The sequence below is a fragment of the Macaca nemestrina genome, chromosome 3 (genome assembly GCF_043159975.1).
Source record: "Macaca nemestrina isolate mMacNem1 chromosome 3, mMacNem.hap1, whole genome shotgun sequence".
NCBI lineage: Eukaryota > Metazoa > Chordata > Mammalia > Primates > Cercopithecidae > Macaca > Macaca nemestrina.
The window spans coordinates 15857727-16146084 of record NC_092127.1 but is presented as its reverse complement, the minus strand read 5'-3'; the positions used below and the strand labels follow the sequence as shown (position 1 = coordinate 16146084).

General features: G+C 37.1%; 2 long non-coding RNA genes and 1 pseudogene across 4 annotated transcripts; 2 read left to right on the top strand and 1 right to left on the bottom strand.

Annotated features, from left to right (window-relative positions):
* Nucleotides 1–25016: 25016 nt before the first annotated feature.
* Nucleotides 25017–25981, top strand: LOC105466659 (DNA-directed RNA polymerase III subunit RPC10 pseudogene; annotated as a pseudogene).
* Nucleotides 25982–58624: 32643 nt separating this feature from the next.
* Nucleotides 58625–75258, bottom strand: LOC139362276 (uncharacterized). The gene is made up of 2 exons (XR_011620805.1): nucleotides 74767–75258; nucleotides 58625–58737 (listed from the first exon to the last, which is right to left on the bottom strand). It is a non-coding gene; the product is annotated as an uncharacterized lncRNA (long non-coding RNA).
* On the top strand, nucleotides 73691–247366 carry LOC112424022 (uncharacterized). Of its 3 annotated transcripts, none has more exons than XR_011620804.1 (6): nucleotides 73691–73885; nucleotides 151904–151992; nucleotides 155306–155409; nucleotides 159159–159225; nucleotides 242291–242370; nucleotides 246836–247366. It is a non-coding gene; the product is annotated as an uncharacterized lncRNA (long non-coding RNA). The 3 variants fall into 3 exon arrangements; XR_011620802.1 differs by lacking the exon at nucleotides 246836–247366 and adding an exon at nucleotides 244556–244625; XR_011620803.1 differs by lacking the exons at nucleotides 159159–159225; nucleotides 242291–242370; nucleotides 246836–247366 and adding an exon at nucleotides 156430–157657.
* Nucleotides 247367–288358: the final 40992 nt, after the last annotated feature.

Here is a 288358-nt window from a genome sequence, read left to right as displayed (position 1 = left end):
GTTCTTTTCGTGCTTTTGCTATGGCTAAAGATTGTATTAAGATACTGGCAACAAAAACAACGAAATGAAAATGAAACAATGAACAGAATAAAAATGGAGAAAGAAAGTTATAAAAAAGAGCTTCCGCCTAGGGTTCGAGTGCTTCCGGTGGTCAGTTAGTCTTAACCTTTCTGATAATTATATTATGTGCAACAACAAAGACACAAAAGGGGATAAATGTCTTAAGAGTTATATTGATAAACTATGTGTGGTGTGCAAAAATGGCATGGAATATCTTGTTTAAGCTGTAAAAATATATTAGCATGTCATGTTATCTTCATAAATTCTTCTCACACATAGGGTGGGTGGAGTTCCCAAATCCCAAGACACATTACCAATTCGGCTGGTCACGGCAATTCATCAATTGTTTTGTCACATATTCGCAGACTCACAGTTGGGACTGAGGTATTATGATTCTGGAGGGTTTGATAACAGGTGAATTATTAGCTGTTGGGGACAGATTTGTTTCTGAGCCTTTCTGTGGCAGTCTCTTATATAAGAAGGTAATCATTCTCATGGAATTTGCTCCCTCAGACTTAAAGAGATTTTGAATATAACTTGTAATGTTTTTCCCAGTAACATTTAATTAGTGGTTAATTATGGCTGGTAGAGCTTTCCGGAAGTTCACCAAGAGTGTTGAGTTCAAACATGTCAAATTTTAAATCGGAGAGCCCTCTGAATTCTTCGTCACCGTGCTTACACACATTTTGCTATTTCTTTTTAGAAAGCAAAAAGACTTGTAAAATTTATTTTTTCTTAGGCTGGACACAATTTCACCTTGTTTTCTGAGCATTTATTTGGCACTCTGATTTTGGGTAAGAAAAAATTTATTCCAAGGAATGTGTATATATATAAAAAAATACATAAATTTATAAAAATATAAATATATATTTATATTTGTATATATGCAAATTTGTATATGTATGTTTATATATACAAATATAAATATACATATCTATACATTTATATATTAAAATTTTTCTTTGTGATTTCTTATTTGACTTGGGTTTCTTAGAAGTATATTGCTTAACTTGCACACATTTGGAGATTTTATACCTATCTTAAATTAAAAAAAAAAGTATTTATTTATTTTAGAGAAGAGGTCTTGGTGTGTTGCTTGGGCTGGACTCAAACTCCTGGGCTGAAGCGATCCTTCCACCCCAGCCTCTCAAGTAGCTGGGGCTACAGGCAAGAGCTACCACACCTGGCCAGCCACGGAATATTTAAATAGCATCTAACTTTGATAAATATGCAAGAAGTTAAATGCTTTTTATGGATGTTGCAAATCAGGCCAGGCAAAACCAAAGGTGTGCTCAAGCCTGGTCATCTTATCTAGAAGCTTCTGAAAGAAGCCAGATCACATCAAGGGCAGATAAAGCAATAAATGTCTCCTCCAAAGGTGCACATTTACGGGAAACAGAAAGAAGAGGAAACGCAAAGGAACACAATAAAACTCAATATATTTTTTCTCAGTATGTTTCAAGTTTCTATTTTAGAAAGTTGTCTTCATATTTAGATACCTACTTTATTTCACACATTGACATCAACTTCAAAAGTATCTTGATTATTAACATTTTATAATTGCTTACATATTTTTCAGTGAGGGTGGGGAGGATTTGCAAATAAAAGAGGGTTTCCAAAAAGTCGATACAATATATAGTTACATTGGAATAATTGAACCTACCTGGGAATACAATGTTGTCAGACTTCTGTGCTGCTTTACTGGAGACTGGGTTTATCTGAAAACTGCAGTTACAATTTCCTGACTGGAGGATAAAAAAGGAGAAAGGACAAAATTTAAAGTTTGAGAAATGGTCACTTTGTTGTGGAACTCTGGCAGTTGCATCTACAGCAAACTGTCCAAAATACTAGAGTCAACTTCAAACATTGTTAAAGAGTTTTTCGTGGGTGAGAGGTATCTCTGTTTCAGTAAAGAATTACATGGCTGAATGATCTGGAATAAGGTTGATGGCCTAAATGATATTTGGTTATATGCAGTCAAGGATTCATAATTGAAAAGAGGTACTAGTAACAGATGATTTCTGATAAGTTATTTCATGTCCTTCTGTTAGGACAGACTCAGTCCTGGATTTTCTTATTTAAAGTGCATTGTCGAGGATACAAAGGAAATCTAAGTCATAGGCTCTATACTTTAGAAATATATATACTATTTTGGGAAAGCAATACTCACTCATAGGAGAAGATGAAGGGGAACAGCAGTGAGGGCTGGAGCTTCTATGAAATAATTGAACTTGGATAGGCACTGAACAGGGAGGATGACAATCTAGGCATATGCTGGGGTGACCAAGCTGAACAGGAGCTAGCTGAGGAATTAGACAGCCCTTCTCCCTCTTGCCTATTTGTTTAACTCAGCAATTCACTTAACACATGTTTATTGGGTATCCACCACGGATCAGGTTCCTTGCTAGGGAGGGTAGTGCAGAATGAAATGAACATTGTTGCTTTCGTGAAGTTTAAGATCTAGCAGGCAGCAGGCACCAAATGTGAAAACAAACTATATATGTAACAAGAAGTTGCAATAGTAGTGGAAAAGAAAAACAAGATGCCTTGGGAAAGACTACAGGTCAAGGAATACAGGTCTGAAGGAAAGACATTTAAGCAGAGACTCAAAGGATACACAGATTGAACATCCCTTATCTGAAATTCTTGGGACCAGAGTGTTTTGCACTGGCTTTTTCTTTTTCTTTTTGAATTTTGGAATATTTGCATATCCATAATAAAATATCTTGGGAATGGGACCCAAGTCTAAATATGAAATTCACTTATGTTTCATTTTTATACACATAACCTGAAAGTAATTGTATATAATATTTGTATTATTTTTGTGCATGAAACAAAGTTTTGATTGTATTTTGATTGCAACCCATCATGCGAGGTCAAGTGTGAAATTTTCTACTTGAGGCAGACCTCGTGTTGGTGCTCAAAATGTTTCTGATTTTGGAGCATTTTGGATTTTGAGTTTTCTGAATAGGGATTCTCAACCTGTCTTAATAAAACAGAAAGACACAATTCATATATAGGATATGCTACAATTAAATAGGATTCTCTACCAAGGTGCTCTTTTATGGTCATGCATTTGATCAATGAAATAAAGAAACATTTAAGACATGCTCATTTCATTGAGCAAATATATCCCTCAGGGGCCTGGCAAGAAGCAGATGCTACATGCAAAATGGGAAACTTGAGGAGGGTTTAAGAAGGGACTATTTGCAAAGGCATGGTGAAGATACAGGGAAACCACAGGGATAGTGCAGTACTCCCAGTGCCAGGGATAGCAGAGCTGTTACATTCTTAGGCCTAAAGGAACAAGGAGGAGAGAATAGTTACCAAAATCTGGAAGGAGAAAGCAGTAGAGAGAGGGGCAGTGGTGTTGGCTAAGGGACACAGCAGTCTGAGGTGACCTCCCAAATGTGAGGGTCAGGGGAATACAGCCTCGGATCTCGCTTTCTGTTTCCTTCTGCTCTCCTACTGGGCTTCTACTGGCTGAAGCCAACTAGAAGTCAAAAGATGATGTATTCCATGCATGTTGGCCTCTCAGTGCAGAGATTAGGGTCTACAAGATGGAGTGGTGATCTTGGGGAAAAGGGAAGATATCCCCCACAAAAAGTCTACACAAAACACCTATTATGGGTGAAGCTTAGTTGTAGGTTATGTGAGAGAAGTGTTAGCCTTGTGAAAAGATTTATGAAGATTTCTCCAGTTTTAAATCCCTCTGTGGTGTGGTGTGAGCTGTTAGAATAAAAATTACTGCTGCCTAGATACTATTAAATAGCCTTTTCTTCTAAGATTTCTCCTGCTTGGGAATTCAGACTTCTCTTCTTCATGGACTTCATTTTCTCCTCTCTGTCTACTGTGATGCTACTGAAATCATGCATGTATGGTAGTGTCCTGGAGAGTGCAACGGGCCAGAAACTTCTGACACCTGAGCAAAGTGCTGTCAGAGTCACCCGGGCACCTATGCACATTCTTACAATGACAGGTTTCCTCCTGACAATTGCTCTGTTCTTTCTTAGGGTGGCTTTGTAATTTTATTTTCTCAGCAAGGCCAGGGATGTTGAAACAAAGGAAGGCAGAAATTGAAATGTGTCTATAATACAGTCATTCCTTGGTACCCAAGGGAGATTGATTCCAAGAACCCCTCAGATACCAAACTCTGGATGCTCAAGTCCCTTTTATAAGATGGCATAGTATTTGCATAGAACCTGTGCAATAAATAAGATTTGCATAGAACCTGTGCAAATACTATGCCATCTTATATAAGGGACTTGAGCATTCACAGAATTTGGTATCTGAGGGGTTCCTGGAATCAATCAGATTGATTGATTGTACATTCGCCCATGTATTTAGATCATCTCTAGACTACTTGCAATACCTAATACAATGGAAATGCTATGTAAATAGTTGTTATATTGTGTTGTTCAGGGAATAAAGACAAGAAAAAAAGTCTGTGCGTGTTCAGTGCAAACACAAGAATCAGTATCTCCCCACCCCCAACCCCCAGAATCTTTCAACTGTCGTTAGTTGAATCTGTAGTTGGCTGAATGCACAGATGCAGAATGCATGCACATGGAGGGCCAACTGTACTAGCTGACATTTGAGTGGTGGGATTCCTGTGTCAGACAGAGGAACAATGGTATTTAACAAATAGCCCCAATTCCCCTTCCCACCTTAGTTTCAGATTCTGCAGGAAAAAGACAGCTCTGAAAATTTATGAGCAATAACTTGCTTTCCATTACTTTGTCACCCAGTAAGCAATGAGCACCCAAGCCCAAGGGTCACCAGCAGGACTAGAAATCTTTGTAATTTCTTAGGGGGAAGTTCATTGACTGTGGGAGGGGTGATGAAGTGCTGAGAGGTCACTCAGTCAACAGAAAGCCTTCTGAATAGTTTTATTAATAATAAGAGTATACGTGAGTACAGAGCTCTGTAGTTAAAAAATTTTCCCCAAATGTGAGAATCTCAGTTAATTCTTATGGTAGCCCTGTGAGTTGGGCAGGGCAGGAAGGACTAACTCCCATCTCAGGAGAGAAATTGAGCCTCAGAGACCGACTGACCTGCCAGCCTCCTATGGCTGGGAAGTGGCAGAGCCATAGGAAACCAATTCTGGTTTTTTTCCTTCCTTCTTTTCCTCCTTCCCTCCCTTTCTTCCTTCCTTCCTTCCTTCCTTCCTTCCTTCCTTCCTTCCTTCCTTCCTTCCTTCCTTCCTTCCTTCCTTCCTCCCTCCCTCCCTCCCTCCCTCCCTCCTTACTTCCTTCCTTCCCTTCCCTTCCCTTTCCCTCCCCTTCCCTCTTTTCTCTTCTCTTCTCTTTTCTCTTTTCTTTTCTTTTCATTTCTATAATAACAATTTCCAATGAAAGATTTCAAAGCAGAGAATATCTAGGCCTCTTATTGTTCTCAGATAATTTGAGGGTGTAGGGATAACAATTTCTTTCACTGAATTTTGTTTATAAGATTGTCAAATTAGAGAAGAACTGTAGCCTTGGAAATAAGGTAATGCTCTGTTTGAATTGCTCTTCAGATGCCCCTTCTCTTGTTTTTCCCTCGTCAGAATACTGGTAGCAGAACTGGAAGCTATTCAAGGACAGCATCAGGCCTATCCCTTTCTCCTCTGGTGCAAATGTTTACTCGTCTTTTTATTTGTATAGATTTAGGTGTACAAGTACAGTTTTTTTTTTTTTTTTTTACATGGATATATTGCATAGTGATAATATTTGAGCTTTTAGTGAGAGAGGAGTTATGCAATCTGACCTGTAGTCTTCAAAAGGCTCCTATAGACTGGGCACATATATATAGGATTACAGTGGCTCACCCCTGTAATCCCAATGTTTTGGGGGACTGAGACAAAAGTATCTCTTGAGACCAGGGTTTTGAGGCCAGTATGGGCAACAAAGCAAGACTCTGTCTCTAGAAAAAGTAAAAATAAAAAAATTAGCCAGGCATGGGACTGCATGCCTGTGCCCAGCTACTTGGAAACCTGAGGTAGGAGGATGACTTGAGCCCAGGAGCTCCAGGTTATAGTGAGCTACGACTGCATCCTTGCACTTGTAGGTCTGAGCGAGGCCCTGTCTCTAAAAAATTTTTTTAAAAAGGATTCTTTGGTCATTATGTTGAACACATATACTGAGGTCAGACGGAAGCAGAAAAGTGCAACTAAAAGGCTCTTGCAACAATCTAAGTGAGAGATGATGATGGTGGCTGGATGGCTTGGACAGAAGTGGTAGCAGAGGAAGTGGTAAGGAGTATTAAGACTTGGATATATTTTGAAAGCATAGTCAAGGGAATTTCCTGACAGTTTAATGTGAGTTGTAAGAGCAAGAGAGGAGTCAAGGATGAATACAAGTGTTTTGGCCCAAGCCACTGGAAGGGAGGAGGCTTGATCAATGATTATGGGGAGGACTGAAGTGAAACAAATTTAAAGGAAAGACAGAGTTCAATTTTGGAAATGTTGAGCTTAAGGTGCTGCACATTTGTATTAGTTGATTTTTTCTTCTGTACAACAAATTAACAGAAATGTAGTGGCTTAAAAAAACATTCACTTATGGACTCATTTTTTAGATCAGAAGCCAGGCAGTGCACAGCTGGATTCTCTGCTCAGGGTTTCACAAAGCTGAAATCAAGATGCTGCAGGCTGAGTTCTTGTCTGGAGGTGCTAGGGAATGATCCATTTCTGGGCTCATCCAAGTTGTTGGGAGAATAGAGTTTCTTGTGGTTGTAGGACTGAGGTCTCTGTTCTCTTGCTGGCTTTCAGGGTGGGAGCTGCTCTCAGCAATGGAGGTCACTTTGGGTTCTTGCTCCATGACCCCCTCCATCTTCACCAGTGGAAAATTTCCCTCCTGTTGAATTCTTATCCTGCTTTATCTCTCTGATTTTCTTTTCTGAGATCAGTGGAAGAAAACTCAATTTTTAAAGGGCTCATGTGATTAGACTAGGCCCACATAAATATCTCCATTTCTTAAATAAAATGAAACGTAACAACTACAGGAGTGAGATCCATCATATTTACAATCTTAGGGATTTCCCAGAGCCAGAAACCTTGCGGGACCATCTTGGAATTCTGACTACCACAACATCTAAGAGAGGATGTTGAATAGACAATTGGATATTCACATTTAGATTTCAGGAGATAGAGAAAGTTTGAGAGTATTGAGGTGTAGATGGATTTAAAACAGTGAGATTGAGCTTACCAAGAGTCAATGTAGATGGAAAAAAGAAGTTCAAGGACTAAACTTCAGGGAGTGTCAGTGTCAAGAGGTCAGGGAAAAGAGGAAGCCAAGTTTCACACACACACACACACACACACGCACACACACACACACGAATATCAAATGTTATCACTTTGATGAATTGTGTCAAATTGATTAATTCAACCCATTAATTCTGCTGATGGATCAAGTAACATAAGGACAAAAATTTGATTTTTATATTTAGCAACATGGAGGCCTTTGATGACCTTCATGAGAATGGTTTTTTATGGAAAGGAGAGAGTTAGTTGTCAGAGTGCCATGAGGGAGAATGCAAGGAAGCTAATTGGAACCAGTGACTTTAGCCTATTGCTTTAGAGGGTTTGCCATGAAGGGCACAGGGTGATAATAGCTTGGGGAAGGGGAAGTGGAGTCAAAGATGGGATGAAAGGTGGGGTTAAGGATGGGATAACCAACATGTTTGTGTGTTGAAGAGCATGGTTAGTTAGAGGGGAAAAAATGATGATGAAGCAGAGAGAGGTGAGAATTGCCACTGTGGCCTCTAGAAGGTAAATAAGCAAGGATCAAGTGCACAAATGGATGGATCAGCTCTGGATAGAAGGATGGAGTACCCACCTACAGCAACGGGTGGGAAGACATAGTATTTGGGTACAGATTGGACCACGGCCTACAGATACGTAGATTGTGTTCTGCTCAGGGTTTTCTGCCTGAGGGAAGAGTGGAAGCTGAAATTCAGTCAAGCTGTGTGCTCTTCATGTGGGGCTGAATCTACTCAGTGGAAGGGACATAGACATATCCTTTGGGGTTACAGATGCTCCTGGGTGGTGTCATGGGCTGAATTGTGCTCCCCTGCTTCAAATTCATATTTTAATGTCTTAACTTCTAATATCTCAGAACTGTATTTGGAGGACTTTAAAGAGGCAATGAAGGTAAAATGAGGTCATAAGTGTGAGGCCCTTATTCAATACGATGGATATCCTTATAAGACGAGGAAAAAACAGACACCAGGGATGGAGGCATACAGTGTAAAGGTGTCCATCTGTATGCCAAGGAGAGAGGCCTCGGAAGAAACAGCCCTTCCAACATCTTGATCTTGGACTTGTAACCTGCAGAACTGTGAAAGAATAAATTTCTGTTGTTTAAGCCACCCAGTCTATTGTGCTTTGCTATGACAGCCCAAGCAAACTAATATGGGAGAGTAGATGTGATGATGGAAGTCCACGAAAGTTCTTTTGGATTATTTCTACTTTCTCAGATATAATCTTTAAAATGCAACCATGGAGATGTTGTTACTACAACATCTCTGCTCAGAACTTGACTCACTCCCTTGGAAAAAGTGCTGTGATCTGCCAATATTGTGTTGATTCTTACTTGGTAAATAATGTCAAATAGGATCAAAAGCTCAATATGAAGATATGGCATATGAGGTATGAATGCTTTCTCATTGTATTCTGCCCTGAGTCCCACTGAAGCATAGCCTATTGAACTGTGGGTACTACATTGAACTGTGGGTACTACATCAGCTTTACTACGTTGAAGTCTAAGTAAATGAGAATACCTTTTAAACCACTTAATATTCAAGCACAGGTTAAATCTGAGACAATGAGTGGATCTAAAAATATCTTCAATGACTTTTCTTTACTCATAAAAAATCGTAAGTTTTATTAATATGGACACACTATTAAGATTATGCACCTTTCCTGTGTCTGTAATACATTAAAGGCTTTTCTTCTAAAAGTATTTAAATTTTCTAAATAGGTATAATTCACAAATATTCATACTCACTTTTGATTAAATTACTTTAAGTAAAAATAAAGTATTTTAACACATGAGTAGAGGTGAGAGTTATAATAATTAACTTCTAATTTTTAGTTAATAATTCTAAATTTCTGATTATAAGAACCTCAACATTGCCTGGAATATTATATACTTAAATTGGAAAAACATCACTAGAACAAATACATTTTTAAGAAAATACAATGCCATCACATGCTGGCTCCTTCCTTCCCACTTGTGATGTTCTCCTCTGGAACTTCTCCCCTTTAACTGTATTAGTCAGGATTCTCCAGGGAAACAGAAGCAATAAGATATATGCAGACATAGAGAAAGAGATTTATTATGATGCATTGGCTCACACAATTATAGATGCCAAGAAGTCTCAGAGTAGCTGTCAGCAAGCCCAACAAAGCCAGGGGTGTAGTTCTAGCCCAAGCCTGAAGACCTGAGAACCAGCAGTTTCAATGTCTGAGGGTAAGAGAAGACAGTTGTCCCAGCTCAAGCAGACACAGTGAGTTCGCTCTTCCCCTGCCTTTCTGTTCTATCTGGGCCCTCAATGGATTGAAGGTTGCCACCCGTATTGATGAGGGCGAAACTTCTTTTTTTTTTTTGGAGACAGGGTCTCGCTCTGTCACCCAGGCTGTAGTGCAGTGGCCCGATCTCGGCTCACTGCAAGCTCCGCCTCCTGGGTTCACGCCATTCTCCTGCCTCAGCCTCCCGAGTAGCTGGGACTACAGGCGCTGCCACCTCGCCTGGCTAATTTTTTTGTATTTTTAATAGAGACGGGTTTCACCGTATTTGTCAGGATGGTCTCGATCTCCTGACCTCGTGATCTGCCCGCCTCAGCTTCCCAAAGCCCTGGAATTACAGGCGTGAACCACTGCGCCTGACCCCGAATCTTCTTTACTCAGTCAACAGATTCAAACAGGAAACTTTCCCAGAAACACTCTCACAAACATACCCAGAAACAATGTTTCACCAGCTATGTGTATCAACTTAAGCACACTTAAGTTGATACAAAATTAGCTATCACATTACCTATCCCAAACTCCCAAGCTCTTTAAGATCCTTCTCAAATCCCACTGCTCAATGAAGCCAACCTGAGAACTCCAGCCTGCATCAAACTCTGCTTCCTAAGCAGACACAGGCTTATTAGCTGTATCATTGATTTAGACACAGTTGTTTAGAACTGAGTACACGCAGCTTAACACAGTACTACATATAGTTATTTAACTTTTAGAGCATGCAATTATCTCTCCCATTCCTTTCCAAGATGTCTAAAGGCAGGCAGGTCACATTTTCTGTTCTGAGTGCATATTAGCTATGTATTTTGTTGAACAAATTATTATTTTTTCATTTATTCAAACAGCACTTACTTGGTACTCACTATAAGCCAGGGACTGTGCTAAGTTCTTGGCATGCAAAGATTCATTTGTTATTTATTAATTCAACCCATTTGTATGTAGCAGGTGCCTGAGATACAGGTATAAAGTAAATGAAATCTCTGGTTTCATGGGCCTTACATTTTAGTGGGGGAACAGATAATAAAGAAACAAAGACAAGTAATGATAAGGGCTGTGAATAAAATGAAACCATCAAAGTGATAGGGAGTGAAAAAATTGGAGGGTGAGGATGTTTTAAAGAAGATGGTCAGGAAAGGTCTCTGAGGAGATGGCACTAGAGCAGAGACCCATGTGAAGTGAGGGAGAGAGACAAGCAAATCCCCAAGGGGAGAAGGTTCCTGGTAGAGGGCACGGCAAGTGCCTGAGATGCAAGTGCCCTCGGCATGTCCCAGGCATAGCAGGTTGGCGAACTGCAGCTAGAAGGCCTTGAGTGACAGGGAGAGCCCCCTGGAATCAAGGTCAGAGAGAGAGGCAGGACCAGTCCACAGGGGACTTTAAAGGGTTTCACTTTATGCATGATGGAAAGACACTGGGGTGTTCAGAGTAGGGGACTGATGTGGTGTAATGTGTGATACGTGAGGCCGGTGAAAAAGACCCCGGAACGGCACAAAAGAGACTTCAAATTTATCATTGAAAGTTCTACTACACAAACATTCATAGACATTTATATAAAACTAGGAAGTTGTGAAAAAAGGAATCTACCAGAAATCAAAAAAATCTGCTCTGTGTATAGTCTGTATAGAGTGCATATGTAGGTGGGTAATCGTAAGAAATGGCAAATAGCAAATTAAAATGGAAGATTATAGCCTGAAAAGTTACAAAGATAAGAAATACAGCATTTAGGAACCGAACACTCAAATAAAAGAAATGCAGTTTATTTATCTGAGAAATGATAGGTGTGGCTAAATTGAGATTTTGCTTTTATATTTTAATGTCTCAAGGTATAAAGATATGATTTAAACACTCTCTGTAGGAACATAAATTACTGTTAATTGAATTGTAGATTCCGAACAACATTGAGTGAATATTTACAGTGAACATTTGCCTTACATTGGGGCATAGTGACTGTTTGGTAAGTTGGCCTGAAGAGCTGTGAGATAGACACAATATGGTCTTAAGGTATTAACTAATCCAAGCTCCTTTTTCTGTTCACAGATGAGCTCTTAATGCTATACATAAGGGATTTGGGCTGTAATATTAATTTTGTTGTTAGTGTGATAGGTGACTTGGAGCAAGACAAAATAAGGAAGGTCACCGCTAATGTCTATCGAGTGCTTACCCCATGCCAGGGACTATGTAGCTCTGTGCCTTATGTTGCTGTTTTAAGGGCTTCACTAATGGCTTTCTTTACTAGAATTCTTTTTATTATTATTTTTATTGCCAAATTATAATTATACATATTATTATGAGGTACAAAGTGATGTAATGATGTATGTATACAGTGTGGAATGGCTGAATCAATGACATATCCAGCACCTGAAATACTTATCATTAGTTTCTCCTGTCTAACTGTAACTTTGTACCCTTTGACCCACATCTCCCTAGTCTCCCCAGGCTCCCAGGCTCTAGTAACTTCCATTCTACTCTTTGCTTCTATAAGTTTGATTGTCTCATGTAAGTGAAAACATAGGCTATTTGTCTTTCTGTGCCTGGCTTATGTCACTTAGCATAAGGTCCTCCAGGTTCATCCACGTTGTTGCAAATGACAGGATTTCCTTCTTTCTTAAGGCTGAATAGTATCCTATTGTGTAAATATACCACATTTTCTTTATCCATTATTCCATTGATGGATACTTAGATGGATTGATAACTTGTTGTTGCCAGAGTTCTGAACCAAACGAGAGGGAAGACAAAATCGGTCAGATGGAGAATCAACATGTCACTTCTATGACGAATGAAGCTAATATCAGACAATGTGGCAACAGCAGCCTTCCAAACGCTGAATCCTGGTATAACATAGATTTCTGCATGTAGTCTCAGGCCATGCTGGTCAAAAGTGGGATTTTCCATATGAAGGATGATCTGTGAGGAGCCGGAAAGGGCAGATTCTGTGGGCAGCCGCTCTTAGGAGAGAGGGAGAGAATGGAGCTGGGCTATAGGACCCTGTTTCATCTTTCAGAGTCACTAGTCAGGGATATTTAAGGCGACTGAATGGGGGACAACCCTTCTCCATGGTCATGGGTGTATTTGCTCATTTATTAATAATTCTCACAGCAACTCTATAAAGTTGGTCTTCTACAATTTTACAGATGCAGAGACAGAGGCACAGAGAATTATCACAGACAGCTTGCCCAAGTTCCCCAGTGAGGACGTGGTGGAAACAGCTTTTGCATCCAGTCAGTCTGGTCTGGCCCCTACGTTCACATTCGCACCCCCTGTACCAGCCTGCTTCTCCGATCTTTTAAAGCTGAGATTTGCTATCTGAGAAAATGAAAGGGTTAGATTAGAAAAATCTCTAAAAGTTCCTTTCAACTTTAAAATACTTTAATATGCTATTAGCTTTCATGTAAAAATATTTGGGTGTGTGAAGTATTTTAAAGTCCTCAGGGAAGGGATAATGTGGAACAATATTATATACAACTTAAAATGTTATTTTGATGAGAAGTCATAGTAGGTAATTGTAACCCAATTCTGTTTTCAATGTGGAAAACTTAACAGCTTAAAAAGGAACAGACAGATGGAATTTTGCTAATGTGTCCAAGAAGGAAATATGATTTCACATGCATATTATATGCAAGTTTATGAATGCAGTCATAGTGTCTGGAACCTGGCTAGGAAACTATGATGAAAATCAGTGAAGTAAAATATCAAAATAAAACATTGCATGACAGCTTCTAATGGGGAGCAATGCTGGGACTTTTAATACAACCACTTGGGAATATTAACGTGATACATAAGTGGCTGAAGGGTTCTGAATTTCCCTGGTGATATTCATATATCACGAAGTGAATGTTAACTGGCAATAACTCAAGAAATGGCGTGTTTAGCATACCAGTGGTGAGATGCTGGAGTTGTGATCACCAACGGTAAATTATAACATTTTACTTTGAGTCAGAATTAAGTAGACCCTAGCTTATAATTTCCTAACAACTTGTTTGGAGCAAAGATTTGGGATTATAATGTCAATTAAACATGGAATGTGTGTCTTAGGTAACAAATTCACCTTTGTCTATGTGAAAGGGTAGGGACGTTACCAACATGTTTCCAATGAAATGGCTTTTGGTGCATTCATGGTAGCAGAGAATTTACTCCACATTTAAATACACTCTGGGTAATTAGGAATAGTACTTTCAGCAGGAGATTTAAAAAAAAAACTCATCTTGAATTAATAACATTCTAAAAATGGCTTTAAGAGTAGCTCTGATTATGCAATTAATTGTTCAAATAACTTCAATTTTTATGTTAAAATCATTTGGTAGTTGGTAAGTGTAAAAGACCTTTATTCCATGCAATACATTTAAATTCTAGACAATGAGCTTTCCTCTCATCCTCCACCAAAACGACTCAAAAGAATGGCATTGCCTTTACTAATTAAAACATGTATTTGATAAGTGTGACTTTTTTCTTTCTAGTATTTCCTTTATTCAGGGGTTAAATATAAATTCTTGGCTTGTATCCACCATCCTCTTGAGTAGCACTATTTTCCAGAATTAGTCTGCTGGCATCTGAGGGGTTCATTCTAAAGGAGATTTTTTTTGTTGTTGTTAACCTGTGGTTAAACAAAGATTTTTTTTGCCTACTGGAACATTATGTATACTTGCTCCTCCCAAAATGAGTGTGTGCATGTGTTTAAAACTATAAGCTGAAATTACTTCTTGAAAAATTATGGTATGAAGGGGATACTATGATTCTTAATTTCTATAAAAAGAATTATTTCTTAGAAATGCAATTTAATCTCTATATTCTATAATTTGCTTCTAATGATAGGTTTATTTCATTGACTACTATCTCAGGACAGAGGAGATGAAGTCTTAAGGAGCAAAGTTGGCATATTTGAAAGGTAAATGACACTTGCCAACTACCCTGGAGGAAAATGACTTAATAAAATAAACAGAAAAGCACCAGGATTCTTTCTTTACTGCAGTATTACAAGTGTAATAATGTCTCTAAACATGTAGAATAAAGTAAACTAATGCTACCTTATTTGGCTCCTAATAAATTATGTTGATAACTTGTTAAAAACAAATGATTAGCAAGTAGTAAATATGAATGTATAAATGAGCTGAGATGTATTTTAAAAACTAATAACATTTGGGTGTAATGACTACAGAGAAGACAAGAAAGGGGATGGCTGAGCAGTGAGACTCCATTTGCTACTTATTTTGAGAGCAGTGACCTGGACCTCTTGTGAAATATTCTCCTGTGATTTCTCCACCTATAAATAACTTGCTGTGGGTCTGATGGCTTCTAATCAGTGAATAATGATTGTCAACCGGGCCTCAGTTATCAACAGCAACCACATAAGCATTTATGGGGCATTTAATCCTCATAACAACTCAGTGAAGTCAGGAATATAATTATCTTCATTTTACCCATGAACAAACTAATATACAGTTTAGGCCATTTGCAAAAAGATCATCAAATAATCAAATATTTATTCTACTCGTGCTATGTTTTAGGCATTGTGCTGGTCTTAAGGATGAAACAGAAGACAGTCTGTACTTTCAATTCCTGTACTGTCAGCCTTCTGAGAGAAACAGATGAATTCCCGGTCAATTACAATATAGAGGCAAAGAGCTAAAACATGCAGCTCTGCTTTGGTTTGCTGCAAGATATAGAACACATTTACAGGGTCTGAGGGAAGAATTCAGCTGGCAGTAGCAGAGAGGCTAAAAGTGTTCTCTTTCTTGTGTGTGCTTGCTAGTGAAAATAGTCCAAGTTTGTCTTTTTTGTGTTGTTGTTTTTTGAGACAGTCTTGCTGTGTCATCCAGGCTGGAGTGCAGTGGTGCGGTCTTGGCTCACTGCAATCTCCGCCTCCCAAGTTCAAGCAATTCTCCTGCCTCAACCTCCTGAGTAGCTGGGATTACAAGCGCACACCACCACAACCAGCTAATTTTTGTATTTTTGGTAGAGATGAGGTTTCATCGTGTTGGTCAGGCTGGTCTCGAACTCCTGACCTCAAGTGATCCTCCCACCTCAGCCTCCAAAAGTGCTGGGATTACAGGCTTGAGCCACTGCACCCAGGCTGTTCATCTTTATTCTGTTAGGTCCACAAGGCTTTAGTTCTTTGTAACCATATCATAGCTTACCACTTTACCACATGAGAAGCTACTGCTCTCTTTTGCACATGCAATGCCAGAATAGATCTTACATTTATTTTCAGGTCTGTGTTTAGGAGGGTACTTATCTATTGGGCCAAAGAAAATATACACTTGAGAAAAACACTGAATAATTTTTGAGATACATGGAATTTAAAGCTGGCTGTTTATAAGATCAAGTTACTATTTATAAACTCTCAATTTTAATATCAGATGTTTTAGCTGCTGAAGAATGTTTTATTTGTCATTTTGAATGTTTTAACATTTAGAAACTCACCATTACATGTATTTTCCAGACACAGGGAACAATTACATAGATTTATAGCATCAGCAGAGCCATCTGTAGATCTGACTAGATTTAGAAATGAAATGTGTAACACACTTGGTCTGTCATTGAAACTCTGAATAGTGGGAGTAGAGCACCAGGATATTGTCTGCTCTGCCTCTGTTTTCTAGGAACTGCATCTCCCCTCTAAATTCACATGGTTGTCATAGGTGCCGCCATGTTTGTAAATGTGACAGTTGATTGGTTCAGGGTGGGAGGAAGATCCAAGCTGGGCTAATTGCATTATCTCACTATTTTTTTCTCATTGAGTAGGCTTGGTTAGTCAGAGTTTATTCTATTTCAATCCCAGCTGGGTGAAGTGAACTTCAATTCTGGCATTAATTACCTGAAATTAGCAAGCATCAGACTCCCCAGGTGTCTCAATCCTCTGCAAAATAACTGTCACTTCAGACAACAGTTGCAAGCAGGATTCTCAGGCCACTCACATTTCTGACTGATCAGCTACATATTTGGAGGCTTTTATAAGTTCAATAATTTGCCAGAACAACTCATAGAACTCAAGGTGTGATGCTAACAATCACAGTCTTATTATAAAGGATACCACCCAGGAACAGCCAAATGAAGAGTCACACAGGGCAGGGTCTGGAGGGTTCTAGGAGTGGAGCTTCCGTGCTCTCTCCTTACAGAGTCAGGGTGCCCCACCCTCCTAGCACATCAATATGTTCATCCACCAGGACATTCCTCTGAGCCTCAGTGTCCAGTCTTTGTTGGGCTCTTATTACATAGGCATGATTGACGACATCGGCCATGTCATTGCAGTCAATCTCCAGCACCCGTCTCTTCCCTAGAGGTTCAGCAATGGAAAATTCCAACCCCCTTGTCATGTCCTTGGTCCTTCTGGTGAGCAGCCTCCCTCCTGAAGCTAGCTGGGGACCTATAATGACTCACTTCATGAGCATAATGAAGACTCATATTATCCAGGAAATTCCAAGGGTTTTTGAAGCTCTGTACCAGGACCTGGGGGCAAAGATCCAATATATTCCTTGAAAGTAGAGTCTATCTTTGGAAATTCTGGTATTAGAACTGAGTGAAAAAAAAAAATCAGTCTCTTTAGACTACTACTTTAGATTCCTATATGATGAAAGGTAAGACTTAGGGGCTGCTGGCTGCTCTTTTTCACCAGGAAAATAGAATCCAATATGTAAGCGGAAAAAGAGAAATGAAGCGGAAGAAGACAGGAGAAGTGATGAATGAAGGAGAGAGTAAGCACTTAGAGATCTGAGTCCCTTTTCCAACTTCTTCCTGTCCTCGGCTTCTTTGAGATTCTACATTATCCTTACCAAATATCCTTTGCTTCTCATTTCGTCCAACTCCAGCTGAATTTCTTAAAACTCCTAACCGGGCTTTCTACTTGGTAGAGTGAGCAAGTTAATGCTCGTATGGGAATTGAAGTGTTACGCATACTTAAATAACTTTAAACTCCAGGCAGGACTTATTCCCATTTATTACACATAAGATCGAAGGTCACTGGCTGCTTTGTACAAATGCTAATCTTGTTAACTCTTCAAAGTGAGCTTGTTTGGGAATCATTCTCCACCTATTGTCATGTTTTCACTTCTGCACTCGGACTCCAGTCTCTGGCAGTAAAAATATCTTTCTGTTTATAATGTTCTACTGTAGCAGCTGCAATAGAGAACCAGCAATGCAACTTGAAATTTTGCTCTCGCTGGCCCAAGATCTGTTTCTGTGTTGCACAGTTTGTGTTGATGGCTAGAGATCTGCTTCCTTCTGTCAGGCCTCAGTTGCTTTGAATATTACATGTTCCTTTAGGGGCCTACTATGTTTTGAATGTTTTTGTCCCTTCCAAAATTCATATTGAAACTTAATTCCCAATACAATAGTATTGGGAGATGCGGCTTTGGGGAGGTGATTGAGTCCTGAGGGCTCTATCCTCATGAATGGGATTAGGTGTCCTAATCAAAGGGCTTGAGGGAGTTCATCCCTTTTTCTCTTTTGCCTTATGTCATCAGACAGAAGCATTCTGTCATTCACACAGCATTCCAACGGGTGCCATCTTGGAAGCAGGGACTGACCTAATCAGACAGTGAACCTACCAGCACCTTCATCTGGAACTTTCCAGCCTCCAAGACTGTGAAAAATACATTTCTGTTCTTTGTAAACTTCCCAGTCTATGACATTTGTTATAGCAGCACAAATGGACTAAGACAGAGACTCATAATTGTGGTTTGGGAACCTTAATTTTGGAAAAATATTCAAGGTCTTGGTAACCATAGGTAATAGCTGACTCTGAGCTTCGCACATTTTCGTAAAGGGTCACTGAGTGTATTTATTATCAGTGTGTGGAACATATTTGCCCTACATCATAACTTTCCGTGAGCTTTTCTTTCTGCCTGCAATGCTATTCCCTGAGATAGCGGCGTGGCTTGTTTCCTTACTATTAATACTTGCAAGCTTCTTCTCAAGTGTAATCATTTTAGTAATCCACGCTGACTACCCTGTCAATCAGCCCACTTTACTTATTCTCTATCCCTTTATCCTGATTTATTTTTCAGCACTTGACATCTGACATATTAAACATTTATTTGTTCACTTTTTAATTGTCTCTCTGCTCTATTAGAATGTAAATTCTATGAAAGTGGGACACTGTCGATTTTGTAAATTGTTTCATCCCGGCCTCTAGAAAAGTAGCAGATACTTTGTAGGCACTAGCAAAAATTTCTTGAATAAAACGAGAAATGGAGAAATGCCTCTACTGCTCAGCACTTTCTTAATGCTCCTTTTGCATGTGGGGGAACTTCTTGCCTTGTGAAACTTATTTCTCCAAGAAGGCAAGTCATATACTTGATTTCCAATCCGCCCTTAGAGCCTGGGCACTGACCAGGTGAACCCACACAATACTCTGATTCAGAAGCTGCAACCTCTAAAAGCATGGGTCAGGAGGAATCCGTGTGTGTGTGTGTGTGTGTGTGTGTGTGTGTGTGTGTGAAGGTAATAGTGGTAGATGTTCTAGTAGCCACTGCCCAGTGTCAGTGGTGTGAACTGCAGTGTCTGTGTCTGGTGGTATAAGTAGTGGATTTTCTATGGCATCATTCTACATGGTGTTGAGAGTTGTGCTTAGCTGTATAGCCTCCAGATTTTACTCTCTCCCCTTCTCAGAGACTTTATGAGTTATGTAAGTCATTTAAAAAAATTAATTCTGGCTGGGGGTGGTGGCTCTTGCCTATAATCCTAGCACTTTGAGAGACCAAGATTGGAGGATTGCTTGAGGCCGGGGGTTTGAGACCAGTCTGGGCAACAAAGCGAGACCCCCACCTCTACCAATAAATAAATAAATAAATAAATATATATATATATAAATATATAAATAAACATTAGCTGGATGTGGTAGCGTGTCTCTGTAGTTCCAGTTGCTCAGGAGGCTGAGAAGGGAGATGTCTTGAGCCCAGGAAGTTGAGGCTGCAGTGAGCTATGATTGTAACACTGCACTCCAGCCTAGGTGACAGAATGAGACTCTATCTCTAAAAAATAAAAATAAAAATGAATGAAAATAAGCTCCTTTTCTACTTAAACTAGCTTAAATGAGTTTTGCTGTCAGCAACTGAGAATCTTACTGGCTCATAGTTGGTTTGAATCTGGACAGCATATCCAGAAGTCTATACTTTTACAAATCAACTTAGTTTATAAGCTAGAACATTGTTTGGGGGGATCTTAGTGTTCATCTAGTCAAGTAACTTTCTATCATTATTTTTATATTAGTTATTTCTTCCAATAACATTTTACAAGAAAGAGGGCACCAAATATTTAAAATTGAACTTGCTCTGATTGAAGGGTGGTAGGTGTCAGAATCCTCAAACTCTCTTCCCTCACAGTACCTCAGGCCCCTCATTGGAGTCCTTAAGGAATACAGAACATGGGAATCCACTGACAATTTAACCACCTCATTTTCCAGCAGAGAAAATGGGTACATAGAAAAGTATAAAAGGCACACGATTAGTGAGAGATCAGTAACCAGAATGCAAGGATCTCTACAGCAGTCTGGAGTTTTTGCAGTATACCTCACTGCAGCCTCAAAATAAAAAAAAGAAGTAATAATCTTTTAAAGTTTTCTTCTGAGCATAGTTTGAGTAGCAAAAGCAAGAGTCTATTCAAATTTAGGCTCTAAACGTTTTGACAAATTGAATTAGAAATGTATTTCTCTAGTGTACTTGAGAGTACTTAAAAATAGACTTTATGTGACTTTTAATTTAAAGACATAATCCAAGAAACATTTTTCTTGGGATAAAATCTTATTTAAATATTTCTCACCAGCACATGGTAATCTAAGTGCTATAAACTATACTTTTAAAATTCAAATGCATTTATAAAACAAATCAAATTCACTTATGAGATAACAATACACACGTATTGGAATGGCTAAAATCCAGAACGCTGGCAACACCAAGTGCTTACGAAGATGCCAGTCAACAGGAACTCTCATTCATGGCTGGTGGGAATGCAAAATGGGACAGCCTCTTTGGAAAACAAGTTGGCAGTTTCTTACAAAACTAAACATACTTACCAAACTAAGAGTCATTAATGTGCTTGTTGCTATATACCCAGATTAATTAAAAATATATGTCCACACAGAAACCTGTACATGGATATGTGTAGTAGCTTTATTTCTAATTACCCAAACTTGGAAGCAACCAAGATGCCTTCAGTAGGTGAATGGTGAAGGATATTGCTAATAGGGAAGTCTGTGCATGTGTTGGGTTAGGGTGTATATGGAAAATATCTGTACTTTCCTCTCAGTTTTTCTCTGAATCAAAAACTACTTTTAAAAAAGTCTTAAAACTAATGATTTTGAAAAACACCAAAACTCTGCCAAAGTAATATTAACCCTTATGTGAAGTTCATGTGCTATATTTATCCTTTTGAAAGTCTCATCAAATCAAATCAATGAAACAGACATTTTCTATGGCAATGAGGACATAATAAAATAATCTATTCAATTAGTGAAATGAGTTCCTTCATTTATAAGGCAAATTCAATTACGTAATAAGTAGAGGATCCATTTGAGTTTGACCTAAATTTTCTAAATGTAAAAGAACAAACTATGGCATGGGAAATATGATTAACTTCCAAGTTTTCTCAATCATAATTTGAGACAATTTGTAATTTTTGCTGCTGTGATTGATGTACTGTCTCAGGGTGAACTATTGAGAAACCAAGAGTCACCAAGAGGCAACATCTTTGATTCTCTCTTTTATTTCTCTTTTGCAAATGATGATAATTTGTTTCTGGTGATTTGGAAGCCTCTTTTTTAATGCCTCAGCACCCAAAAAGCTGTAATTTCCTATTACATTGCTGTCTAGGCTAGTACCACAAAGCAATTCCTTTCTAATATTTTTTTTCTTATGATTCTTCTCATAAGCATTTAATTATTTTTAAGCCATGTCTTATTTGAGATTCATTTTTTTAACTTTTATTTTAAGTTCAGGCATAAATGTGCAGGTTTGTTACATAGGTAAACTCGTGTCATGGGGGTTTGTCATACAGATTATTTCATTGCCTAGATTACTTGAGGTTCTTTAAACTATTTTTTTTTGTTATTGATAAGTGAGTAGTGAGTAGAAGAATTTACCTTCAAATGAATTTATATTTTTATATTTTTCCTAGTTCCAAAAAAGAAGTGAGGAATTCCTCAGTGATATAGGACAATTTTATAACTGATGCATCATCGACTTTCTTGTTAGTGATAAGAGAGTCATGTAAGTGAAAAAGTAGTCTCAGTGCATGTCATTCAAATTGTGTCTGGTGCTCATGGTTCAATGCACCTCCCACGACACCTCTACTGTCTGCACTGCTCTCTCCATAGGCACTAGCACTGCTACCACTGGCACCACTGCAGCGGTGGGCACTGGATACATAGAATCCTCAATGCATCAAAGCTTGGATATGCTCCACAGCTTCAAGCTGTATTCAGGATTCTCCTTCTCCTCTGAAGACCAGGGTTTTTTATTGGACCTGAAAGGGAATTATTTACAGAATGAAATCATTCCTGGAGGTTTTTAAATTCCTCATGTAAAAAGGCTAATAATTCTTGAATTAATAATTTTGATATCTAAGACCAAATGACCAGGGATCATGTAAACCAGAAAGTGTCTTAGGCAGATCTCAATCGATTTACAGGTTTATTTTGCCAAGGTTGAGGGCACACCCAGGAAAAAGAAACACAAGTTAAAGTAGGATTTTTCCTAATAGTGCCTTAGGCAGATCTCAGAAAGTGTCTTAGGCAGAAAGTGTCTTAGGCAGATCTCAATCGATTTAGAGGTTTATTTTGCCAAGGTTGAGGGCAAGCCCAGGAAAAAGAAACACAAGTTAAAGTAGGATCTTTCCCAACAGTGCTTAATGTCTGTGTTTTGGATTTTCCTCATTGCTATGAACTGAATTATGTCCCTCCAAATTCATATGTTGAACCCCTGATCCTCAAGTGACTGTATTTGGAGATAGGAACAAAAAGAAAGCAATTAAGGTTAAATGAGGTCATTACATGTATTAGTCTCTTTTCACAGGGCTATAAATAATAATACCTGAGACTGGGTAATTTATAAAGGAAAGAGGTTTAGTTAACTCAGTTCTGCATGGCTGGGGAGGCCTCAGGAAAGCTAAAATCATGGCAGAAGGTGAAGGAGAAGCAAGTACCTACTTCACAAGGCAACAGAAAAGAGAGAGCACGAAGGGGACAGAACCCCTTATATAACCATCAGATTTCGTGAGAACTCACTACCATGAGAACAGCATGAAGGTAACCAACCTCATTAGCCAGTCACCTCCCACCAGATCCCTCCCTCAATACCTGGGGATTACAATTTGAGATGAGATTTAGGTGGGGACACAAAGCCAAACCATATCATAAGGATGGGACCCTGATCCAACAGGAATTGTGATTCTATAAAAAAAGACACCAGAACACACTCTCTCTTGCCCCTCTCTCTCACCCTCTTCCTCTGCACACTCAGAGTAAAGGCTACATGAGAAGATGGCAGTCTGCAGTGTGGAACAGAACCCTCACCAGAAACCAAACCCTCAGAGATCTTGACTTCAGACTTCCAGCCTCTAGAACTGTAAGAATTAGATTTTTGTTGTTTAAGCCATCCAGTTGTGATATTTTGTTATGGCAGCCTAAGCAGACTAATACATTTGTGTTCCAATTCTTGGACCTGGAGGCAGTCATAAATTAGTGAGGTATGACCAAGAGTTGTACACAATGTCTGAATAGCATTTTGCAATGTTACATTATTCATATTACTTTAAAATTTATATATATGTATGTCTAGATGAAACATGTGAAACATGACATTGATTCTTTACATTGGCAGCTAGATGGAAATGTAGCATTTTGATTGTGAATGGTTTTACTTTTATAAAAATATTTCATATGATGTAGTTATATTTTCAAACATAAAATTAAACTTTATGTATTTGGAGTTAAATTTTGATACTGATTCTAATTTTTGTCTTTTAACTTTAATATGTATTTTTGAATATTTTAGAGGAAAAATAAGAAATGAAAAATATTTTCAGATTGGTTATGGTTAGAATTTTTTTACACTTGGCAAACAATTTTTTTTAATGCATCACGTCAGAGATGAGCAAACTGCTGCCTGTGGGTCAAATCAGGCCTATTGTTCATTTTTATAAAGTTTTATCAGAATGCCTCCACACCCAAATTTTTATATGTTGTCTATGGCTATTTTTTATTCCACAACATCAGAGTTGAGTAATTGCTGTCGACACTGTATGACCCACAAAGCTAAAGATAATTACTGGCCTTTTACAGATAAAGTTTGCTGACCCCTGCTTTAGATAACCAAGAATGTGTTCACTTGGAAATCATGACATAAATATAAAATACAAAAGTAGATCTTAAAATAAAAGCAAAAAAGCAAAAACATTTAAAACTAATGCTTCAAATTTAAATACCTGGAAGCTGAAAAGTGAGCAGATTTTTGTAGAGCATGATCCACATAAAATTTGCAAGCAGGACATTACAAACTCTTTATTTAAAGAAGATTTCATGAAAATAAGCAAAAACATTGTTCTTACCAAATTCCCAACTAGAATTGGCTTAGATGCAACCCTGCAATGTCAAATTCTTCATTAAATGAAACTGTAACCACTGGCCAAAACAATGAGAATGAAAGAGAGAGTTATTCCTAAAAAAGTCATACTTCAGAGATGGCAAATATACCTTTGGTCTGCTCATTAGAAGTTGAAGAAAACTACATTCAAAAAATCTGAAAACTGGATAAGAAAGTCAAGACCTCTGGAACTTTACTCTGTTTATTGGATGATGATTCTGGAAAATCGGCTGTCATATCCTGACATGAGTGAGACTGTTTCTAGCAAAGCAAATCTGATTCAAATCAATGAATAAATTTTTCCATTAGATAAACATGGCAGAACATTTATATTTCATTTTCAACCCAAATTCTTTCAAATTGGAAAATTAGTTATTGTAGTCTAAGTTCAAAGACAAAGTATCTTGTTACTACTGTTATGCATTTCTCAACCAATGTTCATGATTGGTTTTGGCAAATGAAGATATTTGTGACTGGAAACACATTGTCAATTAAAAGAATGTGAAATGTTACATGCATATAACATTAGCAAATATTAGAACTGAAAATTAGAAGACTGAGTAAATGACAAACAATTGATATTTTTGGCAAAGAAGTAAGTATAGAACAAAATACAAAATATTGTTATAATATTCTTAAAAGAATATTGAAAGATAACATGTGTATAATATTTGGAAAAACACAATGAGGTTTATTGTAGCATTAATATTTATTTTAAAAAATAAAAACTTTTTAGATCTCGTGAAATATTTTCCAATTTGGTAATAGAATGGCTGAACACGTAGTATGAATTCAAAATAATGAAAAATACGACTTCTCTCTGGGATGGAGAATTCAAATTAGATCATTAATTTGTTGGATAGGCTGAGCGGCAGTGGGAGCTGCCGGTGGTTGGCGCCTGCGGAGTTCCAGACCATGCTGCTGTTCTGCCCCGGCTGCGGGAACGGGCTGATCGTGGAGGAGGGACAACGCTGCCACCGCTTCGCCTGCAACAGGTGCCCCTACGTGCACAACATCACCCGCAAGGTAACAATCGGAAGTACCCAAAACTGAAAGAAGTGGATGATGTGCTTGGTGGAGCAGCTGCCTGCGAGAATGTTGACTCTACTGCAGAGCCATGTCCCAAATGCGAACATCCTCGTGCTTACTTCATGGAGCTTCAGACCCGCTCTGCAGATGAGCCGATGACCACCTTCTACAAGTGCTGCAGTGCTCGGCGTGGACACTGCTGGAGGGATTAGGGCCAGGATGGCCCAGCTGCCTTAGCGTATGCTTACCTTGTCCCTCGGCGTAGATGCTTAGCTGGCAGTATGAATCGTGTGTCCTGAGGGTCTTTGCTGGTGTGGTGGAAAGATAAACCTTTTGAGGTGAAGAGCTGGGGGGTCAGGAAATGTGATTTATCTGCCAGTCAGAGTGGATGAAGTCACGAATATCTGGGAGTTTTTCTGTGTGGGGAGGAGACAGAGACCCATAACTAAATACGCTCTGTTTAAAGTCCTGTTCTTTCATCTTCCATATTTATTGGCAGTTGACATTCCCTTACTCCCAATCAACACTCTTAAACATTTGTACTGTTTGCAAAACTTAACCCTAAATATTTAACTGTTACTTGTAAACTTGTGTAATTCATTATTTATTTTAATCACAATTCTGAGTATTTCATTAAAATGAAAGTTCTAAAAAAAAAATTTATTGGATAAGAAAGTAGGGGAAGAAAAAACATAAAATGTAAATATTATTCGATTTTACTAGATTTCAAAAGTCACATTGAGACACTCTTCAAAAAAAAGGAAATTGTGGTTTTTAGTAGAAAATGAATTATGACTTTAATTATGAATATGTACTATCCATGTTGCTTCCTGATAATAATATTAACCAAAGATAATGACCATCTGCACTCCAAATGTGTGTGGCTACTTCGGTTTCAAAGGGATTTAAATAAAAAAATAAATAAATACCTTTAGAAAAAATGATTTTTCTAAATTGCAAGAAACTGCACATGATATATACAACATTTCATTAAAATACATGGAAATTACAAGGAGAAATGAAAATGTTTCATTGTCTCTACAGGAAAAGATTCATGTCCAAATATTCTCCAGACTAAATTTAATAGACTTTTTTTGGCCATTAGAAAGCAGGTTATCATTTCAACTGAAGAGAGATTAGGACAAATTGAACAGCACTGCTGTTTTCAGTTCTCTTTATAAACCCCCAGATATACACAATAAAAATTAAATTCAGTTTTCTTTGCTATTTTGTCAACTTTCAGTCATCTAGAAACTGTAGCTTTACATATATTTTTCAATTTTGAAAAAAATTTAATTATTTTGAGTACATCGTAAGTGTTTATATTCATTAGGTACATGTGACGTTCTGATACAACATGCAACTGTAATGATCACATCAGGGTAATAAGGTCTCCATCACCTCAAGCATTTATCATTTCTTTGTGTTAGAAACATTTCAATTGGAATATATTAAATATCTTTTATTATTATTATTAATTATTATTATTTTGAGACGAAGTTTCATTGTCACCCAGGCTGGAGTGCAGTGGCTTGATTTCGGCTCACTGCAACCTCTGCCTCCCGAGTTCAAGTGATTCTTTTGCCTCAGCCTCGTGAGTAGCTGGGATTACAGGCACTTGCCACCACCACGCCTGGCTAATTTTTGTATTTTTAGTAGAGATGGGGTTTCACAATGTTGGCCAGGCTGCTCTCAAACTCCTGAACTCAGGTGATCCTCACACCTCAGCCTCCCAAAGTGCTGGGATTACAGGAGTGAGCCACTGTGCCCGGCCAAATATTTTCATTTTATTTATTTATTTATTTATTTATTTATTTATTTATTTATTTATTTTGAGATAGAGTCTCGCTGTGTCACCCAGGCTGGAGTGCAGTGGTATGATCTTGGCTCACTGCAACTTCCACCTCCTGGGTTCAAGTGATTCTCCTGCCTCAGCCTCCTTAGTAGCTGGGACCATAGGCGCCTACCACCACGCCTCGCTAATTTTTGTATTTTTAGTATAGAAGGGGTTTCACTATGTTGGCCAGGCTGCTCTTGAACTCCGGACTTGTGATCCACCCGCCTTGGCCTCCCAAAGTGCTGGGATTACAGGCGTGAGCCACTGCGCCTGGCCCTAAATATTTTTTAAAAACAGGTTGTTAGCTTGTGGAAAATGTAAATATCTAGACACCTGTGCTTCCATTGGGAGTCTTACTCCCAGCCTCTCGGTGTCGGGGCTGGCCTCACTTTCTTCATGGGTTATCATGAGGGACATCGGATGGGAGAAAATGTGAAAGCACATTGACTGTACATGAGGCGACTTTCTGTTAGCCTTCTCTCTACTACTGCTACATTTCAAAGAGGTCTTTGGTTGCTGTTTTTAGGAAGTGGGGCTATTGCTTCACACTCCAACTGTTTAGTATTTTCTTTTTAATTTGATGACTTCAGTTTTCCAATCTGAAAAAGATGCTTTGGTTTGAATGAACCTATGTAAGTAGGCTTCTCCTGTTGAAGATTCAAAGAAATTTCCTTTTTTTTTTTTTTTTTTTAATTCTACATGCTTCTAGGGAGAAATGTCTTCCCATCTAGAAGTATCAACAGTCTATCACTATCCAGACCTATTAAATTGAACGATTGATTGCAACAAAGGCTATGCTGTTATATTTAAGCAGTTATTACATATCTCATATGCCAAAATTGTTAAAAATAACAAAGGCCTACTATCTTGAATGTGGGAAACCAAATCATTTTTTTAAAGGCGTGATTAATTGTGTGAGTTTGAAACCCTTAAGTAGGTGTGGTAAGCTGTATTCTGTGGGAACTTTCTCAGTATGTGTGCAACTATGTAAACAAAAAGTTAAAATGCAGCTAACACTTTCCCTGGCATTTATTAGCATAGCAAAGAAAGCAGAAACCAACCAATTTTTACATAAAAAGACAGTAGAAAGCTGTGTCTGCTTGCATTACTGTTCGATCTGTGGGTGCCAACTATACGCATAGAAACAATTTTTATTTATAGGCCTATCACCAAAATGTGTTCTTCATTAATTCATATTTTTCTCAGCCTCACATTACTTCTTGAACTCATCCAGGTAGTTTTTAAATGCTAAGGGTAATTTAAAACTGAGCAAATTCATGTGTACCGCATTTTTCAGTGTTTAAGAATAATTGAATGGAAACGTCCTTACCATTCATTCAATATTTTGTTAATTTGTTTACCTTTAATGAACCTGAGGAATACCACAATGTGAACGTGGCTGGATCTTTTGAGTTAAAATCCACACTGGGAAAGAAATAGACCTTGAATATCTTGCCAAAGGTATTTAGAAATCTATTTCTCACAAGATTAAAGCTGAAAGTCCAAAGTAACTGCAGTTTATTCCAGCAATACAGTTCAGTGAAATGCTGTTCTATCAAACATTTCCTCATATATGACACTCATTAAAATAGAAAAGACCTCGTCTGAAGGCTTGTAAAGTGACGTTTCTTCCATATAATATTTTCCTGCATGTAATGTTCAAAAATTGTAGTGCCCTGGAAAACATTACAAAGGATTTTCCTTGTAGATCTGTACTTGTTGTTAAATTTCTTTTGGGCTGTCCTTCTGGTGGGTGTTTCATAGCCTTTTATAGATTTGGTCTATATATAATAGGAAAAAAGCCCCGTTCATTTGATTTTAAATAGTATCCATAGGAAGCAGCAGGAGAAAGTTTGCATTCCTGGGTGAAGGTCCTTGAGCACTTTTTTTTTTTTTTTTTTTGTTTCAGATGGAGTTTCGCTCTTGTTGCCCAGGCTGGAGTGCAGTGGCATGATCTTGGCCACTGCAACCTCTGCCTCCCGGGTTCAAGCATTTCTCCTGCCTCAGCCTCTAGAGTAGCTAGATTACAGTCATGCGCCACTGTGCCCGGCTAATTTTGTATTTTTATTAGAGATGGAGTTTTGTCGTGTTGGTCAGGCTGGTCTCGAACACTTGACCTCAGATAATCCACCTGCCTCGGCCTCCCAAAGTGTTGGGATTACAGGCATGAGCCACTGCAGCTGGCTGAGCCCATGTTTTATTCCAATAAAGGTTCAGTCATGCCTTTTCATTTTTTGTCCAGTGAAGTGTGTCACCTGTGCTGTTCTCTGCAACTAAAGGACGGATAAATTGTTGTTTGTGAATTAAAGTGGCCCTCTCAATCTGGAGAGTGACTTTACCTATGTGCGTTTTTTTTTTAACACTGCATTAATCAGAAAGCCTCCATTTAAAAAAGGTAACTGACTTGGATTGCAATAGTGTAATTTACCAGTACCCATTATTCAACAGCCTAGCAAATGGTGATTAGATGATTAAGGCAGTTTTCTACTTCACCATAAGGCTGTTAAGTTCCTAGTAACAGTTTTCTAGTGTGCAGTGTATAGGTTATATACAATGAAGTTCATGCAGACATAATCTACCTTCTACTTCTGCATATTATGTATGTTTTAAGCAAGTGTTAATCCAAAAGCGCCTTCTTATTCACTCAATCATTTACTGAAAAAAAATTTGGAGCATCTACTACATGCCACCAGGTGTAAGAGTTGACACCGTCCTCATCTTTCCAAATTTGCAGACATGGAATGAGGGCTTACAATAGATTGTGATGAAAGTTGACATCAGTGAAAGCACAAGATGTTACGGGGAAAAAGACCAAAGGGATCTGACCTACTTTATGGAGCCAGGAAAGGCACTACAGGGTAGATGTGGTGGGTGGCATTTAATCTGAAACCTGAAGGTTGACAGGGACAAGCTAAGGGAATGCGTATGTTGAAAATTGAGAAGATTCTCAGACAGAGGGAAGAGCACTTGCAAAGTCTCAGAGGTCAGAGAGAATGTGGTGTGTTCAAGGAACCAGCAATTTGAGGCCAGCTTTGAGGTAGAGAAAAAGAGAGCATGATGACAGGCTGTATGTCTCTTCCTACCATGTTTCAGGCTAAGCAAATTATTTTTAATGTTAGCTAAGGTAAACCATAATAAAAAGGTCTGCTAAGCAAATTATGGAATACAGTTCAAATTTTCTCTAACGCTGCACATTCAGGGTTCGTTGCACAGGCAACCTTGCCAGGCCTAAAATCCAAATCTGCTCCTGGCAAGGAGAGATTTCTTTTCACGGTTTTTAACTGATCATCTGGGTGCCAAGAGGATTTTTCCCCAGCTGAAGGGTTGTGCAATTGAGTCTAAGTTGGGGTTTGGGGCATGGACACGCATTTGGAAATGGAAAACTTTCCTGTAGGATAACAGCTCTAAGTCTGCTGCTGTGCACTTGTGCTCCCCTCCAGGCAGGGAGGACATGCGCTGCTCAGGGTTCTGAGCTGACGCAAGCCTCTTACCTCAACCCTCTCCTCCTGTTGAGAGAACCCCGCTGGGTTCCACAGAGAAGAAGAGGATGTGACTCAAAGATTCTGGGTTTCCTTGGTTCCCTGGGCTGGGAGTCAGAGATAATGGAAGCCAGGTGTGTGATCTGCATGTATGCAGGTTTTTTTTTTTTTTTTTTTCCCCTTTTTCTTTCCAAAGCAGAGAAGGTGAGGGGTCATTGCTACTCCGGGAGAGAGCCCCCGAGGTGTCAACTGTGGCAGAGTGCTGGCGGCATCCACAGTGGGCGTGTCACTCAGGGTGGTGGTATCAGAGATGGTGGCAGAAAAATCTGTCAAGGCTCCCTGGGGATGGCTGCTGTGGATGGCAGCCCAGTGAGGAGAAGCCAGTGTCATCTCACCTCAAGGTCCTTCTTTCAGGGATCTTGCCAGGAAGTTCAGTTGGCAGGATGGCAGCAGCAGACACACAGGGTGGTTAATAACAACAAACAAAGGTAACATCTGCTGAAGGCTTCTACAAGCACAGATTTGAATACTGAGGCACAGAGAGGCTAAGAAACTTATTCAGATAAGCAACAGAGCTGGGACTTGAACACATAAGCACCCTGCAGGGTTTACCTCGTAAGTCATTTAGGACACAGGATGTTCCTTCACATGGTTCCTAAAGAGAGGCAAGTAAGAGAGACAACAAAAGGTTGCATTTTGATTGCATTGTCTAGTCTAGCCATTGGAAAAACATTTATCTCATGAGGTTCAGACTTTTATAGTTTAAAGAAAGGAAAGGAAAGAAATCGAATGGTCTCCCTTTGCAAAACCTCATACTGTCCTTTAATCATGTACATTGTGCTGTATGGTCTCGATGTCTTCCAAGCAGTTTGGAACTTAGGTTGAATTTTATCAGTAGGAATCAGGTACATAGACTGCTGTAAAGGTCCTCTTGCCTGCAAAGGTCTCTACCACTGCCTGACAGTGCCTGAAATTCCAGTGTTAAATAATCATTCCTTTGAATATTCAAGTTTTATTTTACAGAATTCTCTCTTAAAATATAAACATCCCTTTAAAGGATAAATTTAAATCCCTCAAAAGGATGGCAAATATGTAACACCATATTCTGAAAAAGTTTCCATCGTATGTAGAAGGTTAAAGGGAGCAGGAAATGGATGATAAATAGGGAGACTGATTTGCCTGAGAAGGCGCCAGTGAAAAATTGCTTCTTGAAATCCCTGAATTTATGTGTTGCAGCCTGATGACATATTTTCATAAAATTGTGAGCAGCAATAAAGTTTTACTGGATGGATTCTTTTATTTCAGTGATTTTCCTCAGTGTTGACTGCTTAGTTATTTCAAGAAAAGCTAATTATTTAGAAACATTGCTACCCATATCAGTGTATGTTCATACATTAAAAAACTATTGTGTCTCAGATAATAATGAAAAGAGACCCTATTTTGAAATTTGCCTGAATAACTCTATTAGATCGCCACAAAGGAAATAGTATAACATCACAAAATAAATTATCTGTCTTTGAAGCAATCAAATGTCCCTTTTGGCTATGGTGGTGGTTGTGCATGGTGGTAGTGGTTGCATCTCTTCAGGAACCATATGGAGTATGGTGGAGTAGGTGTATGCCTATAGTGGAGGTTGGTAGATGTCTGAGGTTGATGTTGCATTTTCAACAACATTAAGTGGCCCTACTGAATTTATTACTCCTTCTTTTGTTGCATCTACTACTCTGATTGTCAAGTTATTGTTAAGAAAAAAATTACAATGAAGATTCTACAGCATAGGTAAGTACAAGCAAATCAGACCCAATGTGTGAGGAGCTATATTCTAGGAGAACTGATTAAAATGTGCAAACAAAACAATTATGAAAGAATCACAGCCTTGTTGAAAATAATGTATCATAAAAAAGTAAGGCCCAGAGTAATTGTGCTCTAATGCAAAAAATGTCTGTTTTTGTACTGGCTTTATAGGTTCTACAAGAAGTGGTGAAAAAGCAGGGTAATGATAGCAGTGACCTTGAATTTCTTCTCCTATAAAAACAATGTAGACTGAAGAAACCTTTTGTACACCTCTCAGGGCTGAGTGAGAATCAAGAGAGTCTGTGTATGTGAAAGTCCTTCTGGCCTATCATGTGTGAGATATCATAATTACAAACTTTGTTCAGAAACATTTGGTGTGGGAGACAAAGGTTTGGGCCCTATCATGTCTACTCACGTTATCAGGAGACAGCGTTGCTAAGTGGACAGACATGGCTATCCGTGAAGTCCACAAGGTCCTTGAAATTTCATTAGAATACTCTTCTTTCCAATCTTTATTCAGATTCTCAGTCCACCCTAACCTCGAAGTGTTAAGAACCACTGTCTGGGAAGAGGTGTTTTCTGTATATTTTTCTAAATGATCTAATAGTAAAAGAAACAGCTTCACAGACAATTTTGTCTTACCAAAATTTCATCAATTCTTAGAATTTATGAAGCCCAGTTTAAAAACACAAGAGGATTTAACTCTATTGGGGACACAGTCCCTTTCACAGAGTCTCACCCATCAGGGCTGCATACCCTCAGGCAACTGATGCACCTTAGGTTTGAGTCAATGCTTCAAAGAATGTGCTGATTCCATGGCATGGCATGAAGTGTCTCAAAAATAATATTTGCATCACAGTGGACATGCTGCATGGACTTTGGCAAGTCCATATAGATTTTGGTGAAAGATGTATTTCATTAACTTTGCAAAATTATAAGAAAAATAAAACACAAAGAAAGGGCAGATTTTAGAGACTGAATTTGTAAAGTTCTCCCAAATGAAATATTTGCAGACACTTTAATGAGAAATTTGTGCTTGCTTTAGTTTATCGGGTTTAACATTTGAAATGACTACATGAGAGATTTGCTCAAGACTTGTAGATGAAAAAAAAATTTAAATGTTTCTTGATGAGAAACTTAATTCAAAATAGTTTGTTATCTAATCAAAAGATATATGAATTGAAATAATATTTTAGTGTATCTAATAAACTTCCCTTCCTTTCATTGAACATTTCTTATGAATTCCAAATCAAATGGAACAATTTTATATGAAGTATTTCAAACTCATGAAACTGTAACTTTGGGAATGTGTATGTGTTGTTGAAGTAGTCCTCATGAAACTAGCATGGGCAACACCAGATTGACCACTGGCTACCAACAGGCACACGAACTCAACCTACATGAAGACTCAGTCAGGACCCACCCTGCACCCCCAAAACTGTTGAGCTTTCCAGGAGCCCCTGCCATGCCATCCTTTCCTGACTTTCTAGTTCCCACCCCTGACCAGCTCTTGGGCCCTATGCACTGAGTTCTCTGCCCTACAACTTTAGCACATGGGATACAAGCTTCATCACCTCCCTGGCCCTTGTTCAGAAAAGCTGCTCACCGTGAAGTGGACAGGCATGTGCTAGAACATCTTTCCTTGTTCCGAGGAGGGATAAGAAGCGCTTATCCCTCCTCGGTATAATGTTAATCCTGCTTGTTGTCTCTGGGGACATATTGGGAACATACAAGGTGCCAATCCCAGATGAAGGGGCTTGATGCTAGCATCTGTGTCTTGGGGGCTCTGAATACTCCAGGTCTTGTTCTGCTGCTGAGGGCTGAGGAGATCAATATCTCCACTCAGAATGTCCTAGTAGTAAAGCTCAGGGTTTCTCAAACTTTGGTGTGTGTCAGGATCACCGTTAAGGCTTGTTGAAATAGATCACTGGGCCCCATCCCCAGTTTCTAATGGGTAGGCCTGGGGTGCTGCTGAAGAATCTGCATTTGTGAGAAGTGTCCAGGAAATGTTGATGCCACTGGTAGGGAAGAATACTTTGACAGCGACTGCTACAGAACATGGCATTTCTAAAAGGATTCAATGACAATTTCCACTTTCCTTTGATACATTTCTAAAATCAATCTTTTGAAACCTGTATCCCAAGAAAACGTGGTACATAGACACCATGGGACACTACACAGCCATAAAAAGGAACAAAATGATGTCCTCTGCGGCAGCATGGATGCAGCTGGAGGCCATTATTCTAAGTGAATCAATACAGAAACAAGAAACCAAATACCGCATATTTTCACTTATAAGTGGAAGCCAAATACTGGGTACATATGGGCTTACAGATGGGAATAATAAACACTGAGGACTCCAAAAAAGAAGAGGGAGATGGGCAAGGGTGGAAAAACTACCTATTGGGTACGATGTTCACTATTTGGGTGAGGGGTTCAATTGAAGCCCAAATCTCAGCATCATGCAACATGTCCATGTAACAAAGTTGCACATGTACCCCTTGAATCTAAAATAAAATGAAAAAATCCCTGCATCCGTCTGTCTTCCAGAAATTTTTAGAGCACACAGAAGATTGTTGCCGTTCACAGATTTAAGATGTGAAGTTTTGAAACTATGAAAGCAACCCAAATAAAATAATGTTGAATTTCACTAAAACATGAATTTGAATTTTGTGTTACGCAGCCACGATGTGGATATGGATTTATAGTCAAAAGCTGTTTGAGTGTATCTACTTAAATGCCAGTGTCAACAACTCAAACCAGCTTTGCTACTCATGACAATTGTACATTTTAAGTGAATAACTATATATTCTCATGCTAGGGTTACAAACTCAAATGTCGAATGGGTCCAGGAAGCAACTGCAAATGAGTGGAGTGATGTGGGTAGAGAATGGGTTGAACTGGTGGGCCTGTAACCATTTAGGAGCAGAAGCCTTACAGAGCTCCAGCTCATGGATGCCAGGTAGGAATGTGGACTGCTTTGCCATGTCTTCCAATTTTAAGAGAATCCAGAAATCCAGATTTTTACATGAAACCCCTTTCCCCTTTTAAGGTCAGTCTTCTGAACACCCAACAAAACACATTTACAAGCCAATTCTAAATTTGCTTTTATCATCAAATAACACTCTGCAATTTGAACATTAGTGAGGATTTTGGAAACGTAGCTTTTGAGAATGTCAAGTGTGCACTGTTCAATATTTTAAGAGTTTAGTTTGGTTTAAATATGTGACTGCCCTTTCGCAGAAGCTTTATTTTAATGAAGGAAAAGAAGCGTACTACGGAATTTCATTCTTGGGGCAGGCGATGGAGTAGGAGGTTCTTCACAGAATAACTAAAACAAACTTTAAAAAGTATGTATTCAATGCCACGAGTACAGAGCCCTGGGCCAAGCAGAGACTGCGCTCTCTCTGCTGTGCCTTATCATTATTCACATTCCTTTACCACCCTGAAAATCATTTTGGGAAACTAACCTCCAGTTGTTGAAAGCAGATATAATTTTCCTAAAATGAAACAATTTGCCAATAAAATATTTTTATCCAAGGACCAAAGTTGCTGTGTGATAGCCAAGGTGTTTATGGTCAACTCCCAATTATCCAGAACCAGGCTGTTGGATTTTCGTATTAATCCTCCTTTCCTTTGCATACCCTCTCATGATTGTACTGCTTGTACCGCTGCCATCATAAGCCTGGCAAATTGAATGATAGGATGTGGTTTTGCTAGGAATTCTTTTAAGAGTCAAGTTGAGAGGCTCTTGGAACCTACAACTTAATTTGAAGTTAGGGTTTTGGCATTTTTCATTTATACATTTTCCTGCCAATCCTGCTTTCATTTAAGTAGCTGAGGATGACTGGGAGTTATGTTTCTTCTCTTTCCAAAACACCCAGGATTTCTGGTGTTTTGCCTTGAATGGGAAAAAGCCCAATCTTTTTATAGGAGAAGTGAGAGAGGATAAATGCTGGATATCAGGGAGGGCTGAGCATCGGGCCAGCCAGCACATGGTGGGGCCAGGAAGCAATTTGAGAAGTCACTTCACAGTGCTGTGCTTAGTTTCCTCACGTAGAACTTGCACTCGATGGACAAAATTATAGATTGTCCCAAATGGGTCTGTGGAGCCCCAGCATTTCTGTCCGGGTGCCTCAGAGGACTGGGGAGCTGGGGCAGCAGATTATCTTTACCTCATCTACATTGCTTTTGTCTGCTTAAAAATGTATACCGGGCACAGTGGCTCAAACCTGTAATCCCAGCACTTTGGGAGGCCAAGGCAGGCGGATCACAAGGGCAGGAGATGGAGACCATTCTGGCTAACACAGTGAAACCCCGTCTCTACTAAAAATACAAAAATAAAAGTGTATACTATTAAATCGTTTCAAAACTCCAATTCTTAATGATCTTCTTAGAATATTTTAAGAAATCTGCATTTTGAGGGGAATGTTTGTGCTCCACTGCGATTCATACATGTATTTTTAAATTCAACTTATTTTATGGATCGATGGGTACACATGCAGATTTGTTACATGGTTAGATCGCATGATGCTGAGGCTTGGGGTCCAGGTAATCTCATCACCCAGACCATAAGCTTAGAACCTACCAGGTGATTCTTCAGCTCATGCTCCGCTCCCTCCCCTGTCTAGTGATCCCCAGTGACTGTTGTTTCCATCTGTACAATTGTGTGTATTCAATATTTAGTTCCCACTTATAAGTGACAACATGAAGTATTTGGTTTACCCTTCTTACTTTAGTTTGCTTAGGATAATGGCCTCCAGGTGCACTCATGTTGCTGTAAAGGGCAGGATTTCATTCTTTTTATGGTTGCATAGGGTTCCATGGTGGATATGTACTACCTTTTCTTTATCAAATCCCCGATTGATGTGCACCTAGATTGATTCCACATCTTTGCCATTGTTAATAGTGCTGCAATGAACATATGAGTGCATGTGTCTTTATGACAGAATAGAAATTCATATGTCGAAATCTAATCCCCAATCAGATGGACTTAAGAGGTGGGGAGGTGATGAGTCATGAGAGTGGAGCCCTCATGAATGGGATTAGCGCCCTTATGAAAGGGGCCCACGGGAGCTTATTTCCTCCTCCTTTCACATGAAGATGCAGCAAGAAGGCACTGTCTAGGAGGAACAGATATCAAATCTGCTGGTGTCTTGATTGTGAACTTCCCAGCCTCCAGAATGGTAAGAAATAATTTTCTGTTATTTGTAAATGATTCAATCTAAGGTACTTTGTTATAATAGCCCGAACAGACTAAGACAAAGTCTTATTCACTCACTGTGGAACTGCCATGCTCATATCTTCTGTGCACTGTTCTTATGCCATGTGTCTGATAGGAATGCCCCCACTGCTTGTTGATTAGCTAATTTCTATCCATTTTTAAGCTTTTGGTATATATGCCAGGTGTCTTCAATATGCAACAAGGGCTGGGTGTGGTGACTCGTGCCTGTAATCCCAGAACTTTGAGAGGCCAAGGTGGGTGGACCACCTGAGGTCAGGAGTTTGAGACCAGCCTGACCAATATGGTGAAACCTCGTCTCTACTAAAAATACAAAAATTAGCCAGGTGTGGTGGCATGTGCCTGTGGTCCTAGCTACTTGGGAGGCTGAGACAGGGGGACTGCTTGAACCCAGAGGTGGAGCTTGTAGTGAGCTGAGATGGCGCCACTGCACTCCAGCCTGGGCAACAGAGTGAGACTCCATCTTAAAAAAATAAAAAATATGTTATGAGTTCTTTGAGAGCAGGAATTCTGTTCACATTGCCCTGGCTGTATACCACCTGGTCCTGAGCATACAATAGAAAAAACTTCTTTGATGCCTTAAGGTGTATTTTTATAGTTTAATCAGTGAACATTTCGGTAGTAATAACAGTCTTCACACTGAGGTAGGCAAAGTCTATACCTTTATTTTCCTCTAATTTTGATCACTACTTGCTACCTTCTCCCCCTTTTTCCATCAGGGTGAGGGAAATTTAATCTGATTAAATCTAGTTTCCTCTGTTCTCTACGGTTGCATATGAGTTCTGGGAGCTTAGAGTGGAGGCATGAGGAGGTAGGGACATTCTAGACCCTGGCACAGGTTCCAGGTTGCTGCTGAGACAATTGGTTCTCGTCCCATGACCACCTCTCTGCTCTCTCAAAGAGACTATATCTCTTCTCCCATTAGGCTAGACGTAAAACAAACAAACAAACAAACAAACAAACACGTATTTCAGGAAGAAACACTACTCTCTTAAACTGAAAATTCTGCCGTGGAAATTCTCTCCAAATATTCATCTATGCCCTGAGTTCCTTTTGTTCTCCCAGGACTTCAACTCTTACACGCCAAATCCATCGAGAAGCCTCTGCTTCTGCTTTCAGCCCTGTGATACCTCACACCTCTGGTGCTAAGCACAGAGTGCCCTAGATACTTGAGTAGAAGTTGGAGATGGTGTGGGAGGAGGAGAGAAAAAGAAAAATCCATCCAGAGAAAAAATAAATTAGACTGTAGATCTTGAGCTTGAAACAATTGTAATGTTCTTGGAGGCTGGTGTTTTATTTTAAATATTGAAATGAATTCTGTACTCTGTTCATAAAACATTCATTTTGTTGCAATGTAAAATCATGTCATTACTTCCCATAGAAAATTACGTATTGTATTGCAATGATATGAAAAACAAATCTTGAGAAGAATATTGCACCTTCTCCTTAATTTTAGTATAAAGTTAGAATTTGATAATATCAAAGAAGAAAGGTAAAAGTATTTCTGATTTCAGAACTCCCAGAGACCAATATTCTCTTGTTCGTAACAATCTCAGTGAAAGGGAAATACAAAGGAGAGTAAAAAACTTAAAAGTAACTATTACTTACTTTTGCTTAATTGCCTTTATCTTAGAAGTAAGTTATTTTCTAACAGGAAAGTCAGACCAGCAGCTAAAATAATGTGAAGAGTCCACAGTCCAGTGAGTTTGCTTAAGATGAGGAAGCTCAATAGCTTCTTAGACTTGGAGGCAGATGTAAACCCAAGAAAGAGGGGTTTGCATAATAAATAGGAACCAGCCAGTGGTTGTGTGTGGATGAGAAAACCGTAGTTCATTAGTGAGGCTGGTGGGTAGCCTCTGTATTCAGAGGGTGCACAAAGAAAACAATGACAGCACCCACTGCCTTCACCACTGAACTGGCGAGGAACTGCCAGATACAGTGATTGATTGCTTAAATGTGTCACCACTCGTTTGCAAGTAGGTGGCTTTCTGAAAAAACCAAGTTTGCTTCATAAGACTTCAGTGCTCAGATAGAATAGGAACATGCCTTCCTAGGGCGGGTGCTTGCAGAGGGAAGGTGGATGTCTGCCAACCTTGGAGGGCTGTGATGCTCAGCAGAAGCCAGGCGAGTATGTGGGACAAAGTTTCCCACTCCCATTTCCAGGAAGAATATGAACATTAAGGGACCAAAGAAGAGAGTGAAGTCTCTAAGTTTCAAAATAAAACTGTTGAGTCTTCAAAAGACTAGAAGTTTCTTTTCTGTGTGAAGACAGACATTCATGTCATAGCCAGGACTAAATCCTACTTACGACTTCTTTTAAAAAAATTATTTATTTTTTTAAATGGACAAAATTGTATATATTTACGGCATATAACATGATGTTTCAAAATATGTATACATTGTGGAATGGCTAAATTGAGCTAATGAACATAATAACCTCATATACTTTTTTGTGTTGAGAACACTTAAAACCTACTCTCAGTGTTTTTCAAGTATATAATACATTGTTTCTAACTGTAGTCACCATGTTGTGCAATAAATCTCTTGAATTACTCCTGTCTAACTGAAATTTTGTGTCCTTTCACCAACATCTCCCAATCCCCATTTTTTTCTCACAACCCCTGGTAACCTCCATTCTACTCTCTGCTTCTATGAGTTTGCCTTTGTTAGATTCCACATATAAGTGAGATAACACAGTATTTATCTTTCTGTGCCTGGTTTATTTCACTTACCATAATATCCTCCACATTCATCCATGTTGTTGCAAATGACAGAGTTTCCTGCAGTTTTGAGGCTGAATAGTATTCCATTGTGCATATGTACCACATTTTCTTTCTTTATTCATCTGTTGATGGACATTTAGGTTGATTCTATATCTTGGCTATTGTGAATAATGTCACAGTGAACATCAGGGTGCAGATATGGCTTCTTGAATTATGTATGTGAATTATGTGTGTGTTAAGAACCAGCTCCAGTGATTCCTGTGCTCAGTGTGTGTGTTTGTTTGTTTTATCAGTAGTGAATGGATTTATGTGTATGTCTCTGTCAGTGAGCATTAGCTCTGTCCCTGACTCTCCCTTGGTGTGCCATTAGTAGAGTCTTCTATTGAATGTGGGAGAGGGAGTGCTGCCTCTGCCAGTCAAATCTTGTCTGAATAGAAACTGCCTATTTCAAACAACTCTCAGAGTTCAGGTTTCTTGTATGAGCTTTATGTAGATATTAGTCACACATGGGGAAAAGAATTAAGACAAGTATAAAAGAAAAAATAACTTTGTACAGTTTGTACATTATCCTTTTCAATTAGCTACAGCTAATGGAATAACCAAGTCAGTATTTTCCCCCTCAATAGTTTGGAATAAGCCTACATCTTTGCAAATATTGTATTAGTGTCTTAAAGTAAAATAGTATAATATTATACACTAGTTAAAAATCAACAACAAATAGGCTTGCCCAATTCTCCTTATCACTGGGTAATCGTCACTTGTGAACTCAAATACAATTGAAAATTAGCCACAAAGTTTTGGGATTCCTCTGACTGTTCTGTGAAAGGAGTTTAATAAAGTATTATCCAGCTAAACCAGGGAAATGGACTGTATGACCAGTTGTGCTCCCTTTTCATATCAATGACCAGCACTTATTTTGACAAATAGTGTGAGTAAGTCTTTTTGGAGGAAGCTGAGGAAAACATACAGAACGTAATAGAAAATAATACAGTCCTCTTTCCATGGATCAGCATGATTCTAGCATACGTTTTTAGGGTCAATGGAAGTGGAGGGAAGAACACATTTTTATTGAGTATGCACTATTATTCTAAGAGCTGAAGATATGGGTAAACAGAACAAAGAAACCTCAGCCCTTGTGGAGTCTACATCACACACACACACACACACACGCACACATACACACACACACACGCACACATACACACACACGCGCACACACACACGGTATCAGATGGTAATAAATGCTTCAGATATATGTGAAACAGAATAAAGGGGTTCAGAGTCATGGCTGGAATGATATTTCAGAGAGTTGTCAGGGGACACTTATCTGAGGAGGCACCATTAGAGCAGAGACCTACATGAAGTGGAGGAAGAACCCATGCCGAGTTCTAGGCCACAGAACAGAAATGTACAAAATCCTGAGAAGGGGAATGAGCATGGTGTTTTCAGTGAGCAGCCAGGTGACCTGTGTGCCTAGAATGAGCAAGGAGCAAGTGCTAAGAGATACAGCTGGAGAGGAACCAAATTACCTGGGGCCCATTTGGGGCCTGCCCATTTGGCATTCTTCATCACAAAAGTGTCTCCCTCTGTTGCCCAGGGTGAAGTGCGATGGCACAAACACAGCTCACTGCAGCCTCAACCTCCTAGGCTCAAGCAATCCTCCCACCTCAGTCTGCTGAGGAGCTAGGATCTCAGGTACATGCTACCCTGCCTGCCCTTGCTTGCTTTTACTTTTGATTTTTTTGTACAGGGTCTCGCCATGTTGCTCAGGCTGGTCTCAAACTCCTGGACTCAAGCTATCCTCCCATCTCGGCATCCCAAAGTGCTAGGATTACAGGCATGAGCTGTGGTAGTCGGCCATATTTTCACACTTAACACAAAATGAAGCTGCCAATGAGTACTGTGTGAGAAAGCAGAACAAAATTCACTCCAATAATAACTAATACTAATCACTCATCCTAAATGTGTTGGGAAGCCTTTGGAAGGTTGAGTAAAGGACAGTGATATGATTTGATTTATGTCTAAAGAGGCCACCGTGCCATGATGGGAAGAGTAAAATTTTAGGAGGGCAAGATTAGAAGCAAGGAAAACAGGAGTTGAGCTGATGGTGGATTTAACTAAGACAGCTGTGGAGGGGGTAGGAGGTGGTCAGATTTGTGGTGTTCTGAAGTTAGAGCCAAAAGGATTTGCTGGTAAGTGGGAGATGAGATGTGAGGGAAAAGGATATGTTAAGATGACTTCTCTTCTTTGGCCTGATCAACTGGGTGAATGGAACTATTTACTGAGACTGGGAGAGGAGTATGCCAGGGCAGGGGTGAGGAATCAGGGGTTCTGTTTGTACATTTTAAGTTTAAGATTCCTATTAAACATTCAAGTGAAGATGTGGAATACAAAGTGTACAGAGTTGCAGAATAACAACAAGATCTAGCTTGATGATTATTTAAAAACACTGTTTCTGTGAAATATTACAAGACCTTAGACTTGCAATTACCTTAGTCTTGTAATATTGCAAGTAATAAAGCTGGGATCCACTATTTCGCTTTTAAGTCAGAAGAGGTAAGATCTCTTGAATTGCGCTTTCGTCTCATATTTTAGGAGGTATTAAGAAGAAATTTACGTCGGCCATGGCGGCTCATGCCTGTAATCCTAGCACTTTGGGAGGCTGTGGCTGGAGGATCTCATGTGGCCAAGTGTTTAAGAGCAGCCCAGGCAATACGGGAAGACTCTGTCTTTACAAAAAGTAAAAAATCAGCTGGGTGTGGTGATGCATGCCTATAGTCCCAGATAGGAGGCTGAGGCAGGAGGATCACTTGAGCCCAGGAGGTGGAGGCTACAGTGAGCCGGGACTACACCAATGCCCTCCAGCTTGGGCAACAGCGTGAGACCCTGTCTCAAAAATAAATAGGTAAATAAATAAATAAATAAAAGGGATTTACTTAAATTTTTTTTTACCCCAGTGGAAACATGACAAAAGATACAAAAAGGCCAGTCACAAAGGAAGTTCATTTGGAACACATGCTGAACTTTAGTAGCAGTAATCAAGTAAACAGTAATTCAAATGAAAGACTAATTTTAATATTTTAGAGTGGCAATAATTTTAAAAGATTAGTATATGTGCACCCTCGTAGAATATTGGTGGGAATGTAAATTATAACAGTTTTTCTAGCCTGAATTTTGGCAGCCTATCAAAAGCCTTAAAATATGCATATGCTTTTTAAGAGTAATTCTGCATCTAAGAGTGTATCCTAAGAAAATATTCTGAGCCGGATACTAAAATATTTATTGCAGCAGTATTTGTAAAAGCAGAAAAATTAGAAACAGCTTACAAATACAGTGCTAGGGAATTGGTTAAATAAGTTAGGGTATGTTTATGTGATGTGATTACATGTTTTTGAAGACTATTCCACAACAAAGATAAATGCTCATTGTATACTAAGAGGAAAAAGCAGGTTATAGAATAAATCACACATTATATTAATTATGCATAACATGCATAACCCACCTACATACATAGAAAAAACCTGAAAAGACTTCGACCACAATATTTACAGTGGTTTTCTCTGAGTAGTGAAATAGAGCTGATTTTTACATTCTCCAAATATCTTTCATACTTTCTAAAATTTTCATAATATTCACATATTGATTTTATATTTAGTGTTTAACATTTGCGAATATGTATTAGGTTGGTGCAAAAATGATTGCGCTTTTTACTATTAAAAGTAATGGTAAAAATTGGATTCACTTTTGCACCGACCTAAGAGTAGAGACATGACATCTTTGGACACTTTTGTTTTTCTTATAATAACATATTATAAAATTTGTTCTCCTATTTATTATTATTGGATATTTGTGGTTTAGAACCAAGTAACTTTTTTAAGTGAAAGAATTTTGTGACTCATATACAAAGGGTTCTGTTTTCTTCTCTCAACTTGATATTGTGCCAGTGGTCCTGCTGCTACTTAACGACAGCTATCATTACACTACATTATACTATAGTGATACAATATACTAGAAGAAGAATGTGCAATATGGAACTAACTACTCGTTAGCAGAGCTGAATTAAATAGTTCTGAATCCATGGTATTGTATAAATCCTAAATAGTAAAGAAGTGAGCAAATATGTCGAATCAACTAATTGTATTTTTTTTTTTTTGCTATGTAAATTCTAATCAGACAGAGCATTACAATGCCAGAATATTCCTTAAACCAGAAATTTCTATTCTGTAAACTCTCAATTTTAATTTGGGAATTGTTGTGGTAGGAGGAGCTGTCAGTTTCTAGCTGGAAATTCAGATGGAGCGAAGGTTCCTTCCTTTAATTACTGGCTAGAAACCATCTGAGGAAACAATATGCAAAACACTACAATTCATTATAAATAATTATGAGGGTGAATAGAAATCTATAGAGGAAAGCTCAAACTTCTATAGGAAATATATGTATCTGTGTATGCATGTGTGTTTAAAGTGTTTAGCTGGCTAAGTTTTTTAAGTTTATAAATGACATGTATGTAAAAGGACATGAGAATGATTTTCAATATGATATTTTTGGCCTTAGACTAACTGTACAATGACTCCGAAGCAAATAATATGCCAAAGTGCTAAAGTAATTTAAGCAACCCTGTACATAACTCAAGCAAAAAGAAAGCGTTTCCTAAATCATCTCTACTGTTTTCCCCTGTTTTCCCATCTACTGTTTTCCCCTGAATGACCTGGATAATTGCTATAATATTTCATTTTATTTGGACTGTGGAGATCGGATTTTACATTTTTTTAAAAAAAATGTAGAACACAGAGAGAAAGAGACAGACAGAGATAAAAGCATAATGCTCTTTTCTGATGGAATTTCCCAATGAAATTGAAAAAGAAGCATCTTACCCCAAAGTAGTAGCATAAACCAAACACCTTAACTTCTGTTAGAGGGCCTCTGGAAGAGGAATTTAAATACAATGGAGGCAGGTTTTACTTTTTCTCTAGTGACAAGTTATTTCTATTAATTTTGGTAAAAATAATCTGCTGAAAGCATTATTTATAATTAAATGAAAAGAAATATATCTTTACAAGCTTATAAATTAGTTTTAATATCTTTCTATTGTTAGAAGTTACACTGCTGGGTCAACCTGATATTCCAGAATTCACTTGTCAAATGTATAAAAGAGAATTTGAACCACACCATTGGCATGTTTTCAGAATGTTTTAGTGCCTGAGTGTAAGGAAGAGTCATAAACCCTGTAAACAGAATGCGTGTGTTGGTAGCCTGAGCCCTTTGAGGTGGGCTTGGGGGACTGCACCCAATAGGGTTTCTTAATAATGTTGAGTCTTTCAGGACACACACGACTATGTGTTGGTTGTTGTCAGAGTGAAATACTTGAATTACCTCTATCTAGTCTCTGTTTACAATCTCCTCTTGAGGTTGCTGTATGCCAAATTGTACTTAAAAAAACATAAATCTCCCTTCAAAGGTAGCTTGGGAGCCTGAAATGTGACTAGGGACTCCTAAATGCAAAGGATAATCCAGGTCCTCTCAAATGTAGGTACTGCAGTTTGTTTAAAACATAGCACAGTCTAGACTAAAGAGTGAGATCTCTACAGACGATTTAGCTAAAGGAAAAGGTACAGGCACTGCTGAAAATAAACACTTCTGTAATTACCAAAGGCCTTTATTTAGTTAGGACTATCTTGAGGATGTAACTGAGAGAGCAGTGATTTGCAATGCCACCCCAGACCCCAGAAACAAACAAATAAACCAAACCAAATCACAGAGTGACACTTTATTTCTTAATCACATTGGCTAACTGGAATTTCTTAAGTGGCTCCAACTTGGAGAAAAGCAAAATGTGTGAAGTTAACGCAAGATTACTGCCTTGATTCACCCTTTAAATGCTTGGATTCTAACAATTTCAATGATCTGTTCATGTTCTCCTTATTTCCCTAATGTATCATTTACATCACAAAACTGCTCATTTGGCATTCTTTATCACAAATTATAATTCTTCACTAAAGCTTGCAATAAGCCAAATTGAGTCATGTTCCACATACCTTTTGTTTGGCAGAAACCACTCTAGTGCTGAATAAAGACTGTTTTGGCCGATCCATTGTGCCTTAATTTGTCTGGGCATATGACTGCTTTCCGTCTTCTGCAGAAAAAGACTCTGTAGCCAGTGGTTTTTATTTATGTTGCTTCATAGCCGTGGCAGCCTTCATTTTACTTGGAAGCTTGTTTTATTTTGGCTCTCCCCACCAGCAGATCATGTCCGATTTTCTGCCTTATTCTCTTTATTATAACTATTTTGGGAAGTGTGTATCAGCACATCATGATTGAAACACTGCTGTTGATGTTTGGATTAGTGCCAAGACTCATAATAGATACCTGAAAATGAATATATTCTTGAAAGAGGCCTTCACCCAATTGATACAAATGTTACCTTTCCTAGGAACTGGGGGATACAGCTTCGTTAACAGCTGCATATTCATGTCAAAACAACAACAACAACAACAACAACAACAACAACAACTCTTACTGATGTCTTGACCTTTCATTCGCCATTTTCCGGGAATCACTGAAACCTCTGTACACAAGGCAGGGTTGTAACAACACAGTTTTAGTTATGATTGGCAAACTGGCATAATTATCAGCTTGCTGGTTTATGTATTTGGCCAAAAGTGTTACCAGTGGTGAATCCATATGGGTCTGCAGCAACCTCAATTCTTGCTTCCTCAGGAGAAAGAATTCAACTGAGGAGCATAAGGCAGAGTGAGAGACCAAGGCAAGTTTTTGAAAGCATGGGTGAAGGTTCATTCAAAAGCTTTAGTGTGGAGGGGCCAGTATGGCTGATTAGTAGCAGCTCTGGTCTGCAGCTCTAACGTAGAAGAACAAAAACAGCGAATAAATACCACACCTTCAGCTGAGGTATCCAGGTTCTCTCAATGCGACTGACTAGCATTTGCTGTGACCCAAGCAGAGTGAGGGAAAGCAGGGTAGAGTGATGGCCCAACTGGGAGCTTCACAGGGAAAGGGGAGCTCCCACCCACCCCCAGCCAAGGGAGGTGGAGAGTGATTGTGCTACCTTGCCAGGGAAACCATGCTTTTTTCATGGATCTGTGAAACCCTTGGATCAGGAGATCCCCTCCTGAGCCCATGCATGCTACCAGGGCCTTTGGTTCCAAGCACAGAACTGTGCAGACTCTTGGTGACCACTTTCGTTGTGGCCAGACACAGTAGACTGGAGACAGCCTAAGACAACTGAGTTACCAGTGGGGAGGGGCGGCTGCCATCACTGTGACTCCAGTCAGTCATTTTCTGATCCGGTGCAGGAAGGCTGGGCGGTTTTTAGTGGGAGGAATTCCCCAAAGTGCAACACAGCAGCTGTGGCAGATTGTGGCCAGACTACCTCTTTAGGTGGGACCTGGATCCATCCTTTCTCACCAAGTGGGGTCTCCCTGTGGGAATTTCAGCAACTCCAGCTGGGGGTTTATGGAGAGAATTCTGATCTCCCTGGGATGGAGTACCTGGGGGGAGGGGTGGCTGTGGTATCTGGTTCAGCAGACTTAATCTTTCCCACCTGCTGGCTCTGAGGAGGCTGGGTAGTCTAGATGAGTGATATTCCCCCCAGCACAGTGCACCCACTATCCCCAGGGGCAGTCAGAGTGCTTTGTTAAGCAGGTCTCTGATCCCGTGCTTCCTGACTGGGTGAGATCCCCAACAGGGGTAACCAGACACCTCAAGCAGGAGAGTTCCAACAGGCATCAGGTCGGTGCCCCTCTGGGATGGAACTTCCAGAACAAGGAGCACACAGCTATGTTTGTTGTTCTGCAGCCTCTACTGGTGATACTTCCAGGTGCAAGAGGGACCCAGGCAAATAGGATGTAGAGTGGATCGCCAGCAAACTGCAGCAGCCCTGCAGAAGAGGGACCTGACTGTTAAAAGAAAAACAAACAGAAAGAAACAACAGCAACAACATCAACAAAAAAGACCTCACAAAAACCCCATTCAAAGGTCAGGAGCCTCAAAGATCGAAGGTAAGTAAACCCATGAAGATAAGAAAAAATCAACACAAAAACACAGAAGATTAAAAAAGCCAGAGTGCCTCTTCTCCAAATGATCACAACACCTTTTCAGCAAGGGCACTGAACTGGGCTGAGACTGAGATGAATGAGTTGACACAAGTAGGCTTCAGAAGATGGGTAATAATGAAATTGGCTGAGCTAAAGGAGTATATTCTAACCCAATGCAAAGAAGCTAAGAACCATGGTAAAACATTACAGGAGCTATTAACCAGAGTAACAGTTTAGCAAGAAACATAAATGACCTGATGGAACTGAAAAACATAACATGAGAACTTCACAATGCAACAACAAGTATCAATACTGAGTAGACCAAGCAGAGGAGAGAATCTCAGAGCTTAAAAGCTATCTTGCTGAAATAAGATAGGCAGACAAGATTAGAGAAAAATAAATGAAAAAGAATTAACAAAACCTCTGAGAACTATGGAATTATGTACAAAGACTGAACCTATGACTGATTGGGATACCTGAAAGAGATGGGAGAATGGAACCATGTTGGAAAACATACTTCAGGGTATCATCCAGGAGAACTTCCCTAAACTAGAAAAACAGGCCAACATTCAGGAAATACAGAGACCCCAAGTAAGATATTCCATGAGAAGATTAACCCCAAGATACATAATCATCAAATTTTCCAAGGTTGAAATGAAGGAAAAAATGTTAAGGGCAGCCAGAGAGAAAGGCCAGATCACCTACAAAGGGAAGTCCAACAGACTAACTGTGGACATCTCAGTGGAAACCCTACAAGCCAGAAGAGATTGGGGAGCAATATTCAACGTTCTTAAAGAAAATAATTTCCAATCCAGAATTTAATATCCACTCAAACTAAGCTTCATAAGTGACGGTGAAATAAAATCTTTCTCAGATAAGAAAATACAGAGGGAATTTGTTGCCACCAAACCTGCCTTGAGCTCCTGAAGAAAGCTCTGAATATGGAATGGAAAAACCATTACCAGCCACTACAAAAACACACTGAAGTATACAGACCAATGATGCTATAAAGCAACTACATTAACAAGTCTGCAAAATAGCCAGCAGCATCATGATGACAGGATCAAATTGACACATAATGATATTAACCTTAAATGTAAATGGGCTAGATGCCCCAATTAAAGGACAAAGAATGGAAAGCTGGATAAAGAGTTAAGACCCATTGGTGTGCTGTATTCAAGAGACCCATTGCACATTTATGCTCAAAATAAAGGGTTGGAGGAAAATTTACCAAGCAAATGCAAAGCAGAAAAAAGCAAGGGTTGCAATCCTAGTTTCTGACAAAACAGATTTTAAATCAACAAAGATCCAAAAAGACAAAGAAGGGCATTACATAATGGTAAAGGGTTCAATTCAACAAGAAGACCTAACTGTCCTAAATATAGAGGCACCTAATACAGGAGCACCCAGATTCATAAAACAAGTTCTTAGAGCTCTACAAAGAAACTTAGACTCCCACACAATTATAGTGGGAAATTTTAACATCCCACTGTCAATATTAGACAGACGATCAAAACAAAAAATTAACAGAAATATTCAGTACTTGAACTCAGCTCTGGATCAAATGGAACTGATAGTTATCTACAGAACTCTCTACCCCAAAACAACAGAATATACATTCTTCTCAGCACCATATGGTGCACTTACTGTAAAACTGATCACATAATTGGAAGTAAAACATCATTCCTCAGCAAATGCAAAAGAACTGAAATCATAACAAACAGTTTCTCAGACCACAGAACAATCAAATTGGAACTCAAGATTAACAAACTCACTCAAAACCACAAAACTACATGGAAGTTGAACAACCTGCTTCTGAATGACTCCTGCATAAATAACAAAATTAAGGCAGAAATCAAGAAGTTCTTTGAACTAATTGAAACTAATTAAAACAAAGAGACAATATACCAGAATCACTGGGACACAGCTAAAGCAGTGTTAAGAGGGAAATTTATAGCACTAAATGCCCACAACAAAAAGCTAGAAAGATCTCAAATCAACATCCTAACATCACAACTAAAAGAACTACAGAACCAAGAGCAAACAAATCCCAAAGCTAGCCAAAGACAAGAAATAACCAAAATCAGAGAAGAACTGAGGGAGATAGACAAAAAAAAATCCTTAAAAAATCAATGAGTCCAGGAGCTGTTATTGTGAACAAATTAATAAAATAGACTACTAGCTAGATTAACAAAGAAGAGAGAAAAATCAAATAGACACAATAAAAGTGATAAAGGGGATAGCACTACTGACCCCGTGAAAATACAAACAACCATCAGAGAATACTGTAAATGCCTCTGTGAAAAAAAACTAGAAAATCTAGAAAAAATGGATAAATTCCTGGACACATACACTCTCCCAAGACAGAACCAGGAAGAATTTGAATCCCTGAATAGACCAATAACTAGTTATGAAATTATGAAATTGAGGCAGTAATAAATAGTATACCAAAAAAAAAAAAAAAAAAAAAAAAAAGCTCAGGACCAGATGGATTTATAGCTGAATTATACCAGAGGTACAAAGTGGAACTGGTACCATTTCTTCTGAAACTATTCCAACCAATTGAAAAGGAGGGACTTCTCCCTAACACATTTTATGAGACCAGCATCACCCTGATACCAAAACCTGGCAGAGATACACCACCACCACCACCACCACCACCACCACCACCACCACCACCACCACTCCAGGCCAGTATCTCTGATGAACATTGATGAAAAAATTCTCAGTAAAATACTGGCAAATTGAAACCAGCAGCACATCAAAAACTTACCCACTACAATCAAGTCAACTTCATGCCCAGGATGTAAGGCTGTTTCAACATATGCAAATTAATACATGTAACTCATCACAAAAACAGAACTAAAGACAAAAACCACATGATTATCTCAATAGATGTAGAAAAGGCCTTCAATAAAATTCATTCAAAACTCTCAATAAACTCAGTATTGAAGGAAACTACCTCAAAATAATAAGAGCCATTTATGACAAACCCACAGCCAATATCATACTGAATGGGCAAAAGCTGGAGGTAGTCCCTTTGAAAACAAGCACAGGACAAGGATGCCCTCTCTCACCACTCCTTTTCAACATAGTATTGGAAATTCTGGCCTGGGCAATCAGGCAGGTGAAAGAAATAAAGGGTATTCAAATGGAAAGAGAGGAAATCAAATTGTCATTGTTTGCAGACGACATGATTCTCAATCTAGAAAACCCTGTCATCTTAGTCCAAAAGCTTCTTAATCTAACAAGTAACTTCAGCAAAGTCTCAGGATACAAAATCAATGTGCAAAAATCACAAACATTCCTATACACCAACAGACAAGCAGAAAGCCAAATAGTGAATAAACTCCCATTCACGATTGCTACAAGGAGAATCAAATACCTAGGAATACAGCTAACAAGGGAAGTGAAGGACCTCTTCAAAGAGAACTACAAACTACTTTTCGAGGAAATCCAAGAGGACACAAACAAATGAAAAAACATTTTATGCTCATGGATAGGAAGAATCAATATCATGAAAATGGCCATACTGCCCCAAGTAATTTATAGATTCAATGCAATTCCCATCAAACTACCATTGACATTCTCCACATAATTAGAAAAACACTATCTTAAAATTCATATGGAACCCAAAAGGAGTCTGTATAGTCAAGACAATCCTAAGCAAAAAGAACAAAGCTGGAGGCATCACGCCACGAGACTGCCTTTTCCTGGCGCCAGCTGTGACCATTATTTTCGAGAGACAGCTTTACAACTGCCTGATCATCACCTCATGGTTGCCTGACATTCCTGGTCGTAGTGGGGCCCTCTCCTGCCCTGCTCCTGTATGCCTGCCTACCTGCTGAAACAAAGGTAGTTGTCCCTTTGAGAGATATGTGGAAGGATATTAGCTGGCTGTTGAATTTGAGCAATCACTGTAAGGTAAAAACAGATAGCTAGTATACTATCTTCCTGTCTTCCTAACTTTAGAAAGTTTACCTGATGTATTTAGAATATAATTTTGGGTTGAAAAGTTATAAGGATTAATAGAAAAGTAGGAGAACATATGTAAGAAGAATGTGGTTGGGAAGGACTGGGAAATTAGGTAAAAATTTGTAAAGGAAACAGACTTCTGGGAGGGGATGCCTGTTTTACTCATTCTGAGGTTTCTTTCACGTGAAGGGCACTCTATTAGCATAATCCTCTTCGCTACTCTCTGTCTCTCTGCCTTTAGGGGAGATGGAGTGACCTCTTTTGTTGGTGGGGTGAGAAGGAAAAGAACAACACTTTCCCTTTTCCCTTCCTCTAACGAGAGAGCTTCCGACAGAGAACCTTGTCCTCTGTATTCCATATCCTAAAACTAACAGAGGCAGGCGGTCCCCAGGCAGTGCCAGTGCCAAGAATGGAGAATTCTTTCTAATTTTGGAGTTCAGTATTATGAAGGTCACTTGTCTGCTTTCTCTAATAAAACTTTATAAAGGTAATTTTGGCGTCTATGTGACAATGCCTTGGTCTTATTTCACAGTTGAGTAAGCATCTGTGAAGATGCCCTCTAAAGTCCCAAGTAAGATTACTCAAAAGTAAATCAAAACAGCTTAAGTTGGCTGTTCTGGCCAGCTTAAGGCCAGAAAGGAGGGGAGTGAGGGAGTGGTTGGAGCTAGACTTGCTCTTCTCTATAAACAGCTAAAAAAAAACTAGACAAAATATATGGAACAATTGCTCAGACACTGGACAATATGAAATACAGGGCTGTCACTTCTGAGGGAAAGAATGAAATATGATGTGTCACATAATTAACCTGGCTATCTGTATGGAGGCATTTTCTGGACCTCAGTACAGGGAGGGGAGACAGAGACAGACCACACTGATCTTGCTAAAGTGAGAAGATGGATACCAGTAGTTGGGAGACTGAGGTTCCTGTAATTTGTGGGGCAGAGATGAGGGAGTTATGCTGAGGAAAACCAACTAACCAATCAAGCAACAAACTAACCAACATCTCTAGAAGTCTTCCTAGTAGTCTCCTTAGTTTTTGCCCAAATGGTAAACTGCACTTTCACAATTTGAAGATCCACAAGGTCAGAGAATACATGCTAGGATCTTTAAGTGAAACGGTTCTTAGAGCTCACATACAGCTGAGGGAGTTTGATTTTCAACCAGCTGGAATGCATTGACCTTGTTGAACACCCAGGCATTCCATTGAGATCCCAGAAAAATTAACATATCAAAATCTAAAGGAAAAGTACTCTAGGTTCACCCCAACAAATCTTAAAAATTGCCCTCAACAAGGTCACACTGATTATTTTTTTTTCTTTTATAAAATTATACTTAAATTCTGGGATACATGTGCAGAACGTGCAGGTTTGTTACATAGGTATATATGTGCCATGGTGGTTTGCTGCACCCATCAACCTGTCATTTACATTAGGCATTTCTCCGAACGCTATCCCTCCCCTTTCCCCCGACCCCCTGACAAGCTCCAGTGTTTGATGTTCCCCTCCCTGTGCCCATATATGTTCTCATTGTTCAAATCCCACTTATGAGTGAGAACATGCGGTGTTTGGTTTTCTGTTCCTGTGTTAGTTTGCTGAGAATGATGGTTTCCAGCTTCATTCATGTCTCTGCAAAGGACATGAACTCATCTTTTTTATGTCTGCATAGTATTCCATGGTGTATATGTGCCACATTTTCTTTATCAGGTCTATCGTTGATGGGCATTTTGTTTGGTTCCAAGTGTTTGCTATTGTGAATACTGCTGCAATAAACATACGGGTATATATCTTTATAGTAGAATGATCTATAATCCTTTGGATATATACCCAGTAATGGGATTGCTGCGTCAAATGATATTTCTAGTTCTAGATCCTAGAGGAATTGCCACACTCTCTTCCACAATGATTGAACTAATTTACACTCCCCCAACAGTGTAAAAGTGTTTCTATTTCTTCACATCCTTTCCAGGATCTGTTGTTTCCTGACATTTTAATGATTACCATTCCAAATGGCATGAAGTGGTATCTCACTGTGGTTTTGATTTGCTTTTCTCTATTAACCAGTGATGATGAGATTTTTAAAATATGTTTGCTGGCCACATAAACGTTTTCTTTTGAAAGTTGTCTGTTCATATCCTTTGCCTGCTTTTTGATGGGATTGTTTGTTTTTTTTCTTGTAAATTTGTTTAAGTTCCTTGTAGATTCTGGATACTAGCTCTTTGTCAGATGGCTAGATTGCAAAAATTGTCTCCCATTCTGTAGGTTGCCTGTTCACTCTGATGATTGTTTATTTTGCTGTGCAGAAACTCTTTAGTTTAATTAGATACCATTTGTCAATTTTGGTTTTTGTTGCCATTGCACTTGATGTTTTAGTCAGAAGTCTTTGCCCATGCCTATGTCCTGAATGGTATTGCCTAGGTTTTCTTCTAAGATTTTTATGGTTTTAGGTCTTATATTTAAATATTTAATCCACCTTGAGTTAATTTTTGTATAAGGTGTAAGGAAGGGGTCCAGTTTCAGTTTTCTGCATATGATTAGCCAGTTTTCCCAACACCATTTATTAAATAGGGAATCGTTTCCCCATTGCTTGTGTGTGTCAGGTTTGTCAAAGATCAGATGGTTGTAGACATGCAGTGTTATTTCTGAGGCCTCTGTTCTATTTCCTTGGTCTATATATCTGTTTTCATACCAGTACTAAGCTATTTTGATTACTGTAGCCTTGTAGTATAGTTTGAAGTCAGGTAGTGTGATGCCTCCAGCTTTGTTCTTTTTGCTTCGGATTGTCTTGGTTATATGGGCTCTTTTTTGGTTGATCATAGTGGATAAGCTTTTTAATGTGCTGCCGGATTTGATTTGCCAGTATTTTATTGAGAATTTTCACATCGATGTTCATCAGGGATATTGGCTTGAAATTTTCTTTTTTTGTTGTGTCTCTGCCAGATTTTGGTATCAGAATGATGCTGGTCTCATAAAAAGAATTAGGGAGGAGTCCCTCTTTTTCTATTTCTTGGAATAATTTTAGAAGAAATGGTGCCAGTAACTCTGGTAGAATTTGGCTGTGAATCCGTTTGGTCTTGAGTTCTTTTTAGTTGGTACGCTATTAATTACTGCTTCAATTTCAGAACTTGTTATTGGTCTATTCAGGGATTCAACTTCTTCCTGGTTTAGTCATGGGGGGTGTATGTGTCCAGAAATTTATTCATTTATTCTAGATTTTCTAGTTTATTTGGGTAGAGGTGTTTATAGTGTTCTATGATGGTAGTTTGTATTTCTGTGGGATGAGTGGTGATATCCCTTCTATCATTTTTTATTGTGTCTATTTGATTCTTCTCTTTTTCTTCTTTATTAGTCTGGCTAGTAATCTGTCTATTGTGTTAATCTTTTCAAAAAACCAGCCCTGGATTCATTGATTTTTTGCAGGTTTTTTTGTGTTTCTATCTTCTTCAGTTCTGCTCTGATCTTAGTTATTTCTTGTTTTGCGCTAGCTTTTGAATTTGTTTGCTTTTGCTTCTCTAGTTCTTTTAATTGTGATGTTAGTGTGTCAATTTTAGATCTTTCCTGCTTTATCCTGTGGGCATTTAATGCTATAAATTTCCCTCTAAATACTGCTTTAGCTGTGTCCCAGAGATTCTGGTATGTTGTGTCTTTGTTCTCATTGCTTTCAAATAACTTATTTATCTCTGCCTTAATTTCATTATTTACCCAGTCATCATTCAGGAGAAGGTTGTTCAATTTCCATGTAGTTGTGCAGTTTTGAGGAGTTTCTTAATCCTGAGTACTAATTTGATTGCACTGTGGTCTGAGAGACTGTTTGTTATGATTTCCATTCTTTTGCATTTGCTGAGGAGTGTTTTACTTCCAATTATGTAGTCAATTTTAGAATAAGTGTGAAGTGATACTGAGAAGAATGTATATTCTGTTGATTTTGGGTGGAGAGTTAGTAGATGTCTATTAGGTCTGCTTGGTCCAGAGCTGAGTTCAAGTCCTGAATAACTTTGTTAATTTTGTGTCTCATTGATCTGTCTAATACTGACAGTGGGGTGTTAAAGTCTCTCACTGGTATTGTGTGGGAGTTTAAGTCTCTTTGTAGGTCTCTAAGAACTTGCTTTGTGAATCTGGATGCTCCTGTATTGGGTGCATATATATTTAGGATAGTTAGCTCTTCTTGTTGCATTGAACCCTTTACCATTATGTAATACCCTTCTTTGTTTTTTTTTGATTTTTGTTGGTTTAAAGTCTGTTTTATAGAGACTAGGATTGCAACCCCTGCTTTTATTTTTTGCTTTCCATTTGCTTGATAAATATTCCTCCATCCCTTTATTCTGAGCCTATGTGTGTCTGCATGTGAAATGGGTCTCTTCAATAGAGCACACTGATGGGTCTTGACTCTTTATCCACTTTGCCAGTGTGTGTCTTTTAATTGGGGCATTTAGCCTATTTACATTTAAGGTTAATATTGCTATGTGTGAATTTGATCCTGTCATTATGATGCTAGCTGGTTATTTTGCCCATTAGTTGATGCAGTTTCTTCACAGTGTTGATGGTCTTTATATTTTTGTTTGTTTTTGGAGTGGTTGGTACCAGTTTTTCCTTTGTATATTTCGTACTTCCTTCAGGAGCTCTTGTAAGGCAGGCCTGGTGGTGACACAATCTCTAGGCATTTTCTTGTCTGTAAAAGATTTTATTTCTCCTTTACTTATGAAGCTTAGTTTGGCTGGATATGAAATTCCGGGTTGAAAATTCTTTTCTTTAAGAATGTTGAATATTGACCCCACTCTCTTCTGGCTTGTAGGGTTTCTGCAGAGAGATCCACTGTTAGTCTGATAGGCTTCCCTTTGTGGGTAACCCGATCTTTCTGGTTTTCCTTAACATATTTTCCTTCATTTCAACCTTGGTGAATCTGACGATTATGTGTCTTGGGGTTGCTCTTCTTGAGGAGTATCTTTGTGGTGTTGTCTGTATTTCCTGAATTTGAATGTTGGCCTGTCTTGCTAGGTTGGGGAAGTTCTCCTGGATAATATCCTGAAGTGTATTTTCCAACTTGGTTCCATTCTCCCTGTCACTTTCAGGTACACCAATCAAATGTAGGTTTGGTCTCTTCACATAGTCCCATATTTCTTGGAGGCTTTGTTCATTCCTTTTCATTGTTTTTTTTCTAATCTTGTCTTAATGCTTTATTTCATTAAGTTGATCTTCAATCTCTGATATCATTTCTTCTGCTTGATCGATTTGTCTATTCACGCTTGTGTATGCTTCATGAAGTTCTTGTGCTGTGTTTTTCAGCTCCATCAGGTCATTTACATTCTTCTCTAAACTGTTTATTCTAGTTAGCAGTTTTTGTAACGTTTTTTCAAGGTTCTTAGCTTCCTTGCATTGGGTTGGAACATGCTCCTATAGCTCAGGGGAGTTTGTTATTACCCACCTTCTCAAGCCTACTTGTTTCAATTCATCAAACTCATTCTCTGTCCAGTTTGTTCCCTTGCTGGCGAGGAGTTGTGATCCCCTGGAGGAGAAGAGGCATTCTGGTTTTTGGAATTTTCAGCCTTTTTGCACTTGTTTTTCCTCATCGTCGTGGATTTGTCTACCTTTGATCTTTGATGTTGGTGACCTTCAGGTGGGGTTTTTGAGTGGTCATCCTTTTTGTTGATGTTGATACTATTGCTTCCTGTTTTTTACTTTTCCTTCTATCAGTCAGGCCCCTCTTTTGCAGATCTGCTGGAGTTTGCTGGGGGTCCACTCCAGAACCTGTTTGCCTGGGTATTACCAGCAGAGGCTGCAGAACAGCAAAGATTACTGCCTGCTTCTTCTTCTGGAAGCTTCATTCCAGAGGGGCAACTGCCAGATGCCAAATGGAGCTCTCCTGTATGAGGTGTCTGTCAACCCCTGCTGGGAGGTCTCTCCCCATCAGGAAGCACAGGGGTCAGGGACCTACTGGAGGAGGCAGTCTTCCCTCAGCAGAGCTTGAACACTGTGCTGGGAGGTCTGCTGCTCTCTTCAGAGCTGGCAGGCAGGAAAATTTAAGTATGCTGAAGCTGTGCCCACAGTTGCCCCTTCCGCAAGGTGCTCTGTTCCAGGCAGATGGGAGTTTTATCTATCAGCCCATGACTGGGGCTGCTGCCTTTCTTTCAGAGATGCCCTGCCCAGAGAGGTGGAATCTAGAGAGGCAGTCTGGCTACAGCGGCTTTGAGAGGAAGCAGTGGGCTCTACCCAGTCCGAACTTCCTGGTGGTTTTGTTTACACAGTGAGGGGAAAATTGCCTACTCAAGCCTCAGTAATGGTGGACGCCCCTCACTCCACCAAGCTCAAGCATCCCAGGTTGACTTCAGACTGCTGTGCTGGCAGCAAAAATTTCAAGCCAGTGAATCTTACCTTGTTGGGCTCCATGGAGGTGGGACACACTGAGCAAGACAACTCGGCTCTCTGGCTTCAGCCCCCTTTCCAGGGGAGTGAACAGTTCTGTCTTGCTGGCATTCCAGGCGCCACTGGGGTACAAAAAAACAAACAAACTCCTGCAGCTAGCTAGATGTCTTCCCAAATGGCCACCCAGTTTTGTGCTTAAAACCCAGGGCCCTGGTGGTGTAGGCACCCAAGGGAATCTGCTGGTCTGCGGGTCGCAAAGACTGCGAATAGCATAGTACCTGGGCCGGAATGCACTCTTCCTTACAGCACAGTCCCTCATGACTTCCCTTTGCTATGGGAGGGAGTTTCCTGACCTCTGGCGCTTCCCAGGTGAGGCAACACCCCACCCTCCTTCGTCTCGCCCTCCGTTGGTTGCACCCACTGTCTAACCAGTCCCAATGAGATGAGCCAGATACTTGAGTTGGACTCTCTGGGAGCTGCAGACTGGAGCTGTTCCTATTCAGCCGTCTTGCCCGGGAATTGGTCAAACTGAGTCTTTTTTTTTTTTTTTTTTTTTGAGACGGAGTCTCGCTCTGTCGCCCAGGCTGGAGTGCAGTGGCCGGATCTCAGCTCACTGCAAGCTCCGCCTCCTGGGTTCACGCCATTCTCCTGCCTCAGCCTCCCGAGTAGTTGGGACTATAGGCGCCCGCCACCTCGCCCGGCTAGTTTTTTGTATTTTTAGTAGAGACGGGGTTTCACCATGTTAGCCAGGATGGTCTTGATCTCCTGACCTTGTGATCCGCCAGTCTTGGCCTCCCAAAGTGCTGGGATTACAGGCTTGAGCCACCGCGCCCGGCCCAAACTGATTCTTAAGGAACTTAACTACCCCCAAACCAACACTCTTTAAACGAAGACAACAAGATCCAAATACTATATATGAGTGTTCTTCAAAGAAGCAGAGCTGATGTGTGTGTGTGTGTGTGTGTGTAGACACAGAGAGAGATTTCTTATGCATAGAAGTCTGAAATACGCAGAACCCGTTGGTCCTGTTCGAGTCCAAAGGCTGCAGACTGCTGTAGAACCAGAAAGAGCTTAAGTCCCAGTTCAAAGGCTGTCAGGCAGGAATATTTTCTCTTACTTGGGAGAGGGTTGGGCTTTTGTTCTGTTCAGACCTTTAAATGATTGAATGAGGCCTGCTCACATTATGGAGGGCAATCTGCTTTACTCGGTTTACTGATTTAAATCTTAATCTCATCCAAAAACACTCTCATAGAAACACCCAGAATAATGTTTGGTCAAATATGTGGGCACCCAGTGGCCCAGTTAAGTAGACACACAAAAATTAGCGACCACATTTAACAATGTAACATTTATAATTTTCACCTCTCATAAAATATTACTAGACATATGAAGAAAAAGGAAAATATGACCCATAGCCAGTGAAAGAAGTCAATAGAAACAGAAGCAGAAATAAAAATAATATTAGACATAGAAGACAAAAACTTTAATATAGCTATTATAAATGTGCTCAGGCTTTAAAGTAAAACATAAATTTAATAAAGAAATGGAAACTATAAAAAATAACCAAATGGAACTTCTGGAGTTGAAAAATACAAGATCTGACATTAAAAATACCATAGGTAGTCTTAACAGTAGATTAAAGATGCAGAAGATGTAATAAGTGGACTTGAAGCAAGAATAATAGAAACCATAAAAGTAATACAAAGAAAGAGAAAAAAAAAGGCTGAGAAAAAAAAACCTAGGGCTTCTATGACCCATGGACAATACAGAATGTTCTAATATAATGAGACTGAGGCCCAAGTAAAGGAGGAACAGGACAAATATTTAAAGGATAATGCCTAAAACTCATCCAAATTTGATGAATACTATAAATCTACAAATTCAAGAAGAATAAACACGGAGTAAACCATACCAAGGTACAACATAAGCATTGCTGAAAACAAAATTAATGAGAGAATCTTAAACACAGGCAGATATGGGGGAAGGCACATTAAATAAAAAGGAATATGGATAAGAATTACCACTGACTCCTTAATAGAAACAATACAAGCTATCTGTGAAATGCCAAAGGAAAAAAACCCCTGTTCACATAGAATGTATATTAAGTGACAATCTCTTTCAAAAATGAAGCAAAATAAAGATATTTTCTGCCTAAAAAAGCAAAAAACATTGTTACAAGGAGATCTACATATCAGAAATTTTAAAAAAACTTCTTCATTTTGAAGAAAAATGGTGTCAGATGGAAACAAACCTACTCAAAGAAATGAAGAGCACTGAAAGTGGTAGATATATAAGCAAATATATTAATATTTGTTCTCATTAAAATTTTTTACATCATTTAAAAATTAAGAACAATATATTATAGCATTGTAACAAATGTATCAGTGAAATGAATGAAAATGATAGCACAATGATGGAAGGGACAAATGGAATTTATAGTGTTTAAGGTTTTCATACTATACTTAATGGTATTTTATTTGAAGATTGGCTGTGATTAGTTGATGCATATTTTAAACACCAGAAAAGTCATTTTAAAAAGGAGGTATGTTGTTTAGTAGAGGAGACAAAATAGAACATTAACAAATATTTAATCAAAAGAAGAAGAAGAAAAAAGGATAAAGAATGGATTAGAAAACAACAAATAGTAAGATGATAGATTCAAACCTAGCCATATCAATAATAAATTAAATGTAAATTATGTAAATATTCCAATTAAAAGGCAGAGATTATCAAAATGGATTTAAGAAAAATAAGACCCAAATATATGTTACCTAGAAGAAAAGCAGTGTAAATATGAGAATAAATAGGTTGGAAGTAAAAGATGTACCCTGCAAACACTAAGCAAGGGACAGCTTGGCCGGGTGTGGAGGCTCATGTCTGTAATCCTGGCACTTTGAGAGGCCAAGGCAGGTGGATTGCCTGTTTGAGACCAGCCTGGGCAACACAGTGAAACCCTATCTCTACTAAAATACAAAAAAATTAGCCCGGTGTGGCAGCGGGCACCTTTAATCCCAGCTACTCAGGAGGCTGAGACACGAGAATTACTTGATCCCAGGAGGTAGAGGTTGCAGTGAGCCAACATTGTTCCATTGCACTCCAGCCTGGGTGACAGAACAAGACTCCATCTCCAAAAAAAAGAGAGAGAGAGAGACAGCTGAATTTCCTATATTAGTATTACACAAAGCAGCCTTTAGGACAAGGAATATTACCAGAGATGAAGACAGCCTTTCCTTAATTATAAGAGTCAATTCATCTAGAAGGCAAAACAAACCTAATGTGTATGCACCTAAAAACAGATTTAAGACATATTAAGCAAAAACTGGCAGAACTGAAAAGAAAAATGGATGATTCAACAACTTCTCAGTAACTGTTAGAACAAGAGAGAAAATCAGAAAGGATTTAGAAGACTTGAGCATCACCACAACCAATTTGACCTATTTCACATTTAGAGAAGACTACACCCAACAATGATATGACACATATCCCTTTCAAGTGCATAAGGAACTTTCATGTGGCTAGGTATATACCAGGTCATAAAACAAGTCTCAGAAGCTTTAAAAGACTGAAATTACATAAAGTATATGAGCATAAGGGTATTAAATTAGAAATCAACTAAAAATATGTGGAAAATATCTGAATATTCAGAAATAGAACAAGATATTTCTAAATAATCCACAGATCAAAGAAATCTCAGGAAATCTCTAAGGAAATCAGAATTTTTTTTGAATTGAATGACAATGAAACATCAAATACCAAAATTTGTAGGCTGCAGTTAAAACAGTGCTTGTAGGGAAATTAATAACATTAAATATTCACATTAGAAAATAACACAGAATTTTGGTCATTACACCCTCCATTCATACAACAAAATATTACATATAACTCATAAATATGTAAAATATTGTATATCAATAAAAGAAAATAACAGAGCTTTAAATCAACACGTCACGCCTTAAAAAACTAGACAAAGAAGGGAAAATATGCACAACATTTTGCATGTAATTTCTTGTGATCCTGGTGCCTTCTGAAACCTATTATGAACTGCCAGTTAAGAATCCCTGATCCCAGGCCGGGCACGGTGGCTCACACCTGTAATCTCAGCACTTTGGGAGGTCAAGGTGGGAGGATCACGAGGTAAGGAGATTGAGACCATCTTGACCAACATGGTGAAATCGCATCTCTACTAAAATACGAAAAATTATCCGGGTGTAGTGGCGTGTGCAGTAATCCCAGCTACTTGGGAGACTGACGCAGGGAAATCACTTGAACCTGGGAGGCAGAGGTTGCAGTGAGCTGAGATCATGCCACTGCACTACAGCCTGGCGACAGAGAAAGACTCTGTCTCAAAAAAATAAAAAAAATAAAAAAATAAAAATAAAAACAAAAATTTCCTGATCCCTAATGATTAATCCCAAATTTGTATCCGCATCCCAGACCTCTGTCTTGAGCTCCAGACTTTTAGGTTGAAATGCTTTCAGGACATCTATAGTTAAATAGTTCACAGGCACCTAAAAATTAAAACTCCTAAAGCAGAGTGAACTAACTTCTCCCATTTCCTTTTTTCCCACATCTCTTCTTCCTTGTCTCAACCTAAACCAAGGAACTATGTGACCATCCACTTAGCTGCCCATGTTGAAATCCTGGGCATCTTCTCTTTCCCTCACTCATACATATAATTGATCCCTAAATCCTGCTTTCTTTTTCACCACCTAAAACCCCTTACAGCCACCTGTTTTTCTCCATCCTGTTGCTGTTGTCCTCAAGTTGGTCACCAACATTTGCTGGGTAGATCTGTGAATAGCTTCCTAACTCATCTCTCCTCTCCCTCACCTCTGGTTGGTCTTCCTGCATATCCACTTTCAAAGGCAGTCAGGATGACATTTCAAACAGGCTAATATGATCTTGACATGTCTTTATTGATGACCTTTCTCTAGCTTTGCTGTGTCCTGGGGTTGATTCCAGTGTCTCTAACATGGCTTATAAGACCCTTCATGATTGGGACCCTATTCATCTCGAATCTTCTCCTCATGTTCTACTCTTAAATTTATGTTCACTGATAATGAATTCTTTCTGTTTCTCTCAGTTTCACACTTTGCTCTTTCTTTTAGGCCTTCACAGATGCTGTTCTTCTTCTCTGGAATATTTTTCCTGACCCCTTTCCCTTTATACCCTCATCCCCACCTTTTCCCCCACATTTTATCGAATCATTCCTATTCAGCCTGTAGACCTAATTTAGCTGTGATTTCTCTGTCAGGACTTCCCAGATCTTCCTTCTGCGGCTTCCCTGTCTCCTCCTCCAGTGGGTTAGTGTCCCTGCTGAGAATCTCATTGCATTTTATCATTCTGAATTGGAATTTCTGAATTGTGTGTCTTACCCACTCAACTCTAAATATAATGTTTATTCATGTAGAGGTTGTGGTGCCTTATTTTTTGACAACTTGTGGCCACATAAGAGAGATTCTGGAATTACTAATTACTTGGGAAAATGCATGAAAACTATAATGTAAATAAAGTAAAACTGGTAGACAGTCAATAAATATGTAATTTATGTACTTGTGATTAAATAGTGTTTTTCACTGTCATAACCTATTCTCCTATAGATATTTTGTCTATTCTGTTGACAGGGAAAGTATAATTATTTGTTTTGTTAATAAGTATTGGGCTGCGTTGGACAGATTATGAGAAATATTAAATTTTACAGTGTTATTTTATTTTTCTGTATGTTTGATTATATCTTCCTTTCCTTGAGAGGAATTCTGAGCATAGAATTATAGGTATTTGCTTGAGAATCTGTGATGTATTCAGTTTAGCATCCCAAATGAATGCAAAATTGATTAGTTTTTGAATGTGCTAAGTCATTTTGCCTGCTTTTTATTTTTGCATTATTAAGTTGTCATTGCCTGTTCTCTTTTGCCCTTTTACTCTGCACATCCAAATGTTCAGTCCTAAAATTATACCATGCCATCACCAAATGTCCAGCACCAGATCCTTATTAGGAGAATAACAGATTCGCTGGAGATTAGAAGGGGTCAGTATGCCCTTTTGGCGTGACTCTCATACACTGTACTCTACTTTGGTAGAAAAACAAAATCATTAAAATAACGTCACATGTGAATACTCATTAAACCATGTTATAAACTTTCAGTTCATTTCACCAAGTCTGGGATTCAGTTTATTTGTTCATCAGGTTATGCAGATAAAAGTGGCAAATAATTTTGGGGTGTTTAAAGAAATAACCTATAGTTAGGTGCTCCTAATTTTAGCTTAGGAGAAAAATCAATAGAAAAGTAAATGTGGTCAAGTGTAACTGAACAATACTGGTGTCAGCCCTGACCACAAATACAGAACATTTAGAAGTGTTCTAAGCATAGCCAAGCCAATTATTGTGTCAGCCCTAACTCTGGAGCTACAAGGAGAAAAAGAAGTATCGGTCACAAGGAAAGAGAATTGGATCCAGGCATATGGATGTCTTACAGGTATTTAATGTTCCACAGAAAAAATAACCTAAGAGACTATTACCAAGAGATTAAAGCTTTAAATTTAATAGATCTGTTGGCTTCCACCCCCCAATTTGAGTCAATGGTTAGGTTATTGATGTCATTCATTCATTTATTCACACATCAAACTTTTATTCACCTAGTGTGTGGCAGGCACTGTGCTGCTGGGGCTCCAGACATCAATAGCACACAATCCATGACATCAAGTGGGAAGAACTAAAGGCAGAAGCTGTGGGTGCTCTATGGGCATCTATGCTTCTCTCTGAGGAAATTTAGGTCATGCTCCCTGGCCTCCACTTGAAGTGACCCTCTACCCTGGTCCCTCTCCCTGAATCCCTGTGGAAATGGTAGAGGAATACTCAAGGCAACTGTAGCTGCCCCAGTTTGGGTGCTTCCTGTTAAAATATTCAGAGGATTCCATGTCTGGCTCAGGGTTATTTTCCCCAAATAAATATTCTAAGTAAATGTAGGTTTCCATTGATCTTTTACTTAATTTAGAAAGAAGCTTCATTTGTGCATTACATCTGTTGCTATGTAATGTCAAGGATTACTATCATTATGATTGGTGCCATCTGCAATAAATGCAGAGGGAGAAGCATATAACAGGGCTGAAGATTTAGAGCCTCCCTCCCAGTGGACACGAGCTTATGTTAGGACATGCCTCTAAATTGGTACAACTCACATGCCAAGAGGATAGATTTCTCTGTGCCTTTTAAATTTTGTTTTGTTCCTTAAAGGTTTTTTTCTTTTTTTCCCCCTGGGGATAGAAATATGTTTTTTCCAATTTTACAGGCAAACCACTTCAATAGAACATGGCTGGCGGCCATATGGACATATATGAATCCAACAATTAATTCAGCAAAGAAAGCTGCTTGTGGCAAGTTTTGAATATGCCATTCCAGGTAGTGCTTTGATGATAAATGAGGAGAAGATTGCAAAGAAAATGACAGCAACATTTATAAAAAGATAAGTTTCCTTTATTCATTTAATGATATTCAAATTATTAGTTGTCATCTGCTTAATGTGAAGTCTATGGCACTTGAAGGAGGTACTTAACACTTTTTATGTATAATTTTACGGCAAAAATATGGTGTTAATTTTCAAGGCACTTACAATCTAGTAAACTTTGGAATGAGTGCATGTATGACCCTTATCTGAAACTCCTAAGTCTAGACTTTTGGCTGGCATGGCTTCCAGAACTGGCTTTATGATGGTATTTCAGAACCAGTACTTCCAGCCAAAACCAATAAGTGTGGAGTGGCTCAAAGACGGAAATTACCAAACCAAACCAAAACAGAAACCCCTCAAAACAGAAAAACAAGCTCATGTTAACGAAACACATTAGAATCTCATAAAGGGTTGTTAGAAATATCTGGGAAACCACTCATTGTTTTTGTTTCATTTCACCAGGTTTTGTCTCAAGGTTGTCCTATCCCTGGATGATCCCTTCAGCTCTAACATTTGCAGAATCAAAGCTTTAGCTTCCAGTCATCACTCTTCACATGCAGGGAGCACACATGGTGTGTGGTTAGGATCCTCTCCCTTTAGAATTCCTTGGCATCAAGAGTAGATAAAAGGGGAAATAAAAGTATCAGCATATTATGTGGGCTTCATGTGCATTTTACTGAAAGATAACTGTTTAACCTCCGTCCAGGGAAATGAAATACTCCATAGCTATCTACAGACCTGAGAAATACACATTAACAATTCTGTGAACACTGCATCAAATATTTCCTCTGAAGAAATCTACAGCAGCTTATTTTTGTCTAATTTTATCAGCTACTTTTGGTAATTTTACCACTTAAACACTTAGATATTTATTGCATGTACAATAAAAATATCAATTGGTTGAGTTTCTGAACTGAAACATGTGGTCAGATACCCAAATTATAATTTAATTGAAATTAATAAGACATTGCAAATATGGTGACAGTTGCAGAACTATCCACAGTATCCCAAAGGGTCTGACTTCTGGAGGGAGATATAAACTCCCTCCAGAATATTTTATTGGGGTAATGTTTATATCTCCCTGAAGGAGTTGAACCTATTGGGATATTGTGTTTATATTTTCGGTTTCAGCCACTATCACCCCAATATGCACACTGCATTTCACTTAGATGAAGCATAAAGGATTTCTTCGCCATTCCTTTCATGGAATGAAAATAGAATTATTGAATATGACTTTTAAAAATTACTAAAACGTATAAAATAATGGCACTACATATTTCCACATTTAAAGTGTGACAGCGAACTGCAGCCAGTACTGTTGTGCAATTATGAGGATAGACAGCAAAGAACTGAAATGCTGCCCGGCGTTGTTTCTTTTGGAAAGCTTTATGTATACACTAGGAATGCAAAGAAATACAAATCCTGGGAAAGGGTTAAGTGATGGGACCATCAGCTCTGCAAGGTTGTTGTGCATGAATCTCTTGACTTCCAAACAGTTTGGTTGGGTATGGCTCTTTCAATGTGTAGAAGTCGTGACACAATGCAGGAAGTTTATTGAAACCTTTGTACTGCTATATTTAGCCTGGCATCCAGTGTTCTAGGCTAGTTACAAGACAGTATGATCTCCTTATAGAATACCAAAATGAATTATTTACACTGAAGGAAAGTAGTTTAGGAATGCTTCAGAGAAAAATTAAATATGGGGTAAATATTATCTTCATTCCTTTGCAAAAATCTGTTTTATACTAGTTATTTCATTTTACTTTGAATTTGGATTAAGCTTAGGGGAAAATAGTTAGATTTTATATTCCAAACATAATTAATTGTTATGGTTACAATAGAATGATAATCACAATGGGAAGAATTTGCAATACGGAAGAAAATCACCCAGCATTATGTAGCCTTAATCAGATTTAAAAGACATCCAAATTTAGGCTCACCTTTTGATTTGTTGCTTTGAGCAAAACCCCTTAATCCCTTTATGGGTACTTTTTGTCACGTATAAAATGGAGCAAGTAATAATTACAATCTGCTTTTGAGGCTCCTGGAAAGATGAATAAAATGAAAAGTAGGAAAATCAATCTTTGTTATTATTATGTTTGAGAGGCTGGCAGAACAGTGTGATTCCAACATGACGTCTAATTACAGCCAAAATTCTTTAGGAGGCAGTAGCTAATTTTGCACATCTTTTTAAATTGCCACATTTTCATGGGAACATACATGGCAACTGATTAGAAGCTGAGATTTTAAAGGTATGAAGAAACATTACCTTTCACATACCATCAGCATGATCTGTCAAAAATGCAGTTTGCCATTTTACTTCAGTGTTAAAAATTGCTCAGTGATTTCTCCACTGAATTCAAGACGAGCATAATATGCACAGTATTGCATAATGCAGTGTTGATCAACTTTTTTCAGTTTCAGCCGCCATCATCCCAATATGCACACTGCATTTTACTTTCACCAAACTTCATAGAGCGCCCTGACCACACCAAGCTCTCCTGAAGTTTCTTGCCTTCACTTGTATTTTTCCCTCTGCCTGATGTGCCATATCCTCATCACCGCCCCAACCAACATAGTGTAATCTTCTCAGTTTCAAAATTAAGCTTATATCACCTCCTCTATGTACCTGTTTCTGACCTTGCAGTTGTCTGAAGACAATGCTATATTTGTTTAATATGACTCCCAAATACACTGTATACACTGTGGGCTCCGTAAATGTAGTCTCCCTGTTCTTTCTACTTTTATATCCCCAGAGCCTAGCTCAGTGTTTGCTGACTAAGTGAATAAAAGAATGAAACTCTGATATGAGCTGTACAATATCTCTCTAGAAGCATCTGGAATTTGGCATTAATAATATATTAAGTTGCTCTAATCTTCCAGAGTTTGGAACTAATTGAGAGATGGGACCAAGAAACAGGCATGTCAAAATCAAAATGTCAGCTTTGTTACAGTTAATAAAGGCTTGGCTGGGGGACATGATTTATGTGGCAAGAAGATATTTCTTAGTGGAACCCAAGAATTGGGCACAAGACCTTCTCAGTCAAGGCAGTTCTGGACAACCACAGGCCACCTTCCTATTTAGGTGCACAGTCTTGACCACTAAGTTTGTGGCATGAGCAAGCATAGATCAGAACATCTGCATGTGGTCAGATCCAAAGAGGATGAGGACAAATGCTGATCCAGGCCTGTCTACTTTCTACTCCAAACCCATCAGTTAGTTAATTCAATCCTTCTCCCGCAGGAAACAATTGGCATAGGGGCAGATAAGCTAGAAGTGTTCTTTGAATGGATGTCTTACTGTAGGGGAACATTAAATTAGAGGAATGTAAGCTCCCCTGGTTGCCTTCCTATAGCACTTCCAACAGTTCTCTTTTCATATGTCTTTTCCCTGGCAATAGTACTGTGCTTTCCCCAGCTAGCAGAGCATAATTACAGAGTCACTGTTCCAGTTGATAGTTCATCCTCTCTGGTGAGCAACTGGCAGCGATCATCCAGCCTGTGGTCTCAGTCTTATAATATAAAACTAATACTTGATAACCTTAAACATTACAAATGATTCAGATACATAAAAGTAAACTTCCCTAAAACTTTCTCTCTCTTCCAACCTTCTCCCCTGGGTGGTGATAACTATTGTTTATGTATGTATCTCCAGACTTTAAAAATAGCCATTTATGAATGGTTAGGCATAAACATTTTTGAAATCACAAATACTTGATAACTGACAGACACTTTCACAATTCAATTTATATGCTTAACTAATTCTTTTTTGCAAATCTCCCTGCCATTTTCTGGATACTTAGGTTGTTTCCAATTTTTCACTATACAAAGAAAAAAGATTCTATACAACCATCTCTCTTACTATTTCTGTAGGAGAATTCGTATAAGTAAAAGCTGAATCAAGTAATTTGCACATTATAATTCTGATGGATATTGCTGCATTGTGCTTTCAAAGTCTATACTAACAATATATCAAGTTCCCATTTCCTGAAACTTATGGATCCTGGATATTATAAAGCTTTCAAGTTTTTGCCAATCGAGTGGGTGAAACATATCTTATTGCTTTAATTTCCATTTCCTCTTTTGCTTATGATATTAAACATGATTCTGTATGGTTAGCAGTCTTCAGTACTTCCTCTTCTGCCAGTTCATAACTTTTGCCCAATTTCCTTTGGTAATTTAAGTTTTTATATGTTATGCATTTTAAATCTGTATCTGCTAAGTATGTGGCAAATAATTTTTTACAGAAATGGCTTTCTTTTCACTTTAATAGTTCATCTTTTGCTCACAGATTTTAGTGTCAACATTTTCATAGCCTAAATTCCTATGTCAACATCACTGTATTTTGTGTGTGTCTATTTTGTTCCCTTGACCTATTTGTGTATTCTTTGTATTATTTTAATTGTATAATAGCCACCTTTAATACAAATCTCTAATATTTATTGAGTCTCTAATATATACTAAACACCATTCTTTTTTTTCACAACTACTTGTGCACTAATTACTCTTATTATCACCATTTTGTATACCAGGAAACTGAGACCCAACGAGGTTAAGTAACTTGCTCAGGTTGCTGGGCTAAGCAAGCAGTTGAGCTGGGATGGAGCCCCAACATTCCTGATCCAAGGTCAATGCCGGTAAGCACTAGACCATGATTGCTTTCCGCAGGTTTATAGAATAATTTGAAATTTGAGGTGGCTCACGCCTGTAATCCCAGCACTTTGGGATGCCAAGGCCGGCAGATCACCTGAGGTCAGGAGTTCGCGACCAGTCTGGCCAACATGTATTTTGTAAAAATACAAAAATTAGCCAGGCATGGTGGTGCGCACCTGTGGTCCTGGGTACTCAGGCGGCTGAGGCAGCAGAATTGCTTGAACCTGAGAGGCGGAGTTGCAGTGAGCTGAGATCATGCCACTGTACTCCAGCCTGGGCAACAGAGTGAGACTCTGTCTCAAAATAATAATAATAATAATAATAATGCTTAGAAATTCTGAGAAAGTTGACCCTCAGTGTTTTTCTATCTCACACTTTTTTATGCATTTACTTTTATAAGTAAATTTTATAATTATCTTAGGTTTCAAGATAATTCTGTTGGGATTTCACTAATTGCTTCAACATTTTATATTATTCTGATAAAGAAATGTCAGTGTTATGAACTGTGTTGTGTCCCACAATATTCCAAATTTTTATGTTGAATTGCTAACCCCCAGGACCTCAGAACGTGACTGTATTTGAAGATAGGGCTTTTAAAGAAGCAATTAAAATGAGGTAATTAGGGTGGCTCCTAATCCAATGGGACATTAGTCCTTATAAGGAGATAAAATTTAGACAAAGGTAGGTGCAGAGGAAAGACCAAGTGAAGACACAGAAAGATGATGGGCATTTACAAACCAAGGGGAGAGTCTCAGAAGAAACTCACCTCGCTGATACCTTGATCTTAGAGTTCTGCCTCCAGAACTGTGAGAAAATGAGTTTGTGTTGTTTATTCCCCCTTCCCCCATTCTGCGGTACTTTGTTACGGCAACCCTAGCAAACAAATATAGCCATCGTCATATTTTAGTATTTTCCCATGTAGGAAAATGTTGACTTTTTACTTATTCAGGCGTTTCCTAGGTTCTTCAGTTAGGTTTAAGTGTTTTCTTCAAGTATACATTAATATTTCTTGTTAACCTTGTCTTTATTCACTGCTTTTTGTTGTTCTTGTGATTTAGATATGTTTTTTCTTATATATATATGAATATATATACACACATAGGTACACACACACATACACACACATATTTTTAGAGAGGGGTCTGACTCCATCACCTAGGAGACAGTGCAGTGGCACTGTCATCACTTCCCATAACCTTGAACTCCTGGGCTCAAGCGATCCTCCCACCTCAGCTTCTCAAGTAGTAGTAGTAGTAGGCATATATCACTACACCTAGCTAATTTTTATTTCTCCTTTTGTTTATAATTGATCATTGATTTTGTATATTTACATTTTATCTAGCTACCTTACTGTACCTCTTATTAGTTTTAGCAGTTTTTCAAGTGATTGTCTTGGATATTTTGGGCAGGCAAATATATGTAATATGCACATAAAGGCAGTTTTGTTTTGTTTCTTTCCTTCCAGTACATACATTTCACTCTTATTTTAATGCATTGACAGGAATGCTCCAGGATTAGCTTGAAAAATAATAAAGATAGTGAGCATACTTGCCTAGTTCCTGACTTTATTTGGTGATGCTTAACTATGGTATTTGTAACAGATTTTGATATAATTTTCAAGTTTTTAGAACTTTTCTAGGGCTCTTTATTCTCTTTTTATCAGCAAAAGGAATTGTACGAACTGCTTTACCAGCAGCTTACAAAATAATTCTATGGGTTTTTCTCTTTTTATATGTTAAGAGAGTGAATTACATGGCTAGATTTCTAAATTTAAATCATCTTTAGTTTCCAAAAATAAACCTGTTTGTTCATTGTGTGTTCTTCTTATAATTTGCTACTGGGCTTGAAATATTAACATTCTATTCATGAATTATTTTTAGAAAGTGTGTGCCTGCGGTGAAACCCCATCTCTACTAAAAATACAAAAAAATTAGCCACACACACACACACACACACACACACACACACACACACACACACACACTCTGGAGTCTCTATTACTTCCCAATGATACTTGTTTACACTAAAAACTCAATTTTTTCTGTTTATTTTCCATATTTTTGCTACCAATCTCTTTGGGAGTTATCTGTTGACTGTGAATTTACTGAATTTGAAAACTGAGATTATGCCCAATAAGGATTTTCATTTATGAATTAATTGGTTCCTGAATTTTTCAAATAAAGCACAAATCTGATGGTTATACTGCAAGTTGCCCTGCAGGTCTTTCTCCAAAAGAAATGTGATGATTTAAAGGGATAATGCCTGTTCGATGAAATTGGCCATTTCAAAATTCTTCCCCTCACGTGTCATCTTATTTCAGTTGTTATTATATTTAGAGCCTTGCATGTCCACTTAATAGCACTGTGCAGAAAAACAGTTCCAAGTAAATACAGTAATGTTCATCATTTGTTTCTTAAGATAGTCAAAGTGACTAGTTTAGGTAATAGAAATTCATAATTATAGGGGGAGAAAAGTTTTCTTTTGCTACTTTAGTATAATTAATAGCAGAATGAGTAGCATTACATAAAAAATTAAAGACATAAAAATGGCACATAGGTTTTACTACTTTTTAAATGTATTTATTGAATGATCTAGACCTATTCTTCATTTAACTCACACTGAATAGGGTCATTTAGGTATAAGAGGAACTGTCATCGTTTTGGTTTTGTAAAACCAGTATCCGTTGGAGGTAGATCTTTTTAGAATGTATGTATTACAGTTCTGCTATTACTGGGCCGTCAGATGCAATTTGGCACAGCACGATATTTCCACAGTTGCTCCACGTTAACAGTGATTGTAGAACCCTTAGTGATTGGCTAAGGTTATTTTTAAACCTAATTCTAGATAACTCAGAGAAGTGCTGTTCTGTATTCCACATGGTAATCTCAGCAACATTTGGCATCGAGGATTTATTGCATACCATAACTCCGGCTTCACTGTGAATCTCTTTTACCATCAAACACTGGAAATAGAACCTCACAGCAAAGGGAGGGCCATGCTATTTTCATTAGAAAGATCACACCTTATTCACTTAGGAGTTCTCTGTTGCATGATATAATTTGTTTTCTTACTTGTTTATTGAGGAAAACATCTTTGCATCCATGAAGCTTTGATGTAATTGACCACCTCCATCTCAGATGTTAGGTTCTGTCATTGTGAAACCACCCTATATGTAAGTTTCTGGGAAATTCTTGGGAGAACTCTGTATTCATTTAACTTGATGGCAAAACAGTAACATGCTAAATAATGTGATTAAAGTTGTTAAAAGCCAAAATAAACACTTATAATTATCTCAAGAAAAACGGTGTCGGGCAAGTGCAGGCTCTATAAAGTGGGACTCCGTGAGCGTCTTTCAGGTCCTGCTGCACAATAGATCATAGTTAAAGGTCTGTTAACAGACCTCCGACGGCTGAGCTGGGTAGCTTGCGGTTTCCTTCGAAACCTATTGGCATAATGTGAATTTATGTGTGAGGTGCAAATTGGAAGTTGCTTTCTACTGGTGCCCGTGGCAGAACAGAAATCATACTGTAGGGCTAGCAGCAGGAAGTACATGGCTTTGAAATTACGCAGCAGGGTTTCTGCTTGCTGCCCTTGTTGGTTCTGAGACAGGGGCCTTATATTGTCTGGTCATGATTAAAATCAAAGTGTAGGCTTCTTTGCTGGGTGCCAGTAAACTTAGGTGAAAAGCAGAAACAATCTGGGGTTTTAATTATTTTAAAATGCAATGTAGTCAAGAAAAGAAGATGAAAGCATTTTTGACTAATCTATCCCAATTATTCCACATAAACGAATTTGCCACAAAAGAGGCCCATAGAGAGAGTAAGCTTGCCTTTACAAGAGACTTCGTAACATATCTCACAGCTATAAAATAGATATATGGCATGTATGCTGTTCTTCTGAAACTCATCGAGAAAAGTGCCTGAGGATTATGATACTTTTGGGTGAGTAGAGAAAGACAGATGTGCTTTTTACCTTATTCCAAATACAAGATGTTACATATTTATGAAATAAGCCTTTAAAGCATGGAAGATAATTTCCTGGTAAATTACTTACTGACTTGAAGTAGTCCATCTAGAAGGCGCTATCTTGGTGTTATGCTTAAGATTTGCCTCAATCCGCAGTCAGGTTGGACAGATACTTCCCATTGTGCTGTAATTCCCAGAGGTGGCAGAGTTGGATCTTCTGTCTTCAACTTCTTTTTCCATGAAGAGTATAAAGAGATGAGTCATAGGCTCAGAGTTCACTGTCTCTAATAATCTTGGAGAAAGTCAATAATAAGATATAGGGAGTGCAAACTCAGTATTATATGGTACCAAACAGTTATTAAATAAACAGTAGTCACAACCAGAAGTTAATATGTAGGTTTGTTTGTTTGTTTTTCAAAAAAGTACCCAACGTGTAAGTGGTGGGAGTTTATGCATTAAGTTAACAAATATGTATTGAGTGCCTGCTATGTGGTAGGCACTGTGATAAAGACTGGGGATATAAAGGTAGACCAGATTTTCAAGGGACGATAGAGAAATAAACAATTATTTACACCTGTTACTCTGGAGACTGACAAGGGCCAAGCTAAGGAAGTACATGTGCTGAGGTGCTAACCTGTAGTTATTACCTACCCCACAGCTGGTGCTCAGCCACAAAGAGAGATGTGAATATTAAATTTCTATCATAATTGGCATATATGAACTTTTTTAAAGACATAAGAAGAGGAAAAATCTATTGCTTTGATTGAAAGGTTGGAAGTACTTTTAGGAAAATTGATTAGGGAGGTCCATTTCTTTCCTTTAAATTTTTATTTGCAGTCAATTTATTATCATACCTCAAGCCATTTAGCCATAGCAAAGAACAGGTGTGTAGAAACTCTACAAAACCTCAGAGAATCCTGTGGTACCCTGAAAAAGGTCTGTGTCTTATCCGATGAACACCGCTCAGGCTTAAGTCTCTCTAGCTGTCAAAACTGCTCAAGCAAGGGGGAAATCTAGATTTTATATCTCCTTCCACTTGAATTTCGGGATAGGAAGGAGAGAAATCAGCAAAATCCAGTTACGTTAAATAGCTTTTATGAGTATCTTTTTGGAATGCTGGCAGTTTTAACTTCATTTTTGTTTGCCAGGTATAACCATGGAAGATTCAAGTTGCTCCTGGCTGTAAGAAGTTAATGTGGAATTTTGCTGCTTGAAATTTAAATCGGCTTACAAAAATTAGCTCCCACTGGTGGAAACGTCTTTCTTCTTAGTATGAGAAGTTGTTTGAAGCTTTTTTCTCCCTCAAAGTCTTATCTTGATCAGGCTTTAATATTGCTCTCAAACCAACCTTTAATTTAATAAGCAGAGTAATTTTGTTGGGGAAATTTTTCCATGACATTTGTTGAATTAAATGTACATACTCAGTATTCCATCCCAGCAGCACCACCTATTGTTGTCTTGTAGCTCTTCTACTAAACTTCACAAGAATCTAATTCACTCATTTCTCTGGGTATCTCTGTGAGATACTCAACATACATTTTACAGGTTATAAGGTTAAGCATCCCAATCGTGGTGATGTTTCTAAAGTCATAAATCTGTAAATAAAATGAATGCAGGACAGTAGACTTTTAATTGGTGAAAGGACACTGAATAGAGAGATGACATGCTTATAAAATATTTATGGATATTAAAAAATGTTTGGCAAATAAGATTCAAGTTATACCTGTATGTTTTAAAAGTTCTACTAGCTATGTACTGTGATTCTACAATTAACAGCAGAATTGTATTGGAATAAGATAACAGAGACTAAATGATATTCTTTTGTGCCTACTGCTATTGTACTTAGAATATTATGTATTGATTTATTGAATATAAGTGGCTTTTTTTCCAGTGGGGTTTTAAAATCCACTTATAATAAAAACAAATAGGATTTACATTTGCAGGTAGAAAATGAAAATCCGGAAGTGTGCAAATGGGGTCCACTATGGAATTTTTTCAGCATTATTTCCAGAAGAGAGGTAGGATTGGGAATTTTAGTCTTTATTTGATATTTACATGCACTTATATGAATGTGAGTCATTGCCTGTGTTTTCTGTAAGCCATCTTTACTTCATGTAAACCATGTAAAATGCTAAAAAACTTTTTAGGAAGAATATAATAAACAACATACGGAGATGGAGTATTTTCACACATATTATGTCATTTGATCTTCCTTGCAATTCTCTAAGGTAGGTAAGGTGGCTTTGGATCCTTGGCCTCTTCTTTTCTCACTATGCACATTCTTGAAATTTCATCTGCTTCTATAGATTCAATTACCAACTGTACACTGATCATTTCAAAATTTGTACCTATGTTCCTTACATCTCTCCCAACCTCTAGAAAAAAATGTATACATCTAGAACTTCCACAAGCATCTAAAACTCAAAACAAACTTGTTTCCTACAAAAACGATGCATCTTCCTATACTCCTTATCTTGGTGAATGCCCTACCGTCTGCCTAGTTGGCCAAGCCAGGGATCTATAAGTTATCTTAGACTCTCCCCTCTTGCTTGTCCTCTTCACTCACTCAGTTAAGACTGTTACATTTCCTCAGTATCTCTGAATTCCACCCTGTTTTGTTCAGGCCCTATCATTTCTCACCTGGCTCATTATAATACCTCTTACAACTACTAATTTGACATTCTCTGCTGTTAGAGAGACCTTTCTAAAATGTAAGACTCTTAGTAAAATACTTCATGGATGGTTTCTCATTACTTTTATGATGAAGTACAATTTTTAAACAAATAATATGATGCCACTTAAAATATATGACCCATGAGAAATTTCCCAGTTTCCTATCTTATCTCTTCCTGATCATACTCAATGTTCTTACCAAATAGATGTTTCATTCTCCCAAAGTGGCAGTCCTAAGGATGATTCTTTATTTGAAAATCTATTAATGTAAGTCATCTTATGATTAGAAATAAGGAGCCAAATCCTATAATCATCTACATAGATGCTGAATGACATTTGAAAAAAATTAATACCCATTCATGTTAAAAACAACAAATTAGGAATTGATAGATAATTTAATATGATAGTACATATAATCATCAGAGCAAAATGAACATCTTAACTGATGAGGAACAGAAAGTCAATACCAGGAAAGGACAGTGGGTATCTTAATTGTTATTTAGTTTTGAATCGAAAGTATTAGCCAATGTTATTAGACAACAGAAATTGGAGGCATGAGTATTGGAAATGAAGAGATTAAACTACCTCTATTGCAGATGTTATGATTATATATCTTGAAAACCAAAAATAATCTGTGAAAAACTACAAATAGGAGAACTTAATAAAATAGCCAGATAGATAACTAACATAAAAATCAATAGTTTTTTTTTTTTTGTGGGAAATCAATAGTCTTACTGTTTATGTATAATGGAGAAGTAGACTCCATACATAATAACAAATAAAATAGAATAAAAGGGAAAACACAAAATAAAATTCCTAGGCATAAAACTATATAAATGTTTAAAACTTATATGAGGAAAACTACAAACATGCCTGAGAGACATAAATATGGCCTTAAACAGAAAGATATAACATTAGTCATGGCAAGCTGACTCAGCCTCATAAGCATGTTAATTCTTCCTAAATTAGTTATTCATATAATTCAATTCCAATAAAAATAGCAGAAGTTTTTTCCCCTCTGGAACTACACAAATTGGTTATAAAGTTCATATGGAAGAATAAACATGCAATACTAATCAGGAAATTTCCTAAGAAGACAGGCAATGCATTTCTTTTTCTAAAATATATTATAAAGCCTCTATAATTAAAAGGTTGTGGTATGGGTACATGAGTAGACAGAAAGACCAATGGAACCACACAGAAAATCTGGTAAAACAACTGAAATACAATATTGATAAAGATAACCTCTCATAATAGAGGGAAAGTGTGTTTTTAATCAGTAAATGGCTTTGGAACACCTGGATAACCATATGAGAAAAAGATGAAATTACATCCATTTATCACACCATATGGTAGACATCCAAATGGATCAGAGATCTAAATGCACAAAGTATTTCAGAAGCAATAAGGAAAAGAGTGATAAATTTGGCACAGAGTAATATTCTGAACACATAAAATGCTTCAAAGAATTGAGAAAAAAAGGCCAAAACCTTATAGAAAATGGGAGAAAGACACAGATAGTTCTCAGAAAAAGAAATAAAAATGACCCTCACACATAGGAAAATATACTGAATATATGAGAAATGCAAATTGAAACTACACTGAAATAACACTTCTCACCTACCTGACTGGCAGAGATCCCAAAATTTGTAAACTATACTCTGTTGTAGAGGTTTTGATGAAATAAGTATGCAAAGTGGTATCAGCTTCAAAGGGGTTGGGGGCGGGAGGATTTAGCATTATTGAGCAAAACTGCATATACATTTACTCTTCAGTCCTGCAACATGACTTCTAGGAATCTGTTCTAAAAATGCAAATTGACATATGGTCAAGACTGTTCCTCATAGAATTACTTATAATACTAAAAGATGAAATAGCTTAAATATTGATAAAGGACTGGTTTAATAAACTGGAGTACATTCACACGTGGAACACAGGCCCTTTAGTGCTTAACAAAGGTGTCTGAAATGCTTGTTATTTTCATTATATTAAAAGGAGTAATTAGAGTGGTTATCTATCAACCTAAAAGCCTCAACCAATTTCCTAAAACACAGTGAATAACTTATATATGTAATAAATGATCATGTAAAGATGTAAAATGCCTAAAAAATCCACCTCCTAATAACCAATTACTATAGTTGTTAACAGTCACCTTATATGGCGACTTCCGGGAAAGTGCCTTTCCTCACCTTCAGCAGCAGCCTTCCTGAAGCTTTTGCCCTTTTGAAAGTCCTTGTAGGCTTTACCATTTTGACAACTGTGTATGGAGATTCAAGACTTTATCTGACATAATTTTGTTTAAAAAGTTATATTGAGGTTTGAGGACACAAACACGTATTCTACCTGTATTAACTGGCCAAAAAATAAGGTTGTATTGGAGAGGTGTCTGTGTGCTTGAATGCTAAAACTTTCAGTTTGGGATACTAAAAATCGAAAGGCAGAAAATATTAACGGGGGATGTTCTGCAGGGCATATGATATGATTCATCATATCATAGAATCAGAGAGATTTCTGTATGCTCCTTTTGAATGACATTCAGAATTCATCTTTAATGGAAAAAACCAAGGTGTAGAACAGCGTGTAGAGTGAGCTACTTTTTGTGTAAGAGAAGGTCAAGGAGTGATAAAAGTGTATAGCATTTTCTCACATTTTCAAAAGAATTAGCATGAGGTTTCCTATAAGGCAGAGATGACTTTGAAGCTATGTAATGTTTTACATTACTGTTTTACATAACTGAAAAATCAAAATGAAAATCAAATTAAATCAAGAGACTAAAGAATCTAAAGTCATACAGAAGGGGTGCCGTAAAGTTGGAGCTCTTCTGAGGAGTGGGCACTGCCTGGCAAGGGCTGCACCTCTGAAGGTACAATGAAGCTGGTTTTGGGGCTCTTGCAAAATGGGCTGGAGACTGGAATCACATTCCAGGGTGAAGGATGGTTACTGAGGCAACAAAGGGAGACAGCCTGCAAATGAGAACAAGTCCTTTCTCCCTCCTTCTGCCGTTCAGTCTCTCTAGCGCCCCCTCTTGGCAGATCCTAAAGAAAGCTGGTTGCAATGCAGAAACGGGAGCTGCAAGGTCCCGAAAGCAGGAAGAAAGGGTTTGGGGCTGGGGGACAACAGCTTAGTACTAACATGATTGGTAAAAGTGAAGGCCAAGAGTTTACTTGTGACAGGGAGAATTTACAAGGAGGCTCTAGGAACCAAATGACACTGTAACACAAGGTTTTTCAGTACCATTGAAGGCTGACACGTTGCGCAAAATGACTTCAAATGAGATAATGCAAGTGAAATGGCCTCAGATTTATAAAGTGTCATGCAAGTAGGTAAAATCAGTGTTAATGTTGATGCTTTAATTTCACTTTTAACTATGATGGGGATATTTGATAAAAGAAAATTTGTGAAGCCAGAGATAATCATGAGATAAATTATGAAAAGATGTTTATTAGTTTTAGAAACAGAAATAATAGTTTGCTTTACTTTCCCTAACTGAGGCAATTTTATTTTAATTTGGAGGTTTTCAAAAGAATACACACTTTTATTGGTTTTTCTGTCATAACTTAGAGTTTTGTGGATCTTTGCAAAAATTCGAATTAAATTTTCTTTAATGATGTGTCTATATGTTATACATTGACTACATAAAAGCACAGAATTACTGTGCTATATCATTACATTACTGATTTTATTAATGTGTGTCTCTGTAGTGTAATAATTTTTGCATTTATTCATTCATTAAAGATAATCATAACTAATACAATTACAATTTCATTTTAAAGTCTTTATTCATGGTCATCAATTTAAAGATAAGAATGAAATTATGTTGATAAGTTCATAAACTGATGGCTGGAGGCCATTCAGATTGCTTCATGTTCCCAAATTATTTTATAACTACGTTACTTATGGTTAACATGTTGATGTGTAACAAAGATTCTGGAATTCAAGTCATGCTAGAAGAGCTGTCAGTCACTGTTCATTTTTAAATGTCTCATATAGACAAAGAAAAGGTGTGTAAAACTATTTCATGAGTTTAATTAACAAGATTATAGATATTGCATACACTTGTAAATAGAGAAGAGCAATCTGCAAAAAGAACAAAATAATTCTGATGCTTTATAAAAAATAGCATAACTAAATTTAACAAAAAGTAAGTGATCATTGATAAGCTAGAATATTAGAATAGGAGTTTCAGAAACGGTCATTTGTTTGGGGAACCAAAATAATTGTAACCAGGCCAGATGACATGCTTATAGGTTTCCAGGGGAAACAGAAACTTACCTCAAATAAAAAGTTGCAAGTGGTCAATGTAATTAAAAAAGAAAAGTAGTGAAATTATCCAAGAACAAGATGGGGCTTGGTGTAGGAAAACAGCCTTCAATTTACATAGAAGAGTAATATGCAAAGGGAATACACCACTTTTAATTGAAAACTGAAATCAATTGAAAGCATTTTAGCTGAAAACACATCAAGTATCTGTACCATTGTTATTCCATCTGCAGAATGTAGTTATAAAAATGTTTTCAACTATTTTTTCAGTAAATATTTATTATCTATCTATCTATCTATCTATCTATCTATCTATCTATCTATCGAGACAAGGTCTGCCATGTTGCCCAGGTTGGTCTCGAACTCCTGGGCTCAAGCAATCCTCCTGTCTTGGCCTCCCAAAGTGCTGGGATTGCAGGTGTGAGTCACTGTGCTGGGCCTTGAGTATCTATTTAATGTGTAAGATACTGTGCTAGGCACCAACAGCACAGGCAAAGGTTAGCAAGGAATTGTTAAAGAGCTTATAATCTGACAATGTGGATAAAAGAAATATGCACACAGTTTGAAAGCAAAATATAAAGTGTCAAGGGCTGTAAAAACAATACAAACACAACATTTTGGAAGATCAATGGAAGGAAAGAGCATATTCAATTGGAAAGATCAGGAAAGCTTCATGAAGGAGAGAACATGGGAGAACAAGCACTTTCACAGGCTGGGTAATAGAGATAAATAAAAATAGTACAAGTGACATCTATTTTGTGCTAGATACTGTCTTAAGAATTTATGTATATGATGTCATTTAATCCTCAAGACAACCACAGAAGGTAGTGCTCATATTATCACTATTCCACATATGAGGCTTAGAGAGGTTAATTTTCCCCAGTTCACACAGTTACTGGTAAATCCATAATTTAGAACCGTATCTGCCTAACTCCAGAGCCTAAACCTTACTTACTATATTATACTCCTTTGTAAAGAAGAATAGTCTATAAAAGTGAAAACTGAAAACCCTACATCTATAGTTTATTTATTTGCTTATTTATTATTATTTTTATTATTTTTAACTCTGTTAGAGATGGGGTCTCACGATGTTGCCCACGTTCACTTCAAATTTCTGAGCTCAAGCAGTCCTCCTGCCTCAGTCTCCTGAGTAGCTGGGACTACGTGGGTGTACCAACATACATCTATATATTATAACAGTTATATTTAACATGACACTTATATTTTGGTAAAATGGTGATTTAAAAGTTAATATTGGTAGGAATATGATAAAATGTATATTCTCTCATTCAGTTGTAAAGCAAATACAAAATTGCGCATGCATTTGTTATAGCAGACTCAGCATACGGTAGATTATCAGTAAATGTTGGATAAATGAATAAATAAGGTAGAAAATCTGTATGCATGTGGACAAAGATTAGGAGACTGACATGTTAAAATGATTAGTTGCAATAGGATTGTGAGACTTTGAGGCCTAGTCCTCTTTCAGTCATCTTTTATTTTGTATATGGTCAGATCATCCGGGTTTGAAGCGTGTTGTTTATTTACTTTTCACTAACAAAGGACTAATGAGTTCAACCTAAAAGGACAGATGAATCAGTCTGTGATATCAATAATTGGTAGAGAGTTCTTTTGCAGAATATCCACTAACATGTGCAGTTTCTGAATAGTTAAAAAAATTTTATTTTTTCAGTAATGAGGAATATGAATCAGAGAAAATGATGCATATATATCATAGCTTAGGCATGCACGATTGAGACCAGATGAGGCAGCAATAGTTTACATGTTGACTTATTTCTTTAATTTCCCAAAATTGAAGTCTTATTAATCATTTGCTAGTTCTATGTAATGGTACATTCTTCAAATCATACCTAATGATAATAACAGGAGAAATGATAAATGAAAATGGTCAAAGCATTCAATAACATGTTGCTGTTATAGGAAGATTTTGAAATAGAATTTAGCATGTTGTAGGATTTTTCCTTTAACTAGACTAAAATACACTTTATTGATTTAGGTAGAAGGAACTATTAAATATTGTATACAAATTGCTTTATACTTATTTCATTAGGAAACAACATTAATATACATATATGTACACATACACGTATAGTTACCAGTGAAGTTGATTAACTTTTAGGTCTGGAGCACCATTTTTCTTTTCATTAAAAAAGGCAACACTAACCAAATTTGGATGTGTTGGATCAACCTATTTATTGATTTACCAAGAAGCTGTCAAGATTTTTTTTTTTTTTAAAGCAGCATCTCGCTCTGTTCCTCAGGCTGGAGTGCAGTGGTTCAATCATGACTTATTGCAGCCTCAACCTCTCAGGCTCAAGTGATCTTCTCACTTCAGCTTCCAGAATAGTTGAGACTACAAGCACACACTTCAGGGAACGCACCTCCATGCCTGGCTAATTTTTTTAAGAAAAATTTTGCAGAGATATGGTCTCACTATGTTGTATAGGCTGAACTTGAACTTCAGAGCTCAAGCAATCCTCTTGCCTCAGCCTCCCAAAGTGCTGAGATTAGAGGAATAAGCCACCGTGCCCAACCTGAATCTGTCAGTTTTACATGCGACCTAGAGCAAGAGAAGGCTCTGCAGCAGGTCTAGGCTGAAGTACAAGGTACTCTGTTACTTGGGCTTTATGATTAGGCAGATCCAATGGCACCCAAACTGTCTTTGGCAAAAAGAATGTTGTATGCAGCCCCTGACATCCTTCAGTGGAAGACCACTAGGGCTTTGGAAACAAATCAGTTTTATCTTTGAGAAACGGCTCCTGTCCCTGACTTGCTACTAGTCCTTGTTGACATTGAATACCTGGCTAAGATGGCACAAGTGAACATTTGACCTGAACTGTCCATCTGATCCAAAATATCATAGGGTTGGGTTTGTTTAGAAGCACCCAATTTTCAAGTGGTGGTGATATACAAGATACAGGGCTCAAGAAGTTACTGAGGGCACAATAGGTGGTCTGAGCAGGTGGCTCTCATTATCTTGGTGTCTATTTCTGCTGCTCTGATCTCTTACCCCCAACCCATACGTGGTCTCATGGGAAGTTTTCTTTCATCGGTTGACTAAGAAGACAGAAATTCAAGTGTAGTTTATAGGTAGTTTTGTACAGCATGTTGGCACTAGCTAGAGGTGGACCGAGGGAACATTATAGTGCCTCTCAGAGGTGGCCCAGAAGGACACTGAAAAATAGGAAAAACCCTTCCAGTAGGAAAAGTAGTAATCTGTGCAGTGGAGTATTTACTTTGCTTGGAAGGAGAGCGGGCCAGAGGTAAGGATCTACAGGAATTAATAAATAGCACCTTACAGGTTGGCTGGGTGTTCAGGAGAAATGCTGGAAGACTGATGGGATGTAGATCTGGGAAAAGATAGATAAATTGGCTTCTAGAATAGTGGCATATGTGAAGATACTCTCTTATGGAAGAGAATTTAAATAACTTGGTGGACAGGATGATCCAATGAACCTTTTCCCCAACAACACTAGAGCTGACACTTGGGCTCATAAAAAACAAAACAAAACAAAACAAAACAAAAAAGGAACAAAAAATGGTAGCAATAGAAGTCCCATGATTTAATACCATGGGCTTCCCCTCACCAAGGGTGATCTGATTTCTGCCAATCTGAGGTCTTCAATCTGGTTATCCTGTTGAAGCCATCCTAAGATAGATACAGCTATTGATGGAGTTCTAGAAAGACAGTGAGGCCTACACTAAGCCCTCATTCCCCAGGGGCACAGCTAAGTACCCATGGAAAGTTGGTAACTGGACTCCTTCCACCCTGAAAAGCACAGCAATTTATTATCACTAGAATAGACTCTTCCTCTGTGTGTGGGTTTGCCTTTCTTGCCCATAGTTTTTTTGTAAGCATTACCATCTCTAGACTTTCTATCTCAATCACCATCAAGTATCCCATACAACATTCTATATGATTAAGGAACTCATTTTATGACAAATGGTATGTAGTAATGTGCTTAGGTCTGTACTACTCACCGATATTCCCCTGCACTCTCTCACCCTTGACCTATTGATAAGCAAAGTGGGAATTTCCAGGGGCTATTAGACTTGAAGACTTGTTATCCAAAGAAGTAATGGTGTAGGTATAAACTCATTAATTTGACCTTTATTATTTAGTGATATGACTGGTTAGTAAGTTTTTATTTCCATTTCCATTTGAATTATTTTTATCTTATAGTTATGCTCTTAAAATGAGACAGAAAAATCCAGTATTAACTGAGTCTGCATTTACTATTAAAGATTGTTTTAATATGGTGTTCAACATGGGAATGTTTTATAAACTAGCATCAAGTGGCTTTCACTGACATTTATGAATGAGCTTAGTACTTTAATCAAATAAGGATATTAAGAGCTGGACTTAAATCCCATTTAGATTCTAATTTTGTTTTGTATAATTTTTCAGGCCAAATAACTTCATGTATTTTTAAGGATTCCAAATCAACACCAGATATTAAAGTCGGAAACTATTTCAAATGCCTTGTCAAAAGTCTTTAAGATTATTTAGGGAAGTATTTAGTGATGTAATTTTAGGACTTTGGTAAATATTGTATTGCTTTGATTATATTTTAAAAAGACTGTTAGTGTCAAAACATAAGTAGCTAAAAATTTAAGCTAAAAAAATGCTTTGAGTAAGAGAGAGGACATACATTATAATAACTGGAAATTGTTTTTATGAGATATCTTCTGTAAAAAAATTGGAGGAAAATGTCAACAAGATAAAGACATACTGCTAATATAAACAGTCAAATGTTCTGATCTAATATGGCACACTCAAGATGAAATTAGGCCAAAAATTAAACAAAATTAAACAAAAATTAAACAAAATATACCAAGCAGCCTAAAAGTTATGTAACCTAGAGGTTAACATAAGCTATTCTGAAATGAACATATGAAGTTTACAGAATGTATAAAGCTAAAGGTGAGTTTTACAGGCATTTGAAAAATTTACTTTGCTTCTCTCAAAGGCAAAAAAATGTAGTTCAGTATAATCTTTTCCATAATAGGAAATAAAGACTTAGGGGCAAAAGCGTAGTGACTCTGATGCAGAAAACTTACAACTGCTGTCTTGTCATCATCTATGCTAAGAACATGTAGCCCAGCAAAATGCAGCTTGGGCTTTGTCATTGACCAAATCAGGACAATGTTTCTTACATGAAAAGTGTTGCAATGAATGCAAAATAACCTCAGGCATTCTCAGAACTGGAAGACCGGAGAATTTCATTCAAGTCTTAGTTCTGCCTTTGAGTAAGCAGTTCACCTTCCTGAGCCTTAGTTTCCATGTATGTGAAATGGGCATGATAACTTGTATTCGCTGACACCCTGAGTTACTGTGAGAGGCAAATGAAAACCCAGGCCCACATTTGTGAAATGAATATAAGTATGAAGATATATAAAGACATATTATAAGTTCTAAAGTTGTAAATGAAAATAAATTATTATTTTATCCCAAGTTTAAAGTCTGATTGGAGGAAAAAAGTTGTTTTAATTTCAAGAAGTATGTCTAGTTAAAATATTTTGCTATGTTTGGTTGCAGGTGGTTTTATATATAAACGAATGCAACAGCACTTGCATTTTATATCTAAATGAATGCATCAACAGTGTGTTAGGCTGGCTGTCACCTACCGGATGTCATTGGATGAGCCTATCACAATTTCTTTTTCCTCCATCCTGCAACCAGGATGGTATTCACAGGCCTTGGGGTGGTGGCTGTTACCAATGAGGTGTTGATGATCAGCTCTTACCAACCACTTTTGTCGTCCTGGTATGCACTGCCTCTGTGTCAGCTGTGGGAGTAACAAACTCAAAAGCTATAGGAGTGAAGACCTCAAAGTACCTGAGAAGTAAACATGGTGAATTTTGTGGCAAACTGGAGACATGTGAAGGGAAAGCTCTTCATCTTCACCCAGTTGTCAGGAAGAAACGCAAGCATGTGTTTCCAACATCCAACATCACAAGATATTGGAAACCTGGATTTTAATATGAAATCTCTTGAATTTGAAGTGTTAGCAACACATTCCAATGTTTTATTTTAAAAATCCTATACAGGTCAAACAAAACGTGAGCGTGCAGTGAATTTGACCTTCTTGCCTTCATTTATCCACTCTGCTTGGTGTATTAACTGTTATACATTTGAATTCTAGTGTAGTCTTCTATGTGAAGGGCTACAAAAAGAAGCAATGGTCCCCACAGGGGAGGTGGGGACCCAGAGGCAAAATTTCCCAACTGGTAATTTTGCCTCAGGCTGGCCCCTGTACAAGCAAGGCAAAAGAAGAAAAGATCAGGAAGGTGATTTGAAATGGTGACAGTCACCTGCATTAACAGAGTTGGGATTCAGAGGCCAAAACTATAGCTGAGCATCAGCCATGACAGGTGTTGAGTCATGTCAAGCAGGGTGCTCTCCAGGCTGTAGTGGTGATTGTCAGGGAATTAATTTCTACAGTCATGCCTTGCAGAAAAAAGATTTCTCTGCAAATTCTCTTAACAAACACGTAAGGATATTTTTTCACACATTCATCTTGTGCCATGCATTATAAATATTTTTAAGGAAGAATGCCATAAAATCATTGTAAAATCTCTAAAGGGGGGAAAAACTTGTGGAATCCAAAGAAATAACAGAAAATGTTTTTATGTGGCTTCAAGTGATTTAAGAATTTACCTTTGGTTTATTGTAGGAAATTTATATTGCTTTATACTAATATGATTAGATGCTGGTTAGAATTTGGTGGGTGCATGTCTAATGGAATTAAAAATCACTCCATTACAGAATATAACTAAATTTCACTACGATTTGACTTAAATGCATTTAGTGGAAGACTAGTTTACTAATCCATCTCAGACAGAGAAATGACTGTTATTCTTCAACGTAAGGAAAGGATGTCCTGTAGAAATCCACAGGTCTTTGCGGGGAGAAAAGAAAAAGAAGAAAAAAAAAATATCTCCCACACCAAGCACCAGTGCATCCAAGCATGATTGGAAAATCTGTCTGAATGGAGGAACGGCTGGGGTTGACCCTGGAAAAAGCTCTGAGAACTTGTCTGTATTGTGCGGTACGCCAGCTCTGACTTGATTTTGGCTAGCTCTCTGCAATCATCACTCTTCCATTCTCCCCTCGGCCCAATTTTAATGTGTGCTTAGTACTTTAACTGTGCTAATAATATTGCAAGATAAATTTAGCTAGGCTTTAGAACATAAATAATGTGGAATTCGATTACTTGTATTTATAAATTAATATGATGCTTTTTATATGCAGATACTTGAGAAAAACCCCTTATTTTATGATATATATTTGAAAGTAATAAAACTCGATCTATTTTAGAAACAGTCTTTGGGTGTTGTAAGATCCAGACCTCACTCAGACTGAAGTAGTAGAGTGATCAAGTGGGACCCAACTACTAGGATGGCTCTTCCACTGACTAAATAATGTGGACTTGTACAAGTCACTTCAACATTCTGAATTTTATTTCTCTTCTTGATAAAATTAGGAGATGAGAGTACCTGTCCTTTCTATTGTGAAGCTGTCTCAGAGAGGGATCTTGAGGAAAGAGGGAAAGGATCACACACGGTTTTGGAGAGCATGGAGGTAGACTCTGTACAAGCTCCAGAGTCTGGCAACTTGAGGAGCTTAAGATAATTCAAGAGCAAGCCTGGTAGGTGTGAGATGATTTGGAGGTCACCAGAGTGTGAGTTGTAGTCAAGCATGGCAGTTAACAACTAACAGGAACACCGAGGTAACGGATTGAAGGAGAGGGCCAAGAGCAGAGCTCTGGGAGGATATGAGCCTCTGTATTTAGCTCCTATGTCCAGTGGGCAGCACAAAAGGTACTTTTAGTTATCTCTTGCTTAACTATTATGATGAAGACTTTCCCTGGGAAAGAAGGATTTTAGGAGGTCAGCAAAATTAGATACAGGCCAGGAGGAGTTAAAGTGTATCTTTTCTCTCTTTCTCTCCTTCCCTCCCTCCAATCCAGAGAAATCCCCCAAATCTGAGAGGTGGGGAGAGGAAGTCAGAGTTCCCCTGGATGGGATGCCTAATAGGAGATGACTTGAGGCAGGGTAAAGGGGAGGGATTTCATAAGGATTTCACTTATATCCTAAAGGTGGGAGGGTTTGTAGTCAATATCAGAAAAGATTCCAATTGTGCAAAGGTGGGGTGTATATCTAATGCTTCCCCCTTAATACTAAAAGGGAAGGGGATGTAAACCAACTATCAGACAAGATTCCTATCAGCCTGGCCAGCATATACTTGGAGTCCGGAGTTATTAAATCAAACACAGCAGATCTTTGGGTCTAGCTGAGCCTTCCAACCCACACAGATCCCATGGGTATGGGTATTCCGGCTCAGCTCCTGTTTTACTGGATTTCGACTCCTCAACAGATTTGGGACCTCTTAACTCCACGCGGTGGCGTCTGATGTGCTCTCTGAGGAGACCCAGTCACTTTGGACCCTCTGTCTCTTCATTTTTATCTTTACTAAATAGCTTTAGTTTTCTTAAATCTTTTTGTTCCCTGACCTACCTCTTTTGGATCCTATGGCTTCTGTTTGGCTTCAGGTTTTCATTTAGGCCAATAGAGTCTATTTGGTGTCACCACTAGAAGAGACGAGATGAGGTAGGTGACCAGCAGTCTCAGTGTGCCCAAGACTGAAGTGTTCCTGGGATGTGAGATTTTCAGTTTTAAAACTGGGAAAGTCCCAGAAAAACTGGGACTCATTGCTCACCCTAAAAGGAGAAGAAAGAGGAAATGCAGTATTCCAAATGCCGCATGGAATCTTTACACAAAAAACAACCTTTTTACACTAAAAAGATTAACCTTCTCTTAGCATATTTCCTATGACCTTAAAGAAACTCCATTTCTTTGTTTGCCTTGAAAAATATACATCTTAAAACCCTGCAATAAATCCCTTTCTGCTTAAACTAGCTAGAGCAGATTTTCTTCTTTGCAACTGAACTCTACCCGACTCAGTACCATATGTTATCCTTACACTGAGATTTCTCTAATGAGCTAAAAATCATTTTGAGAGAACTTGCGTCTGGGAGTTCTGTGGACTTTTTTCTTACCACCAATCTCCCTCGTTTCTTTTGGTAGCCATATCCTTTGAAGAAGCACCTCATCCATGGTCTCGGTCTGGGTAAGGCTGATGCCACACTCAGGCCTGGACAACAAAGGACCTTGTCTTTCTGGGCACAGCGACGGTTCACAAATTGGCACGTGACACAACAGGGGCAGACGAGGATTATCTTTTGGGAATTTTACTTGAGCTGCTGGGAAAGCTGTTTGTTTGTTTTTGTTATGTACCACTGTTGTAGGGACAATTTAAATGTGGGCTTGCCAGTGAACACCAAGTTTGTTTGAGAATGAAACCAGCCAAGAAGAAAGCCGGGTTGCCAGGGACAGAAAGAGAATGCAGGCTTAGCACCTTTTTGGAACTTCTAGATCTGGCCATGCCTGAAGTGGCTTTGCAGTTATAGGAGTCAATAACACTCTCTATTTTGCTAAAATGAAATTGAGTTCCATTTCTGTCCCTAGACAACCAAAGAGTACTGAATAATTCAACATAATAAAATAAAATGCATATTTATAAACAAATAAATTTGGGACATTATTATCATAAACCAATTGCTTGTTTAAATACTTAGTTTGCACTTAATGTGCCGTGCCGTTTTAAGTATTCAATTGGCATATACACTTTCAGAAGCACCATAGTAGTTAAAATAAGGGAGATTTGGTAGAATCCTTTCTCTTAGCTTGGCACTGTGGCTTATTTGCATGATGCCTGGAACCGGTTGCTTAACCTCTTCTGCCTCATCTGATAAATGTGGATCATAATAGGAATTACCATATAGATATTGGGTATGGAAGGCTGACGCTGCTGGAACAGGGGTTTGGCACATAATGAGCATTAGCTCTTAGTAATGAATTGTTGTTAATTCATTAACTTTCTATGACATTTAAAGTTATTTTAACGTAATAGTTTTTGGCCAGTTTAGAGAAAAACATGTAGCATCACAAATATGTAAGTAAATATATTGAGCCCTTAAGTATAACAAATGTTAGAAGCAGTTATGTAAATAATAAGTACATGTGAGAGAAAGACTGAAAAGTTATACAGAAGATGAAACATCATTTTTATATGTCGTACAGGTTATGATTCATTTTTGCTCATTAAAAATTTATTATATTGTTTTTCCATAAGGAAAATTAATATGACTATATTAATATATTCACAAACAATTATTATAATAACTTATATATTAATAATTTATTATATAAATAAAATTATATTATATAATACATAAATAAATTACTAATACATAACTGATAACACAGAAGTATGTTTCAGAGGGTAGATTTTTTAAAAAACTCCTTATTAGAGTAAATATTGTCACTTAATAATAATACACAGTCTCATAAAGAGCACAATACTTCACTGCCTTTGCTTTTTAAAAGGAAACAAAAGATTAGAATTGGGTCGTATATCCAATGTGAAATATAGGGTATTTCAATTAAGATTCAAGTTGACTTTTTAAAGTGTTGTTCAAGTCAAATGCTACCCTATGTCAATTGCTTCCAGCTGCTGAATGAGTTTGTAAAGTTATAGGGCATTATAACAACATTGACTGCAACACTTCTTAATTTCACTTTTAGAACATAGGAGATAAATCACATTGTGTGTAAAAGTGTATCCAAATAATAAGCAATAAATAAATAAAGAATAACAACAATAAATAAATAAAGAATTACAACAATAAATATTAAGTAAGCCCCTCTCTGGCCTTGAAGAAATATGTGTGAAACAAAGGCTGAAACATGTATGTAAAGTTTTAAAGGCAAATCACCAATTGCTTTCAGTGTTAATTTATCTTACATCTTTCCATTCTTCAGTAGAAAATTTTGCATTTATTTAAGTAAGTGTTGATTGCTTTTTTTTCTTAATTTTACTGTAGGTCATTTTCTTGGGAAAATAATGGTGACATTGTTGCATTTGAAAATCAAGAAACATTGTGAAAGATTTAGTTCATGCTATCACCATTTCAACAGAATCTCACAGAATTTTATGTATATGGAATTATTTTTAAAAAATAGTAGAACCTTTCCGTGGTCAAGCACTACCTACACTGCCTCACTCTGTAAACTCTTCAGGTCAAAATGAAAACAAAATGATGTTTTGAAACAAGTGTACACATAAAAAAATTTCTTCTAGAATCCAGTGGTCTCAGAATGGATTGAAGAGAAAAAGGTTCACTGCTCACCAGGGCCTTATTTCCCATTTTTCATTTCTGTTTGTAATTCCTGTCATCTTTGTTTCTTGTGCTTTTGCTAAAAAGGGCAACTCATATTTATTGGACCTGGGTTTCAATAAACAGTATGCATTATGGTGAACCACAGAGTGATTTATTGATAATTTGTCACTTATATTTATGAAATTCTAGACCCCAGAGCTCCAGAGCAGGTAAATCATATTCCACAGCCTCAATTTGTTGGTCCCCATCCCCCCGCACCCCTGCTTCACTCCATAAGCCAACCCCTGGCTCCATTTACTGCCAAAAGCTCACACCATGTAAGCTGACAGCACCATACTGCTCAGGTCCTGGTCATCATGCACTTGCAAATACAAGAAAAATAGAACAACCGTTGGAGATTTACTTGTTTTTCCAATATGTTTTCAATTTATTTCTCAAGTCCAGAAATAACAGATTAATAAAATATAATTAGATGTAAAATTACAAGTTAATGAGGCTAGAGAAGTAGCAAGAATGTAAAAGGAACAGTAGATTGTGAGATTATTTTTTTAGTTTGTTTATTATGATACAGCTGTATAGAACTTTCACACAGTTTCCAGATGCAGACAGCTGTTAGTCTGCTGCTATTAAGGAAACAAAGGTTCAGAGTTCATTTTGATCCACTTGTTCTAGACTGGTGATGTTTGAGATGGCCCTTCACTCAGTCATCTACAAGACTGTCAAGATTGGCATCATGTCTTCACTTGACTTTTGCTGCTCACTTATCTCTCCTGGCAACCTCTCATACAGCAAGCTGCCCCACTCTTCTAACATGTTTATCTCCCATGGTGATGTCAGCAGAACTCAGCAAATCTAATATTCATTCTCAAACAGATTTGTTGGTGCTCTTTGTTTATAAGAATCAGCCCTGTATCACTCTTGCAGCTGCTTCCTCTAGATAGTGCACACAGGGCTTTGTGTTTTGCATTCTCTTTAGACAGGACTTGGGTGACGAACAAAGCACCTACCTATCTGACTTGAACCTATTTTTTTTTTTTTAAACAAAAATCTAATTCCAATTTTTTTTTTCCCACGGATGTGACTATAACCTTGCCTTTTTCCATTTGGCCACTTCTTTTAGACATAAAATGTTTATAGCAATGAAATAATGCATATGTTTTCTTTTCTAGAGTAATAATCAAGAGAGAAATAAGATTTTAAAAATACAATTCAGGCAGAAGACATTTGTTAAATGTAATGCTCTAGGGCTAAGGAATGAAACTCATAAAAAATATATGTGTGTTCCACATAGAAGTCTACAAAAATCATGTCATATGTACTATTTTATAATATCTCAAGTTTTTATAGTAATTAACTATTGCTTTTCAAGTTTCAGGTAATTTTAGTGATTTAGGGACAAATATATGATGGAGATATGGGAAACAGGCACCATTAGTTGTGGTTGCAGGTCTCTTTTATACAATTCCTGGTGCAAATTTTTATCTCTTTAATGGAAAAATATATGCTGATTTTAAAATCTGCAATTACTTGAGTCAAGATAGTTGGAAGCTTATTAAGTGATGAATGTGGGACTTGTTTTTCATGATGACTTTAAGGTAATCGACTTCCACACTTTCTCATTTATATATGAGTCTGTACATGTCAAAATGGTTTCTAAATAAGTCTTAACTGTATTTATTTTAAAGCACTATGGTGTGGTAGCACCTTTAGGAGCCATTTTTGATTAAGAACTAAATTATATATATCTTTATACAACTTTCTAATTTTAAATAATGAAACACCACACATTTGTGTTACATCACAGGATTATTGATCTTTATACCTTTTGAAGAACACAGTACTAAATGTAGACCTATAACAAAGTGCCAATTCTGCACCCCAAAGCGTTATACAGTAGGTGCTCACTTAACATAATTGCTAAGTTATTGGAAAGTGAAATTTTAAGTGAAACAACATATTAATGAAATCAATTTTCCCCTAGGCTAATTGGTATAAAAAAGAGTTAATATCCTATGTCATATTTCTGGTCACAAAATCATTACCAAGCTTCTAAATAAAGACCAGAACAGTTCTAATATTAAACAGTGAAATAAATGTGATAATATATTTAAAAAAGATTAATCAAAACCAATAAGATAACTATTTACTGGCTTAGGGGCCCGGGTAGCCAGAGCCCATCCTGGCAACTCAGGGTGGCAGGCGGAAATCTACCCTGGTCAAGCCACCCTCCCATTGCAGGACAACTCACATTCACCCTCACTTACCCACACCCGGACCATGGAGATGGGCCAGTTCATCTCACATGCAAAACTTTGAGTTATGGAAGGAAACTGGAGTACCTGGAGAAAACCCACACAGACGTGAGGAGAAAGTGCCAACTCCACACAGTGTCCTTGGCAGGAAGTGATTTATTTTTTTTTCCTTATCAGTGCTACGAGGAAACGATGTTAGCCAGATGACGTTATTGGAGGACCTGCAGTATCCTTTTCAAGGCCATCATCAACTAGGCTTCATTTGCTGGATCTGCAGTCAAAGTATGGTCTCAGATTGTCTCGTCATTTTTAAAGATTTTAAAAGATCAGTGCCTTTTAGATTGTATCTAGGATTAGTTAAAAATCTAGTCTAGATATTATAAGCATTTGTTTTATAGTAGTTAGTGAGAGGTTAATTGTATATTGAACTTACGTGCAAAGATCTTAGAGTGTAAGATTTCACATAATCTGACGCTGGCCCTATGAAATTCTCAGTGTCTTCATTTTATAAATCTATAAATTGAAATTTGGAGATTTAATGCAAACTGACCCAGGTCACATTGCAAGCCACAGATGCTGGTAGTTTTATACCAATTTTTGATATAAATTTTTAATATAAATTTATACGATACAAATAAAAATGTTAAATTTTAAAAGACATGTTTTAAAAGACTATTTGTTGGGTTTTGAGTCTCTGGAAGCAGTGTAAGGAAGTAAGAGCAGAAATCAACATTTAGCTGGACCAGGATGATATGAGGAAGGGCCGGCTGGAGAATTTGTGGACACCCTCATACCCGGTGTCAACTGTGTGATGCCAATATCAGTGTTAACATCTCTTTTTTTTGTTGTTGTTATACTTTAAGTTCTAGGGTACATGTGCATAACGTGCAGGTTTGTTACATATGTATACTTCTGCCATGTTGGTGTGCTGCACCCATCAACTCGTCAGCACCCATCAACTTGTCATTTACATCAGGCATAACTCCCAGTGCAATCCCTTCCCCCTCCCCCCTCCCCATGATAGGCCCCAGTGTGTGATGTTCCCCTTCCCGAGTCCAAGTGATCTCATTGTTCAGTTCCCACCTATGAGTGAGAACATGCGGTGTTTGGTTTTCTGTTCTTGCGATAGTTTGCTGAGAATGATGGTTTCCAGCTGCATCCATGTCCCTACAAAGGACACAAACTCATCCTTTTTTATGGCTGCATAGTATTCCATGGTGTATGTGTGCCACATTTTCTTAATCCAGTCTGTCACTGATGGACATTTGGGTTGATTCCAAGTCTTTGCTATTGTGAATAGTGCCGCAATAAACATATGTGTGCATGTGTTTTTATAGCAGCATGATTTATAATCCTTTGGGTATATACCCAGTAATGGGATGGCTGGGTCATATGGTACATCTAGTTCTAGATCCTTGAGGAATCGCCATACTGTTTTCCATAATGGTTGAACTAGTTTACAATCCCACCAACAGTGTAAAAGTGTTTCTATTTCTCTACATCCTCTCCAGCACCTGTTGTTTCCTGACTTTTTAATGATTGCCATTCTAACTGGTGTGAGATGGTATCTCATTGTGGTTTTGATTTGCATTTCTCTGATGGCCAGTGATCCTTTCCTTACTCCTTATATGAAAATTAATTCAAGATGGATTAGAGACTTAAATGTTAGACCTAATACCATAAAAACCCTAGAAGAAAACCTAGGTAATACCATTCAGGACACAGGCATGGGCAAGGACTTCATGTCTAAAACACCAAAAGCAATGACAACAAAAGCCAAAATTGACAAATGGGATCTAATTAAACTAAAGAGCTTCTGCATAGCAAAAGAAACTACCATCAGAGTGAACAGGCAACCTACAGAATGGGAGAAAATTTTTGCAATCTACTCATCAGACAAAGGGCTAATATCCAGAACCTACAAAGAACTCAAACAAATTTACAAGAAAAAAACAAACAACCCCATCAAAAAGTGGGCAAAGGATATGAACAGACATTTCTCAAAAGAGGACATTCATACAGCCAATATCAGTGTTAACATCTTATACTTAGGTCACTATGGTGATAGAATTATGTGCAAACCACAGCTGATGTGAGCATCATCTTTGGTTTGTCATCAGGCAACGCATTGGTGTATTAACAGATGTGTGTTTTTCTTATAATTTTGTCTCCCTGTGTTTCTTTGTAAAATATGTGATTAATCAGACCTAATTTTACCCCCTTTGAGACCAAAAAAAGGGTCCATAAAAGAGAAAAAAGAGAGAATGGAATGTATGCAAGAAAGCTGAGGTTATGAAGTTCTCCACCAGGACTCGCTTGTCTGGAGTCATGGAGTAAAATCCAGTATGAGTTGCAGGGCTCTGAGGGCAGAGATGAACTGTGCTTTGCCTAGGTGTTTGTAGCAAGATGAATTTTATGGCCAATATGGCATAGGGGCAGCAGAGCAGGCATTGCTGCATCCAGGTATCTAGACAGAGGAGCTGGAGTCAGATGCAGGTTTTTATGTGCCCCAGTGAGATGGGCACATATGCAAGAGAGGCACTTGAGACAGATCTTGGCTGATATTTGGAGAATGGTCTGTGATCTGTGTGAATCAAGGACCAGAAACCAGGTAAGAGTGACGTGTCATAGCAGGGCAGATGAGGTACAAGTACGTGACACTGTGTGTCTCCTCTTGTACAAACCACATACTCTCTGGCCCCGGGGCTTAGATATTATTATAGGAATTGGGTGATAGGGAGAGACCTTAAGATCGTTATATTTTAGAATTTTGTATAACTGTATATTTTTCTCCACCTAGTGGGATGGGAAATCGAAAGAGAAATGTTTTGTGGAACAACAATAAAGAAAGTTATGCTTATTGAAATGCTAGGTTTAGGATCTATATGTGTGTAACTGTTGAATTTCATTAATAGAAATGAATTGGTATTGGCATGATATTAATCACTATCAGCCATGCATCTTTGAAACTGGGACCCATAGAGATTGTAACCTGTTCTATGTCATTTAATAAGTTAGTGGCTCGCTAGACTCTAGTCTTTTACTTTGTCATTGTTTCGTTTGTATTAGAATAAAATTTACCTCTAATACCACAAAACAAAACAAAAGGCTCAGCTTTGCTTTTCTTTCTTTTTCCTTTCTCTCTCCCTCCCTCCCTCCTTCCCCCTTCCCTCCCTCCCTTCCTTCCTTCTTTCCTTCCTTCCTTCTTCCCTTCCTCCCTTCCTTCCTTCTTTCCTTCCTTCCTTCTTCCCTTCCTCCCTCCATTCCCTTCCTCCCTCCATTCCCTCCCTCCCTCCCTCCCTCCCTCCCTCCTTCCTTCCTTCCTTCCTTCCTTCCTTCCTTCCTCCCTCCCTCCCTCTCTTTCTCTTTCTTTCCCTCTTTCTTTCTCTCTTTCTTTTTCTTTCTTTCTTTCTTTCTTTTCTTTTCTTTCTTTCTTTCTTTCTTTTCTTTTCTTTTCTTTTCTTTTCTTTCTTTCTTTCTTTCTTTCTTTCTTTCTTTCTTTCTTTCTTTCTTTCTTTCTTTCTTTCTTTCTTCCTTTCTTCCTTTCTTCCCTTCTTTCTTCCTTTCTTCCTTCCTTTCTTTCTTCCTTTCTTCCTTTCTTTCTCTCTTTCCTTCCTTCTTTCTTTTCTCTCTCTTCTTTCTTCTTTCTTTCTTTCTTTCTTTCTTTCTTTCTTTCTTTCTTTCTTTCTTTCTTTCTTTCTTTCTTTCTTCTTCCTTTCCTTTCCTTTCCTTTCCTTTCCTTTCCTTTCCTTTCCTTTCCTTTCCTTTCCTTTCCTTTCCTTTCCTTTCCTTTCCTTTCCTTTCCTTTCCTTTCCTTTCCTTTCCTTTCCTTTCCTTTCCTTTCCTTTCCTTTCCTTTCCTTTCCTTTCCTTTCCTTTCCTTTCTCTATTGTGAAAGATCAGAGAATCAGTGCGGGCTGGGTGCTTATTGAAACAAGGCATGCAGAAAACTGGTCAGAACCTAATAAATGAGTTGACTCAGAAAAATAAGGAAGAGAAGAAGGAACAGTATGTATTCTGGGATGAGTAGACAGAGAAGTGCCATGTAGTGAGACTTTGGAAGGGTTGGCATAATGGAAAGGGGGGCTTTATGTCCAGGAATAGGTTAAAGAGGGAGTTGGAAGACTGTAAGGGAGAATCAGGCAATAGGAGTCATTGCAGGGCTTAAAAAGGAAAGTGATGAGATCAGGCAGTTGTTTAGGAACTTTAGTCTAATGGCAGAAACAGAGATGAATGAGAGATGGTGTGAACATAGAGAAGAGAACACAATCTTGTTGAAGTAGAGTGAGCACAAGGACTAGGAAATGGCACCTAATTTATTTTCTTTCATACAATGAATCACAGTCTGATATTCTATTTACTTGTTTATTTTATTTCTTTCCAACTAGGAAGTAAGTTGCATGATTCAAAGACCTTATTTGTACTAATTCACTTCTGCCTTCCCATTACCCTGTGCATGGTAGATGCTTAAAACATATTTGTTGAATGAGTATAAATAAATGCAAATATATGTAAACAATACATTAGAAAGAAATTTCAAAGAAGGAATTGATTTTTAAAATTATTGAGAAAACATGAAATTTTAATCTAATCTGATAAACTTAATAAGGTGCAAACATTTAAAAAGTTAGGTAGCCCAGTTCCTGCCTGGTTGAGTCATATAAATGCTCAAACTTTCAGAAATCTGTCCCTTCCTTTCCTGGGATAAGTGTGTGTGGAGTTCCCTCTTTCTCTTCCTGTCTGATTTTACCCTTCTTTATGTGCAACGCTATCATCAAAACTACCAGGACTGCCTCTTGATGTATTAAATAGGAAGATGAAAGAATTTAGAGAATTCCTTTTTCTTGATAAGGCCTGCCTTTGAAAAGGCTTAGCTTCATTTTAATGCAATTTTGCAGAATGTTATCCTTGATTCATGCAAGTATACCTGATTTTACTGCACTATACTATTTCACTTTTACAGATACTCCATTGGCGTTTGGTTACATGGATAGATTCTATAGTGGTGAGTTCTGAGATTTTGGTGCACCCATCACCTGAACAGTATATACTGTACCCAGTGTGTAATCTTTTATCGTTTACTCTATTCCAGCCCCATGCCTCTTAGTCCCCAAAATTCATTGTATCATTCTTATGCCTTTGCTTCCTCCTAGCTTAGCTCCCACTTATAAGTGAGAACATAATAATGTCTGGTTTTCCATTCCTGAGTTACTTCAGTTAGAATAATGGTCTGCAACTCCATCCAGGTTGCTGTGAATACAATTATTTTGCTCCTTTTTATGGCTGAGTAGTATTCCGTGGTATACACATATACCAATTTCCTTTATCCACTTGTTGATTGATGGGCACTTGGGCTGGTTTGGTATTTTTGCAATTGCAAACCATGCTGCTATAAACCTGCATGTGCAAGTGTCTTTTTCATTAATGACTTCTTTTCCTCCAGGTAGATACTCACTAGTGGGATTGCTGGATCAAATGGTAGATCTACTTTTAGTTCTTTAAGGAATTACACACTGTTTTCCATAGTGGTTGTACTAGTTTACATTCCTACCACCAGTGTAAAAGTGTTTCCTTTGCACCACATCCATGCCAACATCTATTATTTTTTGACTTTTTAATTGTGGGAATTCTTGGAGGGGTAAGGTGGTATCACATGTGGTTTTGATTTGCATTTCACTGACAATTAGTGATAATTAGCATTTTTTCATGTTTGTTGGTAATTTGTATATCTTCTTTTGAGAATTATCTATTCATGTCCTTAGCCCACTTTTTGATGGAATTATTATTTTTTTCTTGCTGATTTGTTTGAGTTCCTTGTAGTTTCTGGTTATCAGTCCTTCGTCAGATGCATAGTATGTGAACATTTTCTCCCACTCTGTAGGTTGTCTGTTTACTTTGCTGATTATTTGGCTGTGCAGGAGCTTTTTAGTTTAAGTCCCATCTATTTATCTTTGTTTTTGTTGCATTTGCTTTTGGGTTCTTGATTATGAAGTCTTTGCCTAAGCAATGACTAGAAGGCTTTTTGTAAACTTTATCTTCTGGAATTTTTATGGCTTCAGGTTTTATTTCAGTCTTTGATCCATCTTGAGTTAATTTTTGTATAAGGTGAGAGATGAGGATCCAGTTTTATTCTTCTACATGTGGCTTGCCAGTTATCCCAGCACCACTCATTGAATAGAGTGTCTTTCCCCACTTTGTTTTTGTTTGCTTTGTCAGAGATCAGTTGGCTGTAAGTATTTGGCTTTATTTCTGATTACCTATTCTGTTCATTGATATATGGCCTATTTTTATACTAGTACCATGCTGTTTTGGTGACTGTAATCTTATAGTACAGTTTGAAGTCCAGTGACGTGATGTCTCCAGATTTGTTCTTTTTGCTTAGTCTTGCTTTGGCTATGCGAGCTCTTTTTTGTTCCACATGAATTTTAGGATTGTTTTTTCTAGTTCTGTGAAGAATGATGATGGTATTTTGATGGGAATTGTATTGAATATGTAAATTGCTTTTGGCAGTGTGGTCATTTTCACAATATTGATTTTACTTATCTATGAGCATGTGTTTTTATTTGTTTGTGTCATCCATGATTTCTTTCAGTAGTGTTTTGTAGTGTTTCCAGTAGTGTTTTGTAGTTTTCCTTGTAGAGGTCTTTCGCCTCCTTGGTTAGGTATATGCCTAAGAATTTTATTTCATTTCTTTTTTTACAGCTATTGTTCTTGATTTGATTCTTAGCTTGGTCGTTGTTGGTGTATAGCAGTGCTACTGATTTGTGTACATTGATTTTATATCCTGAAACCTTACCGAATTCATTTATCAGATCAAAGAGCTTTTTGTATGAGTCTTTAGGGTTTTCTACGTACGAGATCTTTTCATTGGTGAACAGTGACAGTTTGACTTCCTCTTTACCAATTTGGATGCCCTTTATTATTTCTTTCTCTTGTCTAATTGCTCTGGCTAGGACTTCCAGTATTACATTGAACAAAAGTGGTAAAAGTGGGCATCCGTGTCTTGTTCCAGTTCTTGAGGGGATTGCTTTCAACTTTTCCCTATTCAGTATAATATTGGTTGTGGGTTTGTCATAGATGGCTTTTATTACCTTAAGGTATGTCCATTCTATGCCGATTTTGCTGAGGGGTTTAATCACAAAGGGATGCTGGATTTTGTCAGATGCTTTTTCTCCATCTATTAAGATATTATGTGATTTTTGTTTTCAATTCTGTTTATGTGGTGTATCACATTTATTAACTCGCATATGTTAAATCATCCCTCCATCTCTGGTATGCAACCCTCTTGATCATGGTGGATTATCTTTTTGGTATGCTGTTGGATTTGGCTAGCTAGTATTTTGTTGAGGATTTTTGCATTTATGTTCATCAGTGATACTGGCCTGTGGTTTTCTTTTTTTTTTTGTTATGTCCTTTGCTGGTCTGGGTATTAGGGTGATACTGGATTCAGGGAATGATTTAGGGAGGATTCATTCTTTCTCTATCTTTTGGAATGGTTTCAATAGGATTGGTACCACTTCTTCTTTGAATGTCTGGTAGAATTCAGCTGTAAATCTGTCTGGTCCTGGACTTCCTTTTTTCTTGGCAATTTTTTAAGTTACAATTTCAATCTCACTGCTTTTTACTGGTCTGTTCAGAGTTTCTATTTCTTCCTAGTTTACTCTAGAAGGGTTGTATATTTTCTCCTGTATAATCTAAGAGGGTTGTATATCTCCAGGAGCATATTAATCTCCTATAAGTTTTCTAGATTGTGTGGATAAAGGTGTTTATAGTATCCTTGAATGATCTTTTGTATCCAGGCCTCTGCTGTGCAGGGCTGAGATCCTGTCCCTGGCTATAAGCCTCCCCATTAAGAAGGCAAGCAGGTCTCTGAAACCTCACCCTCCCCTGCCTGCCATGGTGTCTGTGCTTATATGTGCACTTTCCATTGTACTTCCTGACCCCCATCCCAAATTCTGCCCAGGAAAATTCACACTCTGTCGAAATTATTACTAAGTTCAGCTGGACATTTCTTTCTCTCTGTGGCCTCTCCCTAATTCCACTAGCAATCCTCCTCAAGCACCCCTGTGAGATAAACTCAGAAATGGCCTCCCTGGGCTGCTTTGGGGACTGGGAGTGCCTACAGGGCTCTTCCCACTGCTTCTTCTACTTTTATATTTTGCTAAGACTCTAAATTCATTTCAGCTCTAGGTAAGGCTAAATCCTTCTTCTGTGATCTGGATTTTCAGACTCCTCCATGAGGATGTGTGTTTGGAGGCAGACTTCCCCCTCTTACACTTTGGGCACTCACAGTGTCTTGGCTGTCTCACAGAGTTTGCAGTGGCAAACTACTTCTTTCAAAGGGTCTGCAAATTCTCTCCATTTTCCTGGTATGTTCCTGAGGTAGTTCTTGGAGCAAAAGTTCACAGTGTGAGTCTCCACATGCTGTTCTGTCCATCTAAGTGGGAGTTGCAAGTTAGTCCTGCCTCCTATCTGCCATTTTTTCCTCTAATCCATATACTGATTTTTAAAACGAATTGAAGATTTATGACAACTCTGCATCAAGCAAGCCTTTTAGTATCATTTTTCCACCAGTATCTCTGCCACATTTTGGTAATTCTTGCAATATTTAGAACTTTTTCATTGTTATTGTATCTGCTATGGTGATCTGTGGTCAGTGATCCTTAATGTTACTATTATAATTGTTTTGGGGCTCCACAAACCGTACCCTAGAAGACCACAAACTTAATATATGTTGTATGTCATCAGACTGCTCCACTGGCTAGCTGTCCCCTCCGTGTCTCACCCTCTTCTCTGGCCTCCCTATTCCCTGACATGCAGCAATATTAAATTAAGGCTAATTAATAACTCTACTAAGGCCTGTGAGTATTCAAGTGGAAGGAAATGTTGCACATCTCTCACTTTAAATCAAAAGCCAGAAATGATTAAACTAAGTGGGAAGGCATGTCAAAAGCCAAGACTGGCTAAAAGTTGGGCCTCTTGCACCAAACAACCAAGCTGTGAATGCAAAGGAAAACTTCTTGAAGGAAATTAGAACTGCTAGTCCAGTGAACACATGAATAATAAGAACGTGGAACAACCTTATTGCTGATATGGAGAAAGTTTGAGTACAAAGCCTAATCCAGAACAAAGCCTTAACTCTCTTCAATTATGTGAAGACTGCAAGAGCGAGGAAGCTGCAAAAGAAACGTTTGAAGCTACTAGAGGTTAATTCACTAGGTTTAAGGAAAGACACTGTCTCCATAACATAAAAGTGCAACACGAAGCAGCAAGTGCTGATGGTGAATTTACAGCAAGTTATCCAGATGTAGCTAAAGTTGTTCATGAAGGTGGCTACAACAGAAAAATGGATTTTAATAGAAATAGACTTCTGTTTAGAGAAGATGCCATTTAGGACTCTCATAGCTAAAGAGCAGTCAATGCCTTGTGTCGAAGCTTCAAAAGACAGGCTAATTTTCTTGTGAAGGGCTAATGCAGATGGTAAATTTAAGTCATTTATTATTGCAAAAATCCTGGGATCCTTAAGAATTATGCTAAATCTACCCTGCCTGTGCTCTAGAAGTAGAACAACAAGCCTGGATGACAGCACATCTGTTTATAGCATGACTTACTAAATATTTTAAGCCCACTGTTGAGAACTACTGCTTAGAAAAAAAGATTCCTTTCCAAGTATTACTGCTTATTAAAAATGCACCTGGTCACCCAGGAGCTCTGACGGAAATGTATAAGGAGATTAATGTTTTTATGCCTTCTAACACAACATCCGTCCTGTAGCCCATGGATCAAGGAGTAATTGTGATTTTGAAGTCTTACTATTTAAGAAATACAGTTTATATTTGCTGTAGATAGTGATTCCTGTGATGGAACTGGGCAAATAATTTGCAAACCTTCTGGAAAGGATTCACCATTCTAGATGTCATTAAAAATATTCCTGATTCATGGGAGGAGGTCAAAATATCAATATTGACAAGAGTTTGGAAGTTGATTCCAACTGTCGTGTGATGACTTTGAGGGGTTCAAGACTTCAGTTGAGGAATTAACTATAGAAGTGGTGGAAGTAGCAAGAGACCTAGAATTAAAAGTGGAACCTGAAGATGTGACTGAATTGCTGCAATCTCCTGATAAAACTTGAATGGATGAGTAGTTGCTTCTCATGTATAAGGAAAAGAAATAGTTTCTTACAGTGAAATCTACTCCTAGTAAAGATGCTGTGAACATTGTTGAAATGACAACAAAGGATTTAGAATATTCCATAAATTTAGTTGATAAACCAGTGACATGGTTTCAGAAGACTGATTTCAATTTTGAAAGGAATTCAAAGGGTACAGTGCTGTCAAGCAGCATTGCTTGCTACAGAGAAATCTTTCATGAAAGAAACATCAACCGATGTGACAAACTTCACTGTCTTATCTTAATAAATTGCCACAACCACCCCAACCTTCAGCAACCACTACCCTGAGCAGTCAGCAACCATCAACATGGAGCAAGACCTTCAACCAGCAAAAGGATTATGACTTGCTCAAATGATTGTTTGCCTTTTTTAGCAATAAAGAATTTTTTAAAATGTTATGTACATTTTTTAGACATAATGCTGTAGCAAACTTAATGGACTACAGTAGGGTGTAAATCTAACTTTTATATGCACTGGGAAACCCAAAAATTCACGGGACTCATTCTATTGGAATATGTGCTTTCTTTTTTGCGGCAGTCTGGAACCAAAAGAACCCACAAAATCTCCTGTACTTCTGATGCCACTTGGCCTAGGGAATGCAGCTGTTCAAGAGTAATGGATGAAAAATTGGAATTGCAAAGGCTTGAAGAGTAGTGTTCTGATAAATGCCTCAGACCTTAATGCTTATAAAAGTTGGTGAACACAAAGCAGTCTCTGGAAGTGTCTTGAAGAAAAATGGCCGAAATATGCTTAGTCAGAAAGCCAATCTGCAAAAATATAAAAGTTTCTGAAGTCTTAAGCAATTCATGACTGGCTAGGAGCAGACGTTCCAACATACCTCTTTCAGAGCCTGGGATGTTAAAATACCATTTAGATCCTTGAAGTAAGCTGATATTTTCACCTCATAAAAGTACTTCTGCATGTTCACCTGAGAAGAAGAAAAAAGTGACATTTTCTAGTGACTTTCATGAAGCATCCCAGTACTCTCTCAAAAGGAAGAAACTGAAAACTCTTCATTGCCAGGTGGTTGGAGATAGGAGGGAGGTAGGACATTAGTATCTGTAATTCTTATAGCAGTATTGTTTCAAAAAATGCTGTGTGCATACTTACATACCTATGAACAGACATGTCAACATTCTTTAGCAATCACTCTAGAGTCTTTTCCTCCTAGACTCCTGTTCGCTCTGCACTATATTAGAAAGCAAAAATTTCAGCAGGAGTTGGATTCATTCTTGGATACCAATTAACTACTCTGAATTTCCTGTATGTCATCTTTCTCTGAGTTTTCAATCCTATGAGAGATGCCAGCTTTTAGGAACACGGATAGGACATCCCCATTTTGTCACTGCTGGGGCACAAAATCCCTGCCGTCTAATTCAATGGTCTCTCTCCTCTATTGAAATTAATATTTGAAACTTGAAAGCCCAACATTAGCACCGAATATTTTAAACATTTTATAGCCCTTCAGCTGTTCTGTAGTGCCAGTTGGTTTTCCACTCCCCTTGACATCTTACAATGCTAAGTACCCAGGGACAGCCCGTAGAGGTTTCCCCATAATCCACCTTTATCCATTAACAGACACTCAATCACTAAAGTGCTTACTAGACTAAACATATTTATCCAACCAAATCACACTTTACAATGCAAATCTGCCAATCAGACCCTGGATATTAACGAGGAACTGCTTTAAGGGGATTTTGGTGTTTGTGCTGTGAAGAGACTGCTTACCTCCAACAAACCACTAAACCAAATTAACATAGCTGTATCCTCATAAAAGAAACCAGATATCCTGTTGTGAAAACAGAGAGCTTGGTGGGACAGGCCTCCTTTGATGGCTAACAGTGTGGCAGACAAGGGTTCAGACTTCGAATCTGGCTACCACAAAGTCATTATGAACCTCCAGCATCAGGCTTTTGATAACTTTAAAAGCAAAATAAAAATGTAGCATTGGGGTAACTCAGTAAGTTGTCAACTTACCCAGTTACTATTATAATTGCAATAAGTGCTGTAATTGTTGGATAAGGCTCCTTAATTCTAATTGCTCCTTCAACCAAGATCATGTTGTAAAAGTGCTTGCATTAGCCAAAAATAAAATCCAAGAGACACAAATGTGGTAGTAATAATAATTCTTTTTATTGGCCTGAAAGAGAGGAAGAGAACAAAGCTTTAAAAACTTCAAAGTTCTGACCAGAAAAAAAACATCAGAATTGGAGAAACTCATACACTCTTTGCCCCTTTATTAGACCAATGCTCGCTAAGTGCCATCACCATGAGTTGAGGGGTTGACAGCACTTTTTTTTTTCTAGTCTGCGAGTAAGTTACACCGTCTATGTTGCCGTCCTAATTTAAGATTTCTGTCACAAACTACATAACACAGCCCTGTATGTCCTCACTCAGAACTCTTAATCACTTCAGACTTATTGGTATTATACCTCCTTTAAATACCAATATTTTAAGCCGCTTTGACACTTGGTAGGGTTTGAGGTAATTTTTTTCCCCCCACTTAGCTAGCGAGAGAAGAAAGGCAGAATTTACTCAGAGTTAACCTACAGACACAGGGTAAATAGTAATTCGTAAAATAATAGGCCATTATGCTGCACAGAAAAAGAACGCTACTGTATCTCAACTCTATACTTTCTGGTCCTAAAGTGAAATATGAATTTCCAGTCTTTACTGTTTATTAAAAATAATGAGCACTTTCTTAGTTTGGTAGACTTTATAGGCACTTCTGGGGAAAATATTATGTGTGGCTAGAACAAGTTTCATTTTGGAGGCCACTCTTCACTCTGGAATAATTTCCAAAGTGAATAAACCACAACATGTGAATTTTTCCAAAGCTCAGCTGAGTAGAAACTTCAAGCCAAAGTAGAAATTATCTTGTCATGCAGCAAAATGTCAGTAGTTTGCTAGAAATAGTTTAGGAACATGCGTACATGCCTGAAGTAGAAATAATAAATACAAGTTTTTGCTCCTATATATATTTAATCTTTGTCTAATACTCTCATCTCTCATAATAAGGAACGAGTTAAGAAAGTTGCTAGATGAAGCATGACATATATTTGGGCCAGATTTTTTTTTGTAAAATGTGTGTAAAACCATCTGGATGGCTTACTTATTTAGAAAATGAAACAACAAGTAGCAATGGTTTTGTACATGTGTGAAGATGTATAATTTTTTCAACATTTGAATTAATAACGTGAACATTCTGTAGATAAGCCAGTATCCCATTTATGTTAACGTGCACCAACTAGTGTTCTTATAACAGTACTTACATTAAGTTTATGAAAAAAATGGGATTTAAGTCTGAAAGTGACAAATATTATAATTCATGGACAACCAAGGAATAGTGAAAATATTCAGTAAAATCATAGTGAATAACAATATTGGAAAGTTTAATCTTTTGCTTTACAAACCTTTGTTAGAATTAAGCTATCATAGTGAATAGCATTTATAAACAAAATTATAATGTTGCCATTTTTTTCTTGCACAATGGCTTTTATTTATTTATTTATTATTTTACTTTAAGTTCTGGGATACATGTGCTGAACGTGCAGGTTTGTTACATTAGTAAACATGTGTCATGGTGGTTTGCTGCACCTATCAACCTGTCATCTAGGTTTTAAGCCCTGCATGCATTAGGTATTTGTCCTAATACTCTCCCTCCCTTTGCCCTTGCCCTCCGACAGGACTCGGCTTATGATGTTCCCCTCTCTGTGTCCATGTGTTCTCCGCACAATGGCTTTTAAATTTCATTTTCGGATAGGAATATTAAGCATTCAGTATTTTCATGTTGGATTTTGAAACTGCATTTTTCTTGCAACAATGCATTTCTTCTAGTAAGGGTAATGCAGTTGGTAAATCACATGTAATGATATAGACCAATGTTTTGAGAGGTAGAAGGAGCAGAAAACATTCTTCATCTTAGATGTGTTCATGGTATAAAATTACAAAGAAATTATAAAATCTTTACAAGAAATATAAAAATATAGTAGGTAGAGGAGTAAATGAAAGAAATAGGAAATAGAGAAGGTTCCAGCATTGAATTGCAGATTCTTCCTGGGAAAGATGGTCATTTTCATTTCCTAATATCATTTGTATCCGGTACTGTACAAAGAAGAGATTTATAAATGTTTGTTGAGTGAATGAATAAAAGAATTCCTGGAGAAAAGTTTGACAACAGATCTCGAGAAGAGGAGATTCATGAAACAAGGAGGTAGATTTTTACCCCAGGCCCCTGAAAGGTAAAGGCCATAGAAAGCTGAGGGGAGAAACGACCCATGAATGAGAGGTGCAATTGGAATACTAGGTGTCCCCCCACGCCTTGCTCCAAGGGAAGTCAGATAAAAAGCACACTTTTTTTAGAAAGCCAAATTTAGAATCAGTGTTTTGAAAATATCAAAGACGAGTTTTTCTTTGTACTTTTGAAAGCAGGACCACCACTTACAATAAGGCTTGGAAGTGACATAGCTCTCATTTAGTTCACTCTCCAGCTGGTTGGTGTAGGAGTTTATTCTGTGGCGTCTCTACCACAGATCTTAAGAGAGAATTTTTAGTTATAGTAGAAGAATGTTCAAATGTAAGGTCTTGTTTTATTATCCCATGATGTAGGAAAATGGGCACCTAGGAAGATGCTCAGGGTGTAAGATGGAAATCAACTGGAGAAATCATCAACACTGCGACCATTTGTATTTGGCCTCATCAGTTGTAGGTGTCTAAGTACGATATTATCAATGGTCATTGTCTTCCCTCTTCTGCAGATGGAATTATCTCTAGTAGAATTTTTTAAACTTGTTTCATTAACCATTTGGTTTTTGTTTTGTCTCCTGGTACTTTAGAAGATTCTTTCCATTTATCTGGTACTGCCTCAGACCCAAATTTGAATAGTTAAATCATTTATTTAGTGCTCATGGTCTCAGGGATGTGACAGAGCAAAGATCTCTTTCGACCTCAGTTTCTTAAAGCCTAAGCCACAGGGGAACAGAAAAGATTTGAGGGATAGTCAAAACCTTTAAAGACTTGAGGAATTTGGGGTTTTGTTCTCAAACCAGAAAGCAGTTCTCTGGACTGTAGAATGGGATGGGAGGAGAAAGGGATGTATTTTGAAAAGAGACCTTGGTGGGTTCTGGGAAGAGGAGTTCAGTACCTCAAATCTAGTTAGATTCATAGGATTTGGAAAAACCACAGATGGATTTGCGGGCTTTGAGGGAAGAGGGGACTCACGGATCCCAAGTAAGTGGTAGGACCCCAGAGGACACAGGCAGTACACAGGACAGAGTGGGTTCAGTAGAGGCATACAGGATCACAGATAGCCTTGCAGAATTCCCAAGGGATAGACCAGCTAGCTCGGCAGCATGTGGCCAAGGGATCACAGGGCTAGAGAGGACATGTGAACAATGTCTGAGTAGAGTGATGGATGAGGACCACCTGGAACAGTGAACATTACAGAACATGTCTCAGAGTGAATAACTGACATCAAAGATCAGATGGCATCCACTTCCCAGGCCTTGGTGCTGTGTACTCTCTGAGGCCTTACCTCTGGAAAATGGTGGGTGGTTACCTCAATTGAATGAGGTTCGGTTTGTGCCATCCAGATAGAGTGGGTAAGAAAAATACAAATTGTGCTAAGTAACAAAATGGAAAATATTTAGGATATTATACTACTTGTCAACTTGTGAATTTGTGGACCATAATTTATACCATCTATATATCATTACTGTCTCTGAAACTATGAAACTAGTATATGCATCTGTCATAACAAAGAAAACATATTTTGCTCACCTCTACTCCCCAAAAAACCCCAAATAAACCTAGAAATGTAAAAGTGTGTCATGCATAAAGTGAATATTCTCGGTCCCTTCTTTGCTCATAACTTATACATGAATACTGGTTCTGCTCCATAGATGTAAGACCTGTGGATGAATATTTTTCACCCTTTTAGGGGCCATTATAGCATCTTCATTTGAGGTTGGAAAAAAGAAGAAAATAAAATTGTACTTGTACCAGTTTAATTTTCATATTAAGATTTTATACTTATTTTAAACAAACTATGAAACTTACCAAGTTCCCCCATTATGACCTGCCTCAGCAAATGAAAATATTTTTGCAGAACTCTGACCAGAAATGATATGGATTTTTTGTTTTAATGTCACTCATGCAGCTTCGATGATGCATGAAGTTATGAAAATCTCAGGGGAGGGGGAGAAACCTACTAATGCACAGGTGATGTTAATTCAACAAAGGGCCATTTAATGTTGTTTAATGACTGGAAATTATGTTAAAGTCAAAGAAACTGCAGGCCCTGGTTCAAAAGACAGTCGCAAGCAAACTGGAATTACAGTAAGCAAGATAGTTCCTCTCAGTTGCTTAGATTTTCTTTTCCTGGAAGAACTTAATATACCTTCAATCCCTGAATTGCGGTGGAGTTTGAAAATGAGGAAAGAATAATAGTAGACTATAAATTGATTGGATTTACAGTAATGGCAAGTAAATGATCTTTCATTTCATTTTCCCTTGGAGAAACAATACTTCTATCAGTATAGATATCTATTTTGAAGGAATTCTGTAACTACATGGCCCATAAATTCCTCATAATGTATTTCATAATTATTAATAATAATTATCACTTTAGTCTATGAAATGGAACTTTTGGAAATGGTTGAATCACTGAAAGTGGAGAGATTTCTGCTTTCATTATGTCCTTTATCTTCTGTTATCACTCAAGGCATAAAATGAAATAAAATTTAAAATTCAGTTTCTTAGTTGCACTGGCCACATTTCCAGAGCTCAGAAGCCACACATGGCCACGGGTTTTTGTCTGGGTGATGCCGAAGTAGAACGTTTCTGTCGTCAGAGAAAGTCCTATTGGATACTGCTCCACAACTATGGCAATGTATCAGGAGAGGTGAAAATCTGAAATGTTACTGCCACAGTTTTATCCTTTACCGACCACGTAAAACAAAACTTTTCTGTTAAGAGCATGTTTATGGTAACACCATGACTAACATACTACTGATTTTCCAGTTCTGATGAGCTGATTGGCCGACTGAATGAATTTTTACTGATCTTAATGTAGTATGAAAGGAACAACTAAAATAAAATAATGGTTTATTCTGCTGATTTGAAGTTAGTGAGTGTTTTCTATATGAAAATTTAAATGCTGATTACATGATTATTCTTGTCTTAGCATGCAGATACAAACCACATTTATTAAGAAGAGAACACAATTATTCACCAAAATTTTAGTTTCTTTTCTTTTTTTAGCATTTATTCTCTCTGTACTTAAAAAGAAATTGTGAAGATGCTATCACAAATATTTATATATATTCAGTGTATTTTTAAAGTGTGTTCTTATACATTTTGTAATTAAAGAATCCGAAATGTCCTGTGTACTCACATAAAGAATTTTGGGGTCAAACCTATTTGAAGTTTTCATACTGAGTCAGTTGAGAGGCCAGTTCATTTTAAAGACTAATCTTTATGTCTGTAATCTCTACTTTTTCCTGTGTTTATAGTTGAAATCCAGTTCTACTGAAAGTTTGTGGAATAATGACTTACACTAAGGAAGTGAGTCAGTGTCTCCAAGAAATAAAAGGATTAACTTCTGAGTACAGTAATGCCCATTGGTTTCTAAGTGTAGAACTGTGTGGTGAGAGAGAGAAAGTTGTTATGGAGGAAGCTGTATGAATCCTGGAAGTCTAAATACACTCTTAAATGTATGGTGACTTCGAAGATGGGTTAAAAAATAAGATGTACTTTTTTAGTGACATAAGAATCCATACTTAAAATGATAATAATGTAGATTATCTACTTATGTAAGTAGAGGCATTCTTATTTATTTGGAAGATTCGTTAAGTCCACTATCTATTTCTAAGTCAGTTTTTTTTTTTTTTGGTATTTCTCCTAATGCTATCCTTACGTCCCCTAGCCCCCCACCCTAGATGTTTTTAAAAAGAACTCTTTTGTTGTTCGTTTGAGTAAGCAGTGAATGCTATTTTCTCTTTACTTTTTAAATTAAATACATTTTCATCATTTTGAGTTTAAAATAATGTTCAAAATATAGTTAGCAGCGTATAAATTGGTACCACTCTTCCAACGATTGCTCTACACAATGTGTGAAAAAGTCAAGCCACATTTTCCTATGGTACCCATTCTCTTTCAAAACATTTTTTAGTGTTTGCTATTCTTCTTTTTCTAGGGCTGATGGGGTAAAATGAGGATTTGGCAAAAGTGAAATATGGTCAAAGTTTCTTCTCAAACATAGAATTTTATGGCAGTAAAAGAAAAGCAGGAGTCACTGTATTTATGCATTTGGCTTGCTGATTTTAAGGGTGAGATGATGTTTCTTAACCTTCACTAGCAGTTCTCTTTTGTATTCCAGCTGTAATATATATTGTAGGTGGTGATTGTTACATTCAAATTTATTTTTAAAAAATTTTCTAAATTGACTATTCAAAAGCACTGTGAGAAAATTACTCACCTTTTATTTTCTTCTGAAAAATACTTAAAAATCTAGGTTAAAAATATTAACCTCTTAAGAAGAATGAATACATGGTTTTGTAGGATACTCCCTGGAAATTCTTAATGACCTTTACTAACAAAAAAAATGTAATACTGAAGCTTCTGCCTCCCAGGCTCAGGTGATCTTCCCACTTCAGCCTCCCATGCAGCTGGGACTACAGGTGCATGCCACCATGCCAGGCTAATCTTTTTTTTTTTTTTGTAGAGGCAGGGGTTTTGCCATGTTGCCTGAATTTGTGAACTCAAGTGCTCTGCCAGCCTGGGCCTCCCAAAGTACTGGGATTATAGACTGTGCCCAGCCAGTAATCTTAATAAACAGATATTTCATTAATAACTTTTTTCAAAAACAATTTTTATGTGTATTTATTTTAATGATTAAAATGTTATGCCTTATGCAATACGTTTATAGAAACTATAGCAGTAAAATTATGCATTTGGAACCCTTATCTTTGAAAGTGGTATATTCATTTAATTACTTTGATTTATTAATCTCTATTTCTGTGCCTGATACTCGAGAATGAAAGGCAGTATATTCAATATATTCATTGAACACGGTACACAGTACATATTCTATGTATCAGATACTCTTCCAAGTCACTTTATATATGTTATTGCATTTAATTCTCACATAAACTTTATAGTTATTAATCCATTTTACAGACAAAGAAACCAAGAGTTAAAGAGGTTATGATTTGCCCAAGGGTATTCAGTTAAAATATACCAATGGTGAGAGACAAACCCTAAGCATGTTATTCTAGAGCCCTCACTCCTAACCGCTGTCTTACTGAGGTCAGTAGTGTCCTCATTATGCAAGGAAGAAAAAAGAGACTCAGAAAAAACAAGCAACTTGTCTAAAATAGAGTAAATGGTGGAAAAAGTTTTCAATTGAGTCTCTCTAACTTCAAATTTTAGCCCATTTTGCTATGCCATACAGGGGTTGAAAAATCAGATTGGGGAAAGAAGAGGTTATAGACCATCAGAAGTGCATAAGAAGGGTTCACAGGATAGACAAAGGCCTGCATGGAGAGCGCATGTCTAACTGTTCAGTGCAGAGAAACTTGCCATATGGGCTTGGAAGTCATCTTGTGTCTATAGGCCCTTTTTCTATAGTGATACTGAGAACAGTCTAGAAGCAATGATCATGAATGCTCTTGCATAAGGCGTGTATTTTCACTTCAATAAGAAAACAATGAGGCCCAGAAGATTGTTTGTGGGCCAATAATTTATTTGCTTGGGATGTTTTTGTTTGGAGTCAATATGGGTCCTGGTCTTCTATTTGCTCATGCAGGAGTTTCCAGCAGCCGGACTGGCTTGGTGGAGTCCTTAGAGAATTTGAGATGTCACTTAGGATGCCAAATACCATTCTGAGGCAGGAGTCTGGATCTGCTGCAAGAAATACAGATTTAAAAAAATGTGTGACAATAAGAAGAGGCAAATACACTTGAAAAGAATACTAATTTTTATTGAACAAATGTGTACCAGTGATTCTCTGATCTGCTGGACATTGACAGAATGTTACACTAACTCCAGGCTGATTGTTTAATAGTTAAAGATGAAAAGTGAGGAGTAACATAAGCAGACTTTTATAACACATGATGATGAGCAATACTTTGCTGATGATCTCTGATTGGTAGGTTTTATGACAATTTGGATAGATGTCCTCTTATTTTAATTCTTTGGTGAGTGGGAAGAGCAAAAGAATGCAGAAGAGAGGCAGAGAAGTTTCTGGGGAGGGTCAAAGTATGAACTAGTAGTAGAAAGAGAAAAAGACTGAGTTTTATAGGGAATAAGAGATATTGACTTAATTCCAGAAAACATAAAAAGAAAGTTTGGATATTGGAATATGCATCTGTTAGCTTTGCTGATTTTTATTATCCTTCAATAATGGAAACTGAGACACAGGAGAACAGTTTTGGAACATTAAATGTGGAGCTATTTCTATTTAAAAATAAATGTAATGCAGTAGCCTCCCCTTTTCCTCAGGGTATGCATTCCAAAACCCTCAGTGCATGCCTGAAACTGTGGATAGATTAGAACCCTGTAGATACTATGTCTTTTCCTAATACAATTACATCATATAGGGCAGGCAGTACATACAGCATAGATATGCTGAACAAACAGTTGATTCAAATCATGCCAGGTGGGATAGTATCGGACAATGTGAGATGTCACCATGCTGCTCAGAACAGCATGCAACTTAAAACTTAAGAATTTGAATGGAGGTCTTCTATCCAAATTTTATTTCTGGAATTTTCCATTTAATGTTTTGGACCATTGTGGATGGAGGTTAACTTAAACTGTGGAAGGGGAAACTTACTACTGTATTTTATGAATTTGTTAAAGATAAATCTAAACATGCTTCTTTTTTATTTTTAAGTTGTATGGATGCATAATAGTTGTACATATTTGTGGGGCACATGTGGTATTTTGATGCAAGCATACAATGTACAATGATCAAATCGGGGTAATTAGAATATCCATCACCCAAACATTTATCCTTTCTTTGTGTTAGGAATCAGAATGTTTCTAACACAAAGAAAGGATAAATGTTTGAGGTGGTGGATATTCTCTGTAGTTACTTTGAAACATACAGTAAGTTATTAAGTATAGTCTCCCTATTGTGCTACCAGATACTAGATCTAATTCCTTCTATTTGACTGTATTTTTGTACCCATTAACCAACCCATCTTTATCCTTTTGTCGTCCCTTTCATTCCTAGCTTCTGGTGTCTGTCATTCTACTCTCTATTGCCACAGGATCAACTTTTTTTTTTTTTTTTTTTTTTCTTTTTTTGAGACAGAGTCTTGCTCTGTTGCCCAGGCTGGAGTCCAGTGGTGCGATCCTGGCTCATTGCAAGCTCCGCCTGCCGGGTTCATGCCATTCTCCCACCTCAGCCTCCCAAGTAACTGGGACTACAGGCGCCCCCCACCACGTCTGGCTAAAGGTTTTTTTTTTTTTTTTTTTTTTTTTTAGTAGAGACAGGGTTTCACCGTGTTAGCCAGGATGGTGGATCAACTTTTTAGCTATTGCATACAAGTGAGAAACATTTAATATTTGTCTTTCTGTGCCTGGCTTATTTCACTTAACATAATGCCCTCTACATCAATCCATCCACATTTTTGTCAATTTTATTACTTTTTTTATTGCTGAATAATTGTGAGCAATATTCCATTGTGTATATATACCATATCTTTTTTCTCTATTTATTTATTTATTTAGATAGGGAGTCTTGCTCTGTCACCCAGGCTGCAGTGCACTGGCGCTGTCTCAGCTCACTGCAACCTCCGCTTGCCAGGTTCAAGGGATTCTCCTGCCTCAGCCTCCCGAAAAGCTAGGATTACAGGCACATGCCACCCTGCCCAGCTGTTTCTTTTGTGTTTTTAATAGAGATGGGATTTCACCATGTTGGCCAGGCTGGTGTTGAACTCCTGACCTCAGGTGATCCACTTGCCTCAGCCTCCCAAAGTTCAATTTATTTAGTGATGGATGCTTAGATTGATTCCATATCTTGGCTATTGTGAATTATGTTGCAATAAATATGGGAGTGCAGATATCTCTTCAATACACTGATTTCCTTTCTTTTGGGTATTTACCTAGCAGTGGGATTGCTGAATCACATGGTAGTTCTATTTTTAGTTTTTTGAGGAACCTTTATACTGTTTTCTATAGTGGCTGTACTAATTTACATTCCCACCAACAGTGTATGAAAGTTTCCCTTCCTCTTCATTCTTGCTAGCGTCTGATTTTTTAAGTGTTTGTGATAAAAGCCATTTTAACCGGTGTGAGATGTTAACATTTTAATTGAAACTTTGATTTGCATTTCACTAATGACTAGTGATGTTGAACATTTTCTCATACATCTATTGCCCTTTTATATATCTTATTTTGAGAAATATCTTTACAGGTCTTTTGCCTATTTTAAAAATTTGATTATTATTATTATTTTTCCTGTTGTGTTGTTTGAGTTCCTTATATATTCTGGTTACTAATCCCTTGTCAGTTGAATATTTACAAATATTTTCTCCCATTCTATAGGTTGTCTCTTTACTTTGTCGATTGTTTATTTCACTGTGCAGAAGTTTTTTAGTATGATGTGATCTCACTTGTCCATTTTTGCCTTGGTTACCTGTGTTTTTGAAGCCTTACTCATAATACCTTTGCCCAGACCAATGTCCTGAAGCTTTTTTCAATGTTTTCTTCTAGTAGTTTTATAGTATCAGGACTCACAATTATGCCTTTAATCCATTTTGATTTCATTTTTGTATATGGTGAGGGATAGGGGTCCACTTTTGTTCATCTGTGTATGGATATACAGGGTTCCCAGCACTATTTATTGAAAAGGCTGTCCTATTCCCAATGTATGTACTTGGTGCCTTTGTCAAAAATAAGTTGACTGGATATGCATGGATTTATTTTTGAATGTCCTCTATCCAAACTTTATATCTAGAATTTTCTATTGCATATTTTTAGACTGATGTTGACCAAGCATAACTGCAGCCATGGAAAGAGAAACTGTGGATAAGGGGAACACTCTTTTATTTTATAAATGCTTAAAAATTTTTCAATGTTTGGAAGCTTTCTTAGGAGGTTCTCACTGCAGAGATCAGGAAATATTTATTAATCACACACTTTGTGAACAGCAGTGTATTGGTTATGATATGGTTTTTTTCTGTGTCTCTACCTAAATCTCATCTCAAATTGTAATCATACGTGTTGAGAGAGGAACCTATAATATCCATGTGTTAAGGAAGGGAGGTAATTTGGCCATAGGGATGATTTTCCTCATGCTGTTCTCGTGATAGTGAGTTCTTATGAGATCTGATGACTTTATAAATATTTGACAGTTCCTCCTTCACACACATTTCTTTCTCTTGCCACCTTATGAAGAAGGTGCCTGCTTCCCCTTCACCTTCCACCATGATTGTAAATTCCTGAGGCCTCCCCAGCCATGTGGAACTATGAGTCAATTAAACCTCTTCTCTTTATAAATTACCCAGTCTTGAGTAGTATCTTTCTAGCGGTGTAAAAATGGACTAATACAGGTTCTTTGGAGGCATACTGAAAAAATAGGACATAAGGGGGTTTGCAAATCAATAGTGAGGTAAAATTGTCAAACATGAAGCAAATGGAGGCATGAATATTCAAAATAGAATGTTTTAATAATGTATACATTAAACATTACAAAGTTCAGAGGTAAGGGCAACTTCCCTGGGGGAAATGAAATTAAAGCTAGATCTTGATGGATAGATAAGGTTTGGGGAGGAAGATTCACATCATGTTTGAATGGGGATGTTTGGCAAAGAAGAGATTGCTTTGAGGCTGAAGAATGATAGTGAGGTCTTGAGGAACTGAAGATGTCTGAGATGCTCATAGGGCAGTAGCCAGCTGGTTCTTAGTGCATTTTGGGGAAAATCGTGGAGAGGGGAAGGCCTGAGATTGCATAGCGAGAGTGAGGCCCACCTGGTGATCCCTATTATGGTCAAAGATTATGATCCCCTGAGGGACCACAGAAGCTACCAGTTATCTAGAGAGTAGTTAAAGAACAAAAGGAGGATTTCTTTTCACTTGAGGGCACTCATCTAAATTAAGTTTTTATTGATAAAGAAATGAGTACTCAATCCTTTCATGCTTCCTTGACTAAAAGGTGATTGAATCTCCTTCATTAGTTCATAACCCATGTTTAAGGGAAACATTATTTTAAAATTTTTACTTACAGTTAAAAAGTTTCTCAGTGGGTTGGAAATTTAGGGTAGACTCAGATTTCTTTCAGATTTTTTTCTTGTAGTTTTTGTAAATATTGATTCACCCTAGAAATGAGTTACGGGTAGGAGGGATCTTTTAAAACATTTTTTACTATGGAACATAGCATTCCAGAAAAACCTCATTTCTATTGATGAATGGCTGTTGGCATACAGAAACCTGGCATGTGGTTGAGGAGAAGGGATACAGCTGACGTGAGAAAAGCTTGAGAAGGAAACCATAATCCCCCTTCAAATTCACTGCTCATTAGAGGAGCTAAAATGATTAAGCAGCTGGAGGTTTTGATGTATGAGGAAAGATTAAAAGCATTACATGTGTGTGTAGGTTGGCTGAAGAGCTAAGGAGTGTGTGTGCCTGTGTGTGAGGTGGGGATCTGATAGCCATTTGCAGATAATTGAAGGTGTAAGCCCCCAAAAGGAGAGGGATTGTGAAGGTGGTCCTTAGGGGATTATCTAAGGGTAATGAATGAACCGAAGAAAAGAAAGAAAATGGTTTCATCAGGAAGACTTTCATAATGGGTGAGATTTAAGGGGCCATAAAATAATCTCCCAGAAGAGGTGGTGAAATTCCCATCTCTTGAGTCATTTGGAGGAGGCCTAAAAGTTTTGGAAGTGTATAATGCTACCCTTGGGGTGGGGAACAGATTTGGTAACCAAGACCATCCTGGATCCTGATGTTTTACAGCTCTATTTTTAAGATGAATCAATTGATAAACAATAAATTTGGAAGCTCCCCAGGAACTGAGTCTGTCTCATCTCACTGATAATTTTCTTCAAGTAATAAAGACACATTCCACACCTCTTCCTCATTTGATTTCTACCCATTGTCCTTGACATCATGTCATTTCTTAAGGGACATAAAGGCCCAATGATGGAGGAATTGCAGGATTGAAAGGATTAGCAGCAAGTCATTCAGTAAATGGTAATATTAATACACCATCCCTGCACTATAGTCTCCTTTCCAAACAGGCCTGCTCTCTAATATATTGTCAGAAGTGCTTGCATTGTGTTCTTCAGGGTTCCTCAGCATTAATTAGCATCTGGACTGTGCCACTCTTGCAAATGAAATTGGTCAAGAATAGCCTTTCCCTAGTATCATGACTAAGCAGAATTTTTTTCTGGTGTCTTTTGATAATGAGAATGACAGTAGTCTATCTTTATATTAATTATTTGCAGTAACTAAAAGAGGTGGGATCTCAGAGCACTTCATTTAATGCCAATAGAATTGTAACAGAAATCTTGTGACCTTGTAGGGTCCTGTTCTTTGATCTCATAGGTTCCTTAGTTTTTCCTCTGTGTGAGTAATAATAAACGATTCTTACACAAAGATTTATGTACACATTTTTCTTCACAGTGTTACTTACACAATTAATGATAAGAAACATCCTAAATATTCAATATTTGGTAAAAAGTTTTTATTTATTTCCTTATGGTAGATTGTTACAGCTGTGAAACTCATGGTTTTGAAGAATATACAATGACGTCTAAAAATGCACATGATAATGTTGGAAGAAGCAAGTAGGACCTACAAATACAATATAATTCTAAATGTACTTAGATAAAAAGATAGATAAATAGACATGTATCTTGCCTTTTTATCCTTGAATTATGAAATTAAGAGCAATGTTTTCTTCTTCATACTGTTTTATGTGTTCTGCAATTAATATATATGATTTACCAAATCTGTTATTTAAGCAGATTTTTCTTTTAAATTAAAAAAATGAATGTTTGGATGCAAGTGTTTTGCAAGAGGCAATAGATAACGTGTACAGAACTCTAAGTGAACTTTTCCACATTAAAAAATAAATTAAATGAAAACACATGTGGAGCATCTGTACAATTTAAAAAGTGAGAAATCAATTTTTGGATTTTTTTCATCCGAAATACTTTAATGAACTGAAACTAGAAGAAAGTAAAGATGAGTTTGAGTCAGCATTTCATAAGCTGCTCCAAACTACTCCAGTATACCAAAATATTTTATGATATTTAAATATTAGACGTTTTAAGTATTAACAAAGATGGATTTCTATTTTTCTTGACTTATTAGAGAATTTAACATGGCAATGAGCACTTTTTAAAAAAAATTTTATTTTATTTTATTTTAAGTTCCAAGATACACGTGCAGGATGTGCAGGTTTGTTACGTAGGTAAACGTGTGCCATAGTGGTTTGTCGCACCTATCAACCCATCACCTAGGTATTAAGCCCCGCATCTGTTAGCTGTTTATCCTGATGTTTTCCTCCTCCTCCCTCACCCGCATCCCCAACCGACAGGCCCCAGTGTGTGTTGTTCCCTTGCCTGGGTCCATGTATTCTCATTGTTCAGCTCCCACTTGTAAGGAAGCACATGCGGTATTTGGTTTTCAGTTCCTGTGTTAGTTTGCTGCGGATAATGGCTTCTAGCTCCACCCATGACCCAGCAAAGGACATGATCTCCTTTCTTTTTACGGCTGGGTATTATTCCATGGCGTATATGTACTACATTGTCTTTATCCAGTCTATCATTGATGGGCCTTCGGGTTGATTCCATGTGTTTGGTATTGTGAATAGTGTTCCAATGAACATAAGCATGCATGTGTCTTTATAATATTATAGGATGATTTCTATTCCTTTGGGTATATACTCAGTAATGGGATTTCTGAGTCAAATGGTATTTCTGTTCTAGGTCTTTGAGGAATTGCCGCATTGTCTTCCACGATGGTTGAGCTAATTTACACTCCCACTAGCAGTGTGAAAGAGTTCCTGTCTCTCAGCAGCCCTGCCAGCATCTGTTGTTTCTTGACTTTTTAATCATCGCCATTCTGACTGGTGTGAGATGGTATCTCATTGTGGTTTTGATTTGCATTTCTCTAATGATCAGTGATGGTGAGTTTTTTTTTTTTTCATGTTTGTTGGCCACATGAATGTCTTCTTTTGAGAAAGTGTATGTTCATTGTGTTCATGTCCTTTGCCCACTTTTTAATTTTTTTTTTGTAAATTTAAGTTCCTTGTAGATTCTGGATATTAGCCCTTTGTCAGATGGACAGATTGCAAAAATTTTTTCCCATTCTGTAGGTTGTCTGTTCCCTCTGATGATTGTTTCTTTTGCTGTGCTCTTTAGTTTAATTAGATCCCATTTTTCAATTTTTGCTTTTGTTGCAGTTCCTTTTGACATTTTTGTCATGAAATCATCACCTGTGCCTATGATCTGAATTGTGTGTATTTCTAATTCTTCGAGAGAAGGATAAATTGCATCACATTTAACGGTAAACCAATAGAGGGATTACTGTGAAAATCAGGAAAAAAACCAAAGTTTTTTGTTATTACCTTTGTTATTACATTTTTCTTATTATATTTGTTATTTAGCACTATTGTAGAAGATCAGAATTATGAAAAAATAAAAATTATAATGATCAGAAAGGAAAAAATTATCAAATGAAAAACAATTATACTTATGAAATAAACTCATGAGACTATCACAATTTTTTTTTTTTTGGGGGGGGACGGAGTCTTGCTCTCTCACCCAGGCTGGAGTGCAGTGGCGCGATCTCAGCTCACTGCAAGCTCCGCCTCCCAGGTTCACGCCATTCTCTTGCCTCAGCCTCCCGAGTAGCTGGGACTACAGGCACCCGCCACTACGCCCCGCTAATTTTTTGTATTTTTCAGTAGAGACGGGGTTTCACAGTGTTAGCCAGGATGGTCTCGATCTCCTGACCTCGTGATCCGCCCGCCTCAGCCTCCCAAAGTGCTGGGATTACAAGCGCGAGCCACCGCGCCCGGCGACTATCACAAATTTTAAAACGTGAAACTTTATTCATTCATTGCATAAGTATTTACTGTGTGCTTGTGGTGGCCCTGGTACTCTTTTCATCAATAAACAAAAAAGATGAAAATCTTTTGTCACTGAGGAGCTTTTATTACGTTAAACTTTAAATCTTCTACAACTCAGTAAGTTTCTGTATGTGCACACCAGACAATGCAAAAATAATCTTTACACAGAGTTTTGCATTTGTTTGTTTTTTACTAGAATAGAAACAATGACCTACAAAAAGATAAATACTTTAAAGATTTCTTATACATATTGTTAAAATAATTTAAATTGATTTGATATTTTTCTCTAATAATATAAATCATTATCTTAGCTTCTTTTATTAATTTTTTCTTTCATTTATCTGTCAGTCTGAGATGCTTCATTCAATGTATAGAAAAGTATATTAGATATACACATATGCATACATATTCTATTTTTATTAATCTGCCTCCTTTACTTTACATATGCAGAAGAAAAGGGACAGGTCATTTCCAAGTCATTTTCATTCCCAAATGAATAAACTAATAAACTGGACAGCCATGATGAAGACCAAGTGGCCTAGTTTTTGAGTACCTACCTCTTATCCAGTATGCTGTTAAATGTCAGCACCTGAGTTATCATTAGCCATTAAGGAATTTCATGTCCTTCCTCCTAGGGACCTACCTCACCATCTTTCTTGTCTTGCTCTTTTTTTCCTCCTTTGGCCTGGCTGGAGATCATGAAAATTGTTCCCTCTGTAATGAGGATATTGAACAGGTGTTCAGTTCTTTTGATCTCACTCCAGCCCACACTGGGCATGCATGCACTGAGGGCTCTCATCTTATAGCCAGAAAGGCTGAGCAAGGTGCCTGTTTCAGTGGAGGGCATTTTCTTTCCTAAAACGGGTTCTGATGTCAGCTTTTGTATCACCCTGTCTTTTTCTTCCCCTCATGGCATATTTTCTGCTCTATAATTGAGGTTTTGATGGATCACTATCAATTGTCAGATAATTTCTCTTTCTCTTTGGCTTTTTAGCTCACATCTGTTAAGGGATCCTGACATTATTTAAAATTTGATACTTTGTCCATCATAGGTGTTTGCATTCACTTCGATTTTTAAAAAATTTATTGCATCAAAAGATTTTCTTACTTCCTGAATTTTTTGGCACTCCCTTGAATTTTGTGGCCAAGGCAAATGCTTTACTTGCCTAATCCTAGTCCCAGCCTGGCTCATTTAACAGAATGAGTTCACTGGGCAACCTCAAAAGAAAACAAAATCATAACACAGGGTTTAGTAAGTCTTTTCTAATAACTATAACTTAAATAAAGTTTTTTTTTCCTATTTTCCTCTCATGGAGGTAAAATAGCTTGTCAGTATTTTATTTCCTTCAGATCACTTTTAAATGATCTTAGCTGGATAACAACTGTAGTGCAGTCTATTATTTGGTTTATTTGGCTATTTGTTAGGAAATCTTATAGTACTTGTTAACCAACAAAATGAGTTTCTGCTCATTTTTTGTCTTCATCTATTGCAGTATATTCAAGAACGTTTCTGGAATTTGGACAGACCACATAGTTCTGAAAAAATATCTAAATAATTTAGTGCAGAATTTATTTGTAAATCTCCCACATAACAAAAAACAAAACTCTTAGACATTTTTATGTTTTCAGAAATTATCCTTCCCAGAAACATGTTCTCTTATTTTATGTAAATGTGGAAGTAATAGCTCTTGAGGGCTGATTACAGAAGATGTTCGGGTGTCTGAAGACACTGGGTTATTTAGTGCAGAGGGAGGCAACGGAGAACAGCCATTGTAAATGGCTTTGTAGGGGAAGGAAGTCCATTGCATCTGCCATTTAAAAATCATAAATATTTACATATATTCTTTTGGATTTTAAAGGAAAATTTTTATGAAACTATTGTAATTAATCTTTTGGCAGCATTAGGTCACCAGATTAAGTAAAATAAAAGCAGAATAAGAAAAATCTAGGCCAAGTTGAAGGCCAAAGGTGGGACATTTGGGGTCTCTTTTTTCTCTATTTGAGTCATGTATTCAGAAGAAGGAAAAGAAGGCTTTTTGTACAAACAGGTTGAGACAAAATATTTTTGTTGACTCTCTACACCCAATAATTGTAGTTTATGAGATGACCAGTATGGCAGGCAGCCCAGCTTCACTCCCAAAGTCCTTGGTTCAACTCCAAGTGACCACTGGTGAACAGGGCCTTCTCACTGTGTTATTAATTAACCCTGGCAGATCTGTAATGTTTTCATTCCATCGACAGAAAGTGGGTTTTTCCCATTGTGTTCTGTGCTCGTCTTGGAGACTGTGCGTAGCTCCATGCCAGCACTCCACTGAAGTCATTAAAATCATTGCATTGGACCCTGCAGCTGACTGCTGATGTTGCAACAGTCTTGGAAACAGTGAAGCTTCATCCAGGTGGCATTTGTTTTCTTAAAAAAAAAGTCTCAGAAGGTCCAGTGTCCCCCCTTCTGTTCTAAAATAATGGTTAGAGTTCCTTGTTTCGGTTTATTAAATTAATTTGGGAATAGAAAAATTAGAGAATAATGTACCATGATATCTGCCTTGTTAATCACCAGAAGAAATTAGATTTGTGGCATATAATTAACATGGGGCCAAAAAGTTAGAATCACAACACTTTGGAATTGTATGTTTCAATCTCCATATATACACATAATCTTCTTTATATTATCCTCAGACACCCACTTGAATCTTTTTATTGACAAAGATTTTAATTACTCTCTGATACAGCCAGTTTCACATTGAGGGAAGCAGTGTTTTCAAAGACAAAACAGAACCTTTTGAGTCAATAACACAATCTGAAACCTGGAGTCGATATTCAAGAGCCATATTGCAGTTGGTCAAGAAATGCAGTCAAATCTCAGTTTCCTATCTATGAAACAAACTTTAAATAACTATTTCAAAAAGTGTTTAAAAATAGCTTATGTTATGTTTAATTCCACTCTAGCAGAAGTTACTAAACTGAGGTCACTTTATTTTTTGTTGTTTTTTTTTGAGACAGAGTCTCACTCTGTCACCCAGGCTGGAGTGCAGTGGCACGATCTCGGCTCACTGCAAGCTCTGCCTCCTGGGTTCACACCATTCTCCTGCCTCAGCCTCCCGAGTAGCTGGGACTACAGGTGCCCGCCACCACGCCTGGCTGATTTTTTTTGTATTTTTAGTAGAGACGGGGTTTCACCGTGTTAGCCAGGATGGTCTAGATCTCCTGATCTCGTGATCCTCCTGCCTCGGCCTCTGAAAGTACTGGGATTACAGGTGTGAGCCACCACGCCCGGCCACATTTCTTTTTTTTAATACAAATTGCAGTAATTCGAGTTATGCCTTTCACTTGACAATAGTTGTTTGGGGCCTTTAACCATATTATCCCATGTTCTTACTATGAAGACTTTGGGCAGTACCGTAGGTGTGATGCTCCGCAGACCCACTCAGAACTGTCATGTTCTGAGTTTCTGTCTGCTGTGCTCCAGCCTTGCGCCATTACTACCATTTGAAGGTGTCACACTGGCTTGCCTCCGGAGGCTCTTGCCTTCCCAAATATCATGTCACCACAAGCATGGCACACAGAACTTGCTCTCTGTTCTCCATGACAAAAGCAGAATGAAGCTTACAAGTTTTAATGAGACGTCACTGGAGACTTGGGGAAACGGATGGAAATCCTAGCAATAAAAATGTTTGAAACTAACGTCTACAAATGGTTGTTTTCAAATACACAAGACTGAGTCGCATGACAGAGCTCTCCTATTGGAGGCCTTTCTACCACGATTCTGGCTTGCCTCACAAAGGCAGACCCCAAACTCCCACTTTTGCTCCTGGCCTGTTGTCCTGTCTCAGGGCCACCCTATCACTCTCAGGAGGGCAGAACTTACTCTCACCTATTTCCAGTTTAGTGCCTTAACTGCTTGTGACTTTGAGGTGAGAAGATATTTACTTTCTCCTGAGTCTCAAAGTCCTCAATTCTGCTCTAGAATTTAACTGTACCTAGGACGATGCACTGTGGAAACTTCTATGGTATCTGGGGGAAATTTAACATTCCTCTGTTGCCTCAGTGATGTGGACCATAGATTTCTAATAGAATATAATAATCTAATGCCAAGATTTTCCCTGAAGTCAGTCTTTCCTCCATATCAAGGTGAACACCAGGCCTACATTTTTTTCCTGCTAATTTTATTTGAATTTTACACATATACCCATACCCACTCCCTGACACACCTACATGAGTATAGAAAATTCAAAATTGATACTTATGAAATAAATGTTTCTTCAAAATAATGGCAATAATCACCACTTTAAGGTGAAGACTGTACTCTGATCATTGTTTTTTCCTTCTACTTTCAGAGGAATGATCAGTCACTAAGAAAATGGACAATTTTCCTGCATTACACAGAGTGGTTTAACTGCTTAGTTAACATGGCCACAATTTTTCTTCTAGAAGATGGTTTTTACTTAGTTTTTAACATATGTAAAATTTATTAGGGTGGTTTATCTAGGAAAAAATGAGTAATTTTATCTTAATATTTAAATTAAAGTATGTTTCTCACAACAAAGAATGCTGCTGGAAATGTGTAATTGAGTCTCTTCTCTTTTCATCATCTATTTAGTAACACAAGAATCAATTGGTTCTACATTTAAACTTATTGGCACAAACTAAGTGTTCAGTAATTTGTATTTTCCTTTCAAATATTTAAAAACTCTTCCTTCAGTTGTGTCAAACTTACTTTTTCTAAACTTTTTATTCATGGATCCTATTTCTGTGCTTTGGAGAGCTATGCTATTTCATAACTTTCAAGTTGCAGCTTTGCCCAAATGTTGGGTTTTTGTAGCTGGAAAAGGGCAGCACAGATTTAACCTTATGCTTTAGTGAGTTTTGAGGCACAAAACGTGCCAGAGGAAAATGGACACTCACACACACCTGCATTGTGGGAATGAAATAAAGAACTGGGCTTTTTATAGTCCTGTTTTACTTGAATGGGAGGGAGAGACAAGAAACTTCGATAGTAAAGTCCTGCTGACTGCTTTGGAAGGGGAGATGTGCAGTTCTTGGTCAAAAACTTTATTTGGTGTATGAAATGTTACACATTTTATCATCCAGAAATTTGGACCAATCTGAGGCAAAATGATTTTGCAATTTCTCTAACTTTTCTCTTTGTAGCTTCTCTCTCCACCAATATTTGCCAGAGAGAAGAGGGCCTCACACGGGGCGTCTTCTTCAGATGTCACATTGATGCTAAGGATGGGCTACTGTCTTTGCATCTCATCACTTTACTTAACAAAGTGTCAATCCCTCAAAGTCCTATTAGCCATCTATCTCCCATCCATTCATCCATCCAGCCAGCCAGCCAGCCATTGATTATTCATGATCTGGTCAACTCTTTGAATATCTTGGTAACTTACACTATTACTCTTCTTAAAAAGATCATGTCTTATAGATATGGAATTGATCTCTGTAAGGATTATCTTTTATTTTATTCTATTATATAAGCTGCCCTGTTCACTTTCAAGCATTTCTTTGAATGTAGACACAGATGGCCCACTGTTAAATTGCAGAATAACTGCAAGCTATGAGGGATAGCAAATACAGTAGATGCTATTTTCATTATTTAAATAATTTACACAAGTTATATTTAATAGATCAATAGGGACAAATATAAAATTTAATAGAAGTTTATATGAAAAAATATAGACCTATATTTTTGCTTAAAGGTTTAATTATAGATACAAGTTGGGGTAATATGACTAAGCAGCAGAATCTATAAAAGAGTTTTCAGAATTTTTGTTGACTATATTTAATTCTGTAATAAGGCTTTTTAAAATTATGCCATTTTAGTCTGCATTATAGGAGGCAGTAATATCTGGAGAAAAGAAGGTTTTCATATGCCTCTCTGTTTGCCTAGACACGACTTGGAACATTCCTCTCACTTCTGGGTAGTTTGCTTTATGGAGATATTGACAAACAATGTATGCAGAGCAGAGTGAATAAAATAGTACAATCATGGACGGACTAACATAGGAGACATAATGGAAGGAACTAGGTGCAGTTAGTGGGAAAAAGAGTAGACTTATAGATATATGACCCCTACTTTTAAATATGCAAAAGGCTGTTATTTGATATAGCAATATGACAAAAACCTTAGCATTTTCAAATCTGGGTTTGAAACACAGCTTTGCTATTTACATGCTCTCAGGCAAGTTATTTAATCTCTATCAGCCCTTTTTATTATCAAGAAAACGTGGGGATAATAGAAGCTAACAACAGCTCAGGTTACTCATGAAGATTAAGTGAAGAAACCTAGGCGGAATGCCTATTGTCATGTCCGGCTCATATGGAGTCCTCAGCAAGTGGTAGTGAGAGTTCTTGCGGTTGTTTTGTTAATATTCTAGATGGCAGAAACAATATCAAAGAGAGTAAATTACAAGGAGATTGGCCTTAATATGTATGAGAATACAATAATACATTTATTAGTAAGAAATGAATATAAGAAAAATGTTTCTAAAATTTTGAGTTGATAATAAATAGGAAGCTCTCCATTGCCACAAGTGTGGGAACTGAGATTGGGTAACTGCTTATCCAGTGTTAAGTGGTAACCGGACTGTATGAACTGTCTGGTGCTTTTCAACTCTGAGCTTCTACAAACTTCTTTGAGCAGGATGTTTAGAAGCAAAATACATTATGATTTGTGAACAATTATAAGAATTAACTTTCTGGATGATATTATTTGGCAAAGTTATAACTTAAAATTGCTTCTTCTGCTCTAAGTAAAATTTGGCTTGGCCATTTTCAGAGCACATTTGCTATTTATTAATATGCTATCAGACAAGTTCCTATCAGGCTTCAGCAAAGTCTTAATTGGGTATACTTTTTTTGTTGTTCTTTGCAATAAGATTCAGAAAATATTTAGGATGCTTCCAAATGAGGCTTTAGGTTGAAGAAAATCTAAATTTGGAAAAGTAACACACTTTCAAAATAAGCCTTATTTTAGTAGAAATGAAATAAAATATTAAATATTTTAATAGAAATGAAATAAAGCCTTACCAGGCCTCTGCTGGCATCAACATTAACACACTAAAGCCACACAGATATTGGCAATAAAAACCAGGGCTTATTATTATTATTAATATATTTATTTCTTTTATTTTCTCTGATATGTTCTAATGATATAAACAAATGCCACTGTTGATAATTACAGAGGTTATAACAAAATATATGGCAACAACAGTGATGATGTGTCTTATCATCTCATACTTGCTTAGATGAAACATTATTGGATTTAGGAATAAATATTTTAACAAAATGTTTTATCTATGTAATAGGCAATTAATAAAACAATTATGTATCACAAAGTCCATTCATTTACCTCTCTAAAGAACAGAACTACTATTAAGACTCATTGATCTTGAACTGCGTTTTTATATCATGCTCTCACAGAGACTCCGTGCCATGGCTGAGAGTAGCAGGTTTTAGAAAGCTACCCTTGCTGGCCTGCCTTTAGGTAAATTTAACATTTCTGTCTTCTCTGGGTTTCTTTCATTTTTTGATTGATTCTACATATTTTTTTCCCAGAAAATACACTTGTAGTAGAAAACCCAGTGAAAATAGTGAAGGCTGGAATACAATTTATTCAGTCATAATTACCAAATAATGAACTACAATCCAGGGCAAATTTCAAAAGTCTTTTGAGGGAAACACCACAATTATTAACAAATGCAAAGTAAAACATTAAGTATGTTACTTCTTAATGAATGTGTGAGATGTGTCTTCAGAATAATCCTGAAGTAAAGAAGAGAGCGTAAGAATATGAAGGTAGCCTGAAAAGACTTATTTTTCTCTACTAAGTAATCTGCTTCCTACGAATACTGTGGTTATTTTCCCACACACACTCCTGGTCACAAAGAAAAGAGTACAAGAAAAGAGACCATTTGGATTTTGTGATTAGATGGAGACTTTTCCTGAAGGGTTGCTTCTGAAAAAAAAGTTGCAATCATTAAGATAACTTGGGGGTAGCCTTAATTGTATGCTTCCTTCCATCAGCTCTCATCTCTAGAGATCTGCTTACTTTGTAGTGGAACCTAAATGAACTTTCAGATACACTGAAACTTGAAACTTTCACTCACATTCATATTACTTTCAACAGGAAAACATAAGAAACTAGAACTTTTCTTGCTTCCAACTCACTACATTTAAAGTGCACCTTGGTCTTCAGGGCAAAATGAGTGTTAAATTCATATTTTCATATATATGCTTTCTATAAGTATGTTTAAAGATACATCTTTGATATATTGCTGTTGCTTTTATGTAAACATAAGGTCCAATTACCTAATATATCAAACTTGTTATGTTTATTGACCTTGCACTCTTGTTCTAATATTTTTTACTACTCTGAATATTTATCCCGTAAGTCTATTAATATTTTATCATGTCAAATGGACAGTGATTAAAAATAAAATCAGCATCTATCTGTTAACCCAAGCTCCTTTCTTCGCTTTCTTTCAATATAGCATCAAACTTAAAAGCACATAGCGCTCACTTTTAAGTTTATAAAATTAAATTGACCATTTAAAATAATTGAACATAATGAACAAATGAAAACTCTAAATATAAAGACTCACCCAAAACTCTCACAAGAGCAGACCAATAACACATACATATAAAAACTTAATTACGTTATGCCCCCGAAATATTAAGCAAGTAAAGCAGAAGCATTTAGGTAAAACCTTCCAACTATTTTATGTACAGCAACTCATAAGACTTCTTATTTTACTTAGAATTCAATCTATCGAGTTCCACAATAGGAAGCATAGACCCATGACATTGCATTAGAACTAAACTTAACTTGAGTATTTGCACTCTGAAAATTATATTGAAGACAAACGGCTTTGTTTGTACACAAAAACACATGGCAATTTTACTTAAAAGAGAAAAAAATTGAAAAAAAATCCAATCCCATCAACAGTAAAATGGATAATAATTGCAATATACTTATTAAACAATATGAAATACCAATAAAAATTATGAACTGTTGTTATAAGCAGCAACCTACATAAATCTCACCAGACATAGTAATGAACAAAGCAACCAGAAACAAAAGAGTGCATATTAAGGAAAAAATCACAAGAGGAATTAGCAAATTAAAAACAATTCGTTTGAGATAAATGAAAACAAAGAACACAATACAGATGATCTTTGAACAATACGGGTTTGAACTGCATGGGTCCACTTATACACAGAGTTTCTTGTGCTTCCGTCACCCCTGAGACAGCAAGACCAACCCCTTCTCTTCTTCCTTCTACTCAACCTACTCAACGTGCAAGCGACAAGGATGAAGACCTTTATGATGATCCACTGACACTTAATGAATAGTAAATACATTTTCTCTTTCTTATAATTTAATAGTATTTTCTTTTCTCTAGCTTACTTTGTTGTAAGAATACAGTACATAATATACATAATATAAAATATGTGTTAATGAATAGTTTACGTTATCAGTAAGGCTTCTGGTCAACAGTAGGCCATTAGTAGTTAAGTTTTGGGTAGTCAAACTTACACATGAATTTTTACTCTGCAGGGGGTTGGCACCCCTAACACTTGTGTTGTTTCAGGGTTCACTGTATACTAAACTTTATGGAATGCAACTGAATCAGTGCTTACAGGAAAACTTACAGCTGTCAACGTCTATGTTAAAAAAGAAAGATCTTAAGTCAATCGCCTAAACTTTTATTTTAAGAAAGTAAAAAAGGAAGAGAGAACTAAGCTCAAAGCAAGCAAAAGAGAGGATATGTTAAAGATTAGAGTCGAAACAAATGAAATAGAGAGTAAAAAAAATAGAGAAAATTAATGAAACCAATAATTTATTCTCAAAGTCCTCAATAAAATAGTAGCAAACCGAGTCCAGAAACATGGAAAAAGGAATACATATCATGAACATGTGAGATTTATCTCAACAATGTAAAGTTGGTTCAATATATGAAGATTAATCAATGTAAGAACACTACATTAGTAGAATAAAGAGCACAAACACGTGATAATTTTAATATGTAAAATAATCATTTCACAAAATCTGACATCATTTTATGATTAACAAAAAAACACTTAAACTCAGAGTAGTAGAAGGGAACTTGACTTGATTAAAATCATGTACAAAAATCCCTCAGCTAACACTATGTTTAGTGGTTAAAGACTGGTTGCTTTCCCCCAAAAGTAGAGCCCAAACAAGAATGACTACTGTTATTACTTCTATTAAATATTTTACTGGCATTTCTAGCCAGGAAATTAGTCAAGGAAAAGAAATAAATCTTATCAGATGCAAAGAAAATGTAAAACCATCTCTCTTTGTAGATGACATGATGTTGTATTCAGAAAATCCTAAGAAATTGACTATAAAAACCTATTATAACTAATCAACCAGTTTAGCAAAGCTGCTATATTGATCTTAATAAATAAGTAAATAAGATGAAGATACAAAAGTCAATAATATTTCTATATACCAGCAATAAGTAATCCAAAAATAAAATTGAGAAAACAATTCATTTATAATAGCATAAAAAAGAATAAAAATTTTAGAAATAACTTTAACAAAATAAATGAAAGACTTGTATGCTGAAACATAAACTATCATTAAAAGAAATTAAAGAAGACATAAATAAATAGAAAGCATCTTTATTTATGGAGGAGAAGATAATATTATTAAGATGGCAATGCTCCCCAAATTAATCTACAGATTCAACCCAAACTCTATCAAAATATTGGTTGACAATTTTATACAGAAATGCAAGGGACCCCAAATTGGCAAAAACAATCTTGTAAAAGAGAAACAAATTTGGGGAATTTACACTTCCTGATTCCAAAATTTACTACAAAGTTACAGTGACTAAGAGTACGATGCTAACATAAGAATAGACATATAGATCAACAAAGGGGAGGGAAGAATGGAAAAATAAAGAGATGGTTGTGAAACAATAGATCTATGCACACAAAAGAATAAAATTGAACCCCTGCCTTGCACTATATATAAGAATTCACTCAAAATGAGTCATAGATAAAGATGTAAGCGCTAAAATCCATGACACTTCCAGAGGAAAACATAGGAGTGACTCTTGATGACCTTGGGTTAGACAAATAAAAATGGCAACAAATTTAAATAGATATATCTCTGAAGAAGATATACAAATGGCTAATAGACACATTAAAAAGGTGCTCAAAATTGTTAGTTATTAGGGAAATAAAAACCAAAAACCACAGTGAGTTACCACTTCACACTCACTCAATGGCTATTAAAAAAAGACAGACAATAACAAGTGTTGATGAGAATGGGAAGAAATTGAAACACTCCATTATTGCTGGCGGGAATATAAAATGGAACAGTCGTTTCAGGAAACAATTTGGCATTCCTCGAAAAGTAAACACAGACTTACCATAAGACTCAAGAATTCTACTCCTAGGTAGAATTCTACCCAAGAAAAAATTGAAAACATATGTCTTCATAAAAACTTGTACCACAAACGTTCATAGCAGCATTATTCATAATAACCAAAGATTATAAACAACCCAAATACTTATCAACAAAGGAATGGATAAACAAAATGTGTTTTCTTCATGCAATGAAATACCATTCAGTCATAAAAAGGAATGAAATACTGATGCATGCTACAGCATGGATGAACCTTGAATACATTATGAAAAATTAAAGAAGCCAGGCACACAAGGCTACATATTGTGTGGTAACATTTACATGAATTTTCTAGAATGGGCAAATCTATAGAGACAAAATAGATTGGGGTTGTTAGGTGCTGGGGGAAGGGGATAATGGGAATTAACTGCTAAAAGGTGAAGGACTCTTTTTGGGTGATAAAAGTATTCTGGTATTAGGTAGTGGTTCATGCCTGCACACATTTATGGATATATTAGAAACCGCTAAATTATGGTTCTATATTTTTAAAAAATAAAAAATAAACTAAAATCAAAAGAATACATACTATATGATTCCTTTTATATAAACTATGATAGTAAGCATAAAAACAATCCGTGATGATAGAAATCAGAAAAATGGCTCCTGCTGGGGTTACTGACCTTGAGGAGCATGAGGTACCTTCTGGGGTGTTGGAAATGATCTCCTCCTTTTTCTGAACACTGGTAAAGATATATGCCTGTGTATGCCACTGTTTATATCTGAGATATATATGTAAAACTCTTATATATGTCATTTTGTTACACACTTAAGATGTGCATACTTTATGTGTAACAAAATATTTTAAACAATTTAAAGGTTTCATGCTAACAGATAAATATGACATTTATTTGTAAGGGTCACATTTGTAGGTACTGGAAAAAGTAAAAGTACAAAAAGTACAAGTGGATACAAAAGTCAAATTTTATTATGTGATTCATAATTTATTTTTCAAATGAGACAGTTCCATCTCTGACACACAGTGGATGCTTAATTTAACGCAATCTCCTTCTCTCCTTCTTTCCTTTTCTCCTTTTATATTTATTTATTCTTATGCTGAGAATGCTTTGATAATTCAGGCCTGTTTGCATTACAAATGATTTCCTTTTCATCTCTAAATTCTCCTTACAAATGGCAAAAAATACTCCATCTAATTAATAATATCACTACCCATTTCTTATTTAAAGAAATGAAAAGTGAATGGAAAAGATAGTGTTTGTAACAGCACAAAAAATAATCTCATAAATAATGAAATATACTGGTCTCTGCATACTGAACATCTGGAGAGTACAAACTCTGCTCGTCACAATAATTACTTATTAAATATTATATTTATAAAATGAGCAATATACTTGCCAATTACTATGAAGAGAACTAATCTTTGTAGGACTAAAATAGCCTTTGTTTATAAAGACAAAATATCTATGCTTAATTAGCTTTTAATTATATTAGGCATTCTTTTACATTAACATGTGGCTTCAGTTTCTCAATGACTCAGCTCTGAGGCTATTAATATTGGTTAATTTTGATTGAAATATGCCAAGAAGCCTCTTCTTAATAGCCATGATCATAGAGAGGAGCTCTTGTTTTTTCTACTTTTTAGTTTTTGGCTTGACTCAAAATATGATTATATGTCTGTATTTTGCTTAAGGATAACTTCAACACATATCACAAAGAAAAATAAAAATCAGTCCCCCAAAATATATACAATTTCTATATAGTCTTTGTAATTTTGTAACTAAATATAGTCTGTATAGTCTTTGTAATATGATTCTAGAAATTGTGTTCTATGATAATTTATTTGTAGACAACAAACATAATTATTCTACTGACCAAAAATTGTCATACTATGATATTGCAGATACACATATGTACTAATTTAATTCACAATCAGTGGTAGTTTTAATGTGTCCACTTGACTGGGCTGGACAATACTCAGACAGCTGCCAATTCATGATTTCTGGGCATGTCTGTGAAGGTGTTTCCAGAGAGATTAGCTTTTGAATTGGTGAACTGAGTAAAGCAGATGGCTCTCCTCAATGTGACTGGGCATCACCTAATCCATGGAGGACCCAAGCAGAACAAAAAGGCTGAGGAAGGGCCAGTTATTTTGTTTTAGCTGGACTATCCACCTTCTCCTTACCTCAAACCCAGGTGCTCTTGGTCCATGGACTTTTGGGCTGAGAATGGAACTGGGCCTCCAGTTTGCAGATGACAGATTATGGGACTTCTCAGCCTATATAATTTCATGAGTCGAGGTGTCATGATAAATCTCTTTCTACATATCTGTACACAGCCCGCCCTCCTATCCATGGGTTCTGTATCTGCAGATTCAACCAACAGAGGATAAAAAATTTTCAAAAAAAACAAAAAACAAAAAAACCCCCACAATATATTAATACAAAATAACACAAAACAATAAAATATAACAACATTTTTACACAGCATGTACATTGTATTAGGTATTATAAGTAATCTAGAGATGATTTAAAGAATCTAGGAGGATATGTGCAGGTTATATGCAAATACCACATCATTTTATATAAAGGACTTAAGCATCCCAGGATTTGGGGACCCAAAGGGGAGTCCTGAAACCAATCCCTTGAAATACCAAGAAACAACTATATATCCTACTGGTTCCATTTCCCTGGAGAATCCTACACACTTTTTTGCTTAAATGTATCAAACATTAGGATTTGTAGTAGCAAAATGCATTCCCACCCCCTTTTTTTTCTTTATTTCTTCTAAAAAAACTAAAAAACAGGATCCATGTGCAGAGTGTGAAGGTTTGTTACATAGGTACACGTGTGCCATGGTGGTTTGCTGCACCTATTGACCTGTCCTCTGAGTTCCTGCCCCTCACCGCCCCCCTACAACATGCCCTAGTATGTGATGTTCCCCTCTCTGTGTCCATGTGTTCTCAATGTTCAACTCCCACTTATAAGTGAGAACATGCGGTGTTTGGTTTTCTGTTCCTGTGTTAGTTTGCTGAGGATGATGGCTTCCAGCTTCATCCTCAGGAAAAACTGTTTTCTAGTCGAATTTTTAACAAGACTTCAGAAAGCATTTATGTTTATAAAATTGAATAGCCAAACTTAGAATTGATTTATAGCAATTAAAAAAATAGAATTATAATATTATGGTTTAAAATAGCAGATAACCAAAATAAAAAAAAAAAAACTTTTCAAATTTCACTTTGAGGAATTTTGGGTTTTATATACATATTACCTTTTCCTTGCCCACTTGTAGAAATGTTAGGGGAAAGAAAGGATGCTGAATGTATGTGTGTTTATTAATGTAATGATATCATTATAGACTGTATAGAGTATATTTTTAATGTATAATTAAATAATAGGCAAATGTGGGAAATTGTAACTAGTCGTAGGTAAATGTCGGAAACTATAAGCTTCTTGCCTTTCTGAGACAATGTCTACCGGGAGCCCATAATTTCAGAATCAGTTTCCTCCTTCTCTCCCTCCCTCCCTCCATCCCTCCGTCCCATCCCTCACTCCCTCCCTCCCTCTCTCTCTCCTTCCTGCCCTTCCTTCCATCCTGCCTTTTGTCCATTCTTTCCTTTTTTCTTCATTTATTTTCTTTCTCTCATCACCTTCACCTCCTCCATTACATCTTGTAATTGTTGATATGTTTGGTCATGTGCTGGATCTAAGTTATAGGTTTAGATAATCCCAAACACTCATTAAATTATTCCCAACTTGATTTTTTTAAAGAGATGAAAACAAAGTCATTTTCCTGTGCATAAAACAGACATTAAACCTGCAAATACAGCCTGGTGTGGTGGCTCACGGCTGTAATTCCAGCACTTTGGGAGGCCAAGGTGGGTGAATCAGGAGGTCAGGGGTTTGAGACCAGCCTGGCCAACGTGGTGAAATCATATCTCTACTAAAAATACAAAAATTAGCCCGGTGTGGTGGTGTGCACCTGTAATCCCAGCTACTCGGGAGACTGAGCCAGGAGAGTTTCTTGAATATGGGAGGTGGAGGTTACAGAGAGTCTAGACTGCACCACTGCACTCCAGCCTGGGCGACAGAGCAAGACTTCGTCTCCAAACAAACAAACAAACAAACAAACAAATTCTGCAAATATTTCTTGAGTACTCACTCTATTTTCTTATTCCAGTGGCCGGTAGAAAGATCAGTTACTGCTAGTGAAAGTATTTGAGATTCATGTGTGAAATATGTAATCTTAAAGTGTTGGCCCTCTGGCAATTATGAAAATATTCCAAACTGTAGTCTTTTTTTTTCTGAGTGAAAATACAAAATTAAAAAGAGATTAGGTAGTTAGGTTTAGGTAGTATCATCAATGTAGACCAATCAATTAAATTCTACAGAAAAAAAAAAAAACAACTTATTTGGCTACTTTATAGTTACCAGGAGCCATTTCCCATCCTGCTCCCAAACTGAGGGCACATAGATTTAAACACATTTCTAATTTCTCAGGAATTACAACATTTTAAAGCCATAAGTTTATTTACCTATTTAAGGACATATCTGAGTCAGAACTTAGTCACATTACTAAAACTGATTTATTAACTTTTTTTTCCCAATGATTGAAATAATTTTAAATCAAAGTGATCTGTGTTAAAAGTAGGGAGCTTTTTCTGCATGAAGAAATAACAAGATCTCGTAGGTCTTATTAAGCCCATATTAAGCCATTGTAAGGGTTTTCCTTGGCTTTACATGTAAAATGCTATGTGGTCTACAAAAAAAGTAGCAAGGGATTCCTTAAGTTTTCTACTTGTTAAGTGGTCCAGTTCATAGTTACTATGGATCCAGTTCAAAGCAGTATTCTGAATACTACATAATAAAACTAGTTTTGCTCAAGTATTTTTTCTAATTCTGAGGTTAAAAGGGAAAACAAGAACTATATTCAATATTAAATTTTCTCGTTTACAAAACAATGTATTTATGCTGGAGTATTTTTCTTGTTTCTGCAACTTCAGGGAAATGGCAAGCTGGGATTTCAGAAGTTCTGAGGATATATTTTGATATTTTAATAGGCCTATTGCCAGCTATGATTAGACACTCAATAAATAATTGAATTGAATTGTTCGGGTACTTTCATTGAAGAGAACATAATGTAGATTTCTTTTTGTTTTTACTTTAGAAAATTCCTGGGAAGTCTTCATTAAGTATAAAACAAAACAAACCATAAGACCCACAAGGAATAAATAACAAAATCGACTTTGGGGCTATGGAGTTTGACTTAGCAACTTGTACTAGATCCTTTATAACAAAACCTCTCTGCTAATGTGAAGCAGCTGTGGCAATTTCACAAAATGGCCTAAACTGTTGAAAAGCCATTAAGGGTCTGATGTATGTAGAATAAAAAGGTTCATTCAGCTTTTTAAAAGGTTTCCCAATATGGAGTGTTATTTTATTTTATAACCAAGTCTTAGTCATATTAAGTTTAAATGCCACAGAAAATTTTAATGACCATGTGCCTGGCTTTTTTGGTGAAATAGCAAGAATTCTTCAACATACCTAAAATTCTTTTAGAAAGAAATTGGTACAAATCTATAAGACACACCATGCAAGTTCCCACTATTAAATGCAGAATTAGAAAATTTAGCAACACATACAGGATGCCTTACCATTTATGCCTGTGGGGGCACCTTACTGAATTGGAATCAATTTCTTTAACCCTCAAGCACATAGAGTCTGCTGGAAATAATGAAAGCCACTTGCTTTCCCAGCTTTTTCATAGACCTGAGCCTCAATTATTAACTGTATATTTTTGAAGTTAGTTTTTATAGATTGCGTGATTTAAAAAAGAAGACTGTGTCTCTTCCTAAGGATATGTGAAGGATTACGCCTCCAATTCTCATTGCTTTTCTTCCTCTAAAGGTGGTAGCCATATGATGCTTTTTATGCATTCACCTGCTTTACTTGTTATTTTGAGTTTTAGAAGGTCTATCTTTGTGCCCTTCAAATTATTTCTAAGACAGCAGAAGTGTTAGCTTATTAATGTAGTCTGTATTCTACCTGCAAAGAGCTGGATATATGATTTCCAGCAGACTTCTAATTGTACAGCTACAAGAGCTGTAAATATGTTCCTTAGAAATGTCTTGTGAATTTTCTTGTGTTTTTCTGATACGTGCATCAATCTATGTGCTACTCAGATGTATTCAGTTAGACTGGAGGTATTGTATCCAGAGGACTCCTGTGAGTGCTGAGACCCACACACCAGAGACAGGCCAGATTCAACCTGCTGAACATCATAACTCTGCCATGTTAACCTGAAAAGCAGTGTGATATTGTGATTTGTCATAGGAAATATGTATTTGGTCTTCATCCCCTTTCTTAGCACAGAGTTCCTAGAACTCTTATAATTTCATGAGTAATAAGAGTGGTGGAAGCATTTTTTGTGGTTGTTGTTAAAAAATTTGGTCTTTTGCCTTCAACTCCTGCAAAGCTCTAGAGCAATAAAAGTGAAAGGAGTGTGTTTTATTATTATAACAAGTCCATTTCAACCACAACTGAGGTTATGTGAATAAGGTGATTTCAGAAACCCCTAGATAATCACTTGATTGGGGGATGGTTGACAAGAGAACCAACCCTGTGGTTAGAACTTGGGGAAAAGAGAAGGGCTGCAGACCGAGCTAGTTACTACTGTCCAGTAATTTCACCAGCCATGCCTAGATAATGAAACCTATGTCAAACCCCCCAGGAACGGGGTTTGGAGAGATTCTAGGTTGCTAAACATGTGGAGGCTCTGGGAGGACGGCGCATCTGGAGAGATCATGGAAGCTCCACACCCTCTCCCACATACCTTACCCTACACATCTTCCCATCTGGCTGTTTCCAAGTCGTATCCTTTTTTGTTTGTTTGTTTGTTTAACAAACTAGTAATTTAGTAAACAAACTCTTTTCCTGGTTCTGTGGGCCATTCAAGCAAATGGTCAAACCCTAGGAGGAGGCTGTGGGAGCCTCTGATGTATCGCCACTCAGTCAGAAGCACAGGTGTTAACCTGCACTTGCGATTGGCATCTGAAGTAGGGCAGTGTTGTGGGGTTAGCCTGTAACCTGTGGGATCAGATGCTAACCTTAAGTAGATAGGGTCAGAATTGAATTGAACTATGGGATAGCCAGATGGTGTCTGCCAGAGAACTGAGTTGAATTATTGTGGAAAACCTCCTCACACATCTAGAGATCTGAAGTGTTGTGTGAGAGTAGAATGATTTAAAAAAAACATTTTGTTTTCCCTAATCAACAGGTCACAATAGAAACTTTGATGCATAGGGAATAGGACTGGCCATCTTCCATGAAAATAAGTAAGTCCAAGAATTGGGAACCTAGGATTTGGTCAAGTGGGAAGGAACATTTGGGGACACTGATTCTCTGAGGACTCAATCAGCATGTGTTTGTGCAAGGCATTTTGCTAAATGTTTTGAGAGAGAGAACTGATATAAGATGGTCCCTGACTTCACATGGCTTAAGTCCTGTTGGCAAGATCAGATGTATGCATTTTTATGTTAATAGTAAGGCAGTGCTGCTCTATGCAGAGTGGTGTTCTCCCGGCGCATGGCACTGGTGTCAGTGTGTGAGATCAGGGAAAGTGCCTGTGGACAGTGGTGGTTCTCAGCACACCTTGCTGGGCAGATTGGCTTTGTGTAAGACTGAGCTAAAGACTGGGACAGGGCAAGAGGCTCAAACAGGTGCCCCCATCCTGCACCTGGTGTACCACACTTTCCCCACGTATATAATAGCATCCCACTGAAAGAGGACAGGGCAGCAGGATGGAGATCAACCTCACACAGTTTGGAAAGCTAAGGACTGGGCTATAAGGCACAGAGAGGTCTCAGTGTCTCACTGGTACTTAGATGCCAAGTTCTGTTGAAGAGATGGCACAGTGAGGGGGAATGGATGGGAAATATTTTAAGACTGAATAGTGGATAAGGATGACAAGGGCTAGGAAGTTCCAGAGAGGGAACAGTGAATGGAAGACTTGGAGAAGTCAGTGGAAGTCTGATTTTACTTGTAAAATTCCAGCGTCTTAATAAATGGTCATTGACGAACAATAAGAACAATCCAGATGTGCTACAAAACCATAGTTTTTCAAAACTTGCCAGAGTGCTGAAGATAAAATGAAACAGAAATAAACTAAATTCTAGAGTCATAGACCTTTCCAAGAGAGATGCTACCCAGGTTGTTTTTAATCCCTGGGGGAATTATGAATACAGAGCAGGTATGCCATAGACTGGGGTAAGTGGAAACCAGTTCTACTTTTAATGAACTCTTAATAGCCACCCATGGGCTGGTGTGGTGGATTAGATCGCCAAGGACCATCCTCCTACCGTGAGTCTACACCCGCTTGCCATCTCTTTCTCACATGACTTTTACTGAGAGCACACAGCTAAAGAGTCAAAGACTGACACAGGGCAAAAGGCTCAAACAGGTGCCCCAGACCATACCTGGTGCACCATACTTTACCTGAGTACATAATAGCACCCTTGAAAGAGCACAGGGCAGCAGGATGCAACCTCATGCCATTTGGAAAGCTAAGGATTGGGGTGTAAAACACAGAGAGGTCTTAATGTGTCACTGGTGCTTAGATCTCAAGTCCTATGGAAAAGATGAAACCAGTAGTAAACTGGATCTAACTAAAGCTGCAACAAAGCCCAGAACCATCTCAACTATGGATTGGATTGACTGTCACTTCACACTCTCCACCCTGCACCATCCCACAGTAGAGGCCTGACAGAGAAAGGAATGTGCCCTTTCCTGGAGGTAAAGATCATTTCTTTACTTGTCTCCTTTTTTTATTTTATGTATAATGTCCAGCAAACAATAAAATATTACAAGACACCTGAAGAGTCAGGAAAATACGACTCGTAATCAAAAGAAAAAGTAGCCAACAAAACTAATCCATAGATAGCTGAGATGTTGGTATCAGCAGACAAGGTCTTTAAAACAGCTGTAATAAGTATATAAAACAATCTGAATATGACACAACAGAATGATCTACAATTAGTAACAAGAGAAGCAGAAAAGGCCCATCTATCTCTCTCCACTGATCTGCTTTGAACTTATGATTTATTTGCTAGGAAGTTAGAAATAATTAAAATTACTTTGGTGAAAAAAAGGAGACTTAGAGAATTTGAAATAAACTTGCATATGGCTACTAAGGTTGAGACAAGATGCTGGGACTGTTTGATTATAATGTTTGACTTTGCCATATTTTTAACTACTTTGAAAATATTCATTCTATCATATTCCCCTTCTTTATGTGTTTTATTATTATTATTTTAAAGTCAAGCAATATTAAGAAGAAATCCAAATTAGGCTTACAAAGTGAAGTACACGCCACTCACAAGTTTTGTCCCCACATGCAATCTTGTGATCTGAGATTAGCAATATCATCTGTATCTATTAATCATAATTTTATACATAATTTTAATTATTTGACTTGATATAATACTTTCAAATTCATCTATGATTCATGTTGTTTTCAACAAAAATTTCTATTCAGTAATTATTTGGTTCTCTTTTTGCTTACTGATATAGTGTTAAAAGTTGTATTTTATCAGACCTAAAAATTACATTTTTAAAAATAAAAAATGACCACTGAATAAAGAGGGTTTGTACCACACTGTTTTTTACTTGCTACAGTGTGATAAGTTTTATTTATTCCAGATAAATTTACATGCAATCATACACTAAAAAACGAATATTTTATAATTCTATGTATTCCACAGTATCCAGCATTAACTGGGTAGAGGATAAGCAGTACAATTACATTAATTAATTTAACAATTCAGTTTTTCACATTCTTGTTTATTGCTGCTACTGAAAATTACAAATATGAATAAGACACCACACTGCCCTTAAGTTGCTCGTGGTCTACTAATTGATTGACATTAGTGACAGGTAGAAAATAAAAACAACCATTTTTGATAGTGGTGTGGCATTTGTCTTCTTAAAGTATAACTTAAAAAAATAGATTGTAACAGAGCCCTCATAAACAATACCACACACCTACAACCATCCGATCTTTGACAAACCTGACAAAAACAAGAAATGGGGAAAGGATTCCCTATTTCATTAATGGTGCTGGGAAAACTGGCTAGCCATAAGTAGAAAGCTGAAACTGGATCCCTTACTCCTTATACAAAAATTAATTCAAGATGGATTAGAGACTTAAATGGTAGACCTAAAATCATAAAAACCCTAGAAGAAAACCTAGGCAATACCATTCAGGACATAGGCATGGAAAAGGACTTCATGACTAAAACACCAAAAGCAATGGCAACAAAAGCCAAAATTGACAAATGGGATCTAATTAAACTAAAGAGCTTCTGCATAGCAAAAGAAACTACCATCAGAGTGAACAGGCAACCTACAGAATGGGAGAAAATTTTTGCAATCTACTCATCTGACAAAGGGCTATTATCCAGAACCTACAAAGAACTCAAACACATTTACATGAAAAAAACAAACAACCCCATCAAAAAGTGGGCAAAGGATATGAACAGACACTTCTCAAAAGAAGACATTTATGCAGCCAACAGACACATGAAAAAATGCTCATCATCACTGGCCATCTAAGAAATGCAAATCAAAACCACAATGAGATGCCATCTCACACCAGTTAGAATGGCAATCACTAAAAAGTCAGGAAACAACAGGTGCTGGAGAGGATGTGGAGAAATAGGAACACCTTTACATTGTTGGTGGGACTGTAAACTAGTTCAACCATTGTGGAAAACAGTATGGCGATTCCTCAAGGATCTAGAACTAGAAATACTATTTGACCCAGCCATCCCATTACTGGATATATACCCAAAGAATTACAAATCACGCTGCTATAAAGACACATACGCATGTATGTTTATTGCAGCACTATTCACAATAGCAAAGACTTGGAACCAACCCAAATGTCCATCAGTGACAGACTGGATTAAGAAAATGTGGCACATATACACCATGGAATACTATGCAGCTATAAAAGAGGATGAGTTCGTGTCCTTTGTAGGGACATGGATGCAGCTGGAAACCATCATTCTCAGCAAACTATCACAAGAACAGAAAACCAAACACCACATGTTCTCACTCATAGGTGGGAATTGAACAATGAGACCACTTGGACACAGGAAGGGGAACATCACACACTGGGGCCTGTTGTGGGGAGGTGGTAGTGGGGAGGGATAGCATTAGGAGATATACCTAATGTAAATGATGAGTTAATGGGTGCAGCACACCAACATAGCACATGTATACATTTGTAACAAACCTGCACGTTGTGCACGTGTACCCTAGAACATAAAGTATAATAAAAAAAGAAAAAAATTAGATTGAATAAAGTAATACATGTGAAGTAGTTTCTAATAGTGATTGGCACGTAGTAAGTCTGCAATAATTGTTAGTTATATTATTATTTTTATTAATATCATTATTATAGAAACAAAGTAAGGTAAAGTATAACTTTAAAAATTAGATTGAGTAAAGTAATACTTGTGAAGTAGTTTAGCATAGTGATTGGCATGTAGTAATCCCACAATAATTATCTTATTTTTATTAATATCATTATTATAAAAACAAAGTATAGAGATGATCTGAAGCTTTTCCTCTTGTATGTATAGTACGCTACCATTTGCTTCATTCTCTAAAATGTTACATTTGAAAAGTATAGGGGAAACATTTGAAGTAATTGGAATGGTTTTTTCAAAATTAGCTTGCAAAGCCTGTAACAACTAATATGGATAAGTTAAGCGATAGCTTCACAGCGGGAAATTTTCTTTTGGTAGCCACAAATTAGTTTTCACTGTATTTCAAAAGAGTTAGAACTTGCTTTGCGTATTTGTACTTAGAGTGTTCAAATCTAGTTTGGTCAGCTTTGCCATTTCCATCATCAGTTATACATGTAATGCAGATATACATGTCTGGGTACTAGAGCTTACATAATTTTGAGATGTCTCCTTAAGAAAAAGGGTTTGGAAAGAACCGTTTCTAGTGAGGGGCTCTGAAGCTTAACCTTCATTAGATTCATGATAAATTGTATTCTGCTGTTGGTATTTAAAACTATTCTCTAAGGTCAGATCAATCTAAATTTGTTTTGCTCTACAAGAATGTACTCTCTTTTCCGTGCCACTTTCTTGCTTTCTCTTTAATCACTTCATCTTATTAGGCATTAGAAATACAGCTTCTATTGGTTATAAATATGTTAAGTCCTTTGGGAACAAAAGTACAATGAAAGAAATAGAAAAGAACATATATTAAATTTCTTTGGGGATAGTTGTAATTTCTGTGGGTCTACATTTAGGTCTACTAGATTTCCTTTCAGCTTACTCTCTTTTAAAAAATTCTGTTGGTAGAGTCATGTGCCTATTTTCTTAGCTGCCTCTTAAGAAAGCCTTAAGAAAATTTCATGATTTTTTAAATTCCACAAAAATACGTTGAACAACTACTAAATGCCATGCACCATGTCGTCCCAAGTTAGTAATTTACCTACACTCCCTTCTGTTCTGCCCTCACAGTACCTTATATTATCTTTCACAGCTTTCATTCTCTTTCCTGCCCTCTTCTGTTTGTCTTTAATATGGTCCTCTGTGGACTTGTGGTAGTGTCAGTTTTTCTACTATGATACACTAGTTTCTAGGTGATAATTTGACCACTGTATTCTTAAACATCGAAGGATAGCTTTAATTGATTTAACTACTTGGCTTTAAGCTGCAGTTCAATGTTCAACTGATATGATGGCACCATTCATAAGGGAAGAAAGTATAAGTCAAATGGGAGATGGGATAAGTGCTCCTATCTGACATCTTGATTAGTATGAATTATGTGAAGCTTATTTAGTAGTTCATAAGTTCACATCAGCAATGATAACAGTAGCCATTAGTGATGACCCTGAAAACTTGAGCCTTTAAGAGCTAGGATTTTCTTTGAAGTTCAGGGCATCTAGTCACCAAAGTTCAACTTTAAGACAGGATGAGAAGTACAAAGTGGAATCTGTTGAAAACATCAATGGATCTAATTTCCTTTTTCACCATCATGCTTCATAAAGTTCTCAGGTCATTTTCATTAGTTATGGAATTATGATACAATATGAATATTGAATAAAAGTCACCAATTTTATTTTCAAAGAAGAGATCTTAGTCCATCTTGAGAAGATAGATCTCCGTAGGGCAGAGGGAAAAGGGATCATTCAGTTTTCCTAGAACAGGGTATACAACAATTTCCACAGAGCTGCCTTGTTCAGTTTTCCAATGATCATGGAAGGACCCTATAGAGGAATAGTAGACTATAGTCATTAGGCTGTAACGTGTCCAAGACATAGCTATCTTTTCATTAGTCGGTAGTGTTTCTCATGGAACACTCTCGGATCATCTGTATCAGGATCACCTGGGATAATTATTAAAAATGGACATTCCCGGACCCTACCCCAGATCTACTATACCAGAATCTCTAGAGATGGGTCTTGGAATTCTGCATTTAACACTGTTTCTCCAGCTACTTGTTATATATACTAAAGTCCGATAATCAGTGCCTTCTGAGTGCATAGTTTTTAATTCCTGAAGGATTTATAAAATTTACTTTCTTATTCATATGTACTAAATGAAAAACTAGAATTTTTATTTTTGAACAAAGGAGATATTAATGAAAGTAAACCTTGGTGGACCCATCCCTTCCAATGAAATGCTTAGCATGCCCATGGTGAAATTAAGTCCCAAGAAAAAAGAATTATATAATTACTCCTTTTATTCCCCCAAAATTCAGTTAATTATAGATCTCGAGGATTGCTTGTAGCGTAACATAATTGAGGTCATTCGAAATGGCATTCTCAACTCTGATACTCCACAATGGTCACCAAGAGCAGATTTGGTGGCAAATTGCACACCCAGAAGTATACCTGAAATATCATAAACTTCTTAGATAGATGGTGGTGGTTACATGTTTCCTAGTGTACTAATTATTTGACTATGCCAATCCAGTGTAAAATGTGTCCAAACAGAAATGTAACTGGATGCCTGGTGATATGGTTTGGCTGTGTCTCCACCCAAATATCATCTTGAATTGTAATACCCATAATTCTCACGTGTTGTGGGAGGGACCCAGTAGGAGATAATCGAGTCATGAGGGTGGTTCCCCCATACTGTTCATGTTGTAGTGAATAAGTGTCAAGAGATCTGATGGTATTATAAACAGGAGTTCCCTTGCACAAGCTCTGTCTTTGCCGGCAGCCATGTAAGATGTCCCTTTGCATTTCCTTCGTCTTCTGCCAAGATTGTGAGACCTCCCCAGTCATGTGGAACTATGAGTCAATTAAACCTCTCTCCTTTATAAATTGCTCAGTCTCAGGTATGTCTTTATTAGTAGTGCGAGAACAGACTAATACACCTGGGTATAACTTAGTCCAGAGATGCTCTACACTGTTGACAGGTTGCAAAGTGGCTGAATATGGAGTTTAGTAATTTTAGCCCGAGGGAATGCCCTGTTTTTTGTAATCTCCATTGAAACTCCTCATGATTGCACTTAGGCATTCCATGTGTTTGCAGATCTATTTTTGTCTCTTATAATCTTTACATGAACTCTCTTGTGCTCCTCTTTCCTCAGGGACTGGAGTTTGATTCCAGGCTCAGACTGTTTATTAATCCAGTTGCTTTCTTACAGAAAATAGGGAATTCAACATAGAAATATAGAAGAAAAACCACAGAATGAATGAGGAAGTGTGGCTCTACAACGATAGCTGTGCAGATGATCTAGAAAGCAAGCAGTCTAGATTCAAGCAGGCTAGATGGCTTCAGGTAGGCTGTCTTCAAGAGGACAAAATACATGAATACCCAACGTGTTTTAACCTCTTGAAGCAATTGGTAGTGTTTTAGGCTGTTCTTTGTTGCTATAAAGAAGGACCGAAGGCTGAGTAATTTATAAAGAAAGAGGTTTAATTGGTTCATGGTTCTGCAAGTTGGACAAGCAAAGTGCCTGCATCTGCTCAGCTCCTGGGGAGGCCTCAAGGAGCTTTTACTAGTGGCAGAAGGTGAAGCAGGAGCACACAGGTCACAGAGCAAGAGCAGGGACAAGAAAGAGCAAGGGGGAAGATGCCACACGTGTTTAAACAGCCAGATTTCCTGAGAACTCACTTAGGAGAAATCTGCCCCCATGATTCAGTTACCTTCCTCCAGGCCCCACCTTCAACACTGGGAATTACATCTCAACATGAGATTTGGAGGGGACACCCAAACTATATCCTTTATGATTGTGGAAAACTAAGAGGAGCAAATTAAGATGATTATTAACTGAAGGAAATAAAAATTGTACAAGAAAAACAGTCATGTTAAACTACATAGCTTAGCTCATGAATAACCTTCATACATAAAAAATAACATGAAGAGTGGATACTGATGTAACTGAGAATGAAGACACAGCTAAGGCAGAAAGATGAGACACTGAAGGCAGATGTGCACATATGAGTGGGGAAGCTGGGAGGGCTATCAATCAGATGAAACTTTATTTCCACAATAGGAAGTCAGTAGGTATCTAAGATTCAAAAATCAAGAAATGAATTATAAGCATGCTGGTTAGGAATATGAAATGAAGATCAAAATAAAAGGATGGACAGGTTGAAGTTTGTTGTTTCTGGGGAGCAGAAATTAGAGTGTGGTAGGCAAGTGGTAGGACACGGCTATTTTTCATATAGACTTAAGGAAACTTGACTTTCTGTACTATAAATTGTACAACTTGAATAAAAATAAAAATTCTACACATGTTACATAGAACTCCTTCTTCAACAAAGTCCCTTCTCTCACTCTTCCTACTGATGAGCAAGTTTAGATCAAGGATACTGCACTTCTCTTTCTAACCAGTTACTCTGTTCACCTGAAAATCTAGCAAAAGGCACCAGTTTTTACGGATGTCAGTTTCTTTCAAATCAGCTTTTGAAAACAGTGTTAAAACATTTTCGTTTAAACTTTTCATGGCTAAGAACAATATATTATACCTCTACTTTCTTTGGACACTAGATATTGAACTGTTTTGTAGTTTTTATTAATACCTTATTTTGCCTTTTTATTTGTGAAACTCTTCAAAGGCTACGAATGGAATAGGACTTACTGTTAATATGAGCTATCACAATCATTAAATTGAGTTAATTTAACACTGTTCCAAAGCAAAGCGATGTGTTTTAGTTTTTAAGAAGACTTATAAACATGTTTTGCTAATTTAAGAGAGGAAGATTTCCAACAAACAAATACATGAATATGAAAACGTCAGCTAGCAGGTGTTTTGCAGGAATTGCAAGGTGGTCTGGAAACAGGGGTTCCATTAGATTGGGATGGCCAATTAATACGCTTTAAGGAGGTTACTTTTAAGCTGAATCAAAAGGAAAAGGAAGAGACAGTCAGCTGAGGTTTAGAGAAAGAAGTTTCAGACAGAGGGGTCTATGAATGCAAATATCCTACAGGAGGAACAAACTTGTCTCCAGTTTGGGGACAGCAGAAGGTCAGTGCAATTGGAGTCAAGCCAACAGGGGAATGAGGCATGAGATAAAGTTAGTGGTGTAGGCAGGAGCCAGATCGTGGGGTGCTGGGTAAATCATCTGCATTTATTTTTTTAAAGACAATGGGAAAGCTATCAAAAAGTTTAAGAATTTAGGAGATGCAGTTTTGGCAGAAGTACCTTATACCTTGGTATAAGAAGTTTTTTTTTTTTTTTCCCTCTTCCCTTCTCATTTTCTTTCCTCTAACTTTTTCTTTGTATGTTAATAATATAGAAGTCTTATAGAAATAAAGTCAAAATACTTACAATATAGCCACTATCTACTTTAATGACAACTCTCTCTCATCATCACCCTTTGAACTATTCTTGTTTTTACTCCCCAGGCACCTCCTTATCTATTAAGTGAATTCCTTTTGATCCTTGGAAACTCATCTTGGTGTCACTTTGGTTAAGCTTTCTCTGGTCTTTTTAAACATAATTAAGACATTTTATACATGGACTTAGCATAGAAGTTATGATATTGTATTATGAATGTGGTTCTATTCACATTTTCTTAACTGATCATAAGATCCTCCTACCCTAAATAACATGAGTTTGACTTGATAAGGATATATGCTCTTTCCTTAGGTCTCATGAATATAACATGATGCCCAGTACATGAAAAGCATATAATAAGTGTTTGTTGGATGACTGTGGACAGTTCAGTCGACCAGAAAGTGAGTAGCAACGTGGGGAGTAGAATCGAAGTCTTGACCTACAGATAGACCAGAAGCACTTGGTCTCCTTGGTTACTGAAAAACTGTCATCTCTATCTATAGACATTGCACATGTGCCACTTTATGAGGATCAATATCACGGCTTCATAACTGATGAACAAATAGATTACAGGTGGGGAAAGGGAGAGATCTCTGCTAGCCCCCAGTTTGTTCCTGGTAGCCTGAGATAGCCTGGTCTTTATCCCAATGTGTCATACATATATTGTCATTTTCCATGTGAGCCATAGGATGGAAAACAGTTGACAACACTACATATAACCTGAAGGGGGCATACTGAACGATTATCAAAATAGTGGGTTGATTGCAAGAATGAATTGGCAAAATTTTACAATCTCCACTTAGCTAAAAAGAATAGTGCATGTATGAGTAATAGATATTTCTGCTTGTTAGGGCCTATATACAGGATCATAATTTTCCCCCCAGAAAATTTCTAAAACAGCTTTGCCTTAAAGTAAAAATTGATTTAGAGTCAATGAAAATTATACAAAATGTTAATTCCAGTTTTTTTTAAAGTTGTTATAGTTATTTCTGATTTATGATGAACAGGCTAAAGAAGAAATCTGTTAAGCTTTGAGAATTTTGCTCTGATTACATGAAAGCAGGAAAAACAGCAAACCTAACTTTTCCTTGCCCAGGGGTGAGCTCATTTTGTTAAAGGTAATATTCACGATAGTTCAGATTGGCATCAACTCGAGTAGGGCCGGCAGGGTTATTTTCCATTTGGCAGACTTATCTGTAAATGGGCAAATTCCACATGTAGACAATTATTTCTGGAAATATAAGTGTGTGTGTGTGTGTGTGTGTGTGTGTGTACTTATTGAGAATTCTCATTAATTCATGCCAATTCTGTGAAAAGGAGTCTACATTAATTTAAAAAAAATCACAAAGTACTTTGTTACTAAAGGAACATGTAGTAATTACTTTAATGACTACACATGGCTGTGGTATATTCTTTTTTTTTTTGTAAGGTTTCTTCCTGAGACTTTTTTTCTCTAATCAAGTGACAAAATCTACTAAGGTTTACCTTGGTAGACCTTTTCTTTGCTAAAGTAAGGATAAACTTGACCAAAGTGCCTGTTGACATTTTTCTACAGATATTAATATAACAAAAATATATTTTTAGGTGAGGTATTTTCTTTCTTGGGTCAATTCTGGAATATACCAGAATTTAATCAATTAGCTCAGGGATGTGAAATGAGTGCAACATGATAGGAACATTGTTTTTAATTTCAAGAATATAATTTTATGGGAGAAAAACTGAAAACATTTAACAAAGTCTTTTTTTTCAATCCAAGGATGCCTTTCTCAGTCACTCAATACTTGTGATATGACATTAATCTTGCTTTTCTTAAATTACATTTTCAGAATCACATTTTCTTTTAATATAATTCAAAATATTTAATATTGCGATGGATGTAGTTTCTTTATAACTCCTTATTCAAAATGAGAAAATAAATTTCTGAGTTATGATCTTGATGTATTTTATATTTTTTTAAAAGACAACTCAATTAGATGAATAAGGCTTATTATGTTTATATTTCATGATTTTTACTCTTAAGAGTTCTAAACAAGGACGATAACATGATTCTTTTCATGAAGAGTTTTTTTAAAGGGGACTTTTGTAGGGAAAAATCACACACTTCCTTGTGTTACACAGCAAGCATCCTGTGTGTTATTTAGAGATCCTTTATCATGGAGGGTGGTCCAGCGGTAATTTACCACGGAAAAAAAAGGAGTGTACAAAAATTTAATTATTATTTGACCTCAAATAATTATATGCCACTAAACTAATTAAAGAGCGAATTAACAATGTGCCACTAATGGGTAGTCTGCTGTTTGCATGACTCACTCATCTTTCGCAAAGAATAAGTGATTTGTATTAGAAATGAGTTGTTAAGGATGTTTTGGGGGATAACTATCGCTGTCATTTCTATGTTAAATCACAGGCCCAACCTCTGGATAAAAAGAGACAGGCTTATCATGAGCCAGGGAAACGGCAGCCCTAGCCTGATAGCTCTGACTCGAGGCCTTGTTTAAAAGCTATGACTCAGTGCAGGGCAGCCAGGGAACTCTGGTCCTCTCAGTTCCTTCCAAACCAGCCATTCAGCCTCTAATGTTCAGGTTGCGTGCCTCATGCTGATTATTTCTGTGAAGTCCATCAGAGTCAGCCTTATTCTCCCAAGCATTCATCTTCATTTCCAAGTGAATGAAGGGGGATTTCAGTGGTACTACTGTTCACAGAGCAGAGCTAATAGTTCAATCAGAAAAACAAAACAAAAACAAAAAAATCAGCTAAAGAAACTGGTAGAAGAATGTTAGTTCTAACATAGAGGCTTTAAATACATCAATGTGGAGTGTATGGATGTTTGTAGTGAGTGTGCTCCTGTAGCTTGTGCAGTTTATTTTTATGATGAGGATCAAAATATCCATAAGTATGAACAACGATTTCCTATTTACATGTATTATTATTGAGTGGATTTTGTATTTTTGTTCTGTCTCTTTTTATAACTTCCCATATGACTTCTTTTATTCATTTCATCCCTTCCAGTAAGTAAATTACAAAGACTTTTTTTTTATTACTTCTTTATTCAACAACCTATAGTTTAAGGTAATTGGTTGATCAAGAGGCAACAACCTAGCCCCAGTATAAGTCACATTATATTTCCGTCAACAACAGCACAAATATGATAATAAATTGCTGTTGCTGGTGCACAGACACAACAGGGATTGTGGCTTACTAGAAAAACTATATCCCTGGTGGCAACCTTGGAATGTAAACCCAGGGACAGTCTATTACTACCATGCTTAGAAAGAAGCTAAGTTGGAAATCCAGATTTTTATGTGAATTCAATTGACTTTTAAAGGTTGGCAACTAATTTAAAATTTTAAACACTGTGCAGACCAGCAACCAATTTGCAAGCTATTTCTGGCCCACGGGCTGCCAAAATCTGAACCCTCTGATTTAAGCTCTGAAGTTTTAATGGCATCCTTTATTTCACTTTAATTAACTGAGAAATGATCCTCATTTTCGATTACTTCCCCTCAATAGAAACATTGCAATAAACAATAGAAAGGTTGGGCCAAATATAACAACCACAAGTTTTTACAAATAATTTGATATAAACCAATTATAGTTACCATTTTATAAATGAGAAAAGAGATGCTTAGAGTAATTACATGATTTACCCATTAGCATGAAGCTGGTAGAGTGCATCCCCCCTAAATATTAATACCAATCTTGTTTTCTTTTCAGTTAACTTGCTCTGTGGACTGAATTGTGTCTCCCCATCTCCAAATTCATATGTTGAAGACCTAACCCTCAATGTGATAGTATTTAAAGACAGGACTTTTAAAGAGGTAATTAAGGTTAAATGAAGTCTTAAGTGTGGGGCTCTAATTTGGTAGGACTGGTGTCCCTATAAAAAGAAAAAGGGAAACCAGGGGCCTTTGTACATAGAAGAGGCCACAGAGAGAAGATGGCCATATGCTAACCAAGGAACGGAGCCTCAGGAATTACTAGCCCTGCTCACAACTTGATCTTGGATTTTCGGCTTCCCCAACTTTGAGACAATAAAATTCTGTTGTTTAAGCCAAAGCAGGGCAAACCACCACAGCCTCCTCCACTCAAAAGAACAGATACTGATTGCTTCATATTTCCCATAAGCCAATAACATTCCAATCATCCATAATATCAAGTTCAAAATATTTCTATGGAAAGAAACCGATTCTGTGGACATTTAAATGTCTGATCTTGTGTAGCATATGCTAGGATATAAATACATTTACTGAATGAATGGTTGGTACTAAATACTGTAATGTCTGAAAATCTTGGTGTGATTAAAATGTTTCCTTTTTCTCTTTAATGACAAACACTGAATTGATGTAGACATAAATGTTAAAATTCTTCAAAAAGATATAACAAAAATGCAATCTTTTTCTTAAAAGTAATAATTTAACACAAACTGTTTATTTTATTTAAAGTATGAGAAGGTTGCTATTTAGACTTAGTACTATATTTAATTTCACCCAACCCAATTTAATTTTTACTTTTTCCAATCCTGTTTTCTAATTATACAATTTAAACTTAGTTTTGAAAGTGGCATTTCAAAAAAGCTAAAACAAAACTGGAACATTGCATTATAAGAATAAAAAGATAATTAAATATAGACACCTAAAACGTCCTATCAGCATGACTATACAGTATTAAAAATAATCAAAATACTACTTTATTACAAATTATATGAAAAAGTAAGTAGCTAACATGCTCTTAAGTATGCAATGCAGAAAACAAAATATGTTATTTGGAATCAATCACAAGAAAATGTTATTTTGATTAGAAATTGAATTTTAATAATGAAAATTTTCAATTTCTTTCAGAATAAGAAAAGTGAGTAATACAGATGAAAAATTGTCCCATTTGGAAAAAATTTTAAGGTACAGACCTGGATGAAGGTATTATATTACAATCTAATGTCAGAAAAAAATGAAGATTAAGAAATGAAAATGTGTCCTAATGTAGTATTCTTTAAGAGAAATGAACTATTTGCAAATATATAATCAGTTATTTAGAATAGTAAAAATGTTTTTTTACCCCCAAATTAAATTCCTATGAAATTAAATTTTATAGTAATAAAAAGAGACATTTATTCCCATGATATACAAATATAGGCTATGCTTACTGTATATATGTAAGTGACAGGGAAACTGGAAAGAGTTAGTGGGGAGAAAGGAGGAAAATGCCTCAATTTATAACAGATGTTTAAAATGCACCTTGGGATACATTCATTATGGACATACACAATTAATCCTTCAGAACCTGCTGCTCACATCATGCTTTCCTTACCTGTTCATTGGTTTACACCTGCACATTAGGAGTGCACCTGGTTGAAATGTGAGTGACTCCCAACACCAGCTTGTTAAATCTTTTCCTATAAATTTTCCTCTTTAAAATGTAGCAAAATAAATTTAGAAACAAAGAAATGCACCTACATAAACAAGTAGATCCCTGAAAAGCATAAGCAGCCACTGAACTCAACCAAAAAGCACAGGTGGAAGGAGAGTTTAAAGGACCTTAGAGCACTGTGAATGTTTTTCACAGCATCACAATTACAGAAACACCTGGTTCTGCAAACGGGCTGATCCACTGGGAAAATTTTCCAGTGTTCAATGGGCCTCAGAGTGGCTTTAAGATATCAAATGGGGGCTCCATGCTGACATCGAATTAAAAATATCTGGGATCCCAGGCTAAAGACCTTCTTGGTAACTGTTGTTCTGTCCACTAAATAAGTCTTTACTATGCATTTTTAGTGCACCTATTAGTAGCAAAACTCAAAACATTATGAAACTTGCCTGGCCTTTGGAGAACATACTGAAATTAATATCAACCATTTCTCATATGATGTGAGATCTAAGAAATCATTAGGCAAAATAATTAGCCAAACTGCTGTCTCGATAGAGACTTATTTTTTCTCTCTCTGTGTAAGCTACAAAGCTTAGAATAACGACTTCATTGACAAAGCAATGTGGTGGAAATCAGATGTCACAGATTACCCTGGTGACATGTCAGTTGGTTCCTGATCATCTTTATTTCAGTATAACTTTAAATGCAGGATAACATAAATATCTGTTATGCTTTATTACATCTTGCATAATTATAATAATTAATAATTATAATCACTAAAAATGTATCTTTTTGCTTATTGTTAATTTTATGTGCAGTGTTTAATTTGGTAGTAGAGCTAGAAGATGAGAAATTGCTAAAACCTAAACAATGTTTCCATGCATAGGGCACACATATAATAAAGATATATAATTGATACTTTTAAAGTTTCACTCTTAGTTTCATACTTTGCATCAGTTGAGAAGTGATGTAATCTTATCCTAGCAAGTACAGAAATGCTATTTAATGTTCTACCTTCTGACTAAAGTCTTCGTGGTATGGATGCAATATTCAGTTTTGAATATTGCTACTTTTCAGACAGACCTCCAGGCATTTGTTCATATGTAAATACAAAACCATGTGTACAACTTTCAATATAAAAATAAATAATTCTGGATTGCTCTCTGCCACTGTCCTCTTTGTTGATATGAAAAATAAGGAATTGAGTAAATATCTTCCCACTGCTATTTCATGAAAACAAGAGAAAGCAGGTACCTACTCACAGAGTAATATGGCCTCACACATAGCAAACTATGTATTTGGGGTAGAGTGGGGTTTTCTCTGGAAAGTCCTCAAAGTACTGGATTGCATCTGGCAGGTTTTTTGACATAATATCAAAGGAGTGATAGGGGACACAGGGAGGGTCTTCCAAGTTCTTCAGCTCTAACTTTGCTTGAGATGGGGAGACACTGGATATTGTGGCAGTGGAAGGACATGAGTGGTTTTAGGTTTTAACAGTTACTGATCACTGTAACTGTACCAGTTCCTGACTACTGTTTAGAGAAAAGGGAGAAAGAACAGAAGCAGGGAGACCAGCTAGGAGGCCAGTGCTATAATCCAGGAGGGATCAAAATGGCTTGGATTACGGTGGTAGCAGAGGAAATGGTAAAAAGTGGTCAGACCCACTCTGTTTTGAAGGAATATCAGATTTGGGATAACAGATAAGGTGTGGAATCAGAAAGAAAAAGAGGAGTCCAGGATGAATCCAAATTTTGTAGCCTGTAAAACTGAAAGGGTAAAATTGATTTAAACTGATATGAGCCCATGTCATAAAATAATACTTGGGAGCATTATTTTTATTAATTGTGTCCTAATTTTACAATGGCTTGACTCTGGAGGATGAGACTTTAAACTCTTGACTTTCAAGTTAATGCTGAAATGAGTTAAGACTTTTGGGGACGATTGTGCAGGCGTGATTGGTTTTGAAACGTGAGGACATGAGATTTGGGAGGGGCCAAGGGTGGAATGATATGGTTTGGTTGTGGGGACACAAATCTCATTTTGAATTCCCACATGTGGGAGGGACCCGGTGGGAAGTAATTGAATCATAGGGGCAGGTCTTTCCTGTGCAGTTCTTATGACAGTGAATAAGTCTCATGAGATCTGATGGTTTTAAAAACAGCAGTTTCCCTACCCAAGCTCTCTCTTTTTGCCTGCTGCCATCCAGGTAAGACGTGGCCAGCTACACCTTGCCTTCAACCATAATTGTGAGGCCTCTCCAGCCATGTGGAACGGTAAGTTCATTAAACCTCTTTCTTTTGTAAATTGCCCAGTCTCAGGTATCTCTTTATCAGCAGTGTGAGAACAGACTAATATTCTGGGACAAAATTTGACACCTGAATGTGAGGTGCTGCTGTAACAAAAATCTAAAACATGTTGCATTGGTTTTGGTACTGGGTGGAAGATAGGAGCTTGATCTCGAAGAGCATTTTACGAAAAATTGGAAAGGCCTCCAGAAAAGTGTTAGAATCCTAATGCCCTTAGGAGCTGTCAATAAGGGCATGGAAGAAAATGAAGGAAATGCTATTGGAAGCTGGGGGAAGTAAGAGTCCTCTTATTGGGTGGGAAGTTTAGCAGAATTGCTCTTTGCAGTAACATGGAAAAGAGGAAATCAACCTAATGATCTCAATGATAGCTAAGATTTCCAGGCAGTGTTGAGAGTGCCTGTGGAGAAGCGTGAGATGAACTAAAGGGCATACTGTTCAGCTTTCGAGTAGAATTTAGATGACATACAATGTAAAGGGTGAAGAACAGTCTTTTTTTCCCCAGCAAAATGTTCTCACAGAAAGGGCCTCAGAACAAAGAATAGGTAAAATTTGGAGTTTTTGTTAAGATCTTTAAAAGATCTAAAGTGGTACTTTATAAAACCTTACAGACAGACAAAAGTACCTCTAAGGATCCCAAGGGAATGCCTTTCAAATACCATGACTTCCACAAATAATACAGCTTCTAAGAGTCATAAAGTCTTAGCTCAAAAAGATTGTGCTTATATGTAATAGAGTGACACCCAATATGATTTATTTTTAAAAATCCAACAAATATTTAAAAGTAATTTTTCTAAGGGAAACACCAGAAGTTTGACCTAAAGGAGGCATCTGGACTCCAACTATGAAGGACAGGAAGAAGAAATCTCAGGTACAAATCAGGCCCCTTTGTATAAAAAAGGAAGAATAATTCACAAGGAAGAGCCAGGAACCATGGAGAACAATTCCCAGAGATTAGAACTGAGCCCCTGTCAAGGAACTGGCAAGATGTGTCCAGTTGGATTGCAGAATTGTCTCATGCTCAGTACATTCTCTCCCACTTTTAGAATGGGCCTGTCTATTAATCGTTATCCTATACCCATCTCACCATTGTATGCTGAGTGTGTAGAGGGCAGATGACTTGTCTTTGTAGTTCACTGGTCTTTAGATTGAGAATAATAATATGCAACTTGCTGTATCTGAGGAACTTCACCTGAACAGCCTCGAGTGTACAATCTGATTAGATGACAAGGTCTCCTACAAGCTTGAGTATAGTGAGATGAGAATTTGTGGGTTTCGGGTGGGGTTGAGTGAATTTTGTATGTGAGAAGGATGTGATTTTTTTGTGGTTGGAAAACAGACTGTGTCAGACTGTATATTCCAAAGCTGACTGCAACAGTATCTCCTGCCTCATGTGTTCTTCTAGAACATTGTGACAATCTTCCTAAGATATAGAGTCTAATTTTCCTTCCCCTGAATTCAGGCAAATTATTGACTCCCTTATAACCAATATATTATGCTGGAGGTGACAATTCCTGTCTTCTGAGGGTAGATCAGAAAAGAAAAAACAACTTTCCTGGAAAATTCATGTTGGAGTCCTTACCAAGTCTGTAAGCATTTTCAGTGCCCTGGGCTGCTATGCTGCTGATCCCTATGGAGAGACAACATGATTTCATATGGAAGGTGGGGGTAGAAAGAGAGAAATAGAAAAAGGAAAAGAAAAAGAGGGTGCCTGTTCGGTTCCTAGCTTCTCCAGCTCTATCCACCATCTGACAGCAACCTAATAAAACAGACCTTGTGCCAGAATTACCCAGAGGACCCTTTTCTGAATTTCTAACAGGAACCATGAAAGAGACTATCAAAAAAAAAAAAAAAAAAAAAGATTATTGCTATTTTAAGCCACAATATTTTGGAGATAGTTTTAAAATCAGTAATATACAGCAGAAGAGTCGTCAAAGGAGGGAAACTAGAATACTGAAGCCTCTATCAATTGTGTCTTATGAATAATGTTTGAAGGAATTTGGAGTTTTAACATGAAGAAAAAAAGTATTGGGGTATGTATTTGGCCACATTGTAAATTTCCTCAAAGTCTTCAATATTTATTTATTAATTGATTTGTTTATCTTCAACCATGTGTTGAAAGTCAAACACTTCTTTAAACACTGGGAAATAAGGCATTATTTTCTATGAGTGCCACCTTGGGAGATATGACAGCCATGAAAACAAATCATTATAATACAGTTTTCTGGACAGGATATTTAAAGTATTTATAAGATAAAATGGTGGCATAGAGAGTGGGTAACTATTTGAAAAGTTCAGAGAAACTTAACAGAAGAGATATTACTAACTTAGCCTGCTTTCTCTCTCCTTCCTTTTCTTTCTCTCTCTCTCTCTTTCTCTCTTTCTTTCTTTTTGACAGACTCTCACTCTGTCGCCCAGGCTGGAGTGCAGTGGCGCCATCTCACCTCACTGTAACCTCCGCCTCCTGGGTTCAAGCGATTCTCCTGCCTAAGTCTCCCAAGTAGCTGGGATTACAGGCATATGCCACCATGCCCAGATAATTTTGTACTTTTTTTAGTAGAGACAGGGCTTCACCATGTTGGCCAGGCTGGTCTTGAACTCCTGACCTCAGATGATCCACCCACCTTGGCCTCCCAAAGTGCTGGGATTACAGATGTGAGCCACCATGCCTGGCCCTAACTTTGATTTCTTAAGGCAGACATTAACAGATGTATATGGATGTGTGATAGAACATTCTAGAAAGAGTGTGAGACCTTACTATTTCCCTGTTTTCTTCTCTTCCCGATCCCTGTTCTTTTCTTTCTCTTATTTTATTTCAAAACTTGAAAGGCAATTTTCTTCACAAATATAAGAACTCACCGGTGAAGCATGTGTTGGCTGCTTTGTCTTCTGTACCATGAATTTCTGTTCATATTATTACTTCATTGTTTCTTCACCTTATTGACTTGAACACTAATCTTATATGCATCTTTCTCTAAGTAATGCTTTAGCTGCTTACCACAAAGTGTGATTTATAATGATTTCATTATTATTATATTTTAATATATTCTAATGTTCAAAGTGATGTATTTTCTGAACCACAAAAATCTCAGTGCATGTCTTTTAATAATGTTTTAAATTTAAATTTTTTACTTTTAAACATATTTTTTTCTTTCTCACTGTATTACAAAATTGTTATAAATTCTATTTTGGTCAGAAAAAAATCTATTATTAGTATTTATTTCTATTTGAAAATTTGCATTTTAGCCTAATACCTGGTTAATTGTTGTAAATTATTCACTGTATTTTGCTAGAAATGCCATGACACAAAATGCCACGGGCTGGTGGCTTAAACAACTGAAATCTGTTTTTCAATAATAATGGATGCCGGAAGTCTGATATAAAGTTGTTAGTCTGGTTAGTTATTCTGAGTCTTATCTCCTTGGCATGTGGATTACAGTCTTCTCTGTCTTCACATGGTCTGAACCTCATCTTGTCTGTGTCTTGATCTCCTCTTCCTATAAAGATACCAGTCATATTAGACTAGGGTCCACCCTAATGATCTAATTTAACCACAATTACCTCTTTAAAGACTCTGTCTCCAAATACAGTCACATTGTAAGGTACTGGAGGTTAGGACTTCAGCATATGAATTTTGGAGGGGACACAAATTCAACCGATAACATGCACAGATTTTGAAAAAAGGTTTGCATCTAAATTTCTTATGTGGAGAGATCTATTTATGAGTATTATTATTATTACTATTAGAGACAAGGTCTTGCTCTGTCACCCAGGCTGGAGTGCAGTGGTGGAATCATAGCTCACTGCAGCATTGACCTCCTGTGCTCAAGTGATCCTTTCACCTAAGCCTCCCGAGTAGCTGCCACCATGCCGAACCAATTTATTCACTTTTTGTTTTAAAATTTTAATAGACACCGAATCTCTCTATGTTGCCCAGCTTGGTCTTGAACTTCGGGGCTCAAGTAATCCTCCCACCCCAGCCTCCAGAAGTGCTGGGATTACAGGCGTGAGCCACTGTGCCTGGCTTATCTATATTGTATCAATCGGTCTTGCTAATTGTGTTAAAATATTTTTGTCCTTATTAATTTTTTCACCTTATGAAGATATTCATGGAAAAGTTGCATTGAAATCTCTAGCCATATGAATTTGTGCATATCTCTATATAATTCTATCATTTTTTGTTTATACACTTCGAGGCTATGTTATTACCTGCATACAGTAACTTTTATAATACCATGGTAAATATTTCCTTTTTCTTTTTTCCTTTTTTTTTTTTTTTGAGACGGAGTCTCACTCTGTCGCCCAGGCCGGAGTGCAGTGGCCGGATCTCAGCTCACTGCAAACTCTGCCTCCCGGGATTCTCCTGCCTCAGCCTCCCAAGTAGCTGGGACTACAGGCGCCCGCCACCATGTCTGGCTAATTTTCTTTTGTATTTTTTTAGTAGAGATGGGGTTTCACCGTGTTAGCCAGGATGGTCTTGATCTCCTGACCTCGTGATCCACTTGCCTCGGCCTCCCAAAATGTTGGGATTACAGGCGTGAGCCACCGCGCCTTGCCAATATTTCCTTTTAAAAACGTTAGCAGATGTATTAGTGAGGGTTCTCTTGAAGGACAGGACTAATAGGATAGATGAATATATGAAAGGATGTTTATTAAGGAGTATTGACTCACACAATCACAAGGTGAAGTCCCACAATAGACCCTCTGCAAGCTGAGGAGCGAGGAAACCAGTCTGAGTTCCAAAACCTTAAAAGTAGGGAAGCCAACAGTGCCGCCTTCAGTATGCGGTGAAGGCCCAGAGCCCCTGCCTGACAAATCACGGGTGTTGGTCTAAGAGTCCAAAAGCTGAAGAGCTTGGAATCTGATGTTTGAGGGCAGGAAGCATCCAGCACAGAAGAAAGATAAAGGCCAGAAGACTCAGCAAGTCACCTCATTCCACTTTCTTCTGCCTGCTTTATTCTAGCTGTGCTGGTAGCTGATTACATGGTGCCCACCCAGATTGAGGGTCTGCCTCTCCCAGTCGACTGACTCAAATGTTGATCTCCTTTGGCAGCACCCTCACGGACACCCCTAGCAACAATACTTTGCATCCTTGAATCCAATCAAGTTGACACTCATTATTAACCATCACAGCAGAGTTTACCTTTTCCTTTAGCAATATATATTTTTATTAAAGTTTATGTTTTTGGACAGGGGCATCACTATTTTTGTTAGAGTTCTTTTGATTTATCTTTTTCATTTCTTTAGTTTCAGCTATTTTGTTTCTTTATGGTATGTCTCTTCTGAACATCACATTGGCTCGATATTTTTGTGGCTCAAGCCTGTAATCCCAGCACTTTGGGAGGCCGAGACGGGCGGATCACGAGGTCAGGAGATCGAGACCATCCTGGCAAACACGGTGAAACCCCGTCTCTATTAAATACAAAAAACTAGCCGGGCGAGGTGGCGGGCGCCTGTAGTCCCAGCTACTTGGGAGGCTGAGGCCGGAGAATGGCGTGAACCCGGGAGGCGGAGCTTGCAGTGAGCTGAGATCCGTCCACTGCACCCCAGCCTGGGCAACAGAGCGCGACTCCGTCTCAAAAAAAAAAAAAAAAAAAAAAAAATCTTTTAACTAGTATATAGTCTGATTACTTATTATAACTGCTAAAATATTTGTTTGATTCTTTACCTTTTGTATTTGCTTTATTTTTTCCTTTACTTTTATTCAATTAGTTTACTCACATTTCTTTATTTTACTTTGCCCTGTTTACCAGGTTGAAGCTGATGTACTTTATTTTTATTATTTCAGTGGTTACACCTTACATGTTTGATGTGAATGTTTGGCTTATAAAAGCCTAATGTTAATTGCTACTTGTATCTTGTTTAAAAATATACAAGATTCTTATAATGTTTGAATTCTGATCACCTGCCTCTCATTTTATGTATGGTAGTCCCACCTTATTTACAGGGAATACTTCAAGACTCCCAAGCGATGCCTGAAGCCTCCCTGGATAGTACCAAATACTATATATTCTATGTTTTTTCCTATACATACTATGATAAAGTTTAATTTATAAATGAGGCACAGCAAGATATTAACAACAACCATAGTAAATTAGAACAATTATAACAATATGCCGGTATCACTACTCTTGCAGTTTGAGACCATTATTAATTAAAATAAGAGTCACTTGAACACAAGCATGGTGATACCAAGAGAGTTGAGGTAATAATCAAGACAGTTACTAAGTGATTAAAGGGCAGTGTGGATACCTGAACAGAGGGATGATTCCTGTCCTGGGTGGGATGGAGCAGGACAGCACAAGACTTCATCAGAATGGCACACAACTTAAACCTATGAATTGTCTATTTCTGAAATTTCCCACTTAATATTTTCTGACCTCAATTGGTCATAGGTAGAATCTGAAGAAAGCCAAACTGACTACTGTTTTGCTGCTTCACAGCATTTTAATTTCACATTATTTTTATAACATGATATGAATCATTATATTTATTATTTTATAAAGTTCATAAACTATAGACAGAATGTTTGTGTCTCCAAAAATTCATATGTTGAAATTCTAATTCCCAGTGTGATGGCGTCAGGAGGAGAGGCCTTTGGGATATTATTAGGTCATAAGGGTGGAGTCCCCAGGAATGGGATTTGTGCCCTGACAGAAGAGACCCAAGAGAGGTCCCTTGCCCCCTCCTGCCATGTGTGGATGCAGTGAGAAGATGCTTTCTATGAATCTGAAGCAAATCCTCAGCAGATACCCAATCTGCCATCACCTTGACCTTGCACTTCCCAGCTTTCGGAACAATGAGAAATCAATTTCTGTTGCTTACAATCCATCCTGTTTATGGTATTCTGTTAAAAACAGCCTGAACAGATTGACACCATACTTATATTTACCCATATGTTTAATAACTTCTGCCTACCCTTCTTTGGAATTCAATTTCCTTCTTCGAGATTCAATTTCCTCCTTCAACAAGTATGACCTTTCTTTCAGTGAGGGTTTGTAAGAAATAAGTTGAGTTTGCATTGGGTAGAGAATAAAGTTATTTTATCTTTACTCTTGTGAATATTCTCAGATATCGGTTATTTTATCAGGACTTTGAAAATTGCTTCATTGTTTTGTGGCCTTATTGTTGCTGTTGAAAGTCTGCTATTGACTGGGCATGGTGACTCCTTGCCTATAATCCCAGCACTTTGGGAGGCCGAGGCAGGTGGATCACTTGAGTCCAGGAGTTCGAGACCAGCTGGGGCAACATGGAGAAATTCAACCCCTACAAAAATTACAAAAATTAGCTGGGCATGGTGGCACATGCCTGTAGTCCTAGCTACTCGGGAGCCCAAGGCAGGAGAATCTCTTGAACCTGGTAGGTGGAGACTGCAGCAAGTCATGATTGTACCACTGCACTCCAGCATGGGTGAAAGAGTGAGACCTTGTCTTAAAAAAAAAGAAAAGAAGTCTGCTATTAGAGGCAATATGTCTTTTCTCACAGTTAATTTCTCCTTATCTTTGGTGTTATGAAGTTTTTATCTAATATATTGAGGTTTGATGTTTTGTTTTAATTCTGCCTAAAAACTCGTTGTGCTTTCTAACTTTCTATGCTGAAAAATTCTCAGTCATTATTCCTCAAATATTGCTATTTCCTATCTCATCTGTTCTCTTTTTCTGGTATGCCATCTATACACCTAAGGAAAGGACAATCATTTCCAAGAGATTCCTTTTATTTCAGGCTCTCCATGTTTTGGACATAGGGTATTTTTACAACGTTACATAAGCCCTTAAAAGAATGCTTATTTTATTTTACTCAGTCACTTTTAGGTATTGGCAGCAGAAGAGTTTTAGTTTCACTGTCTGGAACCAGGGATTGGGAACTAATTTTCAAACCTTCTTTTTTTTATGGTAGGAGAATCTTCTAAAACATAATACTATTCAAAAGAACACTATATAAAACAGGGAAACAGAGGAAATGCTTAGGTTAAAGTGAATATACAGTGGCACATCTTCCTTTTCGTCTGTGATTCTTGACATCACTCCAAGGAGCAGTAGAACTCCAAAGAATACACTTTGCAAACTTCTTTAATGGGATGAATTTATTTTCATAATCTTTTGACATAAGCCTGATGCCACCAAATGTGCAATGGAATTGTAGTTGGGTGACCTGGATGATAGTCTCAACTCTGCTATTAATTAGCTATGTTAAAATAAAAAAAAACTTTAGACAAATTACATTTCATGGAGTTTAATTGAGCAAAGAATGATTCACAAATCGGGATGCTCCAGAACCAGGATAGATGTGACTCGGGAACTGCCACATGATCAGAAAACATTTATGGACAGAAAAAAGAAAGTGACATATGGAAAATGAAAGCGAGGTAAAGAAAGTGCTGGGTTGGTTACAGCTCAGTGTTTGCCTTATTTGAACATGGTTTAAACAGTTGGCTGCCTGTGATTGGCCAAAATTCGGCTGCTGTGATTGGCTGAGACTCTGCTACTTGTCATAAGAGCAGGGGCAGTCTCTTCACGCTTCCAATTAGGTGACAGTTCGCTATGTATGGAGAAGCTTTTAGGCCTAACTTAAAATACGTAAGGAGGAATCTTTAGGCTATACTTAACTGAACAGCCATATGACCTTAGACACTGCACTCAAAATCTCTGGAAGTCAATTTTCTCATTTTTAAAAACAGACTGTTGGACTAAATGATTTCTAATTGCCCCTTTTTGAAATATTCTAGAATTGTTAGTGTTCAACCAAAAACTCTTTCTAGCATAATATTCTGAAGATACCAGGAATAAGAATGCTATTCTAGTACTAAGTTAATTAAACACAATTCTCTCTACTATTTATACTCTCAGGATTATTCAGCAATTTATTGTATGTAGTTTGACCATATGATATATTTAAAATATGGATTTAAATTTAGACTTTGGCTGAACATTCAGAAATTAAATCCAACCTATAGCTATATATGAAGCTTTATGATTAAAATTAGCTTAAGTGATAAAAAAAACTTATGCATACAGCCAATTTTAAGTTTAATATAGGTGGAAGGGAAATAATAACAAGGATGGATTTTGAAAAGATGTTTGTAAGAGAAATTCCTCATGAATCTTATTCTTCTTTCAGCCACCACCACAATTGGTCACAGTATTCAACATCTAAGAAAAAGTCTTCAAAATACAAATTTCTCTTTGGTAACTATGCCAACATTCAAAACAAGAAGATTTTTAGGAGGGCTTCATTTTTTTCCCTTTTTACTTTTTGGCAGTAATCATTTCTGCTTCTGAAACAAGTTCATCTAAGTTTATTGTACTACTCTGCCTAGAGATTAGGTCATAACATAAGTTAGCTCTGTTGTAGCTTATTTAGGATACAGCCAATAGCAGTAGAAAGAGAACTGAAAATGTTAGTATAATACAATGTTAAATTATATTTTGCAAACTTTAGCTTAAAATGTCCCTTATGTTATCATGTAGTTTTCTTTCAATTACTCTTTGAAGCTTCATTTTAATGATCAAATGCAGGATAAAACATATTCTTTGTAAAATCGGTCAGACTTGGACTTGAAGTTGATGCTGTAAATGTACAAAAATTGAATTTGAAACACTTTCAATACGTTGGGTTATACTAAGGAGGTCCATACTGAGAAAATACACATTTGTCCAAATTTTGGATGTAATTTCTTGCCTTTTTCTGTGATTCAATATTCAAATTGATTACATTAGATTTGCGCACCTATAATTATAATATTTTATCCCATACTGGACTTCTACTTAGAAGCTATTCATTTAAGATGGTGTTTAGAATTCAGTTAGCTAATGATTAAGCATTCATATTTTAGTATTTTATTAAATTAGAAGTAAATGACCCTAAATTCACATGTAAAAACTCAAAATGATGAATTAGGCCTATTTTATGTCAGGAAGTAATGTTTGTTATGCAGTCCACTGGATTCTCAGGGAAACTAGAGTAAAGAGACCTCTCTCTAGGAGTTAACACCTCTCAGGCAGAAGGACTGAACAATCTATCAGGAAGGTCAGATTTTTAATCCCAGAGAATATTTAGTCAGGAAGCAATAGGTTTTTGTTCACTGTGCCCACTCCACTTGCACCCATTGATGTGAACAACCATAGGATAGAAACCACTGCAACTGCAATAAAGCACTTGGTGGTTTTGCTCAGATTTGTTATAAAAATAAAGGAAACTGAATTAAAATTCTTATAACAGTTCTTACGTACATATACAAATGAGCAAATGTTAGCTGCTTTGTAAAATTCTTTATATAAAAAGAATTTCGTATACTCTAATTTGCAAATCGTTTTTTGAAAGAAAAATAACAGGCAGACTCACGTGGTAATCTTTTTAACAGGTTCTGGGCCACTTCAAGAATAGGTTTTTTTTTTTTTTTTTCTGTAAAGTTTTCCAGTTTTTATTGGCAGATGTTTCTTATCATCAGATGCTATTAAGTAGATACATTAAGATACACATCAAGCTTTGGTATTCAATGAACATTAGAATCTTTCAAAATATTAGATACTAGAAAAATGCTTCATGGTGAAGCCAATTAAGTCCATTCCAAATCAGAAATACTTTATAAGTTTCTTTAGAAGTTATTCTTTCAGCCTATACCAGCTTAATAGAAATGCCTGAGTGATTCAATTAAATCCTGTCAGTTGTTGCGATGGCATGAATCTGCAGATATTTCTTCAGTCAGCTTATCTTATATGCATTCTTTGCTATTGTTACAGAACATAACTTTCCTTTTAGGGACAGAATTTTGTAAGAGATTCTTAATGGTATTACTCAGAATAAATAGATGTCATGTCGGTGAATAATGTTTATAGTCTGTCAAACACTACCAAGAAATTTTTCTTAACCTAAATTTCCCGTAAGGGCAAAGAGAGGTGATTACATAAAAATGCAGGCTAAATTCTAAATTCATGGTTTATAAAATAAATTAGTTTCAAATATCTTTGTAACAGAAGGTAGTAGGAAGACGTCGAGGTCTTTATGAAAGTGTAGCATTATGCATGCCCGTGCCAGGTTTTCTGTTGTCTCTGTTTCATAGTGTCTGACATAGTGACTGACCACACAGATCAGGCCCAGTGTGGATAGGCTCAGCCACTCACCAGGGTTTGACTGTGTGAAACCGCCATGTGTGTTGGCCAAAAAATTGTGGAATGTCAGCCATTTCATATTGCTCAACCTAATAAGAGTGTGACTGTGGGCAAGTTATTTAATTTCTTTAGGGCTGAATATCCTCACTTACAACATGGAGAAAATAAAGTTTACTTCATAACGTCATTACAAGAACTAAATGTAATATGCACATAAAATAATATGCACCATGTTGAGCAGATAATAGCTATTTCAGTAGAAGGTAACTATTGTTATAGTAACCCTACTGTTACCATAGCAGTAGTGTAGAGGGTTGAGGACCACTGTTATCATGGACAAAATCAGTGTTAGAGAGAGTTCCCTTAGGAAACAACCTGAAGTACCCATATTTCCTTCTTCAGTTCAAGATACCCGAGTTTCTGGGTCTTCCTGAGAAGAGTATGGCTAAGTTCTCATTTGTTGACCCAGAAGAATTATTTCCCAGCTTTATGCATGGGTGTCTATTGAGGTTGCATGTATGGCTTTTATTTCAGTTTGAGGGGACTCAAGACATTGACCAGAAGGGATTTAACCTCAGTATCTTATTTTTGGTGGCTTAAAAAAATTCTGTCCTATCTCACATTCACTAGTTCTTTTATTTTCCAGATTCCCCTTAGGACTCTAGATGCACGGGGAGTGGCCAGATTAATACAGAGTGGCAAAAGAAGAACTTGGCAAAGGATTTGATCACACATTTCTCACCCTCACATCTCCTGACTGTTCCCCTAATCCTGGCCCCACTTCCCCCTTCATGGGCTCCCATCAGGAAACTCCTTGATATCATCTTCGATATGTACCTCATAAAGTTAAGAAATGGAATATTGATAACAACTTTTAACTTAATCTTCACATACCAGAAGGAGACAAATGTGCCCAGCACATAATACAAATTTTAGCTGCTTTAAAAATCGTTTTTACTGTAGCCCTCTCCTATCCCCTGAAGGAAACCAAAGTTGGGGGATTTATGTAATTTTCCCAAAATGTCAGTTAGGAAATGGGGAATTGGCTTTAGGACCCAAGTCTATTCTATCAAAGACTTGTTTGAATGACATTCCCTCCTATATTTACCCATAAAGCCTAGCATTTACTACTCTATATAATATTCACCTATGTACTTGTCTGCTTTTTTCCAAACTGAGGGCAACTTGAAGGTAGGGGATTTTGTTCCTCCTTTTAACTCCAACCCTAGCAAGTATTTTGTGAATAACTGAAAGAGTTTACTTTCCCCATATTCTTATCATTTGATACCTTGCAGGAACTTAGCAATGTTTCTGACTTTTGCTTTCTCCCTGGATATGGCTTTTGGCAACTCTTAGTTAAAATCTCAGCACCTCTCAGAGACCTTGTACTATGCCCTCATCCCTAGCCAGTGCTGTTGTCTCTCAGGTCATAGCTAAAACCAACCCCTTGACTGAGAAGCCCCAAATAATCTATTTGCTTGGTCTGGATTGTGGCCAGGAGTAAAAGGAGAAAAAAATAGAAAGAAAACACAGTCTACTCTAGCAGAGAAATATCAATAGGCACAGAGAAATATTGTAGTAACTGACATAAGAGGTTATGCCTAAAAAGAACGAGTATAATGCTTGTTGCTTCAATGGAGCCATGAATGTCTTTTCAAAGGCTCTGCAGCATTTTACCCGAGAGGTGAGACAAGCATCAGCTTGGTTCAGGTTTGCACTGATGTTCGAAATTTGTAGTAGGAGATAGATTTATTTATTATTTAATTTATTTATTTAGATTTATTTCAGGTTTGAATCAATTCACCAAGTTTTGAAATAATTATATCCCTTTAAGCTTAAAGTTTATTAAGCTAGTGTAGCTCATTTTAGTTTTTGTTTTATGCTTCCACAGAGGTCCTTGGTTACTGTTGAGTGATCAGCCATGGTTGTTATGTTGGAGATGCTACGTTCGCATTTGCTGTCTCTCTTACTACCGCTCTGTAGGAAATCCAGGGACCAAACAGGTCTTTATTATGATTATCAGAACTGTTTACTCAAAAATGTTTATTGAGTGCCTTCTGTGGGCCAGGTATTGGAGGAGACATACAATAACCAAATAAACACATCGTAAGTCAAGAGGGTGATAATTGCTATAAAGGGAAAATAAAGCAGGGCAAGGTGAGAGGGTGCAAGGTAGTAGGCAACTCTAACTGCTTTATATCGGGGGGGAGGTGTGAGATTTGACTTCTTCTGTTGAGTTAGCATTTGGGAAGAAACCAGAAGGAGGAGAGGAATTAAGCAATGTGGTCAACTGGAGGAAGAACATTCCAGGCTGAGAGAACAGCATGTGCAAAGGCCCTGGGGAAGAACACTTGATGTGATTGAGGAACAGCCATGAGAGTAGAGGGGAATGAGTCAGAGAGCAAGTGGCAGAAATCAGTGAACAGATGGAGCCCTGGTGAAAGACTTTTTCCCTTAGAATGGTGGAGGAGTGACATGACCTGCTCAACAGGGGAATGGAGAGAAAAGAAGTGGAAGCAGGAAGACCAGATTGGAGAATGCTGAGAAGAATCCAGTGTATCACAGAGAGTGGTGGCATAGGTTGAGGTAGGACCAGCAGAGGTGATGAGAAGTCATCAGGTTGTGGACACATTCTGAAAGTAATGCCATCAGTGTTGACTTCTGCACTGGAGAAGGACGTCAATGATGATTCCATATCCTTGGGGCTATTCGGTACGGTAGAATTGCTATTAACTGAGATGGAGGAACATTGTTTGAGGAGAAGCTTTCATGCTGAGTGGGGGCAGCAAGGAAAAAGAGCCAATGCATTTTTCATTTTAAAATTTAAACAAATCTAGCTGGCTTTAATTTTGGCATGGAGTCTTACATTAATCTGCTGAGATTTTCTTTTGGAAGACAAATCTTCTCTTTAAGGCAATGAGTATGACTTTTATTCATCATAACTTAGAGGGACAATAAATTGAAATTGGTCATGATAAAATATAAAATCTCTACAGTCAGTCTGTGTATACAACTGCCTCACCTCCCTAAATAACAAGGGTGATTTCGTGGTGTAAAGTCAGGGAGCATATGGTTAATGTAAATACTGAATGAGCTATCTGGGATTTTAAAATTCTGGGCTTAGATTTAATTAATGGGAAGTGTTTACTGAGGACCCAAGTACTAACTTGTGGATGATTTAGATCAGGGATTGAAGAGTGGCTTAGAAGCGTACTGAGAGAGGTCCTGGCTGCTGCGGTGGCTTGGAATATTTTGATGGTTTTCCTGTGACACATAGAGAAGAGATCATGCATGGATGACCGAGAAATCCCTGCTTCCCCTGCAGAGAGATGCTCACTAAGCATCAATGCTTATCTTTTCCTCTTCATGTGAGTAACTGGAAATTATTGAATTTGGATTTCCTTTTTAATCTATTGGCTTGAAGTCCACTTTCTTTAACAACGAAATTGTCCTCCTTATTCAATCAAAGCCACCAGAAACTTGAATCTGTCATAATGTTTAGTCAGAGTAGTTGGGAGGTAATAAAGCCCCCACAATTAATGTTCCCATAGGAAGTAGTCATAGTGACCTCCTCCAGCACACATGCTAATAAGGCTTCCTGTGTCCTTGTCTGTGTGGAACAAATGCCTCTTCATCAACCAAGCACCACCAAGGCTGAAATTAGGAAATACAGCCCTAGGAATAACAGACTTCTATAAGGAGGTGAGACTCTCTGACCAGCAGCCTCAGCAGAGTAATCTTGTTTCTAAACATAGAAGCAATTTTAGGGCCTCTTTCAGGGCAGGGAGACAATTATTGCCAAAACAAATAAGGCAGTGTCTCTCTACCTCCGGCACTGAGTGAATTCCGTCTGAGTAAGGGCTGTAGTTGGAACAGCAGCACATCAGTTTGGCTGGACCGTCCTAGGCTAAGGACTTCTCTGGATTGTCTTTGAACAGTTTAAGTGTGTCCTCTTCATTGATGGATGAGCTAACTAAAGCAGATTGGGAGACACAGGAGGAGTGCTGTGAGCTTCACACCCATTTGCCTAACAACAAAAATGCACTGTATTCACTAGAGATGGAAGACTTTCTTCAAGAATGTTAATAACGTTGGAAACTTCAGGATATAATTTCTAAGTTGTCTCAAAATTCTGATTATGCCCTGAAATGATCACTTCGAATTTATCTGAGTGTCAGAGAAAGATGGATTATGTTGTCGCCAATTAAGTTAGAAGTCTATAAATTGAATAAATGCAGTTTCCACAAATAGCTTTGGTGAACTTCCAGACTGTTGCTCATTAATGATCACTTAAGGGCATTCTTTTGGACTCCATGCCATCTACCTGCATCGAAGTGTTCTTTCTTTTTTTTTCTTTCCAGGATTCTACCTTCCACTCCCATCCTATAATTTAACTCCAGGATCTTCTCTTTTATCTCCACTCATCCATAGTAACTTCCACATTGGAGTTTTAAGAAAATGAGAGGTCAATCTGGCTTCAAAATTCATTTATCTTCTTGACCCTTGCCTTTTCATCTTGACACTCTTCAACTCTGGACAGCCTCTGTTTTCTTTCCTTTCTACTTTTGCTTCTAGGCTTCAAAGCAAACCACAGTGATCTTTTCCACTTTTGTGTACATACTCAAGGTCCTAGACTCACCTCCACCCTCACATTTACCCACTGATTTCACTTTCTATTTTAATGAGAATGCGATCACTTCATGGGAATTCTCTCTACTTCATTCCTCCTGTCTTCTTAATTATTGTCTTCTTTTCTTTATGCTCTTTTTTTTTCTTCTTCCTTGGAACAAAGTAGAAATGCAGTAAACATTTGCTGAATGAATGAATTATTGCTTCTTGATCCCAGTCCCTCAAATGGTAGCACTATGCCCTGCTTCCTCTTGCCCTGTATGAAAACATAATTAATTTTATCTGTCTTAACAGTTTTCACTTTATAAAAGACATTTTTTTGATTATGCTCGTTGTAGAAGGGAAAAATACATTTTTTTAAATAAAATAAAAACTACTCCATACAGAGAAAAACACTGATAACATTTGAGTGTATTTACCTGTTAAAATGTTTTCATGCATTTTTTCAAACTAAATCACTCCTTTGTTTATTTAAAAACATTTCTTTAGGACGCTAATTTCTCTTACTTGTTGCAATGCTTCTTCAATGTGTCATTTAAAGCAAGTCACTTAATTTTGTAAAGCTTAAATTCATGAATCTGTGAAACTAGTAGGACCCATTGTATTAGTCTGTTTTCATGCTGCTGATAAAGTCATACCCAAGACTGGGCAATTTACAAAGGAAAGAGACGTTTAATGGACTTACAGTTCCATGTGGCTGGGGAATCCTCACAATCATGTCAGAAGGCAAGGAGGAGCAATTCATTTCTCAAGTGGATGGCAGCAGGCAAAGAGAGATAACGTGTGCATGGGAACTCCTCTTTTTAAAACCATCAGATGTTGTGAGACTTATTCACCATCATGAGAACTGTAAGGGAAAGACCCACCCCCATAATTCAATCACCTCCCACTGGGATCGTCCCATGACATGTGGGAATTATAGGAGTTACAATTCAAGATGAGATTTGGGTGGGGACACAGAAAAACCATGTCACCCACTTATATAATTATAGTGTGGAGATTAAAGGTAAGAATTTAGTACATAGCCTGGCACATAGTAAATGAAAAACAAAAATTAACCTTTGTAATTTTTTTTCTCTTTTCACTTTTAAACTTCTTTAAAATTTGTCTTCTTTCATTACCTCATCTTTATCCACCATTCATTATTTTTTCTTGAATAACCAAGAAAAAGGAAGAAAACACAAATTTTCAATATTAGGAATGAAAGGAATATAGTCACAGATCCTATAAGTGTAAAAAATATTAAAATATTATAAACAACCTCATGGCAACAAATTTGAGAGTGTAAATTAAATAGATAAATTCCTTTAAAATTTCAACTAACCAAAACTTACTGAAGAAGAAATAGAAAATGTGAGTAGTTCTGCATTCTTTGGAGACATTTGACTTACAATAAAAAAAAAATTTCACAAAGAAAACTTTGTATCCAGATTGTTTCAACACTGAATTCTATAGAAAATTTAAGAATAAATTAATACCAATTGTATACAAACTCTTTCAGAAGATAGAATAGTAAGTCACTTCCAACTCATGCTATAAAACCAAAACAACCCTAGTAATATACCTCACAAGTACTTTTTTTTTTTTTTTTGAGATGAAGTCTCGCTCTGTCACTGAGGCTGGAGTGCAGTGATGCCATCTCGATTCACTGCAACCTTCGCCTCCCAGGTTCAAGTGATTCTCCTGCCTCAGCCTCCCGAGTAGCTGGGATTACAGGTGCATACCACCATGCCAGGTTATTTTTTTGTTTGTATTTTTAGTACAGATGGGATTTCACCATGTTGGTCAGGCTGGTCTTGAACTCCTGACCTCATGATCCACCCACCTTGGCCTCCCAAAGTGCTGGGATTGGGTAGCATGAGCCACCATACCCAGCCACAAATACATTTTTTAAAAAGGATGTTACAGACCAATATAGCCCATAAATATAGACCAAAAATACTCCAAAATATTATCAATTTAACCTAGCCAATGAAGTTTATCCTAGGAATGCAAGGTTGAGTCAATACTTGAAAATATATCTATATAATTGGACACATTGACAGAGTACAAAGCAAAAGCAAAAAATCACCTTAAAAGTGCAGAAAATGCATTTGAGAAAACTCAATAACCATTCATAATAAACATTCTAGAAAAGCTAGGAAAAGAAGACAACTTCTGCAATCTGAGTTTTTTAAAAAAGCATCTGTGAAAATCTACAGCTAACATCTTTCTCAATGGTATATGATTGAATACTTTCTCCCTAACATTAGGAATGAGCTTAGTATATCCATTCACACAACTGCTATTCAATTTTATATTGGAGGATCAGGAGTTCAGGGAAGGGTAGTGTTACTAGGTGTTATTAGGGATATTTGAGGATGGCTAGGGTATTTTGGAACTATGAAGTATGCATAGGCAGAAGGAATGCAGGAACAGTTCAACCAAAGGTTTAAGGGCAGAATTAAATATAGTTTAGTGGTAATAAATTGGAAAAATAGGTTAGGTATAGGTAAAAAGTAACTTCTTATTCTTATTATAATTTACATTAAATTTTGTTTATGGGCCTTGTATTAGTTTTCCTCTATGTTATATCACAAACCACAAATTTAGCAGCTTGAAACTACACCCATTTATTATTGCTCAATTTCTGTGGGTCCGGAGTCTATGTTATATCACAAATCACAAATTTAGCAGCTTGAAACCACACACATTTATTATTGCACAATTTCTGTGGGAGCAGGTTTCTGGGTCTTCTATGGGGTTCAATCAAGGTATAGCCCATGACTGGTTTCTCATCTGGAGGCTCGACTGGGGAAGAGCTCACTTCTAAGTTCAGTGAGGCTATTGGCAGAATTCAATTCCTTCTGGCTATGGGATTCATAGCATCTTGGTTTTTCAAAACCAGAAATGGAGGGAAAGAGATACTCTAAAATATCTGCTAGCAAGTTAGTCATATAATGTAACATAACCATAAATGTGACACTCCCTCATCTTTGCTATATTCTCTTGGATATAAGCAAGTCACAAGTTACCCACCCTCAAGAGGAGGGGATCATATAGGCATAAACACCAGGAAGCAGGCATCATGAGGGATAACTTAAAAGACTGTCCAGCACAAGCCTTCATTTCTGCTCATCAGTAGAAATCGTAGAGATGATCTGCAGTATTTTAATCTCTTCTGATTTAAACAATATTATTTGGGTGAACTATTCAGTCCAATTAGACTAATTTCCATCCATTCAGTCCGAGGAGAAAAATATCTGTCTGTTCACAGTTCCTTATCTGAGCTTTGTCTTGTTGTCAAAGTCGGTCTTAACCTTTTCTCTGTCTTATCACTAATTTGACAGGGTCCATGTGGGAATAATCCCAAAGTGACCAGAAAGGGAGAGAAGACAGGGATGAAGGTGAGGTGGGCAAAACATGTGCCTACAAGACCAGGTGCAGGTCAGAGAAAAGACTAGAAAGCTCTTGATATTCAATTGGCTCCTTCACTGTAGATAATGTGTGATTTGAGTTCATTTAATTTGCTACATGAGATATTCCTAGAGCACCCAGATGGCCGCCACCTCACCATCCCACCTCTGTGGCTTCTGTGGTGGATGATCCTATATAGGCACAGTGGTGTACTGTTCAATGGGGGGGGATCCATTCTACACCCCACAGACTATACTGGTGAGGTAACTTTACCCTGCAGTATTGCATTTTTGGGGAGTTGGGTGCTGTCAGGCCAGTTTATTCCTTCTACTACCTTCTATAGCCTTCTCTAGGCCCACAAGAGACCTAGGAATTACCACCATACCAAACACAGCACCCCAGGGAACCGAGGGTGAGCTGTACTCTCTCCCATCTTGCTATGCCACATGCTACCTCTATGAAATCTGGCAGTGCTGGGTAAGGTTGGCTGAGCAAAAGAAACAAGAAGCAGAGACTAGTTTCTTATATTCAGTGTCAGTCCCCAATATCCAGTGAGATTCTCTTAGCTATCCCCTTTCCATGTGGAACCTACTGAAGAGATGGAAGGGGCCATGCATATAATCGTTTTGTCTTTGTTTTGTGTTGTAACAACAGAATATAACAAACTGGGTAATTTATAAACAACAGAAGCGTATCTGCCTCATGGTTCTGGATGTTGGGAAATCCAAGATTGAGGATTTGGTATCTTGTGAGGGCCTTCTTCCTACATCATAACATGGTAAAAGGCATCACACGAAGAGAGAGCAAGAGAGGGTTGAACCTCCTTTTATAAAAAACCCATAATAACAAAACCACTCTCAAAATAACAAACCCACTCCTGTGATAACTACATTAATTCATTTATGAGGGCAGAGCTCTCATGACCTAATCACGTCTTAAAAGCTCCACCTCTCAACACCGTTGCACTGGGGATTAAGTTTTCAGCACATAAACTTTGGAGGATACATTCAAACCATAGCACCTTTCCTACCTTTCCAATTACTGTCATTCCTAAACTCTCTTCTATTTTAAATTCCTTGAGTCTACACTAATAACTTTCCTGGGAAGGGGAAAAGTGGGGTCTTTAGGTTTGTATTTCCTCAGCAACAGCTTTCATCTTCTACCTGCTGTTTCTTCATTAAATTTAGTAGTTTGCAAATTTGTGGTGTCTTAGATGTATGTCTAGGGTGTGAAGGCTGAAGAGTTAGAAGGGGGTTGAACTTATCTTGGAAACACTGGAGAAAGAGAAGCAGAACATCTGTATTTAATTATTGCCATAGCAAACATTCACACTACTTGGCATTTGAAAAAATAGACTTTTGGGGGAGAATGAAGAAGTGTGCCTAAGGGACGAAGCTGGTGCCGTAGATTGGACATGACAAAGGTGCCAGACTGGGGTTTGCCTTGAAAGTCTGGTGGAAAAATGGACGATGTGAATTACTTGGACTCTGCTGTTAGGGACAGTCCTGCCCATTACTATTTCCAATATTCTAAAAACTGTGATGGCATAGAAATGGAACTAAAATCATTTAAAAATTTTGAGTAGAAAGTCAAATTTTCAGACTGAAGTGAAAAGAAAGTTGAGACATAGAGGTTTAAGAGTCAATTGCCATCTTTGTTAGCCCTTTTTTCTTTACTTAAAAAATCATCTTAAAAAGAAAACACTTAGCCCTTTATCACAATTTTCTTCCATACTTTCCTCTTCTGGTTTATGGACTTCCTCATAGGAATTAGTAAAATTTGTAGGAAAAACTTTAATTTTATATGGGACCCATTTAATTGTGTACCTTAAATCCACTGGAGAGCTAGCATAAAGTTTCATCCTAAAAAAGTTCTTTCTGAAGATAATGGTAGGCTTCTGTTTATGGACCAACAATTTGGGGAATGTAGTGGTCACACGTATACAAATAAATGGCTCAAAAACGGTCCTCAATACATCATAACTATCACTTATTATTGAGTCTTGAATGACAAAATAATTAACAAAATATGTTTTATAGGCATTTATTTCATTTCAATAATGCTTTATCTAAAGGTCTGACATTTTGAATGATATAAAGGAAATGAAAATAATTGCCTTCTATTTTCAATTAACTATTACCATAACCAAACCATAAAAATGTTTATTTTTTTGAAACATGAATTTTGGTAACATCCTGTATGTCTCAATGTAGCCTATTGATTAAATAAATTATATAGGTATTTATATCAGATAAAGTGTGTTGTCATAAAAATAAATCTGAAAAATAAGTGATATGTGAAAATACTTTTATGATGTCTTTAAAAAGTTTATAAACTTGTATGCATAGTGTAATTTAATACTTCAGAAAATTTTGAAAAATCTCTAGAAATATAAGGCAATATGTTAACATCAACTATTTTGTTGTGGTATTATGAATCATTTTTATTTTAGTTTTACTTTTATATATCTTTAAATATTTCTTACATAAATATGTACTTTAAAAATTAGTTTTTTTTTTTTTTTTAAGAGACAGGGTCTTGTTATGTTGTCCAAGCTAGATTTGAACTCCTGGGTTCAAGTTTTCCTCCTGAGTCAGCCTAGTGATTAGTTGTGACTAAAGACATGCACCACTGTGCCCAGCAAAAATTGAGATTTTTTAAAAATTAAGTTTAAAAACATGTTTTTAACCCAAGGAAAAATGGTATAGTTGCTTCTGAATTCATGGTACTGACAATTAAATCATTCAAAACATGTTTTTCCTTCATAAGATCTTAAGCAACAATAAGCTCTTGTATTTCTATAAGGTTGAATATTTTTTATCAAGTTTTTGAACCAGCATTCATTCAAGAACATTCAGATTTATGTAAAACTAATTTTTTTCTCTTGACAAAGATTAGTCTGTCTTGAATGACATTAAATGTCATCACTCCGGGTTCAAATTATTGTGCATTTGTTTTCTGTGGGCTTTATTTTGCCTAATCTTCAAACTGTAAATACACTTTAAAGGTTTATTAGAACTTTGTAACAAATTATTTCATTACCCTATTGAAGATACTGACGGTGGCTTTTATTTAATTTCAAGAACACAGCATTTGCTCCTCTTTTTAAATGGGAGAATGTGTTTATGATATTTAGAACTGTATGTTGACTGCATAGGCCTAGGCTTAGCAAGGTTTTTACATAGGCAATTTCAGCATGTTTCATATGGAGATTTAAAAAAATCTAAATTTTATGTGTAAAAAAGCATTCTACGGTACTGGTTTGAAGCAATAGATTTGAGTGTCACTAAAGTGGTGCAGTAATGCATTCCTGTAGCCAGTACCACTTGTGATTAAGGAGGATACTGAATATGAAGTTAAAAAATTACGTAAAATTATGGGTTAGCTACATCTTTAATATTTCTATAGTATTGTCGCTTAATGTCAAGAGAAGGCCTAATGATGAAAACATAAAGTAATAGGCTTGGAATGGTGTCTGTATGGGGAGAGTACTAAAATTCGGAAAAATAAAAAATAGATGGAAATAAGGTTATAATAAAAAAGTAATTTAAATATATATGTACACATACATAGTAAATATATATGTACACATATATATAATAAATATATAATATGTATTTTGCCTCTCATATATATGTAGTATATATTTTATTCTATTTTCAACTACTTTCTTTAATAAATAGCTTTCCATGACATCTCACAGTTTTAAAACCCATAATTTTTAATGTTTGTATATATAATACCTCACTAGAAACAGAAATTGAGCTCCCTGTTGCTGGATATCCATAGTGCTTCAATTTGTAGGTAATTATAAATAATGCCATAATAAACATTTTCATACACACAGATTTGTATGTATTTTCTATTATTTATTTATAATACATTCTTAGAAATCGAATTATTGTGGGAGTTTGTATCTATATCACCAAAAAATATGCACTAATTTTAGTATGCCTTTATTGTTATCATTTTTTAATTTAACTCTTGGTCTTTTAGCACCTACAGATGCCTCATTCTTTAAGGTTTGTATGAATTCTTCATTTTATTGTAAATTCTCTTTTTCATTCAGCTGTAAATGTCTTGTGCAGTGTAACATGATTCTTACTGCATGTCGTAGGTATGCTATTTCAGACCACAAACTCAGGTATAACTTCCTTTTTCTATTTCATTTATTTATTTATTTATTTATTTATTTATTTGAGATGGAGTCTCTGTTGCCAGGCTGGAGTGCAATGGTGTGATCTCAGCTCGCTGCTACCTCTGCCTCCCGGATTCAAGTGATTCTCCTGCCTCAGCCTCCCAAGTAGCTGGGACTACAGGCGTGCACCACCACACCCAGCTAACTTTTGTATTTTTAGTAGAGACGGGATTTCACCGTGTTGGCCAGGATGGTCTTGATCTCTTGACCTCGTGATCCACCTGCCTCGGCCTCCCAAAGTGCTGGGATTACAGGCGTGAGCCACCGTGCCTGGCCTACTTTTCTGTAATACAACTTTATATTGCACTTATTTCACTTCATGGAAGAAATTAAATAATCATCAACTCAAGGTAAACTTTACTCCCCTCACTGGCACTTCCCTCAGTAAATTCAGAGTCTTGAGTTCAGTCTACCCTGGTCTCCAAGTTTATATCCATAGAGCAATGTCAAGTCTTCTATTCCAAATCACATCATGCCACCATTTTAATCCACTGCTTTTACCTTATAATAGAAAAGAATCAAAAATCCTGACAACTTGAGTCATGCCCTCCCTCTTGGCTTCACCTATAAAGTTAAGCACAGGTATCCTTTAGTGTCAGATATCTCAAACCTTATTTAAGATCATTCATCAGCATCTTACTGTATTATTTCTAACTGAACATCTCATTATTTTCATCCAGGGATTTTACCTCTCCTAAGGCAAGGGAGAAACATCCAGCTTAGTAAACAATCTTTTAAGTCTCCAAGGTATCCATAAGGTCTAGAAACTTGGGCAACTCATGCATAATATTACCAAAGACATTTTCATTTTGTAAATATATCATTAATATTATCTTTATTTCCAGACATGTGGGTATGCATGACAAGACTTCAGCTTTTGAAGTTCAAAAGTCAAGAATCAACTTTCTTTTTTCTACTGGGATCTCTCTGTTAAGCTACCAAAGTGAAATAATCTAGCCTTCTGGATTGGGGCGAGGTGGGTGGGGTGGGGGGATGAGAGAACACATTGGTTAACACTTCTCACTATTATTTTAGTATTCACAATCAATATTTATCTGTGTTCTTGAGAAATGGTCAGCAAACCACTTTCAAAATATTACTTTTCTATTGAACACACAGGATAGAAGAAGTGAATTAAGTCTAAGTGTTGACAAGAAATCTATAGATATTTAATTTTAGTTCTTGCTCTAATTCTATAGTTAGTCTGTTTTAAATATGACTTAGGTGCTTTTGTTTCTTTGGTGGCTAGAAGAGTGCCTGCCACCTAATACATGTTCAATAAATATTTGATAAAGAAATAAATGGTAGGACTGCCATTGTTGGGCCCTCTTAGACAGGCAGGGTCCCCTAGGCGAAGACAAATCTAAAGGCTATTTGCAGACATGATCTAGGTAAGCATAGCTGTAAAATTGCCCAGATTTATATTGCCCAGATTTATATTCCACAGAGCCAAGATCATGGCTAAGAAAATGATGGCAATAGTGAGATGGCAATAAAAATGTGAGACTGACCAGAAGGCAAAACACAACCCAATTTGGTTCAAAACAGGACTGTAAGTGGTAAGTACATGTATATCTTTTTTTGCGTGTTGAGGGCAGCTTAAAGGATCCAAGTCAGACCTGACCTGGTCTGTGTTTTCTGGAATGCTGTGTGCTATTTTTGTATCCTCTACAAATCTATGATTCTCTCAGATTTACCACATCCTTTCTGCTATGTCCCTGTAGCTCGTCTGTCATTGATGAATAATGAAGGAACATTTGAATGAATCTCCTATAATTTCTCATACGTGTAGTAGTATCTGGAGCAAATGGAAAGAAATTAATTAAGAAATGAAAATTATGGCATTTTTGAATTCTTTGACTCTTCAATTCTCAGTCAAGTGATAGTATATTCAATCTTTTTTTCTTTCTCCTGTAGTAAGTGATAAAAGTCATTTTCATTCCATATGTCAATTGTTCTAAGTAAAAACTACTGGGAAAGGTGATTTTTGAAGTTAGAAAAGTCTATTTGCTTTTATGCTAATATTGGTTAAATACTCCTTTCTCTGTTTTGTTTATTGTTTTATTAAGAATTGACTTAGAGAACTTCACTTTCATGGAAGTTTCACAAGCTTTGGCTCAGTCTATGAGTTGCATTCAATAACTTGAAAACATTCTGGTCTTTTTACTGAGACTCACAAAATTTATAAGTTAGGTCCCTACTCTCATTTCCTTGTCAACTCCTCTCTACTTAAATATGAAGATATTTTTACTTTAATACAGCAAGACCAATGTGGTCTGATCTAATATATACTATCTCTATTATTAAATACTCCAGAATTTATTTTGTGAAACAATCTTTTTTTCTTAAACTTGCGTTTGTATTAAATACATTTCTTTCTTTTGTTTCATGCTAACTGAATGATTCTTTCTAAAATATACATTAAAATCCTATTCAAAATACATGAGTTTTTAGAAGTTTTAATCACAATTACTATAAATCAGTACATGTATAGATTTAACCTATTCCAAGTCTGCCTCCCTTTTCAGAAAATACATGAAATATAATGCGGAGGGTTTTCTACCCAAGTTAGAAGGTAGTCAACTTCAAGGAAAAGTGGAAAAGATAATCTCTAAATTTGCCAAGGGAATAATTTTTAAAAGTGCAAAAAAAGATACGTTTAGTGGTATTCTTGGAGAATCATCAGGCACATTTTTTCAGAAGTGACCTTTTTATAACTTGAAATTAGCTTATCAAGTAAACTTTCAAGTGAATATATTTAAATTAAAAACTGAACACACACATACACACTCACAGACACAGATACACACATACACAAATCAAAAATGAGTTCATTCTTCATCTCCTGTAGGCGTTGATGTAGATTGTGGTTGCAAAATCCAGTTATAAGAAGACTGCTGAATGTTATCAATATAGACACTATTCTAATGCTACCAGTGTTCACAAAAACATCTGTTGCAATAGCTGTTATGATTCTAATCAAATTCTGTACTTCTGTGACATTCCATGTGGTCAAAAATTTGCATATTTATTCTAGAATAGAGTAATAAATTTCTTTCTAGAGCTGTGTTTCTGCCTATGGTACTTTATTTTTATTTTATTCTCTATGTATTATAGAGAAATGTTTAGATTTGAATGAGGGAGGTATTTGCATTTTAGCTTCTGTATTCTTCATTACTATGCTTGTTATGATCCTGATTTTCATACTTTCCATGTCTGCTTTCTGGTTTTAAAAACTCACATCTGTTTTTGGCACTGGCTTTTTGTCCTTCTTGATTAATTTAATTTTAACAATATCTGTGATTTCTCTTCCATCAGTAAATAGGCCTTGTCATTTCTCAGAGAGTCTCTTGTCTGATTCTGACCTTTGGCACTTGATATAGTTGTACCAAGTATTTTTACTGCCATCCTTATTGTTGCAAATAACAGAATTTCATTTGAAGTATATTTCATAATATTTTCTATGGGCTATTTACTCATTATTGAGTTTTCGCTTTTTTCATGATCTTTATGTCAACTTCATTCTAATTAATGAATATTAATCTAATTTAATATTTTTCATTTTCCTTTGTACTAGATTTTTTCATATGTCCTCATTTATTTTATTTAGAAATAAATTCAAAAATATTATTTTTGAATATAGTAACAAATGCAAGTAGAAAAATATGCATACACATGAGAAATGTGTTTTTTGCTCAGCTTATCTATTTATTATAAAAAGAATATGACCATGAGTTGGGGATAGAGCAAGAAGCAGTATTCGTTTTTAATATTTTAAGTCTAGAGATTTTCTTTGATATTCCTTTCTCATCCTTATTCAGATTGGTTTCATTTTTATCAAAAGTAAAAATGGAACAGGTAATGACTAAGATTTGAAGACTCTAAAAGAACACAAATGTGGAGAACATGTGTTCCTTCTGTAGTAGAGAGCTGATTGTTGGGACTCCTGGGCGACTGATCCCTGAGCCAGGGCAGGCATAGTCCCATGATTGGAATAAAGGAAGAAACAAAGGGTCAAGACAGTCAGAAAGGGTTCATGTCTCCGTGGAGCCTGGCTGTGTGCAAGACAATCAAAGAAGAGGTCTGTATCTGATTTTTCATGGAGTCCCTTGTGCTACCTCCTAGTATGAGACAAAAAAAAATTTTTCTTTAAATCCCTAAACAGAGAAGAAAAATTCACTGAGAGAGAAAACACCTTTAATGATAAATGAATTGACAATATTTCTGGAATTAATCTTCTTAATATTCTTAAAATTAGGTTCCAGCATTATATTTGGAGACTGCCAATGTATTTTTCAACAAAATATTTTATTGATCTATTGTGTATCAGACATTGTGACAGGAGTTTGTGAAGGTTTGCAATACTGTAATAAACCATAAAGGTGGATCCATGCTAAGAATTAAGAGAAAGAGAGGTAAGGGAGTGTTGCTTTATTCCTTGAAACCACAGTTTCTCCTGAAACATCAACAGAGTGCCTAACACATAAAAGGTGACAAACAAGTAATTATTAAATTAAACTGCTGCAGTTAAAATGGTTTTTATCCAAAAGACAGGGAATAACAAATGCTGGCAAGGACGTGGAGAAAAGGAAACCCTTGTACACTGTTGGTGGGAATGTAAATTAGTACAACTACTTTGGAGAACAGTTTGGAGGTTCCTCAAAAAATTAAAACTAGAGCTATTATATGATCCAGCAATCCCACTGTTATGTATATATCCAAAAGAAAGAAAATCAGTGTATCGAAGAGGTATCTGTGGTCTCATGTTTATTGCAACACTGTTCACAATAGTTAAGACATAGAATCACTCTAAGTGCCCATCAGCAGATCAATGGCTAAATAAAATATGTTATATATAAATATATATTCAAAATATGTTGAAGATGTGATAAATTATGTGTGTATACACACATACAAACACACACACCCACACAATGGAGTACTCTTCAGCCACAAAATGAATGAAATTCTGTCATTTGCAACAACATGGATGGCAGTAAAGGACATTATATTAAATGAAATAAGTCAGGTGCAGAAAGATAAATTTCACAGGTTCTCCCTCCTAAGTGGGAGTTTAAAAATAATTGAACTCCTAGAGAGAGAAAGTAGAACAATAGTCACTAGAGGCTAGGAAGGATAGTGGGGAACAGGGGATAAAGAGGGGACAGTTAATGGATATAAAAGTACAGTTAGATAGAAGGAATAAGATCTAGTAGTCAGTAGCACAATAGGGTAACTATAGTTAAGAATAATTTATTGTATATTTTCAAATAACTACAACAGTGGAATTGGAATGTCCCTAATACAAAGAAATAATAAATGCTTGAGGTGATGAATATCCTAATTACCTTGATTTGATCATTACACATTGTATGTTTGTATCAAAGTATGACATGTGCCCCATATATACATACAATTATATTGTATGTGTAAAAATTTAAAATAAAAGAATTTAAAAATCCATAAATTAATCGTTGCATATTTTATCAGAAAACATTATTTAGAGGATCTGTCTCTTTCTCTCTGTCTCCAAACTTTCTTTTTGGAAAGTTTAACAGTGTTTCCTAGTGCCCTTAAGGCCTCAGAATTTTTCCCTCTGGCTTCTGTTGAATAAGAGTTTACCGTGTCCCTGATTTGGATACTTGTAAGATCTGGATATGGAAGAGCCTCCTCAGGTGAGTGTACAGTCCTCTTTGCCTTAGGTTTGAAGGCTTTTTGGATTTGTAGTTTTATACTCCCTTAAATCATTTTTTAAGAGTATGTAGGTTAACTTTACATTTTATTCTTATTTATTCATTTTAAATGCATTGAATAAATGTTTATTTGGTACTGCCTATGAGCCAGATTCTGCAAGATTCTGGGGAAACAACGATGAGAATAACACCAACATTGTCCCTTGCTGCATGCCAGGGAACTTACAAGCTAGTCAAGGAGAAGATGTGATTCAAATGATTGAAGGAGACCTTGAATCAGGAGCGTTCCTATTTTCTTCACTGTTATATTCTCAGTGCATAGGAGGGTATTGAGCAGCCAAATAATTGCTATAAGTCCATGTTTACTGAATGAAAAAAGGAATAGGATAGGATTTTGTTAGAACGCATTAGAAAAGAAAGAAGAGGAAGAACAGGAGGAAGAAAAAGAAAGAAGAGGAACAGGAGAAGGAACAGAAGAAAACAACTTGGACTAGAAGGTTTTTATTTGTTTTGTTTTTCCTGATGATTTGCAAAAGACTTTCTTGAACAAGTGACACTTGAGCTGAGATCTGAACGACTGACAGGGGATTGTGGAGGTAGGGGAAAAGAGTGCTCCAAACAGAGGGAATAGTATGTTCAAAGGCCCTGTGGTTGGAAAGGGCCTCCAACGGAATGGTGGTTGCTATGGTGAGGCTGCAGGGAGTTGGATGAAAAGGTGCTTAATGTGGCTCTAGAGATTGCCAGCCATGTCAGACCTTACTGGCTGTACGTTGGAATTTGTTTGTATCCTGAAAGCAATGAAAGCAATGAAAACAATAGAAGACTCTATTTCTTTGAACAGTTCAACAGTCTGGTTGCCAGTTATTGGGTCTGGTGTATTACATAATTCATATTTACTAATTTAGTCATATTTACTAAAGAATGTGAGGACTATTACACAGTTGTGAACCCTTCAAGCCAGAAAATTTTCTCAATTGTTAAATATTTGAAAACAGATTGTAATAAAAGTAAAAGACATTGTCATAAAGGCAAGTAAAATATTGTCATAAAAGACAGTGGAATCTAAATGCTTTTACTATTAACATAGTTTGCCTTTCGGACTACTTTAAACAGTATTTATTAGCACCAAATAGAAAAGCATAAGAAGTCCGATTTTCTCTGTTCTCATGTATTTTCAAATTATCATATATATTACACATAAAAGAACTCATCTATAATGATAGGTGTATGTTTTTCAAATGCTACAAATTTTAGAAGATAATTGCACTTTTCAGATCCCATCGCTTGCTTCAGCAACATTCCAATGGCCCCAGAGAAAACATGGTCAGTACTACAGGTGACTGCTGCCTTCAGTTACAGTTCCCAAATCTGCAGTGACTTGGCCCGGTATATACCAACTGTGCCTGTGCCTGTGTCTGGCAAATATCCACAACTCCCCTTCTTCCCTCCAGGCAGTCACTGTTGAATCGAAAAGCCCTCTATTGCTTCACTCTTCAGCACACTGGAACGCCCCTATGTCCCACTCATAAAACAGTCAGAGCGGTGCACTCCTCTTTCTCTTTCTGCTTTTCCTGCTTATCTATAGGCTCCTGGAGGACAGAGATGCCCGGACCTCTGTCCTGTCATTTAACTCTGTGATTTGGAGCAAGTTGTAAAGCCTCTTTTAGCCTCTGTTTCATTGTCTGTAAAATAATAACAAAAATACTTCTGTAGAGCATGCATATGCCAGCAATTGTATCTGTTCCTCACAACATTCCTCCGAGGGAGGCACTGATATCATTTCCATTTCAGAGATGGAAAAATCTGACACAATGAGAGGTGATTTAATCTGCCCAAGGCTAAATAGCTAATAAGTGGTAGTTGAAAGCATGGTAGCTGGCACTAAGGCTACACTATTAGCTTCTTCGCTGTGCAGGTATTACTATCATATGATCAAATAACCCTTCCTTTGACTAGATTTTTTTTTTTTTTTTTTGAGATGGAGTCTCACCCTGTTGCCCAGGCTGGAGTGCAGTGGCTCACTCTCAGCTCACTGCAACCTCCTCCTTCCAGGTTTAAATGATTCTCCTGCCTCAGCCTCCAGAGTAGCTGGCGTTACAGGCATGTGCCACCATGCTAGGCTAATTTTGTGTTTTTAGTAGAGAGAGAGTTTTTCACCATGTTGGCCAGGCTGGTCTCAAACTCCTGACCTCTTAATCCCCTTGCCTCAGTCTCCCAAAGTGCTGGGATTACAGGCATGAGCCACCATACCCAGACTTTACTGGATTTTGATGAGATTATTTTTGTGAAAAGGTTCACACAATGCCACGCACAAAATCAACTCTCAATAAAAATTTATATTAATTTTCAACTAAATTTAATTTTTCCTATTTTCAGAAGAAGAGACTAGAGAATTTATAAAAAGTTTTTCTTCTGATCTGTGCCTTTTATTCTTTTTTTAGTATTTTAACCTTAATACAATTAAATAAATGAAAAGCTATAAGCAAAATTATTGTGTTGTATTTTGTTTTGTTTTTCTTCAGAGCCTCACACTATTTCTATGACTGAAAACTACATTCTGTGTAAATGTAAGTTTCCTTCTGAATGCATTACAAGTGGAACTGACTTTTCCAATTACCTACTCAATTGACCTGGTACAAAGAAGGTTAAAGTTCCCACCTAATATATGATCATTAAACCTTTTCATGTAGCTTTTCGGACAAGGCAGTCTGGGAAAATTCAGAGACAACATCGTTTTTGGTGCCAGACTGATAAAGCATTTAGCATTTGTCAGTTTTAGGAGAAAGAGACATGTTGATATATTAATTAGACATAATCCCTCTCTTTGGACAAAATGGATTCGTTCTGTTTTGTTTTTTAGTCTGGTAATTAAAGGTACATGTAAGCTCAGATAATCTAAAAAACCTTCTAAATAATACTAGAGCTTGGAAATAATATATATCTTATGTATACACACACACACACACATATATTTGGGAAACTCGCACAATATTTTGCACCATCACATTGTTTATTTCACGACTGATAATTTCACCAAGGATGATTTCCAATGCCTAGTACCAGTTAAGGTAAATTAAGAAAAGAAGTTTTTGAAAAAAAACATCACTTACCTAGAAATCAACTTCTTAGCTGCCACACGCCTCTTCGACTTTGTAAACATTTTTTTTTTTTTGCCAATTTCCGAAATGTTGCAAAAACAAACAGTGGTAAATCCAATAATTGTTCTGCAAGATTTGGGTCTTAGTTGAAATCAATCATGTCGGCCATTTATCTCCTCTTTTTCCTTCCCTCCCCCACCACCAGACTGATGTGGGCTGGTGACATGAATGGCGTTCAGCCACATGTGTTTCAGTTTGGGGATCCTTAACCATAATTGATGAAAGACTGTTTTCTTTTCCTTTAAGACAGATAAACAGCATGCTTTAGGAACTGTGGATCACATCAGTTTATGTGAAAAGAACTTTAATTTCCATATTTTAAATATTTTACAAGTCTTAAAAACATTGAGTTCTATGCGTAAGTATTCAGAGATAGCAAATGTCAGTATTTCATAGTTCAGAAAAAGACTGATCCATTTTTGTCAGTTTAGAGACTTACCTATTGTAAACATAACATATATGCTTTATAGTGTATTATATTATTATGTAAGACTAAAATGCTTAGGAAACCTGCATTTGTGTTAACTTACACTTCGGTGTAAATCAAACTAGATTTGGTTTCTTAATTTATTTCCCTTGATAGAAGTAAAAAAGAAATTTTTGTTTGTGTCCCAGGATTTTGCTGCAGAGTATCTGATTTGAGTGTACATAGATGGTGGAAATTTAGGTTTAATTTCAGCAATTCAAAGTAGTTGTTGTTAATATCTCTGTCTCTCTGTTTGTCTCTCCCTCTCTCTTCATCTGTCTGTCAGAGAAGAAAACTGAGGCATAGAACATTTGGGAATGCATCTAAGACTACACATCTAGAATAGCAGAGGAGGGTTAAAACCCAAATTTCCTATCTTTGATTAACACTGTTTTAATTGTAAAATAATTACATATTTATTTAATTATAATTAACTTAATAATTTGAACTTGTGAACAAAGTACAGATTATGGCATTTCCTTATGTTTAAAGTCTTCATTTAAAACACATATTGGTGCCTTTGTTGGTTACATTAGGTAGCGACATTCACATGGTAATTAGATGTAGTATTTAATTACATCACAGAACGTATCATTATTTCTCTTCATTTTGAAGGGCAAAATCTCTCTTTCTGACTTTAGAAACAGGACTTGGAAACGAAGGGCAAAATACCTTGGACTATTATCTTTGACTTTCATTAAATTTTGCAGACCTCAGGATATTGTGTGCCAAAGTGCTATGAAATATTTTATTAAGAAGAGTCAGAGCATATATTCGTGTTCATGTTAGCTTTGTATTCATTTGTTGGCATTATAGAGTGCAAATACTTGGAGAAGCTGCATATGTGCTAAACTAGCTGTGAGTCATGAATCCTCCTAACTCTTGATCTCATCAGGACTTGTCTTATCAAAGTCAGTGGGAGTAGAGATTGTGCATCCCCTCCCACGTGCATTCAGACATGCAGGGCTAGTTTTCTTGGCACTGCTGATGCCCAAGATAAGAGTTGATGGTGAAAGCTTGTGGCTATTCTGTGCTTTCTGGGGAAAAACACTGTAATGTGTTACACCCAACATCCACTTCTAGTGACGTCAAGATACACAGCTTTCTGTTAGAAGCAGGCTGTTACTAGTGCAGTTCAGATTTGGTCTAAAGACTTGATCACATTACATGCTTATTCTAATAAGAATATTTCAATTTGAATATTCTAATTCTTAAGACTACTTAAAAAGAATCCTGAGACAACTCAAATGACTCAAGACTATCTCTAATGTCCCAATGTTCCACATTTTCAACTGGTTCAGTATTAGGAATTGCAGCCAGAAATGTTCAATGATTAGCTCTTTGTAAACTACACTGAAAGAGATCTTTAGCTTTACTGTACATGTTTACAATGTTTTCTTTTGCCAATTGGAGGAGACACTGGAGCTTAGGATAGACTCATGCACAGGGTTTATAGGATGTCAGACAAAATGATTTTTATTGAGGAAGGGTCAAGTTGTGTTTTTCGTTGTGTCACACTATACAATATGAGGGCCATGTTATAAAAATTCAGAGCTCCCACAAGAAGGCAAAGGCTAAAAATGGTGATTTAAGACTACATTATCCTGTTTCTAATTCCTTTTCTTTCTTCCTGCGGAAATGTGATTGCAGAAGCTGGGAGAAGGGATTGGAGTGTGGGCTTCTATATCTGTCTTGAAGAGAGTCGTAAAGCCTGTTTTACGAGTCTGTCTCTAGCCTCGTTCTACTTTCCCAAATTAAAGGAGACAATATGACAATCTCACCAAGCTCTGATCTTACATCTTAATTTGCAAACTCGGCAGCAATATCAGTACCTGGTTTAAGTGGCTTAGACAAAACAGTGTTGAAATTGACTTATCCTTAGAAATTCAGCAAAATGTCCTCTGTACTGACTCAAAGCCATTTTTTTTTTTAAAAAAGCAACTTACAACATTACAAATTTATTTTTATTTTTTATTCATTATTTCCTAAAATTGATACTTAAAGTCAATTTCTTAGTTTTACAAATGTACTGTAAGATGGTAACAATGGGAGGAACTTGGTGAAAGGAACTCTATGTACTCTATTTACAACATTTCTGTAAATCTACAACTAGTCTAAAATAAATGGATGTACTGTTAATAACTACATTGTTCTTTTCCAGATAAAATTATAATGGGATAGCCTAAAGACTGGGAGAAAATATGAAGTTTTTTTTTTTTCTGCTTATGAATTAACAAAGTTTTCAGGGTGTCATGGTTTTATCTGTTTCGGTGATTTTAAGAACTAAGGGCATTTTTGTTTCTTAGCATGTGCCAGGCAAAAGGACTTTATGAACTTGTCTGAAGCATTTTCACCAACTGTTTGTTTATAGTCAAGCCAAACAACCCTTCACGTACTCTGTGAAGCCCCCTTCACCTGCACTGATTTTGTCAGAGAACTGAGACTAAACCACCAACAGCGTACCTTGAGTATAGCTTCAAAGGACCACCCACTTCTGGGGGCGAGAGAGGCTAATTCCGCCTCTCTGTCAGGCCCATTTTAAGCCTTAGGAAAACAAGGATTTCATTTAAACCTTCCCAAACCAGGGAGCATTTATTTACAGCTATGGTTCTAATATTTGGAACAAAGTCAAGATCAAACCTTAGTACTATCCCAGCAGAAGAAAATTAGAATTAGTAGTTAATCTCACTGAAAATCTTTTCAGTGAGAAAAAAAAAATATATGTATGAGCTTTAACTACAATGATTCTCTGGCTAATGAGATGCCATTGATCATGTGGAGAGGAAAGTAATATCCTTTGACATATAAAACTGCATGCAGTGGTTATGGAATCTCAATCTATTCCTTTGCTAGAGTGAAACATACTAATGAAAACAACAACAACAAAAATGCCTTAACCTGTAAAAAGAAACTAAATTTATTGAGAAGAGTTTGCAAATCACAGTTAATTGAGTCTCAGATGAAACTTCAAATAAAGGAAATAATGTGGTAATTGGGCCCCTGATCTAATATAATAGACTTGTTGGCATACATTATGGGTTTGCTATCTTTTAAGAGTATTAAATCATTGTACAAAAACATTGCCAAAAAAACTCTTCATTTCCTTTTAGTGACTTCTTACTGCCCTCAGTGGAAGTTTAATAGAAAAGGAAGGACATGATGTAGTTTTAATGACAGGAAACCCATGGCCTTCCAAATGAATAAATTCCATCACTAGCTGCCACAAAGTGTGCTAATTATTTCCTTCGATAAATTAAAAGCTGTAAAAGTCCAAAGTATATAAGCATGTGGTTTACAGTTATAATCAACCTGTCTGCATTATTGAAAGTTCATATTATCTTCACTATTTAATAAAGCATTACATTTTTATTCCAACAAATTGTATAGAAAGCATGTATAGAAAGCATTAAATTTTTGCTGATTTGACAAATGATTAAATAACTAAACTTTGTGCTCCTGACCTTTAAGATGCTAAAATCAAGTATTGACTTATTCCCCTAACACTAAACCCTGAAGATGAAGATGAAGACCATTATGAAATGATGAAACAAGCCAAATCAAAAGCCAATAATATCCAAAATGTGTAGAGGAATTAGAATGTTATACTTGATTTTTATTATTTTATTTTTAATATCAGCTAAATCACTTGAGAGTGAAATACAGCAGTTCAATCATTCAACAAAATTTATGTGCCCCATGTGCTCTGTGTGAATTAATTTGTTAATTCCACAATCATTTATTTAACATATACCATGTGTTCTGGGGGAGTACAATAGTAGTAAAAATGGATTCCGTTCTTGTCTTCATAGAGCTTGCAATATAGTGGGAGAGCCATCAATCTAGTGATTGTACAATCATCAACCTGGAAATGTGACAGGGAGGTTTATGGTTTGATGAAAGCTTACTGACTACAGGAGCACTGTCCTAGTCAGTCACAGAGGTTAGGCTTCCCTGATGAAAGCGGGTTCAAATTGAAGTATGAACAATGAGATAAAGAGAACAAGGAGAATTCCAGGCAGAGGTACAGGCATACGTGAAAGGCTTTGTGGTGAGACTGAGAGAAGGTCCATGTGGCATCAGGACAGGAGATGAAGTGAGTCAGACCCCAGCTTGCTTACTCAGTGTCTCTGTGCACCTTTTTCTCAAAGTGGGTGCAGACTGCACCAGGGCACATGGATTGTTGAATCCATGTGGGCTGTACTTCGGCCCCATCACCTCCTTGGCTGAGTGCTCAGATGCATGACCTTCACATTGTACATGGCAGCCACAGGGAAAGTGGAGCAAGGTAATGTAACAGTAAAGAGGTTGGTAGAGCTCAAGTGATGTGAGACCTTCCAATTTTGTAGCAAATAAAAAACAGTGGCTTCTACTAAGTTTAATCCTATTAAAATAATCCATCTTACTTTAATTTTGTACAATTTCTAATATTTCTCCAGTTTCAACTCTAAGCTTTTCAACTAAGGAGAATAAAGCGTCTCACTGTAGTCATCTTATTTTGTGCTTTGCCTTGTTTTTGCATTCAAGAATGATATCTGTCGTGTTCTCAGCCCTTTATTCTAACTCCATTTAGACTGGTGAAAATGAAAAAAAAAACATTTAATGTAACTTATCAGATATATGCAGTTAAATCAAGGTTTCATACCTTACATGAAGGTACTATGGTTCTGCTAGAATTTAAATTACTTGGTAACGTTTTACAAAATAACTGATGATAGTTTCATTCTTTCATTCCTTCAATTTTTAGAAATTCTTAAAAATTCATCCAGCATGCACTTTACCAGGTACTCTGAGAAGGGCTTAGGAGACCCAAGGAATGCATCCAAGGCCCTGTCCTCAAAGTACTCACTCACTATGGGAGATGGTCACACTAACAGGTGACTAAGAGACAGAGACCCATGGGCAGTAGAACCCCGACAGAGTATCTTAATTCAGGGGGCCAGAGAAGACGTTCCAGGCAGAAACTGTAAGGATCCCTAAGAGCAAGCCGAGCAAAGAATAGAAGAAGAGTCTTGCAGGCTGAGGGACTGCAGGAACAAAATTAGGGGATGGGAAAAACATGTTGCTGGAGTGTAAGTGTAAGAACGAGAGAAGCAAGAGCTGAGAGCAGAGTGTTGGGAGGGGCCAGATCAAGGGGTTTGAACATCAAGAATCTTGAATTTAATTTTGTTGGTGAAAGGGAGCTATTGAAGACTTGCTTCTTTTGGAATCCTCCTAGAAAGGCCTTATCTGGGGTTTAGGCCTCAAATTGGACAGTTTTTCTTTACACCTGTGCCAAGCATCCAGTTGTTTCATAAATGTTTCTCAGAATAACACAATCTGAACATGGTGGGAAGACTGTTTAGTAACTCAGTTTAGTAGAGATTTATAGTTTCAATATATCACTGGGATGTATAGATGGAAGAAAAGTTTGGGAGGGCCAGAACTCCAGGCACACATACCAATTAGGAAGCAATTGCAATGGTTTAGGTAAGAGTTAATAAGAACAATTAAGATTCTCTCAGTGCTGGAGAGAACACAAAAACTTTTAAGAGGAATTTAGGAGGTAACCAAGAATAAACTTCATGCTTAATTGAACATTTGGAGGAAAGTGGGAGGAAGAAATCAAGGATGACTCCTAGCCTCTGTCTTGGACAATGTAATAGAATATGGAAAAATCAGAAGAGATAAAGATATTGACAGCACTAAAGCATTCATAAATTGAGTTAGGAAAAAAATTTGGGTGCAACAAAAAGTTTCAATAAATGTAAACGTCATTGCTATCCACGTGAAATGGCACTTACTGAACTTGTAATTGTCCAGGATGCTGGTAACGAGAAGCCTCTCAGCAAAATGGTGCAACTCTCACAATGCTCCGGCCAGCAGCTTCTTGGTGTTGCCCAAGACAAACTCTTCCTGGACAGATGCATGCATTTTCTCTTATTCTATCTATATGTTGTTTCTTGTAATTTTAGATACTTACTGATCTCGCCCAACCTCCACATCCCTGCTTTCCCTTGCTCCACTCTAAATAAACCTAATCCTTTTAACTTTTACTCAGAGACCTTAGTTTGCAAACTATGAATCATTTTGCTTCTTCTCTTGGGATCCCATCCAGGGAGCCCATACTTCATATTTAAGCCTTCAGATCAGACACATTTCTCTATGACTGCGCCTTGAATGCTGTAGGTGTTTGATAAGTTTTTTTTTTTTTTTTCAAAATGATAAAATCCTAAGGATGGTGGGAAGACTGTCTAGTAACTCCCACTTGCTAAAATCCTAGTTATTTCACTTTATTATCAACACATTTTTAAACATCAACATGGCATTGGTGACTCATGTATGATCCTCTGTAATTCTGTCTTTTGTTTATGCTGTATTTGCCTGTGACCATGACTTTAACATCATTTCTGTATGGTTTGCTTTTCCTTTTTTCACTTGTTCTGATTAAATTTTTATTTCCGTTAATTCTGTTTATTTTCAAGGTCCTTTAAAAGTATAATTATCTTTTCTAAGTTGCTAAGGTTGGAAAAGATAATTCAGCTTGGTGCCACTAGTAACTTAATGAGCTCCCCCTAAAATTCATCTGTGTCATTAAAGATGTTACTAAATACTTCTGACCCAGGATCATTCCTTTGAAAAAGCATTCATGTCCTTTAAGCTGAAATTTTATCATTGATAATTGACTCTTCTTGAATATTTTCTAACAAGATTGTATTCTCATCTAGTGGCAAAAGAGTTTAAATAATAGCTAATAATACAATAACATATGCCAGTGTACTATTATGCTTACAAAACTTTTTCTCCATCCCGTATTACTTAATTTGCTGATTAGATATCCCTGTGAGACAGGAAGAAGAGAAGTTATCTTTAGTGCTATTTCATAGGTATGGAAGCTGAGTCTCAGAATAAGTGACTTAACAAGGTCACTCAGCCAGCAATTAGTAGAACCAGCTCTTAAGTGTATATCTTCTGACTTCAAAGCCAATGTCCTTGCTACTCTACCATGTTGAACTGTTCTATTTGTATATTAATATGTGGCTTCAGCTAAATTGAAACCTTTACTAAAAATTGCTGACAAATCTCTTCCAAAGTTGATTTCACCAGTCTTTTAAAAAATATTTTAAATTTTTAAAATTTTTATATTTTATTTATTTATTTTTTAACTTTAAGTTCCAGGATACCTGTGCAGAACGTGCAGGTTTGTTACATAGGTATATGCTGTGCTACGGTGGTTTGCTGGACCTATGAACTCACCACCTAGGTTTTAAGCCACTCATGCATTAGCTATTTGTTCTGCTTCTCCCCCGTCCCTCACCCTTCTTCCATCAGGCTCCGGTGTATGTTCCCCTCCCTATGTCCATGTGTTCTCATTGTTCAACTTCCACTTATAAGTGAGAAGATGTGGTGTTTGGTTTCCTGTTCCTGTGTTAGTTTGCTGAGGATGATGACTTCCAACTTCATCCATGTCCCTGCAAAGAAAATGATATCATTGCTTTTTATGGCTGCATAGTATTCCATGGTGTATATGTTTCAAATTTTCTTATTCGGTCTATGATTGATGGGCATTTCGGTTCGTTCCATATCTTTGCTATTGTGAATAGTGCTGCAACAAACATACATGTGCATGTATCTTTATAATAGAATGATTTACTTTCCTTTGGCCATATCCCCAGTTATGGGATTGCTGGGTCAAATGGTATTTCTGGTTCTAAATCCTTAGGGAATTGCCACACTGTCTTCCACAATGGTTGAACTAATTTACATTCCCACCAAATAATGCAAAAGTCTTCCTATTTCTCCACAGCTTCGCCAATATCTGTTGTTTCTTGACTTTTTAAAAATTGCCATTCTGACTGGTGTGAGATGGTATATCATTGTGGTTTTGACTTGCATTTCTCTAATAATCAGTGCTGTTGGGCTTTTTTTCATATGTTTGTTGGCCGCATAAATGTCTTCTTTTGAGAAATATCTGTTCATATCCCTGGCCCACTTTTTGATGACGTTGCTTTTTTTCTTGTAAATTTGTTTAAGTTCCTTATAAATTCTGAATATTAGACCTTTGTCTGATGAGTAAACTGCAAAAATTTTCTCCCATTCTGTAGGCTGTCTGTTCACTCTGTAGATAGTCTCTTTTGCTGTGCAGAAGTTCTTTAGTTTAATTAGATCCCATTTGTCAATTTTAGCTTTTGTTGCAATTGCTTTTGGTGATTTCATCATAAAACCTTTGCCTATGCATATGCCCTGAATGGTATTGCCTACATTTTCTTCTAGGGTTTTTATGGTTTTGGGCTTTACATTTACATCTTTATCCATCTTGAGTGAATTTTTTTACAAGGTATAAGGAAGGGGTGCAGTTTCAGTTTTCTGCATAAGGCTAGTCAGTTTTCCTAGCACCATTTATTAAATAGGGAATCCTTTCCCCATTGCTTGTTTTTGTCAGGTTTGTTGAAGATGAGATCATTGTAGATAGGTGGTCCTATTTCTGAGGTCTCCATTTTGTTTCATTGGTCTGTATGTCTGTTTTGGTACCAGTACCATGCTGTTTTGGTTACTGTAGCCTTGTAGTATAATTTGAAGTCAGGTACTGTGATGCCTCCAGCTTTGTTCCTTTTGCTTAGGATTGTCTTGGCTATACAGGCTTTTTTGTTGTTGTTGTTCCATATGAATTTTAAAGAAGTTTTTTCTAACTCTGTGAAGAATGTCAGTGATAGTTTGATGGGATAGCATTGAATCTATAAATTACTTTGGGCAGTATGGCCATTTTCACAATATTGATTCTTCCTATCCATAAGGATGGAATGTTTTTCTATTTGTTTGTGTCATCTCTGATTTCCTTGAGAAGAGGTTTGTAGTTCTCCTTAAAGAGGTCCTTCACATCTTTTATTAGCTTTATTCCTAGGTATTTTATTCATTCTGTAGCAATTGTGAATGGGAGTTCATTCATAATTTGGCTCCCTTCTTGTCTATTGGTGTATAGGAATGCTTGTGATTTTTGCACATTGGGTTTGTATCCTGAGACTTTGTTGAAGTTGCTTATCAGCTTAAGGAGTTTTGGGGCTGAGACGATGGAGTTTTCTAAATATAGGATTATGTCAATCTGCAAATACAGAAAATTTGACTTCCTCTCTTTCTATATGAATACCTTTCTCTTGCCTGATTACCCTGGCCAGAACTTCCAATACTATGTTGAATAGGAGTGGTGAGAGAGGGCATCCTTATCTTGTGTCAGTTTTCAAAGGGAATGCTTACAGCTTTTGCCCATTCAGTATGATAATGGCTGTGGGTTTGTCATAAATAGCTCTTACTATTTTGAGATATGATCCATTAATACGTAGTTTATTGAGAGTTTTTAGCATAAAGGGATGTTGAATTTTATGAAAGGCCTTTTCTGCATGTACTGAAATAATCATGTGGTTTTTGTCATTGGTTCTGTTTATGTGATGGATTACGTTTATTGATTTGTGAATGTTGAACCATCCTGGCATCCCAGTGATGACACTGACTTGATCATGGTGGATAACCTTTTTGATGTGCTGCTGGATTTGGTTTGCCAGTATTTTCTTGAGGATTTTTTGCATCAATGCTCATCAGGGATATTGGCCTGACATTTTCTAGTTTTGTTGTGTCTCTGCCAGATTTGGGTATCAGGATGATGCTGGCTTCATAAAATTAGTTAGGGAGGAGTCCCTCCTTTTCAATTTTTTGCAATAGTTTCTGAAAGAATGGTACCAGCTCCTCTTTGTACCTCTGATAGAATTAGGCTGTGCATTCATCTGGCCCTGGGCTTGTTTTTTGGCGGGTAGGCTATTAATTACTGCCTCAGTTTCAGAATTTGTTATCGGTCTCTTCAGGGATTCAACTTCTTCCTGGTTTAGTCATGGGTGGGTGTATGTGTACAGGAATTTATCTATTTATTCTAGGTTTTCTAGTTCATTTGCATAGAGGTGTTTATAGTATTCTCTGATAGTAGTTTGTATTTCTGTGGGGTGATATCCCCTTCATCATTTTCTATTGTGTCTATTTGATTCTTGTCTCTTCTTTATTAATTTTTTTTTCCCAAAAAACCAGCTCCTGGATTCATTGATTTTCTGAAGGGTTTTTCATGTCTCTGTCTCCTTCAGTTCCACTCTGATCTTAGTTAATTCTTGTCTTCTGTTAGCTTTTGGATTTGTTGGCTCTTGCTTCTCTAGTTCTTTAATTGTGATGTTAGGATGTCAATTTGAGATATTTCTAGCTTTCTGACATGGGCATGTAGCGCTATAACTTTCCCTCTTAACACTGCTTTTTCTGTGCCCCAGAGATTCTGGTATGTTGTCTCTTTGTTCTCATTGGTTTCATTGGTTTCAAAGAACTTCCTGATTTCTGCCTTAATTTCATTATTTACCCAGAAGTTAGTCAGGAACAGGTTGTCCAATTCCCATGTAGTTGTGTGGTTTTGAGTGAGTTTCTTTTTTTTTTTTTTTTTTTTTTTTGAGACGGAGTCTCGCTCTGTCGCCCAGGCTGGAGTGCAGTGGCCAGATCTCAGCTCACTGCAAGCTCTGCCTCCCGGGTTCACGGTTCACGGTTCACGCCATTCTCCTGCCTCAGCCTCCCGAGTAGCTGGGACTACAGGCGCCCGCCACCTCGCCCGGCTAGTTTTTTGTATTTTTTTAGTAGAGACGGGGTTTCACCGTGTTAGCCAGGATGGTCTTGATCTCCTGACCTCGTGATCCGCCCGTCTTGGCCTCCCAAAGTGCTGGGATTACAGGCTTGAGCCACCGCGCCCGGCTTGGGTGAGTTTCTTAATCCTGATTTCTAATTTGATTGCACTGTGGTCTGAGAGACTGTTATAATTTCAGTTCTTTTGCATTTGCTGAGGAGTGTTTTACTTCCAATTATGTGGTTGATATTACAGCAAGTGCCATGTGGCACTGAGAAGAATGTATATTCTGCTGTTTTGTGGTGGAGAGTTCTGTAGATATCTATTAGGTCCACTTGATCCAGAGCTGCGTTCAAGTCCTGAATATCCTTGCTAATTTTCTGTCTCATTGATCTGTCTAATACTAACAGTGGGGTGTTAAAGTCTCCCACTATTATTGTGTGGGAGTCTAAGTCACTTTGTAGGTCTCCAAGAACTTGTTTTATGAATCTGAGTGCTCCTGTATTGGGTGCCTATATATTTAGGATAGTTAGCTCTTCTTGTTTAATTGATCCCTTTACCATTAGGTAATGCCCTTCTTTGTTTGTCTTTTTGGATCTTTGTTGGTTTAAAGTCTGGTTTGTCAGAGACTAGGATTGCAACCGCAGCTTTTTTCTGCTTTCCATTTACTTGGTAAATTTTCCTCCATCCTTCATTTTGAGCCCATGTGTGCCTTTGCCCATGAGGTTGGTCTCTTGAATACAGCACACTGATAAGTTTTGACTTTCCTTATCCAATTTGCCAGTCTCTGTCTTTTAATCGGGGCATTTAACTCATTTATATTTAAGGTTAATATTGTTATGTGTGAATTTGATCCTGTCATCATGATGCCAGCTGGTTATTTTGTACACTAGTTGATGCCATTTCTTCATAGTATCATTGGTCTTTATATTTTCATGTGTTTTGCAGTGGCTGCTACCAGTTTTCCTTTCCATGTTTAGTGCTTCCGTCAGGAGCTCTTGCAAGACAGGCCTGGTGGTGATGAACTCCCTCAGCATTTTCTTGTCTGAAAAGGATTTTATTTATCTTTCCCTTATGAAACTTAGTTTGGCTGGATATGAAATTCTGGGTTGAAAATTCTTTTCTTTAAGAATGTTGAATATTGGCCCCCCACTCTCTTTTGGCTTGTAGAGTTTCTGCTGAGAAATATGATGTTAGTTTGATTGGCTTCTCTTTGTAAGTGACCTGGCTTTTCTCTCTAACATTTTTTTCCTTCATGTTGGCCTTGGAGAATCTGATGATTATGTTTTTGGGGGTTGATCTTCTCATGGAGTATCTTAGAGTTGTTATCTGTGTTTCCTGAATTTGAATGTTGGCTTCTCATTCTAGGTTGGGGAAGTACTCCTGAATAATATCCTGAAGTGTGTTTTCCAACTTGGTTCTATTCTTCCCATCTCTTTCAGGTACTCCAATCCATCATAGGTTCATTTTTTTTTACATAGCCCCATATTTCTCAGAGGTTTTGTTCATTCCTTTTTATTCTTTTTTCTCTAATCTTGTCCACCTGTCGTATTTCAGAAAGATAAACTCCCATCTCTGCTATTCTTTTTTCTGCTTGATTCATTTGGCTATTAATACTCTTGTATGCTTTGCGAAGTTTTGTGCTGCATTTTTCAGCTCCATCAGGTCATCTATATTCCTCTCTAACTTGGTCATTCTAGTTAACTGCTCCTGTAAACTTTATCAAGGTTCTTAGCTTCTTTGTAGTGGGTTAGAACGTGCTCCTTTACCTCAGTGAAGTTTGTTATTACCCACCTTCTGAAGCCTACTTCTGTTCATTCGTCCATCTCATCCTCCCACCAGTTTTGTGCTCTTGCTGAAAAGTTGTTGAGATCGTTTGGAGGAGAAGAGTCACTCTGGCCTTTTGGGTTTTCAGCATTTTTTTCGTTGATTCTTTCTCATCTTCATAAGTTCATCTAATTTCGATCTTTGAGGCAGCTGACACTTGGATGAGGTTTTTGTGGGGACTGTTTTGTTGATGCTATTGTTGCTTTCTCTTTGTTTGTTTTTCTTTCAATAGTCAGTTCCCTCTTCTGTAGTGCAGCTGTGGTTTGCTGGGGGTTCACTTCACACCCTATTGATCTGGTTCACTCCTGTGCCTAGAGATGTCACTCGAGGAGGTTGAACTACAGCAAAGATGGGTGCCCGTTTTTTCACTCTGGGATATCTGACCTCGAGGGGTACTGAGCTGAAGCCGGCAGGAACGCTCCTGTATAGAATGTCTGACAACCCCTGTAGGGGGTCTCACCCAATTGGGTGGCATGGCAAGCAGGGCCTATTTAACGAGGCACTTTGGCTGTCCCTTGGTGGAGGGGGTGTGCTGCGCTGGGGGGAAATCCATTCCTCTGGGCAGTCCTGATTCCTCTGAGCTAGCAAGAGAAAGATGAGGTCTGTTGGTCCACGGAGACTATGGCCAGCCGTCCCCCTAGGGGCTCAGGCCCAGGAGATCAGAATTCTGTCCCTGAGCCTCCAGCTGGAATTGGAGTTCCTGCAGGGAAGCCCTGCAGCCTCAGTGTTGGCTGCCGCCCCCTCCCCCAAGCAGCTCAGATGGCTTAGACCACAGGCAGCTGCAGCAGTAGTTATGGCTGCCCTTCCTCTGGGGAACTTGGTAGGCTTAGGCCGATTCTAATTGAGTGGGTGTTGAGAATCTACGTGACTCCATGGTTGGGGCCCAAGACCCCGGTGGCACTGGCTCCCAAGCGGGATCTTTCCATTCGTAGGTTGCACAATTCTGTGGAAAAAGCACTGTTTCCCAGGCTGGGTAGCGCCCTCACTCACCACCTCCCTTGGCTGGGGTTTGGGGCTCCCCTGCCCCATGTGGCACTCAGGTGGGCTGCCACACCACACTGCTCTTCCTTCCTCTCTGTGGGTCACGCTAGCTGCCTAGTCAGTCCTATTGACAGAACGTGGATACTTCAGTTGCCAGTGCAGATTTCGCATGCTGTTTGGATCTTTTCAATGGGAACCTCTGACGGCTGCTGCTTGGATCGGCCATCTTGGCCCCACCCCCAATTCACCACTCTTTCAATTCCTAATGCATAATTGATCTGCACAACATAATTCAATTATGTGTGTAAGGTACTGGACCTGAATACTGATTGGCACATCAAATAATTGTGACACGGTTCCTGAAGAAGGAATAATCTTCTGATATTAAGCCAAGGACCACAGAAATGGCAAAAAAAAAAAAAAAAAAGTATAATGATATCTAGCATTTATTTATGTGTTGTTTTGCATTTTACTGTTCATTGCTTTAAGACAAATAACACTTATTGAGGACAGATTCTATGTAGTCTACATTTGAATGCTCAACCCTACCTATCAAGTTCTCAACAAAGAGTACAGATTTTTGAGTACTTGTCAACTTATTTTGCTGGCTGAACTTCAATTATTTGTTGAATTCTTGCTATGTGTCCAGTGCTGTACTAGGCATAATATGGAATGCATACCTTTGTCTTTTGCAAAGGGAACACTCACGAATAGGGCAGTTTTGGCAGACACTGAGGCTACTCTTTGGCTAGACTGGAGTATCAGGCATTCAGATGAGTAGGAAAAGGGAATATGCTTGGAAACATCAGGTTGGTCCATATTATAGAAGACCCTGAAAGTCAAGCAAAATAGGCTAGACTTGATGTGGTAAACAGCAAGTCTGATTTCAATATCAAATAAAGCCATTATCAAGGATGAGAAGAAATGTTAAGATTATGTCATCAATTTTTTTATCAATTGTTTTTATTGTGTAATAATTTAATTATTTCTCTTCATACTACTTGAGAAATAATAAAATGAAGAAAGAATCACTTCTTACCTCTTTGAAGTGAAATATTTCTATTTGTTTATCTTAATGTTATTTCCGTTCACCACCTGCCTAGAAATCCTTAATCTAGCATATTCATGGCATTACTTATCTTTTTTTTTTTTTTTTTTTTTTTTTTTGCTTCTGTCTCACATATATATGTCTTCTGGATCTAATAGACTGTTTCAGTCATTACTTGATTTGTAAACAGCTGTTAAATTCATCATGTCTTAAGTTTAAATTATTTGAGTTCCATTTTGTCCTCTGATCAACTGACTCATCCATTCATTTGACAAGAATGTAGAGGGAAAATTACATGCAAGGAATCTGAATTCTCTAGGCAATGTTAACAACAGAAAAAGATAGTTGAGGACCTTGAGGAGCACCTGCACTTATAATGCATTAGAGGGTGATATATGTCAAATCTTGTATAGTCTCAAATTTAAGAATACCGTCATAGCATATTGTTTACTCCATAAAATAAAGTAACGTATAATTAAAAATATTTAGTCATCTCACTCCTGTATTCATGATTTCGTGATTCTAGGTAGAGTTAGAGTTACCTTTTTCATGATATTGAACAAAGTCAGTCACAAGGATGTTGGGCAGTTGGCTAGGTTCACTCAGGGGTAAGCCTTTTGTTCTCAAATGTCCCCTTTGTTTTAAAGATTCTGCCACAATAACTTTCAAATGACCCCATGTCGTGGAACATTGCTATCACCAAATATAGTAAAATCCATAAAGGTGAAAGCTGAGAATTTTTAGGCCTACCAAAGTGAGGAATAAGGTTGTACTTGTACACAGTGACCCCATTATAAAGGGCTCTAAAATGCACTCCAGGAAATTTGGATATAATGGGACAAGTAATGGGGAGCTACTGTTTGAGCAGAAGTAGAACGTAATCAATACATTTGGCAATTGCAGGCTAAATATTATTGAAGTAACAGAGTCAAGAAGAGCAGGAAGAACACTAACACCACAGTGGTTCTGGCATGATGTGGTTAGATAGCTACTGGAATATTAGCGGTGAAAACAGTAATGCAAACATAAAACCGTTGCAGTGCTGACCCTCCAGGGGTTTGCAGTTCAGTGGGAGAGACAGGCACATAAATAACCTAGTACAACAAAAGAAATGATCGATGAGAGATATGAACTGGAGCCCCTGCGAGCACAGAGGATGGCTGAATGTGGAGTAAGGGGCTCACAAATCTTCAAAGCAGTACATGGTACAGATAGGGGATGGGGAGCATTCCTAGCAGAAGCTGCTGGTGGAATGCCGGTAGATAATTCTAGGTGCAAGTCCTGATGGGACTGGTGGTTTTGCTAAGGAGCTTGTCCTATAAATTGAGCTATATCAAAAATTAGAATGATGTGATTCCGCTTGTATTTTAGAATCATACTGAAAGTAGTATGGAGGGAGCACAGATGGAGGAAAGAGTCAGCATGTCTGGAGGCAAGAGGACCCGTGTGGAGAGAATAGCCTAGGTTGTTGTTTGGATTCAATAAAGTGTTGCTACATGAAGAGCTCCAAGAACAGCCTCTGGTATGTAGTAGGCTTTTAATGAATGTGGGTTCTAGATTTACTATTATTAGCATTTGATTACTCCTATTTGTACTATTACAATAGTCTTGGTGAGAAATGAGAAATTATTAGAACATGTGCCAATGTTCCAGAAGTGGTGATGGGGAGGAAACCTAGATTCTGGAACTATCAGGGTGTGAGGTGGAACAGACTTGAATTAGGAAGATTCTCCTTAGATAATGGGGCAAGGCAGGAAGAGCCTGGGATGTGCTTTGAGACTTTGAATCAAGGCCCATTAGTGGGTTGTGAAATCAATCTAGAGGGTTATGACTGGAAATTTAAAAAAAATATAGAATTTTAAAAAATTTCACAGAGTCTCACACATTGTTTTAAAACTTTTATTTGGGTGGTATATGCAAAAATATTTTTGGTGTGTCTAGAGTGTATCCAGGCATACCCAATAGGTACCCAATAGGACCAGGTCTGTATCTGCCTGGATGACTACTGTCCTCTGCAAGGCAGATGGCTCAGAGCAGATCAGAACTCACGATTCCAGCAGTCATGCTGATTTCATATCAGAGAATGAGGCTCAGAAGCTGAGACAAAGCATCTTATCCCTTTCTTTCAAACTTGCATATTAGACAAGGCAGTCTTCTTCATGGATTATAGGTAACAAAGAGAGGACAGGGTTTTTTGTGGGAAAGTTCATATGATACCAAGAGGAACTAGGAATATGCATTCTTCTCTAATAGATAATTTATCTTTCCCTAATTTTTGATTATTAAAAGGCACTAAGGCAAATTAATTATTAAAATTTTTATTTTTATGTAGATTGGCACTAAAATGGACTTATAATGGCAGTTTTGTGAGTTCAGAAATTCAACCCAACATCACTATTCTAAGACCTCGGGACAACATTTGCTTCCACGGTGCTATGGTTTGAATGTGTGTGTCCCTCCAAAATTCATATGTTAGAACTTAGATCTCAAGATGATGGTGTTAAGAGGTGGGGACTTTTAAGAAGGATTAAGTCACAAGGGTTCTGTCCTCAGGAATGGATTAGTGATTTTATAAAAGAGGTTGAAGGGAATACCCTAGTGTTTTAGACTTCTGCCTTCTGCCATGTGAGACACCTCACATAGCATCTCTTGGAAGCAGACATCAGCCCTCACAAGACATTGAATCTGGACAGGAGCGGTGGCTCACGCCTGTAATCCCAGCACTTTGGGAGGCCAATGCGGGTGGATCACTTGAGGTCAGGGGTTCGGGACTAGCCTGGCCAAACCTCATATCTACTAAAAAAAATACAACAATAACAAAAAATTAGCTGGGTGTGGTGGCACACGCCTGTAATCCTAGCTATTTGGGAAGCCGAAGCAGGAGAATCGCTTGAACCCAGGAGGCAAAGGATGCAGCGAGCCAAGATCGTGCCACTGCACTCCAGCCTGGGGGACAGAATGAGACTCTGTCTCAAAAAACAAAACAAAACAAACAAAAAAAAAACCTAAAAAAACATTGAATCTGCTGGCACCTTCGTCTTGGATTTCCCAGCCTCTAGAACTGTCAGAAATAAATTTCTGTTCTTTATGAAATATCCAGTCTTCAGTATTTTGTTATAGCAGTAAAAACATACTAAGATTCATAAGGAAGTAGTATTTTGTTTAAGAGTAAGAAATCTACAGCTTGTACAACTGTTGGCTTTTCTGTTGCTAAAGATATTGGTCCAATCATCATTTTACTGTTCTGAGATCAAACACCATTATAAGACTCAAAGGATTAAAAACTGAACTTAACTATTTTAAAAATAACTTATGGCCAGGTGCTGTGGCTCATGCCTATAATACCAGCAATTTGGGAGACTGAGATGGGAGGATCACTTGAGCCCAGGAGGTTTGAGACCAGCCTGGGCAAGATAGAGAGACCCCATCTCTACAAAAACAAAAACAACAAACTAATAATTGTATACTGTGAATGCATTTCCATGTCAATAGTACCAATTTACAACATAAACTCAGGTTCTAACTGAGGAATGTCCAAAACTCTACCCTCACAGAGACAGCAGGGTACTGCATTGGGGGAAAGGAATGAAAGGACATGAGAACTGATTGACTCTAGCATATGATTTCCAATTTTATAATCTGTACATAGCTCCAGGATTCTTTTTTGACTCTTTCTTCTTCTTAACCCTAAATGCAACTGGTTTCCTATTGATTCTTTCTTTGAAACACCTCTTAATTTAGTCTCATTCTTCCTCTTCATTATACCATGGAGCCTAGGCGTGAATTCTCCTGTGCTTGGATCATGCCTCCACTTTCTGCCTTTTCTGGGTAGTCCTCGTCAGACCCACAGGCCCTCTTTTCAAGGGGCTACTTCAATGAGATTCTTTGCCTTGATCAAACTTTCTCAATGAATTTTCTTTGCCCACATCTCAAACTCCTAATTCCGCCTTCAAGATCCTTCACAAGCTTTCTCCTCTCAAGACTCACTTCCAACCTCTTTTCCTGAGATCTCCATTACAGTCAAACTTACCATCTCTCAAGTAAACCTTGTCTTTTCCTTCCTCCAGGCTTTTAAAAGCAGTTATATATGCTGCAGCTCCTGGAATACCTCCCTGGTTGCAACCATGGATACGCCATAAATCCTGTCTGGTACAAGGGAGGACATACATTCGTTCATTTGTTTTGAAGTGCCTCCTGTTCCTTGTATTCTTTCTCCTCTACCTCATGCTTTCTCTGTTCATAATCTCTCTCTCAACCAGGCTTTTAAACTCTTTGAGGTCAGGCAGCATGTGTGCCTTCTTTTTAATTCTGCACATTTTTTTCTAGGATGTACTTTATATAGATAATTTTGATGGATGATGGTGCAAAAAGAAAGTCTTTTCTGGATATTTTCTTGGTGTAAATGAGGTCACCCTAATAGCATCTGTAATCACTCTGAAGTCCTTTAGGCCATTTAGTTTGAAAAATGTTTTCCTAAAATAAAAGTTCTTTCTTTTTTTTTCTCTCTTTCTTTTCTTTTTTTTTTTTTTTTTAGTGCATATCATCGTCATTCATCTCACTTTTCCTTCTAACATCAAGGATCTATACAATGCTGTTGATCCCCACTGCTGCATATATCTTGGATCTGTCTGAGGTCCTACATCCCATTGCCTCTTCATACTCACAGCCACTGCTCGGTCTGGGTCCTCCTAAGTTCTATCTGGAAGTTTCAATACAGTCTTTCTCGATGTGCTTCACACTGTTATGGAAATGAATTCTCAAACACCCCTGCTTTGAAGATAGGGTGCTTCCAGGGTAAAGCATAAAGTTCTCCAGGGAGGCAACAGTGCAGCGGTCCAGCTTTGTATACACACAGCACAGTCTTTCATTCCTGCTAGGCCACTTACACCTGAGTGGAGATGGGAAGAAGAGAAGACAAGGACAAATGTAGGAAACTCTCAGTGAAATGATAATGTATGGATGGCAAAAGAGAAAGAATAGTCAGTGATGGAAAAATGATAACAGCTTTGGGCTTTTGAGTTCGAAAATGGTGTGTAGAGTGAGACAACAATAGGAAACTTCTAATAAAGAATGAACAAGTAGTTCTACTTGTTCAATGAATGTGAATCTGGTACATACATTTGATCCTTAATATTCTCACTAAACTGGTATCGTTTAATGGAACTGTTTAATGTTATCCTGGGTAAATTACTTACTCAATCTGCCTTAGCATCTCATCTACAAAATGTGGATGAGTACCTACCCCCCAGCGTTCTGTCAAAAATTAGATAAGATGAAAAGTAAGTTATAGTATTAGAATGGCATCCGATACATAGTCTGGAATTTTTTAAAATGTCAGCTATTATGATGTAAAGGTGGCTTACAAGACCTTTGACTATCTGACTTCCCTCTCCAAGCATGTCAAATTAATCACACTTCTTAAACACATCTCTTGACCAGGGTGTTCTCACCATGCCCTTTCTACAAACAGAAAGTAAGTACTCTTCTCATTCTTTAGAACCAATTCTAAATTCTCCCTCATATGAGAATTTCCTTATTATTCCATCTGGTATGAATAATTTCCACTTCTAGGGTCCCCAAGACTTCAATATCATTTCTGGAGCATGAGTGATGATAGGGTAACAATTATAATGATACTATTATGCTATTACATGTTATGGTATTCAATACAAATAATTTCTTGATGACAAGAAAAATGCCCATTAGAAAATTAGCCTTATTGTTTTGTTTTCTCACTATAAAATATGCTCATTGTAAAAAAAAAAAAAGTTAAAAGAAACAAAAACAACTATAATGTGATGTTCTAAAGATAATCATCCTGATCATGGATGCATTTACCTAGGGTACTGTGCATTTGTAAACACATTAGTATCGTGTTCCATGCACAGTTTTGACTTTAGGCTTTTTATTTAAGACTTTTTTTGTACAGTTTTCATTCTAGGCTTTTTTGTTTGTTTGTTTGTTTTTTGCCTTAAGATCATATCATTTAACGGTGTATATCATAACCATTTTGTGTTAGCCACACTATAAAAGCCCTTCTCAGTCATGAAATCTCAGGTACTCTCCTCTTATCCTCATTCTTTCCTTCCTTCATTTAAAGAGGGACTTGAGGATGTTTTCTTTCATGAATTAAAATTTATTTAACCATTAAGGTGTCAAATGTTACATTTTCTTTTCTGAAATGGAACAATTCATTGTACTCATGTAATTGGCATTTCAAATTTTTACCTGGATATCATTTATAAAAGTTTGCTTCACAGGTTTGACAATACTTAGAATCTGAAAAATTAGGTGGGTCTAGTGTTGCCTACACATGCCACCTTCCAATCATCATTCTTCATTGGTAAGAACAACTAGAGTACTATAGATATTGGAAAAAAATATATAGCATATTTGTTCTTGGACATAGGACAAATATACCTGGCAACTGGCTGTTAAAATGGCTACATTTAATGTCAACTGTGTCTTCAGCAGAGTTGAATTCAAGTGGAATCACACATTTTTTGTTTCCTTTAATTATTAACATCATTTGGGAGTTTAGCCATATCTCTGAGGTGTTCTTTGGTAAGTATATTTTCATTCTTTATTCTGGATGGGAATAGTATCAATATACATATTTTTAAATTTCATAAACATAAGGGTATTCTTGCCCACATCTAACTAGTTTGTTTTTGGGCTTCTGGTTCATCGAAGAAAGATGTGGGGTCATAAGAGAAATCATGAAGATTAGTTTTATGAAGAATCCTTTAGAGGAAGAGGAAAAATACTAATATTATTAATAACAAATTATGAAGAGTACTCTTTGTTGTTGTTTATGTGTTTTGGCAACTCACAGGCATCAGTTGCATTTTTATTTATCTGGGATTATTTTCCTCTTGGCTAGCTGAATGGTAGGAATGATTGATGCAACATTTTCTAATTTCCTAGTGTACAGCTGAGGCAAATGTAAGAGCTGATGAAAGAATGTCCCCTCTGTAGGATCTGCTGGATTAGAGAGGCCTCCCTGGGACAAAATAATTATGCACACTTATCTTAAAGTTGCCACTATCATGAGTAGAAGGCATAATAATATTATGTTAAGATATATTTCCTTTTTCAGTCAATATGGGGACAGAGGAACAGAATAGAGATGAAAGTTTCCCTGTGCTTTTGGAGTTAACTAAAAGATAGCCCTTAAATGATTGTTTATGGCGGTGATGTTGTTCATGCTGCTTGGTTAAGGATCTGAACATTTTTACAGTAGATTTTTTTTCAAATGCTTGTAATATTTTTAGCAAAATTAACTCTAGTCTGGAAATTGGCAAATTTTACCTTAATGTGAGAATAGATAAGTTCTGAGGAAAAGGAAAGAACCAGACGTGTACGGGCTTTTAGAGGAGTGAATTCTTTTTAAATAACTTTCTTTGTGCAGTGAGTATTTCTCTATTAAAACAAAATAGGACTAAGTATTAGAATTTCACACTTGCTTGTACTAATCATGAGATAATGTGCACAGTAAAAGTTAACCAGTGTTTGTACATTAGGGGCTGAATTGCATTAGTTTATTGAAGGAAAATGCCTTTACAGTGATTTTACTAACTGACATTTAATTATTTGCAAAAAGGATGTACCTGGAGATATTTTAAAAGACTAGAGAAATACAAAGAAATTATCAATTCAGGGCATAACCTTTGCTCTGAATACCTTGTTTTGTTGTGGTTGTCTTTCCTCCCTTTCTTCCTTCCTTCCTCCCTACCTCCCTCCCTCCCTCCCTCTCTCTCTCTCTTTCTCTCTTTCTTTCTTTCTTTCTCTCTCTCTCTCTCTCTTTCTTTCTTTCTTTCTTTCTTTCTTTCTTTCTTTCTTTCTTTCTTTCTTTCTTTCTTTCTTCTTTCTCTCTTTCTTTCTTTCTTTCCTTCTTTTTCTGCATTTTGAATAAAAGAGTGCTTAGCTGCTGGTTAGTGGGTTATTCTTTCTTTCTTTCCTTCTTTTTCTGCATTTTAAATAAAAGAGTGCTTAGCTGCTGGTTAGTGGGTTATACTCCCCCTCTTTTTCAGGGAGGACCAGGACAAAGGAATTATGATGTGCACCATATTATAAAAGGAACATTTGCTTAGAAATCTGCAGCTGACATTTTTATGCAGGACCTTGTGCTTCCAAGGCAATCAAAAGCTGAACAATGTTTTCCTTTAGAGTGTAAGGAAAATCTCAGATTCAAATGGACCATATTTACTAGTTTCTAATTATTTTAATTTTATTTATTTACTTTTGAGACAGGGGTCTTGCTTTATTGCCCAGGCTGGAGTGCACTGGCACACTCATGGCTCACTGAAGCCTCAATCTCCCAGGCTCAAGCAATTCTCCCACCTCAGCCTCCCCAGTAGCTGGAACTACAGGTGCACGCCACCACACCCGACTCTGGTTTCTGATTTAAAATGACATTTTGGGTTCCTTTCTCCCATGAGGTATTAGTTGGCTACAGTTGTATGATTTACATTGCTATAGACCTGGAGTTCACACTAAACACACTCTAGGGTTTGTACATACAGGCTTTCTCCCTTTTCTAAAATTTTTGTAAAACGTTTAGTTGTTTTAGTAAAATATGAGTAAGTGGTAAGTTTTTTGAGAATTCTGTTAATTTAGTTCCATAAGCTCATGACTCACCTGAAATTGACATGCTCATCTTTAATCTAGATATTTTTAAATTGTCTTGTTTTCTTTCTTGCTCACTAAAGAATCATATTTTTCTTGACAAATCCAACTCTTCATGCAAGGACCTTGTGGAACTGCCCTCATGTGTTCCACTATCAATTTTTGCTCCTGCCAGCAAAGGGTTCTGTAGGTAAATGCTGCTGTCTTTGCTTCCCCTCACTCTGGCTTGTTGGTGGGTGGACAAACAAAGGGCATGGAAGCATGAGGCCTTCAGCTAGGGCTCAACCCTGCACAATTGAAGAATATCTCTTGAGGTTAGGATCAATCATCCAACTGGAGTAGTTGGGAATACAATTAAAATCTCTTCTAAATAGTTTCTACACACAAATTATTTAGAAATTTCTATTCATTTACAAGTTTTAAAATAAACAAAATGGTACAGATGCTGACACGATCAGTAATTACCACTATTACAGATAACAAATGAATGTTTTAAAACGTGTTTTCATGTTGTTCAAGTGTTTTGTTTTGTTTTGTTTTTGTATTAAAAATGTCTATTTTTGGCTGGGTGCAGTGGATCATGCCTAGAATCCCAGCACTTTGGGAGGACGAGGCAGGCAGATCACCTGAGGTCAGGAGTTCAAGACCAACCTGGCTTACCTGCTGAGACAAAACTATTTCTACTAAAAATACAAAAATACAAAAAATAAGCTGAGCGTGGTGGCGCGTGTCTGTAATCCCAGCTACTTGGGAGGTTGAAGCAGGAAAATCGCTTGAACCTGGGAGGCAGAGACTGCAGTGAGCAGAGATTGTGCCATTGCACTCCAGCTTGGGCAACAAGGTTGCAATTCTGTCTCAAACAAAACAAAACAAAACACAAAATTCCTTCCATTTTTCTTTGTCACAAAAATGTTAATACCCCAGGTAATAATAGCTCCCTCATGGAATGTTAACTCCCTAAAAGCAGGGATTATTATTATTTTTTATTCCCTTAAGTGTCTTCAATACCTAACAATCACTATTTATTCAAAAAGCACTTATTGAGAACTTAATATGCACCAAACCTACCAAACACTGGTAGGTAAGTCATTAGTAAAATATGAATGACTCCTGATTTCAAGGGTATTTAGTTTAGTGGGATAAATAGGCATTAAACACATTACCAAAATAACAAATAACAAACATACAACCATTAAGAAGAAAAAAAAAAGCACAAGAGATTCTGAGAGACATGGTAATTTAGTTTGAGGGAATGGTGGTCAGGGAAGGCTTCTCTATGGCAATGACATTTAAGCGAGACTAAGACTAGGTGCTTACTAACGATTCGTTGGAGAGAAACAACCCAGAGTGCGGTGAGTAGAAGCATAGCACGAGATGTGGCTGGAGAGGTAAATGGGGTAACTCATCCAACATGGGATAAGAACTGGAATATATCCTAAGTACTAAGAAACTTCATTAAAGATTCTTAAGCAAGGAGTGATCCAAGTTACATTTTAAGAAGATCATCTGGTTGCTGCATGGAGAACGAGTAGGAAAGCAACAAGAGTAAAATAGGGGAGAAAAATCAAGGGGCTATCACAGTACTTCAGGCAAGAAAAGTGTTGACTTATTTCCAGGGGCAGCGGCAGTGAAAATGTGAAAGATGAGAGTGGATGGGTGCCATATGTTTTGGACGTGTGGTTCACAGATCTTGGTGATGGTTTAGATGGAGGAGTTAAGCATGAAAGAGGTGTCAATGATTGCTATAAGGTTTTTAGTAACCAGGTGGATTCTAGTGTCATTTGTAGAGAAAAGAAAGACTGAAATGGAGTAAATATGGGGCAGATAATCCTCAGATAAGTTTTAGACATGTTAAATTTAGGATGCATATAGGACATCTAAGCAAAGTTGTCAAATAGATATATAAGAGATGTCTGGATAGGATCTGTAAATTTAGACATCCCCAGAATGTAGATGATTTCTAAAACCAGAGGGATGAATAAGATGGTCTTGTGCAGTGCTTCCAAACTTCTTGGATCATAGGGATCCCTGGGCAATTATTTAAAATACACATTCCTAAACTCTACCCCAGATCTACTGAGTAAAAGTTTCCAGTGTGGAGAAGTGGCAATCTGTATTGTTTTGTTTAGAGACCGATATCTCGTTACGTTGCTTAGGCTGGCGTACAGTGGTTATTCAGGCAGGATCATAATGTGCTACAGTCTCAGACTCCTGGGCTCAAGCGACCTTTCTGCCTCAACTTCACAAATATCTGGGACTACAGGTGCCCATTACCATGCCCAGCTCAATGTGTTTTTAATAAGCACTTTTGTTGCTTCGTATGATCAGATAGATTTGAGAAAGATTAGAATATAGACCGAATTTAAAGGAATTCTAGCATTTAAAGGTGTGGGGTGAGGAATGGTGGGGGTGTGGAGACCAAGAAGGAGGATAAAAGCAGAAGGGGAACAATAGAAATTGCAGGGTCTGAATCAAAACTGATGCACTCTGTAAGATATCTGTTTGCATGAAAACAAAAACAAAAACAAAAACAAAAACAAACTGATGCTCTCAAACCCTCTGCTACAGACTTAACAGTCAGCCTCACTAAACAACTTTATATTCCCACATTTCGTATTACTTTTGAAGACATCAGTATCTTTATTCCATATGAATTTATACACATGAGGGTTTGCCATACATTTTACCAAACTATAAGTAAGTTAGAATTACTTTTGCTCTTTCTGTATTTAAAATATTGTCTCCCTTAAGTAAACAATGCCCTGTGAGCCAAATAAATACATTTTAACCAATTTGAGAGGCTAGAGATAAAAAAAATTCTAGCCTCATAAATGGAAGCGGCACCAGAACTGTTTTACTGACATGGCATTTGACTGTCAGAAAGGGATAATTTCAAATCATAAGCAGCAAGTAAGACGAAGTTATGAAGATTGCATGTAGGTTGAGATATTATTTTCTGTGAAGTTTAGTATTGCTTTTCGACTTTTGTTGTGGTTTACCTTATTTGCAGCAGTCTTTTTAGGAAAACCTAAGAGTCTGATTTGAAGCTCTTGTTCCCAGCAAAGCCCAGGTCTGAAAGGGAAGAGAAAACACATTTACATTCGGTGTCACAGCCTTAGACCCCAAGTGCAAGTCAGACAAGATTTGTTGTGATCAAAAGCAATTTCTGTAGTTATTTGTTTGCAGATTTACAGTTTAAAGGAAAGAATTAAATAGTATGAACATACACACTGCACTTCCCATGTCTACATGTTTGTTTGAAATTGCCTGAGTTTATTCTATAAGGTTTGATGGTTCTATTTTCTGCCTTCACTATCTAGTGTTTGTTAAGTGAAGGTGGGCTTAGCTGATCTGTGTTATGTCTGTGTGACATGTATCCTCCTTCTTTTTTGGCTCTAGTCTCCCTTTTGGGTCTTGACTTCTATCACTATTTTGGAAAGCCAGGAAGTCAGCCAGAACAAAATGAAGTCCAGGAGACTTTTTTTATAGCATTTATTTAGTACAGTAATTCCAGTGGCAGCAAGTCCACCATTAGCAAGAATATATTGGCTACTTTTATTATGTAGGTCTGAATTCCTTGTCTGTCATACCATACGTAAACCCAGAAGAGACGAGTTAGCAGATTTATGGTTTGCACTGTCTCTGAGATGTTACTTTGAATATCTGATTCATAATTCTCTGGAGAGAAATCTTACCTCCTGGAAGATCAAGAGGCCGTGATGGCATTAGAAGCAGAGTTGAGCTTCTGTGCCCTGTGAGGCTCATTTCTCCAACCATGGAAGGAGTTTGAACTCTCAGAAATGTAGTCAAGTATCCTGCCTTCGTCATTTTGCCTACTTAAAATCACCAATAAAGGCAATGATTTAAAAAACTTGAAATTTGAACTTAACATTGTATTGAAAAATCCACCTTTGGGCAATTCGTGGTACAGACATGGACTACTTGATTCAGAGACAGGCCAATGAGGTTTGCATTGACAAAATCTGAATGTAATGATGTATAGAGCTATGTCGCCGTAAGCTTTAGGGAAGAGCTAGTCACCCAAAGGCATCTGGATTTCATGGCAGCAGCTGACCCTATTTAACCTTCAGCATTAATGACTAACGCTTCTCATAAGGGCTGTTGTACCTCCATGCATTTCATTTACATTGTTCACCTTGAGAAGAACATATGTTTTTCCTAGAACTCAAATGGCATTTGTTTGATGAGTGGGGTAGCAAAAGAGGTAAAGAAGAATACTGAACAGAAAGAAAAGTCTTGCATTCTAATATTGACCTTGTTTGGCTTCCTTTGAATTCCTCAGGAGGTGATGGAATGGATGGATGATGAAGTGGTGATGGAAGCAGGGCTAAATTAAATTACAAAAATTTGGGGTCTAGTCCTGCCACTGATTGCCTCTGAAACTTAGTTTCCATGTCTATAAAACTGAGATAGTAACCCCTTTCCTGCTTATTCTACAAGGATCGTGTAAAGATCAAGTGAGATATTTTAGAAAAGAACTATAAAACTCGAAGATTTTATATAAATTTTAAAGTATTTTTATTGAGATAGCCAAATGAACATTTCAAATAAATTAAGAAATTCAAATAGAAATAGTAGCAGTAGTAGCGTTGTAGTAGAAATTGTAGTAGTTACAGCAGTAGTTGCCATCATTTCTTGAACATCTAATATACAGTAAAACCTATTCTAAGTGTCAGAATCCTTATATACATTTCTTTAATAGTTATAATAACTTTGTAAAGTGGATTTTTTAAAAAGCCCCAATATTATAAATGAAAAAACTGGGTTTCAGAGAAAAGTGAAACAATATGCCCAAGGCCCTTCAGCAAGTAAGTACAGAATAATGTCAAATCCCAGTAGATGCATTTTACATTTATCTGAGAAGAAAAAAGGGATGCAGATTTTAACTATTTTTCAGTACTTTGTTTTTCTTCCTACTTGGGGCTGTTATTATTACATTTCTAATTTCATATTTCCACCTTTTGCATTAGGATGCAAGAGAATACACACACAGACTGGACCCTCACTTCTCTCTAATTTTTTTGACATTAGCATGACTGGGAAAGACTCTTTGAAACTTCCAAGGTCTTTATGAACAGCTGAGCCTATAACGTATACAGAATACTAGTAATAAGCATATTATATATGTTGTGTGCTTCTGTAAGTTTCCAAAATAACCTTATTGAAAATGCTTCTACCTACATTAAGTGCATTAGTGAGGCTAATGTCAGAGGAAAATAATAAAATGACTTTATAAAATGTTACCAATTGGAAAATATCAGTGAATTGTGAGATCTTCCTTCTCTCCCAGTGAATGGGACTGAAATAAGTCCTAAAATGACTGAAATTTTGAAAGATCAAGCTCGTTTTTACAAATATAAAAAAATGTAATAAGCATACTTAAATAAGGATGCAGCCTCTTTCAGAACATTAAAACCATGTTCTTAAAAAACTATAAATATATATAATGGAAAAATACCCTATATCATCAATTATGATATCTACTGTAAGATATTACTAAGAGAAAAAAATTATTGAAACATGGATTCAACAAAGAGTAAATTTAAAGAAATCACTCATTTCAATAAAAGTAAAGATCACTATGAAGGCAATTCATAGAAAAACTTCAGCCAGCCAGTAAACAAATACAAAAAAAGAACCTCCATTTTGCTATCTAAACATTCAAATTAAAAAAATAAAATATTTTACCTACCACAATGACAAAAGCTTAAAAAATTTAAATTTGATAAGGCTTTCTGTTACTGGCAGTCATACTGGCTGCTATTGGGAGGAAAGGCAATGTAATCTTTATGAAAAGATATTTGAAAATATTATCAAGTAACTCTAAAACTTTCAGATTTTTCAGCCAGTAATTCTATTTCTAAGCAAATAGTCAGAACTGAAGCATAGATTAAATATAAATACATTTTATTATTTTCATAGTCAAAAGTTAGAAAAACACAATGTTCAAAAATAGAGAAATATTTTAGTGAGTATACTTTCATATGGCATTAAATAACATATTTTTAATATCATATAATATAATGGCTTATATTTGGGTAGGAAAAACACATCTAAAAGTACATACAAAGTATACACATAATTTTGTTTGAAATCATACAGCAGAGGAAAAAATGCTAGAAAAATTTACCCCAAATTTGAGTGGAGACATAAAATTTAGTTTTTCTTTATAAGCTTTTGCATGTCCCAGTTTTATACAATGAGCATACAGTAAAAAGCTCACATAAAATTATTCATAAGAATATTAAATAACGTTTGAATGAATTGAGTGATGCTGAGCAATAAACCTATTTTGACTGCTAATTACTAAAGTAAGTAATTAACTCCAATAGGACATCATTTCATTTATAATAATAAATTATAATCTCTAAAAAGAATTTTGCATGACGTTTGATTTGGTTTTAAGTGGACCCTGAGATTGTTAAACATCAAATTCTTCCATCGTTTCAAATGAATATTATATTACAACTGCTTTTGTTTCCTGGAAGTGGAATTTACACTTTTTCTTAATGCTATTGTTATATTTTCTCAGTTGTCTAAATAATCTATGCTCAGAGAGATAATATTTTGGGAATTCATATTGCTTGTTTCTTTCTTCGTAGTCGCTTTAAAAGCAAATCCTTTAGGAGAACATTTCTTTAGCTTACTTTTTCATTATTTCCAGAGGCAAAAACTGGCAGGGCAATTTATAATTCAATTTTTGCTAAATCCATGACACCCAATATATATGTCAGGCATTTCAACGGTAGGGCACTTTGGGGATAGGTGATAAATTGTACTGATTATAAGCTCAAGCTGTTCTTCTAAAACATCATATCAAAAAGAAGGTAAGTATTATTAGGAAAATGTAATGTATCTTTAGATTGTCCAGAACTATCAGAGATAATCACTTCATGTGAATATATCCCCCGTAGTGCTATACAGCAATATACTAAGGTTCTTACTGTGTTTTTGATAGCACTCATCTGGAGAAAGGGAAAAAAAGACCCTATCAGTTCACAAACCTATCACAGGCTGGTAGTCTTTCAGCAGCCACGGGGCTCTTAGTGCTGCAATAACTCATTCCTGCCAGAAATGCCTCACTCTGAAACCTGAAACATGGCCCTAATCATTTTAGGACTATGTTGGTATATGTGAGTAGTATAAATATTATTTTATAATATAATCTCCTCTGATCTTTTTAAACATCCTTTCAGTGTTCCAGGTATTTCCCTGTGTGATATGTGTGGCTTAAGCAAAGCCACAAATTCCCTAGATTATCTCCAAAAATTGCTGAGAAACTGGACAACAAATACAAAGCTCTGCTCCGGTGGGATACATGCATCTGTGTGTGCATGTGCGTGTGTGTGTGAACACACACATGCTGTAGTTTAGTGTGGCATTCCATTAATGAGTGAAGTAATTAAGCAAAGCACATGGATAGGTTACCCAGATCTAAGAATAGGGAATGGGGGATTGGAGCCTTTCACCTCCGGGTCAATGGTTTCTGTTTAATCGGGCTGTTAATGACCAAAAGTCATTGTTTCCATCTGAGAGCTGTTTGGTCTCAATATGAAGTAAGTTGGTGGTCTGTTATCAGTTTCTCATGTGCAATCGTACGGATCGTCAAATCTGTGGTGGCTTTTTGCTACCCTGTTGGACAACTCAGTAAATAACATGCTGTTTGAAGGTAATGGCAAAACAACTGTGTCTCAGACAAAGTGTACCTCCAAAAGAAATGTATTCCTAAATAGAAAAAGATATATTGAAATCGTTGACATGAAATAATAGAAGATTCATGAATTTGCTTTTACTATGTATAATAGGCTTTATATTTGCATAGTTGCTTTTACATACAATAATTTATTTGAACCTCAGAGTTAATGTGGGTGATGTAGGCCATGCTGATAATAATATTTAAAGTTTCAGAAATCAAAGATCAAAGAGGTCAGGGTTTGCCTAAGATGACTGAAGTAGTAAGTTCCTACAGCAGTGCTAGGGCAGTACAGCAAGCCTTTTGGAAGAATTATTTGAGCAGGGCTTCTAAGTACCAGAAGAAGTTGGATAGAGCAGAAGAGTAAATGATACTCCATGAAGGACATCAGCATGAGGAAAGTATAAAGGTAGAAATGAGCAGTGTGTGTTCATAATAAAATATATTACATACATTTTACAGTATGTCTTCACACAAGAATAAACAAGAAAAATCTTAAATAGATTTTACCATATACACACAGTTACATTTATGAACACCTGTATGTTCACACAGATTAAGGTTATGTTAAAAATAATGAATTGCTATTGGTGTTCTTTCAACAGGAAAAGTAGCATTAAAGATGTATTAAGAACAAAACATGTAAATATTTATGAGGAAGCAGATGTGAAAGTGCTGCTGGAAACAGGCAAGAAGTATCAAAACTTTTTTGTGAGATACGAGCAGTGGCTGAAAGATAAAGGCTCTCAGTAGTCTAACAGTAAACTGATAATATGTCTTGATTAGGAAAGAAAGGCTTCTGATAACCTCCACCTCTAAAAGACTTCTCAGTCAAGAAAATTCCAAAACTCTCTGTAGCATCCTGCTACTGTTGTCACAGCAAACCCAGGTATTAGCTTTTCTCAACCAGGAGTTGGACTCTCCCACGTGCAGACTTTAGGAAACAATGGGGATAATTTTTGGCTTTCACAATGACAAGGGCCACTAATGGACAAGGTCAGAGATGCTGGGCACCAGTCCCTCACTCTGAACCCTGTCCTGTCTCCACGGCCAGTAGCATTCCCCTTACAAGAGACACTGTTAACATTTTTCTCACCACTGTGTCTCCATACACCCAAAACTATAATTCTAAGACTAACAAATCCTAGATGAAAAAAAAAAATCACAATTCATGATTTCAACATTTTTATCTTTATTCCTCAGCTACTTAAATTTTGTCTCCACCCTTAAAAGTGATATTCTTACTAAGATTATAACTAAACTGAATGTCTACACTAATGAATATTTTTCAGTTATCTTTATTAGACACTTCCTCTTTCTGGAAACTCTATTCTGTCTTGACTTCCTCAATATTATTTTCTCCAACTTTTCAGAGCACTCCTAAGTCATCTCTGTAAGTTTCTCTGACTTCTCTAATCCTTTTATACCAATGTTCTCTAGCATCCAATTCTTAACTACCTTTTCTTAAAATTTTCCCCACACTCATGGCCTCATCTATCACCGTGGATGATTCCTAAATCTCTATCTCCAGCGTTAATCAGTTTCTTGAAAACAAGCTTCAATGATGTGCTGCATATCTCCACCTTCATATCATATACACACCTCAAATTCAGATATGAGTTTGCAAAAGGCTCAAAATTATACCACTGCACTCTTCTCCTTTCTCTCTTCATTCAGATGACAAGTTTCTATTAAGTGGAACTAAAAACAAAAGTAGGGCATAGAATCTGCCTTTTACCTTACATTTGAAGAGATGAACTTCATTACAAAAAGAGGCATTTATAATTCTATAGGAGATAGAAGAGGAAGGACTGAATTCTGGAAGGGGAAATGGAGAGAGGGCAAGTAGTAGAGTCCAGGAAACATCTAAGGGTAAAGGACATTTAAGCTGGGAGTTTCCCACATGATTAGAGGCATTCTGAACAAAAGAAGTAATGTGTGCAGTAGTTGAGAAAGATTAGGGTAAATTCTTGTACCTCTTGATAATTTGGTGTGACTTGATAATTTGGTGTGACTTGATAATTTGGTGTGACTTTGCAGAGCACAGGAAGGAGGAGAAAGAAGTGCAATGAGAAAGAGGCAGCCGCCAGATCAGAAAGGTGTTTTATTTCCATCCAAAACATTCTGGACCTTATACTGTAGACAACTGGACAATTAACTAAGTTTAACTAGAGGATGCAGGACAACATCAGTTTTGTTTTTCAGATTATTCTCAGCATGGTAAAGAGGATGATCGGGGACATGGAACATTACACAATGAAGACAAGGACAACATAGGAGAATGTGTTAGCAGCCAGTTTAGAGATCATGAGACTCTGATTTAGGATGCCAGATTTGGAACACAGAGGAAGAATAAAAGTCTATATATACTACTTTTTCAAGGTGAAATCAACAGATTTGGTAACCACTGAACCTGGAAGGTGAGGGAAAGGTTAGAGTGTTGAGGGTGACCACCAGATGTCCAGGTTGGATGGCGTAAGGCAGATGCCATTGAAAATTATGGAGAATATAGGAGGATAGAAATGTATTGGGGAAATAAAATAAGCAAACTTTTATTTTATCATGGACTTAAAAAAAGTCACCTTGGAAATCAATTGAACCAGGACCTCTTTTTTTCTAGAATCTGAACTATGCTAACCCTTTTCCTTCTTAGGACAGTAAGTTTTGGCTTTATCCTTATTAGTAGAACAGGTGACATTAAAGACAGAAAAAGTGCATTGGAAAGTATTCAAAATTATCATTCTGATTGACTTCAAATGTAATATGTAATATTAGGTATGTTACTGAACCTTTCAGTTTCACTGTCTTATTTGCTAAAAGAGCAAAAAGATACCTACCTCACAGTAATTCTGAGAAGGTAAAATATAATGGTGCATTTTAAAGCACAAAGGCACTTTTTCACTTAGAAGTCTCTTTAAAAATTGTGTTCATCTTTTTCTTCTCACACTGTGGTTTTCAAATAGCTTATGAAATACACCAAGTGGCTGGGCACAGTGGCTCATACCTGTAATCCTAGCACTTTGGGAGGCCAAGGCAGAAGGACCGCTTGAGCCCAGAAATTTGAGGTTGCAGTGAATCACAGTTGCACCACTGCATTCCAGCCTGGGCAACAGAGTGAGTCCCTGTCTCAATGCGAGACCATTCCCTTATAATTATATATGTATATATAAAAAACAGCACTATATATATATACACACACACACACATGTAAAACCATATATATGTATGTATGTGTGTGTGTATATGTATTTAGAGAGACAGAGATTCACATATGTATGTACACACACACACACACACACACACACACATATATATATGGTGTAGTGGGGTCTTGCGTTGAGATCTCTGTGTGTGTGTGTGTGTGTGTGTGTGCATGTGCCAAATGTTCCCCAGACATGTCTCCTACCTTTAAAATAAAATTATGCTCCTTATAGCTCCTGTATTTTAGCAACTCTCACAGAGAATAAATAATTTACTGGCATTGTTTTTCTGAGCTTGCTTGGTATATTCAGAGATTCAGCAGTCAAGACTTATACTGGGATGATTTGTGTCAACTACATATTTTTAAAAGATAGTACTTAGAGAAAACTACCCTTTAAAGAACAAGCATTAAGAGTCTAAATCATTTTAATGGAAGTCCACATACATAAGAGGTGAATAACTGTAGCAGCTGGAATTTGAAAATGAAGTTTTCCCTACTTGGGGGATAGAGTCGTGAGAGGTGGAATGGCAAGAGCAGAGATGGCCAAATCCTGACTTGAGATTTGGTAGGTCCAGCTGATGAAATGCTTTAAAATTGATGGCTAGGAGTAGAATTTGATGCAATAGAGCCCCAGGAAACCTGACAACCAAGAAATGATCATTTATAAAAGCAAGATTGAGGAAAACTTTTGGTATAAGATAAACAGCTCTAACAAGTTAAACAGCTCTAATGAATTAAATTGCTCTAGAATTATTCCAGCCATTGGGCCCCTTATTACAATTTACACAAAATTTGGTTTAGTTGATGTGGTTTGAGTGATTTATGCTACTGATAATGAAAACTTATAAATTTATCTAAGGGAAGTATAGATCTTCATAGTAGACTGTTTTGGTTCATTTACAGAGTTCATTTCCACTAGCAGCAGCTTAAGCCTTTTATGTAAATTGGAAGGGCCTGCCCTTTCCAAACTCTTTTATATACCCTTGATCAGCCATTGCAAACATGCCAGGATGAAACTCAACTGGCAGAACTTCGGATCTAAACCACTGTCCCCATCTAATGTTACCTAATGTGCTCAAAGAGCCTCAAAGAAAATGGATGAAGCATTTTAATTTTTCAGCAGTTGCTTTCAACTAAATGTTTGTAGCAACATGAAAAATAGGGGAGAAAAAGATCATGTTCCTGCATAAAATGAAATACTTTAGAGGCATAAATATTGATGAGCTTTTGTATAGGCATAAAAGCAGGTGAACTGATTGATGGAAGAAAGACATAATAAGACAAGAAGGGACCTGAATGGCCAAAATTCAGGACCCTGCATGACTTCACAATTCAAAAACAGAATAGAGGATGGTGAGTTATCAGAGTTAACTGAAGACAAGAAAGGAGAATGCTTGGTTTGAAGAGGAGATAACAAGCTGCATCAGGGGGAAGTGGGATGAGGAGTATTTTAGACCTTGAACATATTTAAATGCTGATAGGAAGAATGTTGTAGACATGGCACGGAAAAGGAAAGAAGGAAAGTGGAATCCCAAAGTGGTCTTCTTTATTTGGGTTATATACATATGTATCAATACTTACGATATGAGAAATCATAACTGAACAATTATTAAAATAACTTTATCAATTCATTTAAAATTAGCCATAATAAATTCACTACACATAAATATTTTTATTTTAAAAACTGTATATTCCAAAGTAAAAATAAATGAGTGATAAGAATGGCACTGTTGTACATATTTTCAAATTTCCTTAATGTTGTGCTTAATAAAAGAGAGCTGGATTCTTATACCTACCTCTGCATTCAGTCTGTTGCCATTTGTTGCTTTGGTTAATGCATATGAAGAAAATCTGGCCTCACACAGATACATAGTGGGACAACAGGGAAGGTGTTAGTATGCATTAAAATTCACCACATGGTAGTTTAATGAAGATTAGCTGCAATGTGGAATCTGTAATGATATCAACGAACATTTTGTATTCTAAAAACAATTTGTCTGTCTTGTACTTTGAATCCAGTCATGTAGATCTTCTAAATGCTAACCTTTTATTATACAATGTCAAAAATTACACTTAATATTATCACTGATCTCATCAGAAACTTTTTTTTTTTTGAGATAGAGTCTCACTCTGTTGCCCAGGCTGGAGTGCAGTGGCAAGACCTCAGCTGACTGCAACCTCTGCCTCCCGGGTTCAAGCGATTCTCCTGCCTCAGCCTCCTGAGTAGCAGGAATAGAGGTGCACACCACCACATCCAGCTAATTTTTGTAATTTTAGTAGAGACGGGGTTTTACTGTGTTGGCCAGGCTGGTCTCGAACTCCTGACCTTGTGATCTGCCTACGTCAGACTCCCAAAGCGAGAAACATCTTTAAGTACTGGGAAGTTGTCAAGTTTATGATGGTAGATGCAACTTGCCCAAAATTCCAATATTCACTTGAAAGCCTGAATTGTATCATTGGCAAAAAGTAGTTTCAGTTGTTTTCCTTGAAGTGATAATTTCACTCAGTTCATTTTCAACAAAATGTCTGCCAGACACCTAAGCCTGAATAAGTCAATTTTTCATGTAAAATAATATTTCATAAGAATGCTTGTGATTTTTGCACATTAATTTTGTATCCTGAGACTTTGCTGAAGTTGCTTATCAGCTTGAGGAGAATTTGGGCTGAGACAATGGGGTTTTCTAAACATACAATCATGTCATCTGCAAACAGGGACAATTTGACTTCTTCTTTTCCTAACTGAATACCCTTGATTTCTTTCTCTTGCCTGATTGCCCTAGCCAGAACTTCCAACACTATGTTGAATAGGAGTGGTGAGAGAGGGCATCCCTGTCTTGTGCCAGTTTTCAAAGGGAATTTTTCCAGTTTTTGCCCATTCAGTATGATATTGGCTGTGGGTTTGTCATAAATAGCTCTTATTATTTTGAGGTATGTTCCATCGATACCGAATTTATTGAGCGTTTTTAGCATGAAGGGCTGTTGAATTTTGTCAAAAGCCTTTTCTGCATCAATTGAGATAATCATGTGGTTCTTGTCTTTGGTTCTGTTTATATGCTGGATTATGTTTATTGATTTGCAAATGTTGAACCAGCCTTGCATCCCAGGGATGAAGCCCACTTGACCATGGTGGATAAGCTTTTTGATGTGCTGCTGAATCCGGTTTGCTAGTATTTTATTGAGGATTTTTGCATCGATGTTCATCAGGGATACTGGTCTAAAATTCTCTTTTTTTATTGTGTCTCTGCCAGGCTTTGGTATCAGGATGATGTTGGCCTCATAAAATGAGTTAGGGAGGATTCCCTCTTTTTCTATTGATTGGAATAGTTTCAGAAGGAATGGTACCAGCTCCTCCTTGTACCTCTGGTAGAATTCAGCTATGAATCCATCTGGTTCTGGACTTTTTTTGGTTGGTAGGCTATTAATTATTGCCTCAATTTCAGAGCCTGCTATTGGTCTATTCAGGGATTCAACTTCTTCCTGGTTTAGTCTTGGAAGAGTGTAAGTGTCCAGGAAATTATCCATTTCTTCTAGATTTTCCAGTTTATTTGCATAGAGCTGTTTAACAGACAAACAGAGAGCCAAATTATGAATGAACTTCCATTCACAATTGCTTCAAAGAGAATAAAATACCTTGGAATCCAACTTACAAGGGATGTAAAGGACCTCTTCAAGGAGAACTACAAACCACTGCTCAGTGAAATAAAAGAGGACACAAACAAATGGAAGAACATACCATGCTCATGGATAGGAAGAATCAATATCGTGAAAATGGCCATACTGCCCAAGGTAATTTATAGATTCAATGCCATCCCCATCAAGCTGCCAATGAGTTTCTTCACAGAATTGGAAAAAACTGCTTTAAAGTTCATATGGAACCAAAAAAGAGCCTGCATCTCCAGGACAATCCTAAGTCAAAAGAACAAAGCTGGAGGCATCACGCTACCTGACTTCAAACGACACTACAAGGCTACAGTAACCAAAACAGCATGGTACTGGTACCAAAACAGAGATATAGACCAATGGAACAGAACAGAGTCCTCAGAAATAATACCACACATCTACAGCCATCTGATCTTTGACAAACCTGAGAGAAACAAGAAATGGGGAAAGGATTCCCTATTTAATAAATGGTGCTGGGAAAATTGGCTAGCCATAAGTAGAAAGCTGAAACTGGATCCTTTCCTTACTCCTTATACGAAAATTAATTCAAGATGGATTAGAGACTTAAATGTTAGACCTAATACCATAAAAATCCTAGAGGAAAACCTAGGTAGTACCATTCAGGACATAGGCATGGGCAAAGACTTCATGTCTAAAACACCAAAAGCAACGGCAGCAAAAGCCAAAATTGACAAATGGGATCTCATTAAACTAAAGAGCTTCTGCACAGCAAAAGAAACTACCATCAGAGTGAACAGGCAACCTACAGAATGGGAGAAAATTTTTGCAATCTACTCATCTGACAAAGGGCTATTATCCAAAGCCTACAAAGAACTCAAACAAATTTACAAGAAAAAAACAAACAACCCCATCAAAAAGTGGGCAAAGGATATGAACAGACATTTCTCAAAAGAAGATATTCATACAGCCAACAGACACATGAAAAAATGCTCATCATCACTGGCCATCAGAGAAATGCAAATCAAAACCACAATGAGATACCATCTCACACCAGTTAGAATGGCGATCATTAAAAAGTCAGGAAACAACAGGTGCTGGAGAGGATGTGGAGAAATAGGAACACTTTTACACTGTTGGTGGGATTGTAAACTAGTCCAACCATTATGGAAAACAGTATGGCGATTCCTCAAGGATCTAGAACTAGATGTACCATATGACCCAGCCATCCCATTATTGGGTATATACCCAAAGGATTATAAATCATGCTGCTATAAAGACACATGCACATGTATGTTTATTGCAGCACTATTCACAATAGCAAAGACTTGGAATCAACCCAAATGTCCATCAGTGACAGACTGGATTAAGAAAATGTGGCACATATACACCATGGAATACTATGCAGCCATCAAAAAGGATGAGTTTGTGTCCTTTGTAGGGACATGGATGCAGCTGGAAACCATCATTCTTAGCAAACTATCACAAGAACAGAAAACCAAACACCGCATGTTCTCACTCATAGGTGGGAACTGAACAATGAGATCACTTGGACTCGGGAAGGGGAACATCACACACCGGGGCCTATCATGGGGAGGGGGGAGGGGGGAGGGGAGAGGGATTGCATTGGGAGTTATACCTGATGTAAATGACGAGTTGATGGGTGCAGCACAGCAACATGGCACAAGTATACATATGTAACAAACCTGCACGTTATGCACATGTACCCTAGAACTTAAAGTATAATAATAATAAAAAAATATATAATAAAAAAAGAAACTTAAAAAATATCAAACAACTTCAGTGTCTAGAGAAATACAAACAAAATGGAAAACTGAGAAAACACTAATTGCAACATACACAAAAAATGAAGAATTGTACCTTTCATACATAAGGAGCTCTTGTGAATTAATAAGAGAAAATGAAAATATGATGACAGATAATTCTCAACAAAAGAACTACAGGTGATCAAGGAACAAATGAAAACCGCACTCAACCTTTCTATTAGGTAAAAGGCATTCAAATGAAAATTAGTGAGGATGGGAAAAATGGTTGTTTGTTGTCTATTTCTGTTTAACAGCTCACCCCAATTCTTAGCAGCTTACAACAAACTCCGACGGTGATATGCATCAAGAATCTGGGGACAGCTTAGTTGGGTAGTTCTGGCTCAAGGCTTCTCGTGAAGTTGCAGTCACCTCAAGGTCGGACTGGAGTTGTAGGTTTGTCTTCAAGCTCATGTACATGGTTGTTGGCAAGTTTGAGTCCCTCTGGGTTGTTAGTCTGAGGACTTCAGCTCCTGGTGATGAGTTGTCCACCTTCTCAGTGGGCTGCCAACAACACGGCCCTGTGCTTCCCCCAGCTCAAGTGATTTGAGAAAGAGACAGAGAGCACACAAGACAGAAGCAGTCTTTTCATTACTGAATCTCTGAAGCCATAGCCCATTATTTCTGCCATATTCTGCTCACTAGAAACAAATTACTATGTGCAGCCCACACTGGAGAGGAGAGAATCACTGGGGACCACCTTAAAGGCTGCCTAACAATAAGAACCTCCAACGTGGCAGACTGCAGTGAAACAGGTGGGAGAAGGTATTGTTTCTAGTTCTCTGGAGGGCAATTTGGCAACACATACAAAACGTTTAACATCTCCTTGGTCCTTGTGGCACAGCAATGCTACCTCTAAGAAATAATGAAGGCTGGGTGCAGTGGCTCATGCCAGTAATCCCAGCACTTTGGGAGGCCGAGGCAGGTGGATCACAAGGTCAGGAGATTGAGACCATTCTGGCTAACATGCTGAAACCCCGTCTCTACTAAAAATATAAAAAATTAGCCGGGCATGGTGGCAGGCACCTGTAGTCCTAGCTACTCAGGAGGCTGAGGCAGGAGAATGGTGTGAACCCAGGAGTTGGAGGTTGCAGTGAGCTGAGATGGCGCCACTGCACTCCAGCCTGGGCGACAGAGCAAGACTCCTTTTCAAAAAAAAAAAAAAAAAAAAGAAAAGAAAAAAAAGAAATAATGAATACAAGGCATGTATAAAATATATTCCCAGCAGCATAAACTGTAATAGTGAAAATCTGGAGGAAACCTAAATGCCTAATATATAAGATAATAAAATAAATTATTACACATTCCAGGAATACAAAATTTGTAACTGTCAAAAATATTTTTGAACAACTTTTGATAACAAAGGCAATTAATTGTAACTGATAGTTTTTGAGGGGGTGCATATGTTATATGATGACACATTTTGTAAAACTTAATGCATGCATATATGCATTGAAACTAATTTTGTAACGATGGAATCCTAAATGTTAACAGTGATTTCTTATGCATGGCAACGTTGTGGGAACTTTTTGTTTCCATTTCTATTTTCTTGATTCTCTAATTTTCCTGTACTGAGCCTATATTACACAGTCAGAAACTATACCCAAGAAAAGAACTATAAAAATACATAAATAATGAATCATTTTTAAAGAAATCAACAGAAAATGAACTTTGATAGAAATGATTTTGAGACCATCTGCCAAAATATTATATAAAATATAATAATTTTAAAACTGTTAGGATTCTTTTTCTACACTCAGTATGAGAAAGCACGAGCTGAATGGTGTTATTGTCTTAAGTATGCAATTATAAATGAAATTTGGGCTAAGGCGAGTGGGAGGTGGTTGCAAGAAAGGTTGTCAATAGTCTAAATTTTGTTATTAAAAAGTAAATCATTATTTCTTCTTGGATTCCTACAAAGCAGACAAATCATAGGTTCCTCGATAGAGAATTACCCTTTTCAGCAGAATATGAATTAAGTGATTTAAGGGGTTGCTTCTGGTCTAAATATAGTGGCTTTGGCCAATTTGATTGGAATTCTATGCAATAGTTTCATTTGTTAGAAAGAATGTTAATTCAAGATACGTGGAGGTTGTTTATATTCAATCTCCCAAGCCACTCTGAGTGTCTCTCCTTCTGTCAATGGCAGTGCTACACAGGGCCCAAGTGCAGCATGCCTCTTGGTGACTCTCACAGTACTTTCTAAAAGCTCTTTATAATATTTTATTGCAGAGTACATACCATTTATAAGGAAGGAATTTTGAAATAGAAGACATTTTTGAGACTGTCTAATATCATATAAGAATAAGTTGATTCAGATTTGAATTTATTAGCTTCAAGGAAGCAAAACAATGAAAAAGGAATAGACGAATACATTCTTTAGTAGGAACTGTGAAAAGCCCCTTAAGAAGTTCCATTATAGCATGCTCTTGTATGATACAAAGTTTAGGTTTCATCCAGTGTTCCACAATTGCCCTGTTATGACAGCTTTTAGTAGCTGGCCTGTTGTAATGTATCTTTGGAGAGTGTTTACTATATTTTAAAATTTGGATCTGAATCCATCTCCAAACTAAATGCTGACATTCACAAGGGCTTGATTGGCTCTATCTCAGTCTGGAAAAAGCTCTTATTGTGGTCAACTCAACTGAGCCAACTATTAGCAATGTCAGAATACCATTCTGCAAAGCAGGGCAATACTTAGTTAAAGTGATTCATATTAGCTGAGCATGAGCAAAGAAATCTGAACAGACTGTTTCAGAGTCCTGGACTGCCATTGAATCCATTGCTCTTGTGAACACAGTGGGAAAAAAATCAGGGTTCATGCTCCTAAGACTGTTCAGACTTCTTAGTAAACGTTTCACTGTGTCCCAAGGAGAAGACAGAGTGTTTTAATGTGGGGAATGGAACCTTTTGTGCTGTCTGTTCTGGAGAAAAGAATGTGGTTTCTAAAATATTACTTTTTGAACTTCCTGTACTGTATTTATACAATTCTGCCTCTTTAAAAGGCTAAATTGTGTTATGACTAAACTAGTCACTGATAGACCCAACTTGCTCTGTGAGAGAAGCGTTCTTTACCATCTCAGCTCCGTTTCCTTTGTGTGGTGCATTCCTTCCCATGTCTGTCACTCAGCAAGAGCCGTGGGAGCCGTTTGTCCACTGACCAGGCCACACAATTTTTGTTCCACCTGCGAACATGTTTATGGGTTGGTGGTGAAAAGCCTGGGCATGGAGTGAGACCAAACTGGAATCTAGCCCTGGCTTTGAGTTCACTTCCCTGAGACTCAGTTTCCTCATTGTAACATAAATAGAATAAGCAATACTTCTTGAGGTAGTTTTGAAGAATAGAGTGTGTGGATAGCATAATGCTTCATAATTGGTAATGGCTCAAAAAATTATAGTATGTGATCAGACAGAATATTTTCTTTCATTTGAAAAATGTGCTCAGTTGATTAAAATGAATCAGTGAATTTTTGAACATTGGCATGTTTAAGGCCATCTCCATATATATTTTGTGAACTCAAAAATAGAAAAAGATGTCAGTGAGAATAGAAATAACAGATAATGCAATGTTTCTCTTTAAAAAACAAAACAAAATGGTAACCCCTAGTTGGAAATACATTTTACATTGTGACCTAGTCTGCAATACATATACAGGCCATATGCATAACTGAAATGAAAACTGAATGAAACCACTCTTCTATGTGTGATATACTCTGATACTTTACCTTCTCTTCCCTTCCCTTCTGGTCAGAATCAACTACGTTGATTTTACACCCACTAATAGTATATAAAGAACAACTTGAAAAAGACATTGACTCAAATGAGAGTAAATGAATTTATTACAAAAATTTGCTTCACATCAGCTATTAAGTCTCATTTTACTTTGATACTTTATAATTTTTAATTCCATTAATGAATGCCTCGGGGAAAGGTGAAAGAAACTAACAATTCCTAAGTATACACTGTGTTTCAGATATTACCTATGCTGTTCTACATATATCTCCTCTTTTAACAGTCATAATAATCCTACTATTACCCCCATTCTACAGATAAAGAAATGAAAGTTGAAAGACATAAAGTATTTTATCCAAGAATTCAATCCTACCTATTTTTTATTGTCCCTGAATGCAGGAGGCTAAATAACCATAAACATCGATAACACTGACATATCTGTTAGCTTTTACCTCTGGGCTGTTGTACCAAATAGTCATCCCTTTAAACTAAATTATGCATGTTAGACTACTTCAGAATAGAATTTGGGTTTAAATTACAACTCAAAAATAGATGGGGGAAGATCACATGTTAATTCTACAGAATTAATGAAACAGAACTCACTGTTATGTGACTATTTTATTCTGTGAATCTAAATAGTTTATTTTTAATTTACCCTTAAAATACTTTTAAAAACTACAATACAGGAACCTATATTTAAAAACTACAATACAGGAACCTATATTCTCTTTTAGTTAAAAATAAACCAAACTTCGATAGTACAATTATAAACCTAGAAGAATTTTAGTTTGATTCCAGTGTTTGAAAGCATGATCAAACTCCAAGTTTATTTTTTCATAGTTTTTTTTTTTCTCCTACAGATACTTCTCCGCAATGGATTAACCACAGACATTTGAAGTCATACTGTTTAAATATCTTTGAATTATTTTTGTTTAAAAATGTCAATGGGTACGATAGGAAAAGTACATTTTTTTCCCTGTAACTTCAAAACAACTGAACAGAACCTTTGGACTTAAACCAAGAATTGAATGTTTTAGCTTTAAGAAGATTTTCTTCTCTGAAAAGTAATGAATGAGTCTCTTTGCAAGTTTAACTATTTCAAGTATCAACTCTCTGACTTTCAGCATTCTTTGGTATTAAAAAAAATAATGTTTCATGTCTAAATAAACGTAAGATTTTTTTTCTCAGCTATCTCTCAAATCTCAAGTTATATAAACTTCAGATACACATAAAATATTGATACAGATGAATTGCATAATGTTTTTAAATGTTTAAAATGTAGTGTGCCATTTTGTTAATGGCTTCTTTCAAGTATGCATTAGTGAATGGCAACCCTTGAGAATAGCCTGCAATGACCAGTGGAATGGGAAGGCTGTCGTTTTCTACTTGCTCTCCATGGAAACTGAGAAGAGATCCATTACTGTGATACCCTTGGGGGAGCACAGAAACAGAAATGTCCAGGAAATTTAAGTGTAGTAGATTACCAAAAAATCACGTACAGGCTGTAGGAAACACTGGAGGCTGACTGAGATCGAGTTTCTGAACTTAGTGTTTGGGGCAGTTGACACCTGGGGTCTCCATTCATACCTTGAGAGGAATCTGAGGTAGATAGATCCATGGGTGCCCTCCATTTTGGGTGTCAGAGCTCACAGGGGTTTCCCAGAGGCTGTGCCGTGGCTCCCAGGACACAAGGCCTCCCAAACTATAGAGGCTGTCACTGAGAGCAGCACAAGTCGCTAAGGTGCACACACTCCTTAGGCCACAGTGCCTGGGAGGAAGACTTCTCCAATTTCATTTGTGAAAAACATGAACCATGTTTTACAAACATGTAAAATTTGTAAATGCAGATTTTAAATGGAAATGACTTTATAAAATCATTCTTAAAATTTGTAAGTATATACTGGCTCATTTTTTTTTTTTCAAACTGTCTCTTTTTTGACATAGTCAGTATCTGTAGATGTTATGTAAGAACACAATACATTTCTTTTGTATTTCCATTCAAAACTAGTTCTATCTACAAGACAAATGGACTCCTTTTTTTGTGAAGGAAATTTGTAGAGATAAGATGAAAGGTAACTATCACTAAGAGTTAAATGGTGACTAAGTTGATAGGTGAAGGTTATCAGAAGGAAAATACAGAATGATGGAAGGAATCACTTTGTTTTCTTATTTTCTGAAGCACTCTTTGAACTCTCTGATAAAACCAAATTTGTGACAAAGTGCCAAAATCTAAAAAAATATATAATACTATCAACTCTGTGGGGAAGGAAATATATTCTACTTTTGTATTTATTATCTCCTAAGTGATTTAGTGAGTATGTGGAATAAAGTGAGATGAAAATAACATACTCTAGCAATATAAAAGCTTTTTTTTTTAATTGATCGTAATTGACTATTGTATGATTACATAGAAATAAAGAAGCAGTGTGCAGAGGATTGTACTTTAGGAGTGCTAATCTGGCATCACCTGTGCTAAGAAAGGAGCGGGACTGGGAGTGGAAACAGGCACTTTAGTTTTAGTGATAAACATAGTGTTTCTAAAAATTAGATATTCAGCCTTAAATGTATTATAATAAGACAGTTATATGGTAGAGTGAAAAGACAATAGGAGATAAGGAAAGACATCAGTTCTAGCTTGAATTTACTCTCTAATCAGAATGTTGAAGTCACTATCCCATGCTGAAATTTAGCTTTATGATCTATAAAATAAAAATTAAGCCAGTCGTACTGTCTTTTTATGCTCTAAAACAAAAATTTTGGGGAAAAACTACTATTTCATCAAAAATAAAGAACTTTACAACTTACATAAATTGTCTTTTGTGATACCCAGCGTCAGGGCTCCCTTCTACAGTGGAGGAGTGTGAAGCAGCAGCTGGTAAGCAGGCCCCGTGCACGGTGTGAGCCCACCAGCTCATCGACTTTCCCTTTCTTCTCCCTCTCGCTGAACTCTGCTTCCGCCATTCTCTGCTGGTGCCTGTGCCATGAAAATACCACGCTATCTTCCTTCTCTGAGTTGTTTGTTTCTTTCCCCACTAATCTCTATATTCCTGCTATAACCACTGTCCCCATTCTTGGGGTAATTTTTTATTCTTCAGTTCTCAGTTTAGTCTCGCGAAGGTACATAAAACATCTAGAGTCAGAGCACTTAGGTTCAAATTCTGATTCTATCAATCACTTTAAATAACAGGTAGCTTGGGGTAAGCTATTAAGTCTGTTTTTTCATTGGTAAAATGGGAACAAGGACCTACTCCTTAGGGATTGCTAAGAGGTTTAAATGAGATGTTACATGTACAATGCTCGCTCTGTGCCTGCCAAACAGCAAACACTTTTTTTTTTTTTTTTTAAAGGGAGAGAGGGTCTCGCTCTGTTGCCCGGGCTAGAGTGGTGGGGCTACTCACAGGAGTGACCACGGCTCACTACAACCTCCAACTCTTAGGCTCAAGAGATCCTCCCTCTTCAGCTTCTCAAGTAGTTGGGACTACAAGTGCACACCACAGTGCCCGGCAGCAAACACTCTTAAAGTGCTTAACGGTGTTATAAATTGCAGAGCTGTCTGTGTCTCCCTGAATGATAGCATCTATCTCCTTGTTTTGGAAGTGCGTATTTAGGCCGTCGTCTTCTTACATATACCCACTGCTGTCTCCACATCCCAATTGCATCACACAGTGTCCAAGAGTAGAAACTGAGTCTCCTTCACTGCTATATCCTCAATGCCTAAAAATTAGCCCGTTTCATGGTGGAGGACAAACGAATATCGAATGAATACATAGTTATTCCACTTTGCAATCTAATATGGGAAGGAATCAGACAGCATTTCTAATCCAGAGGTAAAATCTATAGTCAACAAAAATGATTTAGGGATTTGCTTTTTAGCAGCCCAGAACTGTTGGCACATTTTAAAGTATTTAATATTCTGGTTATTTGAGGCAGATGACTAAGCAGGTTTGAATTCCCTCACCAGGGAACTATGTTCTTTGATGATTTGTTCTTTGGAGACCAAATTCTGTGCAACTGTATATTGATAAAATGAGCTAACAATATGGCCAGGTATTCTTTATTTTGGATCTCAATGATGAAGGTAACGTAAGTTGATAATCAGATTTTCCTTTTGCCAGAATAGTCAAGAAAATATTCTGTTATTTGCTTTCTAAAGTCTCACAAATAATTTAGGAACGAGAAGGCAACATGTGGGAAATTCCATAATAGAACATATATATGTTTTCTTTACAAAATTGGCAGATGCTTATAGCGATTCATATCTGGGGCACCAAGGTTTTCAACTGAATATAACCATTCTCATTTTATGAAGAACCAAAAGGAAAAAAGAGTGATTTGTTTGCTCACTGGGACTTTAATCCCAGGTTTCTTGTCTCATATTATCTTCTTTACAATGCACAGTTTTGCCTAAGCCTGCTGGTGTCCTGTACTGCCCACGGGCTAATCTCATCATATCCCTTAGGACCGACAAGAGTTGGAGCCATCCTCCCCTCATCTTCTACTTTCTGCCTTCTTCTGGGACATGCTATTGATCACCAGGTATCTTATCCTTGAAGAATCTCCTCTCTTCAACTTGAGTTCTACTGCAAAAAGCAGCAACCTGGGGGCCACTTATGGATGGGTGTTACTGAGGTTAGGACAAATCCATAATAAGTTCATTCCCTCTAAGACGTCTACCCTGAAGGATAGTACTTAATTGAGCACACATACTCTACTGGATTTATGTGCTCATCACTTTATAAGTAAGCATTCTGCATGTATGCGCAAAACAAAACAGAACTTAGGAGGATAAAGCATACTGTAAAATGTGGGACTTAAAACTGTATCAGGGAAAGGAGAAGAAAATAAAAATATAAAATCTGATTTTTAAAATTATAAGTACTGGAGTGTGCAGAGGTTTTCAAATGACTTGTTGGTGAATTGTAAATATATAAAGTGTGCAAAGGCATTTTATAATGAAAAATAATGTTTATAATTTTTTACCCATATAATGATTTAAAAATAGAAGAGATCGTCACCTACCCTGATTCTTTAAACAAGCGTTAGCTTGCTTCAGTGATTGTGGGTGAGCTAGATGATCTTGGAGTTCTTTCTGTAATTTAGTCAGTGATACTGAACAGGCTCTACAGCAAGGAAAGAAGGGGAATTGTATAAAGTAAATAAACTTAACAAAGCAGAAGATACATGTACCCAGAGAGTTCAACAATTTAGAATATTTGTCTGATTTTTTTTTAAGTCCAAAAGTAATCTGTATTGATTATAACAGGAAGCTACTTTTCCAAGTTAGAAAATGTACGTGTGTGGTCAAAGCCCTCTTTAAAACAAATGCATTGAAAAATTTAAAAGGTCCTTTGTGGAAATAACAAGTTCCTATATTGCATCTTCATTAACTCTCTGAAAATATTTTAGTCAATTTATACAGTCCTTTAAAAAAGGTAGTATGTGTAAAAATACACACTGATACCTAACTACAAAATTATTTTGCACATCACAAAATTGTATACATGACTGTCATGGATGAAACATGCTAACAATTTTTATTTTATTTATTTTTATTAGTAATTACTTTATTAACAATTTTTAATTTGTTTGCTTTTATTATTTTATGCCTTCATTGGTGAAGATAACGTACATTAGGAACCAGTTTTTCATTTGGCTATACTGTTCAAGAAAATACCCTGTTCTGCGTTTTCTAAATGCTATGAAAGTCACAAAGTAATTTAAAAGACCTCAGTCTTGTGACAACACCATCATCCTTCCGGTCAACACATTTTAGTGATGCTGAGTGTTTTGCGACAGCCTGCAGATGACACAAAATAATCTACGTTATCATCAAATTTCATGTATATACTACTAATAATTTTTCACTGAATGTAGCAACATCTTTTCTGGCTGGGGTTGGGCAGAGGACAGAAGCGCTGTTGAGAGAGAAAAAAAGGGAGAAAAGAGAATGCAAGCTGGCAACTAGTTAATGAAAATCACAATATTATTCTTTTTACATTGGAAATATGCACCCCATCATGCTCAAATGGTGGGGAGTGCAGATCTCTGATAAGACTAAGGGACTGTGGTCGGGGTTAGATGAACGCTTACCATGTGTGACCAAGTGGGAGGAAACTGTGGTGAGACAGGGAAGGAGAGAAATAACTCACTTAGTGTCTGGCATGATGATGTTGAACCTCTTCAGTAATGATTTCTGTGTTGTGTGTGGGTTATGGGAGTCTGATCTTGCTTTATGCCTGCTGCAAAGAAATGCGTTTTGGCTCAGATTAGATTCTGATCACCTCAGTTTGGCACCTAGTTACCGGTATCAGCATTTGCAGTTCATTCCCAGCCATGGGTGCAGTAAGTCTCTGAGATTTCAAAAGCTATAGGATGCAAACCCACATTGCATTCTGGCCTTTGAGGACCATGCCAAATTCCTTGAAGTAATGACAGCTAAGGGTCATAAGGTGGCACTGATTCTACCTATGACTCAGTTTATTACACTGTGTCAGTGGCAGCTCTTGCAAATTAATTTCGCTCGTTACAGCAGAAAATGAATCAGGAAGACAGAATAGGACAAAATGCTTCCACCAAAATTTTATAAGGTATTTAAATCAGAGGAAGCGAAAAAAATCCCTGGCTTTTTCCCAGACACGAAAGAGAAAGAAAAGAGGCAGCTGAGGTAGAAATTCTCATACATTATGCAGATTATTATGATTAAAACCTCCTAAGTAAACTGTGCTGCTGAGTATCCTTTATATTTTGTTTTTGCAAAATCCCCAATGCTTTTGAAATTTGAAAATTCAAACTACTACCCTATGAAACCCTGGAGAACCTGCAGACCAGAAAAGGAAACCTGGCATAATAAGAATAAACAATGATTCTGCTTAAGATGGATGTGAATTGTCAAAAGAAAAGTCCAAGGCAGACAAATTTCAGTCTCTCCAGACCCTTTTCAGACCTTTTCTTCTGACAGCCCCCTAGAGATTTCTGAGGTCTTTCTTGAACAGTTCTGGGAGCTGAGCCCTCTTCGTCAGGAGTTCTCAATGGCCCCCAAGGTGACTTTGTTTTCCCAAAGGGTTTTCATAGCATCCTTACCTGTGGTAAGAATAATTATACTTTCTCTTTAAAGCCTACAAAAGTCCAAATTACATGTCTTTTAAACATTTTTCTGTTGCTTTCCTTTATTTCATGTTTCTGTTCTTGTTTTTAAGGAAGACAATGTATCACATCCTGTATTACCTTCCCCTGATCTCACAGCTTCCGAAAACAGGAACAATCATGGGCTTTGAAGGTAGGCCACGTTGGTGTCACCAGTTTCTATAGCCCTCAGCAAGTCTTTTAATCTTTCCAGGCTTCCATTTTCTCATTTGCGAGATAGGGATTTTCTTATTGTGTGGTTATGTAATGAATGAATTATGTAATGCCTAATAGATATTAATTATTAAGTTTTTAAAACAATCTTTAAAAGAAGTTTTTTTAAAGAAGTTTTAAAGAAGTTTTTTTAAAAGAAGTTTTTTTAAAGAAGTTAGGAACTGGGAGAAGGAATTTTTAAAAAATCTACAAAATTGTTTACCACAAGCCATATTTGTCACCAATATAACAATTTTTTTTCTTTTTAAAATTTATTTATTATTATTATACTTTAAGTTGTAGGGTACATGTGCATAACGTGCAGGTTACATATGTATACTTGTGCCATGTTGGTGTGCTGCACCCATCAACTCATCATTTACATCAGGTATAACTCCCAATGCAATCCCTCCCCCCTTCCCCCTCCCCATGATAGGCCCCTGTGTGTGATGTTCCCCTTCCTGAGTCCAAGTGATCTTATTGTTCAGTTCCCACCTATGAGTGAGAACATGCGGTGTTTGGTTTTCTGTTCTTGTGATAGTTTGCTAAGAATGATGGTTTCCAGCTGCATCCATGTCCCTACAAAGGACACAAACTCATCCTTTTTGATGGCTGCATAGTATTCCATGGTGTATATGTGCCACATTTTCTTAATCCAATCTGTCACTGATGGACATTTGGGTTGATTCCAAGTCTTTGCTATTGTGAATAGTGCCACAATAAACATACGTGTGCATGTGTCTTTATAGCAGCATGATTTATAATCCTTTGGGTATATCCCCAGTAATGGGATGGCTGGGTCTTATGGTACATCTAGTTCTAGATCCTTGAGGAATCGCCATACTGTTTTCCATAATGGTTGAACTAGTTTACAATCCCACCAACAGTGTAAAAGTGTTCCTATTTCTCCACATCCTCTCCAGCACCTGTTGTTTCCTGACTTTTTAATGATCGCCATTCTAACTGGTGTGAGATGGTATCTCATTGTGGTTTTGATTTGCATTTCTCTGATGGCCAGTGATGATGAGCATTTTTTCATGTGTCTGTTGGCTGTATGAATGTCTTCTTTTGAGAAATGTCTGTTCATATCCTTTGCCCACTTTTTGATGGGGTTGTTTGTTTTTTTCTTGTAAATTTGTTTGAGTTCTTTGTAGGTTCTGGATATTAGCCCTTTGTCAGATGAGTAGATTGCAAAAATTTTCTCCCATTCTGTAGGTTGCCTGTTCACTCTGATGGTAGTTTCTTTTGCTGTGCAGAAGCTATTTAGTTTAATGAGATCCCATTTGTCAATTTTGGCTTTTGCTGCCGTTGCTTTTGGTGTTTTAGACATGAAGTCTTTGCCCACGCCTATGTCCTGAATGGTACTACCTAGGTTTTCCTCTAGGATTTTTATGGTATTAGGTCTAACATTTAAGTAAGTCTCAGGAAACAATTTTTAAGATTAGATGAAAGAGATACTTTTAATCTGAGTCTTCTCATCAGTCTACACCAATTAAATCAGACTTTCTCAGCTTTGGCCATTCCCCAAGTTGCACTTGCAATTCACATTTCAATTCTGTATCTATAGGTGAAAGATATTAATCACATAAATAAAAATACTCTCTTTATTATCCTTCGTTCTTGCCCTCTATTAACATGTATGTTGTTTTCACTTCCCAAAAGGAAGTATCTCTCCAAGCCAAAATGTTGTTGGTCCTGGTTAATATTCTTTTTAAATGGCAACTTTCATTCACTAATTCCAAATTGACTCTTCATTCACAACCCACAGTTTGTGATTATTTGCACGAGTGGATTATTTAAACTTTTATATTTTTCTCTAGTAGCTTTATGCTTATAATCTGACCTGTGAGCTCTAGGACTTGAACCAAGGGTTCCAATGAAAACTCTTTCTGAAACCAATGTCTTGCTGCTGTGGTCACTGTTTCTTGGCCTAAGATGGAGCACTTATTACAATGAAAATTGGGAAGGGCAGTGGGGAGGAGGGATAAAAAGGCATAGTTAATGAGCACAAAAATACAGTTAGATAGAAGGAATAAGAAGTAGTGTGCAATAGCACCATAAGGGTGACTACAATTAGGAATAACATAATAAATTTTTCTTTTTTTTTCTTTTTTTTTTTTATTTAGGGAGTCTCGCTCATCCAGGTTGGAGTGCGGTGGCACGATTTCGGCTCACTGCAAGCTCTGCCTACCAGGTTCAAGTGATTCTCCTGCCTCAGCCTCCCGAGTAGCTGGGATTACAAGCATGCACCACCACGCCAGGCTAATTTTTGTATTTTCAATAGAGACAGGGTTTCACCATGTTGGCCAGGGTGGTCTCGAACTCCTAACCTTAAGTTACCCGCCTGCCTCGACCTCCCAAAGTGCTGGGATTACAGGCGTGAGCGACCGCGACCTGCCTGAATTTTTCAAAATAACTTCGGGTGTAGAATTGGATTCTTCCTAACACAAATAAATGATAAAATGCTTGAGGTGATGGATATTCCAATTACCCTTACACGTTGTATGCTTGTTTCAAAATATCACATGTACAACTATTATGTATCCACAGCAATTAAAAATTTAAAAATTAAAAAAACTTTACCACCATGATTCCTTGGTTCCTTGAAATAAACATGACTCAAGTTTCTTTGAATAGTTGTTTTAATTCCAGTTCTCTACTACTGTGGTCGTCTCCAAAGTGCAATGCACAAAACAATCCATTGGGGACAATAATATTTGAACTTCTTGTTGTATTTATTTTTTAACCTAAAAAAGGAAAGCTAATTGCAACGGTTCACACCTGTAATCTCAGAACTTTGTTAGGCTGAGGCAGAAGGATTGTTTGAGGCCAGGAGTTTGAGGCCAGCCTGGGCAATATAGCAAGATCCCGTTTCTAAAAAAATATAGATAAATAAAATTAGCAGGGCATGATGGCACATGCCTGTAATCCTAGCACTTTGTGAGACAGAGGCGGAAGGATTGCTTGAGTGTAGAATTTCAAGACCAGCCTGGGCAACAATAGTGAGACCTCTATCTCTGAAAAAAAAAAAAAAAGAAAAAGAAAAAGTGGTGTGTACCTATAGTTCAAGCTACTCAGGAGGCTGAGGTGAGAGGACTGATTGAGCCCGGGAGATCGAGGCTGCAGTGAGCCAAGGACATGCCATTGCACTCCAGCCTGGGTGACAGAATGAGATCCTATCACTAAAAAAAAGGAAAGAAAAAGAAATGACTTAACTTATAAAAAGACAACACCGTTAGTTTGTTTTTAAAATTATCTGTACATCTATGGTTACTTCTAGACTTGTATACTTTACCTATTTTCTTTGACTCATAGTTCTTCATTGATTAATCACGATGTATGAAGAGTTCACATGTGGTAATTTATGACCACAAATCCATGACATTGAAATTGTGTGCTCCATTAAATTCAATCCACTTTTATTCAATTCTACCTACTTTGAGTTCTATACCAGAATACTTATGAGATGTACCTTGTATTTAAGGAATTCGTACTTACTATAATTTTGTAAGCTTTAAGTTATATATGCATATATGTATTTTATTTTTGGTATGAGGTTTCTTTTTGGAAATAGATATAAAATAATATAATTAGAATCCAGTTTGAAAGTTTGGAAATCCGCCTCCAAAACCATAGACAATTTTTTCTAATGAAAATATGATATCGATACAAGTTAAGAATGAAGATGTGGAGACTTGGAGACAGGTGGCACTTTGTGCTTCCTCTGAAGGAAGGAACAAACATAACAGCTGGATCAAAGGCATGAAATGAACATGGAGCCCCTGAAGATGAAGAAAAGACATGGCTGCCAGGGAGAAATTGTACAGTTAGTGTCACTCCAGGGTCCCAAATATTAGAAACTGTTTCCTGTATTCTAGTTGAGAAATTGCTTCCCTAATTAAGAAGACGTAATACTTCCTACGAGAAGCTGCTATTACCATGACTTCCAAGTCTTTCTCTGGCAGTTCAGTTTTTCATCTTTCTCTTCACCCTCCACCTCCAAACGCACACACACGCGCGCGCGCGCACGCACACACACACACGGCACCCTCCACTGAGGCATCTGGCGTAACTAATCAACTTCAATTCCTTTGATTCACAAAAGGAACTGAGAGGTTACTGATGACCATATTAGATTGTATTTGGATGGAATGTAAAAACATGGTTAATTGTTCACTTAATTGTTCATTCATTATTTCAGCAATGAACATTGATTAAGCACCAACTATATCAGAAGCTGCTTAATTATCCCACATATGCAGTCTCTCCTTCTTATTAGTAATAGAACTCCTTGAACTTTCTACAGGACACAAGTCCCCTAACTAGATGCTCGCTGTTGGGTTATGTGTGCAACATTTCCTTAGAAGGAAAACTTCTTACCTTCCACCTTCTTTCTTCTTATACAGTTACAGGAATGCAGATGTGATTCCGGTGACTTAGCTTCAACCCTATGGATGAGGGTAACCCAGAGGCTAGAAGAACAATAGGACAGAAGCAGCCTGGGTCCCCGAACAACCTTGTGGAGCATAGACACCTACCTGGCCTGGATGCCAGCTCACAATGGGCCTCTCCAGGAGAGAGAAGGAAACCTCCCTCTTGTTTAAGCAATTGTACTTTTGATAATCTCTTGGTCTATACCATAATGAATAGGCCATCATAAATGGATATCAAAGTAAGGAAATTTGTGTAAATGGTTTAATAAAACATTACCTTAGGTATGAAATAATTTTACCTCATACCTTTACAACGTCAGGTATTATTCATGCCCTTTTCTCTCCCTGTAATGTCCCTTATCCATGAGTAGAAATTATATTTTCCATCCAAGGTTTGCTCAAACATTATCTACTTAAGGAGCTCTTACCAATTTTGCCTCTCCTCCTGAGCTGACTCTATGCCTTCTATGCTGTTTCAGGCAATATTAATCTCTTCCTTTGTGCTTCTTTCACAGAACATACTTTTTTGTCTAATGTAATAACTATATGCATATGTGGATAGATGCCACTGGTGCTTCAGAACAGAGACTATCATCTTAGTATTTTTTTCTCCCTGATATCTAGAGCAATGTCTTATACATAATAGACCCTCAGTAATCCCATAAATGTTTGTGAGATATGCACTGACTATAAGCCGTACTCCATATTTATTTAGCTAAAACAGACGTCTTTCATATTTAGTCAGCAGAAAATGCTCACATTTTCTCCTTTCCTATTTACCAAATGAAAGGGTAATTGTTATTTCACAGATTGCACTAGAAGAGTGTCTTCTCTCTCTTTTTTAAATAGACTGTCTTTAAAGCATATGACAGGAAAAGTGACTATTGTTAGGATAAGAGAATTACTATTGTAACAGCTAGTTTAAAAGAAATGTCAATTGCTCCAGTTTTACTTTTCACAGGATAGAGCTGTGGCCTGTCTCAGTATGATGTTTTTAGGGTCTGGTGTATATTTTTATTTTTCCACATGAATCTTTCATCCTCTTACTGACATTTATTCATTTTATCTAATTATCCTAAAAGGAAAGCCCTGGCCAGGCAAATTGGTTGTTGTCTGCCTCTGAAGAGACATTCGTATCGTGTCGCTTAGCTTTCGAGTTTTGTGATCAGGAACCCTCAGGCCCATTTTTAAAGAGATTTCAGGCTAGCTGAGCTTCACTGTCTCCCAAAATGTTCAAAATGAGATTACATGATGGACAAGATCAATTTACTGGAAGGTACTTAAGCAGTAAATCTGGAGCTTTTTGTCCAGTCATTGTTGCTTTCAAGCTTTGTGGCAGAAAATTAAGCCACAAGAGCTTTGACAAATTAGATATTACTACCTCTAATTGTGTATGTTTAAGCTTATCATGCTGAATTGCAGCATTGTAACTGACTATTATGCCAACAAGGCCTTCGTTTAATCAGCGCAGTGCCATTTAATAGCAATTAATCACTCAACTAAAATGTCATATTAAGGTCACAGAAACTTGAAGGCTAAAAGAAAAAAGAACATTAAAGTCAGCTGATAGAGGAAAAGAGCATGGTGTGCCAAGGGAAGTTCTGAGCGCTCTTTTTCATTAGAAGCTGGTAGAACATTTAATGAGAATTCAGTCTTAACTTTCAGCTGAGATCAGAACAATGTGCCTCACTTGGTTAAGCAGGAGGCTATTCTGCCCATTCTTAGTGGGCTTCTGTCTATAAATAGGATACTCCTGCCCACAGAATACCTGAAATTTTACAGATTCATGATTTTTATTTATATTATTCTTTGGCTTTCTGGCATTTTTCCCTTTCCTACTACTTTTAAGAAGGAAAGAAATCAGATATGACATGGTACTGCAGACAAGATGAAATAAATAGCATCATTTTACACAGTCACTACAAGATATTTATAAAAAGGAGCAATTCGATTCACTTGTTTGCCAGGAAGATTTTATTTCCCAGAAAACTTGCCAAATCAAATGTTATAGTACAAAAAGAAAATGACTGAAGGCTTTTAAAAAAAATTTTAATACTCAAGGGGTACTATGCCAGTCTGAAAGATCCCTGTTAGCCCCTCACAGGACAAAACTTGTAAGAAGTAGAGACAATTTCACCTGGAGGGCCAGGACTCTGTCACCCATGGCTCATTCCTTATGCTTTAACCCTGCCCAGACCTAAGAAATATTGTTCCACTAGCTGACTGACTCTGAAAACAGAGCCGTGGTAAAGTGTATGCAGACAAAAGGCACACTTAAGGTCTCTCTTTGTTAGGGAGTAGTAGGTAATTTTTTTTTTTTTTCCAGCAACGTGGATGGAATTGGAGGCCATTATGTTAAATGAAACAAGCCAAGCCCAGAGAGACAAATATTGCATGTTCTCACTCATATGTGGGAGCAAAAGAAGTGGATCTTAGAAGACAGAAACTAGAGTGGTGATTACCAGAGGCCAGGAAGTGTAGGGGGAAAGAAGTTGAAGGGGAAAAAAGAATATTAATGTATTTATTACCATGAACTGTATACTTAAAATGGTAAAGATGGTAAATTGTATATATGCATCTCCTCAGTAATAAATACTTTTTAAAAAAACTCACTATAATGACCACTCTTCAAACTTAAATAAATCAATAGCACAGACACTGGAAACAATGACCACCTCCTACAGGAAAAATGAATTTCAGTTTTCATACCCACTGAGCCTATGAAGCTTGGTAGAGAAGATGTCAGTGTTTGAGCGAGGCTCGCTCAAACAGTTTCCTGCAGACCCATGTGGAACAGTGCAGTCCACTAGCCACATGAAATGTGAGTAGCATAAATTGACATGCACTGCAAAGATGAAATACACACTAGATTTCAAAGACTGAGTATAAAAAAAGAATGTAAACTCATTAATAATTTTTTGTTGATTACATGGTGAAATACCAATTTTGGAGTATACTGTGTTAAATGAAATATGTTATTAAAATTAATTTCATCTGTTTCTTTTCACTCTTTTTAATGTGGCTACTAGGACATTTAAAATTATATGTATAGCTCGTGTCATAGTTCTATTGGACAGTGTTGGTATAGACCAATGAGAAGAGTCACTTTCATTGGTATCACCATTGACCTGGACCAGATGTGATCTGGTAAACCAGAGGAGAAACACTTCTGACCTGTTCTAATCCCCTAAGCCAAACAGGCTCTTAATCAAAGAGCTAGTGTTGTTACAATATCAAATAGAAAATAAATATAATAACCTCAATGGTACCCTTGAAAAAATGAAGGATTACTTTTAGAAAGACAGGAACTGGCATTATTCAGATTGAAGGAAAAAATAACAAGATGAAATTTAATAAATATCTCCTGGGGACATATGAGACAGGTTAAGATTGCAGCATGAAGGCTGGAGGTTAACTTAAATGATTTCTTAAGAGTCAGCGTTGTTTAACACTTGATACAGGTTGTGATTCTTCTTTTCCTGGAGGGCAATGATAATAAGGCAGGGCCTCCTCTGAAGTCCTAGATAAGCATACGATTGGAGAAGACAATTTAAGATAGCTATGCTGTATCAGCACTTATTCAGATACTTTGAGTGCCTCTGAAAGTTGGTGATGAGACAGGACTAGATTACCAGCCCTTTCAAACACTGAGCCTCAGTCGGAGTCATCTTTAATTTCTCTCTTAGGTGTTAATAAAATTCATCTTAAAATTTGTTTTTAAACTTAAAACTTTACGATATCTCAACACTCTCTTACAAAATTTGCATTTAAAAGCTTATCAAAATCTTATACCTGGAAATTGATTGGAAGCACCTTACAAGCTAAAACCGTGTCTTTATTTATAATAGTAAAAATTACCTTTTTATTATAATATACCCTTGTATGCATGTAACTATATCATACGTGTTATATAACTAAATGTGTATGTGCACTATAGGATATAGTATCCATTCAAAAACACTTGATGAGTGAATATATGTTGATTCACAATTAAAAAAACAAACCAAAGTCTCCATTTCCACAGCTGAGGTAGAGAAAGCAGCTGAAGTGTGGCAGGAAGCCCAACCTCTCCAGTTCTGGTCCAGTGTATTTATATTGCAAAACTTTAATAAGTAAATGCTGCACATGGGTATAATAAAGTTTGGAAATTTTACCAATGAGATTTAGTGTTAGAACAATTTTATGCCTTGGTAAATTATCAATAACTTCTCTAAAAATATCAATGTTTTAAAATCTCTTACAAGATAACTTCCTCAGAGAGCATGGCTTTATATTAATAACTAAAGGAATAGTCACTACATAGGTCAATATGAGAAAATCAAATGGAACCACAAATCTCTTTCTAAAAATTCTACCTAAATATAAGTTCCTGATCAAGTTAAAAGCCTAGTTTATAACCCATGATGCTTTGTCTGATCTACATCCAAGGTAACTTCTTGAGTGGAAGCCTTTGGGCTTTTTTAGACAATGGTTTCTGGCCTCCATTTTTATAAAGCCTAGTCAATTTATATGCTGAGGTCTTTGGTGGATCACAGGTGTATTTTCTCTATATTTATAACTACACATCAATTTTTAAATGGAAACATTTAGCTTTCAGTGGCTATGAGCCAGTCTTGAGTGAGGAAGCCATACTCACACAAACCTTGGTATAATAACCAGGTGTAGCCAAAATAATGCACATCCATATGCATGTCGAGTTTCCGCCACACAAGGAATTTATAGTAGAGTTTATCACTTATCAGAATGTATTTGCACTTATACTGACTCTATTACTGAGGAAAAGCAATTTTAATGAGGCTTTCCTGTAAGGAATCTTTTGTTTCTTCTTCCTGAACTATCAACTTCACCTGAAAATACTTGTAAAATGAGAAAAAAAGTTAATTTTCAGCCGTTGACTCTACCTTTGGCTGGATGTATTCCTTTAATTTCAGTGCCAACGCATAACTATTCAGACTTTTATAAAGTTGCATAGTTTTCTTCTGAGTAGAGTTGTCCTTGCTATGTCAGAAAACATGCATATGTACTCTTCCAAATGAGGGGAGGGCCTTATAGCCTCACTGATGATGAGGCCAGAGTGAGCCACTCAGGCTCTTGATAATGTTTTTTGAAAACAACAAAAAAACTACTGGTGTCTGTACAGAATATTCTCAGTTCTTTCCAGGTTTCAACAAATTACTTTGCTAGTCAGAGTATCAGTGTTGGATGGGGTTGTAAGGTTTACATCCATGTCTAGAAAACCACATTGATGCTGCAAGCAATCTATTATAAAAAGATGGAAAATAATATATTTTTAAAGGTCTTTCCAACAAGTTATTGGAACTGTTCCTTTAAATATTAGGAAAGCACTCCAACTAGTATACTACCTAGTAAAAGTTAAAGCAACTACTACATGCTTTTTTTGGAGGACCCCAGTGATATTTCCAAGTGTCCTAAAAAAAATTCTTCTTCCCCATCTCAACCCCCATCCTCCTTTGAATGAACAGCCATTGTTTGAGCCAGGCAATTTAATTCTTAGGACTTTTATCAACATGACAGTTCTCAGCCTAAACCAGGGAACTTTTTTTTCTTTTTATTTGTTTTCTTTTCAAGATATAGATGATATGCCCCTATCCAATGTACAGTTTAGTGAGATGGATGACACTTCACTCACTGGCAGTTCAAGGAAGTCTTAGCCTAGCTTGTTTACATGAACACGTTTTAGAACAGCCATATAGCTTCCAGCCAGTTCTACCCTGCTGCCCAGTACTAAGGGGGAAAGCAGGCAGTGAGCCCATAGGTCGCTGATAAACTAACTCCCCATTTGGCAAGCAGGGAAGGGAATGATAAGGGCTCTGATTTATGTTTTATCTGTCGCTAAGTTTTCAGCCAGCCTGAAATGACTTGGTTCTGTTATCACCTCAGATGCCACAGGTTTCTTAAGTGAGGCAGATTCTTTGGCGACTTTTAAAAAGAACTTTATTTCACCTCTTGCAGAAGGTTAGCTTAGCGATGGATGCTGCTTTAAAACACTCCCATCTGGCTTCGTAAACTGTGAGGCTATAAACCAGCTTGTGGGCTCTATTCCATGGTTAATTCTTCACATCACCTGCATAAAACTATGCTACCCTTTTGGAAACACAAAGCTAGGCTTGATGCCTATAATGACAGGGATGCTTGACTCTGTTTTAAAAATTACATACCTAAAAATGTGTTAATATGAAAATTGCATACATCATCCTACCCAAACGTATCTAAAAAGAAAACTTTCTATAAATTAATTTTCTGAATAAAACATTGACTTCAGATAATAAAAAGAAATGAAGAAGAAAAATCTGTCTTGAGGGAGAAAAAGAGTGTCAGTGGATACAATTAGAAAGCAAAAAAAAAAAAAAGACTCTGTTTTCTGTGATGGATGCTGCAGGACAGCTCTGGGGGTCAGTGGGAGATTAGCTGACATAAAAGCAAGGGAGTGTATCCTTATCTAGTAAACTAACACAGTCAGTAAATGAAAGCCCGCGGTCCCCGTCCCCAACCTATTTCAAGTTGTTTCCCCCTAAGTTTAAATTGGCTTGTCGTTTTACAAGGATGGATGGGTATTATTTTTAAGCCTTTATTTTACAATGGAAGAATGTGAGTGTTTCACAAGTGAAATGTTCCCATGGAGAAGGGAATAGCAATGAATCATAAACAGCGTAAACACTCCCAAGCTTCTTATATGTGTAAGGTTATGTTCTAATATCTTCTCTCCCAGTAGTGTTTTCTTTCCAAACACCATAAGAAGAGAAGTAGGGGCCAGGGAGAGGCGTTTGGAGCTATCTTTTGAAAACAATGGGAGTCTATCTCCTCTATTCTCAACTATGTAATCTTTTTGTTATCTGACATGAACTCATAGAAACTGACTATGTATTTCCCCTCAGTAATATCCTTCTGTGACCTCCTCTCCACCCACCTTCCTTCAGGATAAAATCTAAACTTCCTAGCAAGTTGGAACCTTCCTAAACTAGACCTTTAGGATTGGCCACTGTTTACTCATCTGGCCTCCTCCATTGTCACTTTCCCACAGGCACTTTTCACAGAAGGCACACTAAAGCACCCGAAATTCCTTGATTATTTGATGCTTTTATACTTTATTGATTTTACCCTTGTCCAGGAGAGCAAGGAGTTTTAAAATATCAGTTTTGATCACTGCTATATTTCCAAAGCCTAAAACTGTTCCTAGAACTTGCTAAATAATCAAATAATATTTTGTTAACCAAATAATGTACATATGCTCCTCCCTGAATTTGGAAAACCCTTCTCCTTTCTTCCCCTGCCCGAATTTTTACTTCGATTTCAAAATTGTGTCACTTTATGGATGTCTTCTACCTCCCATCTGCAGAACTGGAAAAAATATCATCTTCACAGGGTCTTATAGCACCCACTGCACTCCTTCAGCGTTTTCTACATTGCATTTGAGTTTTTTGTATCCACTAGCAGAGAGCCTCTTACAGGTGGGGATTATTTTCCAGGTCTGTGTGCCCTGTGTCTAGGTGAGCATATAATGGATTCAATTAATGGCCAAGTTCTCTCCATGCCCAAAGGCCTAGACAATCTGTTCCCTAATTAACCTTTCAGTCCACTTCTCCTACTTCTCCCCACTCTCCCTCCCACTAATCTAGTCACACAGATTTCCTTGCCTTTCCTCCACATGCAATGCAAATCTTCATCTCCTCCCACTGTGGTCCTTCTGTCTGGATCACTCCTCCTCCTGAAAGCGTTCTGCCCATAACTCTTTCACCATTTTTGTGCAAATTGTCACCTGCTTAATGAGGTCTGCATTGTACACCCTCCGTGAACTGCAATTACACCCACCCTCATTCCTACCCTCCTTTTCCCTTCTTACCTCCTGACACACAGCATGGTGATTTGTAGGTGCGTTGTTTTTGTGTGTCCTCCATTTGCTCTCAAGTTTTAGGAAAGCAAAGGTCTTTGTTTTATTCATTGGAAGTATCTTGTATCTTAATGCCTGGAATACAGTCAGCAATCAATAAATATTTGCTGAAGAAAATATTGAATATTTATTTATTTATATATATATATATATAAAATCAATTACATCAGAGGGTCATTATCTACCTTAATGCATGTCCTTTCTTTGCCTCAATAAAAGCTATAGAGTTTTTCACTGCTTCTTTTGAAAGTCCAATATACAGCCTAATTGAATTCGCAGTTCCGTTCTTAATGCTTCATTTAAATTTTCCTTTTAAATCAAATTACTTGCCTTCATAAAGAATACTTTCTTTGGCTCAAACTTTTCACAAACTTGCAATCTTGCCTCATAAGCCACAGTTTTCAGCCCCTGTTTAAAATCATGGTTGATTTTAAATCAGCCTTCTCCACTTTTGATGACTTCAATAAAAATCAGCTTGTAAGCTCTTAAATTCCAGAGTGTATTCACTCTACACATTGGGCAGCTGAGAAAAATAGGCCAGGAGTTGGATTGGGGCTCCTGGAACTTCAGCTTCTGAAGATTCCTGTTTCTGTACAATTGACTGTAAAAGAGTTCATTTTCCCTATAAAAATATTTTCACTTTATTTATGTTCCCACTTTTTTACCTCAATTTTAAAAAACTACTAAAAGCACAACATAAAAATATTTATACTTGTTTTCTCACCGCCACACTGGCATATGATCCCTGGCACTAAGCATGGAAAAGAGACGTCACTGGAAGTCCTGTGTACAAAATATTATTCTCTGCATAGTGCTGTCATCAGAGGACAGGGACATCCAACCTTTACTGAAATGCAGCAATCAGATATTTTTCTTGAGTTCATATATAGGTGCTTTTAAGAAATAAGATGATCATTTTGTTTTTGTTGCTGTTTTTCGTTTTCCCTTTTCTTTAAATCTTGCTGTGTCTTTTCCAATGTATTTCTTCCTTTTTACTTTTTTGTGTTTTTTCGTGGTTGTGTAAGTAGGTTGTCTCAGATTAGCATCCTCATTTTAAATTCATTTTATATCTACTTACGTTTGTATTAGTATAATTAGATAATCCTGTTACACAGTTCCTTTTCCCTCATTCAAGGATACCTCATGCCCATGGCATTATCTTAGGTATAAATGCTGTCTTCTGGATTCACGTATACTCAATAACACACAAGTCAGTTGGCATGGACTAACTTTACGTTAGTTATAACATGAATAACAATACAAACAGTACATATAATAATCAATATTCTTAAATCGCTGTATGATTTATAATTTTTGCATGTACTTTGTTAAGAGGCTTTATCAGAAAGGGTGTTAATTATTTTGAAAATGTTTTCCATGTCTTAAAAATATTGTGCTGAGAAATAAGATATATGGGCCTTGAGTACAATAAGACAAAAGTTCATTTGTGTGGAACGTGGCCAAACACAGGCTCAACCAAATGGTATCTTTTTTTCCAAACATTTACTGAGTATCTTCTGCCCATATTAGGCAAAGGCTTGGTGCTGACTTTATATATGAGCAACACTTATGATGTTCCATGCATTAAATTTAACCTCCATAGCCCTCTGAGTTTAGGTGTCTTAAAAATAAAATAAAATAAAATAAAATAAAAAACTTTTAAAAGTAACTTTATTCAAAGTCACTGATTTTGTTTAGTGGCAGAGTGTTCTTGCTCTGCATTACCACATTCACATTCATGAAATTAGTAATGTACTGCATTTCACCAGCTGTTCATAAGACTTTCCTGGAGTCAAGATTGGTACATTCTTGGAGAACTGGGAGAAAGGTGATTGAAAACCTCATGGGTTAGGATATATCCAGGATGACCAAACCCAGTAGATTTCCAAGATTGAAGACTGGGGGTGAGTTGGGATGGCTGGAGGGCCTGAGGACCAGATATCTACTTCACATGGTGCAGTTGTGACAACAAAAACTTTAGAGTGGGAAGGATTCTATTTTTATAAAATGTATGGTAGGATAAAATGTTAAGGTAATAATTATAACAATGGTTTCACTGTCCCCCAAGCTTTGCCTTCAATGTACATAGATGGTGAGGTTCTCATCTCCCCTTGGCTTGGCTTGGCTTGGCTGCCACTCAGTGCTTCCATATAGAATACTAGGAGACTCAGCCTTGGCCCACACGAAGGAGAGCAAGGGTTTGAGGGTTAGGGTTTTTCATACTGTCAGACTCCTGGACTTGGGAAGGGAGTCAGTCGGGGGAGTGTCAGGTAAGTGGGAGCTGGATTGAACCTCAGAGATCAGCCTGAGCAGGAAATCCGGAACTTTTTGTCACCAGCAGCCAAAAGCCCCCATGGGAGTCCAGAGATTATCCAAGCTCCGTTCATGCACCCAGTGGACATCCCCCGACTCTCTAGGGGTTCAGAGGGGTGATAGATGTCCTTCGCTCTATTTGTTGCCCCTCTTTGAACAGTGGGTTCAGCTCATACAAGGAAAAAGTGACCCATCACAGACACAGAGACTTTCTCTCCTCTTAAAAAACGCACACTCTCTGACAGTGTATGACCAAACTAAAGGCTATCAAAGGCACAGGGTGAACTGGAGGTTAAAAATCACCATATATATATATATATATATATGGGTTTTTTTTTTTTTTTTTTTGAGACGGAGTCTCGCTCTGTCGCCCAGGCTGGAGTGCAGTGGATGGATCTCGGCTCACTGCAAGCTCCGCCTCCCGGGTTCACGCCATTCTCCTACCTCAGCCTCCCGAGTAGCTGGGACTACAGGTGCCCGCCACCTCGTCCGGCTAGTTTTTTGTATTTTTTAGTAGAGACGGGGTTTCACCGTGTTAGCCAGGATGGTCTCGATCTCCTGACCTCGTGATCCGCCCGTCTCGGCCTCCCAAAGTGCTGGGATTACGGGCTTGAGCCACCGCACCCGGTCCACCCAATATATTTTTAAGAGAGTTAGCTAGCCCAGCATAAAGTGAAAGATGCATTTGTTTCCACTTATTCTTGAATAGCTTTGGTGCTTCACAACAAAGCAGGATTTGTGTTTTAGCTGTTTGGATAAAGTAAAGCTGGATAACAATAGTATAATTCCTGAATTCAAATAATCAAGATTCTAAATGGAGTCCATGACTTTATAGAAAATAATGTTAAATGGACTATATGATATTACCTCTCTCTTTGTGTTTGTGTGAGATAGAGATATATTTAGTTTGTCTCAGGTGTATACTACTAAACTCCAGGAAATTTCAGTGAAACATTTGTTCACTTTTAGGATTTGAGTTATAAACCAGCCAAGTAAAGATATATCCTAATACAAGTGTCAAAATGATGAATGATATCAGTATTGTACCACGTGCTGACACCAGACGTCACTGCTGTTGACAAGCTTGTGACTGTTTCACTAACACACTGTGTCTTTCTGAGAATGGGTTTAGTACTTGGAGCTAGCCCTTCCTTGGATAAAAGTTTGGCCAGCTGTCATCCAGGAGAACCTGAGAGCTTCTAGAAGCTGCCGTTTTAGTAGAAAATGTAAGAAACAATTCGTCCTCCCGTAGTAGTGAATCTGAAGTGAGAGGTGGTGTTCTTACCGCCTCACTCCTGAGTTTTGTCTAAGGATGTCACTGCTTCTGACCCCAAAGTTTGGAGAGAGATTTTGAAATTTGTTATTGTGGATTTATATGCTGCCCCAGAATGCCTCACCAAGAGCTTAATGGTCTTTCCATCAACTTTATTTTTAAAGGAAACTGCTCAGAATATGTGTTCATTTGTTGCCAAGGATATTAGTGATAAAATACCTAAAATATGTATAGCTTAAGTCATACCATTGCCTAATAAATAAGTACCAAAAGTGCATAAAACCTCAGGAATACTTAATAAGGACCCAATATTGTATTACACTGTGGCAGTAAAAAAAATAACCTGGAAATCTTTCTAGAAAACTCATTGGTCCATTTTGCATGCTTTTTAGTATTATGGGTATCCAGAGGTGTGAAACATATTCTGAGATGCAGAATGAAGACATTCAAGGTCATCACTGTGACCCTGTCTACCAATTTTTAAAAATTCAAGTGTAAACAATGATACAGACAATCCTACAACGTACTTCTTTACCCCTTACTGAGTTTCAGTAGTGATAACCATTTTATCCTTAGACATCTTCCAACAACATTTTTTCAGGAGTATTAAAAAAAAATTCCAGACATGTCATTTCACCTGTAAATATTTTCAGGATACACTCTAAATGCTATGAACTTTTTTCTATTAACCACCATGCTCCTATGCCAACAAAACTAACAGTTGCTAAGTATAATCTATATTCATATTTCTAATCTGTATTCAGACTACCCTGATTGTCTTAAAAATGTCTTTCTACAGCTAGTTTGTTCCAATAAGGACTCATATAAGATCAATACATTATGCTTTATTGTTAGTCAATTAAGTTTCTTTTATTTTGTTATAGTCCTTCTTCACCGTACTGGTTTTGCATCATTGTTTTGATAAAGAGATTAGAATTCCCTGTGTTCTGGGTGTGGCCAGTTGCTTCCCATTGGTTTTGGTTTTGGAGTTTTTCTTACATACTGGTACTTAGGTCAAGAAGCTTGATTACATTCAGCTTCAATTATTCAAACATGGTGTTGAGTACTTGGTATTCTTAGTATTGCTAAGATTGATCAGTGGGGTCAGATGAGGTCAGCCCAATTCTCCATTATAATGATCCCCATCACACCTTCACTTAATTTTGTTTTTTCAACATATATTGACTATGACTACACATATCCATTATTTTACTGGAATTTGCAAAATAATGATTCCCTAATTCTGTCATTTCTGAAATTTTCTATAATAGGAATATTACCTTATTAATTATTTAGTTACTCTAAAATACAGATCATCTGAGACAGTCACAACTGTTTTTATTTGTTTATTGATGCTCAAGATAATGCGTTATGGTCCTAGTAACCCCAATCCTAAAGATGCTGCAAGTGTTTTTTGTTTTGAGTTTTAAAGTTATCATAATGAGTATATAGAGTTTTATATATGTGATGTGTTTGAATCCATTGCAGTTATTATTTTTATACTAAAACTCTCCCATTCTAGGCCAGTGGAATCCTCTTTAAGTTGTCTCCCATGTCCGTTTGACATGACTGAGTTTCTTTTTAATAGATTTCTAGTTTCTTCCAGCCTCATCGTATATATTTCCTGGACCTACTATCAGCCATTTCTCTAAGAAACCCTGGTTCTTATTAGTGGGAAATGTGACCACCAAATTTTGACTTTTCTAAGAAATATTGCCCTTGAGTCGTGGGCATAAACATGGCACATAGTATCATTCTCTCTCTTTTTTTTTTCTTTTCAAATTTCCCAAAGTATTTGAAAATACCAGACATTGTAGAACCTTCCAATGGAACTTCAGAAGTTTAGCAAACCAACCTGTTACCTCTGTAACAACTTAAAATTTTTACATAATGTGTGGATAAGTGTTTTCATCTTATGTCTTTACAAATTTTATTTAAAAAATAATACTTCAGTTTTCTGAAACAGGAACCATGTACACCAGTGCTCATCCACGAGTCTCAAAATGTAAGTGCAATATAGTTTAAGGAAGGATGTTTTTAATTAGATGATTATTTTTTTCACTTTTAATTATAAAAATCATTTGTGAATATGCTCTTCTTACACTAGTGTTTTTATGATGGCAAATTTAGTGCTCAGCTCCCAGGTGTAAGTTTGAAGTCGGGTTTTAGCTACAATTTGGATAAATCAAATCCATTTGTATAAAAACAGTTTGAAACCCAGATTTATTGCCTACAATCAGAAATGCAGCACATGGGGCACAGCTCCCACTTCTCTGTTGCTACGTGTGTGTTCTTCATTCTCTTGGAAGAGGCCCCATAGGATGCAGAAAACAGAGGGACACAGAGGAAAGATTCTATTTCATCTACTGCCTCAACTTCTTTGTGGTTCTATGCTACGGTTAGGATCAGAAAGATAAGGCTTTTGTACCAAAGAAGGAATTTCTCAGCTCAGTTGTCTTCAGAAAATCCCTGGGCCTGGCATGCAAAGATTTCTATTCTTTCTGGATGTCTTTGAAAACAGTGCAATCCCTTAATCAAAAGCTCTGGAAACTTCTCTACAATTCTAATCTTCTGAAATTCCTAAGTTCTATTCACTGTCCAAGGTGTATATGTCTCCACATAACTCTGTTTTTTTTGTTGTTGTTGTTGCTGCCTTTCTTATTTTGATGACTTGAGCCTCAATAGATACATTTCTAGAATGTGTGCTATTTGAGCCTTTAGGAATCTGTGAACTATTATTTTAGAATAAAAATGAGCATCAGCATTGGAAGATACCAATGGGTGAGACCTGATTTAAAAAGAAGAGGTAGTGGTCTACGGTCTTCTCTATATTTAATTTTGGCTCTAGGGTACTGTCAGGTCCATGAAAGCCCGTAGTCCTGAAATTGACCTAACTGTGCATGCTCCCGCCTCATTGTCCTTTGAAAAAGATTCATATAAGTCTTTCATTTTTACATTTCATGTGCAGAACTTTTCCTTATCAAATAGAGTCTCTTGTGGACTTCTGAAAATACTTTTCAAATTAGAGGAAGTTTGTTGTTACTTTTGTCTTATGAAATAATAACAAACCCTTACACAACACTTATTCTTTGTGACAGACACAGTCCTAAGCACTTTGCATAGATCACTCCACAATAGCCCTGTGACAAGGATACTGTTATCAGTCCCATTTTACAGATAAGAAAATTGCAATGCCTAGAGGTGAAGTAACAGGCTCAGCATCACACAAACAATTAGGGGCAGGACTGTGATTTCAACCCAAGCAATGTGGCTCCCACTAGTCTCAGAGCCACTCAAAGTAAGTTAGATATATAATTAACTTCAGTGAGCTGATGCCCTGAGGGGTCAGAAAGACCTGGGGCTTTGTCTTTCAATTGTCTGGAGTTTAATTTTGACACTGTGGTAATAGTACAAAGCCATTCTCAGTTACTATAATGGACTGAACTCCTTTCTAAAGTAAACCGAGCAACATATATGTAGGTCTCTGATAAATAAAATTGATATTGTAGGTTTCCTTGAAGGTAAATAAAGTGGAAAAATATATATCATAGTATCATCATAGCAAGTGTATTTTGTATCAGTTAAAGTTTCTGAGATTTAAGTTGAAAAAATGACAAAATAAGGATTTGGAAGCCTGAATCAAAGGAATGATATTCGTATTAGAAAGTATGAATTAGAATTTGGACTAATTACAATGAAGTATGAATTAGAATCTGGACTAATTTATTTTATTTTATTTTATTTTATTTTATTTTATTTTTTTTTTTTTTTGAGACGGAGTCTCACGCTGTTGCCCAGGCTGGAGTGCAGTGGCGCGATCTCGGCTCACTGCAAGCTCCGCCTCCCGGGTTCACGCCATTCTCCTGCCTCAGCCTCCTGAGTAGCTGGGACTACAGGCGCCCGCCACCGCGCCTGGCTAATTTTTTGTATTTTTAGTAGAGACGGGGTTTCACTGTGGTCTCGATCTCCTGACCTTGTGATCCGCCCACCTCGGCCTCCCAAAGTGCTGGGATTACAGGCTTGAGCCACCGTGCCCGGCCTGGACTAATTAATTTTAATATGTAAAAATATTCTAAATGAAAACCATGCATCCAAGAGTACCATGGCCTATACAGAAAAGCTGATCTACCATCTCCACTGGCACCTGGCCCTCTAAAAATTATTATCTACAAAAGTGAATGTCACTGAAGTCAAAATAGAAAGTCAACAGATCTGAAACCATGGTGATGCAGGAAAATGATGAGTCGTTCCCCATAATCCTGCGCCTTCTTGAGGTCAAGGTAATATTGCTCCCAAATGTCATTCAGTTCTGTGGCATCAAAAGGTACCTGCTGTGCACTATGCAGAGACCACCAGCCTCTGGATGGGCCTGGAACCCAGGTCTCTAAAGGTGAAAGGTCACAGCCTCACCTCACAACACCGCCTTGGGCCTGTTTCTTATTACCAAATAATTTCCAGAAGGAGACCAGGCTTGAGCCTGATTTTCCAGTAGCTGTGCAGGGGAGAAAAAGAGTTTGGAAAGGAGGAGTGCTGTTCTTAGTGACTGATTGTGAGAACACGAGTAGTGTCAGGAAAAAAGGCCACTCTCCCCCAGCGCTAGTCACAGGATAAACTGCAGTGCTCCTGGCTGCTCCTCAGAGGACAGAGGTTTATTGGCAAGAGATAGGAGGCAATGAGGATCCACCAACTGATGAACCAGCAAGTTCCCAGGACCCCGTTCGATAGAACCACTGTCCCCAAAGAAGAGAGGTGAAAACCACATTTATGTACCTGAGGTGAAGGACCACCATTAAAAATAAGTAAGAAACTCCAAATGTGTAAATCCGATATAAGCCAAACCATATGGTATAAAATGAATATATTTTCTCCCTCTACCTTTGGCAAAATGGTTTCTTACTGGATTTTATATACAGGAAAGTATTAACACACCTTTTGCCATTTAGTTTCTCCCTGATATATGGCATTGATAATATAAGTAGTTCAATGATACTTCCACTGTTTGTGTAGCTCTGCATATAAAAAGAATGTTGTGCACATAGTAGAAGTGCTAAAATCCTGGGGTAACACCTCATACATTAGTGGCCTTCCATGGTGAACAAAGTCATTTTTCAAGCAAGTCATAAAGTAGCCTAAAACACAAGTGTTTCAGTGTTCGCTCCAAATGAGGCAGTGGTCCGGGGGCTGCCGTTCATCTGACATCATTTCTGACACAGCCAGTGCTGGTTTGGTATCTGATTAGGACTCCCCGCCACAGTGGTGCCAGACTTACTACTTTAAGTGAGGTTGCTGAGGGAAATTAATGTGTCAGAGTTACCAGGAGGCGAGAGTGTTTGCTTCAAGTTTCCTTTGGAAAGCTTCAGCTGGAATTGCCTTTGATTCTTTCCAAGAGAATCTTTTGAAGCTATTTACAGAGCTTGGTAATAGGTGAAGATGAGCTACCAACAGGAAACTCAGCTAGCATCAAAAGTCAAGCATGCAGATGTGCAACGACATTTCTAGACAAACATGGTAAAATCACTGACTTATTTAGAGGATGCCTTGGGGTCTCCTGGCAAGCGAAGTAGCCATTTTCTTCAAGGCTGATTATTCATGATTCCCCCCGCACCCGCTGGTTTGTTCTGGAGAATCATATACGCTCTCTTGATGTCAATGTATTTCCCTTAAAATATAAGTGAAATGCTGCATACTTCAGTGATGCATGAGAATATTGGATAGAAATACCCATAATGTGCTTTGAAACTTTTTGATGAAAGGATGAGGTATACATAAAAGTATTAATTCTATAATGTGTTCCTTTCCATCCTTTCTCATCCTCTTGACCTAGGTATAAACATAAAACTTACTGCAATTCCCAACCCTCTTCACTTCCACTTTCTGGGAAAACTATGGGAATTGTGGATGGAAGATTCTGTGGTGCATATTTTCTTTCTTCAACTGAAGCAATGTACACAAAAGAAATCTACAAATCTTAAAGTCAGCCAGAAATATCAGTTGCTATTATCTTTTTTTGTTTGAGAAAATATAGCATAATCATACATGCTTTGGATCGGACAGATCTGGTCTCAAATCCTGGCTCTGCCATTTACTCACACATAGGTACAGCTCAAGCATGCATGTATGCATTCACATACACAGACATTCACACATGCATACATGAATACAGTCACACATTCCTCATGCATATGTTCAAATAGATGCTCACTCATCTGTGCTCACACACATGCATATTCATGGACACTCATTATATACCTGAAGCTTAAACACACAATTCACTTACTCTTTGCAGTAATGTATGACTGACAGTTCTGCAGCTATACTTGAGCATGATTCTGTGCTCTCCAGGAAAGACATTTTATTTTAAATCTTTTACATATAGCACAGGAAGCTTTTTCTCTTAGCTTAAAGGTAACAACATCAATTTGCAACTAGAAGATTGAGTTTAAATCCCACCTCCACTACACGGTAGCTGTGTGACCTTGGATAAATTACTAAGCATTTGTGCCTCTGTCTCCTCATTTGTAAATTGGGAATCTATCTCACAAGATTGAGATAGATACTATTATTATTCCCGATTTACAAATCAGGAATAAGCCATTCAGAACAGTGCTCAGTGCATAGTAAGTGCATGTATTTATTTGCTATTAATATTAAGGAATGAAACTCAGCATAGCCAGATGGAAGATTTCTGTTCCAACACGGCCTTGAATGCAATTTCTATGTGTAAATGAAATTTATTTCATGTGAAATAACAAACATTCAGATCAGATCACCTTAATACTGCACATGGCAAAGATGTACAGTTTAATAAATTTCAGGCTTTGCTAGTTTATCCACAGAGAGGGTCAGGTCTGTGTTCCAGTCTCTTTCAGAAGACATGAGCATCTTGGGCTCAAACTCTTCAGGAAATGAGAACCTGCAGCCCTACTAACAGGCTCTAATTGCCTCAAGGTTCATTTTAAGCTGTTATTCTAAGAGTATAATCATAGACAAGTATCTGGCCTCTCCGAAATCTTGGAGATAGGTGGGGCACTAAACCTGAAAGGATATAGACTCCATGTTTAATATCTATTCTCTTGGGTGATAGAATATACATACCTTTCATACTTTTTAGTGCTCTATTTCCCTCCTACCAAAAACTCTTACATAGCTATATCATTTTGTTTTATAATTGGAGTTGCTTTGAGTTCATAAAAACTATATTAAAATGTTTATTTTCTTGCAGGCTCTTTTTCTACAATTATGATGCACTTTAGAGAGATAAATAGTGCCTGGATTTGGAATTCTGGGGCTGAACAATCAGCCTTATGGGGTGTTAAAAGAAGAGAAAGGCATGAATTGAGTAACATAAGTAAGCAAGATTTAAAGAAATACTAACTCCCAAATTAACATTTTTGGTTATTAATTCTGAATTATTTGGCATCATGGCCACTGTAACCTTGATTTCCAGCAGGCTTAAAAAGATATCTTTCATCAACTCAAGAGTGAAACTTTCTTTTGTAAAAAATACTCTTTGACCTAGGTTACTTCGGGTCTACATGATAGTTTAATAAGTACGTCCTTGCAGCTTTACATCTTAGATAGAAAATTATTTCTACGTCTTCGCTCTTCTAAAACCTGCTGTTGAGGCAGTTTCATGAATTCATACCCCTTCACTGTTCCTAGGGAGCCATGGAGAGCCTGCAGCTGAGGCACTGGTTTTCCCGCAGCTAGAAGTCTCTAGTCACGTTAGCAACTCATCACCCGCTTCCTGTGTTTTAAAGGAATGTGAACTGCTTGAAGTTTTTAGATAAATATGATAATGCTTATATCTACCCAATTGACCATTTCTTCCTTTGAGATACCCTGCCCCAAAAAATATTTGATATAAATTGTTTTTGGAAAAGTTTTAGAGTTTTGAATAAATCACAGTTTAAACAGATATATTTAAACCAAACTTAACAAAGTATGTAAATAGGAATAAATGATAAGAGTGGAAATAATTTTTTAAATAACCTAATACTTATCAAGTATTATTCTTTATTTGGATTATTTTACTTAAATCCTACAACAAGCCTGTAAGTGAGTTACTAAGTTGTTAAGGAAAGGAAACAAAGGAATTATCTAAGGTCATGCATTATGTGTGTAAGAGATGAGATTTTTTTCTAGAATGAAGCAACTAACTATTCCACTTTTCTAATATAGAAATACTTTATGAATATTTTAAGCATGCTACTTATTTTTAGTATCATTATTTTTTAAATCTAGATTTATTAAGGGCTTAGTGTGTACAGTGCCTTGTGACATGCACTTAAAAAAATGAAAAATAGGATTCTCATCTTCAAAGATTTTATAATTTGGTTGGAGAAAGAAGACACACAATTCATCCCCTCAATAATCATGTCACTCTATAAACCAGAATGTGGTTATTTGCCCAAATAAGTAGGGCAAATAGGAGTAAAGAAAACTAGATCAGCATGCATCTATGGAAAACCTCTTGGAGGAAAGGCAATCAAACCAGGTCCCAAGGATGGGCAGCAGTGCATGAGAAGAAGGCAGAAGCTATCACCAACTTGGGGTTGGAGCTCTGTACTGGGCATTCAGCTGACGATAGGGAAGCTCCCCAGCACTAACAATGTGCCTTGATAGTGACAAGTAGAGGGATGACCAGATTGACTAGGCTTGAAATTCCAGCTGGAGAGTCTGGACTTAGTGACATAAGCAAAGAAGATAATATCAGAATTTTATGAATACTAAAGAGTCGTAAGGATGGCAGTGTTTAAAAATATTTGTGGGACCACAAAGGACTATAGATGGCTATACAGTTTAGAGGATAATTAGGATGAGTTAGGCTTGAGGTGATGAATTCTGGTCCAAGAAGATGATAGTACATATTTAAAAGGGAAAAACAGAACCTGAGGACTCATTAGATCTGTGAGATCTGGTGGAAAAGTTCAGTGATAATTGTTTGATTTGAAAAAACAGTTTTACAATTTATTTGATTACACAGGAGAAGATATCTTATCTGATACAATAGATGCTGGTGTTTGGTTGTATAAGTGAGTCAGTTAAAACGGGAACTTATTAGAAAAATAATACATAAATGTAGTTTAAACATTTTTAGTCATTTTGAAAATAATAAATGTTCATGCCTTTACCAATATTTAATCCAATTCCAAGATTTCCTTTCATGAATATGTTTACTGGGGGGTCTAAATCATCCGTTTTTTGTGTAAATCACACAAGTACAGCCCTATTTACAATTCCAAGTGTTTCTTTAAGTGAATTCAAAACTTAAAAACAATTCCAAAACAATACGATTTTAAAAACATGTCTACATTTTGCTTTTTCCAACTTCTCAAGATGTATTACCTATATCACATTCTACAGCAGTCAATTCAGTGACTTGCTTTACTAACTCTTTCCAAAGCACTCCTTTTACTTTTCATAGAAAAAAAATCTTTTTGTGCTATTTCATTGATTTGTATAACTTCTAATTGAATTATATATGTATAATAACAAGTACAACCAGCATAAGTAAGTTTAGAAAAATGCACCTGATTCTTGATTTGAAAATGATTCAAGCAGTGACCACGGGAGTGCATGGGATCCTAGAGCCAAAGCTTGTAGGTGGGGTGGGAACCCTCAGTGGCCTCCAAGCAGCAGTCACTCTATTGTATTCATAGAATGGAAGCACTAGTTCATCCAGCAATCCAGCAAAATAGAATTGCTCCAGAGAAAACGCATTCCTAAAGGTTACAGGTAATTGATATTTACGATAGTTACTGTGTCCATTAAAATGGAACTTGACATGAAGTGTTTCTCATTCCATTATAAGAGAATAGCTTGACTTAAAAAATGTAAACACTTCATATTTTCTCTGAGGGAATTGTTAGTTTAAAACAGAACAAATAACAAGCCTAACAATTGTTAAACTTACAGCAAAACCAGGGCAGTAAGCAGATAAGAAATAATTAGAACGTGCTATTATAAGGTAGTAAGTTTTAAAAGTATATTTAAGTCACAGTTGTACTCATTTCCCATATTCTTTAAAGGTTACCCCAAAAGAACATCTACTTGTTTTTCTAAAACTATGTTTTCTCAGTGCTTATAAAATTATAAAATATTAATTTGCAAAGCCTACTTTAGGAATTTTTTATACAACTGTCAAAAACACAAAGGTGCTGGGTATTCTAATTTCCTAAAGAAGTAAAGTGGAACCAAAAAGTTACCATGTACTGGATTTCCTCAAAGTCACTCTAAAAGTCCACGAAAGCAAAGGCTATCATAAAGCATAATATCCCACAGTTTCGCCTTTGACTTGATGCTTCTATATTTATTATATCATCTTACTCTTTTAAATCTATGTCTTCCATGGATGTGTCTGAATGACCGAGCCTTGGTTGTGTGCAGGCTCTCTAGCTACAATGACAGGCTGGTTAAGCTAATTTCTTGCTCGACATGGGCATTTCAGGCCTCATAAATTTAAAAGCCCCCAAGCATAGGGTCTTAAAATTATAGATTATAATAATTATACACAACAGCTGGTAATCAGATCGTGCCATCACATATCAAAATGAATCATGTTTTAAGGGTAAAGGATATAAGTGTGACTATCTTAGCTCCCGATTTTAAAATATAATCAAATTTAACAAAGATTAAATTATCTAAACATCAAAAACAACAGAAGAAAACTCAAGTGCACTAATCATTGAAGATTATCCTCTACCATTTCATCTTTTAAGCCCATATATGTGATATCCATGTCACATTTAGTCCTTTGAGAGATTCTCAAGAATCTACTTTATTGGGTATGTTTCATTTTACAAGCATTGGGATGACCATTAAACAGCTCTTAGGTTGCTCAGGAATTTTTAATTATGACAGAATGGGTAGGCATGCAATGTAACACCAAAAAATAGCAATTCATTACTTTGATGACACTGTACTTAATAAGCAAGGGAGTTTGTTGCTGAGTACTGTAGAAGATAAAACACTCATTTTTCACCTCTCAGATCTCAGTTTTGGTTGCCTCTGATTCCTTAAGTAAAATTAATTTTGTTATGTCAACTATGCTACCATTAGTTGATAATCCAGGAGGCAAGAGATGCCATGCATATTTCATCATTCCTTCACATCACAGTGGTTCTGAACATGGGCTGAATATAGACATCTGAGGTGTGCTTCGAGACCACTAACTTAAACTTTAGCTCGGAATTTTTAAAAGCTGGATAAATTGTTAACAGTTTTGAGCAGAACCAGTGAGACATTTGGGGTAATAATTCCAATTTCTATAAGGGAAAATATAGTCAGATTTAACTGAGGATGTTCTATGATCACTGGATTAAGATTTCTTTTATGTTTCTTACATTAACTCTGTGGGAATATAAATTACTTTAGGAGTTTTAACGTTCTGTGTTTGCCCCCCATTAGGACCTATGAAGTCCTTCAGGTTAGAGATGAAATCCTAAATGTCTAGTATGATGCTTACCACAGAGCATGTGCTCAAAACATGGGGGCAGAAACAGGAGTCTAACTTGCATGAGGACTAAATGACCCCACTGGGAACAGGATCAAAGAGGATCTTGGAAGGAATGATCAGGCCCTGGAATGCAGGAATTAAGATTGAAAAGATGACAGAAGGAGCTTTCCAGGAGTATCTCAGATAGACAGGAAGTTCATTTAGCAATAAGAAATAATGAGATGTCTGAGTTTTATCCTAGGCTGTTGATTGAGTTGAAGGCAGAGTGCACTACCCTGTTAGGTGAGTGCTTTTTTGGTACCACTCAAATGTCCTCTGACTCAGCCTTGGGAAAGCTTGTGACAAGTTCCTTGAGTGAGGGGCATTAGAAAATCAAAAGAAAGAGATAGCTCTTCCAAGAGACTTGAAAATCAGGGCGGGAGAAGTCAACTGGGAAGCACTTTGGGACTTTGACAACAAGTTGTAAGGGCAGAGGGGAGCCTGGAGATCCGCCCTAGCTACACACCCTTGCGATAGGGCTGGCCCTGAGGTTTGGCATGACATTCCTAATCACAGTCCCTACACCTGGGATTGAGATGAAGATAGTGTCACTCACCAAGGGGGTCTAGATGAGATGATGGGTAACATTAGCTACCCATCAGGGCTGACAAGTGGTTGAGTGAAGATAAGTGACATGGGCAGCAGCATAAAGAGGTAAATTGCCACCAAGGAGGATGTGTGAGCCACCTGGAATCTATCTGGGAATGAGGATGGCCTTTAGGGGAAAACTCCAATGTGTTTCTGCACTCGGACCCAAAGACCAACTCTATTACTATTGCAGTAAATTTACTCACACTATAATTACACAAATTTATCAACACTACAACTTAGACATAAAGAAAAAAAATGTGGTTAACTTATTTTATCTCCTAACTGATCTCTCAAGAGCACTTATGGATATTAAGACACAGAGAAAGGTACATTTTCCTGTTTCCCCTTCAAATTCCTGGGGAAAGATTGCCTTTTAGACTGCCCTGTGCCACTCTGAAACATGGCCAGCTCAAAGTAAATTTGGTGGCTCATTGCAATCAGCAGAAGAAAGTCTTGATGAAACGCTTTCTTGGGCTGCTGTAGATTGCACCTAAGAAATAGTCTGGATAACACCAAGAAGTTCCCACAGGCCCAGGGATGGGGCTGGGAAGGTGGATGAGTTGCCAATGAATGGGACCTGTCATTGGACCTGCCTCAGGTAAAGGTGAGGTGATTCCAAAGAAGGAGTCAGGAGTGAAACGCCTAGCAGGGAGCTAGATAGAGAATGAGGAATGGACGCGGCTTTCTTATGTGCTGCCCTAGATTTTCTTAGCCTCTCCCATCTCCTTTCTCTTTTGCTTCTTGCTCACAGAAGAGATTACCTGCTGCATTTTATATCTCACTAGAAAGGAGATTGAATCATCCTTCGGAGTGATTTAATAACATTTAAACAATCATATTATGATAACATATAATGAACATAATAAACGTTATTACTGAGTAGCTCCCAAAGCAAGATATCTCTTTAATAATTAAAATTTTGAGATAAGAAAATTATGCTTGTATTGGGGCCATAACATAATCTTTTCTCTTTATCATCGCTGCATATAAAAGTAATTTCTGTCTACCTGTAAGAGCAGCTTTTGCATTATGGAAGTTTTTGTTTGTTTGCTTGTTTTTGTTTTTGTTTTTGTTTGAGACGGAGTTTCACTCTTGTCCAGACTGGAGTGCAATGGCACGATCTCGACTCACGGCAACCTCCATCTCCCGGGTTCAAGCAATTCTCCTGCCTCAGTCTCCCAAGTAGCTGGGATTACAGGCATGTGCCACCACGTCTGGCTAATTTTGTATTTTTTAGTAGAGACGGGGTTTCTCCCTGTTGGTCAGGCTGGTCTCGAACTCCCGACCTCAGGAAATCCACCGGCCTTGGCCTCCCAAAGTGCTGGGATTACAGGCATGAGTCACCACGCCCATCCAGAAATTGTTCTCTAAACATGATTCAAAGAGTAAGAACTATGTTAAGAATCCAGTGTGAGCTCTCATCTAGGCTAAGTTCCATTAAAGTTGTGGGTAACAAGCTTACTAAAATGTTAAATTCGACTTTTCTCGTGTTATCTGATTAAAAGGGAGGAGGCATCATTTGGGACAACATAATGATAAAATTGTGTTTTCAAATTTAAAAATCTAACATCAGCGATTCTCATCACACTTTGTTTTTTAAAATATGTGCTGTTTACCTGCCTGGGAACATAATTAGCATCTGGTTATGAGCAGGGCGGGGAATAAAGTGGAGTGAGGCAACCTGATCCTGGCCCTGGTTATCAATAAGTTAGACAGGTTGGGAACGGCCTCCTCTCTCCTAAACTTTTACACTTGATCTTAGCCAAAAGGCGGAGAAGTGACCTCTCCTAAACTTTTACGGCAATTATTGCAAAATCTAGCTAACTGAAATATACAAAGACAAAGGTACAGGTTTTAGAGAGAAGAATGATGTGATCAAAATAAAGAACATTGTGTTTTGAAGTGACTGTAAGAAGTAACTTATAGGAAGTCAGACAGAATAAATAAAAAAGAACATGTAATTCTTGAAAACTTTTCTCTGCCATACTTGAGATCACGAATATTTTTTCCATCAAACAAGAAAACAAGGAAAACCATTTTGCTAAAGACTGTAATTCCCCTAAATCACAGCACCTAGATTTTGCACATTTTAACACATTGTTCACAAAATAATTAATACCTAGAAACTGACAGATTGTGGACTCTGAAAACAGAGAAGCCCTGTGATCAATTCTTGATCATTTCCTTGTATATTGTTTACATTATGTTTTCTTATCTCTCCAGGCCCCTGTTGATTTGAATTAGGTGGCAAAAGGATATTTGATTATGTTAGATTTCTGCCCTAAGGTTAATGTTTGTGATCTGAAACAGGGATATTACATTGACAGTGTCAGGAACGACCCCAGCTGTGCAAAAAAGGTGTCAAAATGCCAATAACCAAGTGTGTGGTGAAGGTCCTAGAGACTATATCTGGCCGCTTGGTGGGCAGATCATAAACTCTTAATCAGTGGTACTTGGGCTGGGAAAGCCTCATAATTTATCCACACATGTCTTTTCTTCTGAATACCACACCCCATCAATTCACAGCCTAGGGCTTTAAACATTTTCATGAGCAAATCTCAAGGTATTTCTTTCTAACTTCCCTGTAAATAAGTGGCAAAGAGAGGCATCTCCTTTGCTTTCAAAAGTCTAATTATTCTAGACTTCCGATGCAGCTCATCCTTTTTCATCTTTTTAAAAATAAACTACAGTCTACTTGAGGGTGGAGGATGGTAGGAGGGAAAGGATCAGAAAAAATATCTATTGGGTACTGTGCTTACTATCAGAGTGACAAAATGATCTGTACACTGAACCCCCATGAGACACAGTTCTCCTATATAACAAACCTGCACATGTACCCCTGAACCTAAAGTAAAAGTTAAAATAAATAAATAAATAACACATGAATTGAGCATCTTAAAAACGTTACACCCTTTCAATGATCTGAATCATGAGGTTAATTTAAACTCCCAAGTGTCTCAGAATGAGGCTCTGCACTGTGATGACCTTCAGAACCAGTTCACAGAGTTTCTAATTCAGTTTTACCTGGCAGTTACAAAGACTGCCCAAGTCCCCTACTTGTCTGGTTTTAAAGTGGCTTTAAAATTTTTTCATATGTTTTATCAAACTTAATTTTCATGATTATTTACAAGGATATTCTTTCTTTCCATCATTCAACATTTATTGAGTGCCTATACCACGTGCCCAGGCAGAAGTCTGGGATTTGGGATATTAGTGAAGAGAACACACAGGTGTGTGAACTTTGTTTTTATATAATTCTTTATTGCATTTTGGTTAGTTTTATATGTGGAATGTGTATCACAGGTATTCGATGAGATCAGGAGCATGCCCAGCTCTCCACTGTTGGCTTCATGTAAGAGGAGAGCCATGACCATGCATTGCATTATTCTTGTACAGTAATCGGGCATGTTGTTTCTCTACACGTATAAGTTGAATGGAACAGCTCTTTTTCATTTTCAGCTTTATTTAGTCTGACTCTATCACCTACCAGTCAAATAATCTGCCTACCATGTCTTCAATAACTATGATTCAGATTCTCCATGAGTCACATCTGGGTCAATGTTGAGGCGAAAAGAAATTCATGAAAGAGGTCAATTCCTGTAGCCTTCCAGTGGCTCACTCTTTCTGTCTCTGACTTCCTTTTTCACTTCATCGACCCTGTCATTAACTCTACTTTCAATTCATCGAGGAGAAAAATAGAAGGGATGGAAAAATTACACACATGTGTTGTGGCATGTAATAATCAATGTTTTAGGTAGATGCATTTTATGATTGCCCTGTTGAATTCATGCTAGAACTGGCACACGCTGTTGGTAAGAATACAGCTGTGGGACGTGCTAGGTCTGCATGTTGGGTGCCTTGCAGTGTGATCAATATTCCCCATTGTTGGAACTGTGTTTCTATTATCAGACATGACAAATTTGGGTCAGAGGTTAGAAGGCATTCATATGTGAGTCCTTCCTAGCCATGACTGAATAAGTTTTCTTATTTTCAGATTTATAACTTTTAATAAATAATAATGTTCTCTCTCCAGAAATAGGATATCTTATGTTTAAATTATCACACATACTGTCCAAAAGAATTTGAATCCTATTCCTGCCCTCCCCTTCAGAGCATTTCTCTGCTACTGGTTATGCATATTATACAAGGAATTGTTAATCTTTTTTTTTTTTTTTTTTGCGGGGGTGGGGGATGGAGTCTCATTCTGTTGTCAGGCTGGAGTGCAGTGGCACAATCTCGGCTCACTGCAATTTCTGTTTCCCGGGTTCAAGCAATCCTCCTGCCTCAGCCTCCCGAGGAGCTGGGACTACAGGCATGTGCCTCCACACCCAGTTAATTTTTGTATTTTTAGTAGAGATGGGGTTTCACCATGTTGGCCAGGATGGTCTCGATCTCTTGAACTTGTGACCCACCCGCCTTGCCCTCCCAAAGTGCTGGAATTACAGGCGTGAGCCATGGCACCCGGCCGGAGTTGTTAATATTTTAAGCAGTGAGCCGTGATCATGCTACTGCACTCCAGCCTGGGCAAGAGAGCAAGACTCTCTCTCTATACACACACACACACACACACAAAAGCACACATATGTATACTTCTCTCTCTCTCTCTCTCTATATATATATATATAAAATTTGTAGCCTAGGTGAAATTGTAATTATGGTGAAATCTGAAGAGTGAAAATCAGAAATAGGTATCAAGACATAATTATGGCAGTTACTTCTATAAACATCGGCATCATCTGAGATAATGTTTTATATATGTTTAATTCTAGGTTTATATACATATATGAAAAACCTAATAAAGCTGCTATTTCTCTTCACTAAGCTCCATAAACCCTAAAATGAAATATTCATTCATTAAAGATACCTCCCTGATTATGTGGTTTCATTAATGTTATCAGATGCTACTTTGCATTCATGTTATGGTGCTTGAAATTAAGTTTTATTTCTAGTATTTTATCAAAAGTATACAAAAAGATGGTAATGCTGTCAAAAATTATTCACTCAGAGTATATTTCTCTAATAATGCTTTTGCTTATATTATGCATGCTCTTTTTTGAAGAAGTTAAACCTTTTTTTACATTTTGTACAAAGATGAATATTATTTAGAAATGCAACTATTTAAATTTCATTGCAAAAAAGCAAAACGTTTCTCGCAGAAACCCCTTTACAGAGAAACAGACACACACATACATATGTATGTATATACATATATACATATATATCTCTGAGAAACATAGTTTTGCTTTTTTGAAATGAAATTTAGATACATTTTAAAATAATATTTATCTTTGTACAAAATGTACAAAAATATTTAACTTTTCTTCAAAAAAGAGCATGTATAATATAAGCAAAAGCATTATTATTTAGAGAAATGTACTCTGAGTGAATAATTTTTGACAGCATTACCATCTTTTTGTATAGTTTTGATAAAAATACTAGAAATAAAACAATTTCAAGCACAGTAACATGAATGCAAAGTAGCAACTGATAACATTAGTTAATGAAGCCACATAATCAGGGAGGTATCTTTAATGAATGAACATTTCATTTTAGGGTTTATGGAGCTTATCAAAGAGAGTTATTAGCTTTGCTAGCTTTTTCACATATGTATGTAAATCTAGAATTAAACATATATAAAACATTATCGCAAATGATGCCGATGTTTATAGAACTGCCATGATTATGTCTTGATACCTATTTTTGATTTTCACTCTTCAGATTTCACATTGACTAAAATTTCAAACTACCTATCTTAGCAAAAGTAAAATCTCATTTCAATTACAATTTGTGTACTAACAGCAAAGGAAGCAAAGTTACAATCCTGATACATTAAAAAATGAATTACATCATTATATAAAAATGGTGGCACATCATTTATTTCCTCATTACACTTTCTGTTTCTCAGAGGAATGATGACTCAGAGTTGTGGTTTACTTAACTAAAACAGATTACTAAGTTAGCATAAACTCAATCAGTGGGAAACCTGACAGCTGGCACGGTTATTTATGATGTGCCAAATGCAAAATCATGCTCCTTCTTTGAGGTTTTGCTAACAAGGCACATTGCTAATTCCAAGGAGGAAAAAAATCTATTCTAAGTTACTTGGGCATAAATATAATTTTACAATAGTATTTATGAAATGGTTTCGTGGCTTATATAAGATACATTGATATAGGATTATCTGGCAAAAGGTTTATAAAACTAAATAATTTTATATTGTAACTGAAAAACAACTGAGAAAGAACAATCAGTAAAGAAACAGATTTTAAAATATTATTTTTAAAGACATTTTACAATGAACAGATTCCTGTCTAACTTTTTGGTTTATCTTAAAATTGCCTCCTTTTCTTTTTTACACTTTGTAGTTTTTCCAACTTAATCACTGAATTATGAAAATATTTCTATAACACTACCAAATTAATGAGACCACTGGGCTCCTGTATAAAGGTAGATTGTGAAAGTCAATTTGTTAATTTAATAAATTAACAAATGGAAAATGGAGACTATGAATTCATATTGCCTTTGATGCATTTCAAGTAGGAGAGAAACTTTGAAAACATGTCTATATAGTCATAAAAATATTTTAGCATAATGGATCTGTTCAGATGGCGTCTGTGCCTAAGTTTTGTTATTGTATCAATAACATTAATTTCCAACAAAAACATAGGCTGATTTTAAGAGTTACAATTTGGAATTTTTAATTTAGAAATCAGAAACACTACAAATGTTTTTATGAATATGATTTCCACATTGAAATATGTTAGGCATATTTTCATGAATATAGAAAAATAACACAAAGGAAGTATACGTTCAATTCAATAAATATTTAGTAAGTCCCTACCATATAGCGATAACTACTCTAAATGTAGAATAGAAAAATAAGTATAAGTGGCTCACGTTATCAAGGACTTTACAATTTAGTAAAAGCGATCTTATGCTCTTGCGAACAACGTTTATTTATAATAGTGCAAGGTTGAGTGCAGTTGTTGAGAGGTTGGCATATCGAAACTTTAGAAGAGAAAACTATAATGTAGGTCCAGTGTTTAAGTTGTCATGGACAATGCGGGCTTTAATCTGGAAAAGTGTGGACATTTTAGTTTGTGGAATGAGAAAAGATGCCAAGACCAGACTGAGAAGTTGTTGCTTAAAAAGTTAAAAAGAAGAGCTAATTTGCTTGAATAAGAAGGAAATGGTGGAAAATAAGTATGGAAAGAAAAATCCAGTTTTATCAGATCTGGAGGACTTTAAATACTTTCATAATATAATAATTTTTATATTCCAGACTTAGCTAGTAAAATTGGTTTCTATCCTGTAAACCCTGGAGATTCTAAAAGACCTGAGGAATGCAGTGTTTTGTAAAGGTTAATATCTGGGGTGTATTGGTGGGAAAGACAATAGAGGCAAGAAAACTAAAATAGTGAAAACATGTAGTTACAATTAGGACATATATGGAAAGCAGTAGAAGTGTTGAAAAGGGGCGAGTGTTAAAGATATGTTCAAGGAATATTTATCCTCCACTCAGCAAGACAATTTCCTTCAAGTCCTCATCTAAAATTTTTTCTTTTATGTTCTGCAGTTGTGATAGATTAAAGATGTCTGCAAAGTCTTTGTTGCATCTGCCATTGAGAAATACAGTTTTGTTCCCCTCTCCCTGAGTTTCGGCTGAATTTAGTAAGCCTTGCTTGAGCAACAGAATGCAGTATAAGTGATATTCTGAGACTTCTGATACTATAGATCATAGGTCAAAAAGGACACATGGTTTCTGGCCTGTCTGCTTGAAACACTTGTTCTAGACACCTGGCTGCCATAGGAGAGGCCAATGTAGAAAGGAACCAATGCCCCAGTCAATAGTCCCAGCAGGGCTCCTACCTAGCAGCCTGCACCAACCTGCCAGCTGTGGAAGTGAGCCACCTTGGAAGTGAATTCTCCAGACCTGTAGTGCTACACCAGCTCATTCCATGAGAAGCAGAAATGGGCTGCCCAACTGAGTCCTTCCCAAATTCTGGCACCCAAGGTTGTAAACAAAACTATTTTAAATTCACAAATGTTGAATGCAGTTTGTTACGCAGTGACAGATAATCAGAGAAGGAGTAGAGAATAGTATATAAAGTCAACATAGAACGAAAAAAGAAGGTCAAATTTTAGGTGACATTTTTTGTTTCCAATTATTATTACTGAAACGTTAAATCCTTCCTGAGTGTAAGTGATCCAGATGAAATGAAAGTAGTTGGAAAAGTCTTGACTGTGTTATGAGGCCTTAGAGAAAATAAAATCCCTTTAACACATGATTCCAGAAGCACAAATAAAATATATTCAAAATTTTATGACATTGAAATCCATGAACATCCTTTCTTTCTGTTCTCACTGAAATTTATTAGAAGATAATAATCTGTGCATTACCTATTGATGGCTTTTCAGAGCTATTTTCTCCTCCTTTGATATGTAGTATGAATTTATTTATTTATTTATTTATTTTAAGATGTACTCTTTTACCAAACTTCAAGTATACAATGTATTATTATTAAACTGTAGTTACTATGATGTAAATTAGATCTCTAGAACTTATTCATCTTGCAACTGAAAGCTTTTACACTTTGAACAACACCTCCCAGTTCCACCACCCCTACCCTCTGGCTACCACTATTCTATTCTGTTTCTCTAAGTTCAACTATTTTTAGACCCCACTTAATTTATATCTTACAATATTTGTCTCTCCATGTCTGGCTTATTTCCCTTAGTGTAACCTCCTCTGAGTTCATCTACCTTGTAGCAAATGGCAGGATTTTCTTATTTTTAAAGGCTAAATAGTACTCCGTTGTATAGCTAACCATGGCATATTCTTTATCCATTCATCTGTCAATAGACATTTTGGTTGTTTCCATATCTTGGCTACTATGAATAATGCAGCAGTGAACATAGGAAGGCACATACCTCTTTAACATATGGATTTTATTTTCTTTGAACATATACATAAGTGAGACTGCTAGATCATATGGTAGTTCTAGCTGTAATTTTTGAGGAACTTCAAAATGCCATTTTTCATAATGGCTATACCAATTTACATTTGCACCAATAGTGTGCAAGAGTTCTCTTATATCCACCCCTCACCAACACATTATTGCTTCTCTTTTTGACAAAGACCAAACTAACAGGTGTAAGAAAATATGTCTTTGTAGTTTTGATTTGTATTTCTTATATGATTAGCGATGTCGAGCACCCTTTCATATACCTGTTGGCCATTTGATCAGGCAAACGTGATAACAACTACACTATGGAAGCCTACTGTTGGCCATTTTTTATGTCATCTTTGGAAAATGTCTATTCAGGTTTTTTGCTATTAAGTTGCCTGAGTTCCTTATATATTTTGGCTATAACTCCTTATCAAATATACAGTTTCCTAAAATTTTTCCCAATCCATTGCTCTTTTATCTTGTTGTCTGTATTATTTGCTGTGCAGGAAGCTTAATTGCTATATTTTTGTCTTAGATTTACAGTTTCAGGTCCTACATTTAAGCCTTTAGTCCATTTTGAGTTGTTTTTTTTGTGTGTGTGTATGACTTAAGATTCTAATTTAATTCTTTTGTATATGAATAGCCAATTTTCCCAATATCATTTATTGAAGAGGCTATCCCTTTTCCATTGTATATTTTTGGCATCCTTGTTGAAGACTAGCTGGCTGAATATAGGTGAGTTTATTTCGAGGGTCTCTGTTCTGTTCCATTGGACTATGTGTCTGTTTTTATGCCAGCATCATACTGTTTTGATTACTGTAACTCTGTAATATGCTGTTGACTCTTGAAGAACACACGTTTGAGTTGCACAAGTCCACTTATACGTGAGTTTTTTTCAATAAAATTTACACCAAGCATGACTGCTTCTCCTGTCTCCTCCACCTCTTCTGCCTCTTGCCACCCCTGAGACAGCAAGAACAACATTTCCTCCTCCTCAGCCTCCTCGACATGAAGACAACAAAGATGAGGGTCATTCTGATGATCCACTTTCACTTGATGAATAGCAAATATATTTTCTCTTCCTTATGATTTTTAAAATATAATTTTCTTCTCTCTTGTTTACTTATTGTAAGAATACAGTATATAAATACATATACAAAACATGCATTAAGCAGTTGTTTTTATGAGTAAGGCTTCTGGTCAACAGTGGGCTATCAGTAGATAAATTTTTGAGGAGTCAAAAGTTATATATGGATTTTCAACTGTGCAGGGGAGTCAGCACCCCTAATCCTTGTGTTGTTGAGGTGTCAATTGCAGTTTAAAATCAAGAAGTGTGATGCCTCTAGCTTTGTTCTTCTGTCTCAAGATTACTTTAGCTATTTTAATTCTTTTGTGGCTTCATATACATTTTAGGATTGTTTTCTCTATATCTGTGAAAAACGTCATTGGTATTTTGATAGTGATTACACTGAGTCTGTAAAAGCAGTTTGAGCAGTATGAACATTTTGACAATGTTAATTCTTTCAATCCATGGACATGGAATATCTTTTTATTTGTGTCTACTTCAATGTTTTTCATCAATGTTTTAGTTTTCAGTGTACAGGTCTTTCAACTCCTTAGTTAAACTTACACCTATTTTATTCTTTTTGAGTCTATTGTAAATGGGATTGTTTTCTTAATTTCATTTTTGGACAGTCTGTTGTTAGTGCAACTGATTTCCGGATCCTGTCCCTTTACTGAATTCTGTATCCTGTCCCTATACTGAATTTGTTCAGTAGTTCTAAAAGTTTGGTAGAATCTTTTGGGTTTTCTGTATGTAAGATATTGTCATCTGCAAACAGAGACAATTTTACTTTTACTTTTCAGTTTGGCTGCCTTTTATTTCTTCTTTTTCTTGACTAATTGCTCTGGTTGGACTTTTCAGCATGATACTAAATAGAAATGGCAAGAGTCACATCTTTGTCTTGTTCCTGATCTTAGAAGTAAAGCTTTCAGCTTTTACTATTGAAGATGGTATTAGTTGTAGGCTTGTCATAGATGGCCTTTATTGAGTTGGAGTACATTCCTTCTATCCTTAATTTGTTGAGAGTCTTTATTCAGGAAATAATATTGAATTTTGCCAAATGTTTTAAAGTTTTTTCTGCATCTGTTGAGATTGATTGTATCCTTTATTCTGTTAACAACATGCATAACCTTTACTGATCTGCATATGTTAAATCATCTTTTCATCCCAGGGATAAATTCCACTTGACCGTTGTTAATATTTTCTTGAGAATTTTGCGTCTATGTTCATCTGATATATTGGCCTTTAATTTTCTTTTCCTTGTAGTGTTCTTACTTGGTTTTTGTACCAGAATAAGGTTGGCCTCACAAAATGAATTTGGATATGGTCCTTTCTCTTCCATTGTTAAAAAGTTTTATGTGGTGTTAATTTTTTAAATATTTGGTAGAATTTCCCAGTGAAACCATTGTGTCCTGGGTTTTTCATTTTTAGGAGATATTTGATTACTGATTCAGTCTCTTTGTTATAGGGCTGTTCAGATTTTTCCATCTTTCCATGATTCAGTCTTGGTAAGTTGTATGTTTCTAGAAGTTTATCCATTTTTTGGTAAACAATATTTTGGCATAAAAATTATCATAGTAGTCTCTTATAATTGCTTGTATTTCTGTGTTATCATTTGTAATGTCTCCTTTTATTTATACATTTATAGTCAGACACAGTGGCTCACACCTGTAATCCCAGCACTTTCGGAGGCTTAGGTGGGCAGATCACTTGAGGTCAGGAGTTTTAGACCACCCTGGTCAACATGGTGAAACCTGTCTTTACTAAAAAAAAAAAATACAAAAAATTAGCCAGACATGGTGGTATGTGCCTTTAGTCCTAGCTACTTGGGAGGCTGAGGCAGGGGAATTACCTGAACCCAAGAAGCGGAGGTTGCAGTGAACCAAGATCGCACCACTGCACTCCAGCCTGGGTGACAGAATGAGACTCCGTCTCAAAAAATAATAATAAAATAAATAAACAAATTATTTTATTTATTTATTTTTTAAGTCATATATCTTCTATTTTTGGTTAGTCTAGCTAAAGTTTTGTCAATTTTTAAAATCAAGTCAATCAATATTCATTCATATTTTCTATCTTTTTAAATTTTAATTTCGTTTACTTCTGCTCTAATCTTTATTATTTACTTCTTTCTGTTAACTTTAGGCTTAGTATGATCGTCTTCTTCTGGTTCCTTGAGGTGTAAAGTATAATTGTTTATTTAAGATCTTTCTTTTTCTTTCTGTAGACATTTATCACTGTAGACTTCCCTCTTGGACTGCTTATGCTGTTTCTCATACGTTTTGGCATGTTGTGTTTCCATTTTTGTCTTAACGTATTTTTAAATTTATCTTTTTATGTCTTCCTTAACACATTAGTTGTTCAAGAGGTTGTTGTTTAATTTCCACATAGTTGTACATTTTTCAATTTTCTTCCTATTCTTGATTTCTAGCGGCATACCACTGTGATTATAAAAGATACTTGATATGATTTTAATCTTCTTAAATTTGTTGAGACTTGTTTTGTGACTTAACTTATTTATCCTAGAGAATGTTCCATGTTCACTTGAGATGTTTGTTCAGCTGCCGTTGGATATTTACATATGTTTTGTATGTGTCTGTTAGGTCCATCTGGTCTAAAGTGTAGTTCAAGCTCAATGTTTCATTTTTCTTTTTTTTTGGCTTTCTGTCTGAGTAATCTATCCGTTGTTCAAAGTGGTGTATTGAAGTCTCCTGTTATAGTTGTATTGCTTTCTATTTCTCTATTCATTTCTATTATTATTTGCTTTATATATTTAGGAGCTCCATGGTGGGTACATACTGATTTACAATTGTTTTATCTTCTTGATGGATTGACCTCTTTATAATTATATAATGAGCTATTTTTGTGTCTTGTGACAGTTTTTGACTTACAGTCTATTTGGGCTGTCATAAGCATAGTTAGCTCTGCTCTGTTTGGGTCTCCATTTACATGGAATATCTTTTTCCATTCCTTCATTTTTAACCTGTCAGTATTCTTAAAGCTAAAATGATTGTAAGCAGCATATAGTTGAGTCTTATTTATTAATCCACTCAGCTACTCTTGTATTTTGATTAATTTATTCCATATACATTTTAAGTAATTATTCATAGGTAAGAACTTATTTCTGCAATTTTGTTAATTATTTTCCAATTATTTAGTATTTCCTTTGTCCCTTTCTTCATCTCTTGCTGTCTTCTTTCGTGAGTTGATTATTTTTTGTAGTGGTATGTTTTGATTCCTTTCTCTGTATCTTTTGTGTATCTGCTATAGATTTTTTCCCCTGAGGTTATTGAGTTGTCTGTGTTCTCTTTTATCTTGCTGAGCTTGGTTAAAATAATCCTTTTGAATTATTTTTCAATTAATAATAAAGGAATAACATTTCATATATCTCCATTACTTTGGGGTCAGTTACTGAAAAATTATTGTGTTCCTTTGATAATGTCATGTTTTCATTCTTTTCCATGCTTCTAGTGGCTTTGCATTGATATCTTCACGTTTGAGGCAGCAGTCCCCTCTTCAAGTCCTTTTGGGCTGGCTTCAGTGGAAAAAGACTGTCGTCTTTGGATGGCCACAAGAGTGTCAACTAAATGAGGTGCACCACTTCCATTTCTGGGTTGGGGACAGCAGTGTAGCTGCCTTGCAATTCCATCAATGTCAATGTCAGCAAAGGCTGTGAGGGTCCTTGGCAACCAAGGTTGCTGATGTCTGTGGTGGTTGCAGCAGCAAGAGTTATTGCGGTCCTTGGCAAAGTCTGCTGGGATTTTTCTGTTCTCCTCTCACTTATGGGAAATCATTCTAGCTGAGGGAGTCTCTCTTGGTGTTGGATCTGGCATGCTGATATGCATGCATCTGTGGTGTTGCTAGAATCCAGGGCATAGACATACTGTGGCAACAACAGTGCCTGTGTATGTAGGCTGTAGTCATCATAACCAAGGTCCTAGGCTCAGGGGCACTCATGGTGATAATGGCATCTGTGTTTAGGGTATAGATGCTCAGAGTGGCAACAGAGGTAGGCATGAGGAACTATTGTGTCACCTAGGGCCTGGGGTGCAGGTGCACTTGCTGCAGTGGTGATGCTGGTGTCTGAGGTAGAGTGCTATGCAGATTATTCATGAAGCTAGGGTTTGGGGTCTTGAGTTACAGGGTGACTTGGCTCCAGGGGTCAGGACTCAGCAGCAGCACAAACCCAGTGATGATAGGACACAGCCTGGGCCTCAGGGGCAGTATACAGTGGCCATACAGCTAAGTAGATGGCAGGTTACCACCACAAGTCAGGCCCCAGGATTTGGGGCAGACAGCAGTGGCAGTGCAGCCCTAGTGATGGTGAGCCAAAGCCATAAATTAGAACTCAGGTTGGCAGGGCAACCTGAGTAATGTTTTGTCACAGCCAAGACTCAGACCCCATAGACTGAGGTACAGAACAGCAGAAGCACAGCCCCTGTTTCACCAAGTCAAAGTAGTGACTTAGGACCCAGGGGGCAGAGAACAGAACGGTGGCAGCTCTGACACTGTAGATGGCAAGGAGTTATGTTATCTTGATCCCAAAGGGCAAAGTATATCAGCTAGTGACTCAGGCCCCCTGAGTTAATGCTCAGCGCGGCAGCAGGGGATGCAGCAGTGGCTCCTTCTCTGGGACCGCAATACAGTACAGACTCTGGGAAGCTCTGTGAGCTGGGCTCAGCCTCAGTGAAGACTGTGGGAATCCTCAGTGTCAAAGGTTGCAGGTTTCAATGGTAGTGATGTGGATTGCTGAGGTCCTTCTGCTCCTCTTTTTTGTCACAAGGTGCAAATCCTCTGAGGGGGGTCCCTCTTGCTGTTGAGCTGCTCCACCAAGCTAGGGGATGGAGTGATGCAGGTAAAGTGCTTCCTGGACTCTAATATGCAGCTGGCCTCAGTTTTTTTGCACCCCTGAGTTTCTACTGCTCCTTCCTTATATCTAGAACTTTCTTAGAGAAATTTTCATTGGTGTACAGTTGTTTATTTATTTATTTTTTTGTGGGAGGGAGACAGGCATCATGGCCTCCTAGTCTACCATTTTACTGATATCACTCAGTATGAGATTATTTAAAATTTGAATTTGTTCAATTTACTTGATGTCAAATAGATTCGATATGCTCATTTAATATCTTACTTATGAGTTCCTGTCTTCTTAGAAACATAGTTAATCACTACGTTTTTGGGTATAAGTTTTTCTAACAATTTCTTGTGGATCATCAGTTTAAAGCAAGTGAAAATAGTTTATTTCCTATTCTTATCATATGCCTGAAAATAGGGAAAATGATTTAACTTCTCTCACCATTAAAAATGAGAGAAGAGGTAATACTCTTGAGAGAAATAAACTATAATTTTAGTGAATGTTTTCCTGAGGAATTTGTAAACATTTAACAGCATTAATTGTTTTTTTCTTACGTATTTTCTGACTAACTGTTTATTGATTATTTTGCTTTGTTTCATAAAAAATAAGTGAAAAAATATTTCTGCAGGCAGGTGTCAGAAAGGTAAATTAACACTTTCTTTTTTATATGGTTTAAATACTAATTGGAAGACAGTAGAGTCAAAGAAGTAAGAATTTATGGGTTTGGCACCAAGAAATGCTTCAAAACATAGATGCAAACACATTTTTCAGCATGAAAGTAGGGAAGAGAGAAGTAAAGTTGTTTACTTCTTCATTGTAATCAGAAAAGAAGAAACGAATATGACCTTTCATAATTAATAACAAATCACATTTAAACAAATTACACTTTCTATTAAAAATTATTCTCTAGTAATCTATTCATTAACATCTCACCATCTCACAATTTATATATGTAGCTGTTTAGATGATTCAGAAAATACGGTAGAAGAGAGGGATGCTAGTCTCACAAAATCCTAGAGCAGAATCGCCTTTGGGACAAAGTAGCAGGTGGAAGCCAAATGACATCACAGGGACTGTTAGTGAAGCTCAGCGTCTTCAAGGAGAGCATTTGGGCTTTGAGCAAACTGTTAGTGAGAGTGTTCAGGAAAGCAAGAAAAATGTCACTGGATGCTGGAGGAAAGGAGAACTTAGTTATGTAGGTAGTGCCAGAATGTTTGGCAGCACTATCACCCGCAGTAACTTGGACGATAGAAAATGTACTCAATGAATTTTTTGATCTATCAAGGGAGATTTCCAGGTAGTGTGGTGAAGGTGCCTTCCAGCCTCTCTGTCTATGATAAAATGTGAGAGGAGAAAGGTAAGTAATACAAAAGACTGCTGCTAAAATATCAGAATAGGAAACAATGGCTCAGAATGGAAGTAATACTCCATTTGAAATGGTTTTGAATTGAGCTATCCCTTGTAAACATTATTTCGAACACATTTATCCAGGAACTTAAATACCACAAGCATCCAACAAGAGAATTGCTCTAAAAGATTGGAAAATATTAACCCATTTTTCTCAGTACACCATCATGATGAATGATGATGTATGTGTAATGAAGGTCTGAAAGTTGGAAAATAATCAGAGGAGTCACTGAGCCCAGGCAAGATGTAGATAAAACAGAATGGCTCTTTTTGGATGATTGGTGTGGCATCAGGAGTTCTGACGGATAATGTGCAAGTTGGGACAGTTCTCGGTTCTTTATATGTATCATAGGCTACAACTACTTTAAAAAATACGTTTAAAAAGGTATATATGTAATAATCCTAATATGCTTTTTTTTTCTTCAATATTTGGAATCTTTAGAGGTAAAACGTTTAAACTCCAGCTATATCACTAATCATGACAGGACTACTTTAGGTAATCAATATTATATTAAATTTACCAAAAACATTTGTTAACACTATTTTGCATTCTGATGACATGTTTGATTGCTAAATCAAACAAGAAGGAAAAGATAGCCCACATGCACTGAGCAAGAAAAGGTTAAGCAGCCAGCTTAGGCATACTACAACAGCTAGGGAAAATCTTTGCTATGACCTAGGAATGAAGGCAAAAACGTGGAGTCTTTTAAAACCTGGATGTTATTACTTTGCTTCCAAATCCAAGATGACCCTAAAGACAGCTCCCCGCGACTCCCTCCTCCTTTACAGGAGCTCAGTCTGGGAAGAGGGAAGCCAACCTGGAGGCATTACACAACTGCATGTTTAAACGGAAATGTTCAAGATACAGAAGCCAGTAACATCGAATGTGCAAACTGATTCTTCAGCCTGGAATTATTTTATACAGTAATGAATGGAGTAATAAAATTTGGCCCAAATTTATTTCTGATTCAATAGTCAGTCAGAACCTACTAAGTGGTAGACAGTGAGGAAAACAAAAATTTGAAAAAGTCTCAGTTTCTGCCCTCAAGATGCTCACAGGTAGACTTTGCACAACTCCAATACAAGTCAGCCTATGATAGTATACTATTAAAACATAAATATATATCACATAAGAATATAAACATGGCACAAGAACATTGAAAAGCCATTCTACTTGAAGGCATGGGCATTTGGAATTTCAGAGAAAGCTGAAATGAGAAGGTGGTATTTGAGTGGTTTTAAAAAGCACATAGTAGGTTGCCTGTTCACTCTGTGGTAGTTTCTTTTGCTGTGCAGAAGCTCTTTAGTTTAATTAGATCCCATTTGTCAATTTTGGCTTCTGTTTCCGTTGCTTTTGGTGTTTTAGACATGAAGTCCTTGCTCATGCCTATGTCCTGAATGGTATTACCTAGGTTTTCTTCTAGGGTTTTTATGGTATTAGGTCTACAATTTAAGTCTCTAATCCATCGTGAATTAATTTTCATATAAGGAGTAAGGAAAGGATCCAGTTTCAGCTCTCTACTTATGGCTAGCCAATTTTCCCAGCACCATTTATTAAATAGGGAATCCTTTCCCCATTTCTTGTTTCTCTCAGGTTTGTCAAAGATCAGATGGCTGTAGATGTGTGGTATTATTTC